Source organism: Bos taurus, chromosome 18, assembly GCF_002263795.3.
Source record: "Bos taurus isolate L1 Dominette 01449 registration number 42190680 breed Hereford chromosome 18, ARS-UCD2.0, whole genome shotgun sequence".
NCBI classification, from domain to species: domain Eukaryota; kingdom Metazoa; phylum Chordata; class Mammalia; order Artiodactyla; family Bovidae; genus Bos; species Bos taurus.
Genome location: NC_037345.1, coordinates 45,137,798 through 45,426,155, shown reverse-complemented (window position 1 = coordinate 45,426,155; position 288,358 = coordinate 45,137,798). Strand labels below are relative to the sequence as shown.

Genomic DNA, 288,358 nt, shown 5'->3' with positions numbered 1-288,358 from the left:
AAAATCCTTCAAGCTAGGCTCCAGCAGTACATGAACTGAGAACTTCCAGATGTATGAGCTGGGTTTAGAAGGGGCAGAGGAACCAGAGATCAAATTGGCAACATATGTTGGCTCATAGAAAAACCAAGGGAATTCCAGAAAAAAATCTGCTTCTTTGACTATGTAAAAAAAAAAAAAAAAAAAAAGCCTTTGACTGTGTAAATCACAACAAACTGTGGAAAATTCTTAAAGAGATTGGAATATCAGCCCACTTTATCAATCTCCTGAGAAACCTGTATGCAGGCCAAGAAGAAACAGAACCACACATGAAACAATGGACTGGGTCAGTAATGATAAAGGAGTTCATCAAGGCTATATAATGTCACCCTGCTTATTTAACTTTTATGCAGAGGAAATCATTCGAAATGTCCAGGTGGATGAATCACAAGCAGGAATTAAGATTGCCGGGAGAAGTATCAACAACCTCAGATATGCAGATGACATCACTCTAATGGCAGACAGTGAAGAGGAACTAAAGAACCTCTTGATGAAAGAGGAGAGTGAAAAAGCTGGCTTAAAACTCAACATTCAGAAAACTAAAATCATGGCATCCAACCCCATCACTTCATGGCAAATAGAAGGGGAAAAAATGGAAACAGTAGCTAATTTTATTTTCTTGGGCTTCACAATCACTGCAGATGGTGACATAGCCTTGAATTTAAAAGACGCCTACTCCTCAGGAATAAAAGCTCTGACAAACCTAGGCAAGATATTTAAAAGCAAAGACATCACTTTGCTGACAAAGGTTCATATAGTCAAAGCTATGGTTTTTCCAGTAGTCATGTACAGATGTGAGAGTTGGACCATAAGGAAGGCTGAGCTCTGAAGAACTGATGCTTTCGAAGTGTGGTGCAATGCAGGAGACCCCAATTCTATCTCTGGGTCGGGCACAGGGATAACTCTTCTGGAGAAGGGTTAGGCTACCCACTCCAGTATTCTTGGGCTTCCCTGGTGGCTCAGACAGTAAAGAATCTGCCTTTAGTGTGGGGTCCCAAGTTTGATCCCTGGGTTGGGAAGATTCCCTGGAAGAGGGCATGGCAACCTACTCCAGTATTCTTGCCTGAAGAATTCCCATGAACAGATGAGCCTGGTAGGCTATAGTCCATGGGGTCACAAAGAGCCAGACACCACTGAGTGACTAGGCACAGCACAGTGACTGAACAACAACAACAATGTTATACCTGAATTCTTACTGAATAAATTATTTTGAAGAGACTCAACAGTCCCATTGTTCTTAGTCACCCAGTGGTGTCCAACTCTTTGTGACCCCATGGACTGTAGCCCGCCGGGTTCCTCTGTCCATGGGGTTTCTCCAGGCAAGAATACTGGAGTTGGTTGCCACGCCTTCCTCCAGGGGCTCTTCCCATTACCAAAAACAAAAAAGAAAAATGAACAACAACAAAAAAAACTTACATAGGGAAGAGGAGCTAAGATGGCAGAGGAGTAGGACAGGGAGAACATTTTCTCCCCCACAAATTCATCAAAAGAACATTTAAACGCTGAGTAAATTCCACAAAACAACTTCTGAATGCCGGCAGAGGACATCAGGCACCCAGAAAAGCAACCCAAGTCTTTGAAAGGAGGTAGGAAAAAATATAAAAGACAAAAAAAGAGACAAAAGAGGGAGGGATGGAGTTCCGTCCTGGGAAGGGAGTCTTAAAAAGAAAGAAGTTTCCAAACACCAGGAAACCTTCTCACTGCCAAATCTGTGCCAAGCCTTGGAAGCACAGAGGGCAACATAACAGGGAGGAAAAATAAATAAACAATTAAACCCGCAGATTGCGAGCCCTACGGTAACTCCCCCAGTGGAGAAGCAGCGCAGATGCCTGCACATGGCACTAGCAAGTGGGGGCTGGGCAGGGAGGCACTGCGCGGGCTGCATCGCTTAGAGTAAGGATCTGACCTGAATACCCCGAGCGGTATCTGAGCAAAACAAGTTGGGCCAGCAAACCAAACTGTGAGATATCTACCACGCGAAAAGCCAGCCCTAACCTAAGACACAGCCAGGCCCGCGCATGGAATAAAGGACTGAACAGAGATAGCCGGCTGCAGACCATCCCCCTCCAGTGACAGGCAGCCAGAGCCAGAAGGTGGCAATCGCAGCCCCAGAGAGACATTATAAAACTGCAAGCAGGCTTCTTTGCTAACTAAAACTTCTTGGGGGTCTGGACGGTCAACATCCGCCTGAGAAGGTGCGCCAGTTGTACACCTAGATAACCGAGCGCCAGGGAGGCGATAAGTCACAGCAATCACGCTCGCCAAACACCTCATCACCTGAGCTGCTCAGACCTGGGAAGGGCACAAAACGCAGGCCCAACCAAGTCTGTGCCTCTGAGGACTACCCGAGTGCCTGAACCTGAGTGGCTTGGACCCAGGAGGTGCAAGAAGCCCAGGGCCGGCCACGGATGGTTCCCGGCAGAGCAACCTAGAGCCTGAGCAGTGTAGGCAGGGAGGCTAGACGCGCCGTGAGCGGGGGCAGACCCAGTGTGGCTGAGGCACTGCGAGCACACGCCAGTGTTATTTGTTTGCAGCATCCCTCCCTCCCCACAGCGCAACTGAACAAGTGAGCCTAAAAAAAAAAAAAAGTGTCCACCACCGTCCCGTTTGTGTCAGGGTGGAAACCAGACACTGAAGAGACCAGCAAACAGAAGAAGCTATAACAAAGGGAACCTCCTTGGAAGCTACAGGCAATAGATTAAAACCCTGTGGTTAGTACCGACTACATAGGAAGGGGCCTATAGATCTTGAGAAATATAAGTCGGACCAAGGAACTAGCCGAAAATGAACTGACCCCACAATACCCACAACAAAACCAGAAAAAGTCCTAGATATATTTTTACTATTTTTACGATCATTTTTTCTTTCTATTTTTTTTAATTAAAAAAAATTTTAAGTCCTCTATTATTCCTTTAATTTTCACTTTTATAACCTACTATTACTTTGCAAAAAAAAAAAAAGACCCTATTTTTTTAAAGCAAACTTCATATATATTTTTTTTATAATTTTTGTGACCTTGTTTTTTTTTTTTTTTTTCTTCTTTTCTTTAACATTGTATTTTTGGAATTCCAATCTCTAGATTTTTAATTTTAGCTTTTTGGTATTTGTTATCTATTTTGTACCTATATTTTTAAAAATAATTTTTGTGACTTTTTTTCCCCCTCTATCTTTCTTTCTATTCTTCTTTTATATAACATTGTATATCTGAAATTCCAAACTCTACTCTAGATTTTTAATTTATGCTTTTTAGTATTTGTTATCAATTTTGTACCTATATTTTCTTTATAATTTTTGCGACTTTGCTTTTTTTCCCCTCTCTTTCTTTTTCTTCTTCTTCTTTTTTTAACAGTGTAATTTTGAAATTCCAAACTCTACTCTAGATTTTTAACTTTTGCTTTTTGGTATTTGTTATCAATTTTGTACCTATATTGTCTTTATAATTTTTGCAACTTTGTTTTTGTTTGTTTTTTTCTATCTTTCTTTTCCTTCTTCTTTTCTTTAAAATTGTATTTTTGAAATTCCAAACTCTACTCTAGATTTTTAATTTTTGCTTTTATATATTTGTTACCAATTTTGTACCTTTAAGAACCCAATCTTCAGTACCCATTTTTCACTAGGGAACGAGATTACTGGCTTGACTGCTCTCTCTCCCTTTGGACTCTCCTTTTCTCCACTGGGTCGCCTGTGTCTCCTCCCTAACCCCTCTCTACTCTACCCAACTCTGTGAATTTCTGTGTGTTCCAGACGGTGGAGAACACTTAGGGAACTGATTACTGGCTGGATCTGTCTCCCTCCTTTTCATTCCCCTCTTTTATCCTCCTGGCCACCGCTGTCTCCTTCCTCCTTCTTCTCTTCTCTGTATAACTCAGTGAACATCTCTGAGCAGTCCAGTTGTGGAGTGCACATAAGGAAGTGATTACTGGCTAACCCACTCTCTCCTCTATTGATTCCACCTCATCTCATTCGGGTCACCTCTAACTCCCTCCTCCCTCTTCTCTTCTCCATGTAATGCTGTGAACCTCTCTGGGTGACCCTCATGGTGGAGAAACTTTTCATCTTTAACGTAGATGTTTTATCAATGGTGCTGTATAGAAGGAGAAGTTTTGAAACTACTGTAAAAATAAGACTGATAACTGGAAGCAGGAGGCTTAAGTCCAAACCCTGACTCCAGGGAACTCCTGACTCCAGGGATCATTAATTGACAGGAGCTCATCAAACGCCTCCATACCTACACTGAAACCAAGCACCACACAAGGTCCAACAAGTTCCAGGGCAAGATATACCAAGCAAATTCTCCAGCAACACAGGAACACAGCCCTGAGCTCCAATATACAGGCTGCCCAAAGTCACCCCCAAACCATAGACATCTCATAACTCATTACTGGACACTTCATTGCACTCCAGAGAGAAGATATCCAGCTCCACCCACGAGAACACCGACACAAGCTTCCCTAACCAAGAAACCTTGACAAGCCACCTGTACAAACCCACACACAGTGAGGAAATGCCACAATAAAGAGAACTCCACAAACTGCCAGTTACAGAGAAGACACCCCAAACTCAGCAATTTAAACAAGATGAAGAGACAGAGGAATACCCAGCAGATAAAGGAACAGGATAAATGCCCACCAAACCAAACAAAAGAGGAAGAGATAGGGAATCTACCTGATAAAGAATTCCGAATAATGATAGTGAAATTGATCCAAAATCTTGAAATCAAAATGGAATCACAGATAAATAGCCTGGAGACAAGGATTTAGAAGATGATAGAAAGGTTTAACAAGGACCCAGAAGACATAAAAAAGAGTCAGTATATAATGAATAATGCAATAAATGAAATAAAAAACACTCTGGAGGCAACAAATAGAATAACAGAGGCAGAAGATAGGATTAGTGAATTAGAAGATAGAATGGTAGAAATAAATGAATCAGAGAGGAAAAAAGAAAAACGAATTAAAAGAAATGACAATCTCAGAGACCTCCAGGACAATATTAAACGCTACAACATTCGAATCATAGGGGTCCCAGAAGAAGAAGACAAAAAGAAAGACCATGAGAAAATACTTGAGAAGATAATAGTTGAAAACTTCCCTAAAATGGGGAAGGAAATAATCACCCAAGTCCAAGAAACTCAGAGAGTCCCAAACAGGATAAACCCAAGGTGAAACACCCCAAGACACATATTAATCAAATTAACAAAGATCAAACACAAAGAACAAATATTAAAACCAGCAAGGGAAAACAACAAATAACACACAAGGGGATTCCCATAAGGATAACAGCTGATCTTTCAATAGAAACTCTCAAGCCAGGAGGGAATGGCAAGACATACTTAAAGTGATGAAAGAAAATAACCTACATCCCAGATTATTGTACCCAGCAAGGATCTCATTCAAATATGAAGGAAAAATCAAAAGCTTTCCAGACAAGCAAAAGCTGAGAGAATTCAGCACCACCAAACCAGCTCTCCAACAAATACTAAAGGATATTCTCTAGACAGGAAACACAAAAACGGTGTACAAATTTGAACCCAAAACAATAAAGTAAATGGCAACAGGAACATACTTATCAATAATTACCTTAAACATAAATGGGTTGAATGCCCCAACCAAAAGACAAAGACTGGCTGAATGAATACAAAAACAAGACCCCTACATATGTTGTCTACAAGAGACCCACCTCAAAACAGGGGACACATACAGACTGAAAGTGAAGGGCTGGGAAAAGATTTTCCATGCAAATAGGGACCAAAAGAAAGCAGGAGTAGCAATACTTATATCAGATAAAATAGACTTTAAAGCAAAGGCTGAAAAACAAAAAATAAAGCAAAGGCTGTGAAAAGAGACAAAGATGGTCACTACATATGATCAAAGGATCAATCCAAGAAGAAGATATAACAATTATAAATATATATGCACCCAACACGGGAGCACTGCAATATGTAAGACAAATGCTAACAAGTATGAAAGGAGAAATTAACAATAACACAATAATAGTGGGAGACTTTAATACCCCACTCACACCTATGGATAGACCAACTAAACAGAAAATTAACAAGGAAACACAAACTTTAAACGATACAATAGACCAGTTAGACCTAATTGATATCTGTAGGACATTTCATCCCCAAACAATGAATTTCATGTTTTTCTCAAGCGCACATGGAACCTTCTCCAGGATAGATCACATCTTGGGCCATAAATCTAGCCTTGGTAAATTTTAAAAAATTGAAATCTTTCCAAGCATCTTTTCTGACCACAATGCAGTAAGATTAGATCTCAATTACAGGAGAAAAACTATTAAAAATTCCAACATATGGAGGCTGAACAACACACTGCTGAATAACCAACAAATCACAGAAGAAATCAAAAAAGAAATCAAAATTTGCATAGAAACAAATGAAAATGAAAACACAACAACCCAAAACCTGTGGGACACTGTAAAAGCAGTCCTAAGGGGAAAGTTCATAGCAATACAGGCATACCTCAAGAAACAAGAAAAAAGTCAAATAAATAACCTAACTCTACACCTAAAGCAACTAGAAAAGGAAGAAATGAAGAACCCCAGGGTTAGTAGAAAGAAAGAAATCTTAAAAATTAGGGCAGAAATAAATGCAAAAGAAACAAAAGAGACCATAGCATAAATCAACAAAGCCAAAAGCTAGTTCTTTGAAAGGATACATAAAATTGACAAACCATTAGCCAGACTCATCAAGAAACAAAGGGAGAAAAATCAAATCAATAAAATTAGAAATGAAACTGGAGAGATCACAACAGACAACACAGAAATACAAAGGATCATAAGAGACTACCATCAACAATTATACGCCAATAAAATGGACAACTTGGAAGAAATGGACAAATTCTTAGAAAAGTACAACTTTCCAAAACTGAACCAGGAAGCAATAGAAAATCTTAACAGACCCATCACAAGCAAGGAAATTTAAACTGTAATAAAAAATCTTCCAGCAAACAAAAGCCCAGGTCCAGATGGCTTCACAGCTGAATTCTACCAAAAATTTAGAGAAGAGCTAACACCTATCCTACTCAAACCCTTCCAGAAAATTTCAGAGGAAGGTAAACTTCCAAACTCATTCTATGAGGCCACCACCGCCCTAATACCAAAACCTAACAAAGATCCCACAAAAAAAGAAAACCACAGGCCAATATCACTGATGAATATAGATGCAAAAATCCTTAACAAAATTCTAGCAATCAGAATCCAACAACACATTAAAAAGATCATACACCATGACCAAGTGGGCTTTATCCCAGGGATGCAAGGCAAAACACTCTCCGACATACATCACATACATCCTCTATGACCCACCTCCCAGAATATTGGAAATAAAAGCAAAAATAAACAAATGGGACCTAATTAAATTTAAAAGCTTCTGTACAACAAAGGAAACTATAAGCAAGGTGAAAAGACAGCCTTCAGAATGGGAGGAAATAATAGCAAATGAAGCAACTGAAAACAACTAATCTCAAAAATATACAAACAACTCCTACAGCTCAATTCCAGAAAAATAAATGACCCAATCAAAAAATGGGCCAAAGAACTAAACAGACATTTCTACAAAGAAGACATACAGATGGTGAACAAACACATGAAAAGATGCTCAATATCACTCATTATCAGAGGAATGCAAATCAAAACCACTATGAGGTACCATTTCACGCCAGTCAGAATGGCTGCGATCCAAAAGTCTACAAGCAATAAATGCTGGAGAGGGTGTGGAGAAAAGGGAACCCTCTCATACTGTTGGTGGGATGCAAACTAGTACAGCCACTATGGAGAACAGTGTGGAAATTCCTTAAAAAACTGGAAATAGAACTGCCTTATGATCCAGCATCCCACTGCAGGGCATACACACTGAGGAAACCAGAATTGAAAGAGACACGTGTACCCCAATGTTCATCGCAGCACTGTTTATAATAGCCAGGACATGGAAGCAACCTAGATGTCCATCAGCAGATGAATGGATAAGAAAGCCTTGGTACAATAACACAATGGAGTATTACTCAGCCATTCAAAAGAATACATTTCAATCAGTTCTAATGAGGTGGATGCAACTAGAACCTATTATACAGAGTGAAGTAAGCTAGAAAGAAAAACACCAATACAGTATACTAATGCATATATATAGAATTTAGAAAGATGGTAACAATAACCCTGTATAGGAGACAGCAAAAGAGACACTGATGTATGGAACAGTCTTTTGGACTCTGTGGGAGAGGGAGAGGGTGGGATGATTTGGGAGAATGGCATTGAAATACGTATAATATCATATATGAAACGAGTCGCCAGTCCAGGTTCGATGCACGATACTGGATGCTTGAGGCTGGTGCACTGAGATGACCCAGAGGGATGGTATGGGGAGGGAGGAGGCAGGAGAGTTCAAGATGGGGAACACATGTATACCTGTGGCGTATTCATTTCGATATTTGGCAAAACCAATACAATATTGTAAAGTTTAAAAATAAAATAAAATAAAATAAAAAACTAATATAACAGCACTCAGTCCCATCATTTCATGGCAAATAGATTGGGAAAAAGTAGAAGCAGTGACAGATTTCATATTCTTGGACTCCAAAATCACAGCAGACAGTGACAGCATTCTTTAAACTAAAAGATGTTTGCTCACTGGAAGGAAAGTGATAACAAAACTAGATACAATATGAAAAAGCAGAGATAACATTTTGCTAACAAAGTCTATATGGTTAAAGCTATGGTTTTGCCAGTAGTCATGTATGGATGTGAGAGCTGGATCATAAAGAAGGCTGAACATCGATCAATGGATTCTTTTGAATGGTGGTGCTAGAGAAGAGTCTTGAGAGTCCCTTGGACTGCAAGATCAAACTAGTCAATCCTAAAGGAAATCAAGTCTGAATATTCTTTGGAGGGACAACTGCTGAAGCTCCAAAACTTTGGCCACCTGATGCAAAGAGCCAACTCTTTGGAAAAGACCCTGATGCTGGGAAATATTGAGGGCAGGAGGAGAAGGGGGTGACAGAGGATGAGATGGTTAGATAGCATAAATGACTCAATGGATATGAATTTGAGCAAACTGTGGGATATAGTGGAAGACAGAAGAGCCAGGTGTGCTACAGTCCATGGTGTTACAAAGAGTGGACATGACTTAGTGATTGAACAGCAAATGACAAAATAATCCCACTACTGTGCATATACCCTGAGCAAACCACAATTGTAAAAGACACATGTACCCCAATGTCCATTGCGACACTATTTACAATATCCAGGACATAGAAGCAACCTAGATGTCCATCAACAGATGAATGCATAAAGAAGTGGTACATATATACAATGGAATATTACTCAGCCATTAAAAGAATGAATTTGAGTCAGTTGTAGTGACGTGGATGAACCTAGAACCTATTACACAGAGTGAAGTAAGCCAGAAACAGAAAAATAAATATTGTATATTAACTCAGAAATATGGAATATAAAAAAAAATGGTAGTAATGAACCTATTTGCAGAGAAGGATAGGAGACTCAAATGTAGAAAACAGACGTGTGGACACAGCAGGGGAAGGAGACCAAGGGATGAAATGAGAAAGTAGCACTGACATATATACACTACCTTGTGTAAAACAGATAGCTAGTGGGAAGTTGCTATATAACACAAGGAGCCCAGCCCGGCACTCTATGATGACCTAGCAGGACATGGGGGGATGGGAGGGAGGCTCAAGTGGGAAGGAATATATATATATATAATATTTATTATATTATATATATATTATGTATATATATTATATATAATTATATATATATATATAATTATGACTGATTTGTGTGGTTGTATGGCAGAAAGCAACATAACATTGTAAAGCAATTTTCCTCCAATTAAAAAATACATTAAAAAAAAAAACTTACACAAATATATATACACAATATACATATACACAATACATATATTATAATATGTAATATATTATATGTAAACATATAATATATATGTAAACATATAATATATGTAATATATAATATGTAAACACATGTAAATACATATATTTGTAAAAACATATGTAAATACATGTATATGTAAAAACATAATATGTAAACATATGTAATATATTATATGTAAACATATATGTAAACATATGTAATATGTAAACACATAATGTATATGTAAACATGTAATATATGTATGTTTACATATATTTACATAAATATAAACATACATATAATAAAAATATTATATGTATACATATAATATATGTAAACATATATGTAAACATATGTAATATGTAAACATATAATATATGTAAACATATGTAATATATTATATGTAAACATACAATATATGTTAACATATAATATATATGTAATATGTAAACACATGTGTAAACATATGTAAATACATATGTTTGTAAAAACATATGTAAATACATATATATGTAAAACATAATATGTAAACATATGTAAATACATATTATAATATGTAATATATTATATGTAAACATATAATATATGTAAACATATATATGTAATATGTAATATATATGTAATATGTAAACATATATAATATATGTAAACATATAATACACAATATATATATTATATATATTATGTATATATATATATATTATATATATATATATAATTATATATATATATATAATTATGACTGATTTGTGTGGTTGTATGGCAGAAAGCAACATAACATTGTAAAGCAATTTTCCTCCAATTAAAAAATACATTAAAAAAAAAAACTTACACAAAAAAGTAACTACAAACATTCAACAACGTAAAAGAGGCCAAATATGAATAAAAAGAATTGCTATTTTAACTGTTCTTAAAATACCTTATTTTTAAAAATTTTACTTAAAAATATATGACTATGTCAACACATCACTATATACTTTTCTAGTAATTGAAACTGTCCCAGGAAGGTGAGTGACCCTAAAGCTTACAGTTTTATGGTCAAAATGTATCTGGTTGGAGGCTAAAGGAAGAATGGGAAATATTTGGGACCAAAAAATGGAGTAAGATGAGAATCAACACAAAAGTTAAAAGAGATGTTTGAGAAGAAATGTGAAGTAAGTTGAGATTAGATGTCATGAAAGTATAGAGAAGTCATTCAACTCTATTGTCTGACTTTCCTTAACAATGCTCGCAGTTCAGTGAACATGTAGGACTTGTCATGAAATGAGGATGTTCCAAGCAATTGTTGTGAGAGTACAAGAAACAGGTACTTATGAACTTATGGCTTCTCAAAGGATACAGGCTGATTAGGGAGTGAATGATGTCAGCAAAGATAGGATCATGTGTAAACAGGAATCAGGAATGGGTTCCAGGAAGAGCTGACTTTCAGCTGGTTATTTCCAGTGTATTTGTTTTGGTTTGAAAAATGCTGAAATACTTGTACATGTTTGCATAATAATTGCTGCTGCAACATTCTAAGAGTCCCTCCACCACTGTTGTCTCAGGTATTGTAAGTTCCATGCCTCCTGTGCCTGTCAAACCAACTGCTGACTTCTCAACTAAATCTGTACCAAGTAGAACCCTGGGGTGCTTCCAGGACTCTGCAACAGATGACTGTAGTTTTATCACTCTTAATTCAACACACTCACTCCTGTAAAAAATATATGGTACAGGTCTAGTGATTAAGAGTCCACCTTCCAAAATAGGGGACTTGGGTTGGATCCCTGGTAGGGGAATTAAGATCCCACCTGCAATGCAGCAACTAAGCCTACACCCTGTAACTACTAAGCCCACAAAATATAAGGAAAGATCCTACATACTGCAACGAAGATCCTGCATGCTGAAACTAAGACCCCACACAGCCAATAAATAAATAAATTTATTGTAAAAAATGAAGATGCTATACATATATACAAAGTAATATTACTCAGCCATAAAAAGGACCAAATTATGTCATTTGCAGAGATGTGGATTGACCTAGAGTCTGCCATACAGATTTAAGTAAGGTAGAGAAAAACAAATATTGTAACACATGTATGTGGAATCTAGAAAAATGGTATAGATGATCATATTGCAAGCAGAAATAAAAAACAGACACAGAGAACAAATTTATGTATACCAAGGAGGGGGTGGGTTGAATCAGGAGATTTGAATTGACATACATTGATACCAGAGATCAAATTGCCAACATCCGCTGGATCATGGAAAAAGCAAGAGAGTTCGAGAAAAACATCTATTTCTGCTTTATTGACTATGCCAAAGCATTTGACTGTGTGGATCACAATAAACTGTGGAAAATTCTCAAAGAGATGGGAATACCAGACCACCTGATCTGCCTCTTGAGAAATTTGTATGCAGGTCGGGAAGCAACAGTTAGAACTGGACATGGAACAACAGACTGGTTCCAAATAGGAAAAGGAGTACGTCAAGGCTGTATATTGTCACCCTGTTTATTTAACTTCTATGCAGAGTACATCATGAGAAACGCTGGACTGGAAGAAACACAAGCTGGAATCAAGATTGCTGGGAGAAATATCAATAACCTCAGATATGCAGATGACACCACCCTTATGGCAGAAAGTGAAGAGGAACTCAAAAGCCTCTTGATGAAAGTGAAAGTGGACAGTGAAAAAGTTGGCTTAAAGCTCAACATTCAGAAAACGAAGATCATGGCATCCGGTCCCACCACTTCATGGGAAATAGATGGGGAAACAGTGGAAACAGTGTCAGACTTTATTTTGGGGGGCCCCAAAATCACTGCAGATGGTGATTGCAGCCATGAAATTAAAAGACACTTACTCCTTGGAAGGAAAGTTATGACCAACCTAGATAGCATATTCAAAAGCAGAGACATTACTTTGCCAACAAAGGTCCGTCTAGTCAAGGCTATGGTTTTTCCTGTGGTCATGTATGGATGTGAGAGTTGGACTGTGAAAAAGGCTGAGTGCTGAAGAATTGATGCTTTTGAACTGTGGTGTTGGAGAAGACTCTTGAGAGTCCCTTGGACTGCAAGGACATCCAACCAGTCCATTCTGAAGGAGATCAGCCCTGGGATTTCTTTGGAAGGACTGATGCTAAAGCTGAAACTCCAGTCCTTTGGCCACCTCATGCGAAGAGTTGACTCATTGCAAAAGACTCTGATGCTGGGAGGGATTTGGGGCAGGAGGAGTAGGGGATGACAGAGGATGAGATGGCTGGATGGCATCACTGACTCGATGGACGTGAGTCTCAGTGAACTCTGGGAGTTGGTGATGGACAGGGAGGCCTGGCGTGCTGCGATTCATGGGGTCGCAAAGAGCTGGATACGACTGAGCGACTGATCTGATCTGACATTGATACTATGTATAAAATACATAACTAATGAGAACCTACTCTATAGCACCTACTGTATACTGTATAGGAACTGTAAGAGTGTTCTGTGGTGACCTAAAAGGGAAGGAAATACAGACGGGGGGTGATGTGGTGGTGGAGGATATATTTAAATATACAGCTAATTCCCTCCTCTCTGGTGATGCCAGTGGTAAAGAATCTGCCCTCCAATGCAGGACCCTACTTACAGAGGGTCTTTTCAATGTATCCCGTATTACCTCTTACACACTTTCCCATATTTTATTACATTTTGGTCTCTCTGTTTTATTTGGGATACTTTTCTTTGAGTTAAATTACAATTTACTGATTTTCTCAGCAACTGTAATTAATCTGCTCTTGAATGTACTATTTGAATATTTTAGTCCAAGAAAATGCACTGTGAATGTATTAAATTCTCTCTAAATTAGAGATAGAGCTAGAGATATAAAAAGATTTGGATACATATCCTCAGACTGACAATCCTCCATGTCTCTCTCCTATAGTACAGTTTTAGATTTCCACCTTGCACCACATCCATTCCTCCTGCAGGCCTTCCCCTAATATTTTCTATAGTGCAGGTATGCTGGTGCTGAATGATTTCAAGCTTTTGCCTCTGTGAAAAAGTGTTTCTTTTTCCTTTATTTTTAAAAGATAGTTTCACCAGGTGGAGAATTAGAGCTTCACAATGTATCTTTTTTTTTTTTTTTTTTAACTTGACTAAATTGCATAGTTTCCTAAGAGAAGTGTCCTGTCATTCTTCTCTCTGTTCCAGAGGATAGAGACATTTTACCACTTATGCCACACTTCATATGGGCCATGCTGACTCTAGTCCGACAATACCCTAGACCCTAGGAAACAGGGATAAAACCTTGTCCTGTCCTTGTAATTTCACAAGTCTCCTAAGGTAATGCAACTATCCATTTCATGCTTTTAAAAGTAGGCTGGGGGATGCGGTTCCAAGATGGCAGAGGAATAGGACAGGGTGTCCAATTTCTCCCCCACAAATTCATCAAAAGGTCATTTGAATGATGAGAAACTTCCACAAAACAACTTCTGAATACTGGCAGAGGACACCAGGTACCCAGAAAGGCAGGCCATTGTCTTCAAAAGGAGGTAGGACAACATATAAAAGACAAAACGAGAGACAAAAGACTTAGGGATGGAGACCCATCCTGGGGAAGCACTAGTGAAGGAGAAGTTTCCAAACAGTAGGAAACCCTCTCACAGGCGGGTCTGTAAGGAATTTAGGAATCTCAGAGGGCATTATAACCGGCGGTGGGCGGGGGCGGGGAACAACCCACAGAATAGATGCCTAACTGCAACTGCCAATGGAGAAGCAGCCCAGATGCTCGCATCCACCACCAGTGAGTAGGGGCTGGACAGGGAGGCGTGGGCTGCACAATCGGTGCTTAGGGTAAGGACCAGACCTGAATGTCCTGAGGACAATCTGAGGGAGCTAACATGAGATAGCAACCCAAACTGTGGAATCACCAGAGAGACAGAAAAAAAGAGAACTTTCTCCTGAAAGGCTGTAACATGCAGCCTGGCCTGCTCACAGAACAAAGGATTGAGCAAATACCAAAGGAGAGCTAGCTGGCTGCATAGAGGCCCCTCTCCCCCGCCAAAGGCTGAGAGGCAGGCAAGGACAGCCAGAGCTGGAAGGCAAGGGGCTGCTCCAATCTCGGCCCCAGAGACTGGAATCCTCCACCCAACTGTGAGTAGGCTCCCAATTGCTAATCATGTCTTCCTGGGATCCTGGACGTTTGACATCTGTCAGGAGGGTTGCAGCCTGAGATCAGCTCCCCAGAAGAGACACATGGCACACCTGAGACAGTGCTCTCATGGTGCACCCAGGAAACCGAGTGGCTGGGACCAGGGAGATGATTAAGATGCTCAGCCTACCTGGGACAGTACACTTGCCAAACACCTGGTCTCCTGAGCTGCTCAGACCTGGGAAGGGCGCAAAACGCACGTCTAACTGAGTCTGTGCAGAGTACCTGAGAACCTGAGCGGCTTAGACCTGGGAAGTGCATGAAATGCAGGGCCCACTCTGGACAGTGCCCTAGCAGAACACCCTGGAGCCTGAGCAGTGCAGACCCAGGAAGCGTACACTGCCTTGAGCTGGGGCAAACCCAGTGTGGCTCATACACTGTGAGCACTGCCCACACATGGCCAGTGATATTTGTTTGCAGTGTTCCTCCCTCCCCAAAACACAACTGAAAAAGTGAGCCTAAATAAGTGATCACCTTCACCCCCTTGTGTCAGGGCAGAAATTAGACACTGAAGAGACTTGCAAACAGAGGAAGTCAAAATAAACATAGATTAGGGAACTGCTCTGGAAGTGACAGGTGCAACAGATTAAAAGCCTGTAGTTAACATTGACTAAGCATTGGAGGGGGCCTATAGACCTTGAGAACAATGACCTTGAGTACAAGCTGGAACAACGAACTATGTGAAACTGAACTGACCCCACACTACCTACAACAATTCCAGAGAAATCCCTATATATATTTTTACTATTATCATTTAAAAATTTTTTAAATTTAAGTTCTTTATTACTTGTTTAATTTTCATTTCTATAATCTACTATTACCTTGCAAAAGAAGACCCTATTTTTAAAGCAAATTTCATATATATATATTTTTTATAGTTTTTGTGATTTTGCTTTGTATTTTAATATTGCTTTTTTGACAGTCTAACCTGTACACTAGATTTTTAATCTTTGCTTTTTGGTATTTGTTATCAATTTTGTACCTTTAAGAATCTAATCTTCAGTATCCATTTTCACTTATGGGTATGATTCCTGACTTGATTGCTCTCTCCCCTTTTGACTTTCCCTTTTCTCCCCCAGGTCAATTTTATCTCCTCCCTCCCCTTTCTATTCTCTCACTTTTTAAAAAAAATACAAATTTATTTTAATTGGAGGCTAATTACTTTACAATATTGTATTGGTTTTGCCATACATTGACATGAATCTGCCATGGGTGTACATGTGTTCCCCATCCTGAACCCTCTTCCACGTCCCTCCCCATTCCATCCCTCTGGATCATTCTAGTGCACCAGCCCCGAGCAGCCTGTATCATGCATCAAACCTGGACTGGTGATTCGTTTCACTTATGATAATATACATGATTGAATGCTATTCTTCCAAGTCATCCCACCCTCACCCTCTCCCACAGTGTCCAAAAGACTATTCTATACATCTGTGTCTCTTTTGCTATCTCGCACACAGGGTTATCATTACCATCTTTCTAAATTCCATATATATGCATTAGTATAACCTAGATAGCATATTGAAAAGCAGAGACATTACTTTGCCAACAAAGGTTCATCTAGTCAAGGCTATGGTTTTTCCTGTGGTCATGTATGGATGTGAGAGTTGGACTGTGAATAAAGCTGAGCACTGAAGAATTGATGCTTTTGAACTGTGGTGTTGGAGAAGACTCTTGAGAGTCCCTTGGACTGCAAGGACATCCAACCAGTCCATTCTGAAGGAGATCAGCCCTGGGATTTCTTTGGAAGGAATGATGCTAAAGCTGAAACTCCAGTCCTTTGGCCACCTCATGCGAAGAGTTGACTCATTGCAAAAGACTCTGATGCTTGGAGGGATTTGGGGCAGGAGGAGAAGGGGATGACAGAGGATGAGATGGCTGGATGGCATCACCGACTCGATGGACGTGAGTTTGGGTAAACTTCGGGAGTTGGTGATGGACAGGGAGTCCTGGCATGCTGCGATTCATGGGGTCGCAAAGAGCCAGACACGACTGAGCGAATGAAATGAACTGAACTGATTCTGCATTGTTGTTTTCCTTTCTGGCTCACTTCATTCTGTATAATAGGCTCCAGTTGCATCCACCTCATTAGAACTGATTCAAATGTATTCTTTTTAGTGGCTGAGTAATATTCCATTATGTATATGTAACACAGCTTTCTTATCCATTCATCTGCTGATGGACATCTAGGTTGCTTCCATGTCCTGGCTATTATAAACAGTGCTGTGACGAACACTGGGGTACACATGTCTCTTTCAATTCTGCTTTCCTCGCTGTGTATGCTCAGCAGTGGGATTGCTGGGTTGTATGGCAGTTCTATTTCCAGTTTTTTTAAGGAATCTCCACACTGTTCTCCATAGTGGCTGTTCTAGTTTGCATTCCCACCAACACTGTAGGAGGGTTCCCTTTTCTCCACACCCTCTCCAGCATTTATTGCTTGTAGACTTTTGGATAGCAGCTATTCTGACTGGTGTGAAACGGAACCTCATTGTGGTTTTGATTTGCATTTCTTTGATAATGAGTGATGTTGAGCATCTTTTCATGTGTTTGTTAGCCATCTGTATGTCTTCTTTGGAGAAATGTCTGTTTAGTTCTTTGGCCCATTTTTTGATTGGGTCTTTTATTTTTCTGGAATTGAGCTGCAGGAGTTGCTTGTATATTTTTGAGATTCGTTCTTTGTCAGTTGCTTCATTTGCTATTATTTCCTCCCATTCTGAAGGCTGTCTTTTCACCTTCCTTAGTTTCCTTTGTTGTGCAGAGGCTTTTAATTTTAATTAGGTCCTATTTGTTTATTTTTACTTTTATTTCCGATATTCTGGGAGGTGGGTCATAGAGGATCCTGCTGTGATTTATGTCGGAGAGGGTTTTGCCAAGTTTTCCTCTAGGAGTTGCATAGTTTCTGGTCTTACATTTAGATCTTTAATCTATTTTGAGTTTATTTTTGTGTATGGTGTTAGGAAGTGTTCTAGTTTCATTCTTTTACAAGTGGTTGACCAGTTTTCCCAGCACCACTTGTTAAAGAGATTTTCTTTTCTCCACTGTATATTCTTGCCTCCTTTGTCAAAGATAAGGTGTCCATAGGTGCGTGGATTTATCTCTGGGCTTTCTATTTTGTTCCACTGATCTATATTTCTGTCTTTGTGCCAATACCATACTGTCTTGATGACTGTGGCTTTGTAGTAGAGCCTGAAGTCAGGCAGGTTGATTCCTCCAGTTCCATTCTTCTTTCTCAAGATTGTCTTGGATATTCGATTTTTTTTGTATTTGCATACAAATTGTGAAATTATTTATTCTAGTTCTCTGAAAAATACCAAGTTGGTAGCTTGCTAGGCATTGCATTAGGGATTGCATTGAATCTATAGATTGCTTTGGGTAGTATACTTATTTTCACTATATTGATTCTTCCGATCCATGAACCCGGTATATTTCTCCATCTATATGTGTCCTCTTTGATTTCTTTCACCAGTGTTTTATCAGATCAGACCAGTCGCTCAGTCATGTCCGACTCTTTGCGACCCCATGAATCGCAGCATGCCAGGCCTCCCTGTCCATCACCAATTCCCTGAGTTCACTGAGACTGATCGAGTCAGTGATGCCATCCAGCCATCTCATCCTCTGTCATCCCCTTCTCCTCCTGCCCCCAATCCTTCTCAGCATCAGAGTCTTTTGCAATGAGTCAACTCTTCGCATGAGGTGGCCAAAGTACTGGAGTTTCAGCTTTAGCATCATTCCTTCCAAAGAAATCCCAGGGCTGATCTCCTTCAGAATGGACTGGTTGGATGTCCTTGCAGTCCAAGGGACTCTCAAGAGTCTTCTCCAACACCACAGTTCAAAAGCATCAATTCTTCGGCGCTCAGCTTTCTTCACAGTCCAACTCTCACATCCATACATGACCACAGGAAAAACCATAGCCTTGACTAGATGAACCTTTGTTGGCAAAGTAATGTCTCTGCTTTTGAATATGCTATCTAGGTTGGTCATAACTTTCCTTCCAAGGAGTAAGTGTCTTTTAATTTCATGGCTGCAATCACCATCTGCAGTGATTTTGGAGCCCCCCCCAAAATAAAGTCTGACACTGTTTCCACTGTTTCCCCATTTATTTCCCATGAAGTGGTGGGACTGGATGCCATGATCTTCGTTTTCTGAATGTTGAGCTTTAAGCCAACTTTTTCACTGTCCACTTTCACTTTCATCAAGAGGCTTTTGAGTTCCTCTTCACTTTCTGCCATAAGGGTGGTGTCATCTGCATATCTGAAGTTATTGATATTTCTCCCGGCAATCTTGATTCCAGCTTGTGTTTCTTCCAGTCCAGCGTTTCTCATGATGTACTCTGCATAGAAGTTAAATAAACAGGGTGACAATATACAGCCTTGACGAACTCCTTTTCCTATTTGGAACCAGTCTGCTGTTCCATGTCCAGTTCTAACTGTTGCTTCCTGACCTGCATACAAATTTCTCAAGAGGCAGTTCAGGTGGTCTGGTATTCCCATCTCTTTGAGAATTTTCCACAGTTTATTGTGATCCACACAGTCAAATGCTTTGGCATAGTCAATAAAGCAGAAATAGATGTTTTTCTCGAACTCTCTTGCTTTTTCCATGATCCAGTGGATGTTGGCAATTTGATCTCTGGTTCCTCTGCCTTTTCTAAAACCAGTTTGAACATCTGGAAGTTCATGGTTCACATATTGCTGAAGCCTGGCTTGGAGAATTTTGAGCATTACTTTACTAGCGTGTGAGATGAGTGCAATTGTGCGGTAGTTTGAGCATTCTTTGGCATTGCCTTTCTTTTGGATTGGAATGCAAACTGACCTTTTCCAGTCCTGTGGCCACTGCTGAGTTTTCCAAATTTGCTGGCATATTGAGTGCAGCACTTTCACAGCATCATCTTTCAGGATTTGGAATAGCTCAAATGGAATTCCATCACCTCCACTAGCTTTGTTTGTAGTGATGCTTTCTAAGGCCCACTTGTCTTCACAAAACTGTACAAAAAGATCTTCAGAACCCAGATAATCACAATGGTGTGATCACTGACCTACAGCCAGACATCCTGGGATGTGAAGTCAGTGTTTTATGGTTTTCTATATATAAGTCTTTTGTTTCTTTAGGTAGATATATTCCTAAGTATTTTATTCTTTTCATTGCAATGGTGAATGGAATTGTTTCCTTAATTTCTCTTTCTGTTTTCTCATTGTTAGTGTATAAAAATGCAAGGGATTTCTGTGTGTTGATTTTATATCCTGTAACTTTACTATATTCATTGATTCCATTCAGTCCAGTTCAGTTTAGGCACTCAGTCGTGTCTGACTCCTTGCGACCCCTTGGATTGCAGCACGCCATGACTCCCTGTCCATCACCAACTCCCGGAATTCAATCAAACTCACGTCCATCGAGTCGGTGATGCCATCCAGCCATCTCATCCTCTGTCCTTTTCCTCCTGCCCACAATCCCTCACAGAATCAGAGTCTTAGCCCTAGTAATTTTCTGGTGGAGTCTTTAGGGTTTTCTATGTAGAGGATCACGTCATCTGCAAACAGTGAGTGTTTTACTTCGTCTTCTCCAGTTGGATTCCTTTTAATTCTTTTTCTGCTCTGATTGCTGTGGCTATAACTTCCAAAACTATGTTGAATAGTAGTGTTGAGCATGGGCACCCTTGTCTTTCCCCTGACTTCAGGGGAAATGCTTTCAATTTTTCACCATTGAGGATAATGTTTGCTGTGGGTTTGTCATATATAGCTTTTATTATGTTAAAGTATGTTCCTTCTATTCCTACTTTCTGGAGGGTTTTATCATAAATGGATGTTGAATTTTGTCAAAGGTTTTCTCTGTATCTATTGAGATAATTATATTTTTTTTATTTTTCAATTTGTTAATGTGGTGTATTACATTGATTGATTTGCAGATATTGAAGAATCCTCGCATCCCTTGGATAAAGCCCACTTGGTCATGATGTATGATTTTTTTAATATGTTGTTGGATTCTGTTTGCTAGAATTTTGTTAAGGATTTTTGCATCTATGTTCATCAGTGATATTGGCCTGTGGTTTTCTTTTTGGGGGGCATCTTTGTCAGGTTTTGGTATTAGGGTGATGGTGGCCTCATAGAATAAGTTTGGAAGTTTACCTTCATCTGAAGTTTTCTGGAAGAGTTTGAGTAGGATAGGTGTTAGCTCTTCTCTAAATTTTTGGTAGAATTCAGTTGTGAAGCCCTCTGGTCCTGGGCTTTTGTTTGCTGGAAGATTTCTGATTACAGTTTCAATTTCCATGCTTGTGATGGGTCTGTTAAGATTTTCCATTTCTTTCTGGTTCAGTTTTGGAAAGTTGTACTTTTTTAAGAATTTGTCCATTTCTTCCAAGTTGTCCATTTTATTGGCATATAATTATTGATGGTAGTTTCTTATGATCCTTTGTATTTCTGTGTTGTCTGTTGTGATCTCTCCATTTTCATTTCTAATTTTGTTGATTTGATTTTTATCCCTTTGTTTCTTGATGAGTCTGGCTAATGGTTGGTCAATTTTATCTTCTCAGAGAACCAACTTTTAGCTTTGTTGATTTTTGCTATGGTCTCTTTTGTTTCTTTGCATTTATTTCTGCCTTAATTTTTAAGATTTCTTTCCTTCTACTAACCCTGGGGTTCTTCATTTTTTCCTTTAGGTTTTGGGTTGTTGTGTTTTCATTTTCATTCGTTTCTATGCATATTTTCATTTCTTTTTTGATTTCTTCTGTGATTTGTTGGTTATTCAGCAGTGTGTTGTTCAGCCTCCATATGTTGGGATTTTAAATAGTTTTTTTTTTCCCCTGTAATTGACATCTAATCTCACTGCATTGTGGTCAGAAAAGATGCTTGGAAAGATTTCAATTTTTTTTAAATTTACCAAGGCTAGATTTATGGCCCAGGATGTGATCTATTCTGGAGAAGGTTCTGTGTGTGCTTGAGGAAAAGGTGAAATTCATTGTTTTGGGGTGAAATGTCCTATAGATATCAGTTAGGTCTAACTGGTCTATTGTATCATTTAAAGTTTGTGTTGCCTTGTTAATTTTCTGTTTAGTTGGTCTATCCATAGGTGTGAGTGGGGTATTAAAGTCTCCCACTATTATTGTTTATTGTTAACTTCCCCTTTCATACTTGTTAGCATTTGTCTTCCATACTGCGGTGCTCCTATGTTGGGTGCATATATATTTATAATTGTTACCTCTTCTTCTTGGATTGATGCTTTGATCATTATGTAGTGTGCTACTTTATCTCTTTTCACAGGCTTTGTTTTAAAGCCTATTTTATCTGATATGAGTATTGCTACTCCTGCTTTCTTTTGGTCTCTAATTGCGTGGAATATCTTTTTCCAGCCCTTCACTTTCAGTCTGTATGTGTCCCTTGTTTTGAGGTGGGTCTCTTGTAGACAACATATATAGGGTTCTTGTTTTGGTATCCATTCAGCCAGTCTTTGTCTTTTGGTTGGGGCATTCAACCTATTTACATTTAAGGTAATTATTGATAAGTATGATCCAACCAGTCCATTCTAAATGAGATCAGTCCTGGGTGTTCTTTGGAAGTTATGATGCTAAAGCTGAAACTCCAGTACTTTGGCCACCTCATGCAAAGAGTTGACTCATTGCAAAAGACTCTGATCCTGGGAGGGATTGGGGCAGGAGGAGAAGGGGATGACAGAGGATGAGATGGCTGGATGGCATCACTGACTCGATGGACATGAGTCTCAGTGAACTCCGGGAGTTGGTGATGGACAGGAAGGTCTGGTGTGCTGCAATTCATGGGGCCGCAAAGAGTCGGACACGACTGAGTGACTGAATTGAACTGAACTGAACTGATGATCCCGTTGCCATTTACTTTATTGTTTTGGGTTCGAGTTTATATACCTTTTCTGTGTTTCCTGTCTAGAGAAGATCCTTTAGTATTTGTTGGAAAGCTGGTTTGGTGGTGCTGAATTCTCTCAGCTTTTGCTTGTCTGTAAAGCTTTTGATTTCTCCTTCATGTTTGAATGAGATCCTTGCTGGGTGCAGTAATCTGGGCTGTAGGTTATTTTCTTTCATCACTTTAAGTATGTCCTGCCATTCCCTCCTGGACTGAAGAGTTTCTATTGAAAGATCAGCTGTTATCCTTATGGAAATCCCCTTGTGTGTTATTTGTTGTTTTCCCTTGCTGGTTTTAATATTTGTTCTTTGTGTTCGATCTTTGTTAATTTGATTATTATGTGTCTTGGGGTGTTTCACCTGGACTCTCTGGGTTTCTTGGACTTGGGTGATTTCCTTCCCCATTTTAGGGAAGTTTTCAACTATTATCTCCTCAAGTATTTTCTCATGGTCTTTCTTTTTATCTTCTTCTTCTAGGACTCCTATGATTTGAATATTGGTGCATTTAACATTGTTCCAGAGGTCTCTGATGTCCTCATTTCTTTTAATTCTTTTTTCTTCTCTATTTCATTTATTTCTACCATTCTACCTTCTACTTCATTTATCCTCTCTTCTGTCTCCGTTATTCTACTGTTGGTTCCCTCCAGAGTGTTTTTTATATCATTTATTGCATTATTCATTATTGAGTGACTCTTTTTTATTTCTTCTAGGTCCTTGTTAAACATTTCTTGCATCTTTTTGATCCTTGTCTCCAGGCGCTTTATCTGTAATTCCATTTTGTTTTCAAGATTTTGGATCATTTTCACTATCATTATTTGGAATTCTTTACCAGGTAGATTCCCTATCTCTTCCTCTTTTGTTTGGTTTGGTTGGCATTTATCCTGTTCCTTTACCTGCTGGGTATTTCTCTGCCTTTTCATTTTGTTTATATTGCTGTTTTTGAGGTGGCCTTTGCATATTCTGGCAGTTTGTGGTTCCTCTTTATTGTGGAGGTTCCTCATTGTGGATGGGGTTGTACGGGTGGCTTGTGAAGGTTTCCTGATTAGGGAATCTTGTCTAGGTGTTCTGGTGGGTGAAGCTGGATTTCTTCTCTCTGAAGTGCAATGAAGTGTCCAGTAATGAGTTTTGAGGTGTCAGTGGGTTTGGTGTGACTTTGGGCAGCCTGTATATTGGAGCTCAGGGCTATGTTCCTGTTTTGCTGGAGAATTTGCGTGATATGTCTTTCTCTGAAACTTGTTGGGCCTTGGGTGGTGCTTGGTTTCAGTGTAGGTATGGAGGCATTTGTTGAGCTCCTATAAATTAATGTTCCCTGGAGTCAGTTCTCTGATGTTCTCAGGATTTGGACTAAAGCTTCCTGCCTCTGGTTTTCAGTCTTATTCTTACAGTATCCTCAAGACCTCTCCATCTATACAGCACCGATGATAAAACCTCTAGGTTAAAGATGAAAAGTTTCTCCACAGTGAGGGACACCCAGAGAGGTACACAGAGTTACATGGAGAAGAGAAGGGGGAGGAGGGGAATAGAAGTGACCAGGCGGAGAAGAGGGGGAATCAAAAGGGGAGAGAGCAAGCTAGCCAGTAATCACTTCCATATGTGCTCTCCACAGTCTGGATCCCTCAGAGATGTTCACAGAGTTACACAGAGAAGAGAAGAGAAGAGGGAGGAAGAAGACAGAGGTGGCCAGAAGGAGAAAGCGGAGAATCAAAAGCAGAGAGATAGATCCAGCCAGTAATCAGTTCCCTAAGTGTTCTCCACAGTCCAGAACACACAAAGAGATTCACAGAGTTGGGTAGAGAAGAGAAGGGGGAGGGAGGAGATAGAGGTGACCTGGTGGAGTAAAAGGAGAGTCCAAGCAAGATAGAGCAATCCAGCCAGTAATCTCGCTCCAAGGTAAAAATGGATACTGAAGATTGGGTTCTTAAAGGTACAACGTTGATAACAAATACCAAAAAGCAAAGATTAAAAATCTAGAGTAGAGGTTAGATTCTCAAAAATACAATATCAAAGAAAAAAAACAAAGTCACAAAAATTATAATATATATATATATATGAAGTTTGCTTTAAAAATAGGGTTTTTTTTTTTTTTTTTGCAAAGTAGTAGGTTATACAAATGAAAATTAAAGGAGTAATAGAGGACTGAGAGAATTTAGAAAATGATAATAGCAAAAATATATCTAGGACTTTCCCTGGTGTTGTTGTGGACAGTGTGGGGTCAGTTCATGTTCAGAAATTTCCTTGATCTGGCTTACACTTCTTAAGATCTATAGGCCCCTTTCTATGTAGTTTGTGCTAACTGCAGGGTTTTAATCTATTGCACTTGTCACTTCCAAAGCGGTTCCCTCTGTTTATTTTAGCTTCTTCTGTTTGCTGGCCTCTTCAGTGTCTAATTTCTGCCCTGACACAAGAGGGTAGTGGTGGTCACTTTTTTAGGCTTACTTGTTCAGTTGTGCTGTGGGGAGGGAGGAACATTGAAAACAAATATCACTGGCGTGTGTGGAGAGTGCTCACAGTGTTTCGGCCACACTGGGTTTGTCCCCGCTCACGGCGTGTGTGCTTTCCCAGTCTACCCTGTTCAGGCTCTAGGTTGCTCTGCCAGAAACTGTCTGAGGTGCACCCTGGGTTGCATGCACTTCCCAGTTCTAAACCACTCAGGTTCAGGTTCTCGGATACTCCACAAAGGGCAGACTTGGTTGGGCCTGTGTTTTGTGCCCTTCCCAGGTCCGAGCAGGTCAGGTGACCAGGTGCTTGGCGAGCACGGTCACCCCCAGGTGAGGGCTGCAACTTATCGCCTCCCCCGTCCCTGCCACTCAGTTTTCTGGGTGTACAACTGGTGCGCCTTCTCAGGTGTGCCGTGTGTCTCTTCTGGGGAGCTGGTCTCTGGCTGCAACCCTCCCGACTGATGTCGACCGTCCAGAGTCCCAAGAAGTCTTGGTTAGCTACAAAGCCTGCTTGCAGTTTGGTAGATGATGCCTCTCTGGGGCTGTGATTGCCCCCTTGCAGCTCTGGCTGCCTTAGCCTGCCTGTCTCCGGTGGGGGATAGGCTGATCTGCAGCTGGCTAGCTTTGTTCATTTCTTTGTTCTGTGAGCAGGCCTGGTGGTGTCTTCTGTTAGGGCTTTTTGCGGGATAGCTATCCCACAATCTGGGTTGCTATCTCTAGTTAGTTCCCTCAGATTGCCCTCGGGGCATTCAGGCCCGTTCCTTACCCTAAGCAATGCAGCCAGCGCCTCCCTGTCCAGTCCCAGCCTGCTAGTGGTGGACGTGAGCGTCTGTGCTGCTTCTCAGCTGGGAGTTGCCTAGGCACGTAATCTGTGGGGTTTTATTATTTATTTGTTTTTCCTCCCGGTTATGTTGTCCTCTGAGGTTCCAAGGCTTGCCACAGACTCACTGGTGAGAGTGTTTTCTGGTGTTTGGAAACTTTTCACTTTTTTAAGACTCCCTTCCCAGGATGGATTTCTGTCCCTACCTCTTTTGTCTCTCTTTTTTATCTTTTATATTTTTTCCTACCTCCTTTCAAAGACAATGGGCTGCCTTTCTGGGTGCCTGATGTCCTCTGCCAGCATTCGGAAGTGTTTTGTGGAATTTGCTCAGCGTTCAAATGTTCTTTCAATGAATTTGTGGGGGACAAAGTGGTCTCCCCGTCCTATTCCTCTGCCATCTTAGGACCACCCTCCTCTTCTCTGCTTAACTCTATGGCTCTCTCTCGGTGTTCTGGGCTGTGGAGAACACTTAGGGAACTGATTACTGGCTATATTGCTCTCTCCCCCTCCTCTCCTCCTGGTCACCTCTATCTCCTACCTTCCTCTTCTCTTCTCCATGTAACTCTGTGAACCTATCTGGGTGTCCCTCGCTGTGGAGAATTGTTTCACCATTAACCTAGATGGTTATCATCTGTGCTGTGTGGATGGAGAAGTCTGGAGGCTACTATAAGAATAAGACACAAACCCAGAGGCAGGAGGCTTAACTTCAAAACTTGAGAACATCAGAGAACTACTGATTTCAGGGAACATAATTTCAGGGAGGCTTTTCACCCAAAAGACTCCATACCTACACTGAAACCAAGCTCCACCCAAGAGCCAACAAGTTCCAGAGCAAGACATACCATGATAATTCTCCAGCAAAGGAGGAACAAAGCCCTGAACATTAAAAGACAGGCTTCCCAAAGCCATGCCAAACCTATAGACACCCCAAAACTTACTACTGGACACGTCATTGCACTCCAGAGAGAAGAGATCCATTAACACCCATCAGAACACAGACGCAAGCTCCCCTAACCAGGAAGCCCTGACAAGCCACTAGTCCAACCCCACCCACAGGGAGCAGGCTCCACAATATAAAGAGGAACCACGAAATTCCAGCCTACAGAAAGGGCACCCCAAACACAGCAATCTAAACAAAATGAAAAGGCAGAGGAATGTTCAGCAGATAAAGGAACATGATAAATGCCCACCAAGCCAAACAAAAGAGGAGGAGATAGGGAGTCTACCTGAAAAATAATTCAGAATAATCATAGTACAGATGATCCAAAACCTTGAAAACAAAACGGAGTTATAGACTAGGGACAAGGATTGAGAAGATGCAAGAAATGTCTAACAAGGACCTAGAAAAAAATAAAGAAGGATCAATAAATAATGAATAATGTGATAAATGAGATCAAAAGCACTCTGGAGGGAACCAAAAGTAGAATAACTGAGGCAAAAGATAGGATAAGTGAGATGGAAGATAGAATAGTGGGAATAAATGAAGCAGAGAGGAGGAAAGAAAAAAGAATTAAAAGAAATGATGACAACCTCAGAGACCTCTGAGACAATGTTAAACGCCTGAACATGTGAATCATAGGAGTCCCAGAAGAAGAAGACAAAAAGAAAGGGCATGAGAAAATACTTGAGGAGATAATAGTTGCAAATTTGCCAAAAATGGGGAAGGAAATAGCCACCCAAGTCCAAGAAACCCAGAGTCCCAAACAGGATAAACCAAGGCAAAACATGCCAAGACATATATTAATCAAACTAACAAAGATCAAACACAAAGAACAAATATTAAAACCAGCAAGGGAAAAGCAGCAAAGAACAAAGGGATCCCCATAAGGACAACAGCTGATCTTTCAATAGAAACTCTTCAGGCCAGAAGGGAATGACAGGACATACTTAAAGTGATGAAAGAGAAAAACCTACAACCCAGATTACTGTACCCAGCAAGGATCTCATTCTAATATGAAAGAGAAACCAAAAGCTCTACAGACAAGCAAAAGCTGAGAGAATTCAGCATCACCAAACCAGCTCTTCAACAAATGCTAAAGGATCTTCTCTAGACAGGAAACACAGAAAGGGTGTATAAACTCGAACCAAACCAACAAAGTAAATGGCAATGGGATCATACTTATCACTAATTACCTTAAACTTAAATGGGCTGAATGCCCCAACCAAAAGGCAAAGGCTGGCTGAATGGATACAAAAACACGACCCGTATATATGTTGTCTACAAGAGACCCACCTCAAAACAAGGGACACATACAGACTGAAAGTTAAGGTGTGCAGAAAGATATTTCATGCAAATGGAGACCAAAAGAAAGCAGAAATAACAATACTCACATAAAATAGACTTTGAAATAAAGCCTGTGAAAAGAGACAAAGAAGGGCACTACATAATGATCAAAGGATCAATCCAAAAGGAAGATACAACAATTATAAATATATATGCACCCAGCATAGGAGCACCACAATATGTAAGACAAATGCTAACAAGTATGAAAGGGGAAATTAACAGCAACACAATAATAGTGGGAGATTTTAATACCCCACTCACACCTGTGGATAGATCAACTAAACAGAAAATTAACAAGCCAACACAAACTTTAAATGATACAATATACCAGTTAGACCTAATTGATATCTATAGGACGTTTCACCACAAAACAATGAATTTCACCTTTTTCTCAAGTGCACATGGAACCTTCTACAGGATAGATCACATCCTGGGTCATAAATCTAGCCTTGGTAAATTCAAAAAAATTGAATTAATTCCAAGCATCTTTTCTGATCACAATGCAGTAAGATTAGATGTCAATTACAGGAAACGAAAACTGTTAAAAATACAAACATATGGAGGCTGAACAACACACTTCTGAGTAACCAAAAAATCACAGAAGAAATAAAAAAAAGAAACCAAAATATACATAGAAACAAATGAAGATGAAAACACAGCAACCCCAAACCTTATGGGACTCAGTAAAAGCAGTGCTAAGGGGAAGGTTCATAGCAATATGAGCTTACCTCATGAAACAAGAGAAAAATCAAATAAATAACCTAACCTTACATGTGAAGCAACTAGACAAAGGAGACATGAAGAATTCTAAGATTAGTAGAAGGAAAGAAATAATAAAAATTAGAGCAGAAATAAGTGAAAAAGAAACAAAGGAGACTATAGAAAAAATCCATAAAAGCTAATTCTTTGAGAAGATAAATAAAATAAACAAACCATTAGCCAGACTCATCAAGAAACAAAGGTAGAAAAATCAAATCAACAAAATTAGAAATGGAAATAGAGAAATCACAACAGACAACACAGAAATACAAAGGATCATAAGAGACTACTATCAGCAACTATATGCCAATAAAATGGACAACTTTGAAGAAATGGACAGATTCTTAGAAAAGTATAACCTTCCAAAACTGAACCAGGAAGAGGTAGAAAATCTTAACAGTCCCATTACAAACACAGAAATAAAAACTGTAATCAGAAATCTTCCAACAAACAAAATCCCAGGACCAGATGGCTTCATGCCTGAATTCTACCAAAAATTTAGAGAAGAGCTAACACCTGTCCTACTCAAAGTCTTCCAGAAAATTTCAAAGGAAGGTAAATTGCCAAAATCATTCTATGAGGCCACCATCACCCTAATATCAAAACCAGACAAAGATGCCCCCCCCAAAAAGAAAACTACAGGCCAATATCACACAGATGCAAAAATCCTCAACAAAATTCTAGAAAACAGAATCCAACAGCGTATTAAAAAGATCATATATCGTGACCAAGTGGGTTTTATCCCAGGGATGCAAGGATTCTTCAATATTCACAAATCAATCAGTGTAATACACCACATTAAGAAATTGAAAGATAAAATCCATATGATTATCTCAATAGATGCAGAGAACGCCTTTGACAAAATTCAACACTCATTTATGATAAAAAAAAAAAAAAGCCCTCCAGAAGCAGGCATAGAAGGAACATACCTCAACACAATAAAAGCCATATATGATAAACCCACAGCAAACATTATCTTTTCAATGAAAAATTGAAAGCATTTCCCCTAAAGTCAGGAACAAGACAAGAGTGCCCACTCTCACCACTACTATTCAACATAGTTTTGGAAGTTTTACCCACAGCAATCAGAGAAGAAAAAGAAATAAAAGGAATCCAGATTGGAAAAGAAGGAGTGAAAGTCTCACTTTTTGCAGATGACATGATCCTCTACATAGAAAATCCTAAAGACACTATCAGAAAATTACTAGAGCTAATCAATGAATATAGTAAAGTTTCAGGTATAAAATTAATATACAGAAATCCCTTGCATTCCTATACACTAATAATGAGAAAATAGAGAAATTAAGGAAACAATCCTACTCTCCATTGTGACAAAAAGAATAAAATACTTAGGAATGAATCTACTTAGGAATGAAAATACTTAGGAATGAAGGAAACAAAAGACCTATATATAGAAAACTGTAAAACACTGGTGAAAGAAATCAAAGAGGACACAAATAGATGGAGAGATATACCATGTTCATGGATCAGAAGACTCAATATAGTGAATATGAATATGCTATCCAAAGCAATCTATGGATTCAATGCAATCTCTTTCAAGCTACCAATGGTATTTTTTCAGAGAACTAAAACAAATAATTTCACATGTTGTATGGAAAAAAATAAAAACTCGAATAGCCAAAGAAATCTTGAGAAATGGAACTGGAGGAGTCAACCTGCCTGATTTCAGACTGCACTACAAAGCGGCAGTCATCAAGACAGTATGGTACAGGCACAAAGACAGAAATAAAGATCAATGGAAAAAAATAGAAAGTCCAGAGATAAATCCATGCACCCATGGATACCTTTCTTTGACAAAGGAGACAAGAATATACAATGGAGAAAAGACAATCTCTTTAACAAGTGATGCTGGGAAAACTGGTCAACCACCATAAAATAATGACACTAGAACCTTTCTAACACCATACACAAAAATAAACTAAAAATGGATTAAATATCTAAGTGTAAGACCCCAAACTATAAAACTCCTAGAGGAAAACATAGGCAGAACACTCTCTGACATATATCACAGCAGGATCCTCTATGACCCACCTCCCAGAATATTGGAAATAAAAGCAAAAATAAACAAATTGGAACTAAATAAACTTAAAAGCTTTTGCACAATGAAGGAAACTATAAGCAAGGTGAAATGACAAGCTTTCAGAATGGGAGAAAATAATAGCAAATGAAGGAACTGACAAAGAATTAATCTCAAAAATATACAAGCAGCTCATGCAGCTCAATACCAGAAAAATAAGCAACTCAATCAAAAAATGGGCCAAAGAACTAAACAGATATTTCTCCAAAGAAGACATACAAATGGCTAACAAACATGAAAAGATGCTCAACATCACGCATTATTAAAGAAATGCAAATCAAAACCACCATGAGGTACTGTCTCATGCTGGTCAGAATGGATGCCATCAAAAAGTCTACAAACAATAAAAGCTGGAGAGGGTTTGGAGAAAAGGGAACTCTCTTACACTGTTGGTGGGAATACAAGCTAGTACAGACACTGTGGAGAACAGTGTGGAGATTCCTTTAAAAACTGGAAAAAGAACTGCCATACGACCCAGCAATCCCACTGCTGGGCATACATACTGAAGAAACCAGAATTGAAAGAGACACATGTACCCCAATGTTCATTGCAGCACTGCTTATAATAGCTAGGACATGGAAGCAACCTAGATGTCCATTGGCAGATGAATGAATAAGAAAGCTGTGGTACATATACACAATGGAATATTACTCAGCTATTAAAAAGAAGGTATTTGAATCAGTTCTAATGAGGTGGATGAAACTGGAGCCTATTATACAGAGTGAAATAAGCCAGAAAGAAAAATAACAAAACAGTATATTAACACATATATATGGAATTTAGAAAGATGGTAACAATGACCCTATATATGCAAGACAGCGAAAAAGACACAGATATAAAGAACAGCCTTTTGGACTCTGGGAGAAGGTGAGGGTGGGATGATTTGAGGGGATAGCTTTGAAACATGTATATTACCATATTGATTTGAGGGGATAGCTTTGAAACATGTATATTACCATATGTGAAATAGATTACCAGTTCAAATTTCATGCATGAAACAGGGCACTTAAAGCCAGTGCACTGGGACAAACCAGAAGGATAGGATGAGGAGGGAGATCGGAGAGGGGTTCTGGATGGGGGACACATGTACACCTGTGGCTGATTCATGTCAGTTCAGTTCAGTTCAGTTCAGTCGCTCAGTCGTGTCTGACTCTTTGTGACCCCATGAATTGCAGCACACCAGGCCTCCCTGTCCATCATCAACTCCCGGAGTTCACTCAAACTCACATCCATCAAGTAGATGATGCCATCCAGCCATCTCATCCTCTGTTGTCCCCTTGTCCTCCTGTCCCCAATCCCTCCCAGCATCAGAGTCTTTTCCAATGAGTCAACTCTTTTCATGAGGTGGCATTTCAGCTGGAGTTTCAGCTTTAGCATCATTCCTTCCAAGAAACACCCAGGACTGATCTGCTTTAGAATGGACTGGTTGGATCTCCTTGCAGTCCAAGGGACTCTCAAGAGTCTTCTCCAACACCACAGTTCAAAAGCATCAATTCTTCAGCACTCAACTTTCTACACGGTCCAACTCTCACATCCATACATGACTACTGGAAAAACCATAGCCTTGACTAGACGGACCTTTGTTGGCAAAGTAATGTCTCTTCTTTTGAATATGCTATCTAGGTTGGTCATAACTTTCCTTCCAAGGAGTAAGTGTCTTTTAATTTCATGGCTGAAATCACCATCTGCAGTGATTTTGGAGCCCCCCAAAATAAAGTCTGACGCTGTTTCCATTGTATGGCAAAAAGCACCACAATATTGTAAAGTAATTAGCCTCCAATTAAAATAGATAAATAAATTTTAAAAAAGCAGTAGGCTGGAGGGTTCAGGACATGTGCTTGTGTGGCACATTCTGCAATTCACACTTCAGAGCATGAGGTGTTTCCATGGAAACAACATCTCCAATGGGGTAACTTCTTCCATTCACTTCCTTCTTCCTGGTCAAGACTTAACTGGGGGTCCTGGTTCCCGTGGCAGAACCCAAGGACAGCAGTGGTACTAAGTGTCCCTGAGAAAAGGTCTGGCTCCTCAGAAGTCACTCTCCTAAGGGGCAGAAAATTTTGAATACCACTGGGATGATCAGGGGCCCTCTGACGAGCCTGTTCAGGTCACATCCTGAGTCACCTGTCAATAACTAGAAGGACATTTAAAGGACTGGAAGCTCTGCCACTGTGCTAAAGGCCAGAGTGAGATATGCTATCTGTGCCCACAAAAAACAGCCTCATCCAGGTAGGCTGGTAAAGTCCAGGGTTACTTATACATTATTGGCTCAGTCTTGACACACAATCCACACTCAGCAGATGACAATTCTTTGAGAAATCTACAAAAAACTTGTCCATGGTCCCACAGCTTTCCAGGGACAGGTTTACCTCATTCTGTCTCATCCTGGTCACCATGCTCACAATAACCACATAGGTCACTTATCATCATCACACACACACTTCTCACCATCACGCATAGACACTGGGCACACTGAACATGCTGCAGTTATTTTATTAGAGTCAGCCTGACAGAGACCACATCAGGTGGGAAAGGTGTCTGGATTCCAGTTTCAGTTGAGAATGAGAACAGGGAAGATTTGCACTCACCAGCAAAGACACTAAATATTTGATGCAATCCTTGCTGAAGTTGATGGAAGCCTGAAAGGAAGGATGCACAGGACCTGAGCCCACAGCTGGGCTATCCTGTCTCCCCAGGATCACCTCACACCTCACCCCCAGGAATTCAGCCCCATCCCCAGCAAGAACCTCTGCCCACAGACCCACCACTGGAGAAGGGGCTGCCAGCAGGCACCAGGGGTAAGATGGCTCTCTAACATCCCAGGCACAGGCATCAGGAGGGAAACAGAGACACTGGCCATGCCAGGGAGGGGATTAAAAGGGTCATCAGGACACAGCCAGGGCTGGTCCTGAGGGAGGAGCAAGGTTCTAGAGTCTGGGTTTGGGTCACACCTCCTGCACCCGAGCCTCTTCTGTTAGGTGTGTTGGGTGGACAGAATGTACATGCAGTAAATGTGCCTGTTGTAAATGACCCCATGTGTCCTGTGAGGTCCTATTAGTGCATGAAACTCTGTTCGTGGAAAACCTCTCATTTTGAAAAATCAACAACTTGAGGAAAATATGCTGAGACAGACTATTCACAATCTCCAATACTGTATGACAAGAACAAGAAAGAAAAGACAGGCCTTCGGGAGATACACTGTTAGCCTAGCTGAGCAGCCACAGGTACTAGAAGCCTCCTCAGGAGCTTCAGGCACCAAAACAACACAGTGGAAAATCAGGCTTGTAGATACAGAGACTATGTTGATGGAAATGGGGCTCTGAGCCAGTGCAATGGCCAATAGAGTGGGAACAAGAGGAGGTGACATTGACTATGGGCCAGAAACTTCACAAAGCCAAGGAGTCCCATGCTGGAAAGAGATTCAAAAGACAGGAGCACCTTTTAAATATTCTTAAAGTAGAGCTGACAGGACTCCTACAGGTGTCGGAGCTGAATGCTGTCTTTCCTGCCAACGATTAAAATTCTAGTCCTCCGATGCTATCATCTCTCACTTAGGGGGACAAAAACAAAACAAAACAAAACAAAAAACACATGCACACATGCATGAGTCGACACACTTGGCGTATTGCATTGATATCAGTCCCCTACTCTGTGTGAGTTAATTGGCATGATATGAAGAGGGTTGGTAACAGGACACGGGATATACAGGTGGATTGTGCTTGCATGTTATAGGTGATGCACGCTGGAACAAAGGTTTTATTATGCTTCTTTGTTCTTAGCTCTTCTCTGTCATATATCCCATGACTGCATGATATATTACCATGTATATATTGCACTGTGGGGCATGTGAATTCTCAGGGTGGGGGTCAAGGGAGAGTAAATTACTGTGAGTTTCAGATCTGACACTTAGGCATCAAATCCCACCTCATTGGAGCAATCTTGGATTTTTCTTAGAGCTGTTTTTTTCTGCAACAGTAGCATCAACCAAATCGAGTGTTGTGTTTAACAGTGTTTTGTTTCCAAGGCCCACTGTGCCAAACATTCCATAAAATATAGGGCAGGCTTCTGCTGAAGGCACAACAGAAAACACTTCATCAAAAGTATTCCCAGGTCATAAGAATCCTGTTTCCCACCACTTGATAGGAACTCACACATCCAAAGCTTCCAGATTCACCTCCCACAGAGACGTGCCCTCTCCCAGGACTTCTTACATCCCAGAGAGAAAACCTTATCTATGAGGCACTCACAGCAGAAGGGAACAGCAAGAGGGGCTAGGCCTGGAGACCCTGCTGCCCTTGACCACCACCCCCAGGCATACCATCCTGCTTCCTCCCTCCCAACGAGCACTACTACCCCCAACAAACTATTCCCCAGGATGTGCGCAGATAATGACCCTTCCAGCTCCACAGCACCCCCTCCATTCAAAGGCTGAAAGCCTCAGGGAGTTTGTGCAGGATTCCTGGGCACGGATCAGACAACTGCCCTCAGAATCTGCCCCCAGAAGCAGCTTGGACAGGACTGGGAAGGATGCAGTGAGACGGCACTGGGCAAGGATCATGAGGGCCATCTGGATCCTCTTTCCTACCCTCAAACATCTCAAAGGTCAACTCTCTGGTCACTAGCAAGGCCAGCAGAAGCAGTGCTCCCTTCATTGTGGTGGTAGCTGAAACGCTGTGCTCAGGGCAGGATTTTTGTTGCTATATAAACCACTAGCTCCCTAAGCCAGCCCACATCCCTCGCAGGAGAACCACAGGCCTGTGGCCAGGCGTGGCTCCCTCGGACCTCGGGGTGTTTATAGTGGAAGCCCATCGTACTCTGAGATCAGAGCTACTGGAGAACATGTAGGGGTACCTTTGCCAAAAACCAACTGGAGCTGACATTTCCAAATGCTCTTTTGTCTGGGTCCCAACCATCTCCTGTTTTCCTGATCATTCTTCCCCCAGCCTATCCAGGCTCTGAGGTCAGCACTCTCCCAAACTGAGAAGATGGAATCATGGGAGGATCAACAACAAGTCTACACCACTATCAGGTAGAAAAAAAGGTTATTGGGCATCCTTCCTTTTTCCCCAAGGTTAAGTCCTGGAGATAAGAATGTGGAGCTAGGTCTTACTGAAGCCCCCAAATATCTTAATGGTTAAAGTCTCTAGACTGGACCCTGAGGACTGGTGGACAGCAACCTTGGGCTCCAAATCATCCCAACCTGGAAACTTGAAGGACTTGAGGCCTCATGGGTTTTCTCAGGTGCTAGTAATTCTGTAATTTTGTATCATGCCACCAGCTTTTCTCAGGTACTTAAGGAAGCAAGTCCCTGGGCACTTTCTGGACCCCCAGTGACTCCAGCCTTACCCCTTCACACCCTCCTCCATCAGTAAACCTGGTCTCAAAAGTGTTTGGACTGCAGTCTATGCAGAAACACCAGAGAGAAGCTGCTGGGTTTGGGCGTGTCCTGTGTCAGATACTCTGAGGTCCACGGCCCTATAGGACACTGAGGACAGGAGTTCTAAGGCCCACTGGGTTGAGTTCACCAGAGTTGGCACTCCATGTGTGAAAACTCTCTGAAGAGAAAACTCAACCTTCCAGGATGGGAAAGCAGTTTGTTAGCACAACAAGATGAGATGGTCCTTGAAAACTCTAGAAGGAAGTGTTAGAAACTTCCCAAAGGTCAAACTGAAAATAGTTTGACAAACAAAATAAATAAGAGTATTAGATGATAACTCAAAGCATAAAGTAATACTTGTGAGTCCATATTGATATAAATAAATGATTAAATAAATGCAGACTTCCTTGGTTGTCCAGTGGTTAAGAACCCACCATTCACTGCAGTAGACACTGGTTCAAGCCCTGGTCAGGGAAGTAAGAATCCACATGCCCTGGGGCACTATAAAACCCTCACACACCAACTAGAGAGAACGTGCTCTGCAAACAGAGGGTCCTTGTGCTGAAACATAGAGCTGACACAGCAAGACAAAGACCCAGCACCCCTAAACTAACCTGAAGTAATGTGGGAGAGGAGACAACAATTCCTTATAGAAACATCCCAAATAACAGACAGAGATTATTCCCTCCAGGACAGGTAACTGACAGCTCTCCCCCTCTGGAATATCAGTAGACAGAGTAACTTATTTTCAAAGAGAAGAGGAGGGGAAGGGGAAAACAGTGCAGAAACCTGGCAAACACAACATAATCAACTAATCAAGGCTGAAATCCCCAGTGGTAAGACACACAGCTGTCAATGTGTACCCTGAGTGAGTGAAGCAACAGTTAGAACTGGACATGGAATTACAAACTGGTTCAAAATTTGGAAAGGAGTACATCAAGGGTATATATTGTCACCCTGCTTATTTAACTTATATGTAGAGTACATCATGCAATATGCTGGGCTGGATGAAGCACAAGCTGGAATCAAGATAGCCAGGAGAAAGGTCAATAACCTCAGTTATGCAGATGACACCAATCTTATGGCAGAAAATGAAGAGGAACTAAAGAGCCTCTGATGAAAGTGAAAGAAGAGAATGAAAAGCTTGGCTTAAAACTCAACATCCTGTCCCATGACTTCATGACAAATAAGTTCATTTCAGTTGCACAGTTCAGTTCAGTTCAGTTAAGTCAGTCAGTCGTTTCCGACTCTTTGCGACCCCATGAATCTCAGCACGCCAGGCCTCCCTGTCCATCACCAACTCCCAGAGTTCACCCAGACTCACATCCATCGAGTCGGTGATGCCATCCAGCCATCTCATCCTCTGTCATCCCCTTCTCCTCCTGCCCTCAATCCCTCCCAGCATCAGAGTCTTTGCCAATGAGTCAACTCTTCGCATGAGGTGGCCAAAGTACTAGAGTTTCAGCTTTAGCATCAGTCCTTCCAAAGAAATCCCAGGGCTGATCTCTTTCAGAATGGACCGGTTGGATCTCCTTGCAGTCCAAGGGACTCTCAAGAGTCTTCTCCAACACCACAGTTCAAAAGTATCAATTCTTTGGCGCTCAGCCTTCTTCACAGTCGAACTCTCACATCCATACATGACCGCATGAAAAACCATAGCCTTGACTAGACGAACCTTTGTTGGCAAAGTAATGTCTCTGCTTTTGAATATGCTATCTAGGTTGGTCATAACTTTCCTTCCAAGGAGTAAGCGTCTTTTAATTTCATGGCTGCAATCACCATCTGCAGTGATTTTGGAGCCCCCCCAAAATAAAGTCTGACACTGTTTCCACTGTTTCCCCATCTATTTCCCATGAAGTGATGGGACCGGATGCCATGATCTTCGTTTGCTGAATGTTGAGCTTTAAGCCAACTTTTTCACTCTCCACTTTCACTTTCATCAAGAGGCTTTTGAGTTCCTCTTCACTTTCTGCCATAAGGGTGGTGTCATCTGCATATCTGAGGTTATTGAGATTTCTCCCAGCAATCATGATTCCAGCTTGTGTTTCTTCCAGTCCAGCGTTTCTCATGATGTACTCTGCATAGAAGTTAAATAAACAGGGTGACAATATACAGCCTTGACGAACTCCTTTTCCTATTTGGAACCAGTCTGTTGTTCCATGTCCAGTTCTAACTGTTGCTTCCTGACCTGCATACAGATTTCTCAAGAGGCAGGTAAGGTGGTCTGGTATTCCCATCTCTTGAAGAATTTTCCACAGTTTATTGTGATCCACACAGTCAAAGGGTTTGGCATAATCAATAAAGCAGAAATAGATGTTTTTCTGGAACTCTCTTGCTTTTTCCATGATCCAGTGGATGTTGGCAATTTGATCTCTGGTTCCTTTGCCTTTTCTCAAACCAGCTTGAACATCTGGAAGATCATGGTTTACATATTGCTGAAGCCTGGCTTGAAGAATTTTGAGCATTATTTTACTAGCGTGTGAGATGAGAGCAATTGTGCGGTAGTTTGAGCATTCTTTGGCATTGCCTTTCTTCGGGATTGGAATGAAAACTGACCTTTTCCAGTCCTGTGGCCACTGCTGAGTTTTCCAAATTTGCTGGCATATTGAGTGCAGCACTTTCACAGCATCATCTTTCAGGATTTGAAATAGCTCCACTGGAATTCCATCACCTCCACTAGCTTTGTTCGTAGTGATGCTTTCTAAGGCCCACTTGACTTCACATTCCAGGATGTCTGGCTCTAGGTCAGTGATCACACCATCGTGATTATCTTGGTCGTGAAGATCTTTTTTTGTACCGGCCTTCTGTGTATTCTTGTCATCTCTTCTTAATATCTTCTGCTTCTGTTAGATCCATACCATTTCTGTCCTTTATTGAGCTCATCTTTGCATGAAATGTCCCCTTGGTATCTCTAATTTTCCTGAAGAGATCTCTAGTCTTTCCCATTCTGTTGTTTTCCTCTATGTCTTTGCATTGATTGCTGAAGAAGGCTTTCTTATCTCTTCTTGCTATTCTTTGGAACTCTGCATTCAAATGGGTATATCTTTCCTTTTTTCCTTTGCTTTTCGCTTCTCTTCTTTTCACAGCTATTTGTAAGGCCTCCCCAGACAGCCATTTTGATTTTTTGCATTTCTTTTCAATGGGGATGGTCTTGATCCCTGTCTCCTGTACAATGTCATGAACCTCATTCCATAGTTCATCAGGCACTCTATCTATCAGATCTAGTAGTGTCCAAAACTTTACAATCCCATAGATGGCAGCACTTCAGGTTTTCCTGTCCATCACAACTCCCAGAGCTTGCTCAAACTCAGGTCCATTGTGTCAGTAATGCCATCTAACCATCTAATCCTCTGTTGTCTCCTGCTCCTTCTGCCTTCCATCTTTCCCAGCATCAGGATCTTTTCTAATGAGTCAGGTTTTTGCGTCAGGTGACCAAAGTGTTGGAGCTTTAGCTTCAGCATTAGTTTCCAATGAATATGCAGGACTGATGATGAATCACAAGCAGGAATCAAGATTGCTGGGATAAATATCAATTGCCTCAGATATGAGGTAAATAGATGGCAAATAGATGAGGAAAAAATTGAAACAGTGACTGACTTTATTTTCTTGGGCCTCAAAATCACAGTGCATGGTGACTGCAGCCATGAAATCAAAAGATGCTTGCTCCATGGAAGAAAAGCCATGGCAAACATATACAGAGTATTAAAAAGCACAGACAACACTGCTGACAAAGGTCCATATATTCAAAGGTATGGTTTTTCCAGTAGTCACTTATGGATATGAGAGTTGGACCGGAAAGAAGGCTGAAAGCCAAAAAATTGATGCTTTCAAACTGTGGTGCTGGAGAAGACTCTTGAGAGTCCCTTGGATACAAGGAGATCAAACCAGTCGATCCTAAAGAAAATCAACCCTGGACATTGATTGGAAGGACTGATACTGAAACTGAAGATCTAATACTTTGGTGATCTGATGTGAAGAGATGACTATTGGAAAAGACTCTGAAGCTAGGAAAGACTGAGGGCAGAGGGAGAAGGGAGCAACAGAGGATGAGATGGTTGGATGGCATCATTGACTCCATGGACATGAGTTTGAGCAAACTCCAGGAGATAGTGAAAGACAGGGAAGCCTAGCAGGCTGTAGTCCATGGGGGTCACAAAGAGTAGGACATGGCTGAGTGACTGAACAACAACAATAACAACAAGATCAATTTTATAAGAGTACCACTTAAAAAAATTGTTTTGGACTGCTCTGATGGTCCCTTAGTTAAGATTCCATGCTTCCACTGCAGAAGGCTGGAGTTCGATCCCTGGTTTAGGGAACTAAGATTCTGCATGCTGCACAGTGGGACCAATAATGAATTAATAAATAAATGACATGCAAAGACAAACATAGACTCTTATGTGAAACCACTTCAAAAAAAAATCTTGCTTTTTTAAATTGGGATTACATTAAACTAACTGCTGTTTGTATGTTTCTGGCTAGGGACAATACAGGATACTAGTTCTCTACCAGGCATTGAATCTGTGTGCCCTGTAGTGGAAGCTCAGAGTCATAAACACTGAACCATGAGGGAAGTGCAAACTACCTGCTACTTGTAAGGGAAAACATTATTTGCTTGAAAGTTTCCTTTGAATAATCTATCCGTTTATATAAATTGTGTGTATATTTGGCCCTCATGAAAATTTTAGAAGTTTAAAAAGATCCAATAAGTAAATAAATATTAAGCAAAGATCAATTCTGTGCTTTTCAATGTTTTAGTTTGGGGACTGGAGATTTAAATTCAAATGTTACGACTAAGGTTAAAATGAGGCTGGATGATATCACTAACAAACTGAACACATACACAGAAGGAAAGACATGCAGAGACTGATCCCTAGTATAGGACTCAACCATACAGACCTGAGAAGGATCTTCCAGTAAAGCAGGAGGAAAACAAACTGTGATGTCATGAAAGTCAAAGTGAAAGAGTGGGGTGGGGGTGGAGGAGAAATGAGCTGTGAAAAATGAATAATTAATTACTGGGATGATGGCAATTAAATTATTACTCCACATAAATCCAGAGGAAAATGCTGGGGAGATCGATCTAGATTGTTTTAACTTTTGGTCATTTTTCTCAATGTCATTTTTAAAAAGGCCACTCCATGATTCAATAAACTTATTATTATATATTAAACTATCTTTGATTCTATCTATGTGTTTTGTCTTCTGTCACAATGACCAGATATCTGTTATTCCACTAAAATTAGATTATTTATGGAGACAAACTTTTATTGTAATACTTGGTGAAAACAATCCTCCTTACAGTTCCTATTTACCTCAATTTTCTTGGCTGACTTGAAGAATTTAGTTTTGGAGGTAAACTTTAAGTCAAATTTCATTAGAACAAAAATTTATTTATGGGGAGGTGAGTCAGAGGCTTCCTTGGTGGCTCAGATAGTAAAGAATCTGCCCAAAATGCAGGAGACCTGGAGTGATATGTGGGTTGGGAAGATCCCCTGAAGGACGGCACAGCAACCCACTTGAGTATTCTTGACTGGAGAATCCCATGACAGAGGTGCCTGGCAGGATACAGCCCATAAAGTCACAGAATCAGATACAACTGAAGCAACCGAGCTGCACAAACACATAATACTCAATCTAGCAGAGCATACAGAACTTGGTACATGTAAAATCAAGGTGTAGAAGAGTGATTCAGTATATTTAATACCTAATTTCACACAGCAGGTCAGAGAAGAGCTGAGACTCAAGGCCCTAGCCACTAGTCCCAAGTCCCAAGTTTAGTTCTCAGTGTGTAAACTTATGCCTGCCTGGTCAGAAGGTAGAGATATCTTACCAGTTATGCCACTCTTTATGTGGGTCATGCTGACTGTAGCCTGATGTTGTGCTAGACCCTAGAAAACAGGGCTAAAATCTAGTCCCTCCCTTGTAGCCTCATAAATCTCCTATAGTAATGCAACTACCCATTTCATGCTTTTAGAAGTGGGTGGAGGATTTGGGACAGGAGACCAAGTGGACATATCTGCATTTCACACTTCACAGCATGAGCTAGTTCCACGGAAACAAATTTCTCACTGGGGTAGCTTCTTCCAGCCACTCCCTTCCTCCTGGTTCAACACTTCTTAGGGTTCCTGGTCCCCAGTGCAGGACCAAGAACATCAGTGGCACTAAGTGTCCCTGAAGAAATGCTGGCTCCTCAGAAGACACCCACCTAAGAAGCATAAAATGGCGAATGCCATTGGGAGAAAAAGGGGACCAGTGATGACCCTCTTAGGTCATCTCTGAAGTCACCTGTCAACAACCAGAGGGACTGGAGACTTTGAAACTGTGCTGAAGGCCAGAGTGAGACATGTTATCTGTGCCCCAAAACAACAATTTTATCGACCCAGGCTGGTGATGTCATGGGTTACACATTTGTTATTTTGCTTAATCTTCACACAAAATCCCCGTGTAGCAGATGACAGAATGACTTGGAAAGTTACAACAACCTTGCTCATACTCCCACAGTTTGCCAGGGATGGGGTGTAGGTTCTGTCTGACCCTGGTCCCCAAGCTCTCAATGACCACATGTGTCACTTTTCACCATCACTGAAGACCTCCTGCCTCACATCCTCCCTGCACAGAACACAGACACTGGGCACAATGAACAATGCTGCAGTGATTTTATTTCAGCCCGAGAGAGGCCACACCAGGTGGGGAAGGTGTCTGGATTCCAGCTTTGGGAACAGAAGGAGAACTGGGCAGGAAGATCAAGTGCAGACCCGGCACAACTGGCAGAGCTTATCACACCAAAGATAGCAGATTGGAAGCCAATCCTCTAACACCATTCACCACCAAGGACAATTTATAGCCAATGCAATCATTACTGAAGATGATGGACAGCTGCAAGAGAAAAGGAGGCAGAGGGACACTTGAGGCCACAGTTGGGCTATCCTGTCTCCCCAGGATCAACTCACACCTCACTCTCAGGGATTCAGCCCCATCCCCAACAAGAACCTCTACCCACAGACCCACCACTGGAGAGGGGGTTGCCAGCAGGCACCAGGAGGAGGATGGCTCCCTATTAGCCCAGGCACAGGTGTCAGGAGGGAGACAGATCCACCAGTAACACCAGGGAGGGGAGGAGATGACAAGGGTCAGCAGGGAACAGCCGGGGCTGGTCCTGAAGGAGGAGTAAGGTGCTGGAGACTGGGCTTGGGTCACACCTCCTGCACCTGAGCCTATTCTTTCAGGTGTGCGGGTGCACGGAATGTGCGTGCAGGTGTCGTAAACAACTCCTTGTGCCCTGGAAGCTTCATTTAGTGCATGAAACTCTGGATTGTGGCAAACCTCTCTTTTTTGAATGATTAACAATTTGTGGAAAATATGCAGAGACTGTTCAAAATCTCAAATACTAAATCACAAGAAAAACAACCACAGCAAAAAGATGGTTCTTCAAGAGATACTGTTAGCCCAAGTGAGTGGCCGCACGTACCTAGAAGCTGCCCCAGGATATTAGGCACCAAAACCCCAGAGTGGAAATTCTGGCTCGTAGGCACTGAGAACACGTCAGTGGAAATGGGGCTCTGAGCCAGAGCAATGGCCATCAAAAAGGGATAAAGAGGAGGTGATGTGACCACAGGTCAGAAAGATCATAAGCCAGGGAGTCCCATGCTGGAAGAAGACCTAAAAGCTGGGGCTCCTTTTAAATATTCTTAAAGTAGAGATGACAGGACTGCTACACGTGTGTGAACTGAATGCTTCTTTTCCTGCAAAGATTAAAGTGCTACTCCTCCCATGCTACTTCCTCTCAGTGAGAAAAGAAAATTACAGAAGTCAACACACTTGTCCTAGTGCACTGACAGTAGTCCCCTATTCTGTGTGAGCTGATTGACATGATATGGACATATTTGGTAACAAGAGGCTGGGGGTGCAGGTGGACTGTGCTTGCATATTACAGGTGCTGCAGGTTGGGGCAAAAGTTTTATGTGCTTCTCTGTTTATAGCTCTATCACACATTCCATGATTGAATGATCTATTACCTTGTTGCATACTGAACTATGCTGCACGTGAGTTCTCAAGGTAACTGTGGGTAAAGGTAAGTTACCTTAAATTTCAGATCAATAAGCCTGTTCTCAGGTCCTGCTTCAACAAAGCACTGCCGGATTTTTTCAGCAGCTGCTTTTTCAGCTTCACTGATGCTAAATCAATCGAATCCAAGGTTTCGTTCAATGCTTTACTTGGGAGTCCAAGGATCACAGCACTAAGGACTTCATAAAACACAGGGCAGGCTTCCGCTACAGGCAGAGACAGAAAACATCTCATTGAAAGAATCACTAGGTCAGAGGTTCCTGGTTCCCACCACTTGGTAAGAACTCACACATCCAAAGCTTCCAGATTCACATTCCACAGAGACTCTGCCTCTCCCAGGACTGCTTACATAGGGAAGAAGGCCTTCCCTATGCGGCACTCCCAACGGAAGGGAGCAGCAAGAGGGGCTAGGCCTGGAGATCCCTCTGTCCTTGACCACTGCCCCCAGGCATACCAGCCTGCTAACGAGCACCACTACCCCCAAGAAACTATCCCCCAGGGTGTGTGCAGATAATGACCCTTCCAGCTCCATGCCATCCCCCTCCCCCATTCAAAGACTGAAAGCCCCAGGGAGTTTGTGCAGGACTCCTGACCACTGATCTGCCACCTGCCCTCGGAATCTGTCCCTAGAATCAGCTTGGACAGGACTGGGAAGAATACAGTGCGACAGCAACGGGCATGGATCAGGAGGGCTATCTGGACCCTCCTTCCTACCCTCACTTGTCTTGAAGGTCAGCTCTCTGGTCACCAGCAAGGCCAGTACAAGCAGTGCTCCCTTCATCATGGCGGCAGCTGGAGTGCTCTGCTCAGGGCAGGGTTTTGCCTGCTTTATACACCATTAGCTCCCCAAATCCAGCCCACTTCCCTCCCAGTTGAACCACAGGCCTGTGGCCAGGTTCCAGGCACATGTGACTCCCTTGGCCCTTGGGATGTTTACTGTGGGAGACCATCCTACTCTGAGAGCAGAACTCTTGGAGGACATGTGGGGGTATCTTTGCCAAAGAACAAGTGGAACTAAATGACTCCATTTGGAGCCAAATGCTCTGTTTTCTGGTCCGCAACCATCACCTGTTTTCCTGATCATCCTTCCCCCAACCTAACCTGGCTCTGAGGAAAGCACTGCCCAAACTGAGCAGATGGAATCACAAAAATGTCAAGGACATATCTACGCCACTGTAAGGTAGAAAAAAGGTCATCCAGAATTCTGGCTTTTCTCCCACACTTTAATTCCTGTAGATAAGAACATGGAGCTGGACCTTACTGAAGCCCCCAGATGTCTTAACATCTGCAGTCTCTAGACAGGGCCCTGACACCACTGGTCAGCAGCCTTGGGATCTGATTCATGCCCAACAAAGAACTCGCAGGATTTAAGGTCATGTGGCTTTTCTCAAGTGCTGATAATTCTGTACTTTTGGGTAATGCCACCAGCTTTCCTCAGACCCTTCAGCCTGCTGGTTCCTGAGCAGGCTCCAGCCTTGTGCCTTCTCCTGGCTTTCCTTCCTCCTCCACAGTGAGCCTGGTCTCAGGAGGTGCTTGCACTGCGCAGTCTATCCAGGAACATCAGGAAGAAGCTGTGGGTTTGAGGGTTTATCTCCTGGGGCAGAGACTCTGAGGTGCACAGCCCTACAGGCCACTGTGGACGGGAGTTCTAAGGCCCAGAGGGCTGGATTGACCAGAGTTGGCAGTCTGTATGTGAAAACTCTTTCAGAGTCAAACTCAACCTTCCATGTTAGGAAAGCAGTTTGTTGGGACTAACCATTTGAGACGGCCATTGAAAACACTAGAAGGAAGCCTGAGAATCTCCTAATGGCCAAACTGGAAAGGGTTTGACAGACAAAATAAGTAACAGAGTATTCGATGATAAACCAATGTAAAAAGTAATATGTGTGAATCCATACTGATATAAATTACTGTCTAAATAAATAAATGTGGGAGAGGAGACAACCATTCCTTACAGAAACATCCTAAATAATAGACATAGACTGTCCCTTTCAGGAGGAAGAACCTACTGCCCTGCCCTCCCTGAGTGTGGGCTAGACTTAGGAACTCATCTCCAAAGAAAAGAGGAGGAGGAGAAGAAAGCACTGCAAAAACCTGGCAAACTCAAATAATCAGCTATTCAAGGCTGATTAGGAGAAGGCAATGGCACCCCCCTCCAGTACTCTTGCCTGGAAAATCCCATGGATGGAGGAGCCTGGTGGGCTGCAGTCCATGGGGTCGCTAAGAGTCGGATATGACTGAGCGACTTCACTTTCACTTTTCACTTTCATCCATTGGAGAAGGAAATGGCGACCCACTCCAGTGTTCTTGCCTGGAGAATCCCAGGGACGGGGGAGCCTGGTGGGCTGCCTTCTATGGGATTGCACAGAATCGGACACGACTGAAGTGACTTAGCAAGGCTGATTATTCCCAGTGGTAAGGCACACTGCTGTCACATGTACCCTGATGTAAGGGGACTGGAAGGGAGCTTCACCTGTGTGGTGTCTTCCTCAAAGCCCAAAATCTGAACCCCACTCGACAGTATCAGAACAACAGCAGCTAAACTTAGCTTGGGGGCCTTCTACCGTCCCTGGTCCCTGATAGTTCTCCTCAAGACTGTTAAGGCCATGAAAGACCAGGAGAGAATGAGTAACTCCACAGAGCAGAGAACACTAGGGACACATGACAGTGAATGCAGTGAGTTTTGGGTCTGGATAGGATCCTGGAATCCAAGATTAATGGACAAGCGGCTGAAATTCAGATAAATTGTAACATTTATTTAGCAGTAAAGTTCCAATGTTGTCTCTCAGTTTTGACAAATATTTGCACTTTTTCTATAAAACTAAAATTATTCCAACTTAAAATTTTCCTAATAACAAGTTGAAACAGGAAGCTCAACTCTGTACTCTGTGACAACCTACGGGGGTGAGATGTGGTGGAGGATGGGGATTATCCAAGATAGAATGGATATATGTTTATTTATGGCTGAGTCCTGTTGTTGTATGGCAGAAAGCAATACACTATTGCAAAGTAATATCCTCCAATTTAAAATACATTAAAAACAACAACAACGACGATGACCTGCATTAGGACACGGCTACATCAGCAGCATTTCTACATTGACCCTAACCAGCTCTTCACTCTGATGTCACCAAATGTTCCCATGATTGGGGACGCCTCAGAGGACCCTGTGGCACCCTTGAAAGGGCACTGGGCTGGATCCATAGTAGCCACCTGTGTTACTCAGCACTCCAGGCCATGGTTCCTCTCCTCTAGAGCTGCAGAGGGCATTTGGGGGCAGTGTCTTCTCAAGGACAGGAGGCATGGGATCCATGGGCAGCTGTCTCACCACACAGAAGTCCTGCCACCACAGACAAAGAGCCAACATGTGCAGCCTGGGCCATGTGGTGTTCACCTTCCTGCCCAGGAAACCTTAACTCACACCTGCAGCCACTTGAGGCCCTCCTGGTGAGACCTTCGGAGGGGTGGACCCCAGGCAGCAGGAGCCATGGTGAGGAAGGTCTCCACGGAGGTCAGCTGACACTGCAGCTCAGTACTTGGTGCCTCTTTGCCAAGAGCAGTTACCGGATGTGAATCCTATTTGGCACAAGGTTCTGCTTATTATCACACCATGTGGCAGAACCTCTGTCACAGAACCTGTGTCAGATTAGCTCTTCAGCAAACATTAATCTGCCACAGGTGGCTCAGAGAAGGGACAGCCAGGTGCCTCCAGCAAAAAGTTACTTGATTCTGACTTATCAAACATTTTAAACATTTACCTTATTCAGCTCAGCTCAGTTCAGGTCAGTTCAGTCACTGAGTCATGTCAGACTCTTTGTGACCCCAATTACTGCAGTACGCCAGGCCTCCCTGACCATCACCAACTCCCAGAATTTACTCAACCTCATGTCCATTGAGTTGGTGATGCCATCCAACCACCTCATCCTTTGTTGTCCCCTTCTCCTCTCGCCTTCAATCTTTTCCAGCATCAGGGTCTTTTCAAATGAGTCAGCTCATTGCGTCACATGGCCAAAATATTGGAATTTCTGCTTCAACATCAGTCATTCCAATGAATATTCAGGACTGATTTCCTTTAGGATGGACTGGTTGGATCTCCTTGCAGTCCAAGGGACTCTCAAGAGTCTTCTCCAACACCACAGTTCAAAAGCATCAATTCTTTTGCATTCAGCTTTCTTTATAGTCCAACTCTTAAATCCATACATGATTACTGGACAATCTGTAGCCTTGACTAGATGGACGTTTGTTGGCAAAGTAATGTCTCTGCTTTTTAATATGTTGTCTAAGGTTGGTCATAAGTTTTCTTTCAAGAAGTAAGCATCTTTTTATTTTATGGCTGCAGTCACCATCTGAAGTGACTGTGGAGCCACAAAAGTAAACTCTGCCACTGTTTCCACTGTTTCTCCACCTGTTTGCCATGAAGTGATGGGACTGGATGCCATGATCTTTGTTTTCTGAATGTTGAGGTTAAAGCCAATTTTTTCACTCTCCTCTTTCACTTTCATCAAGAGGCTCTTTAGTTTTTCTTCACTTTCTTCCATAAGGGTGGTGTCATCTGCATATCTGAGGTTATTGATATTTCTCCCAGAAATCTTGATTCCAGCGTGTGCTCAATCCTGGCCAGCATTTCTCATTAATTCCAGGCAATATTCATAAACACATCAACAGTAAGTAGCATGAAAGGTATTCCTGCTTATCGACTCCAGAGAAAGGCAATATTTCTGCCATTATTCTAACAAACACTGTGCAACATCTACTGAATGCTGGACCCTCTCTTAGTCCTGGGATGCAGCAGCACACAGCACAGCTTTTGCTCTCCTGCTGCTCTTCATCACCTAAGAGGGAGTGAAAGACAGTGACCCCACAAGTAGAAGTGGTCTGGGCGAAGATGAAGCAGGGGGACAAGACAGATGGCTGTGGGGGGAGAAGACGGGCAGAATGCTTTGATATTAGAGCTCAGTAGTTTGGGAAATCTGTGCTTTGTGATACCTGAAGACACCTGAGGATGAGGGAGCAAATCATGGAGCCACTGGAGGAAGAGCCTTCCAGGCCAGGAGGGCTCTACATGCAGAGGCCCTACTGCAGGAACACACTTGGTCAGGATAGATAAGTCTTATGGACTCTGTGGGAGAGGGAGAGGGTGGGGAGATTTGGGAGAATGAAATTGAAACATGTATAATATCATGTATGAAACGAGTTGCCAGTCCAGGTTTGATGCATGATACTGGATGCTTGGGGCTGGTGCACTGGGACAACCCAGAGGGAGGGTATGGGGAGGGAGGAGGGAGGAGGGTTCAGGATGGGGAACACAAGTATACCTGTGACGGATTCATTTCAATATTTGGCAAACCTAATACAATATTGTAAAGTTTAAAAAAAAAAAAAAAAGAAGCAGACAGGAGACACTGAGGGAGAGAGAAAGGCAAGGATAACTTCATAGAGGCAGCAACAGTGCAGGGCTGGTTGTGCAACTGGCCCAGAGATTGTGGCCCAGAAAGGGCTTGGCTTTACGTCAAGAGGAGAGGTCTGGTGGGAACAGTACAGAGACACTCAAGAGGTGAAAGAGTTTGCAAAAACTGAGGGACTTAAAGACTGTCATGCTGACTGAAATGTCAGACAGAGAAGCAGAAATGTCCTAGGACACCTCTTATATGCAGAACCTAAAAAGACAAGATACAGAGGAATTTATTTACAAGCCAGAAAGTGATGACAGACTTAGAGAACAAACTTATGATGGCTAGAGGGAACAATAAATGCTGGAGAGGGTGTGAAGAAAAGGGAAGCCTCTTAGTGTTGGTGGGAATGCAAACTAGTACAGCTACTATGAAGAACAGTGTGGAGTTTCCTTAAAAAACTGGAAATAGAACTGCCATATGACCCATCAATCCCACTGCTAGGCATACACACCGAGGAAACCAGAATTGAAAGGGACACATGTACCCCAATGTTCATTGCAGTACTGTTTATAATAGCCAGGACATGGAAGCAACCTAGATGTCCATTGGCAGACGAATGGATAAGAAAGCCATGGTACATGTACACAATGGAATATTACTCAGCCGTTCAAAAGAATAGATTGGAATCAGTTCTAATGAGGTGGATGAAACTGGAGCCTATTATACAGAGTGAAGTAAGCCAGAAAGAAAAACACCAATACAGCATACTAACTGGAAGAAGCACAAGCTGGAATCAAGATTGCCAGGAGAAATATCAATAACCTCAGATATGCAGACGACACCACCATTATGGCAGAAAGTGAAGAGGAACTCAAAAGCCTCTTGATGAAAGTAAAGAGGAGAGTGCAAAAGTTGGCTTAAAGCTCAACATTCAGAAAACAAAGATCATGGCATCTGGTCCCAATACTTCATGGGAAATAGATGGAGAAACAGTGGAAACAGTGTCAGACTTTATTTTGGGGGGCTCCAAAATCACTGCAGATGGTGATTGCAGCCATGAAATTAAAAGACGCTTACTCCTTGGAAGGAAAGTTATGACCAACCTAGATACCATATTCAAAAGCAGAGACATTACTTTGCCAACAAAGGCCCGTCTAGTCAAGGCTATGGTTTTTCCAGTAGTCATGTATGGATGTGAGAGTTGGACCGTGTAGAAAGTTGAGTGCTGAAGAATTGATGCTTTTGAACTGTGGTGTTGGAGAAGACTCTTGAGAGTCCCTTGGACTGCAAGGAGATCCAACCAGTCCATTCTGAAGGAGATCAGTCCTGAGTGTTCTTTGGAAGGAATGATGCTAAAGCTGAAACTCCAGTACTTTGGCCACCTCATGCGAAGAGTTGACTGATTAGAAAAGACTCTGATGCTGGGAGGGATTGGGGGCAGGAGGAGAAGGGGACGACAGAGGATGAGATGGCTGAATGGCATCACCGACTCGACAGACGTGGGTTTGGCTGAACTCCGGGAGTTGGTAATGGACAGGGGAGCCTGGAGTGCTCTGATTCATGGGGTCACAAAGAGTCGGACACGACTGAGCGACTGAACTGAACTGAACTGAACGCATATCTATGGAATTTAGAAAGATGTTAATGATAATCCTATATGAAAGACAGCAAAAGAGACACAGATGTATAGAACAGTCTTTTGGACTCTGTGGGAGAAGGCGAGGGTGGGATGATTTGAGAGAATAGCATTGAAACATGTATATTATCGTATGTGAAACATATCGCCAGTCCAGGTTCAGTGCATGAGACAGGGTGCTCGGGGCTGGTGCATGGGATGATCCAGACGGATGGGATGGGGAGGGAGGTGGGAGGGGATTCTGGATGGGGAACACATGTACACCCATGGCTGATTCATGTCGGTGTATAGCAAACCCACTACAATTTTGTAAAGTGATTAACTTCCAATTCAAGTAAATAAATTTTAAAAAAAGAAAGGGAAGGATGAGGGTAGGAACAGTTATGGAGTTTGGGATGCTCATGTACACACCGTGATATTGAAAATAGATAAGGACCATATGCCATGATCAAGTCAGGTAATTTTAAGCGATGCAAAGATTCTTGAATATATGCAAATCAATCAATGTGATGCATCATATTAACAAATTAAAACATAAAAATTAATGATAATTTCCATAAAGGCAATAAAACTTCCAACAAAGTTCAGCACGCTTTTATGATAGAAATTCTCAAGAAAATTGGCATAGAAGGAATCTACCTGAACCTAATAAAACTCATGTACCATAATCCCACAGGAAACATTGTTCTCAACGGTGAAAAGCAGAAAGCATTTCCTTCAAGATCAGGAACAAGACAAGGGTGCCCACTCTGACCACTACTATTCAGCATAGTTTTAGAAGTCCTAGCCATGGCAATCAGAGAAGAAAGAGAAGTACAGGAATACACACTGGAAAGGAAGAAGTAAAACTCACTGTTTGCAGATGACATGATATTATACATAGCAAACATTAAAGATACTATCAAAAAATTACTACACCTAAACAGTGAATTTATTTTTATAATCATAGGAAGGAATTATTTGTATTTTATAGTCATATAAAGGAATTACTTGAAAAAATTACTCACTGTTTTCAGCTGACATGATATTATACATAGAAAATATTAAAGATAGTATCAAAAAATTACTAGACCTAAACAGTAAATTTATTTTTATACTCATATAAAGGAATTCTATACACTAACAATGAATATTCAGAAAGATAAATTAAGGAATCAATTCCATTCACCATTGACATAAAAAGAATCAAGTACCTAGCAATAAACCTACCTAAGGAGACAAAAGAGCTGTATACAGAAATCTACAAGACACTGATGAAAGAAATTAAAGATGACATAAACAGATGGAAAGATATACCGTGTTCTTGGAAGGGAAGAATCATTAATGTGAAAATGACTATACTACTCAATGCAATCTATACCAAATTACCAATGGGATTTTTCACACAATTAGAACAAAAAAATTCACAATTCATACGGAAACACAAAGACCCCTTATAGGTAAAGTGATCTTGCAAAAGAAGAATGGAGCTGGAGGAATCAATCTTCTTGATTTCAGAGTATACTACAAAGCCACACTCATCAAGACAGTATGGAACAGGCAGAAAAACAGAAACATAGACTAACGGAACAAGATAGAAAACCAGAAAAAACACACACACACACCTATGGGCATTTTATCTTTAACAAGGGAGGCAAGACTATGTGAACGTGAACATTGCTCAGTCATGTGCAAGTCTTTGCACTATACACCCCATGCACTATACAGTACGTGGAATTCTCCAGGCCAGAATACTGGAGTGGGTAGCCTGTCCCTTCTCCACGGGATCTTCCCAACCCAGGGGTTGAACCCAGGTCTCCCACAATGCAGCAGGTTCTTTACTAGCTGAGCCACAAGGAAAGCCCAAGAATACTGGACTGGGTAGCCTATCCATTCTTCAGCAGATCTTCCCAACCCAGGTATCAAACTGGGGTCTTGTGCATTGCAGGTGGATTCTTTACCAACTGACCTATGAGGGAAGCTACAATGGAGAAAAGACAGTCTTTTTAAGACTGATGTTAGCGGAACTGGACAGCTACATGTATTACAGAAAATGAAATTAGAACACTGCCTAGCACCACACACAAAGATAAACTCAAAATGGATTGAAAACTTAAATGTAAGATCAGAAATTACAAAAGTCTTCAAGGAAAACACAGGCAGAACACTTTTTAAAATAAATCACAAAAAGATCCTCTATGACCCACGTCCTAGAGTAACAGAAATAAAAACAAAAATAAGTGAATGAGAATGAATCAAACTTAAGAGCTCTTGCACAGCAAAAGAAACCACAAACAAGATGAAAGGACAGCACTCAGAATGGGACAAAATAAGTGCAAATGAAGCAAATGACAAAGTATTAATCTCCAAAATATACAAGCAACTCATGCAGCTCAACATCAGGAGAAAAAAAATTTTTAATGGGCAGAAGACCTAAACAGATATTTCTCCAAAGAAGGCATCCTAATGGCTAATCAACACATGAAAGCATGCTCAACATTGCTTATTATTAGAGAAATGCAAATCAAAACTACAATGAGGTATCACCTCACATCGATCAGAATGGACATCATCAATAAATCTACAAAAAATAAGTGCTGGAGAGGATGTGGAGAAAAGGGAACCCTCTAGCACTGTTGGTGGGAATGTAAATTGGCATAGCCACTGTGGACATTCCTTAAAAAACTAGAAATAAAACTATCCTATGACCCAACAATCCCACTACTGGACATATACACTAAGGAAATTATAGTTGAACAAGACACATGTACCCCAGTGTTCATTGCAGCACTATTCACAATAGCTAGGACATAGAAGCAACTTAGATGTCCATCGACAAATCAATGGATAAACAAATGGTAGTACCCATATACAATGGAATACAAGGAACCCATATTAAGGAACGCATTAGAGTTAGTTTTAATTAGGCGGGTGTAACTAGAGCCTATTATACAGAGTGAAATAAGTCAGAAAGTCAAAACCAAATGTTGTGTATTAATGCATATATATGAAATCTAGAAAAATGGTACTGACGAACCTATATGCTGGGCAGGAACAGAGATGTGGACATACACAACAGGCTTATAGACACAGTGGGGGAAGGAGAGGGCAGGATGAATTGAGAGAGCAGCATGGAAGTACATACTTTATCATGTGAAAAGAAATAGCTAATGGGAAGTTGTTGCATAGAGCAGGTAGTTCAGCCTGGTGCTCGTGAAACCTACAGGGATGGGATGGGTTGGGAAGTAGGACAGAGGTACAAGAGGGAGGGGACATGTGTATACCTCTGACTGATTCATTTAGATGTACAGTAGAAACTGACACAACAGTGGAAAGCATTTACTCTTCAATTTAAAATAAATAAATTGTAAATAAATAGATAACCAACAAGGATAACTGTAGAGCCCAGGGAACTCTACTAATTGTTTTGTGGCAGACTAGATGAGAGGGGACTAGAGGAAAGAATGGATGATGTGTACACATATGGAAGAGTCCCTTCATTGTCTACCTGGAAATATCATAACATTCTTAACTGGCTATATTCCAATACAAAAAAAGGTTTAATTGAAGAAGAGGCTGCAGAAAATATTCCTGTGTAGAACAAGGTACTATCAAAGTCACCAGTTTGCAGGTCTAGGTGAAAAGAAAACTAGAAACCTCTGAGGCAGAGCATACAAGAGATTTCAGGGCTCTATAACTGATTTGAGAAAGTGGTCCAACAGAGGCCACTGACGAGATCAAGGACAGTGATACCAGCAGAGTGGGAGCCACCAGAGAGCCTGGCAAGGGACTCAGGGCTCATGCTCTGGCCTGCCTGGCACTTACTCCCTGTGAGACCATTCCTAAGCATGAGCTTCCCAAAAACCCATGAGTCCACATCAAACTTTCTTCAAGGTCACATGTTCTAACAGGCTCCCACTGGCTATCATTCAGGAGGCATGATAGGGAGCATTTTTGTCCTTTTTGGTCAACCTGGGGATTTTCAGTTGTTAAGCTTCCTGAGTCAGCTGCCCCTCCCACAGAGTCCTGCAGGGGGCAGGAAGCTGAGCCAGTGCCCTCTGTGGACTCAAGGACTAGCATCTTGCCAACACACACAGCTCCTCCTGTGCAGCCCCTGGCACCTTCACACTGTGGCCTGGCAGAATCTCCTGATAAAAGAAAGCATGCAACACAGTCCCCTGGGGTGAGGACAAGCACAGGCATAAAAGGGCTCCAGGTGAGTAGGGAGCGCCTGCCACCGACACCATGACGCGGGCTGGAGCTCTCCTGCTGCTCTGCGCTGCCTTGCTCTTCATCGTGGGCGGAAGTGAGTGGCTGCGACCTGGGCTCCCCAAGGGTTCTGACACCTCCCCAAGGCAGGACTGAGCCTCTCAGGAGCGGGAAGGGAATAGGGTGTTCTGATGAGTGCCTTACAGGGAATGTCCCCTTATCTTTCTGTTTCAGAGTGTGATGACATCTGCCCAGCCTTGAGGGACACTGTTGACCTGTTCATATCAGGAAGCCATGAGGCCTATATTGAACAAGTTGAAAAGTATAACCAAAACTCTGAGGTACTGGAAACTGCCGATACCCTGAAGAGCTGTGTTGATGAGAAGTTGACAGCGGAGGATAAGCAGGATGCTCTGAGCACTCTGGTGGGTCAGACTGTGTGTGAATGTGCCTGTGGGGCCTGTGTAGGGAGGTCAGGGGCCTATTTAGGGCACTGGGAGGTGGGGGGATCATATCCTCTCCACTCTGGCTCTTCCCCAGGAACCTATGTGCAAAAAGATCCTTATGAATGAGCAGGTAGAGAGGATGTGGCCAACACCCACAGGGTGGGGAAGGATCATGGAGGGAGATTCAGTCCAGCCCTGGAGCTCTTGAGCTGGCCCTGACTGCTCAGCTCTGCCTGGTCAGAGGCCTGGAACCCTCCAGGCCCTCCTGACTCTGTGGTGCCACCTGCCTTTGGAGTCAGGGTCTCAGCTCTGGCCTCCCTGACTCCGGCCTCTCCAGCACAGGAACCTGACTCTGCTGCAATCCAATCCTATTGAGACCTTCTCTTGTCCAAACATCAGTTTTTTCCCTAATGCCTCAAGGACCTACTCCATTCCACCAAACACCCACATATGTCCTTGGTCCCTGGATGCCAAAGGGCCATTAAGCCATACATGCCCTAAGAGGAGGCTGTTCCAAAAGCTGCTCTCCTGCCCTCCCCAGGCCTGGGATGCCCAGAGTCGAGGGTCAGGGTGTATCTTTTCTCTGCTTCCATAGAAGTGGTGGGACAAGCAGCTATTTCACCTCTAAGTGTCCAAGGGCCAGAAGGAGGAAGCAGAGAGGGATCAATTCACCTATGATAACTTCCAGAAGTCACTCCTGAGCCCTGCCAGGTGGTCTTCAGCAGTGTCCCCCATTCTATCCCAGGAGATTGCCCTCAGCCCTCCAGGGAGACCACACAGTCTCTGTCCCATTGGAGGAAGACTCTTTGGGATGTATCCACGTTTACCCACTCACATTCAGAGGCCTCTCTCCGCAGACCCTTCCCTTGTGTTCAGTGCAGCTTCATGTCTCTCAGAACCCTGAAGCCTCACCAGGTTTATGCGTCTTCTCTTACAGAATAAAATATACTCAAGTTCTCTCTGCTGATGGAACTGTCCCTGCCAGGCACCCAAGGAAGCCACTTGCCTGATCCCTAAGTCATGTTAGCAACCTGCCACATCCAGGTGTCTGATTATAGAGGATTCCAGCAATAAAAAGCCTTGCAATTCACAGGAGAGTGCTTACTCATTGACTTCAGAGAGGGGCGGGGAGGGAACGCAGCCACAGTGGAGCCCATTAGTGTGCCTTCCCACTGCAGCTGCATTGTGCAGCTCCCACTGGAGCTGTCAGATGCTCTTCCACACATTCAACAGGTGGAGCCTGGGTAATGATCATTACATCAGCTAGAGGGTTTGATCACTTCTGTTACATCTGCTAGAGTGTGTATTCACTTCTGTCACCAAGACCCACAGGTCATGAGCATATTCCATCAAATTTCAGACTTGCAGCAACCTTGAGGCATAGGAGTAATCATCCTCATCTTACAAGGGAGAATCTGAGGCTCAGAGAGGGTAAAGCTCCTGCTGAAGAGACACAGCCTTCCCCACCCATCCATGCTCAGGAGATGAGCTCAACTAAATCACCCCATGACTATGCACATATTACAGTCCTTCTTTGGGCCCCTGATTTGCATTTAAAAAATCGAACTCCCTCCAGTCTCCAAGTCTGGGGTAAGGCCAAACTAAAATAATGACTGACAAATGGCCCTTGTCCTAAGTGCCTGACAGGAGAGGAAGAACAAAGGATCAAGGTCCACGTGCTGAACTCCATCACTCCTTGGGCCTCAGTTTACCCTAATGCCAACCCCCAGTTGTGAACTCAGCTCCTTCTACCTAAACACACTGTGAGTTGAGTCTCACATTCTGAGTGGACATCCAGCGACCTGGGGTTTCTTGCTCCTCCTGTGTCTCTGCTGCCTGCCCAGTAACAGGGCCCCATGCTCCCACTGACTCATTCATCTTTGCCTGATCCCATCCAATCTGTAAGAGCTTCTTCCCACCCAACAGCTCCCCTCTAGAAATAAATCTGCAGGGCTTACCCCATAGGTCTGGGTTTAGGACAGGGAATCTCTAAGGTCCTCATGCTGAGGAGGCTCGGACAGGTCCCCAAGGTGATCCAGAGCTGCTGCTTCCCTGTGGAGGGAGCCTGCAGGACACAGGGGAGGTATCCCTGCTGATAGTGACACGTGTCCCTTGTCTCTGCCCACCACTCCATCCCCACTAGGGTCTCGCTGGGGGCTCTTCTAAGATGGAGACCTGCCTCTGTGGGAGCTAACGTGTGTTGAGCTGGTGCGAACAGGTCCTGGAGCAGGGACCCTTCTCCTCATCTAACCCAGGATGTGTATTCCATCCCACCCCCACCCAACTGATGTGAAAGCTCCAGGCCTTCAGAAAGGACAGAGGCCAACCTGATAAGTTAGGTGCCTCTTACAATGTCTTGGATATAAACTCACCCTGCTCTTCAGTGAGTGTGCAGGTGTGACGGGCCCTGTCCAGAGATTTGGTGGAGATGAGTGAGGGGAAGTTGGTCCTCCTGGGACACACACAATCCATCTCCTGGCTCTTGCTCAACTGCACAGAACTCCTGGGGCTGCTGGAGAGGCATCTGCATATTGCCCACTGCCCCCTCCCCTCTCCCTGCCTTCCTATAATCTATAGCACCCTCATCTAATCTGGGATTAGTAGAAAAGGCAGCATCTGATTTCTCCCAAATCCTTTTCTGTCTGACATCCAAACCTCAGAATCTGCCAAGGTAACTGTCAAAAACCTGTGGCTTTTGATCTTTGATTCTCCCATGAGCCTCCTTCTGAGATCCTAGGAGCCCCGCTTCATTTCTCCCTAGGCCAACCTGAGTTCACTTGCAGCTGTGGGATAATCCCCCACTGCAGACACTCCCCTCCTCAAACTCCTGCATCTCCCCTACCTGCTTGGTGGATTTCTCCAGCAACTAGGAGCTCTCTGAACTACTGGTGCTTGTGTGCTCAGTTGCTTCAGCTGTGTCTGATTCTTTGCATCCCTATGGACTGGAGCCCACTAGGTTCTGCTGTCCATGGGACCCTTCTGGCAAGAATACTAGAGTGTGTTTCCCTGCCCTCCCTCAAACCACTGGGAGGCCCACTGGGAGGTTCCTCAAAGGCACCTGACATCACCTTCCTCATTACCTCCCTGCTCCCAAGTCCCTGTGTCTGGGTCACCTTTGTTGGGAACACAAAGTCTCATGGTGTCCTCTGTCCATCTTCATGCTCAGGAAAGCCAGGAATTCAAGTGAAAGATACCCAGTGCAAGAGAAGGAGGAAGGAAGAGGGATACCATAGTTGAAGCTTCAGAGGCATCAGAGAGAACAGGAACATCCCTGCACAGAGAAGAGAAACCTTGTTGGGGGAGGGGGATGCTCTCAGGCCATGTATTTCTCTGTGGTCCTTGCAATGAGATATTCTGAGTCAGCTGGGACAAGGTGTTTTGAGGGTGCACCCCAACCCTAGACCATAGGAATCGAGGGCGGAATTCAGGCTGAAGCACACACTGCTCCACGGATCAAGACCTGGGAACCAGAAAGTCATAGAGAGATAAGAGCAAGATCTGGGTGGCAGGATAGAGGCTACAAAACTGAGACAAGCCTCCAACAAGGAAAAGGCCAGAAGCAGGCCATAGTTGAGGACAGGGCTTGCCTTCATGGTTGCAATATGAAGACCTGAAGAGATACATCCACTGCTTCAGTGTTACCATCATACCTTGAAGTTTCCTTAGAAATACTTTTAAAATATATTCTACTATATTGAATATAGGTCCAACGGTATAACATATTTACACTCAACTTTATGCTGGCATGCTCATGGATTCAGAACACAGGATACCCAGCCGGGGCTTCAAACCCAGGCTTCTGAAGGGGTTCACATGGAAGGGTCAGATGTTCTTTCATGTGCCCCAAGCAGGTACACTAGGAAGCCACAGAGCTCAGCAGATCCTAAGCAGACAGACAAGATAGATGACAGAAACACATCTTCTACTCAGAAGGACACCATAGAAAACACACATGGATTCATCTTGTCTGTTTCCAGATTACTGAGGTAACAGCAAACTCACTGCTTAATAGACAAATAGGCCCCACTAAAGCCTGCGGAGCTGCACAGAGGCCTGTATATCTGGGCATTCGGGGCACAGAAACTAGCATGGTCAACACAACACAGCCAGGTGAAGAGGCCCTGGAGATGAGAGCAGGACAAGCCCAGCTTCACATCATCACCAGTTCTACCACAGAGGCAGCTCTGAGCAAACACACAGGGCTGGCCCAGTCTCAGCAGCATCCTCCATGCTCAATCTGCAAAGGGTTAGCCCATTCTACAGTCCTTCAGGACAGGCATGGAAGGAATAATAATAAGTCACAGAAATACATAAATGATTTTGGTCTAGAGTCTGAGAGAAAAAATTAGAGCCAAGTCCAAGATAACTTAAGGAGGCCCAAACCAAAGCAGACCCTGATGTGACTTTCCTGGCGATCCAGTGGTTAAGAATCTGTCTTCCAATGCTGAGGATGCTGGTGTGACCCCTGATCAAGGAACTTAGATACCACTTGCCATGGGACATCAGAGACTTTTGTGCCACAGCTATAGCAAAGCCTGCAGACTGCAAGGAAAGATCCTCCATCTGCCACAAGAAGACCCCACATCCTCTCCATTGGAAGGCAGACTGTTAAACACTGCATCAACAACATTGTAGAGCAATTATCCTCCAATTAAAAATTAAGTTTAATTTTTAAGTAATTTTTAAAATTTCAAAGAGAAGGAGAGAGAGAAAGACCCTGAGAAGAGACCAGAAAGAATAAGTCAAGGCAGGGTTCAGGTTGATAATCCAAGTTCTGGGAGACTTCACACAATAGGGCTATATGGTTCACAGCTATGTGATTGCAATACAGGCTTACAAAATATCCTACTCCTGAGTGCTCTGATTACTTTGGAGTGGAAAATAAAAAGTGAAAAATAAATGACTCATTCTCCTCTCCTCAATATGCCATGAAAAAAATAGTAATGAAATTTAAACTATGACCCCATAAGGACAAAAAGGACAACATGAGATTATCAGCTAATGATGAAATAGAACAGATATTCAGAAAATAGAAAGCACAGGAAGATGGGTGACTATGGGCAGAGAAAGCCATATGTAACAAATAAGACAGAGCCAGTTTTTCTTACTTAATTCCAAGGAGCTCTGGGCTACAGAGACATGAGTACTGCAGTGGGTAAGTTTAAATACACCCACAAAACTGAAAAGAGGTAACTGATAAAAAGAGGTAAATGATATCTACATGGAATCACTGAAATCCCTAACCTTACTACCCACCTCTTTCATGCACAGAACACATGTATTCAGGTAAACATCCTCCAAGAAGGAAGCTGGAGAGCCAGCATGGTGTAATGGTTAAGGTCAGGGACTCTGGTGTTGCACTTCATGGATCCAAATTGCTTGCATTCAAAATGTGCACTTTCAATAGCACCACTGTAAGCTAGAACAAAACAGAGGAGTATCTTCAAATTTCTAAAGCAAATTTAGAATTCCATCCTGAGGAAGGTAGCAATCCAAATAGGTAACAATCAAATAATTTTCCTTCCTTGCGTCTTCTCTCAGGAATGTACAAGAGGATGTACTTCACTAACACAAGAGAAAAGACTGAGAAAGAGGAAGACGTCTGAATCCCCAAGATGAACTGAGGGAAATTCGGGACAACCACTGCATTGGGTTTGGAAAGTCATCATTCCAGACTGGAGTCTAGGAGGAGGGCTGGCTCTAGGTGATATCACTCTAGAGAGGGGAAAGGCACATCAATACATTGTTTTATGTGTCCAATCCTGGGAACAAGAGCTTTCATTTTTTTCTTAATGATTTGGAACAATTTAGGTACATGCAGATAATAACAAAGTATGAACAAGGCTAATATATTACCAACAAACAACAAAAAATATATATTTTGTTTTTAAAAGTTTATTTTACTCTAAGAATGCAAACATAGCTATAATAAACTGCATAAATACAACTGAGCAGGACCCTAAGAGGTCTCCCCACAACAGACCACTTCCCAACCATGTCCTTCACATGCCTTTTTTGTATAGAAACACTTTTGTCTTCTAGGCCTTTCCCAAGTTCCAAACAGTACAATGGATCAGACACCTGAGAAAATGCAGAATGAAAACCAGTCACGCAAGAAAATATAATAATGGTTGAGCCATTAAAGAATGCCATGGAACTTCAGATACTCCTCAAGGGCCATACATAGTATTCTGAAGCATATCCTTGCAGGTTTTTTGGAAGACACTGAAACCCCCATGAAGTGGAAGAAGTTAACTGTATGTTTCCCACAAGAATGTAGACTCCAGTCCTTTTGGAATCTGAAGGTTGATGATGTTGACTCCCGATTCCCTGATCACCAGCCAATCACAAGAAACTCCACCAGCTGATCACATATCCCACAACCCCCCGCTCCCTCAGCCTGCCTTTAAAAGCCTTTCCCTGAAAGCCTTTGGGGAGTTCAGACCTCTGAAGTACTAGCTGCCTGGGCTCCTTGCTTGGCAATGAACACCACATTTTCCTTCACCACAACCTGATGTCAATAGATCGGCTTTACTATGCATGGGCAAACTGACACAGGCCAAGATCAGTAACATACAGAGACTGAAGTGAAAAACTGGGTGATTGTCTTAACTGACGAAGAAAAAAAGAGTTTATGATACTAAGCAGTTATTTTGATTTAGAAAAAAACAAAATGGGAAAAAAGTTCTTCATAATCATGATAAAGTGCGTTTATGAAAAAACCTCAACAAACATCATATTTGTGGTCAAATGTTATGAGCAGTCCATTTATACTAAACACTGGCTATATTTATTAACCAATGTGGTACAAAAAGAAAGTTTGATGATATCAAAGTAGACAATAGATACACTAGAATATCAGACTTCCCTGTTGGTCCTGTCAGTTGGGAATCCACCTGCCAATGAAGAGGACATGAGTTTGATCCTTGGTTTGGGAATATCCCACATGCTGCAGGACAAATAAGCATATAAGCCACCACTACTGAGCCTGTGCTCTAGAGCACGAGAGCTGCTAATACTGAGACCCGCATACCCTTGAGCCCATGTGCTGCATCTACTGAAGCCTGCAGATCCCAGGGTCCATCCTGTACAAGTAGACAGCTCCCACAAGCCCAGCCAAGAAAAAAGGAATATCAATAACCATCCAAACCATGATCTTTGAAAAAGCAAAAAAATTGATAAATCTCTATTACTTATTTGAAAAGCAGTGAGATATAATTTATCATAATAAATAAAAGAAAGGATGACTTTATAGATCTACATACATAAAAATAAGAAGACACGAAGAATTATGCCAATTAGTTGGATAGCTTAGATGAAGCATACACCTTTCTTGAAGACAAAAGTGAATCAATACAAAAGAGAATACCTGAATAGCTCTATATCTGTTAGGAAAGATATACTTTAATTAAACCATCACTTGTAGAAAATTCCAGGCCCATAGATATAGAGGTGAATTTTATAAATTTATGCAAAGAAGAAATAATATAAATCCTATATAAATGCTTAAAGAAAACAGAGGACAAATGAACCTTCCCAACTCATCTCTTGAGGCCAGGAGTTTCTTTTATATTTTTAGGAAAAAGTATTACCAGAAAACAATGAACTGATGGGGAAACAGTGGAAACAGTGTCAGACTTTATTTTTGGAGATTCCAAAATCACTGTAGGTGGTGACTTCAGCCATGAAATTAAAAGACGCTTACTTCTTGGAAGGAAAGTTATGACCAACCTAGATAGCATATTCAAAAGCAGAGACATTACTTTGCCAACAAAGGTCCGTCTAGTCAAGGCTATGGTTTTTCCTGTGGCCATGTATGGATGAGAGTTGGACTGTGAAGAAGGCTGAGCGCCGAAGAATTGATGCTTTTGAACTGTGGTGTTGGAGAAGACTCTTGAGAGTCCCTTGGACTGTAAGGAGATCCAACCAGTCCATTCTGAAGGAGATCAGCCCTGGGATTCCTTTGGAAGGAATGATGCTAAAGCTGAAACTCCAGTACTTTGGCCACCTCATGAGAAGAGTTGACTCATTGGAAACGACTCTGATGCTGGGAGGGACTGGAGGCGAGAGGAGAAGGGGATGACAGAGGATGAGATGGCTGGATGGCATCACTGGCTCGATGGATGTGAGTCTGAGTGAACTCTGGGAGTTGGTGATGGACAGGGAGGCCTGGCGTGCTGCGATTCATGGGGTGGCAAAGAGTCGGACACGACTGAGTGACTGAACTGAACTGAACTGATACCATTCGTAAACATACACCCACAAAAAATTAACATAACTTTAGCAAATAAAATCTGGACAGACAGAAAAGAATTGGCACATAAACACAAGTGACATTTCTCCTGGGACTGCAAATTTGGTTTAACATTCAAAGTCAATCAATGTAATTCACCATATTAACAGAAAAATGGGGAAAAGTCATATGATCCTCATAATAGATGCAGAAAATGTATTTCAAAAATCAAAACATTCACCTGGGGTGGGGGGATGGGGTGGGAGGTGGGAAGGAGGTTCAAGAGGGAGGGACATGTGTATACCTATGGATGATTCATGCTGATGTATGGCAGAAACCAACAAATATTGTAAAGCAATTATTCTCCAATTAAAATAAATTTTGAAATAAAAACATTCATAATAAAACACATCAATTAACTAAGAGAAAAGTATACTTCATAACATTATGAGTTACACCTACATAACCACCTACAACTGACAATACCTAATGAGGAAAGATTGAATGCTTTCCTCCTGAAATCGAGCAGAAGACAAATATGCCAATTTACATGATTTCTTGGAAACATTTTACTGGCACTTATGACCAGTAAAACAAAAAAATAGAAAAGAAATACAGACTGGAAAGGAAGAGGTGAAACTTTATATCAAAACATGCAGGAAAAGAATTTAAAAATTAAACATCCATTATATTTTTGAGTTCAATAGTAATAGAAGAACACGAATTCAATCTAATAATGGGCATCAAAAATAGCAAAAAAGACTTCAGCTGACACTGCATTTAATGAAAAAAGGCTGAATTGTTTCTCCTAAGATCAAGGATAAGGGAAAGGTGCCTACTCTTTCCATTTTTCTTCAACATTGTACTGGAAGCTCTCACAAATGCAATAAGGCAAGAAATAATTAAAACAAACTACAGTTGGAAGGGAAAAACTCAGAGTAAATTATAATATACAGAGAAAAACCTAAGGAATCTACAAAAACACCAATAGTACATATAAGTGTGTGTATTAATCACTTAGTCGTGTTCAACGCTTTTTGACCTCATGGACTAAAGCCTGCCTGGCTCCTCTGTTTTTGGAATTCTTCAGGCAAGAATACTGGAGTGGGTTGCCATTTCCTTCTCTAGGGGACATATAAGTGAGGTTAGCATATTTGTAAAATACAAGTCAATATATAAAATCTCAAGTGTATTTTACATAGTGACAACAAACAATCCGATATTGAAGGAAAATGTCATTCATAATAGTGAAAGGTTGTTGCTGAACCACGAAAAGATGCTGGGATTCTTGGCCTCCGGAGGAGAAGAATTCAATCTGGGGCCAGAGATGAGGCTTGATTGCTCAGAGCTTTTGTGTAGTAAAGTTTTATTAACGTATAAAGGAGATAGAGAAAGCTTCTGACATAGGCATCTGAAGGGGGCAGAAAAAGTACCCCTTTGCTAGTGTTAGCAGTGGAGTTACATACTCTCCAATGAATCAAAAGAATGTCTGGAGGCTGTAAAGACCTCACCAGACCTACTCCCATAATTTACATTTTAAGATAACAGGATTAGCCAGAAGGTTTCATACGGAGACTGTCCTCAGGCAGGATACATGATTGTTATATAATCCTAAGGAATGTAGAGGGAAAAAAGTTTGTCCTTTCTTCCTCCTTAAGAATTCCAGACATCTCTTTCCTTGGGGACCCTTAGACTTCTTATAAACCTGCCTAGGAAATGTCTGTCTCAATAACACCAAACCAAAATATTTTGACAGGGAATTAATAAAATATGTGTAAGATCTGTAAAATGGAAAACTTGCAAAACATTAATTTCTGAGAAAATTAAGTCATAATTAAATGGAGACCTGTACTAGGCTTACATATTTAGAGAATCAATAATGATAAGATTTCAATTCTATTGGTCTTTAGGTTCAAGGCTATCCTGATTCACTTGCCAGTAGGAGGTATGTAGAAAGTGAGAAACTGATTCAAAAACATATACAGAGTAATGTCGGGAGGATGGTTTAGGAGGAGATTCCAGTCTCTAAGCCACAAATGAGAAAAACAACATAGCTCTGACACAGCTCAGGAGTCCTTCTTAAAAGCTGAAGCAACACAGTAGTGTTGCAGAAAGGGGACTCCTTCCAGGGTTCAAAAGGGGGTTCTTGTCTAACACTCAGAAATGAATTGTCCAAGGAGACACACATACTGACAAGCAAGAGACTTTATTGGAAAGGGGTGACAGGGTAGAAAGCAGTAGGGAAAGGGAACCCAGGAGAACTGCTCTGCCATGTGGCTTGCAGTCTTGGATTTTATATTGACTGGATTAGTTTCCAGGTTGTCTTTGGCCAATCATGCTGTCAGTGTGTTTTCAGTAACAGTACCACAAATTTAAGTGAGCGAAAGCTGTGGAGGAAACCAACAGCCAGCACAACCACTGCATGAGCCCGGCGCTCTCAGCACAGAAGGTCCCACAGGATTTTACATCTCAGGCTCTCAGATGAGTTCCTCCACCCTCCCTAACAGGACCCATGACAGCTAGTGCCTCCCTGGAATTTGGCACAGCCATCACGGGTGCAGCAAAACTAGTCCTGGTCCTGAAGCCATGCAAGTACATGCCCCCAGCTCTGATTTCAGCAACTGAACTTGTGCCTGCAATCCACCCCATATCCTATCACAGGCCCTGTCCTTGCCACTGTGTATATATCACTGTTCTGTGCATTTAAACTACAGACTCACAGTTGAGCATGTGCACACTTTTGGCACTAGCAATCACCACTACCTGCCTTAGTCCCTCACTGTGTACCCAGAGTCAATGCTGAGGACCACAATAGTTGTGTTTCTGTACACTAAAAATGAAAGCTCCAAAAAGGAAATTAAGAAAAGATAAAAAACATAGGAATAGAATGAATCACAGAGGGGAAATGTTTCTACCCTGAAAACGAAAAAATATTGACGAAAAACATTAAAGAAGACACAAAGAAGTAGAACAACATCCCATATTCACGAATTGGAAGATTAATGTTTTAAAAATAACCATACCAACCAAAATGATATAAACATTCAATGAAGTCCCTAATGCAAATCCCAAGGCATTTTTTACAGAACTAGAAAAATTGTCATAAAAATCATATGCAACCACAAAGGATTCTGAATAGCTAAAACAACCTTGAGAAAGAAAAACAAACCTGGAGACACTACTCCTTCTCACTTCAAAACATATTTTAAAGTTGAAGTCATTAAAATAGTATGATGCCCACATGTGGACTCATAGATCAATGGAACATAATAGAGAGCCCAGAACACACACACACATACATACATGCAGTCAATTGACCTTTGACATGGTTTGTAGGAATACAAAACGGAGAAAGATGGTCTCTTCCATAAATGGTGTGGGAACCACCAGGTATAGAGAAGGAAAAGAATGAAATTTGATTCTTATCTTACACCACACACACAAAACGTTTCAAAATAGGTTAAACCCTGAAACATAATGCTTAAAAATTTAAATTTACTAGAAGGAAATATAGGGGGAAAACAGAATGTCATGAGTTTTGGTAATAATTTCTTGGATATTAAATCCAAAGCACAGCAACAAAAAAGAAGACAAATGGGACAATGTAAACTAAAAGGCTTCCAAATAGCAAAGGAAATCATCAACAGAGTAAAAGGCCATCTATATAATGGGAGCATATTTTCAAACCACGTATCTGATAAAGAGTTAATATTCAAAACAAACAAAGATTCCTACACAAGGCTTCTCAGGGGATGCTAGTGGTAAAGAACCTGCCTGCCAATGCAGGAAAGGTAATGAGACGTGGGTTCAATAGCTGGGTCAGGAAGATCCTCTGGAAGGGAGGGAATGGCAACCGACTCCACTATTCTTCTCTGGAGAATCCCATGGATAGGAGAGCCAGGCGTGTTGCACTCCATAGAGTCTCAAAGAGTCCAACATGACTGAAGCAACTTAGCTTGCAAGCACGTGTACCAATATCTCCATTTAAAAACACAAATATCTAAATTGAAAATAAGCATTGGACCTGAACTGACAATTCTCCCAAGATAAAAAAAAAGCAGTCAACAGGCATATAAAAGGTGCTCAATATCAATAATTATCAGGGAAATACAAAGCAAAACCACACTGAGATATCACTATCACTTTATGCTTATTATAAAGGCCATTTAAAACAAAATTATTCTCCCAAGATAAAAAAAGCAGCCAACAGGCATATAAAAGGTGCTCAATATCAATAATTATCAGGGAAATACAAAGCAAAACCACACTGAGATATCACTATCACTTTATGCTTATTATAAAGGCCATTTAAAACAAAATTCTCAGGGACTGGCATGGATGTTGAGAAATTGAAAATGGAACCTGGTATTGGCATTAGAGATAACACCACGGGGTGTCCTCAAAAGCTGAAAAGTACAATTGCCATATGATCCACCAAACTCACTTCTGAGTACTCATCTTAAGAATTAAAATCAAGATCTCAAACAGATATTGCAATCCCAGGTTGACTGTAATATTATTCACAAGGGCCAAGACAAGGAGATAAGCCAAATATCCAACAACAGATATATACTTTTTAAAAATGTGATATATACACAAATATACATAGTGGAATGTTGTTCAGTCTTTAAAAAAAAATCTTACTATATACAACAAAATGGATAAACATTAAACATTATTGCATGTAAAATAAGCCAGTCACAGAAAGATAATTTCTGCACTATCTGACTCATATGAAGAAATATCTAACCTAAGTAGTTAAACTCAGGAATTCCCTGGTAGTACAGTGGTTAGAACTCTATTCCTCATTGCTGAGGGCCCAGATTCAATCTGTGGGCAGGGAACTAATAACTCACAGGCTACATGGCTCGATCAGAATATTTTTAAAATCTTTGAAGTATTTTTTATTTTAAAAATTATTTAAATCCATAGAAACAAAAAGAGGAATGGTGGTTACCAGGGGCAGACAGTACTTGTTTTTGTTGTTGTTCCATCTCTCAGTCATGTCCTACTCTTTGTGACCCCATGGACTGCAGAATGCCAGGCTTCCTTGTTCTTCACTACCTCCTGCAGTTTGCTCAAACTCATATCCATTAAGTCGGTGATGTCATCCAACCATTTCATCCTCCATCGTTCCCTCTTCCTCCTGCACTCAAATTGTTCCAGCAATAGGATCTTTTCCAGTTAGTCAGCTCTTCACATCAGAGCCCAAGTATTTAAATTTCAGCTTTAGCATCATTCCTTTCAAGGATTATTCAGGTTGATTTCCTTTAGTCTTGACCGATTTGACCTCCTTGCTGTTGAAGGGACTCCCAGGAGTCTTAAGCACCACAGTTTGAAAGCATAAATTCTTTATTTCATGGCCCAACTCTCACATCTGTACATGACTACTAGAAAAACCATATCTTTGACTACATGGACCTTTGTTAGCAAAGTGATGTCTCTGCTTTTTAATATGCTATCTAGATTTGTCATAGCTTTCTTTCCAAGGAGCAAGTGTCTTTGAATTTCATGGCTGCAGTCACTGTCAGCAGTGATTTTGAAGCCCAAGAAAATAAAGTCTGTCACTGCTTCCCCTCTTTCCCCTTCTATTTGCCATGAAGTGATGGATCCGGATGCTATGATTTTAGTTTTTTAATGTTGAGCTTCAAGCCAGCTTTTACACTCTTATCTTTCACCTTCATCAAGAGTTTCTTTAGTTCCTCTTCTCTTTCTGCCATTAGAGTGGCAACATCTACTTGTCTGAGATTGTTGATATTTCCCACGGCAATCATGATTTATGCCTGTGATTTATCCAGTTGGCATTTCCCATGATGTACTTGGCATATAAGTTAAAGAAGCAGGCGTGGTTCATTCTCCTTTCCTAATTTTGAACCACTCTGTTGTTCCATGACCAGTTGTAACTGTTGCTTCTTGACTTGCATACAGGTTTCTCAGAAGGCAGGTAAGATGATCTGATATTCTTGTCTCTATAAGAATTTTCCACAGTTTGTTGTGATCCACACAATCGAAGGCTTTAGTGTAGTCAATGAAGCAGAAGTAGATGTTTTTTCTGGAATTCTCTTGCTTTTTCTATGATCCAACGGATGTTGGCAATTTGATCTCTGGTACCTCTGCCTTTTAAAAACGCAGCTTGTACATCTGGAAGTTCTCAGTTCACATACTGTTGAAGCCTACATTGAAGCATTTTTAGCATAACCTTACCAGCATGGCAAATGAGCACAACTGTACGGTAGCATGAACATTCTTTGGCTTTGCACTTTCTTGGGATTGGAATGAAGACTGACTTTTTCCAGTCCTGTGGCCACTACTGAGTTTTTAAAATATTGAGTGCAATACTTTAACACAATCTTTAGAATTTTAAATAGTTCAGCTGGAACAAAGCTAGCTAATTCCACCTAGCTTTGTTTAGAGTAATGCTTCCTAAGGCCCATCTGACTTCACACTCCAGGATGTCTGGCTTTAGGTAAGTGACCACACCTGTTGGGAGCCGCGTTAGGCATTACTGACAAAATAGAGGCATGGGCCCAACCCCCTCTCCTCATCCCACAGTCACGGCCCCAGGATGAAGGAGTTAGATTTTGTGATTCTAACTTGCTCTTTCCTTTCTTCTGTTGAGTTGACTGGAAAGAATGTTAAGATGCTTATTGTTCTTGAGAGAAGCATGAGAAAGCACAAAGCCTTCTACAGTTGTGCACAGACAATAATCTATAAAGTAACCATTGACAATTGTTCAAGGATTTTTATAAAGAATGTGCCAGGATGAGCACGTAGGCCACAGCTTGAGGCCATGGGAAGGATTGTTATCTGAGACCTGTCTGTGAGGGAAATGTTTATGGCAAAGGAAGTTTGCTGAGTTTAGGGTTTAGGAATAATTAAGAATAGTTAGAAGCCTTTTTAGGAGAAAGGAGAAAAGGAAAGATATAAGCATCTGAATGCAGAGTTCCAAAGAATAGCAAGGAGATAAGAAAGCCTTCCTCAGTGATCAATGCAAAGAAATAGAGGAAAACAACAGAATGGGAAAGACTAGAGATCTCTTCAAGAAAATTAGAAATACCAAGGGAACATTTCATGCAAAGATGGGCTCGATAAAGGACAGAAATGGTATGGACATAACAGAAGAAGAAGATATTAAGAAGAGATGGCAAGAATACACAGAAGAACTGTACGAAAAAGATCTTCACGATGGTGTGATCACTGACCCAAAGCCAGACATCCTGGAATGTGAAGTCAAGTGGGCCTTGGAAAGCATCACTATGAACAAAGCTAGTGGAGGTGATGGAATTCCAGTGGAGCTATTTCAAATCCTGAAAGATGATGCTGTGAAAGTGATGCACTCAATATGCCAGCAAATTTGGAAAACTCAACAGTGGCTACAGGACTGGAAAAGGTCAGTTTTCATTCTAATCCCAAAGAAAGGCAATGCCAAAGAACGTTCAAACTACCACACAATTGCACTCATCTCACACGCTAGTAAAGTAATGCTCAAAATTCTCCAAGCCAAGCTTCAGCAGTACGTGAACCGTGAACTTCCAGATGTTCAAGCTGGTTTTAGAAAAGGCAGAGGAACCAGAGATCAAATTGCCAACATCCGTTGGATCATCAAAAAAGCAAGAGAGTTCCAGAAAAACATCTATTTCTGCTTTATTGACTATGCCAAAGCCTTTGACTTGGTGGATCACAATAAACTGTGGAAAATTCTGAAAGAAATGGGAATACCAGACCACCTGACCTGCCTCTTGAGAAACCTATATGCAGGTCAGGAAGCAACAGTTAGAACTGGACATGGGAGGAGGAGCCAAGATGGTGGAGGAGTAGGACGGGGAGAACACTTTCTCCTCCACAAATTCATCAAAAGAACATTTAAACGCCGAGTAAATTCCACAAAACAACTTCTGCATACCGGCAGAGGACATCAGGCACCCAGAAAAGCAATCCAAGTCTTCGAGAGGAGGTAGGAAAAAATATAAAAGACAAAAAAAGAGACAGAAGAGGGAGGGATGGAGTTCCGTCCTGGGAAGGGAGTCTTAAAAAGAGAGAAGTTTCCAAACACCAGGAAACCTTCTCACTGCTGAATCTGTGCCAAGCCTTGGAAGCACAGAGGGCAACATAACAGGGAGGGAAAATAAATAAACAATTAAGACCCGCAGATTGCGAGCCCTAGGGTAACTCCCCCAGTGGAGAAGCAGAGCAGATGCCAGCACATGCCACTAGCAAGCGGAGTTTGGGCAGGGAGGCTCGGCACGGGCTGCATCGCTTATAGTAAAGATCTAGCCTGAATACCCTGAGCGCTATCTGAGCGAAATAATTTGGGCTAGCAAACCAGACTGTGGGATATCTAACACGCTAAAAGCCAGCCCTAACCTAAGACACCACCAGGCCAGCGCACAGAACAAACGACTGAACAAAGGTAGCCAGCTGCAGACCATCCCCCTCCGGTGACAGGCAGCCAGAGCCGGAAGGGGGCAATCGCAGCCCCAGAGAGACATTATCTATAAAACTGTAACCAGGCTTCTTTGCTAACTAAAGCTTCCTGGGGGTCTGGATGGTCAACATCTGCCTGAGAAGGTGCACCGGTTGTACACCTAGGTAACTGAGCGGCAGGGAAGCGATAAGTTGCAGCAATCGCGCTCCCCAAACACCTCATAACCTGAGCTGCTTGGACCTGGGAAGGGCACAAAATGCAGGCCCAACGGAGTCTGTGCCTCTGAGGACTACCCCAGTGCCTGAACCTGAGCTGCTTGGACCTGGGAGGTGCAGGCAGCCCAGGGCCGGCCACTGATGGTTCCCGGTGGAGCAACCTAGAGCTTGAGCAATGTGGGCAGGGAGGCTACACGTGCCGTGGGCGGGGGCAGACCCAGTGTGGCTGAGGCACTTCAAGCACACGCCAATGTTACTTGTTTGCAGCATCCCTCCCTCCCTCCCCGCAGTGCGACTGAACAAGTGAGCCTAAAAATAAAATAAATAAAAGTGTCCTCCACTGTTCCCTTTGTGTCAGGGCGGAAAACAGACACTGAAGAGACCAGCAAACAGAAGAAGCTATAACAGAGGGAACCGCCTTGGAAGCTACAGACAATAGATTAAAACCCTATGTTTAGTACCAACTACATAGGAAGCGGGCTATAGATCTTGAGAAATATAAGTCGGACTAAGGAACTAGCTGAAAATGAACTGAACCCACAATATTCACAACAAAACCAGAGAAAGTCCTAGATATATTTTTACTATTTTTACGATCATTCATTCTTTCTTTTTTTTTAATTAAAAAAAATTTAAGTCCTGTATTATTGCTTTAATTTTCACTTTTATAACCTATTACTTTGCAAAAAAAAAGACCCCTTTTTTTAAAGCAAACTTCATATATATATATATTTATAATTTTTTACCTTGTTTTTTTGTTTGTTTGAATTTGCTTTTGTTTTTGTTTTTCTTCTTTTCTTTAACATTGTATTTTTGAAATTCCAAACTCTACTCTAGATTTTTATTTTTAGCTTTTTGGTATTTGTTATCAATTTTGTACCTATAGTTTTTTTTTTTTATAATTTCTGTGACTCTTTTTTTCTCTCTGTTTCTTTCTCTTCTTCTTTTATATAACATTGTATATCTGAAATTCCAAACTCTACTCTAGATTTTTAACTTTTGCTTTTTGGTATTTGTTATCAATTTTGTACCTATATTTTCTTTATAATTTTCGCAACCTTGTTTGTTTTTGTTTGTTCGTTTTTTCTCTTTCTTTCCCTTCTTCTTTTCTTTAACATCATATTTTTGAAATTCCAAACTCTACTCTAGATTTTTAATTTTTGCTTTTATGTATTTGTTACCAATTTTGTACCTTTAAGAACCCAATCTTCAGTACCCATTTTTCTCTAGGGAGCGAGACTACTGGCTTGACTGCTCTCTCACCCTTTGAACTCTTCTTTTTCTCCACCAGGTCGCCTGCGTCTCCTCCCTAACCCCTCTCTACTCTACCCAACTCTGTGAATTTCTGTGTGTTCCAGACGGTGAAGAACACTTAGGGAACTGATTGCTGGCTGGATCTGTCTCCCTCCTTTTCATTCCCCCCTTTTATCCTTCTGGCCACCTCTGTCTCCTTCCTCCTTCTTCTCTTCTCTGTATAACTCTGTGAACATCTCTGAGCAGTCCAGTTGTGGAGTGCACATAAGGAAGTGATTACTGGCTAGCCCACTCTCTCCTCTATTGATTCCACCTCATCTCATCTGGGTCACGTCTAACTCCCTCCTCCCTCTTCTCTTCTCCATGTAATGCTGGGAACCTCTCTGGGTGACCCTCACGGTAGAGAAACTTTTCATCTTTAATGTAGATGTTTTATCAATGGTGCTGCATAGAAGGGGAAGTTTTGAAACTACTGTAAAAATAAGACCGATAACTGGAAGCAGGAGGCTCAAGTCCAAACCCTGACTCCAGGGAACTCCTGACTCCAAGGAACATTAATTGACAGGAGCTCCTCAAACACCTCCATACCTACACTGAAACCAAGCACCACACAAGGGCCAAGAAGTTCCAGGACAAGACATACCAAGCAAATTCTCCAGCAACAAAGGAACACAGCCCTGAGCTCCAAGATACAGGCTACCCAAAGTCACCCCAAAACCATAGACATCTCATAACTCATTACTGGACACTTCACTGCACTCCAGAGAAAAGAAATACAGCTCCACCCACCAGAACATGGTCACAAGCTTCCCTAACCAAGAAACCTTGACAAGCCACCTGTACAAACCCACACACAGCAAGGAAACGCCACAATAAAGAGAACTCCACAAACTGCCAGAATACAGAGAAGACACCCCAAACTCAGCAATTTAAACAAGATGAAGAGATAGAGGAATACCCAGCAGATAAAGGAACAGGATAAATGCCCACCAAACCAAACAAAAGAGGAAGAGATAGGGAATCTATCTGGTAAAGAATTCTGAATAATGATAGTGAAATTGATCCAAAATCTTGAAATCAAAATGGAATCACAGGGGAGGAGCCAAGATGGTGGAGGAGTAGGATGGGGAGAACACTTTCTCCTCCACAAATTCATCAAAAGAGCATTTAAACGTCGAGTAAATTCCACAAAACAACTTCTGAATCCCGGCAGAGGACATCAGGCACCCAGAAAAGCAACCCAACTCTTCGAAAGGAGGTAGGAAAAAATATTAAAGACAAAAAAAAAGAAACAAAAGAGGGAGGGACGGAGTTCCGTCCCGGGAAGGGAATCTTAAAAAGAGAGAAGTTTCCAAACACCAGGAAACCTTCTCACTGCTGAATCTGTGCCGAGCTTTGGAAGCACAGAGGGCAACATAACAGGGAGAAAAAATAAATAAACATTAAAACTTGCAGATTGCGAGCCCTACGGTAACTCCCCCAGTGGAGAAGCAGCGCAGACACCTGCATCCGCCATTAGCAAGAGGGGGCTGGGCAGGGAGGCGCGGCGTGGGCTGCATCGCTGAGAGTAAGAATCTGGCCTGAATACCCTGAGCGCTATCTGAGCGAAATAATTTGGGCTAGCAAACCAGACTGTGGGATATCTAACACGCTAAAAGCCAGCCCTAACCTAAGACCGGCAGGCCCGCGCACGGAACAAAGGACTGAACAGAGATAGCTGGCTGCAGACCTTCCCCCTCCAGTGACAGGCAGCCAGAGCCAGAAGGGGGCAATCGCAGCCCCAGAGAGACATTATCTATAAAACTGTAAGCAGGCTTCTTTGCTAACTAAAACTTCTTGGGGGTCTGGATGGTCAACATCTGCCTGAGAAGGTGCGCCAGTTGTACACCGAGATAACCGAGTGGCAGGGAGGCGATAAGTCGCAGCATTGGCGCTCGCCAAACACCTCATCACCTGAGCTGCTCGGACCTGGGAAGAGCACAAAACGCAGGCCCAACTGAGTCTGCGCCTCTGAGGACTACCCGAGTGCCTGAACCTGAGCGGCTTGGACCTGGGAGGTACATGCAGCCCAGGGCCGGCCTCGGATTGTTCCCGGCAGAACAACCTAGAGTCCGAGCAGTGTGGACAGGGAGGCTACACGCACCGTGAGCGGGGGCAGACCCAGGGTGGCTGAGGCACTGCGAGTCCACGCCAGTGTTATTTGTTTGCAGCATCCCTCCCTCCCTCCCCACAGCGCGACTGAACAAGTAAGCCTAAAAAAAAAAAAAAAAAAATGTGTCCTCCACCGTGCCCTTTGTGTCAGGGCGGAAACCAGATACTGAAGAGACTAGCAAACAGAAGAAGATATAACAGAGGGAAACGCCTTGGAAGCTACAGGCAATAAATCAAAACCCTGTGGTTACTACGGACTACATAGGAAGGGGCCTATAGATCTTGAGAAATATAAGTCTGACCAAGGAACTAGCCAAAAATGAACTGAACCCACAACACCCACAAAAAAACCAAGAACGTCCTAGATATATTTTTATTATTTTTACGATCATTCTTTCGTTTTTTTTTAATTAAAAAAAATTTTTAAGTCCTCTATTGTTCCTTTAATTTTCACTTTTATAACCTATTACTTTGCAAAAAAAGAAAAAAAACCCTATTTTTTTCTTCTTCAGCAAACTTCATATATATATATTTTATAATTTTTTCACCTTGTTTTTTTGTTTGTTTTTTTGTTTTTGTTTTTTTTTCTTCTTTTCTTTAACATTGTATTTTTGAAATTCCAAACTCTACTCTAGATTTTTAATTTTCGCTTTCTGGTATTAGTTATCAATTTTGTACCTGTACTTTCTTTACAATTTTCGCGACCTTGTTTGTTTTTGTTTGTTCACTTTTTCTCTCTTTCTTTTTCTTCTTCTTTTCTTTAACATCATATTTTTGAAATTCCAAACTCTACTCTAGATTTTTAATTTTTGCTTTTATGTATTTGTTACCAATTTTGTACCTTTAAGGACCCAATCTTCAGGACCCATTTTTCACTAGGGAGCGAGATTACTGGCTTGACTGCTCTCTCTCCCTTTGGACTCTCCTTTTTCTCCACCAGGTCGCCTGTGTCTCCTCCCTAACCCCTCTCTACTCTACCCAACTCTGTGAATTTCTGTGTGTTCCAGACGGTAGAGAACACTTAGGGAACTGATTACTGGCTGGATCTGTCTCCCTCCTTTTCATTCCCCCCTTTTATCCTTCTGGCCACCTCTGTTACCTTCCTCCTTCTTCTCTTCTCTGTATAACCCCGTGAACATCTCTGAGTGGTCCAGTTGTGGAGTGCACATAAGGAAGTGACTACTGGCTAGCCCACTCTCTCCACTATTGATTCACCTCATCTCATTTGGGTCACCTCTAACTCCCTCCTCCCTCTTCTCTTCTCCATGTAACCCTGTGAACCATTCTGAGTGACCCTCACTGTAGAGAAACTTTTCATCTTTAATGTAGATGTTTTATCAATGGTGCTGTATAGAAGGAGAAGTTTTGAAACTACTGTAAAAATAAGACCGATAACCGGAAGCAGGAGACTTAAGTCCAAACCCTGACTCCAGGGAACTCCTGACTCCAAGGAACATTAATTGACAGGAGCTCATCAAATGCCTCCATACCGACACTGAAACCAAGCACCACACAAGGGCCAATAAGTTCCAGGACAAGACATACCAAGCAAATTCTCCAGCAACAAAGGAACACAGTCCTGAGCTTCAAGATACAGGCTGCCCAAAGTCACCCCAAAACTATAGACATCTCATAACTCATTACTGGACATTTCATTGCACTCCAGAGAGAAGAAATACAGCTCCACCCACCAGAACACCGGCAGAAGCTTCCCTAACCAGGAAACCTTGACAAGCCACCTGTACAAACCCACACACAGTGAGAAAACGCCACAATAAAGAGAACTCCACAAACTGCCAGAATACAGAAAGGGCACCCCAAACTCAGCAATTTAAACAAGATGAAGAGACAGAGGAATACTCAGCAGATAAAGGAACAGGATAAATGCCCACCAAACCAAACAAAAGAGGAAGAGATAGGGAATCTACCTGATAATGAATTCCGAATAATGATAGTGAAATTGAACCAAAATCTTGAAACTAAAATGGAATCACAGATAAATAGCCTGGAGACAAGGATTGAGAAGATGCAAGAAAGGTTTAACAAGGACCTAGAAGAAATAAAAGAGAGTCAATATATAATGAATAATGCAATAAATGAAATTAAAAACACTCTGGAGGCAACAAATAGTAGATTAACAGAGGCAGAAGATAGGATTAGTGAATTAGAAGATAGAATGGTAGAAATAAATGAATCAGAGAGGATAAAAGAAAAACGAATTAAAAGAAATGAGGACAATCTCAGAGACCTCCAGGACAATATTAAACGCTACAATATTCGAATCATAGGGGTTCCAGAAGAAGAAGACAGAAAGACCATGAGAAAATACTTGAGGAGATAATAGTGGAAAACTTCCCTAAAATGGGGAAGAAATAATTACCCAAGTCCAAGAAACCCAGAGAGTCCCAAACAGGATAGACCCAAGGAGAAACACCCCAAGACACATATTAATCAAATTAACAAAGATCAAACACAAAGAACAAATATTAAAAGCAGCAAGGGAAAAACAACAAATAACACACAAGGGAATTCCCATTAGGATAACAGCTGACCTTTCAATAGAAACTCTTCAAGCCAGGAGGGAATGGCAAGACATACTTAAAATAATGAAAGAAAATAACCTACAGCCCAGATTATTGTACCCAGCAAGGATCTCATTCAAGTATGAAGGAGAAATCAAAAGCTTTTCAGACAAGCAAAAGCTGAGAGAATTCTGCACCACCAAACCAGCTCTCCAACAAATACTAAAGGATATTCTCTAGACAGGAAACACAAAAACGGTGTATAAACTCGAACCCAAAGCAATAAAGTAAATGGCAATGGGATCATACTTATCAGTAATTACCTTAAACGTAAATGGGTTGAATGCCCCAACCAAAAGACAAAGACTGGCTGAATGGATACAAAAACAAGACCCCTACATATGTTGTCTACAAGAGACCCACCTCAAAACAGGGGACACATACAGACTGAAAGTGAAGGGCTGGAAAAAGATTTTCCATGCAAATAGGGACCAAAAGAAAGCAGGAGTAGCAATACTCATATCAGATAAAATAGACTTTAAAGCAAAGGTTGTGAAAAGAGACAAAGATGGTCACTACATAATGATCAAAGGATCAATCCAAGAAGAAGATATAACAATTATAAATATATATGCACCCAACAGGGGAGCACCACAGTATGTAAGACAAATGCTAACAAGTATGAAAGGAGAAATTAACAATAACACAATAATAGTGGGAGACTTTAATACCCCACTCACACCTATGGATAGATCAACTAAACAGAAAATTAACAAGGAAACGCAAACTTTAGATGATACAATAGACCAGTTAGACCTAATTGATATATAAGGACATTTCATCCCCAAACAATGAATTTCACCTTTTTCTCAAGCGCACATGGAACCTTCTCCAGGATAGATCACATCCTGGGCCATAAATCTAGCCTTGGTAAATTCAAAAAAATAGAAATCATTCCAAGCATTTTTTCTGACCACAATGCAGTAAGATTAGATCTCAATTACAGGAGAAAAACTATTAAAAATTCCAACATATGGAGGCTGAACAACACGCTGCTGAATAACCAACAAATCACAGAAGAAATCAAAAAAGAAATCAAAATTTGCATAGAAACGAATGAAAATGAAAACACAACAACCCAAAACCTGTGGGACACTGTAAAAGCAGTCCTAAGGGGAAAGTTCATAGCAATACAGGCACACCTCAAGAAACAAGAAATAAGTAAAATAAATAACCTAACTCTACACCTAAAGCAACTAGAAAAGGAAGAAATGAAGAACCCCAGGCTTAGTAGAAGGAAAGAATTCTTTAAAATTAGAGCAGAAATAAATGCAAAAGAAACAAAAGAGACCATAGCAAAAATCAACAAAGCCAAAAGCTGGTTCTTTGAAAGGATACATAAAATTGACAAACCATTAGCCAGACTCATCAAGAAACAAAGGGAGAAAAATCAAATCAACAAAATTAGAAACGAAAATGGAGAGATCACAACAGACAACACAGAAATACAAAGGATCATAAGAGACTACTATCAACAATTATATGCCAATAAAATGGACAACGTGGAAGAAATGGACAAATTCTTAGAAAAGTACAACTTTCCAAAACTGGACCAGGAAGAAATAGAAAATCTTAACAGACCCATCACAAGCACGGAAATTGAAACTGTAATCAAAAATCTTCCAGCAAACAAAAGCCCAGGCCCAGACGGCTTCACAGCTGAATTCTACCAAAAATTTAGAGAAGAGCTAACACCTATCCTGCTCAAACTCTTCCAGAAACTTGCAGAGGAAGGTAAACTTCCAAACTCATTCTATGAGGCCACCATCACCCTAATACCAAAACCTGACAAAGATCCCACACAAAAAGAAAACTACAGGCCAATATCACTGATGAACATAGATGCAAAAATCCTTAACAAAATTCTAGCAATCAGAATCCAACAAAACATTAAAAAGATCATACACCATGACCAAGTGGGCTTTATCCCAGGGATGCAAGGATTCTTCAATATCCGCAAATCAATCAATGTAATACACCACATTAATCAATTGAAAAATAAAAACCATATGATTATCTCAATAGATGCAGAGAAAGCCTTTGACAAAATTCAACATCCATTTATGATAAGAACTCTCCAGAAAGCAGGAATAGAAGGAACATACCTCAACATAATAAAAGCTATATATGACAAACCCACAGCAAACATTATCCTCAATGGGGAACAATTGAAAGCATTTCCTCTAATGTCAGGAACAAGACAAGGGTGCCCACTTTCACCATTACTATTCAACATAGTTTTGGAAGTTCTGGCCACAGCAATCAGAGCAGAAAAAGAAATAAAAGAAATCCAAATAGGAAAAGAAGAAGTAAAACTCTCACTATTTGCAGATGACATGATCCTCTACATAGAAAACCCTAAAGATTCCACCAGAAAATTACTAGAAATAATCAATGACTATAGTAAAGTTGCAGGATATAAAATCAACACACAGAAATCCCTTGCATTCCTATACACTAATAATGAGAAAACAGAAAGAGAAATTAAGGAAACAATTCCATTCACCATTGCAACGGAAAGAATAAAATACTTAGGAATATATCTACCTAAAGAAACTAAAGACCTATATATAGAAAACTATAAAACACTGGTGAAAGAAATCAAAGAGGACACTAATAGATGGAGAAATATACCATGTTCATGGATTGGAAGAATCAATATAGTGAAAATGAGTATACTACCCAAAGCAATTATAGATTCAACGCAATCCCTATCAAGCTACCAACAGTATTCTTCACAGAGCTAGAACAAATAATTTCACAATTCATATGGAAATACAAAAAACCTCGAATAGCCAAAGCGATCTTGAGAAAGAAGAATGGAACTGGAGGAATCAACCTACCTGACTTCAGGCTGTACTACAAAGCCACAGTTATCAAGACAGTATGGTACTGGCACAAAGACAGAAATATTGATCAATGGAATAAAATAGAAAGCCCAGAGATAAATCCACGCACATATGGACACCTTATCTTTGACAAAGGAGGCAAGAATATACAATGGATTAAAGACAATCTCTTTAACAAGTGGTGCTGGGAAATCTGGTCAACCACTTGTAAAAGAATGAAACTAGACCACTTTCTAACAACATACACAAAAATAAACTCAAAATGGATTAAAGTACTAAATGTAAGACCAGAAACTATAAAACTCCTAGAGGAGAACATAGGCAAAACACTCTCTGACATACATCACAGCAGGATCCTCTATGACCCATCTCCCAGAATATTGGAAATAAAAGCAAAAATAAACAAATGGGACCTAATTAACCTTAAAAGCTTCTGCACATCAAAGGAAACTATTAGCAAGGTGAAAAGATAGCCTTCAGAATGGGAGAAAATAATAGCAGATGAAACAACCGACAAACAACTAATCTCAAAAATATACAAGCAACTCCTACAGCTCAACTTCAGAAAAATAAACGACCCAATCAAAAAATGGGCCAAAGAACTAAATAGACATTTCTCCAAAGAAGACATACAGATGGCTAACAAACACATGAAAAGATGCTCAACATCACTCATTATCAGAGAAATGCAAATCAAAACCACTATGAGATACCATTTCACACCAGTCAGAATGGCTGCGATCCAAAAGTCTACAAATAATAAATGCTGGAGAGGGTGTGGAGAAAAGGGAACCCTCTTACACTGTTGGTGGGAATGCAAACTAGTACAGCCACTATGGAGAACAGTGTGGAGATTCCTTAAAAAACTGGAAATAGAACTGCCTTATGATCCAGCAATCCCACTGCTGGGCATACACACTGAGGAAACCAGAAGGGAAAGAGAAACGTGTACCCCAATGTTCATCGCAGCACTGTTTATAATAGCCAGGACATGGAAGCAACCTAGATGTCCATCAGCAGATGACTGGATAAGAAAGCTGTGGTACATATACACAATGAAGTATTACTCAGCCATTAAAAAGAATACATTTGAATCAGTTCTAATGAAGTGGATGAAACTGGAGCCTATTATACAGAGTGAAGTAAGCCAGAAGGAAAAACATAAATACAGTATACTAATGCATATATACGGAATTTAGAAAGATGGTAACAATAAGCCGGTGTACGAGACAGCAAAAGAGACACTGATGTATAGAACAGTCTTTTGGACTCTGTGGGAGAGGGAGAGGGTGTGAAGATTTGGGAGAATGGCATTGAAACATGTAAAATATCATGTAAGAAACGAGTTGCCAGTCCAGGTTCGATGCACGATACTGGATGCTTGGGGCTAGTGCACTGGGACGACCCAGAGGGATGGTATGGGGAGGGAGGAGGGAGGAGGGTTCAGGATGGGGAACACATGTATACCTGTGGCGGATTCATTTTGATATTTGGCAAAACTAATACAATTATGTTAAGTTTAAAAATAAATAAAATTAGAAAAAAAAAAAAAACAAAATGGAATCACAGATAAATAGCCTGGATACAAGGATTGAGAAAATGCAAGAAAGGTTTAACAAGGACCTAGAAGAAATAAAAGAGAGTCAATATATAATGAATAATGCAATAAATGAGATCAAAAACACTCTGGAGGCAACAAATAGTAGAATAACAGAGGCAGAAGATAGGATTAGTGAATTAGAAGATAGAATGGTAGAAATAAGTGAATCAGAGAGGATAAAAGAAAAACGAATTAAAAGAAATGAGGACAATCTCAGAGGCCTCCAGGACAATATTAAACACTACAACATTCGATTTATAGGGGTCCCAGAAGAAGAAAACAGAAAGACCATGAGAAAATACTTGAGGGGATAATAGTTGAAAACTTCCCTAAAATGGGGAAGGAAATAATCACCCAAGTCCAAGAAACCCTAAGAGTTCCAAACAAGATAAACCCAAGGCAAAACACCCCAAGAGACATATTAATCAAATTAACAAAGATCAAACACAAAGAACAAGTATTAAAAGCAGCAAGGGAAAAACAACAAATAACACACAAGGGAATTCCCATAAGGATAACAGCTGATCTTTCAATAGAAACTCTCCAAGCCAGGAGGGAATGGCAAGACATACTTAAAATGATGAAAGAAAATAACCTACAGCCCAGATTATTGTACCCAGCAAGGATCTCATTCAAATATGAAGGAGAAATCAAAAGCTTTCCAGACAAGCAAAAGCTGAGGGAATTCAACACCACCAAACCATCTCTCCAACAAATACTAAAGGATATTCTCTAGACAGGAAACACAAAAACGGTGTACAAATTCGAACCGAAAACAATAAAGTAAATGGCAACGGGATCATACTTATCAGTAATTACCTTAAACGTAAATGGGTTGAATGCCCCAACCAAAAGACAAAGACTGGCTGAATGGATACAAAAACAAGACCCCTACATATGTTGTCTACAAGAGACCCACCTCAAAACAGGGGACACATACAGACTGAAAGTGAAGGGCTGGAAAAAGATTTTCCATGCAAATAGGGACCAAAAGAAAGCAGGAGTAGCAATACTCATATCAGATAAAATAGACTTTAAAGCAAAGGTTGTGAAAAGAGACAAAGATGGTCACTACATAATGATCAAAGGATCAATCCAAGAAGAAGATATAACAATTATAAATATATATGCACCCAACATGGGAGCACCGCAATATGTAACACAAATGCTAACAAGTATGAAAGGAGAAATTAACAATAACACAATAATAGTGGGAGACTTTAATACCCCACTCACACCTATGGATAGATCAACTAAACAGAAAATTAACAAGGAAACACAAACTTTAGATGATACAATAGACCAGTTAGACCTAATTGATATCTATAGGACATTTCATCCCCAAACAATGAATTTCACCTTTTTCTCAAGCGCACATGGAACCTTCTCCAGGATAGATCACATCCTGGGCCATAAATCTAGCCTTGGTAAATTCAAAAAAATAAAAATTATTCCAGCATCTTTTCTGACCACAATGCAGTAAGATTAGATCTCAATTACAGGAGAAAAACTATTAAAAATTCCAACATATGGAGGCTGAACAACACGCTGCTGAATAACCAACAAATCACAGAAGAAATCAAAAAAGAAATCAAAATTTGCATAGAAATGAATGAAAATGAAAACACAACAACCCAAAACCTGTGGGACACTGTAAAAGCAGTCCTAAGGGGAAAGTTCATAGCAATACAGGCATACCTCAAGAAACAAGAAAAAAGTCAAATAAATAATCTAACCCTACATCTAAAGCAACTAGAAAAGGAAGAAATGAAGAACCCCAGGCTTAGTAGAAGGAAAGAATTCTTTAAAATTAGAGCAGAAATAAATGCAAAAGAAACAAAAGAGACCATAGCAAAAATCAACAAAGCCAAAAGCTGGTTCTTTGAAAGGATACATAAAATTGACAAACCATTAGCCAGACTCATCAAGAAACAAAGGGAGAAAAATCAAATCAATAAAATTAGAAATGAAACTGGAGAGATCACAACAGACAACACAGAAATACAAAGGATCATAAGAGACTACCATCAACAATTATATGCCAATAAAATGGACAACGTGGAAGAAATGGACAAATTCTTAGAAAAGTACAACTTTCCAAAACTGGACCAGGAAGAAATAGAAAATCTTAACAGACCCATCACAAGCACGGAAATTGAATCTGTAATCAAAAATCTTCCAGCAAACAAAAGCCCAGGCCCAGACGGCTTCACAGCTGAATTCTACCAAAAATTTAAAGAGCTAACACCTATCCTGCTCAAACTCTTCCAGAAAATTGCAGAGGAAGGTAAACTTCCAAACTCATTCTATGAGGCCACCATCACCCTAATACCAAAACCTGACAAAGATCCCACACAAAAAGAAAACTACAGGCCAATATCACTGATGAACATAGATGCAAAAATCCTTAACAAAATTCTAGCAATCAGAATCCAACAACACATTAAAAAGATAATACACCATGCCCAAGTGGGCTTTATCCCAGGGATGCAAGGATTCTTCAATATCCGCAAATCAATGTAATACACCACATTAATCAATTGAAAAATAAAAACCATATGATTATCTCAATAGATGCAGAGAGAGCCTTTGACAAAATTCAACATCCATTTATGATAAGAAGTCTCCAGAAAGCAGGAATAGAAGGAACATACCTCAATGTAATATAAGCTATATATGAAAAACCCACAGCAAACATTATCCTCAATGGGGAACAATTGAAAGCATTTCCTCTAATGTCAGGAACAAGACAAGGGTGCCTGCCCACTTTCACCATTACTATTCAACATAGTTTTGGAAGTTCTGGCCACAGCAATCAGAGCAGAAAAAGAAATAAAAGGAATCCAAATTGGAAAAGAAGAAGTAAAACTCTATTTGCAGATGACATGATCCTCTACATAGAAAACACTAAAGACTCCACCAGAAAATTACTAGAACTAATCAACGATTATAGTAAAGTTGCAGGATATAAAATCAACACACAGAAATCCCTTGTATTCCTATACACTAATAATGAGAAAACAGAAAGAGAAATTAAGGAAACAATTCCATTCACCATTGCAACGGAAAGAATAAAATACTTAGGAATATATCTACCTAAAGAAACTAAAGACCTATATATAGAAAACTATAAAACACTGGTGAAAGAAATCAAAGAGGACACCAATAGATGGAGAAATATACCATGCTCATGGATTGAAAGAATCAATATAGTGAAAATGAGTATACTACCCAAAGCAATTTATAGATTCAATGCAATCCCTATCAAGCTACCAACGGTATTCTTCACAGACCTAGAACAAATAATTTCACAATTTGTATGGAAATACAAAAAACCTCGAATAGCCAAAGCTATCTTGAGAAAAAAGAATGGAACTGGAGGAATCAACCTGCCTGACTTCAGGCTCTATTACAAAGCCACAGTTATCAAGACAGTATGGTACTGGCACAAAGACAGAAATATAGATCAATGGAACAAAATAGAAAGCCAAGAGATAAATCCAGGCACATATGGACACCTTATCTTTGACAAAGGAGGCAAAAATATACAATGGATTAAAGACAATCTCTTTAACAAGTGGTGCTGGGAAAACTGGTCAACCACTTGTAAAAGAATGAAACCAGAACACTTTCTAACACCATACACAAAAATAAACTCAAAATGGATTAAAGATTTCAATGTAAGATCAGAAACTATAAAACTCCTAGAGGAGAACATAGGCAAAACACTCTCCGACATACATCACAGCAGGATCCTCTAGGACCCACCTCCCAGAATATTGGAAATAAAAGCAAAAATAAACAAATGGGACCTAATTAAACTTAAAACCTTCTGTACAACAAAGGAAACTATAATCAAGGTGAAAAGACAGCCTTCAGAATGGGAGAAAATAATAGCAAATGAAGCAACTGAAAACAACTAATCTCAAAAATATACAAACAACTCCTACAGCTCAATTCCAGAAAAATTAATGACCCAATCAAAAAATGGGCCAAAGAACTAAATAGACATTTCTCCAAAGAAGACATACAGATGGCTAACAAACACATGAAAAGATGCTCAACATCACTCATTATCAGAGGAATGCAAATCAAAACCACTATGAGGTACCATTTCACACCAGTCAGAATGGCTGTGATCCAAAAGTCTACAAGCTATAAATGCTGGAGAGGGTGTGGAGAAAAGGACCCTCTTACACAGTTGGTGGGAATGCAAACTAGTACAGCCACTATGGAGAACAGTGTGGAGATTCCTTAAAAAACTGGAAATAGAACTGCCTTATGATCCAGCAATCCCACTGCTGGGCATACACACTGAGGAAACCAGAAGGGAAAGAGACACGTGTACCCCAGTGTTCATCGCAGCACTGTTTATAATAGCCAGGACATGGAAGCAACCTAGATGCCCATCAGCAGATGACTGGATAAGAAAGCTGTGGTACATATACACAATGGAGTATTACTCAGCCATTAAAAAGAATACATTTGAATCAGTTCTAATGAGGTGGATGAAACTGGAGCCTATTATACAGAGTGAAGTAAGCCAGAAAGAAAAACACCAATACAGTATACTAACGCATATATATGGAATTTAGAAAGATGGTAACAATAACTCTGTGTACGAGGCAGCAAAAGAGACACTGATGTATAGAACAGTCTTATGGACTCTGTAGGAGAGGGAGAGGGTGTGAAGATTTGGGAGAATGGCATTGAAACATGTATAATATAATGTATGAAACGAGTTGCCAGTCCATGTTCAATGCATGATACTGGATGCTAGGGGCTGGTGCACTGGGACGACCCAGAGGGATGGTATGGGGAGGGAGGAGGGAGGAGGGTTCAGGATGGGGAACACATGTATACCTGTGGCGGATTCATTTTGATATTTGACAAAACTAATACAATATTGTAAAGTTTAAAAATAAAATAAAATTTAAAACAAAAAGAACATTAAAAAAAAAAAAAAAAAAGGACTGGACATGGAACAACAGACTGGTTCCAAATAGGAAAAGGAGTACGTCAAGGCTGCATATTGTCACCCTGCTTATTTAACTTACTTACAGAGTACATCATGAGAAACGCTTGGCTGGAAGAAGCACAAGCTGGAATCAAGATTGCTGGGAGACATATCAATAACCTCAGATATGCAGATGACACCACCCTTATGGCAGAAAGTGAAGAGGAACTCAAAAGCCTCTTGTCGAAAGTGAAAGAGGAGAGTGAAAATGTTGGCTTAAAGCTCAACATTCAGAAAACGAAGATCATGGCACCTGGTCCCATCACTTCATGGGAAACAGATGGGGAAACAGTGGAAACAGTGTCAGACTTTATTTTGGGGGGCTCCAAAATCACTGCAGATGGTGACTGCAGCCATGAAATTAAAAGACGCTTACTCCTTGGAAGGAAACTTATGACCAACCTAGATAGCATATTCAAAAACAGAGACATTACTTTGCCAACAAAGGTCTGTTTAGTCAAGGCTATTGTTTTTCCAGTGGTCATGTATGGATGTGAGAGTTGGACTGTGAAGAAAGTTGAGTGCTGAAGAATTGATGCTTTTGAACTGTGGTGTTGGAGAAGACTCTTGAGAGTCCCTTGGACTGCAAGGAGATCCAACCAGTCCATTCTGAAGGAGATCAGCCCTGGGATTTCTTTGGAAGGAATGATGTTGAAGCTGAAACTCCAGTACTTTGGCCGCCTCATGCGAAGTTGACTCATTGGAAAAGACTCTGATGCTGGGAGGGATTTGGGGCAGGAGGAGAAGGGGATGACAGAGGATGAGATGGCTGGATGGCATCACCGACTCAATGGACGTGGGTTTGGGTGAGCTCCGTGAGTTGGTGATGGATAGGGAGGCCTGGTGTGCTGCAATTCAAGGGGCCACAAAAAGTCTGACACGACTGAGCGACGAACTGAACTGAAATGAACTGAGCTTAGGATACTAGGGGAAAGCAGTATTTAGAAAGATAAGAAATAAACTGAAGAATGTGGTATGCAGCCCAGACATAAGCATGAGTTACAATGTAATCACAAGTAAACATGATTCTGAGAGAATCGCTGAAGCAGGAACTTGGTTTGAAGGGAAACAATGAGACAATAAATCTGGGTGAGGGGAAACTGAAAATGTCAAACCTCTGATCTAATGTTTTTTGTCAAAGTATAAAAGAAGACCCGATGCTTGAAATAAACATGTAGTGCCGTACCTCGAGTCAGAGGCTACATCATTCTTCGCTGACACCGCTCATCCCTTTGTGCTGATTCCCTGGCTGCTGGAGCTGGACTCAAGCAAGTGGCACCCAACGTGGGGCATCTGAAAGGTAAGTAACTTCGTGACTGCAATGTGGAGCAGTTAGGATTGTACCTGTGGGTGGCTAGCACCCCTCTGCAGTTTAGGCATGGCGAGGAGGGTACAGAAGGAATAAAAATATTCTCTAGGAAAATGGGTCTCTCTGCATCCAAGAATAGACAAATGTTTATTGAAATATTACTTCACATGTTAACCCATAAAGGCATTAAGGTAAGCAAAGGAAGACTGTCTAAATTTCTAATTTTTGTCCAAGAGCAATGTCCATGGTTTCCTAAGGAGGGCACCATAAATCTAGAAACTTGGACTAAGGTTGGGGATCAGTTACATTTGTTTTATACTTTGCATGGGCCAGAAATGTTCCTGTAGATGCTTTTGCTCTGTGGAATATGACTAGGGACGTCTGGACTCTTGGCATGAGGCTGTTAGACAGCCTATGGGAGAGGCTACAGTGGTGAATGGTGGGTCTCTGCCTTCTGCGCAGATCATGTTTTCTGCCATTGACGAAGAAAAGGAGGGAGACTGTGCTCTACCTCCGGAGGAGGGGGAGGACTTGCAGGACGCTGCGGCCGGGTGCCCTACGCAAACCTTTAAAAATTTATCCATCAGTTTCTGATTTAAGGTGATCACCGCCACCTCCGTTTGCACCTCCCAGGGCCCAGGAGTTTCCCACATTGCCCCAAAGCCTCCCAGAGCATTGCCTGAGGATGAGGAAGATAAAGAGTTTTCTGAAACAAAGGAGCTTTTGAAGCAGATGCATGCACAATATACAGAGCGTGTTGGAGAAAACCCCCTCAGGGGGGCCTCACCCAGGCTAGAAGAGAAGCGGAACAACAGGGGGACTTGGAATTCTCTATGGCCTTTCCAGTAGTCTTTACCAAAACAGAAGGGGGAAGTGAGGAAGAGGGAAAATGGGAACCAGTCCCATATAAGCTACTGAAAGAGCTTAAACAAACTTGTCATGATTATGGGTCTACCTCCCCCTATACACTCACCCTACTAGATGCCTTGGCTGGAAGATGGATGACACCATATGATTGGAGAATGGTTGCAAAGGCTTGCCTTCCTGGAGGAGAGTTCCTCCTGTGGTTGGCAGAATATGATAAGTTGGCTAGACTACAGTCAGGGGAAAACAAAACCTCTAATGATCACAGCTCAGGACAGTGGGGTCTGCAGCATTAAAAGGAGAGGGAGAATACAAATCTAACGTAGCCCAAGCAAGGTTGTCTAAAGAAGTAATCAGATTATGGCCATAGGTATCTTGTCATGGAAATCTTTGCCCCCTTCAGATGGAAAGTTATCCACTTTGAGTAATAACAAACAGGGACCTGATGAGAGATATGAAGACTTTGTGGCCAGATTGAAAACTGCTGTAGAAAGAACAATTAAGAGTACTGAGCCAGCAGAGATAGTTCTTAAACAATTGGCTTATGAGAATGCCAATTCTACCTATCAGGCATTGCTTAGACCTGTTAGAAGTAAAGGAAATCTTTGGACTTACATACAGACCTGCCAAGAAGTAGTGTTAGGTAGGTAGAATAGGGAAAAGGAGTCCAAAATGGCGGTGGCTAAAAGACAAGGAAGGTCTGAGGACCAGAATGAAGACTTCAGACAGGACAAACAGAACAAACAGCACTCCTGGCTAAGCCCAATTTGCCTAGGGCAGGCCCAGGTGGAGGAAAAAACATATAAAAGGAGGAGCCAAAGCGCTTTCTCTCAGACTCTCCCACGTGCATGCGTTCTGTCTTTCTCTCTCTTTCTCTCTCTCACTCTCTCTCTCTCCCTCCCCACACACTCCTCCACTCTTTGCTCTTCAAGTCTTGGATTCTCCTGCTATCTTCTAAATAAAATAGAGCTGTAACACTGATTTGCCTAAGAGCTGTAACACGGTTTGTCCAAGACCCGAGAGCTGTGATGCGCCGAGGGCTTTAATGTCCGTCGCTTCAAATCTTTGTTGTGACGAGACAAAGAACCAAGGAACATACACTTGCGTGACATCTATGGTCCTGTAACTCGGGTTTAACCTGGCTGAAACAACCTCTACGTGGAAGAGGCCAAGCACAACAGGAGCCCAACTCAGCGAAGCTCCTGCGCTAGAAGTGGAAGGCAAAGAAACCCAGCACAGGGGAAGGCCCATCGTGCTGGAAACCGGGACAGCGAAAAATGAACTCAGCAGAAAGCTCATGCGGCCCAGTCTCAGATTCCAGAAGACCTCCGTTTAAGGTAAGAGGTCCTCGCTCCTATGGCTGGAGGGACCTTTACAATCTCTCGTTTCTTGTTTCCTCAAACCTCCCGCAAACAGGCGGGCGGAAGGGGCACAACTGAGGGACTCTGGAGAGGCTACTCCTCAGCATGTCCCAAAGGCGCTATCTGCTGAGCCCCAGTAGCTGTTACACAAGCCTGTGGGGGTTCTTCTGTCCTTTCTCTTCTCTGTGCCAAAGATCAGACCAATGAAACTGTGAGCACTGGTCAGATATTTAGCAAATTTTCCAGCCGGCTATGAAGGGGATTCCTTGGCATGTTTTCCCCACTGCTTTTTCCTCCTGTCCTTCAGCTCTCTCCCAGGACTCAAGCCCGGCCAAAACTAGTGAAACTCAGGCTCTGATGTCTCATTGCAAAAATTCATTGAGAGACAAAGCGATAAGAGATAGATTTGTTAGGATCCAGAGAGAAGCCACCCTTCAGGGTGTGAACCATTGCTGAGGGCAAGGGCTGCGGCCATGGTATTAGGCCTGGCTAGGTTTTGTGAGGGGATGGAATTCATATGCTAATGAGTGAGAGGAACATCCCAACCATTGGGGAACCACCCACTTCTCCCTCTTCTGACCTTGTGCCTTGGAGCTGTCTTGCCACCTCTGGGTGTGTCTGTTGGCTTTTAGACTGGGGGTTAAGGTTTACTTGAATTTGACTTGTCATCTTGGACTCAATTGATTTTAATTGGTTTACATTATACCCTTGTGCTATGTCATTCTTTCAAAGGTTGTGCTCTTCCCCCTTCCCTCCTGTTTCATGCTCTTTTCCTGAGCCCCATCCAGACCCACAAGGTTGCCTCTACAATCTTCTGGAGAGACAACCAGAAAATAGCTGGCCTTGGGAGGGAAATACTCTATAATATCCAACCCCTAATCCTACCCAATACTGGTCACACTGGAGATCTTGGGGACGCCCAAACTCCAGTCCGGGGGTCCCAGGAGGTCATCACGCCTTGACCTGCCTAGGGATCGGTCTTCGAAAGGTTGTCACGCCTCAACCTGTTCGGGGATCCTTTAGTCCCAGGGGTCCCAGGAGGTCGTCACACCTCGACCTGCCCAGGGACCCAATCCTCGGGAGGCCGTCACACCCCGACCTGCCCCGGGATTTGATCTCTAGGAGGCTGTCACGCCTCAGTCTGCCTGGGGATCTGCACCCTGACCCGGGGACACCTGGCTCTCAGGTTGCAACAGTTCTGGGTAGGATGAACTTACATAATATCTATTCCCGTCCACGGTGGGAAACCTCTTAATTCTCTTAATTCTACCCTCTTAAACCTCTTAATTCTACCCAGCATTGGTAACACTGGAGATCTTGGGGACGCCCAAACTCCAGTCCGGGGGGTCCCAGGAGGTCATCACGCCTTGACCTGCCTAGGGATCGGTCTTCGAAAGGTTGTCACGCCTCAACCTGTTCGGGGATCCTTTAGTCCCAGGGGTCCCAAGAGGTCGTCACGCCTCGACCTGCCCCGGGGATTTGATCTCTAGGAGGCTTTCACGCCTCAGTCTGCCTGGGGGTCTGCACCCTGACCCGGGGATGCCTGGCTCTCAGGTTGCAACAGTTCTGGGTAGGATAAGCTTAAATAGAAAGAGGTCTTTTTACTTTCTCCCTGTCATGACTGTCTTTCAGATGGGAAATAACAAATCCACTTTCTGGCAGATGCCCTTGAAATGTATCCTTGATAACTGGAAGCTGTTCGATCCTCTAGCTCTAAGGAGAAGTCGTTTGAAATTCTTTTGTGCCACTGCGTGGCCACAGTATCCACTGGGGGACGAGGAACACTGGCCTGAGGATGGAACTTTAAATTACAATACCATCCTGCAATTAGAATTATTCTGCAAAAGACAAGGGAAATGGACAGAGATCCCCTATGTCCAAATTTTCTTCTGACTAAGAGATATGAAAGAACTCTGTCTTAAGTATGGGATTGTAGTACACCCTAAAAGTGAGCCCACTAGGCAAATGGTGCTACGCACAGGCAACCAAGAAAAGGAACCCCCTCATGAAGGCTCATCTCCCACAGCTCCCGAGTTGCCTGATGCTCCTTCCTCGTACCCAAACGTGCCCCCATATCCGGGAGCACGTCCTCCACAAAAGCCAGCTCGAGTATGTCCCTTAGTTGAAACTGGAGGAGAATTTGGACCAACCCGGGTCCATAAGCCCTTCTCCCTCTTAGAACTAAGGCAGATCAAATAAGACCTGGGAAGTTATACAGATGACCCAGGCAAATATATAGATACATTCCAACATATTACCTTGGCTTTTGACTTGACGTGGAAAGACATCATGGTCATATTTAGTCAAAGTTTATCTGATCCTGAACATACCAGGGTCTTAAAGGAAGCCCAGAAGTATGCAACAGGGCTCCACATGTCCAGTGATAGATACCCAGTAGGGGAAACTGCAGTCCCCTCCTCCGATCCTAATTGGAATTATAATGACCCTGAGCACATCTGGGAAAGAGATCATTTTCTAATCTGTGTGAAGGCAGGACTGAAAGCAGCCCAACAAAAAGTAATTAGCTATGCCCGGGTCTCAGCAATAACTCAGGAGCCCAATGAGAACCCCATTGCCTTTCTGGAGAGGCTAAAAGAGGCACTCCAAAAGTTTACCAACCTGGACTTAGACTCTTACAAGGGACGGGTGGTTTTAAAGGACAAATTCCTGTCCCAATGTGCATCAGATATCAGAATTAAGTTACAGCAACTATAACAGCAGGACCCTGCTGCCTCTTTAGATGAGATGGTCCAGACAGCCACTAATACCTTTTATAACAGAGAACAGGAGAAGGAGGCCAAGGCCCAGGAGAAGGAGAGAAAGAAAGAGACAAGGTATGCCCAGATGCTGGCCGCCCTCCAGAGAAGCCCTATGGCAAACCCCAAGTCCTTGGGGACAAGGCACTAGACAGATGCCTGATCTGTAGACAGGCGGGGTATTGGGCCAAAGAGTGTCCAAACCGTGACAAGTCTCCTAGGACGGCTTGCCACAAATGCCATCAACTGGGACATTGGGCGGCACTCTGCCCTCGGGACCCAAGAGCCTCAAGGTCAAGCACCAAGCCTACCCTCATGATGGTTCAAGAGGACTGAAGTGGCCCGCTCCAGCCAGCCCACCTGTCACAGATAACCATCACAGGGCTGGAGCCGAGGGTGCAACTGGATGAGGCAGGTAGGTCCAAAAATTTCTTGGTTGACACAGGGGCTACCTACTCTGTCTTGATCTCTTACTCCAGAGCCTTCTCCTCCCAAACCTGTACCATTTTGGGTGCTACAGGAAAAGCAACTACTAAAAGATTCACCCGAGCACTTCTTTGTTGCTGGGATGGACAAATATTTTCCCACCAGTTTCTGGTGGTCCCTGAGTGTCCTACCCCCTTATTGGGAAGAGATATACTCACTAAACTGGGGACCACCCTTGTGATGGGAAGTTTTTCAGCCCCTAGAGCTCTACAGCTCCTGGTTACTACTGAAGAACCCATTACACCTTCAATAGAGAGGGACCAAAAACTATGGAAAGACAAAATTAACCCCCAGGTGTGGGATCAGGGGATTCCTGGATGAGCCCACCAAGCTGAACCGGTCATCATTGTCCTCCGAGATCCTACTCGGTTTCCTAACTGGAAACAATATCCTCTCAAAAGAGAGGCTCGGGAGGGACTACAGCCTTTAATAAATAAATTCCTTGCTTGTGGGCTACTGGTCCCTACCAGTTCGCCATGTAACACCCCAATCCTTTCAGTAAAGAAAAAAGACAGAACCGGGCAAATGGTTCAAGATCTCTGGATCATAAATGAAGCTGTAGTCCCCCTCCATCCCACAGTACCCAATCCCTATGTAGTCTTGGGAGAAATCCCACCCAGTGCCAAGTGGTTTACAGTCTTGGATCTCAAAAATGCATTTTTTTTTGCATACCACTGGCTAAAGAATCCCAATACCTTTTTGCCTTTGAGTGGGAGGCCCAGGAGAAAAACACCAACAGATGACTTGGACAGTATTACCTCAGGGGTTCAGAGATAGCCCCCACCTGTTTGGACAGGCCCTTAGCCGGGATCTCTTAGATCTGGACCTGGGACCTAATGGGAAAATATTACAATACGTAGATGACCTACTAATCTGCTCTCCAGATGAGAAAAGTGCCCAACAACATGCAATTCAGGTTCTAAACTTCTTGGCAGAAAGGGGATATAAAGTCTCCCGTGCTAAGGCACAGATGGTCGAGACAAAGGTCGACCTGGGAGTTCAGATTACATGGGTCCAGGAGGCTGTCCTCTGATTGGGTACAAGGAATTCTCCAGTTGCCCTCCCTCACGACTAGAAAACAATTGCGAGCTTTCCTGGGGCTAACTGGTTATTGTAGAATCTGGATACCCAATTATGGTCTAATTGCCCAGCCCTTATATGAAAGCTTAAAGGGACGAGATGATTCAATCCCACTGATGTGGGGAACTCCTCAAAAGGAGGCATAGGCTACACTAAAACAGGCCTTAACTCAGGCACCTTCCTTGAGGTTGCCAGACCCAGAAAAAGCATCCCAACTTTATGTCCATGAAAGAGAGGGAATAGCCTTGGGAGTGTTAACTCAAAGGTTGGGATCTGAGCCCCAGCCTGTAGCTTACTTATCCAAGAGGCTTGATTCAACTTCCCAAGGTTGGGCCCCCTGCCTTCGAAATCTTGCAGCTATTGCAATCATGACAGAAGATGCTTTAAAACTCTCCTTTTGGGGAAAACTAATATTTTTACCAGCCACCAAGTAAAACAACTCCTAAATGGGAGAGGCCACTTATGGATGTCTGATCAAAGAATCCTCAGATATCAAGTAATGCTGATGGAAAATCCAGGCTTCACTATATCCCCTTGTGAGGTTCTTAACCCAGCCACCCTCCTACCTACCCCCGAGGGCTGTCTCCCGTTTCACTCTTGTCTAGAAACCTTGGACCACTGGACAAAACCCCGAGAGGGATTGTCAGAAGATCCTCTGACCAATCCTGAGGAAATCTGGTGCACTGATGGAAGCAGCTTTGTCTTAAATGGAAAAAGAAGAGCCAGGTATGCAGTAATCTCCAAATTTTGAGACCATAGAAGCTAAGCCTCTGCCACCAGGTACTTCAGCCCAATTAGCTGAGCTCATAGCCCTGACTCGAGCTTTAGAGCTGGGAAAAGGAAAAAGAATAGCCATTTACACTGACTCCAAGTATGCCTTTCTGGTGCTACATGCACATGCAGCTGTTTGGAAAGAAAGGGGCCACTTGACCACCCGAGGGTCCCCAATCAAATATGGTGATCTGATTCTTCGACTCTTGGAGGCAGTCCATCTGCCCACTGAGGTTTCAGTCTCCCACTGTAAAGGACACCAAAAAGGGAACACAGAAGTGGCACGAGGGAACCAAGCAGCTGATCAGGCAGCTAGGAGAGCAGCATTACAGAACCATGACCTAATAGGGATTGCCACCTTAGTTCCACAGACTAATTTGCCAGAAACTCCTTCATATACTGAAGGTGAGACTCTTAAAGCTAAGAGCGAGGGCTTTCAAAGATCATATGGGGTGGTTCCAAAAGGAGGGACTCCTTTTTCTTCCTGGAAACCTCCAATGGAAGTTGGTTAACTCCTTACATGCCACTACTCATTTAGGAGAAAAGGCCCTCCAAATATTACTAGAAAGGTCCTTCAGAGGAACAGGCCTCCAAACAACTATAAGACAAGTGGTCTCCTCTTGTCCCATTTGCCAAACAAACAACCCCCAAGGAGCTCGAAGACCCCAGCTGGCCCAGCCCATCCAACGACGTGGGGCCTACCCAGGAGAGGACTGGCAGATGGACTTCACCCAGATGCCAGTTTCTCAAGGATATAAATACCTATTAGTCATGATAGATACATTGACAGGATGGATTGAAGGCTTTCCCACTCGGACTGAGAAGGCTAAGGAAGTGGTAAAAAAACCTGCTCCATGAAATAATTCCAAGATTTGGTCTGCCCAGGTCATTACAAAGTGACAATGGGACATCATTTACTTCTAAGGTCACCCAAGGAGTCTCGAAAGCATTGGGCATTACTTATTATCTCCATTGTGCCTGGAGGCCTCAATCTTCAGGAAATGTAGAAAGCCAATCAATTCTTAAAATCAGTGATAAAAAAGATAACCCAGGAGACCTCCCTGGGATGGAAGGAGGCTTTACCAATAGCTGTCCTCCACACCCGCATTGCCCCTAAGGAACAGGTTGGTCTTAGTCCTTATGAGATGCTATATGGGAGACCTTTTGTTTATGTCAATGACCTCTTCCTAGATCCAGAGGTTCAGACCCTCCAATCTTATACCATGGCCATTGGGCAATTCCAACAGGATATACGCTTGTAGGGTATGAACCAGGACCCAAAAGATCCTAAAGAGTCACCACTATATGCTCCAGGAACTCAAGTCCTAATATACAGTCTGGAAAGATGGGTCCCCAAAGGCTCAACTCCAGCCCACATGGAAGGGCCCCTACCCTGTAATACTTTCTACCCCCACAGCAGTCAAGGTACCAGGACATGACTCCTGGATTCACTACTCACGAGTCAAGCCATGGAAGAAAACAGAAGAGGACATTCAATACACCTGTGAGCCCCTGGGAGATCTCAGATACCTATTCAGAACTACCAATGAGTGTCATTCTAATGAACACCCCCAAAATCTGGTTTCTGGGGATAAGATTTCTCAGGATAACTCTAAGGAGCCAACACAGCTTGACAGAGACTGTACTCCAAAACAGACAGGAGATAGATCTTCTGATCCCTGAACAAGGAGGGAGTTAAACCATCCTGGCCATGTGAATTTAAAATTGACCAATGTCCCTACTAGTCTTTGTTATGCTATATTGATGATGCTTATGATTATTCTATGTACTGTCAATTGTCTAACCTGTTTTGTCTCTGCCCAGGTCAACCAGCTACAACATGCAGTGCCAGTTCAACAAAGATATAAAACTACAGCTGACCACGGAAAATATCACACACCCTTGGACACCGCTATAAGGACTCTGAAGATTGAGACTAGCAAGAGGGGGAGGCCCAATACCCCTCGCCGCCCCAGTTCAGCAGGAAGTAGCCAGAAAGACCTCAACGCCCCTCTTCCCAAAGAATTGAGCCTCCCATCTCTTGAGGGGGGAATGTTAGGTAGGTAGAATAGGGAAAAGGAGTCCAAAATGGCAGTGGCTAAAGACAAGGAAGGTCTGAGGACCAGAGTGAAGACTTCAGGCAGGACAAACAGAACAAACAGCACTCCTGGCTAAGCCCAATTTGCATAGGGCAGGCCCAGGTGGAGGAAAAAACATATAAAAGGAGGAGCCAAAGCACTTTCTCTCGGACTCTCTCTCCCATGTGCATGCACGCGCGCTCTCCCTCTCTCTTTCTCTCTCTCTCTTTCTCCCTCCCCACGCACTCCTCCACTCCCTTCTCTTGGAGTCTTGGATTCTCCTGCTGTCTTCTAAATAAAATGGAGCTGTAACACTGATTTGCCTAAGAGCTGTAACACGGTTTGTCCAAGACCCGAGAGCTGTGATGCGCCAAGGGCTTTAATGTCCGTCGCTCCAAATCTTTGTTGTGACGAGACAAAGAACCGAGGAACATACACTCGCGTGACAGTAGGAACCTCCTTTATGCAGGGGGTTGCCTTAGCCGCAGCTTTGAGGAGAGAAACTGCTACCCAAGTTATTCAGGGAATGAGAAAAAAGATTAATTCTAATGGAAATGATTCTACAAATAAATAGTGTTTCTCTTGTGGCCAAAAGGAGGATTTTTTGCCAGCAATGTCCTGCCAAGCAGGGACAACAAGCCATGCCAATACAGACTAAAACCAACCCTCCAAAGACACCTTGCCCCCGATGCCAGAAGGGGTATCATTGGGCAAAAGACTGTAGATCTAAATTCCATAGGGATGGGACTACACTCACCCCCCAAGTACAAGGAAGTAAATTTTCCCAGTTTCAGGGAAACAGGCAGCAGGGGCATCCCCAGCCCCAGACAACAATAGGGGCAGTCGCATTGAATCCCTTTATTCCCTTTGTTCCGTCTCAGGACTCCTCAGAGCAACCCCAGGTAGTGCAGGACTCAAACTCAGTTCCACCACCGCAACAACCCCTGACATACCAGTTACTCCGATTCCAATGGGAGTGGCTGGCCCCCTACTTGAGGGCATTGTAGGACTTGTTCTGAGACATAGGTCGCTTTCCCTTCGAGGAATTTTGATGGTGCCTGGTGTAGTAGATTCTGATTATACTGGAATAAAATTAAAGTTTTGATCTCGCCACCTGCCAAAACTGTGCAAATTAATAAAGGTCAAGGAATAGCACAGCTTATGGTTTTACCTTATTATCAGACAGGAAGAACCTTGACTTCTCAAGCTAGGGGCCCGAGAGGATTTGGATCTAGTGATCTAGCCTTTTGGGTACAGGAAATTACAGCTTCAAGGCTTTTGAAAGATCTTTTAATTCAAGGAAATAAAATGTCAGGGCTGTTGGATACTGGAGAAGATGTCTCTTGCATTGCTGGAAAAGATTGGCCTTCGTCCTGGCCAACACGTTTGACCAATGCTGGCTTGGTGGGAATAGGATCAGTGCCCTCGGTTGCTAAAAGCTCACAAATTTTGACATGGTCAGATGAGAAGGGGGCATAAGGCACCTTTTCTCCATATGTGATTCCTTCACTACCTTTTTCTTTATGGGGGAGAGATATATTATCTCAGATGGGAATGCTTTTATACAGCCCAGATGAAAAGGTTACTAACCAAATGCTGCAAATGAGGTATAATCCTGACAAGGGGCTTGGTAAAGATCAGCAGGAAATTGTTTCTCCATTAGAAACTGTTCCTAACAAGAATAGAGAAGGTTTAGGATATTCAAATTTATCCTAAAGGCTGTTGTTCTTGCTGCCGACACTTTTACCTGGAAATCTGATGATCTGGTATAGGTGGAGCAATGGCCCTTAACAGCTGAAAACCTGCAGGCAGCTGAGGATTTATTTATGGAACAACTGGCAGCCGGCCATATAGAGCCTTCTAATAGTCCCTGGAATACTCCTATTTTTGTCATTAAGAAGAAATCAGGAAAATGGAGATTGTTACAAGATTTTAGAGCTATAAACGCAACTATGGAAGACATAGGGACCCTTCAGCTGGGTCTCCCTTCCCCAGTACCTGTGCCCTTTCAATACAATGTGATAGTTATAGATCTACAGGATTGTTTCTTTACCATCCCCCTGGCTATTCAGGATTGTAAAAGGTTTGCTTTCAGTCTCCCTTCAGCTAATTTTAAACAGCCCTATAGAAGGTTTCAATGGAAGGTTTTGCCTCAGGGAGTGAAAAATAGCCCCACCTTGTGTCAGAAATTTGTGGATCAAGCTGTGCAAAATGTTAGAGGAAAGTATAAAGATCTATATTTGATACATTAAAGTGAAAGTGGAGAGTGGAAAAGTTGGCTTAAAGCTCAACATTCAGAAAACGAAGATCATGGCATCTGGTCCCATCACTTCATGGGAAATAGATGGGGAAACAGTGGAAACAGTGTCAGACTTTATTTTGGGGGGCTCCAAAATCACTGCAGATGGTGACTGCAGCCATGAAATTAAAAGACACTTACTCCTTGGAAGGAAAGTTATGACCAACCTAGATAGCATATTGAAAAGCAGAGACATTACTTTGCCAACAAAGGTCTGTCTAGTCAAGGCTATGGTTTTTCCAGTGGTCATGTATGGATGTGAGAGTTGGACTGTGAAGAAAGTTGAGTGCTGAAGAATTGATGCTTTTGAACTGTGGTGTTGGAGAAGACTCTTGAGAGTCCCTTGGACTGCAAGGAGATCCAACCAGTCCATTCTGAAGGAGATCAGCCCTGGGATTTCTTTGGAAGGAATGATGCTAAAGCTGAAACTCCAGTACTTTGGCCACCTCATGAGAAGAGTTGACTCATTGGAAAAGACTCTGATGCTGGGAGGGATTTGGGGCAGGAGGAGAAGGGGACGACAGAGGATGAGGTGGCTGGATGGCATCACGGACTCGATGGACGTGAGTCTGAGTGAACTCTGGGAGTTGGTGATGGACAGGGAGGCCTGGCATGCTGTGATTCATGGGATCGCAAAGAGTCGGACATGACTGAGCGACTGAACTGAACTGAACTGATGGATGATATTTTGGCTGCTCATAAGGATAGAGCCTTGTTGCAACAAATCTTATCTGAATTGATGGAGGCCCTGGAAAACGGCTTGGAAGATAGCTCCAGATAAGATACAAGTAAATCCTCCTTTTTCTTATTTAGGGAGGGTGTTAAATACCCATACTGTGAGTCATGCCCCTTTGCAGAGATGGTTTACTAACTTTAAATGATTTCCAGAAATCATTAGGGGATATTAATTGAATACGCCCACATTTAAGACTGACTACTGCAGATTTAAAGCCTCTGTTTGATTGCTTAAAGGGCGATCCTGATCCCAGTTCTAAGAGAAAATTGACTAGTGAGGTGGAGTCGGCTATTGTTAAAGTTGATGAGGCTATGAGTGATCAGTTAATTAGGATTAATATTACCAGAGGATGGGATTTAATTATTCTCACCATGGAACATACACCTACAGGATGCTTGTGGCAAAAAGGCCCATTGGAATGGCTCCATCTACCAGTGACCCCAAGAAAAATAGTTCTGTCTTATCCCAGCTTGGTGGCACAATTAATTATAAAAGGTAGAAAAAGAAGTGTGGAACTTTTGGGAAAGGAAGTAGCAAATATAGTGATTCCATTTAATAATGATCAACTGCAATTTCTTTTACAAAATAGTGATGATTGGCAAGTTTCCCTGATAGATTTCAGGGGTCAAATTTTGTTTCATTTGCCCTAAAGCCCCCTTTTGCATTTTTGGAAAACACATTCTGATTTTTCTGAGGAAATTTTCTATTCAACCTTTGGAAGGGGCAATTTTAGTTTTCACAGATGGTTCCTCTAATGGTAAAGCAGTCACAATTATTAATGGAAAATCCCATGTTCAGGTAACTGAAGAGACATCTGCCCAGAGAGCTAAGTTAAGAGCAGTTATTTGGGCTTTTCAACATTTGAGAGACCGTACCTTCAATCTTTTGACTGACTCCTGATATTGTAGGGTTGTTTCCTCATATTGAGACTGCTAATATTCCGGAAAATAAGACTACCATCTTCTCCTTGTTATTTGATTTACAGAGGAGATTAAGCATAGAGATAAGAAATATTTTGTGGGACATATTAGAGCCCATTCTGGCTTCCCCGGCCCTTTACATGAAGGAAATGCTTTGGCAGATGCATTAACTAAAGTAATTGCTTTAAACTTACATGAAAAGATTGACAAAGCCAACAATTCTCACAAAATTCACCATCAAAATGCAGCTGGTTTAAGGTATGAGTTTCATATCCCTAGGGAGGCAGCTAGACAAATAGTTAAGTTATGTCCAAATTGCCCAACATCTAATCCATCTCTACCATTAGGAGAAAATCCCCGAAGCCTTAGGCCTAATGCTATCTGGCAAGTGGACGTAACTCATACCCTGGCCTTTGGAAAAATGTCCTTTGTGCATGTTATCGTGGATACCTTTTTTCATGTTATTACAGCCCCTGCTAGATCAGGTTTCAGTGCTTTTCCCAAATAGGACTCCCTGAACAGATAAAAACAGATAATGCCCCAGCTTATACCCTCTGCTGCTTTTAAGAGATTTTGTCAACAATTTTCTATAGTGCATTCAACAGGATACCTTATAATCCCCAAGGCCAAGCCATAGTAGAAAGAGCACACCAGACTTTAAAAAATCAGATGGCTAAATTAAGGCAGGGAGAATTTAAGTATTCCTCTCCACATCATGTTCTACACCATGCTTTGTTATTAATCACTTAAATGTGGACACACAGGGGCAGACTGCAATGATGAGACACTGGATTCCTGAAGGGGCTATGACTTGGCCCCTGGTCAAGTGGAAGGACCTCCTTACCAGAGAGTGGAAAGGGCCAGATGTACTGTTAACTTGCGGGAGAGGGTATGTTTGTGTGTTTCCATAGGATTCCACTTCTCCTGTTTGGATTCCTGACAGACTGATTCGACATGTCCAGTCCCATGAGATCTCCAAGATCACAAAGACCCCTGAGGTCACTGAGATCCCTGGAGTCCTGGAGTCCAGGACCAAGGAAAGATGGGGAGATCAGAAGCTTGTTGAGTCTGGACCTGAGGAAGCCAAGGAGAAGCCGAAGGGTGAGTGACCCTTCACCTGAGGCTTCACCGCTAGTACATCGCTTCAGGCACCTGGCGCTTCAGGAGAGACATGCTGATCGAGTCCAGCCATATTCTGCTCCACCTTGTCGCCATCATCGTATTCAAGCAACTACCTCAAGCACAGTGCCAACATGGGGCCAGCTGAAGCACCTCACTCAGCAGGCTGAAGAATTAATAGAAAGGGGGAGACATGAGGCCACTCCTATGGTAATGTTTGTGGCTATGTTTGCTGTGTTGGCTTGTCAGCCGAGGCCCTCCAGTGCAGAAAAAGTTCATTGGGCCTATTTGCCTAATCCACCTTCTTTTCAGCCTGTTGATTGGATGAATGAGCCCATTCGTGTTTTTGTTAGTGATACTCATCTTTTGGGTGGGGCTTCCATCTATCCTAATAATGCTAAAACAGTGGTCAGCACTCCCTTCAATTTTTCAGGCTTGTCCGTTTATTGACCTATTTGCTTTGCCATACCTTCCTCCTTACAAGGATCAGCTCCAGTTTTGAATGGACGTGTTAGCACTTCCTTGAAAGGCATGCTTACTGATTCTCCGAGAAGCGATGGCATGAGAGACTTTTGGTCCTTACAGCTGCTGATGCTGGGGGCACAAGAAAAACAATATGATGCCATAAAACAGGCAGGCCCTCATTTAAAGGACTTTCTGAGCTGTATATTCCCCCCTCCAGATTCTGATGAACAAGGACTACAGGCCTGGGAAAGCATAAGCAAAATTTTTAGCTTTCCTTGTTGGAAAGAATGCATGTATACCCTAAAGTTATCTATTCCCATTGTTGCCACCAGACATTCTCTGATCAAATGGGGTGACCCCCCTATCTTTAGGATCAACAATTGAACTTGATTTTTGAAGAATCTTATAGATCCATATGGAATGATTCATTTATTCCTTTAGTTCAGTTCAGTCGCTCAGTTGTGTCCGACTCTATGACCCCATGAATCACAGCACGCCAGGCCTCCCTGTCCATCACCAACTCCCAGAGTTCACTCAGACTCACGTCCATCGAGTCAGGGATGCCATCCAGCCATTTCATCCTCTGTCGTCCCCTTCTCCTCCTGCCCCAAATCCCTCCCAGCATCAGAGTCTTTTCCAATGAGTCAACTCTTCTCATGAGGTGGCCAAAGTACTGGAGTTTCAGCTTTAGCATCATTCCTTCCAAAGAAATCCCAGGGCTGATCTCCTTCAGAATGGACTGGTTGGATCTCCTTGCAGTCCAAGGGACTCTCAAGAGTCTTCTCCAACACCACAGTTCAAAAGCATCAGTTCTTCAGCGCTCAGCCTTCTTCACAGTACAACTCTCACATCCATACATGACCGCATGAAAAAACATAGCCTTGACTAGATGAACCTTTGTTAGCAAAGTAATGTCTCTGCTTTTGAATATGATATCTAGGTTGGTCATAACTTTTCTTCCAAGGAGTAAGCATCTTTTAATTTCATGGCTGCAGTCACTATCTGCAGTGATTTTGGACCCCCCAAAAATAAAGTCTGACACCATTTCCACTGTTTTCCCATCTATTTCCCATGAAGTGATGGGACCGGATGCCATGATCTTTGTTTTCTGAATGTTGAGCTTTAAGCCAACATTTTCACTCTCCTCTTTCACTTTCATCAAGAGGCTTTTGAGTTCCTCTTCACTTTCTGCCATAAGGGTGGTGTCATCTGCATATCTGAGGTTATTGATATTTCTCCCAGCAATCTCGATTCCAGCTTGTGCTTCTTCCAGCCCAGCATTTCTCATGATGTACTCTGTAAGTAAGTTAAATAAGCAGGGTGACAATATACAGCCTTGATGTACTCCTTTTCCTATTTGGAACCAGTCCATTGTTCCATGTCCAGTTCTAACTGTTGCTTATCCTTTAGCAATTACTAGGTGGCATGTTAATGGATGGGTTCCTCCTTTAGTGAGTTTCGATGGAACAGGTCCCATACAACCTGAATTATGGACAGCATTGGCTGGTATGGCACCTGTGATTTTACATAGACCTTTAAATGAACAAAGATATATTGTATGGGCCTGCACACATTCTCCCTATGCCTTTTTGCTGGCCAAAAATCGGAATAAGTTGGGAGTTTTTGAAGGAGAAACTGTTTATAATGTTGAATGTGTGAATTGTTTTATATCAAATTGTGTTGATGGGAATGATTATAGTAATTATAAGGCTGTGATGATTGTAAAGCAACCACCATATTTGATGGTTCCTGTAATATTAGAGGGACAATGGTTTGATGATTATGCATTGAAAGTTTTGTATGAACTTAATGGCTTAATTTCTTGCCTAAGAGATTCATTGCAGCTCTGATTGTGGGAATAACTGCCTTGATTGCCATAATTGCTTCAGTTATGGTTTCTGATGTTGCCTGTCAAAAGAAATGCATACTGCCTTGTTTGTTGATCAGCTGTCCAAAAATGTCTCTGTAGATCTTACTACACAGAAAATTATGGATAGGAAAATAGAAAATAAGGTCAATGTTTTAGAAGAAGCAGTCCTGCTTATAGGGCAAGAAATTACAAATTTAAAAATTAAGTTGTCTTTAAAGTGCCATGCTGAATTTAAATGGATGTGCATTACTCTTCTACAAGTGAATGATTCTGTACATTCTTGGGAACGCATTAGGAATCATATTTTAGGCATTTGGAATCATTCAGATTTTAGTATTGATATTTCTAAGTTGTATCAGGATATTCAGAATTTGAAGCAGGTGGAGTCTGACTTTTCCTCTCAATGGCTTTCTAATTCCCTTTTTGAAAATCTGGAGTGATATCTTTCCCATGGCTGCTTTTTTACAATAATGATTAACGCGGCCATATGCTTATGCCTGTTGGTTATGATTTGTGTAATAGCCCCGTGCCTTTTCAGAATACTCAACCGACGTGTTTCTGCTTTATCTACTGAGTTTCATACTTATGCTCTAAAAAATAAGAAAGGGGGAGATGTCAGGAGCCGCGTTAGGCATTACTGACAAAATGGAGGCACGGCCCCAACAGCTTCTCCTCATCCCGCAGGCATGGTCCTGGGATGAAGGAGTTAGGTTTTATGATTCTGACTTGCTCTTTCCTTTCTTCGGTTGAGTTGGCTGGGAAGAATGTTAAGTTGCTTGTTGTTCTTGAGAGAAGCATGAGAAAGCACAAAGCCTTCTGCAGTTGTGCCCAGAAAATAATCTATAAAGGAACCATTGACATTTGTTCAAGGATTTTTACAATGAATGTCCCAGGATGAGCATGTAGGCTTCAGCTTGAGGACATGGGAAGGATTGTTATCTGAGACCTGTTTGTGAGGGAAATGTTTATGGCAAAGAAAGTTTGCTGAGTTTCAGTTCAGTTCAGTCACTCAGTCATGTCTGACTCTTTGCGACCCCATGAATAGCAGCACGCCAGGCCTCCCTGTCCATCACCAACTCTCGGAGTTCACTCAAACTCATGTCCATCAAGTTGCTGATGCCATCCAGCCATCTCATCCTCTGTTGTCCCCTTTTCCTCCTGCCCCCAATCAGTCCCAGCATCAGAGTCCTTTCCAATGAGTCAACTCTTCACATGAGGTGGCGTTTCAGCTGGAGTTTCAGCTTTAGCATCATTCCTTCCAAAGAACACCCAGGACTGATTTCCTTTAGAATGGACTGATTGGATCTCCTTGCAGTCCAAGGGACTCTCAAGAGTCTTCCCCAACACCACAGTTCAAAAGCATCAATTCTTCGGCACTCAGCTTTCTTCACAATCCAACTCTCACATCCATACATGACTACTGGAAAAACCATAGCCTTGACTAGACAGACCTTTGTTGGCAAAGTAATGTCTCTGCTTTTGAATATGCTACCTAGGTTGGTCATAACTTTCCTTAATAATTAAGAATAGTTAGAAGCCTTTTTAGGAGATAGTGAGCTTAGGATACTAGGGGAAAGCAGGATTTAGAAAGATAAGAAATAAACTGAGGAATGTGGTATGCAGCCCAGACATAAGCATGAGTTACAATGTAATCACAAGTAAACATGATTCTGAGAGAATCGCTGAAGCAGGAACTCTGTTTGAAGGGCAAAAATGAGACAATAAATCTGGGTGAGGGGGAACTGAAAATGTCAAATCTCTGACCTAATGCTTTTGTCAAAGTATAAAAGAAGACCTGATGCTTGAAATAAACATGTAGTCCCGTACCTCAAGTCAGAGGCTACATCATTCTTCGCCGACACCGCTCATCCCTTCAGGCTGATTTCCTGGCTGCTGGAGCTGGACTCCAGCACACACCATCATGACCATTTGGGTTATTAAGATTTTTTTATAGTTCTGGGTATTCTTGCCACTTTTCAATCTCTTCTGCTCTTGGTATGCCTTACTGTTTCTGTTATTTATCATGTTCATTCATGCATGAAATATTCCCTTGATCTCTCCAATTTTGAAGAGATTTCTATTATTTTCCCATCTATTGTTTTCCTTTATTTCTTTACATTGTTCTTGAAGAAGGCCTTCTTTTCTCTCCTTGCTATTCTCAGAAACTCTGCATTCAGTTGGCTAAATTATTCCCTTTCCCCTTGCCTTTCTCTTATCTTCTTTCCTCAGCTATTTGTAAAGTCTCCTTTTCCTTGTTGCATTTATTTTCTTGGGGATGGTTATGGTAACCGGCTCCTGTACTATGTTATGAACACCTGTCCATAGTTCTTCAGGCACTCAGTCTATCAGATCTAATACCTTGAAACTTTTGTCACCCCCACTAAATAGTCATAACGGATTTCTTTAGGTCATACCCCAGTGGCCTAATGGTTTTCCCTACTTTCTTCAATTTATGTCTACATTTCCCAATAAAGTGTTATGATCTGAGCCACAGTCAGCTCCAAGTCTTGTTTTTGCTAACTGTATAGTGGTTCTCCATCTTTGGCTACAAAACAATATAATCAATCTGATTTTGGTATTGACCATCTGGTGATATCCATGTGTAGACTTGTCCCTTGTGTTATTGGAAGAGAGTGGTAGCTATGACCAGTTCATTCTCTTGGCAAAACTCTGTTAGCCTTTGGCCTGCTTCATTTTGTACTCCAAGGCCAAATTTGCCTGTTACTCCAGGTTATCTCTTGACTTCCTACTTTTATTAATTTTTTATTTTAAATTTATTTATTTTAATTGGAGGCTAATTACTTTACAATATTGTTTGGTTTTGTCAAACATCAACATGAATCTGCCACAGGTGTACACGTGTTCCCAATCCTGAATCCCCCCTCCCACCTCCCTCCCCATACCATTCCTCTGGGTCATCCCAGTGCACCAGCCCCAAGCATCCTGTATCATGCATCGAACCTGGACTGGTGATTCATTTCATATATGATATTATATATGTTTCAATGCCATGCTCCCAAATCATCCCACCCTCTCCCTCTCCCACAGAGTCCAAAAGACTGTTCTATACATCTGTGTCTCTTTTGCTGTCTTGCATACAGGGTTATTGTTACCATCTTTCTAAATTCCATATATATCCGTTAGTATACTGTATTGGTGCTTTCCTTTCTGGCTTACTTCACTCTGTATAATAGTCTCCAGTTTCATCCACCTCATTAGAACTGATTCAAATGAAATCTTTTTAATGGCTTAGTAATATTCCATTGTGTATATGTACCACAGCTTTCTTATCCATTCATCTGCTGATGGACATCTAGGTTGCTTCCATATCCTGGCTATTATAAACAGTGATGCGATGAACATTGGGGTACATGTGTCTCTTTCCCTTCTGGTTTCCTCTGTGTGTATGCCCAGAAGTGAGATTGCTGGGTCGTATGGTAGTTCTATTTCCAGCTTTTTAAGGAATCTCCACACTGTTCTCCATAGTGGCTGTACTAGTTTGCATTCCCACCAACAGTGTAAGAGGGTCCCTTTTCTCCACCCCATCTCCAGCATTTATTGCTTATAGACTTTTGGATGGCAGCCATTCTGACTGGTGTGAAATGGTACCTCATTATGGTTTTGATTTGCATTTCTCTGATAATGAGTGATGTTGAAATTCCAGTCCCCTATGATGAAAAGAATATCTGTTTTTGTGATGTTAGTTCTAGAAGGTCTTGCAGGTCTTCATAAGACCATTCATCTTCATCTTCTCCTGAATTATGGTTGGGTCATAGACTTGGATTAGTGTGATGTTGAATGATTTGCCTTGGAAACGAACTGAGATCATTCCATCATGTTTGAGATTGCAGCCATGTACTTCATTTTGGACTTTTTTGTTGACTCTAAGTGTTACTCCATTTATTCTAAAGGCTTCTTGCCCACAGTAACAGATACAATGGCTATCTGAATTAAATTTGCCCATTCCCATCCATTAAAAATTTTTTTAAGTAATTTTATTTCTTTTTAATATAAATTTATTTATTTTAATTGGAGGCTAATGTACAATATTTTGTTGGTTTTGCAATACATCAACATGAATCTGCCACAGGTGTACACATGTTCCCCATCCTGAACCCCCATCCCACCTTCCTCCCCGTACCATCCCTCTGGATCATCCCAGTGCGCCAGCCCCAAGCATCCTGTATCATGCATCAAACCTGGACTGGCGATTCGTTTCACATATGATATTATACATGTTTCAATGCCATTCTCCCAAATCATCCCACCCTCTCTCCCACAGAGTCCAAAAGACTGTTCTATACATCTGTGTCTCTTTTGCTGTCTCGCATATAGGATCATCATTACCATCTTTCTAAATTCCATATATATGTGTTAGTCTACTGTATTGGTGTTTTTCTTTCTGGCTTATTTCACTATGTATAATAGGTTCCAGTTTCACCCATCTCGTTAGAACTGATCCAAATATATTCTTTTTAATGGCTGAGAGTCAAGGCTATGGTTTTTCCAGTGGTCATGTGCCGAGGTCCAGCCCCGGCTGATCCAGGGTATTCGAAGGAGAGACGGCCTAGGTGACTATTCAAATGTTAATTAGAGATATAAAGAGTAATAGAATGAGGATAGCTCAGTAGGAAAATTCAGTGGAGAAAAGAGGCTGAGTAGCTTGGTTTACGCAGAAAATCAATATAACCCGTGACACCAGGTTAGCTCTGACCACGGGGGCCGCAGGCGCCCTCTCGAATAGTGGAAGGTGCCCCACCTTAGACACCTTCTCGAGTGGGTCTTAGAAGCCCATGCAAATAAATGGTCGCAGAGGATATCCGCACTCCAGATGGAGACTTCAGCCAGAATGTGAAAAGAATGACATGGGAAGACCAAGCTCTGGTGAGCAAGGCCCGTAGCTTTATTTTCAACAGGGGCTTATATACCCTAAGTTACACGTAGAGGATAATAGGGGATGCAAAGTCAGCAGTTTTTGATCCTTATCAAAAACCAGGGTTTCTTTCCTGCAAATTTATCGTATACAAATGGTTTAGGTGATTTACATTATCTTCTGGCCAGAAGGCCTATTAACATTTTATGACTCTTGACAAGGACTTATCAACAAAGACTTATTTTCTCTAAGAGTAATTATTTTAAGGTTTGGCGCCATCTTCGGAAGATAAAATTGCATTCCTATAGGGCGGATGTGTAATGGGTTTACAACAAAGGAAAGAATTTATTACCTTAAGGGTCTAAAGTTACTAATACCAAGGCCACTACTTATTTTTTCTACATACCAACTATTAATTAATACACATTCAAGGATACAATACAGGGGATGTGAAAACTTGGCAACAAGCATTGGCTCATCAATGAAATCTTTTACTAGTTTATTCTGACAGTTTCTAACTCTCTGAGAGGTTCTAAGCTATTTGAATATCTTAAGCTTCCCGTGCCTCTCGAGGCTGGAAGACTGTAAACAATCGTATGCATAGCTATAGGAGTCCGGGTAAATTTGTCAGGTGAGTTAGAGAGCCATCTAAGGGGTTTGGATTTAAACACTCCTAATTGCCCAGGAACTTTATTAATTGGAGCTTTAAGTTAACTCTTTGACAGAGAGAGTGAGATGGTGGTGGGGGACAGCACCCAGTAAAGTCAGAGGTGAGAGCACAAAGCAATAAAGTAGGCAGACTGGTTTTTTGGGGGTAGATGCTCGAGAATATCCGGGGGGACTCCTGAGGCTCGATCCCGCCTTTGCGTATGCCGAGCCTCCTTCCTCATGACCTTTGTCACGAGTGGAATGTCTCTCGCCGGGCTCCCGGCAGTCATGTATGGATGTGAGAGTTGGACCGTGAAGAAAGCTGAGCAAAGAATTGATGCTTTTGAACTGTGGTGTTGGAGAAGACTCTTGAGAGTCCCTTGGACTGCAAGGAGATCAGCCCTGGGATTTCTTTGGAAGGAATGATGCTGAAGCTGAAACTCCAGTACTTTGGCCACCTCATGAGAAGAGTTGACTCATTGGAAAAGACTCTGATGCTAGGAGGGATTGGGGGCAGGAGGAAAAGGGGACGACAGAGGATGAGATGGCTGGATGGCATCACCGTCTCGATGGGCGTGTGTTTGGGTGAACTCTGGGATTGGGATGGGGTTGCAAAGAGTCAGACACGAATGAGCGATTGAACTGAACTGAACTGAATACTCTACTGTGTATATGTACCACAGCTTTCTTATCCGTTTGTCTGCTGATGGACATCTAGGTTGCTTCCATGTCCTGGTCATTATAAACAGTGCTGTGATGAACATTGGGGTACACATGTCTCTTTCAATTCTGGTTTCCTCGGTGTGTATGCCCAGCAGTGGGATTGCTGAATCACAAGGCAGTTCTATTTGTAAGGCCTCCCCAGACAGCCATTTTGTTTTTTTGCATTTCTTTTCTATGGGAATGGTCTTGATCCCTGTCTCCTGTACAATGCCATGAACCTCATTCCATAGTTCATCAGGCACTCTATCTATCAGATCTAGGCCCTTAAATCTATTTCTCACTTCCACTGTATAATCATAAGGGATTTGATTTAGTCATACATGAATGGCCTAGTGGTTTTCCCTACTTTCTTCAATTTAAGTCTGAATTTGGCAATAAGGAGTTCATGGTCTGAGCCACACTCAGCTCTTGTTCTTGTTTCTGCTGACTGTATAGAGCTTCTCCATCTTTGGCTGCAAAGAATATAATCAATCTGAGTTCGGTGTTGACTATCTGGTGATGTCCATGTATAGAGTCTTCTCTTGTGTTGTTGGAAGAGGGTGTTTGTTATGACCAGTGCATTTTCTTGGCAAAACTCTATTAGTCTTTGCCCTGCTTCATTCCGTATTCCAAAGCCAAATTTGCCTGTTACTCCAGGTGTTTCTTGACTTCCTACTTTTGCATTCCAGTCCCCTATAATGAAAAGAACATCTTTTTTGGGTGTTAGTTCTAAAAGGTCTTGTAGGTCTTCATAGAACCGTTCAACTTCAGCTTCTTCAGCGTTACTGGTTGGGGCATAGACTTGGATTACTGTGCTATTGAATGGTTTGCCTTGGAAACGAACAGAGATCATTCTGTCATTTTTGAGATTGCATCCAAGTACTGCATTTAGGACTCTTTTGTTGACCATGATGGCCACTCCATTTCTTCTGAGGGATTCCTGCCCACAGTAGTAGATATAATGGTCATCTGAGTTAAATTCACCCATTCCAGTCCATTTCAGTTCGCTGATTCCTAGAATGTCGACGTTCACTCTTGCCATCTCTTGTTTGAGCACTTCCAATTTGCCTTGATTCATGGACCTGACATTCCAGGTTCCTATGCAATATTGCTCTTTACAGCATCGGACCTTGCTTCTATCACCAGTCACATCCACAACTGGGTATGCTTTTTGCTTTGGCTCCATCCCTTCATTCTTTCTGGAGTTATTTCTCCACTGATCTCCAGTAGCATATTGGGCACCTACTGACCTGAGGAGTTTCTCTTTCAGTATCCTATCATTTTGCCTTTTCATACTGTTCATGGGGTTCTCAAGGCAAGAATACTGAAGTGGTTTGCCATTCCCTTCTCCAGTGGACCACATTTTGTCAAATCTCTTCACCATGACCCGCCCGTCTAGGGTTGCCCCTTGGGCATGGCTTAGTTTCATTGAGTTAGAAAAGGCTGTGGTCCTAGTGTGATTATAAACAGCTGTCAAAAGAAGAGAAGCGAAAAGCAAAGGAGAAAAGAAAGATATAAACATCTGAATGCAGAGTTCCAAAGAATAGCAAGAAGAGATGAGAATGCCTTCTTCAGTGATCAATGCAAAGAAATAGAGGAAAACAACAGAGTGGGAAAGACTAGGGATCTCTTCAAGAAAATCAGAGATACCAAAGGAACATTTCATGCAAAGATGAGCTCGATAAAGGACGGAAATGGTATGGACCTAACAGAAGCAGAAGACATTAAGAAGAGATGGCAAGAATACACAGAAGAACTGTACAAAAAAGAGCTTCACGACCCAGACAATCACGATGGTGTTATAACTGACCTAGAGCCAGACATCCTGGAATGTGAAGTCAAGTGGGCCTTAGAAAGCATCACTACGAACAAAGCTAGTGGAGGTGATGGAATTCCAGTGGAGCTATTTCAAATCCTGAAAGATGATGCTGTGAAAGTGATGCACTCAATATGCCAGCAAATTTGGAAAACTCAGACGTGGCCACAGGACTGGAAAAGGTCAGTTTTCATTCCAATCCCAGAGAAAGGCAATGCCAAAGAATGCTCAAACTACAACACAATTGCACTCATCTCACACACTAGTAAAGTAATGCTCAAAATTCTCCAAGCCAGGCTTCAGCAGTACGTGAACCGTGAACTTCCAGATGTTCAAGCTGGTTTTAGAAAAGGCAGAGGAACCAGAGATCAAATTGCCAACATCCGCTGGATCATGGAAAAAGCAAGAGAGTTCCAGAAAAACATCTATTTCTGCTTTATTGACTATGCCAAAGCCTTTGACTTGGTGGATCACAATAAACTGTGGAAAATTCTTCAAGAGATGGGAATACCAGACCACCTGATCTGCCTCTTGAGAAATTTGTATGCAGGTCAGGAAGCAACAGTTACAACTGGACATGGAACCACAGACTGGTTCCAAATAGGAAAAGGAGTATGTCAAGGCTGTATATTGTCACCCTGTTTGTTTACCTTATATGCAGAGTACATCATGAGAAACGCTGGACTGGAAGAAACACAAGCTGGAATCAAGATTGCCAGGAGAAATATCAATAACCTCAGATATGCAGATGATACCACCCTTATGGCAGAAAGTGAAGAGGAACTCAAAAGCCTCTTGATGAAAGTGAAAGAGGAGAGGGAAAAAGTTGGCTTAAAACTCAACATTCAGAAAACGAAGATCATGGCATCCGGTCCCATCACTTCATGGGAAATAGATGGGGAAACAGTGGAAACAATGTAAGACTTTAGTTTTCTGGACTCCAAAATCACTACAGATGGTGACTGCAGCCATGAAATTAAAAAACGCTTACTCCTTGGAAAGAAAGTTATGACCAACCTAGATACCATATTCAAAAACAGAGACATTACTTTGCCAACAAAGGTTCGTCTAGTCAAGGCTGTATTTTTCCCTGTGGTCATGTATGGATGTGAGAGTTGTACTGTGAAGCAGGCTGAGCGCCAAAGAATTGATGCTTTTGAACTGTGGTGTTGGAGAAGACTCTTGAGAGTCCCTTGGACTGCAAGGAGATCCAACCAGTCCATTCTGAAGGAGATCAGCCCTGGGATTTCTTTGGAAGGAATGATGTTGAAGCTGAAACTCCAGTACTTTGGCCACTTCATGCAAAGTGTTGACTCATTGGAAAAGACTCTGATGCTGGGAGGGATTTGGGGCAGGAGGAGAAGGGGACGACAGAGGATGAGATGGCTGGATGGCATCACTGACTCGATGGACGTGAGTCTCAGTGAACTCCAGGAGTTGGTGATGGACAGGGAGGCCTGGCGTGCTTCGATTCATGGGGTCGCAAAGAGTCGGACACAACTGAACATTGATCTGATCTGAAGGCAGTTCTATTCCCAGTTTTTAAAGGAATCTCCACACTGTTCTCCATAGTGGCTGTACTAGTTTGCATTCCCACCAACAGTGTAAGAGGATTCCCTTTTCTCCACACCCTCTCCAGCATGTATTGCTTGTAGACTTTTGGATAGCAGTCATTCTGACTGGCATGAAATGGTACCTCATTGTGCTTTTGATTTGCATTTCTCTGATAATGAGTGATGTTGAACATCTTTTCATGTGTTTGTTAGTCATCTGTATGTCTTCTTTGGAGAAATGTCTTTTTAGTTCTTTGGCACATTTTTTGATTGGGTTCTTTATTTTTCTGGAATTGAGCTGCAGGAGTTGCTTGTATATTTTTGAGATTAGTTGTTTTCAGTTGCTTCATTTGCTATTATTTCCTCCCATTCTGAAGGCTGTCTTTTCACCTCGCTTATAGTTTCCTTTGTGGAGCAGAAGCTTTTAAGTTTAATTAGGTCCCATATGTTTATTTTTGCTTTTATTTCCAATATTCTGGGAGGTGGGTCCTAGAGGATCCTGCTGTGATGTATGTCGGAGAGTGTTTTGCCTATGTTCTCCTCTAAGAGTTTTATAGTTTCTGGTCTTACGTTTAGATCTTTAATCCATTTTGAGTTTTTGTTTGTTTGTTTGTTTATGGTGTTAGAAAGTGTTCTAGTTTCATTCTTTTACAAGTGGTTGACCAGTTTTCCCAACACCACTTGTTAAAGAGATTGTCTTTTCTCCATTGCATATTCTTGCCTCCTTTGTCAAATATAAGGTGTCCATCAGTGTGTGGATTTAGCTCTGGGCTTTCTATTTTGTTCCATTGATCTATATTTCTGTCTGTGCCAGTACCATACTGTCTTGATGACTGTGGCTTTTTAGTAGAGCCTGAAGTCAGGCTGGTTGATTCCTCCGGTTCCATTCTTCTTTCTCAAGACTGCTTGGCTATTCCAGGTTTTTTGTAGTTCCATACAAATTGTGAAATTATTTGTTCTAGCTCTGTGAAAAATACCATTGATAGTTTGATAGGGATTGCATTGATCTATAGATTGCTTTGGGTAGTATACTCATTTTCACTATATTGAGTCACTATATTGATATACCACTATATCATGGTATATTGATAAATATACCATGAACACGGTATATTTCTCCATCTATTAGTGTTCTCTTTGATTTCTTTCACCAGTGTTTTATAGTTTTCTATATATAGGTCTTTTGTTTCTTTAGGTAGATATATTCCTAAGTATTTTATTATTTTCATTGCAATGGTGAATGGAATTGTTTTCTTAATTTCTCTTTCTATTTTGTCATTATTAGTGTATAGGAATGCAAGGGATTTCTGTGTGTTGATTTTATATCCTGCAACTTTACTATATTCATTGATTAGGTCTAGTAATTTTCTGGTGGAGTCTTTAAGGTTTTCTATGTAGAGGATGATGTCATCTGCAAACAGTGTGAGTTTTACATCTTCTTTCCAATGTGGATTCCTTTTATTTCTTTTTCTGCTCTGATTGCTATGGCCAAAACTTCCAAAACTATGTTGAATAGTAATGGTGAAAGTGGGCACCCTTGTCTTGTTCCTGACTTTAGGGGAAATGCTTTCAATTTTTCACCATTGAGGATAATGTTTGCTGTGGGTTTATCATATATAGCTTTTATTATGTTGAGGTATGTTCATTCTAGTCCTGCTTTCTGGAGACTTTTTATCATAAATGGATGTTGAATTTTGTCAAAGGCTTTCTCTGCATCTATAGAGATAGTCAAATGGCTCTTATTTTTCAAGTTGTTAATGTGTTGTATTACATTGATTGATTTGCGGATATTGAGGAATCCTTGCATCCCTGGGATAAAGCCCACTTGGGCATGGTGTATGATCTTTTTAATGTGTTGTTGGATTCTGATTGCTAGAATTTTGTTAAGGATTTTGCATCTATGTTCATCAGTGATATTGGCCTGTAGTTTTCTTTTTTTGTAGAATCTTTGTCAGGTTTTGGTATTAGGGTGATGGTGGCCTCATAGAATGAGTTTGGAAGTTTACCTTCCTCTGCAATTTTCTGGGAGAGTTTGAGTAGGATAGGTGTTAGCTCTTCTCTAAATTTTTGGTAGAATTCAGCTGTGAAGCCATCTGGACCTGGGATTTTGTTTGCTGGAAGATTTCTGACTATAGTTTCAATTTCCGTTCTTGTGATGGGTCTATTAAGATTTTTCATTTCTTCCTGGTTCAGTTTTGGAAAGTTGTACTTTTCTAAGAATTTGTCAATTTCATCCAGTTGTCCATTTTATTGGCATATAATTGCTGATAGTAGTCTCTTATGGTCCTTTGTATTTCTGTGTTGTCTGTTGTGATCTCTCCTTTTTAATTTTATTGATTTGATTTTTCTCCCTTTGTTTCTTGATGAGTCTGGCTAATGGTTTGTCAATTTTATGTATCCTTTCAAAGAACCAGCTTTTGGCTTTGTTGATTTTTGCTATGGTCTCCTTTGTTTCTTTTGCATTTATTTCTGTCCCAATTTTTAAGATTTCTTTCCCTTCTACTAACCCTAGGGTTCTTCATTTCTTCCTTTTCTAGTTGCTTTTGGTGTAGAGTTAGGTTATTTATTTGAGTTTTTTCTTGTTTCTTGAGGTACGCCTGTATTGCTATGAACTTTCCCCTTAGCACTGCTTTTACAGTGTCCCACAGGTTTTGGGTTGTTGTGTTTTCATTTTCATTCGTTTCTATGCATATTTTGATTTATTTTTTGATTTGTTGGTAATTCAGCAGTGTGTTGTTCAGCCTTCATAGGTTGGAATTTTTAATAGTTTTTCTCCTGTAATTGAGATCTAATCTTACTTCATTGTGGTCAGAAAAGATGCCTGGAATGATTTCAATTTTTTTTTTTTTCATTTACCAAGGCTAGATTTATGGCCTAGGATGTGATCTGTCCTGGAGAAGGTTCCATGTGCACTTAAGAAAAAGGTGAAATTCATTGTTTTGGAGTGAAATGTCCTATAGATATCAATTAGGTCTGACTGGTCTATTGTATGTTTTAAAGTTTGTGTTTCTTTGTTAATTTTCTGTTTAGTTGATCTATCCATAGGTGTGAGTGGGTATTAAAGTCTCCCACTATTATTGTGTTATTTTTAATTTCCTACTTGTTAATTTTTTCCTATTGTTAATTTCATACTTGTTAGCATTTGTATTACATATTGTGGTGTTCCTATGTTGGGTGCATATATATTTATAATTGTTATATCTTCTTCTTGGATTGATCCTTTGATCATTATGTAGTGTCCTTCTTTGTTTCTTTTCACAGCCTTTGTTTTAAAGTCTATTTTATTTGGTATGAGTATTGCTACTCCTGCTTTCTCTGGTCTCTATTTGCGTGGACTATATTTTTCCAGCCCTTCACTTTCAGTTTGTATATGTCCCTTGTTTTGAGGTGGCTGTCTTGTAGACAACATATATAGGGGTCTTGTTTTTGTATCCATTCAGCTAGTCTTTGTCTTTTGGTTGGGGCATTCAACCCATTTACATTTAAGGTAATTATTGATAAGTAAGATCCCGTTGCCATTTACTTTATTGTTTTTGGTTCGAGTTTATACACCCTTTTTGTGTTTCCTGTCTAGAGAAGATCCTTTAGCATTTGTTGGAGAGCTGGTTTGTTGGTGCTGAATTCTCTCAGCTTTTGCTTGTCTGTAAAGCTTTTGATTTCTCCTTCATATTTGAATGAGATCCTTTCTGGGTATGGTAATCTAGGCTGTAGGTTATTTTCTTTCATCACTTTAAGTTTGTCCTGCCATTCCTTCCTGGTCTGAAGAGGTTCTATTGAAAGATCGGCTGTTATCCTTATCGGAATCCCCTTGTGTGTTTGTTGTTTTTCCCTTGCTGCTTTTAATATTTGTTCTTTGTGTTTGATCTTTGTTAATTTGATTAATATGTGTCTTGGGGTGTTTCGCCTTGGGTTTATCCTGTTTGGGACTCTCTGCATTTCTTGGACTTGAGTGATTATTTCCTTCCCCATTTTAGGGAAGTTTTCAACTATTATCTCCTCAAGTATTTTCTCATGGCCTTTCTTTTTGTCTTCTTCTTTTGGGACCCCTATGATTCGAATGTTGGGGTGTTTAACATTGTCCCAGAGGTCTCTGAGATTGTCCTCATTTCTTTTAATTTCGTTTTTCTTTTTCCCTCTCTGTTTCATTTATTTCTACCATTCTATCTTCTACTTCACTAATCCTATCTTCTGCCTCTGTTATTCTACTATTTGTTGCCTCCAGAGTGTTTTTGATCTCATTTATTGCATTATTCATTATACATTGACTCTTTTTTATTTCTTCTAGGTCCTTGTTAAACCTTTCTTGCATTTTCTCAATCTTTGTCTCCAGACTATTTATCTGTGATTCCATTTTGATTTCAAGATTTTGGATCATTTTCACTATCATGATTCGGAATTCTTTATCAGGTAGATTCCCTATTTTTTCCTCTTTTGTTTGGTTTGGTGGGCGTTTATCCTGTTCCTTTACCTGCTGGGTATTCCTCTGTCTCGTCATCTTGTTTATATTGCTGTGTTTGGGGTGGCCTTTCTGTATCCTGGCAGTTTGTGGAATTCTCTTTATTGTGGAGTTTCCTCACTGTGGGTGGGGATGTACGTACCTTGTCAAGGTTTCCTGGTTAGGGAAGCTTGTGTTGGTGTTCTGGTGGGTGGAGCTGGATATCTTCTCTCTGTAGTGCAATGAAATATCCAGTAATGAGTTATGAGATGTCAATGGGTTTGGAGTGACTTTGGGCAGCCTGTATATTGAAGCTCAGGGCTGTGTTCCTGTGTTGCTGGAGAATTTGCATGGTATGTCTTGCTTTGGAACTTGTTGGCCCTTGGGTGGTGCTTGGTTTCAGTGAATGTGTGGAGGTGTTTGATGAGCTCCTGTTGATTAATGTTCCCTGGAGTCAGGAGTTCTCTGATGTTCTCAGGATTTGGACTTAATTCTCCTGCTCATGGTTTCAGAGTTATTTTTACAGTAGCCTCAAGACTTCTCTATCTATACAACACCATTGATAAAACATATAGGTTAAAGATGAAAAGTTTCTCCACAGTGAAGGACACCCAGAGAGGTTCACAGAGTTACATGGAGAAGAGAAGAGAAGAGGGAGGAGAGAGTTAGAAGTGACCTGAATGAGATGAGGTGGAATCAAAAGAGGAGAGAGCAAGCTAGCCAGTAATCCCTTCCTTATGTGTGCTCCACAGTCTGGACTGCTCAGAGATGTTCATGGAGTTATATTGAGAAGAGAAGAGGGAGGAAGGAGACAGCAGTGGCCAGGAGGATAAAGGGGGGAATCTAAAGGAGAGAGACAGATCCAGCCAGTAATCAGTTCCTTAAGTGTTCTCCACCATCTGGAACACACAAAGAGATTCACAGAGTTCGGTAGAGAGAAGGGGGAGGGAGGAGATAGAGGCGACCTGCTGGAGAAAAAGGAGAGTCCAAAGGGGGAGAGAACAGTCAAGCCAGTAATGTCTCTCCCAAGTAAAAATGGGGACTGAAGATTGGGTTCTTAAAGGTACAAAATTGATAACAAGTACCAGAAAGCAAAGATTAAAAATCTAGAGTATATTTTTAAGATTAGTTGTTTGTCAGTTGCTTCATTTGCTATTATTTTCTCCCATTCTGAAGGCTGTCTTTTCACCTTGCTAATCAGTTCTAATGAGGTGGATGAAACTGGAGCCCATTATACAGAGTGAAGTAAGCCAGAAAGAAAAACACCAATACAGTATACTAACGCATATATATGGAATTTAGAAAGATGGCAATAATAAGCCTGTGTACGAGACAGCAAAAGAGACACTGATGTATAGAACAGTCTTATGGACTATGTGGGAGAGGGATAGGGTGGGAAGATTTGGGAGAATGGCATTGAAACATGTAAAATATCATGTATGAAACGAGTTGCCAGTCCAGGTTCAATGCATGATACTGGATGCTTGGGGCTAGTGCACTGGGACGACCCAGAGGGATGGCATGGGGAGGGAGGAGGGAGGAGGGTTCAGGATGGGGAACACATGTATACCTGTGGCGGATTCATTTTGATATTTGACAAAACTAATACAATTATGTTAAGTTTACAAATAAAATAAAATTTTAAAAAATCTAGAGTAGAGGCTGGATTTTCAAAAATATAGTATTAAAAAAGTCACAAAAATTATAATATATATATGATATTTGCTTTAAAATAGGATCTGAACAGTATGCTGACTACAAAAATAAAATAAAATATCACTGCAAAAAAATAAATAGGGTCTCTTTTTTTTTGCAAAGTAATAGGTTATAAAAATGAAAATTAAAGGAGTAATAGAGGACTTAAAATTTAAAAAAAAAGAATGATAGTAAAAATATATCTAGGAGTTTCTCTGGTTTTGTTGTGGGCAGTGTGGGGTCAGTTCATTTTCAGATAGTTACTTGGTCTGGCTTATATTTCTCAAGATCTATAGGCCCCTTCCTATGTAGCTGGTACTAATGACAGGGTTTTAATCTATTGCACCTGTCACTTCCAAGGAGGTTCCCTCTGTTTTAGCTTCTTCTGATTGTTGATCTCTTCAGTGTCTAATTTCCGCCCTGACACAAGGGGGGCAGTGGTGGACAATTTTAGGCTCAGTTGTTCAGTCGTGCTGTGGGGAAGGAGGGACGCTGCAAACAAATAACACTGGCGTGTGCTCGCAGTGTCTCAGCCACACTGGGCCTGCCCCTGCTCATGGCATGTGTGGCCTCCCTGCTCACACTGCTCAGGCTCTAGCTTGCTCCACCAGGAACTGTCCGAGGCTGGCTCTGGGCTGCATGCACCTCCCAGGTCTAAGCCGCTCAGTTTCAGGCACTTGGGTAGTCCTCAGAGGCGCAGACTTGGTTGGGCCTGCATATTGTGCCATTCCCAGGTCCGAGCAGCTCAGGTGATGAGGTGTTTGGCGAGCGCGATTGCTGCGACTTATTGCCTCCCTGCCACTCGGTTATCTAGGTGTACCAACTGGCGCACCTTCTCAGGGGGATGTTGACCATCCAGACCCCCAAGAAGTTTTAGTTAGCAAAAAAGCCTGCTTACAGTTTTATAGATAATGTCTTTCTGGGGCTGGGATTGCCCCCTTCCAGCTCTGGCTGCCTGTCACCAGAGGGAGATGGTCTGCAGCCGGCTAGCTCTGTTCAGTCCTTTGTTCTGTGAGTGGGCCTGATGGTGTCTTAGGTTAGGGCTTTTTACGTAGTTCTCGTCAATCTTTTGTTCTGTGAGTGGGCGTGGTGGTGTCTTAGGTTAGGGCTTTTTTCGTGCTAGCTATCCCACAGTCTGGTTTGCTAGCGCAAGTTAGCTCCCTCAGATTGCCCTCGGGGCATTCATGCCCAGTCCTTACTCTAAGCAATGCAGCCCGCGCCTCCCTGTCCAGCCCCTGCTTGTTAGTGTCGAGTGCAAGCGTCTGCGCTGCTTCTCTGCTGAGGGAGTTACTGTTGGGCACATAATCTGTGGGTTTTAATTATTTATTTATTTTTCCTCCCAGTTATATTGCCCTCTGTGGTTCCAAGGCTCACCACAGACTCGGCAGTGCGAATGTTTCCTGGTGTTTGGAAACCTCTCTTTTTAAGACTCCCTTCTCAGGATGGAGCTCCATCCCTACCTCTTTTGTATCTCTTTTTATCTTTTATATTTTTTCCTACCCCCTTTTGAAGACAATGGGCTACTTTTTCTGGGTGCCTGATGTCCTCTGCCGGCATTCAGAAGTTGTTTTGTGGAATTTACTCAGTGTTTAAATGTTCTTTTGATGAATTTGTGGGGGAGAAAGTGGTCTCCCAGTCATATTCCTCCACCATCTTAGGACCACCTCCCCATTCCCATCCATTTTACTTCATTGATTCCTCAAATATCAATGTTCACTATTCCTTCTCCTGGTTGATTACTTCTAATTCACTTGAATTCATGGACTGAACATTAATGTTCCTAAGCAGAGAAGGCAATGGCACCCCATTCCAGTACTCTTGCCTGGAAAATCCCATGGATGGAGGAGCCTGGTGGGCTGCAGTCCATGGGGTTGCAAAGAGTCGGACACAACTGAGTGACTTCACTGTCACTTTTCACTTTCATGCATTGGAGAAGGAAATGGCAACCCACTCCAGTGTTCTTGTCTGGAGAATCCCAGGGATGGGGCAGCCTGGTGGGCTGCCATGTATGGGGTCACACAGAGTCGGACACGACTGAAGTGACTTAGCAGCAAGCAGTATTATGCTTCACAGTATCAGACACTACTTTTGCCACCAGACACATCCACAACTGAGTGTCATTTCTGCTTTGGTTCAGTCTCTTCATTCTTTCTGGAGGAATTACTAATTGTCCTCCAAGCTTTCCAGTGGCACATTGAATGCCTTCTGACCTGGAAGGCTCCACATCTGGTGTCATATCTTTTTCTCTTTTCATATTGTTTATGGGATTCTTGTGTTAAGAACTGAAGTGATTTGCCATTTCCTCCTCCAGTGGACCACGTTTTGTTGGAAGTCTTCACTATGACCCGTCCATCTTGGGTGGCCGTGCATCACATAGCTCATTGCTACATTGAGTTATACAAGCCTGTTCACCACGACAGGGCTGTGATCCTTGAAGGCAGTCATGTACAATACATGTACTTAATTTTAGTATACATTTTGATGCATTTTGAGAAATTTTGATACTGATAAATACATATGATCAGGATATTCAATATTTCCATAATTTTACCCATGTAAATGGAATCATGAAGATACCATCTTTTATATCTAATCCTGTTGTCGAATTATGTTGTTGTGTGCAGCAATAGGTTAGGTTTTACCAAGTAGTGGTTCTTCATATTGGTATGCCAAAGTTTCTTAATCCAACTACTTGTTGGTAGACATTTCTATTCTTTTTTCAGAATTATATATTTATTTTCATTTTAATGGAAAATCATATGAAATATACATTCTTTTTTTTTTTTTTACTTTTGACTCCATTTAAATTTCTAGAAACTATTTATTTATTTATATGAATCATACACTCACAGCAATGGAAGCCCCTCCAAGATCTCCACTGTTAGAAGGACAGAAACAGTTTCTCAGGTGAGGTGAGGAAGTTGGTGGCTTTCAATAACACCTCCAAAAATGGCCCTGTTATTGAATTATATATTGACCAGATAGCATGTGCTTTGTCTTCTGTCCCCTGGATTGCTCAGCTCTGTTCTTATAACTAAACGACCAAAAGAGCCTAGTCCATCAGACAGAGTTCAATTACTTTCAATATCAGTCTTCTGTTCTGGGCTCATGTATTCTCTTTAGCTAAGTGAACTCAAATATAGGAAACGACACCTTAAGAAACCTCAGTCACAGTAGTATGCCTGGTAGAAAATGACAGACACCCCCCCAAATGAACATAAAAAATGAAGCTTCTTTATATTCCCATAAATGGGACAATCCCAGTTTAGACATGTTGTGTCCATGTCCCAACAGCCCAATGCCTCCCTCAAAAAATCTACAGTTTTAATGACTTTGTATGTCTTGATAACTGTAAGCACAATATTGTACATCAGTTCTCTAGAAGTCTTGGAATTTACACATTGCATAAGTGTCAACAGAAATTCCTATTTCAGTTTCAAGGTGGCAGAGTAGAAGATCACGTGCTCATTGTCTCCTTTTCCAACAGGTGGGCAATCCACAAACTGAAGAACAATTATACCAAAGAAGTTCTCACACTGTTGTGAAGGTTCTAGACTTCCCAACCTGTGGATCTGGCAAATGGTCTGGGAATGCCCATTAAATCTGACATTGACGGTCAGCAGGATTTGATAACAGAATTTCCAAAGGACTGAGGAAACAGAAACTCTTGGAGGGCACAAACACAACTTTGTGCACAGCAGGACCCAGGAGTAAGGTGCAGTGACTCCACAAGAGACTGAGCCACGCTTGCTTGTGAGTGTTTGGGAGTCTCTGATGAAGGCGTGGCTTGACAGTGGTGTGCCACAGAGTCACAGAGTTGGGGCATTGGTAGCACCATTCCTAGGAGGTGTGGCTTGTTGGAATAAGTCTTCTTGGAGGAGGTTGCCTTTAGGCCTAACAGAGCCCTTCCATAGAGGTTTCAGGACCCCAGGACTGGGCTGCCTCAGGCCAAACTACAGGGAGGGAGCACAGCCACACCCATCAGCAGATAATTGGATTTCAGATTTACTGAGCATGGGCCTGCCCACCAGAGTAAGACCTAGTTTTATCCACAGCCAATCCTCCCATAAGGAAACTTCACAAGCCTCTTCTCCACATCCATCAGAGGGCAAACAGAATGTAAACCACTATCACAAAAAACTAACCAAAACGTTTACGTGGACCACAGCCTGTCTAACTCAATGAAACTATGAGCCATGCCATGTAGGGACACCCAAGATGGACAGGTCATGGTTGAGAGCTCTGACAAAACACGGTCCACTGGAGAAGAGAATGGCAAACCACTTAAACATTCTTTCCTTGAGAACCCCATGAACCATATGAAAAGGCAAAAAGATATGACACTGAGAGATGAACCCCACCCCACCCCCAAATAGTGGGGGAATATCTGTAAATATACAGCTAATTCCCTCCTCTCTGGTGGCTCTAGTGGTAAAGAATCTGCCTGCCAATGCAAGAGACACAAGAAATGTGAATTCAACCCTTGACTCAAGAAGATTCCCTGGAAAAGGAATGGCAACTCACTGCAGTATTCTTGCCTGGAAAATCCCATGGACACAGGAGCCTGGCAGGCTACAGTCCATGCGATCACAAAGGGTTGGACACGACTTTGCACATATGCCAGAGTTGATTCACTTTGCTATAAGGCAGAAACTAACACAACAGTGTAACACAACTATACTCCAATAAAGAAAACAAGGACCCCCTCTCCTGCACTGCTAAGGAGTTCTCTTGATGCCCAGGAGCCGGGCTAATATCTCACCCAGGCAACCCCATGTGACTTTGCTGGTACAGCCCAATCTAGAAATTGCCAGAGGATCACCCTTTACTTTCCAAGGAGCTCTGAGGGATATTTGCTTTGGCACGTGTCCCTTAGGTCCCTTCAGCCACAGCCATCCTTGAGACAAGTAGGGCAGAAAGCAACACAAGCAGCAGCGCTGGCCACCCAGTGTATTGAGGCCAGCATCCCCACTGACCTACTCCACGGCCACAGCTGTGGGCTCACACACTGCAGCTTCTGCTCCCTGGGAGTCCTCCTGCCAGTCAACTCTAGGCAGGAGATAGGACTCCTACCAGTAATTTCAGTATCTATTTACAGAGGGTCTTTTCACTGTGTCCCATATTACCTCTTAAGCACTTTTCCTTATTTTATTACATTTTTGGTCTCTCTGTTTTATTCTGGATATTTTTGGAGCTAAATTACAATTTACTACTTTTCTCAACAGCTGTACCTAATCTACCCTTAAATGCATTACTGGAAAACTTCAGTCCAAGAAAATCCACTATGAAAGTTTAATATTCTCTCTATATTAGGGGTAGAGACACAGATATAGAGAGATATAGGTTTATATCCTCACATTGACAAGTTTCTGTACTCTCCCTTTCTTAGTAAAATTTTAGATTTCCATGTTGTATCATGTCTGTCCCTCCTGTAGGCCTTCCTGTAATATTTCCTACAGGTCAGGTATGCTGGGGATGAATCCTTTAAGCCTAAACAAAAAGAAAAAGGGTATTTTCCCCCTTTATTTTGAAAGGCAGTTTCACCAGGTGGAGAATTAGAGATTTACAGTATTATTTCTTCTAATACTTTCAATACTTAAGAAAATTGCATTGTTTCCAAAGAGAAGTATAATATTAAGGGATTTGATTTAGGTCATACCTGAATTGCCTAGTGGTTTCCCCTGTTTTCTTCCATTTAACTCTAAAGTTTCCAATAAGGAGCTCATGATCAGAGCCATGGTCAGATCCAGGTCTTATTTTTACTCACTGTATAGAGATTCTCCCTCTTCAGATGAAGAGAATATAATCAATCTGATTTCAGTACTGACCATCTGGTGATGTCCATGTATAGAATCATCACTTGTGTTGTTGGAAAATGGTGTTTGCTATGACAAGTGTGTTCTCTTGGCAAAAGTCTGTTGGTCTTTGATCTGCTTAATTTTGGATTCCAAGGCCCTACTTGCCTGCTACTCCAGGTATATCTTGACTTCTTACTTTGTATTCCAGTCCTCTGTGATGAAAAGGACTTATTCTTTAGTGTTAGTCCTAGGAGGTCTTTTAGTCCTTCAAAGAACAGTTCAGTTTCTTTGGTAGCAGTGCTTGGAGCATAGACTTGGTTTACTGTGATGTACAATGGTTTGCATTTAAAATGAACTGAGATAATTTTGTTGTTTTTGAGATTGCACCCAAGTACTGCATTTTGGATTCTTTTGTTGATGATTAGGGCTATTAAATTTCTTCTAAGGGATTCTTACCCACAGTAGTAGATATAATGGTCATCTAAATTAAATTCACCCATTCCTGTCCATTTAGTTTACTGATTCTTCAAATGTCACTGTTCACTCTTATCATCTGTTTGATCACACTCAGTTTGCCTTGACTCATGAATGTAACATTCGAGGTTCCTATGCAATATTGTTCTTTATAGTGTCAGACTTTATTTTCACCACCAGACACATCCATTACTGTGTGCCATTTCCACAATGGTTCAGCCTTTTCACTCTTTCTAGATCTATTAGTAATTGCATCCACTGTTCTCCAGTAGCATATTGGACACCAACTTTTGCAATCCCATGGACTGCAAAGCCTGCCAGGCTCCTCTGTCCATGGAGATTCTCCAGGCAAGAATAGTGGTATGGGTAGCTGTTCCCATCTCCAGGGGATCTTCCCAACCCAGATATCAAACCCCAGTGTCCCTGATAATATAGTGTAAATGACATAGATTCAAGGGATTAGATCTGATAGACAGAGTGCCTGAAGAATGATGGACAGAGCTATGTAACATTATATAGGAGAGAGTGACCAAAACCATCCTTAAGAAAAAGAAATGTAACAGGGCAAAGTGGTTGTCTGAGGAGGCCTTATAAATAGGTTAGAAAAGAAAAGAACTGAAAGGTAAAAGGAGAAAGGGAAAGATATACCCATCTGAATGCAAAATTCCAAAGAATAGCAAGGAGAGATAAGAAATTCTTTTAAGTCAACAATGCAAAGAAATGGAGGAAAACAATAGAATGAGAAAGACCAGAGATCACTTCAAGAAAATTAGAGCCATCAAGGGAAGATTTCATGCAAAGATGGGCACAAAAAAAAGACAGAAAGAGTAAGGACCTAACAGAAGGAGAAGAGATTAAGAAGAGGTAGTAATGATACACAGAGAAAACTGTACAAAAAAAAGGTCTTATGAACCCATATAACCATGATGGTGTTATCACTCACCAGAAGCAGATATTATATAGTGTGATGTCAAGTGGGCCTTAGGATCAGTTCAGGTCAGTCGCTCAGTAGTGTCCGACTCTTTGAGACCCCATGAATCGCTAACCCTGTCCGTCACCAACTCCCGGAGTTCACTCAGACTCACGTCCATCGAGTCAGTGATGCCATCCAGCCATCTCATCCTCTGTCGTCCCCTTCTCCTCTTGCCCCCAATCCCTCCCAGTATCAGAGTCTTTGCCAATGAGTCAACTCTTCGCATGAGGTGGCCAAAGTACTGGAGTTTCAGCTTCAGCATCATTCCTTCCAAAGAAATCCCAGGGCTGATCTCCTTCAGAATGGACTGGTTGAATCTCCTTGCAGTCCAAGGGACTCTCAAGAGTCTTCTCCAACACCACAGTTCAAAAGCATCAATTCTTCGGCGCTCAGCCTTCTTCACAGTTCAAATCTCACATCCATACATGACCGCACGAAAAACCATAGCCTTGACTAGATGGACCTTTGTTGGCAAAGTAATGTCTCTGCTTTTGAATATGCTGTCTAGGTTGGTCATAACTTTCTTTCCAAGGAGTAAGCATCTTTTAATTTCATGGCTGCAGTCATCATCTGTAGTGATTTTGGAGCCCAGAAAAATAAAGTCTGACAGACACTGTTTCCACTGTTTCCCCATCTATTTCCCATGAAGTGGTGGGACCGGATGCCATGATCTTCGTTTTCTGAATGTTGAGCTTTAAGCCAACTTTTTCACTCTCCACTTTCACTTTCATCAAGAGGCTTTTGAGTTCCTCTTTACTTTCTGCCATAAGGGTGGTGTCATCTGCATATCTGAGGTTATTGATATTTCTCCCGGCAATCTTGATTCCAGCTTGTGTTTCTTCCAGTCCAGCGTTTCTCATGATGTACTCTGCATATAAATTAAATAAACAGGATGAAAATACACAGCCTTGATGAACTCCTTTTCCTATTTGGAACCAATCTGTGGTTCCATGTCCAGTTCTAACTGTTGCTTCCTGACCTGCATACAAATTTCTCAAGAGGCAGATCAGGTGGTCTGGTATTCCCATCTCTTGAAGAATTTTCCACAGTTTATTGTGATCCACCAAGTCAAAGGCTTTGGCATAGTCAATAAAGCAGAAATAGATGTTTTTCTGGAACTCTCTTGCTTTTTCCATGATCCAGCGGATGTTGGCAATTTGATCTCTGGTTCCTCTGCCTTTTCTAAAACCAGCTTGAACATCAGGACGTTCACGGTTCACATATTGCTGAAGCCTGGCTTGGAGAATTTTGAGCATTACTTTACTAGCGTGTGAGATGAGAGCAATTGTGCGGTAGTTTGAGCATTCTTTGGCATTGCCTTTCTCTGGGATTGGAATGAAAACTGACCTTTTCCAGTCCTGTGGCCACGTCTGAGTTTTCCAAATTTGCTGGCATATTGAGTGCAGCACTTTCCTAGCATCATCTTTCAGGATTTGAAATAGCTCCACTGGAATTCCATCACCTCCACTAGCTTTGTTTGTAGTGATGCTTTCCAAGGCCCACTTGACTTCACATTCCAGGATATCTGGCTCTAGGTCAGTGATCACACCATCGTGATTATCTGGGTCAGGGAAGCTCTTTTTTGTACAGTTCTTCTGTGTATTCTTGCCATCTCTCTTAATATCTTCTGCTTCTGTTAGGTCCATACCATTTCTGTCCTTTATTGAGCCCATCTTTGCATGAAATGTTCCTTTGGTATCTCTGATTTTCTTGAAGAGATCCCTAGTCTTTCCCATTCGATTGTTTTCCTCTATTTCTTTGCATTGATCACTGAAGAAGGCTTTCTTATTTCTTCTTGCTATTCTTTGGAACTCTGCATTCAGATGTTTATATCTTTCCTTTTCTCCTTTGCTTTTCACTTCTCTTCTTTTCACAGCTATTTGTAAGGCCTCCCCAGACAGCCAATTTGCTTTTTTGCATTTCTTTTCCATGGGGATGGTCTTGATCCCTGTCTCCTGTACAATGTCACGAACCTCAGTCCATAGTTCATCAGGCACTCTATCTATCAGATCTAGGCCCTTAAATCTATTTCTCACTTCCACTGTATAATCATAAGGGATTTGATTTAGGTCATACCTGAATGGTCTAGTGGTTTTCCCTACTTTCTTCAATTTCAGTCTGAGTTCATGGTCTGAGCCACATTCAGCTCCTGGTATTGTTTTTGCTGACTGTATAGAGCTTCTCCATCTTTGGCTGCAAATAATATAATCAATCTGATTTCGGTGTTGACCATCTGGTGATGTCCATGTATAGAGTCTTCTCTTGTGTTGTTGGAAGAGCGTGCTTGTTATGACCCGTGCATTTTCTTGGCAAAACTCTATTAGTCTTTGCCCTGCTTCATTCCGTATTCCAAAGCCAAATTTGCCTGTTACTCCAGGTGTTTCTTGACTTCCTACTTTTGCATTCCAGTCCCCTATAATGAAAAGAACATCTTTTTTGGGTGTTAGTTCTAAAAGGTCTTGTAGGTCTTCATAGAACCGTTCAACTTCAGCTTCTTCAGCGTTACTGGTTGGGGCATAGACTTGGATTACTGTGCTATTGAATGGTTTGCCTTGGAAACGAACAGAGATCATTCTGTCATTTTTGAGATTGCATCCAAGTACTGCATTTTGGATTCTTTTGTTGACCATGATGGCCACTCCATTTCTTCTGAGGGATTCCTGCCCACAGTAGTAGATATAATGGTCATCTGAGTTAAATTCACCCATTCCAGTCCATTTCAGTTCGCTGATTCCTAGAATGTTGACGTTCACTCTTGCCATCTCTTGTTTGACCACTTCCAATTTGCCTTGATTCATGGACCTGACATTCCAGGTTCCTATGCAATATTGCTCTTTACAGCATCGGACCTTGCTTCTATCACCAGTCACATCCACAACTGGGTATGCTTTTTGCTTTGGCTCCATCCCTTCATTCTTTCTGGAGTTATTTCTCCACTGATCTCCAGTAGCATATTGGGCACCTACTGACCTGAGGAGTTTCTCTTTCAGTATCCTATCATTTTGCCTTTTCATACTGTTCATGGGGTTCTCAAGGCAAGAATACTGAAGTGGTTTGCCATTCCCTTCTCCAGTGGACCACATTCTGTCAGATCTCTCCACCATGACCTGCCCTTCTTGGGTTGCCCCATTGGCGTGGCTTACTTTCATTGAGTTAGACAAGGCTGTGATCCTAGTGTGATTAGATTGACTAGTTTTCTGTGAGTATGGTTTCAGTGTGTTTTTCCTCTGATGCCCTCTTGTAACACCTACCGTCTTACTTGAGTTTCTCTTACCTTGGGCATGGGGTATCTCTTCTCGGCTGCTCCAGCAAAGCGCAGCCATTGCTCCTTACCTTGGACGAGGGGTATCTCCTCACTGCTGACCTTCCTGACCTTCAACGTGGGATAGCTCCTCTTATTACTGGACACTTTATTGCACTCCAGGGGCCTTAGGAAGCATTACTAAAACAAAGCTAGTGGAGGTGATGGATAAAAAATGATTCTATTAAAATGCTGTACTCAACAAGCCAGAAAATTTAGAAATCTCAGCAGTGGCCTCAGCACTGGAAAAGCTCAGTTTTCATTCCGATCCCAAAGAAGGGTAATGCCAAAGAATAATCAAACTACTGTACAATTGCACTCATTTCACATGCTAGCAAGGCAATGCTCAAAATTCTTCAAGCTAGGCTTCAACAGTATGTGAACTGAAAACTTCCAGATGAGCTGGGTTCAGAAAGAGTGCATCCAGAGTTCAAATTGCTAACATCCATTGGATCATAGAAAAAGCAAGGGGATTCCAAAAAAAATCTACTTCCTTATTGACTCCATTAAAGATTTCACTGTGTGTATCACAACAAACTATGGAAAATGCTTCAAAAGATGGAAATATCAGACCAGCTTACTTGGCTCCTGAGAAACTTGCAGGTCAAGAAGCAACAGTTAGAACTGGACATTGAACAACGGACAGGAATAAAATTGGGAAAGGGGTACATCAAGGCTGTATATTGTCAGCAGGCTTGTTTCACTCATATGCAGAGTCTGGTCAGGTTAGTTCAGTCACTCAGTCGTGTCCGACTCTTTGCGGCCCCCATGGACTGGAGCACACCAGGCCTCCCTGTCCATCACCAACTTCCGGTGTTTACACAGACTCGTGTCCATTGAGTTGGTGATGCCATCCAACCATCTCATCCTCTGTCATCCCTTTTCCTTCCCACCTTCAAATCTTTCACAGCATCAGGGTCTTTTCCAATGAGTCAGCTCTTCACATCAGGTGGCCAAAGTATTGGAGTTTCAGTTTCAACATCAGTCCCTCCAATGTATATTCAGGACTGATTTCCTTTAGGATGGACTGGTTGGATCTCCTTGCAGTCCAAGAGACTCTCAAGAGTCTTCTCCAACACCATAGTTCAAAAGCATCAATTCTTCAGTGCTCAGCTTTTTATAGTCCAACTCTCACATCCATACATGACTACTGGAAAACATAATCTTAACTAGATGGACCTTTGTTGGCAAAGGAATATCTCTGCTTTTTACTATGCTGTCTAGGTTGGTCATAACTTTTCTTCCAAGTAGTAAGCATCTTTTAATTTCATGGCTGCAGTCACCATCTGCAGTGATTCTGGAGACCAAGAAAATAAAGGCTGCCATTGTTTCCACTGTTTCTCCATCTATTTGCCATGAAGTGATGGAACCGGATGCCATGGTCTTTGTTTTCTGAATGTTTGGTTTTAGGCCTACTTTTTCACTCTCCTCTTTCACTTTCATCAGGAGGCTCTTTGTTTCTTCTTCACTTTCTTTCATAAGGGTGGTGTCATCTGCATATCTGAGGTTATTGATATTTCTCCCGGAAATCTTGATTCCAGCTTGTCCTTCATCCAGCCCAGCATTTCTCATGATGTACTCTGCAATTAAGTTAAAAAGCAGGGTAACAATATATAGCCTTGATGTACCACTTTTCCTATTTGTAGCTGGGGTGTCGTTCCATGTTCAGTCCTAACTGTTGCTTCCTGACCTGCATACAGATTTCTCAAGAGGCAGGTCAGGTGGTCTGGTATTCCCATCTCTTTCAGAATTTTCCACAGTTTATTGTGATCCACACAGTCAGGATTTGGCATAGTCAATAAAGCAGAAAGAGATGTTTTTCTTGAATGCTTTTGCTTTTTTGATGATCCAGTGGATGTTGCCAATTTGATTTCTGGGTCCTCACATGTAGAGTATGTCATGTGAAATGCCAGGTTAGATGAATCAAAAGGAAGAATCAAGATTGCTGGGAGAAGTTCAATTACCTCAGGTAATTGACATTTATGATATGAGGTAAATAGATGACAAATCATGGCAAATAGATGAGGGAAAAAATGGAAGGAGTGACAGACTTTACTTTCTAGGGCCTCTAAATCATGATGGGTGGTGACTCCAGCCATGAAATCAAATGAGGCCAGCTCCATGGAAGGAAAGCCATGACAAACCTAGACAGTGTATTTTTTTTTTTTTATTCTTCCAATTTTATTTTATTTTTAAACTTTACATAATTGTATTAGTTTTGCCAAATATCAAAATGAATCCGCCACAGGTATACATGTGTTCCCCATCCCGAACCCTCCTCCCTCCTCTCTCCCCATACCATCCCTCTGGGCCGTCCCAGTGCACCAGCCCCAAGCATCCAGCATCATGCATCGAACCTGGACTGGCAACTCGTTTCCTACATGATATTTTACATGTTTCATTGCCATTCTCCCAAATCTTCCCACCCTCTCCCTCTCCCACAGAGTCCATAAGACTGTTCTATACATCAGTGTCTCTTTTGCTGTCTCGTACACCGGGTTATTGTTACCATCTTTCTAAATTCCATATATATGCGTTAGTATACTGTATTTATGTTTTTCCTTCTGGCTTACTTCACTCTGTATAATAGGCTCCAGTTTCATCCACCTCATTAGAACTGATTCAAATGTATTCTTTTTAATGGCTGAGTAATACTCCATTGTGTATATGTACCACAGCTTTCTTATCCAGTCATCTGCTGATGGACATCTAGGTTGCTTCCATGTCTTGGCTATTATAAACAGTGCTGCGATGAACATTGGGGTACACGTGTCTCTTTCCCTTCTGGTTTCCTCAGTGTGTATGCCCAGCAGTGGGGTTGCTGGATCATAAGGCAGTTCTATTTCCAGTTTTTTAAGGAATCTCCACACTGTTCTCCATAGTGGCTGTACTAGTTTGCATTCCCACCAACAGTGTAAGAGGGTTCCCTTTTCTCCACACCCTCTACAGCATTTATTGTTTGTAGACTTTTGGATCGCAGCCATTCTGACTGGTGTGAAATGGTACCTCATAGTGGTTTTGATTTGCATTTCTCTGATAATGAGTGATGTTGAGCATCTTTTCATGTGTTTGTTAGTCTTTTGTTATGTCTTTTTTGGAGAAATGTCTATTTAGTTCTTTGGCCCATTTTTTGATTGGGTCGTTTATTTTTCTGGAGTTGAGCTGTAGGAGTTGCTTGTATATTTTTGAGATTAGTTGTTTGTCAGTTGCTTCATTTGCTATTATTTTCTCCCATTCTGAAGGCTATCTTTTCACCTTGCTAATAGTTTCCTTTGATGTGCAGAAGCTTTTAAGGTTAATTAGGTCCCATTTGTTTATTTTTGCTTTTATTTCCAATATTCTGGGAGGTGGGTCATAGAGGATCCTGCTGTGATGTATGTCGGAGAGTGTTTTGCCTATGTTCTCCTCTAGGAGTTTTATAGTTTCTGGTCTTACGTTTAGATCTTTAATCCATTTTGAGTTTATTTTTGTGTATGGTGTTAGAAAGTGGTCCAGTTTCATTCTTTTACAAGTGGTTGACCAGATTTCCCAGCACCACTTGATAAAGAGATTGTCTTTAATCCATTGTATATTCTTGCCTCCTTTGTCAAAGATAAGGTGTCCATATGTGCGTGGATTTATCTCTGGGCTTTCGATTTTATTCCATTGATCAATATTTCTAGACAGTGTATTATAAAGTAGAGACATCACTGGTGACAAAGGTCCATATAGTCAAAGCTATGGTTTTTCCAGTACTCACTTATGGATGTGTGAGTTGGACCATAAAGAAGGCTGAAATCCAAAGAACTGAAGCTTTCAAACTGTGGTGCTGGAGAAGACTCTTGAGAGTCCCTTGGATGCACGGAAATCAAACCAGTCAATCCTAAAGGAAATCAACCCTGAATATTCATTTGAAGGACTGATGCTGAAACTGAAGCTCTGATACTTAGGTTATCTGATGTGAAGAGCCAATTATTGGAAAAGATCCTGATGGTGGGAAAAACTGAGGACAGGAGGAGAAAGGAGCAACAGTGGATGAGATGGTTGGATGGCAACATTGGCTCAATGGACATGAGTTTTGAGCAATGTCTGGGAGATAGTGAAGGAAAGAGAAGCCTGGCATGCTGCAGTCCATGAGGTTGCAAAGAGTCAGACATGACTGAGCTAATGAATGACAATAATAATAACAAGCTAAATTTTATAAGAACAAAAGACTGCTTTCAAAAATTTTGGGGACTGCTCTGGTGGTCCTGTAGTTAAGATTCCATTCTCCTACTGCCGAGGGCTAGGGTTCGATCCCTGGTTAGGGAACTAAGATGCTGCCCAGTGGTACCGATTATAAATTAATAAATAAATGACATGCAAAGACAAACATAGACTCTCAAATGAAACCACTCAAAAAAGAAAATCTTGTCGTTATTTTATTGGGATTACATTCAACTACCAGCTTTTTGTATGTTTCTGGCTAGGGACAATGCAGGATACTAGTTCTCTACCATGCATTGAATCTGTGCGCCCTATAGTGGAAGCTCGGAGTTATAAAATGGAACCATCAAGGAAGTCACAAACTAGCTGCTATTTCTAAGGGGAAATACTATTTTGCTGAAAATTTCCTTTGAATAATCTATTCATTATATAAATGTGTGTATATTTGTCCCTCACGAAAATTTTAGTGCTTATAAAAAACAGATCCATTAACTAAATAAATATTAAGTGAGGATCAATTCTGTGCTTTTCAATGTTTTAGTTTTGGACTTGAGATTTAAATTCAAATGTTATGAATAAAGTTAAAATGAAGCTGGATGATATCACTAACAAACTGAAGATATATACGGAAGGAAAGGCATGCAGAGGCTGATCCTTGTTATAGAACTCAATCATAAAGACATGAGAAGGATCGTCAAGTAAAGCAGGAGGGGAAAAAAAAAAAACTGTGATGTCACGAAAGTCAAACTGAAAGAGTGGGGGTGGGGAGGGGGTAAAAGAAATATGAGCTGAGACAAATGAATAATTAACTATTGGAATGATGGCAGTTAAATAATTACTCCACATAAATCCAAAGGAAAAGACTTGGGAGATCCATCTAGACTGTTTTAATGTTTGTTCAGTTTTCTCAATGTCATTTTTTTAAAGGCCGTTCCTTCATGATTCAATAAACTGTTATTGTTATATATCAATAACCTCAGATATGTAGATGACACCACCCTTATGGCAGAAAGTAAAGAGGAACTAAAAAGCCTCCTGATGAAAGTGAAAGAGGAGAGTGAAAAAGTTGGCTTAAAACTCAATATTCAGGAAACTAAGATCATGGCATCTAGTCCCATCACTTCATGGGAAATAGATGGGGAAACAGTGGAAACAGTGTCTGACTTTATTTTGGGGGGGCTCAAAATCATTGCAGATGGTGACTGCAGCCATGAAATTAAAAGACACTTACTCCTTGGAAGGAAAGTTATGACCAACCTAGAAAGCATATTAAAAAGCAGAGATACTACTTTGCCAGCAAAGGTCCATCTAGTCAGTTCAGTACAGTTCAGTCGCTCAGTCATGTCCAACTCTTTATGACCCCACGAATCGCAGCACACCAGGCCTCCCTGTCCATCACCAACTCCCAGAGTTCACTCAGACTCACGTCCATCGAGTCAGTGATGCCATCCAGCCATCTCATCCTCTGTAATCCCCTTCTCCTCCTGCCCCCAATCCCTCCCAGCATCAGAGTCTTTTCCAATGAGTCAACTTTGTGCATGAGGTGGCCAAAGTATTGGAGTTTCAGCTTTAGCATCATTCCTTCCAAAGAAATCCCAGAGGTAATCTTCATAATGGACTGGTTGGATCTCCTTGGAGTCCAAGGGACTCTCAAGAGTCTTCTCCAACGCCACAGTTCAAAAGCATCGATTCTTCAGCACTCAGCCTTCTTCACAGTACAACTCTCACATCCATACATGACCGCTGGGAAAACCATAGCCTTGACTAGACGGACCTTTGTTGGCAAAGTAATGTCTCTGCTTTTGAATATGCTATCTAGGTTGGTCATAACTTTCCTTCCAAGGAGTAAGAGTCTTTTAATTTCATGGCTGCAGTCACCATCTGCAGTGATTTTGGAGCCCCCAAAAATAAAGTCTGACACTGTTTCCACTGCTTCCCCATCTATTTCCCATGAAGTAATGGGACCAGGTGCCATGATCTTCGTTTTCTGAATGTTGAGCTTTAAGCCAACTTTTTCCCTCTCCTCATTCACTTTCATCAAGATGCTTTTGAGTTCCTCTTCATTTTCTGCCATAAGGGTAGTGTCATCTGCATATCTGAGGTTATTGAGATTTCTCCCGGCAATCTTGATTCCAGCTTGTGCTTCTTCCAGTCCAGCGTTTCTCATGATGTACTCTGCATAGAAGTTAAATAAGCAGGGTGACAATATACAGCCTTGACGTACTCCTTTTCCTATTTGGAACCAGTCTGTTGTTCCATGTCCAGTTCTAATGTTGCTTCCTGACCTGCACACAGATTTTCATCTAGTCAAGGCTATGGTTTTCCCAGTGGTCATGTATGGATGTGAGAGTTGGACTGTGAAGAAAGCTGAGTGCTGAAGAATTGATGCTTTTGAACTGTGGTGTTAGAGAAGACTCTTTTGAGTCCCTTGGACTGCAAGGAGATCCAACCAGTCCATCCTAAAGTAAATCAGTCCTGAATATTCATTGGAAGGACTGATGATGAAGCTGAAACTCCAATACTTTGGCTACCTCATGCACAAAGTTGACTCATTGGAAAAGACCCTGATGCTGGGAGGGATTGGGGGCAGAAGGAGAAGGGGGCGACAGGAGATGAGATGGCTGGATGGCATCACCGACTTAATGCACATGAGTTTGGGTGAACTCCGGGAGTTAGTGACGGACAAGGAGGCCTGGAGTGCTGCGATTCATGGGGTCGCAAAGAGTCGGACATGACTGAGCGACTGAACTGAACTGCACTGAAACTATCTTTGATTCTATCTGTGGGTTTTGTCTTCTGTCACAATGACCAGATATTTATCTATTCCTCCACTAAAACTAGATTATTTATGAAGACAAACTTCTATTGTAATACTTGGTGAAAACAACCCTCCTTGTATTTCCTATTTATCTGAATTTTCTTGGTTGACTTGAAGAATTTAGTTTTGGAGGTAAACCTTAAGTCAACCTCATTAGAACAAAAATTTATTTATCGGGACATGAGTCAGAGGCTTCCTTGGTGGCTCAGACAGTTAAGATTCTGCCCAAAAGGCAACAGACCCAGATCAATCCACTGGTTGGGAAGATCCCCTGAAGGAGGACATGGCAACCCATTCTCCAGTATTCCAACTGGAGAATCCCACAGACAGAGGAGCCTGGTGGGGATACAGCCCATAAATATGCTGAGTCAAACAAAACTGAGGCAACTGAGCTGCACAAACACGGAATACTAAATCTGGCAGAGCACACAGAACTTGGTACACATAAAATCAAGGTGTAGAAGAGTGATTCAGTGTATTTAATACCTAATTTCACACAGCAGGTCAGAGAAGAGCTGAGACTCAAGGCCCTAGCCACTAGCTCCAAGTCCCAATTTCAGTTCCCAGTATGTAAACTTATGCCTGTCTGGTCAGAAGGTAGAGATATCTTACCAGTTATGCCACTCTTTATGTGGGTCATGCTGACTGTAGCCTGACATTGTGCTAGACCCTAGGAAATGGCTAAATTCTAGCCTCTCCCTAGTAGCCTCATAAACCTCCTATGGTAATGGAACTGCCCATTTAATGCTTTCAGAAGTAGGGAGAGGATTTGGGACATGAGACCATGTGACACATCCTGCAATTCACACTTCACAGCATGAGCTATTTCCATGTAAACAACGTTCTCACAGGGGTAGCTACTTAGAGCCACTCCCTTCCTCTTGGTTCAACACATCATGAAGTTCCTGGTCCCCAGTGCAGGACAAAGAACAGCAGTGGCACTAAGTGTCCCTGAAGAAATGCTGGCTCCTCAGAAGACACCCACCTAAGAAGCAGAAAATGGCAAATGCCACTGGGAGAAAGAGGGGACCAGTGATGACCCTCTTAGGCCATCTCTGATGTCACCTGTCAATAACCAGAGGGACTGTAGATTCTGCCACTGTGCTGAAGGCCAGAGTGAGACATATATTATCTATGCCCCAAAACAACAATTTTATCCAGCCAGGCTGGTGATGTCACAGGTTACACATTTGTTATTTTGCTTAGTCTTCACTCAACATCCCCATGTAGCAGATGACAGAATGACTTGGAAAGTTACAACAAACTTGCCCATACTCCCACAGCTTGCCAGGGACAGGGTGTAGGTTCTGTCTAACCCTGGTCCCAAGCTCTCAGTGACCACATGTGTCACTTCTCACCATCACTGAAAACCTCCTGCCTCACATCCTCCCTGCACAGAACACAGACACTGGCCACAATGGGCAATGTTGCAGTGATTTTATTAGATTCAGCCTGATAGAGGCCACATCAGGTGGGGAAGGTGTCTGGATTCCAGCTTCAGGAACAGAAGGAGAACAGGGCAGGAAGATCAAGTGCAGACCCAGCACAACTGGCAAAGCTTATCACACCAAAGAGAGCAGACTGGAAGCCAATCCTCTAACAGCATTCACCACCGAGGACAATTTATAGCCGGTGCAATCATTACTGAAGATGATAGACACATGGAAGGGAGAAGGAGGTGGAGGGACTGGACCTGAGCCCACAGCCAGGCTATCCTGCCTCCCCAGGAAAACCTCACTCCTCACCTTCAGGGATTCAGCCCCATCCCTATCAAGAACCTCTGCCCACAGTCCCACCACTGGAAAGGGGGCTGCAAGCAGGCACCAGGGGGAGGATGGCTCTCTAGTAGACCAGGCACAGGTGTCAGGAGGGAGACAGATCCACCAGTCACACCAGGGAGGGGAGGAGATGACAAGGGTCAGCAGTGAACAGCCAGGGCTGATCCAGAAGGAGGAATATGGTGCTGAGGACTGGGTTTGGGTCACACCTGAGCCTCCTCGGTCAGGTGTCCTGGGTGGATGGAAGGTGCATGCAAGTGTCATAAACAGCCCCATGTGCCATGGGGGCTTCTATTAGTGCATGATATTCTGGATCATGGTAAACCACTTGTTTTGAACAGTTAACAATTTGAGGAAGATATACAAAGACAGGTTATTCAAATCTCAAATACTATATCAGAAGAAAAACAATCACAGCAAAAAGATGGTTCTTCGAGAGATACACTATTTGCCCAAGTGAGTGGTTGCATGTACCTAGAAACTGCCACAGGAGCATTAGGCACCAAAACCCCAGAGTGGAATTTCTGGCTTGTAGGCACTGAGACCATGTCGGTGGAAATGGGGCTCTGAGCCAGAGCAATGGCCATCAAAAAGGGATAAAGAGGAGGTGATGTGACCACAGGTCAGAAAGCTTATAAGCCAGGGAGTCCCATGCTGGAAGAAAACCTAAAACCTGGGGTTCTTTTTAAATATTCCTAAAGTAGAGGTGACAGACTGCTACATGTATGAGAGCTGAATGCTTCATTTCCTGCAAAAATTAAAATGTTACTTCTCCAATGCTACTTCGTCTCAGTGAGAAAAAAAATTACAGGACTCAATACACTTCTGCTAGTGCATTGACACTAGTCCCCTATTATGTGTGAGCTGATTGACATGATATGGACATATTAGGTAACAAGAGGCTGGATGTGCAGGTGGACTGTGCTTGCATATTACAGGTGCTGCAGGTTGAAGCAAATGTTTATGTGCTTCTCTCTTTATAGCTCTATCACACATTCCATGACTGAATGATCTATTACCATGTGGCATACTGAACTATGTGCATGTGAGTTCTCAAGGTCAGTGTGGGTAAAGGTAAGTTACCTTATATTTCAGATGATTAAACCTGTCCTCAGGTTCTGCTTCAATGAAGCAATCCCAGAGTTTTCCAAAGGCTGCTTTTTCAGCTTCATTAGCATCGATCGAATCCAAGGTTTCATTCAATGCTTTACGTGGGAGTCCAAGGCTCACAGCAAAAACGGTTTCATAAAACACAGGGCAGGCTTCCACTGAAGGCAGAGACAGAAAACACCTTGTCAAAAGAATCACCAGGTTAGAAGGTTCTGTTTCCCAACACTTGATAGGAACTCATACATCCAAAGCTTCAGACTCACCTCCCACAGAGACCCGCCCTCTCCCAGGACTGCTTACATCCCAGGCAAAATCTTCCCTATGAGGAACTGCCAGCAGAGGGAGCAGAAAGAGGGGCTAGGCCTGGAGACCCCTCTTCCCTTCACCGCTGCCCCCAGGCATACCAGCCTGCTTCCTCCATCTCACTAAGCACCACTACCCCCAACAAACTATCCCCCAGGGTTTGCACAGATAATGACCCTTCCAGCTCCACACCACCAGCCCCATTCAAACACTGAAAGCCTCAGGAAATTTGTGCAGGACTCCTGGGCACTGATCTGACACCTGCCCTCAGAATCTGCCCCAGAAGTGGCTTGGACAGGACTGGGAAGGATGCAGTGAATGGCAATGAGCAAGGATCAGCGGGGCCATCCAGACTCTCCTTCCTACCCTCATGTGTCTTGAAGGTCAGCTCTCTGGTCACCATCAAGGCCAGCACAAGCAGTGCTCCCTTCATCATGGTGGCAGCTGGAGTGCTCTGCTCAGGGCAGGGTTTTGCCTGCTTTATAAACCACTAGCTCCCCAAGTCCAGCCCACTTCCCTCCCAGTTGAACGACAGGCCTGTGGCCAGGCTCCTGGCACAGGTGGCTCCCTTGGCCCTTGGGATATTTGCTGTGGAAAATCATCCTATTCTGAGAGCAGAGCTCTTAGAGGACATGTTGGGGTATCTTTGCCAAAGGACAAATGGAACTAAGTGACTCCATTTGGAGCCAAATGCTCTATTTTCTGGTCCATAACCATCATCTGTTTTCCTGATCATCCTTCCCCCAACCTAACCTGGCTCTGAGGGAAGCATTGCCCCAAACTAAGCAGATGGAATCACAAAAATGTCAAGGACATATCTATGCCACTGTAAGGTAGAAAAAAGGTCATCCAGAATTCTGGCTTTTCCCCCACACATTAATTTCTATAGATAAGAACGTAGAGCTGGACCTTACTGAAGCCCCCAGATGTCTTAACATCTGCAGTCTCTAGACAGGGCCTGGACACTGCTGGTCAGCAGCTTTGGGCTCTGATTCATGCCCAACAAGGAACTTGCAGGACTTAAGGCCAAGTGGCTTTTCTCAGGTGCTGGTAATTCTGTACTTTTGGGTCATGCCACCAGCTTTCCTCAGACCCTTTAGCCCACTGGTTCCTGAGCAGGCTGCAGCCTTGTGCCTTCTCCTGGCTTTCCTTCTCCTCCACAGTGAGCCTGGTCTCAGGAGGTGCTTGCACTGTGCAGTCTATCCAGGAACATCAGGAAGAAGCTGTGGGTTTGAGGGTTTATCTCCTGGGGCAGAGACTCTGAGGTGCACAGCCCTACAGGCCACTGTGGACGGGAGTTCTAAGGCCCAGAGGGCTGGGTTGATCAGAGTTGGCAGTCTGTATGTGAAAACTCTTTCAGAGTCAAATTCAACCTTCCACATTAGGAAAGCAGTTTGTTGGGACAAACCATTTGAGATGTGCCGGGAGCCAGAACGGGAGATCCCACCCATGACAAGGTCATGTGGGAGAGACCTGACGGGCAAGGCGAATCAGGACTTGAGGGACCCCCTGGACCTGCTTGAGCATCTACCCCAAAATCAGAATCTGTCTGTTTTACTATTTTACGACTTTCACCAACTCCTCTGACATTAACGAGGGGCTATCCCCGACCACCTTTCTCTGAAGGAAATCAACTTAGAGCTCTAGTTAATAAGCCTCCTGGGCACAATAGGAGTGTTTCCATCCAAACCCCTCAGATGGCTTTCTAACTTGCCTGAATGGTTTATCTGGACTCTTACAGCTACGCATGTGATTGTTTACAGCCTCCCAACCATGAGAGGCACAGAAAGCTTAAAACATTCTAACAATATAGAGCCTTTTGAGGAGTTAGTAGTTATTAGAATAGAACTGGTGAAGGATTTCATTGTTGAGTCAATGTTTGCTGCCAAGTTTCCATATCCCTTACCCACTGTGTCCCTGGGAGTATATTAATTAATATAGTTGGTATATAGAAAAATAAGTAGTGGCCTTGGTGTTAACAACTTTAGACCTTGAGGTAATAAATTCTTTCCTTGCTACAGCCCACTGCACCTTTGCCCTATGGGAATGCAACTTTAGTGCTTTCGGAGAGTGGCACCAAACTTTAGAAAAATTACTTTTAGAGAAAATAAGTTTTCTGGTTAACTAACCTTTATCAGAACAAAGAGTCATAAAATGCTAATAGGCCTCCTGGCCAGAAGATGATGTAAATCACCTAAAGCCTTTGTATATGATAGGTTTGCAGAAAGAAAGCCTGGTCTCAACAAGGGTCAGGGCTGCTGACCCTGCATGACTCTGCACCGTGCATTCTCATGTATGTACAACTGAGGGTATAAAAGCTCATTTTAAAAATAAAGTTATGGGCCTTGCTCACCAAAGCTCAGTCTCCCCGTGTCATTCTTTTTTTCCCTTTTCTCTCTTTTTCTCTCTCTGTTCTTCTTTCAGGATGACTACTTGGAACACAGGGGCTCTCTGAGTTCACCTTTTTGCCTGGGCTTCTAAGACCCAATTGGGAAGGTGCCCTGCATCTTCACTGGGGAGAGGGCGTCCTGCGTCCTCACCCCACCGAGAGGGTGCCTGTGGCCTCCGTGAACAGAGCAAGTTCCGTGTCAGGAGCTTTATTGGCTTTCTGTGTAAACCAAGGAAGATCAAGCCTCTTTCTCGCCCCTTTTACTTTCCCTATTCACCGACGCCATCCTCCTGAGGGAATCCATGGATCCTGCCAGGGCTGGACCCCGGTAGAGATGGCCCTTGAAAACACTAGAAGGAAGCCTGAGAATCTCCTAATGGCCAAACTGGAAAGGGTTTGACAGACAATATAAGTAACAGAGTATTTGATGATAAACCAATGTATAAAGTAATATGTGTGAATCCATACTGCATAAATTGCTGTCTAAATAAATCAATGTGGGAGAGGAGGCAACCATTCCTTACAGAAACATCCTGAATAACAGCCATAGACTATCCCCTCCAGGAGGATGAACATACTGCCCTACCCTCCCTGAGTGTGAGCTAGACTTAAGAACTCATCTCCAAAGAAAAGAGGAGGAGGAGAGGAAAGCACTGCAGAAACCTGACAAACTCAAATAATCAGCTAATCAAGGCTGATTATTCCCAGTGGTAAGGCACACTGCTGTCACATGTATCCTGATGTAAGGGGACTGGAAGGGAGCTTCACCTGTGTGGTGTCTTCCTCGAAACCCAAAGTCTGAACCCCACTCGACAGTATCAGAACAACAGCAGCTAAACTTAGCTTGGGGGCCTTCTACCGTCCCTGGTCCCTGATAGTTCTCCTCAAGACTCTTAAGGCCATGACAGACCAGGAGAGAATGAGTAACTTGACAGAGCAGAGAACACCAGGGACACATGACAGTGAATGCAGTGAGTTTCAGGTCTGGATAGGATCCTGGAATCCAAGATTAATGGACAAGCTGCTGAAATTCAGATAAACTTAACACCTCATTAGTCATAAGGTTCCAATGTTGTCTCTCAGTTTTGACAAATATTTGCACTTTTTCCATAAAACTAAAATTATTCCAACTTAAAATTTTACTAATAACAGCTTGAAACAGGAAGCTCAACTCTGTCCTCTGTGACAACCTAGAGGGGTGAGATGTGTTGGAGGATGGGGATTATTCAAGACAGAACTGATTTATCTATGGCTGAGTCATGTTGTTGTATGGCAGAAAGCAATACACTATTGCAAAGTAATAGCCTCCAATTTAAAATACATTAAAAACAACAACAACGACGATGACCTGCATTAGGACACGGCTACATCAGCAGCATTTCTACATTGACCCTAACCAGTTCTTCACTCTGATGTCACCAAATGTCCCCATAGTTAGGGACGTCTCAGAGGACCCTGTGGCATCCTTGAAAGGGCACTGGGCTGGATCCATAGTAGCCACCGGCATTACTCAGCACTCCAGGCCCTGGTTCCTCTCCTCATAGAGCTGCGGAGGCCATTTGGGGGCAGTGTCTTCTCAAGGAGAGGAGGCATGGGATCCATGGGCAGCTGTCTCACCATACAGAAGTCCTGTGGCCACAGACAAAGAGCCAACGTGTGCAGCCTGGGCCATGTGGTGTTCACCTTCCTGCCCAGGAAACGTTAACTCATACCTACAGTTACCTGAGGCCCTCTTGAGGTGACCTTCACAGGGGTGGACCCCAGGCAGCAGGAACCATGGCAAGGAGTCTCTGCACAGAGGTCAACTGACATTGCAGCTCAGTACTTGGTTCCTCTTTGCCAGGACCAGTTACCGGATGTGAATCCTATTTGGCACAAGGTTCTGCCTATTGTCACACCATGTGTCCGAACCTCAGATTAGCTTTTCAGCAAACATTAATCTGCCACAGGTGCCTCAGAGAAGGGACAGCCAGATGCCTCCAGAGAAAGGTTACTTGATGTGACTTCAAACATTTTAATCCTTTACCTTATTAATTCAAGGCAATGTTCATAAACATATTTACAGTAAGTAGTATGAAAGATATTCCTGCTTATCAACTCCAGAGAAATGGAATATTTCTGCCATTATTCTAACAAACAGTGTGCAACATCTAATGAATGCTGGGCCCTCTCCTAGTCCTGGGATGCAACAGCACACAGCACAGTTATCGCTCTCCTGCAGCTCTTCATCACCTAAGAGGGAGTGAAAGACAGTGACCCCATGGGAAGAAGTGCTCTGGGCAAATTTAAGCCGGGGGAGAAGACAGACGGCCATTGGGGTAGGAGAGGGGCAGACTGCTTTGATATTTGAGCTCAATAGTTGGGGAAGTCTGTGCTGTGTGTTACCTGAAGACACCTGAGGATGAGGGAATGAATCATGCAGCCACTGGAGGAAGAGCCTTCCAGGTTGGGAGGGCTCCATGTGCAGAGTCCCTGCTGCAGGAGCACACTTGGTCAGGTCAAGGAGCAGACAGGAGGCACTGAGGGAGGGGAGAAAGGCATGGATAAGGTCATACAGGCAGCAGCAGTGTGGGGCTGGTTGTGCAACTGGCCCAGAGGTTGTGATCTAGAAGGGGCTTGGCTTTTTCTCAAGTGAAGAGGTGATCATGGGAACAGTACAGAGACACTCAAGAGGTGAAAGAGGTTGCAAAAAGTGATGGACCTAAGCACTGTCTTGCTGACTGAAATAAGTCAGAGAAGCAGAAACGTTTTATGACATACCTTATATGCAGACTCTAAAAAGACAAGATACAAAGGAATTTATTTACAACCCAGAAAGATGACAGACTTAGAGAATGAACTCATGATTGCTAGAGGGAAGGATGAGGTTAAGGGACAGTTATGGAGTTTGGGATGCTTGTGTACAAACCACGATATTGAAAATAGATAAGGATCATATGCCATGATCCAGTCAGGTATATTCAAGGGATGCAAAGATTCTTCAACATATTCCAATCAATCAATGTGATGCACCATATTAACAAATTAAAACATAAAATTCACATGATAATTTCCATAACTGCAATAAAACTTTCAACAAAATTCAGCACCCATTTATGATAGAAATTCTCAGGAAAATTGGCATAGAAGGAATCTATCTGAACATAATAAAACTCATGTACCATAATCCCACAGGAAATATTGTTCTCATTGGTGAAAAACAGAAAGCATTTCCTCCAAGATCAGGAGCAAGACAAGGGTACCCACTCTGACCACTATTATTCAGTATAGTTTTGGAAGTCCAGCCATGGCAAACAGAGAAGAAAAAGAAATGGTGAAATACAGACAGGAAAGGAAGAAGTAAAACTCTCACTATTTGCAGATGACATGATATTATATGTAGAAAAAAGTAAAGATGCTAAAGATACTAGAGATAACAGTAAAGATAACAAGCTAATCAGTGAATTTATTTGTATAGTCATAGGATACAAAATCACTATACATCAATTCCTTGCAATTCTGTACACTAACAAAGAATACTCAGAAAGAGAAATTAAGGAATCAATTCCATTCACCACTGACATAAAAAGAATAAAATACCTAGCAATAAACCTACCTAAGGAAACAAAAGGTATGTATACAGAAATCTATAAGACACTGATGAAAGAAATTAAAGATGACATAAACAGATGGAAAGATATACCATGTTCTTGGAAGGGAAGAATCAATATTGTGAAAATGACTATACTACTCAAAGCAATCTACAGATTCAATGCAATCTATATAAATTTACCAATGGTATTTTTCACAGTACTAGAACAAAAAATTTCACAATTCATACGGAAACACCAAAGACCCCTTATAGGCAAAGATCTTGCAAAAGAAGAATGGAGCTGGAGGAATCAATCTTCCTGATTTCAGACTATACTACAAAGCTACACTCATCAAGACAGTATGCAACTGGCAGAAAAACAGAAATATAGACTAATGAACACGATAGAAAGCCAGAAAAAAGCCCACACACCTATGGGCATCTTATCTTTGACAAGGTAGGAAAGACTATGTGAAAGTGAAAGTGAAAGTGAAAGTTGCTCAGTTGTGTCCAACTCTTTGCAACCCCATGCACTATACAGTACATGGAATTCTCCAGGCCAGAATACTGGAATGGGTAGCCTTTCCCTTTTCCAGGGGATCTTCCCAACCCAGGGACCAAACACAGGTCTCCTGCAATGCAGGTAGAATCTTTACCAGCTGAGCCACAAGGAAAGCCCAAGGATACTAGACTGGGTAGCCTATCCCTTGTCCAGCAGATCTTCCCAACCCAGAAATCGAACTGGGGTGTCCCACATATCAGGTAGATTGTTTACCAACTGAACTACGAGGGAAGCTACAATGGAGAAAAGACAGTCTCTTTAATAAGTGATGTTAGGGAAATTGGTCAGCTACATGTGTCATATAAGAATGAAATTAGAACACTGCCTAGCACCATACACAAAGATAAAATGGATTAAAAACCTAAATGTAAGATCAGAAACCACAAAACTCTTAAAGGAAAACACAGGCAGAACACTTTTTAAAATAAATCACAAAAAGATCCTCTATGACCCACGTCCTGGAGTAATGGAAATATACACAAAAATAAACAAATGGGAACCAATCAAACTTAAGAGCTTTTGCACAGCAAAAGAAACCTAAACAAGATGAAAGGACAACCCTCAGAATGGGACAAAATAATTGCAAATGAAGCAAATGACAAAGGATTAATCTCCAAAATATACAAGCAACTCATGCAGCTCAACATCAGAGGAAAATAAATTAAAAATGGGTAAAAGATCTAAACAGCATTTTTCCAGAGAAGGCATCCTAATGGCTAATCAACTCATGAAAGAATGGTCAACATTGCTTATTATTAGAGAAATGAAAATCAACACTACACTGAGGTATCACCTCACATCAGTCAGAATGGATATCATCAATAAATCTACAAACAATAAATGCTGGAGAAGATGTGGAGAAAAGGGAACCCTCTAGCACTGTTGGTGGGAATGTAAATTGACATAGCCACTATGGACATTCCTTAAAAAGCTAGAAATGAAACTATCATATGACCAAACAACCCCACTACTGGGCATATACACTAAGGAAATTATAATTGAAAAAGACACATGTACTCCAATGTTCATTGCAGCACTATTCACAATAACTAGGACATAGAAGCAACTTAGATGTCCATCAGCAGATCAATGGATAAAGAAATCGTGGCACCCATATACAATGGAATACTACGAACCCATAGAAAGGAATGTATTTGAGTTCGTTTTAATGAGGTGGGTGAAACTAGAGCCTATTATACAGAGTGAAATAAGTCAGAAAGTCAAAAACAAATGTTGTGTATTAATGCATATATGTGAAATCTAGAAAAATGGTACTGATGAACCTATATGCTGGGCAAGAATAGAGATGTGGACATACAGAACAGACTTATGGACACAGTGGGGGAAGGAGAGGGTGGGATGAATTGAGAAAGCAGCATGGAAATGCATACATTATCATGTGTAAAAGAAATAGCTAATGGGAAGTTGTTGCATAGAGCAAGTAACTCAGCCTGGTGCTCGTGAAACCTACAGGATGGGATGGGTTGGGAGGTAGGACAGAGGTAGAAGAGGGAGGGGACATGTGTATACCTCTGACTGATTCATGTTGATGTACGGTAGAAACTGACATAACACTGGAAAGAATTTATTCTTCAATTAAAAATAAATTTTAAATAAATAGATAACCAACAAGGATAACTGTAGAGCCCAGGGAACTCTGCTCATTGTTTAGTGTTAGCCTAGATGAGAGACAACTATGGGAAAGAATGGATAATGTGCACACATATAGAAGAGTCCATTCATTGTCTACCTGGGACTATCATAACATTCTTAACTGGCTATAATCCAATCCAAAAAAAAAAAAAGTTTAATTAAAAAGAAGAAGGAGAGGCTGCAGAAAATATTCCTGTGTAGAACAAGGTACTATCAAAGCCAGTTGTCAAGTCTAGATCAAGAGAAAACTAGAAACCTGGGGCAGAGCATACAAGAGATTTCAGGGCTCTATAAATGATTTGGGAAATTGGCCCAACAGAGGCCACTGACAAGATCAAGGCACAGTGATAACAGCAGGGCAGGAGCCACCAGAGAGCCTGACAAGGGGCTCAGGGCTCATGCTCTGGCCTGCCTGGCACTTACTCCCTGTGAGACCATTCCTAAGCATGACCTTCCCAAAACCCACAAGTCCACACTAGTCTTTCTTCAAGGTCACATGTTCTGACATGCTCCCACCAGCCATCATTCAGGAGGCATTATAGGGAACATTTTTATCCTTTTTGGTCAACCTGGGGATTTTCAGTTGTTAATATTCCTGAGTCAGCTGCCCTTTCCACAGAGCCCTCCAGTGGGGAGGAGGCTGAGCCAGTGCCCTCTGTGGACTCAAGGACTAGCATCTGGTCAACACACACAGCTCCTCCTGTGCAGCCCCTGGCACCTTCACACTGTGGCCTGGCAGAATCTCCTGATAAAAGGAAGCATGCAACACAGTCCCCTGGGGTGAGGACAAGCACAGGCATAAAAGGGCTCCAGGTGAGCAGGGAGCACCTGCCACCGGCACCATGACGCGGGCTGGAGCTCTCCTGCTGCTCTGCACTGCCTTGCTCTTCATCATGGGCGGGAGTGAGTGGCTGCGACCTGGGCTCCCCAGGGGTTCTGACACCTCCCCAGGGCAGCACTGAGCATGTCGGGAGCAGGAAGGGAATAGGGTGTTCTTATGAGTGCCTTACAGGGAGTGTCCCCTTATCTTTCTGTTTCAGAGTGTGATGACATCTGCCCAGCCTCGAGGGACACTGTTGACCTGTTCATATCGGGAAGCCATGAGGCTTATATTGAACAAGTTGAAAAGTATAACCAAAACTCTGATGTACTGGAAACAGCCGATACCCTGAAGAGCTGTGTTGATGAGAAGTTGACAGCGGAGGATAAGCAGGATGCTCTCAGTGCTCTGGTGGGTCAGGCTGGATGTGAATGTGCCTGTGGGGCATGTGTGGGTGGTGGGCGGGGATGTCAGGGCCCTATTCAGGGCACTTGGAGGTGGTGAGATCATATCCTCCCACCCTGGCCCTTCCCTGGAAACCTGGGAGGATAAAGATCCTCATGAATTAGGAGGTAGAGAGAATGTGGCCAACACCCACAGGGTGGGGAAGGGTCATGGAGGGAGACTCAGTCCAGCACTGGAGCTCCTGAGCTGGCCCTGGCTGCTCAGCTCTGCCTGGTCACAGGCCTGGGACCCTCCAGGCCCTGCTGATTCTGTGGTGCCACCTGCCTTTGGAGTTAGGCCCTCAGTGCTGGCCTCCCTGACTCCAGCCTCTCCAGCACAGGAACCTGACTCTGCAGCAATTCATTCCTACTGAGACCTTCTCTTCTACAAACATCCGTTTCTACTCCAGTGCCTCAAGGACCTACTTCGTTTCTCCAAACACCCACATATGTCCTTGGTCCCTGGATGCCAAAGGGCCATTAAGCCACACATACCCTAAGAGGAGGCTGTTCCAAAAGCTTCCCTCCTGCCCTCCCCAGGCCTGGGATGCTCAGAGTCGAGGGTCAGGGTGAATCTTTTCTCTGCTGCCATAGAGGTGGTGGGACAAGCAGCTGTTTCACCTCTAAGTGTCCAAGGGCCAGAGGGAGGAAGCAGACAGGGATCAACTCACCCCTGACAACTTCCAGGAGTCACTCCTGAGCCCTGCCAGGTGGTCTTCAGCAGTGTCCCCCATTCTATCCTGGGAGACTGCCCTCAGCCCTCCAGGGAGACCACACAGTCTCTGTCCCATTGGAGGAAGACTCTTTGGGATGTATCCACGTTTACCCACTCACATTCAGAGGCCTCTCTCCACAGACCCTTCCTTTGTGTTCAGTGCAGCTTCATGTCTCTTGGAACCCTGAAGCCTCACCAGGTTTATGCATCTTCTCTTACAGAATAAAATATACTCAAGTTCTCTCTGCTGATGGAGCCATCCCTGCCAGGAACCCAAGGAAGCCACTTGCCTGATCCCTAAGTCATGTCAGCAACCTGCCACATCCAGGTGTCTGATTATAGAGGATGCCAGCAATAAAAAGCCTTGCAATTCACAGGAGAGTGCTTATTCTTTGACTTCAGAGGGGGGTGGGGAGGAAACACAACCACAGTGGAGACCATCAGTGTGCCTTCCCACTGCAGCTGGATTTCAGTGCTGTCAGATGCTCCTCCAAACATTCAACAGGTGGAGCCTGGGTAATGATCATTGCATCAGCTAGAGGATCTGATCACTTCTGTCACATCTGCTAGAGTGTGTTTTCAATTCTGTCACCAAGCCCCACAGATCATGAGCATATTCCACCAAATTTCAGCCTTGCAGCAACCTGAAGCATAGGAGTAATAATCCTCATCTTACAATGGAGAATCTGAGGCTCAGAGAGGGTAAAGCTCCTGCTGAAGAGACACAGCCTTCCCCACCCATCCATGCTCGGGAGATGAGCTCAGCTAAATCACCCCATGACTGTTCACATATTATAGTCTTTCTTTGGGCCTCTGATTTCCATTTAAAAAATGGAACTCCCTCCAGTCTCCAAGTGTGGTGTAAGACCAAACTAAAATAATGACTGACAAATGGCCCTTGTCCTAAGTGCCTGACAGGAGAGGAAGAACAGGAGAGGAAGGTCAAGGTCCATGTGCTGAACTCTGTCACTCTTTGGACCTCAGTTTATCCTAATGCCAACCCCCCAGTTGTGGACTCAGCTGCTTCCACATAAACACACTGTGAGTTGAGTCTCACGTTCAGAGTGGATATCCAGGGGTTTCTTGCTCCTCCTGTGCCTCTGCTGCCTGCCCATGCACAGGGCCCCGTGCTCATGCTGTCTCATTCTTTTTTCCTGACGCCACCCCATCTCTAAGAGCTTCTTCCCACCCAACAGCGCCTCTAAAGGTCAGAGTCTGCTGGGCTTACGCCACAGGGCTGGGTTTAGGACGGGGAATCTCTAAGGTCCTCATGATGAGAAGGCTTAGGACAGGTCCCCAAGGTGATCCAGAGCTGCTGCTTCTCCCTGTGGAGGGAGCCTGGGGGACATGGGGGAGGTCTCCTTACCCAGAGTAATACTGGGCTCTTGTTTCTGCCCACCACTACATCCCCACCAGGGTCTGTCTGGGGGCACTTCTAAGATGGAGACCTGCCTCTGTGGGAGTTAAGGTGTGTTGAGCCTGTATGAAGAGGTCCTGGCACAGAGACCCTTCTCCTCATCTGACCCAGGATGTGTATTCCATCCCACCCCTACCCAACTGATGTGAAAGCTCCAAGCCTTCAGGAAGGAGGAATGCCACCCTGAGAAGTAAAGTGCCTCTTACAATGCCTTGGATAGAAACTCACCCTGCTCTCCAGTGAGTGTACAAATGTGATGGGACCTGTCCAAAGATTCAGTGGAGATGAGTGCGGGACAGTTGGTCCTCCTGGGATAGACACAATCTGTATCCTGGCTCTTGCTCAGCTGCACAGAACTCCTGGATCTGCTGGGAAGACACTTCTATATTGCCCACTGCCCCCTCCCCTCTCCCTTCCTTCCTCTAATCTCCGGCACCCTTATCTAACCTGGGGTTAGTAGAAAAGGCAGCATCTGATTTCTCCCAAATACTTTTCTGTCTGACATCCAAACCTCAGATAGCTGTGAATGTAACTAAAAAACCTGTGGCTTTGGATCTCTGATTCTCACATGACTTCCCTTTGAGATCATAGGACCCCTGTTTCATTTTCACCTAGGCCAACCTGAGTTTACCTGTAGCTGTGGGATAATCCCCCACTGTAGACACTCCCCTCCTCAAACTCCTGCATCTCCCCTACCTGCTTGGTGGATTTCTCCAGCAACTGGGAGCTTGCTGAACTATTGGTGCTTGTGTGCTCAGTTGCTTCAGTTGTGTCTGATTCTTTGCAACCCTGTGGACTGGAGCCCAGTAGGTACTGCTGTCCATGGGACCCTTCTGGAAAGAATACTAGAGTGGGTTTCCCTTCCCTCCTTCAAACCACTGGGAAGTTCACTAGGAGGTTCCTCACTTGGGCAACTGACATCACCTTCCTAATTACCTCCCTGCTCCCAAGTCCCTGTGTCTGGGTCACCTTTGTTGGGAACACAAATCTCATGGTGTCCTATTTCCATCTCCCTAATCAGGAAAGCCAGGAATTCAAGTGAAAGATACCCAGTAAAGACAGAAGGTAGAAGGGAGAGGGATACCATAGTTGAAGCTTTAGAGGCATTACAGAGTACAGGAGCATCCCTACACAGAGAAGAGAAACCTGTTTGGCAGAGGGAGATGCTCTCTGACCATGTATTTCTCTGTGGACCTTGCAATGAGATATTCTCAGTCAGCTGGGACAAGGTGTTTTGAGGGTGTACCCCAACCCTAGACCATAGGAATCGATGGGGGAATTCAGGCTGAAGCACACACTGCTCTATGGATCAAGACCTGGGAACCAGAAAGTCATAGAGAGATAAGAGCAAGATCTGGGTGGCAGGATAGAGGCTACAAAACTGAGACAAGCCTCCAACAAGGAAAAGGCCAGAAGCAGGCCATAGTTGAGGACAGGGCTTGCCTTCATGGTTGCAATATGAAGACCTGAAGAGATACATCCACTGCTTCAGTGTTACCATCATACCTTGAAGTTTCCTTAGAAATACTTTTAAAATATATTCTACTATATTGAATATAGGTCCAATGGTATAACATATTTACACTCAACTTTATGCTGGCATGCTCATGGATTCAGAACACAGGATACCCAGCTGGGGCTTCAAACCCAGGCTTCTGAAGGGGTTCACATGGAAGGGTCAGATGTTCTTTCATGTGCCCCAAGCAGGTACCTGAGGAAGCCACAGAGCTCAGTCTATCCTAAGGAGATAGATAAGATAGATGACAGAATCACATCTTCCACTCGGAAGGACATCATAGAAAACACACACATGTATTCATCATGTCCGTTTCCAGATTACTCAGGTAACAGCAAACTCACTACTTAATAGACAAATAGGCCCCCCTTGTAAAGCCTGCAGAGCTGCACAGAGGCCTGTGTATCTGGGCATTCGGGGCACAGAAACTAGCATGGTCAACACAACACAGCCAGGTAAAGAGGCCCTGAAGATGAGAGCAGGACAAGCCCAGCTTCACATCATCACCGGTTCTACCACAGAGGCAGCTCTGAGCAAACACACAGGGCTGGCCCAGTCTTAGGAGCATCTTCCATGCTCAATTCATGAGGGTTTAGCCCATTCTAGATTCCTTCAGCACAGGCGTGGAAGGAATAATAATAAGTCACAGAAATATCTAAACGATTTTCATTAGTTGTCTGAGAGAAAAAATTAGAGCAAAGTCCAAGATAACTAATAAAGCTCCAAATGAAAAGAGACCCTGATGAGACTTTCCTGGTGGTCTAGTGGTTAAGAATCTGCCTTCCAATGCAGAGGATGCTGATGTGACCCCTGATAAAGGAACTTAGATGCCACTTTCCATGGGATGACAGAGACCTTTGTGCCACAGCTATAGAAAACCCTGCAGGCTACAAGGATCTTTCCTACATCTGCCACAAGAAGACCCCACATCCACTGCATTGGAAGACAGCCTCTTAACCACTGGATCAACATTGTAAAGCAATTATCCTCCAATTAAAAAATTAAGTTTAATTTTAAAATATTTTTTAAAACTTCAAAAAGAAGTAGAGAGAAAGACCCTGAGAAGAGGCCAGGAAGAATAAGTCAACACAGGATTCAGGTTGATGATCCAAGTTCAGGGGGACTTCGCACAGTGGGGTGATATGGTATACTGCTATGTGGTTGCAATACAGGCTTACAAAACATTCTACTCCTGAACCATCTGATTGCTTTGGAGTGGAAATTAAAAAGTGAAAAATAAATGACTCATTCTCCTCTCCTCAATATGCTATGAAAAAGATAGTAATGGAATTTTAAACTATGACCCCATAAGGACAAAAAGAACAATATGGGATTATCAGCTAATGATGAAATAGAACAGATATTCAGAAAAGAGAAAACACAGAAATATGGGGTGACTGTGGGCAGAGAAAGTCATATCTAACAAATAAGCAGAGCCTGTTTTTCCTACTTAATTCCAAGGAGCTCTGGGCTACAGAGACATGAGCACTGCAGTGGGTAAGTGTAAATATGGCTGCAGAACTGAAAAGAGGTAACCGATAAAAAGAGGTAAGTGATATCTACGTGGAATCACTGAAACCTCTAACCCTACTCCCCACCTCTTTCATGCACAGAATACATGCATTCAGGTAAACATCCTCCAAGTAGAAAGCTGGAGAGCCAGCTTGATATAATGGTTAAGATCAGGGACTCTGAAGTTGCACTTCATGGTTCCAAATTGTTTGCATTCAAAACGTGCACTTTCAAAGGCACCACTGCAAGCTAGAACATAACAGAGGAGTGTCTTCAAATTTCTAAAGCAAATTTAGATTTCCATCCTGAAGAAGGTATCAATCCAAATACATAACAATCAAATAATTCTCCTTCCTTGCATCTTCTCTCAGGAATGTACAAGAGGATGTACTTCACTAACACAAGAGAACAGACTGAGAAGGGGGAAGATGTCTGAATCCCCAAGATGAACTGAGGGAAATTCGGGACAACCTCTGCACTGGGCTTGGAAAGTCATCATTCCAGACTGGAGTCTAGAGGGAGGGGCGGCTCTAGGTAATATCGCTCTAGACAGGGCAAAGGCAGATCAATACATTGTTTTATGTGTCCAGTCATGGGAAGAAGAGCTTTCATTTTTTCTTAAATGAGATTTTTCGTAAAAAGAGCTTTTCATTTTCTCTTGGAATAATTTGGATACATGCAAATAAAAACAAAGTATGAGCAAGGCTAATATATTACCAACAAAGTACAAAAATATATATTTTATTTTTAAAGTTTATTTTATTCTAAGAATGCAAACATAGCTTAGCATTACAAATATATATAAAAAACTGCATAAATACAACTGAGCAGGACCCTAAGAGGTCTCCTCACAACAGATCAACCCCCAACCATGTCCTTCACATGCCTTTTGTCTGTAGAAACACTTTTGTCTTCTAGGCCTTTCCCAAGTTCCAAAGAGTACATTGGATCAGATACCTGAGAAAATGCAGAAAGAAAAATAGTCAATCAAAAAATATAATAATATTTGAGTCATTAAATAATGCCAAGGGCCTTCAGTTACTCTTCAAGTGCCATACATAATATTCTGAACCATATCCTTGGAGGTTTTTGAAGATACTGAAACCCCCATTAGGTGGAAAAAGTTATATTGAAGCTCAGGGCTATGTTCCTTTGTTGCTGGAGAATTTGTGTGGTATGTCTTGCTCTGGAACTTGTTGGCTCTTGGGTGGTGCTCAGTTTTGGTGTAGGTATGGAGCCTTGTGATGAGCTCTTATCAATTAATGTTGCCTGGAGTCAGGAGTTCTCTGATGTTCTCAGGTTTTGGACTTAAGCCTCCTACCTCTGGTTTTCAGTCTTATACTTATAGTAGCCTCAAGACTTCTCCATCTATACAGCACCGATGATAAAACATCTAGGTTAATGATGAAAAGTTTATCCACAGTGAGGGACACCCAGAGAGGCTAACAGAGTTACATGGAGAAGAGAAGAGGGAGGAGGGAGATAGGGTGACCAGGTGGAGAAGAGGGGGAATCAAAAGGGGAGGGAGCAAGCTAGCCAGTAATCACTTTCTTATGTGCTCTCCACAGTCTGGACCCCTCAGAGATGTTCACTGAGTTACACAGAGAAGAGAAGAAGGAGGAAGGAGACAGAAGTGGTCAGGAGGAGAAAAGGGGGAATCAAAAGGAGAGAGATAAATCCAGGCAGTAATCAGTTCCTTAAGTGTTCTCCACAGCCCAGAACACACAAAGAGATTCACAGAGTTGGGTAGAGAAGAGAAGGGGGAGGGAGGAGATAGAGGCAATTAGGTGGAGAAAAAGGAGAGTCAAAAGGGGTATAGAGCAATCAAGCCAGTAATCTCACTCCTAAGTGAAAATGGGTACTGAAGATTGGGTTCTTAAAGGTACAAAATTGATAACAAATATCAAAAAGCAAAGATTAAAAATCTAGACTAGAGGTTAGATTCTCAAAAATACAATATTTAAAAAACCAAAACAAAGTAACAAAAATTATTATATATATATATATATATATATATATATATGTATATATAAAGTTTGCTTTAAAAATAGGGTCTTTTTTTGCAGGGTAATAGGTTATAAAAACAAAAATTTAAGGAGTAATAGAGGTCTTAAATTTTTTTAAAAAAATTTAAAAAATGATAATAGTAAAAATATATCTAGGAATTTCTCTTGAGCTTTTGTAGACAGTGTGTGGTCAGTTCATTTTCAGATAGTTCCTTGATCCGGCTTATACTTCTTCTCAAGATCTATAGGCCCCTTCCAATGTAGTCAGTGCTAACTACAGGGTTTTAATCTGTTGCACCTGTCACTTCCAAAGCGGTTCCCTCTGTTTATTTTAGCTTCTTCTGTTTACTGGTCTCTTCAGTGTCTAATTTCTGCCCTGACACAAGAGGGTGATGGGGGTCACTTTTTTAGGCTCACTTGTTCAGTCGTGCTGTGGGGAGGGAGGAACACTGCAAACAAATCACTGGCGTGTGTGGGGAGTGCTCTCAGTGTTTCAGCCGCACTGGGTTTATCCCTGCTCACAGCGTGTGTGCTTTCCTGGTCTACACTTCTCAGGCTCTAGGTTGCTCTGCCGGCAACTGTCTGAGGTGGGCCCTGGGTTGCATGCACTTCCCATGTCTAAGTTGCTCAGGTTCAGGTTCTCAGGTACTCCACAAAGGCACAGACTCGGTTGGGCCTGCGTTTTGTGCCCTGCCCAGGTCCGAGCAGGTGACCAGGTACTTGGTGAGCACAGTCACCCCCAGGTGGCGGGTGCATCTTATCGCCTCCCTCATCCCAGCGGCTTGCTTTTCTGGGTGTGCAATGGGCACACCTTCTCGGGTGTGCCATGTGTCTCTTCTGGGGGGCTGATCTCTGGCTGCAACCCTCCTGGCGGATGTCAACCATTCAGAATCCCAAGAAGTCTTGGTTAGCAATGAAGCCTGTTTGCAGTTTGGTAGAGGATGCCTCTCTGGGGCCGTGATTGCCCCTTTCCGGCTCTGGCTGCCCCGACCTGCCTGTCTCCAGTGGGGGATATGCCAATATGTAGCTGGCTAGCTCTGCTCAATCCTATGTCTGTGAGCGGGCCTGGCAGTGTCTTAGGTTAGGGCTTTTCACCAGATAGTAGTTCTCTCTCTCTCTCTCTCTCTCTCTCTCTCTCTCTGGCTATCCCACAGTCTGGATTATATCTCTCGTTAGTTCCCTCATATTGCCCTCAGGGCATTCAGGCTCGGTCCTTACCCTAAGCAATGCAGCCCGCGCCTTCCTGTCCAGCCCTTGCTTGCTAGTGGCAGATGCGAACATCTGGGCTGCTTCTCCACTGGGAGTTGCCGTTAGGAATGTAATCTGTGGGTTTTAATTTTTTTTTTTTTTTTCCTCCTGATTATGTTGCCTTCTGAGATTCCAAGACTTGCCACAGACCCGCTGGTGAGAGCGTTTCCTGGTGTTCGGAAACGTCTCTCTTTTTTAAGACTCCCTTCCTGGGACAGATCTCTGTCCCTACCTCTTTTGTCTGTCTTTTTATATTTTGTCCTACCTCCATTTGAAGACAATGGGCTGCCTTTCGGGGTGCCTGATGTCCTCTGCCAGCATTCAGTCATTGTTTTCTGGAATTTTCTCAGCATTCAAATGTTCTTTTGATGAATTTGTTGGGTAGAAGTGATCTCCCCGTCCTATTCCTCTGCCATCTTAGGACCGACCCCACCCCCCTGCCAGCAGTCCATTTAAAATGAGAAACAAGGTAATGATGTTTTAATGACTGTTTGTACTAAACATTTGCTATATTTATTAACCAATGCAGTACAAAAATAAAGTTTGATGATATCAAAGTAGACAACAGATAAACAGGAATATCAGACTTCCCTGGTGGTCCTGTCGGTTGGGAATCCACTTGCCAATGCAGAGAACCTGGGTTTGACCCTGTATGGAGAAGATCCCACATGCTGCAGGACAACTAAGCATGTGCATCACAACTACTGAGCCTGCCCTCTAGAGCACAGGAGCTGCAAATACTGAAGCCCGCACACCCTAGAGCCCACATGCTGCAACTACTGAAGCCCGCAGATCCTAGGGCCCATCTTGTTCAAGTAGACAGCTCCCACTTGCTGAAACTAGAGAAAGCCCACATGCAGTGAAAAAACACAGCCCAGCAAAAAAAAAAAAAAAAAAGAGGAAAATCAATGACCATCCAAACCATGATCTTTGAAAAAGCAAAAAAAAAAAAAAAAAAGATAAATCGCTATTACTTATTTGAAAAGCAGTAAGACACAAATTATCACAATAAATAAAAGAAAGGATGACTTTATAGATTTATGTAAAAAATATAAGGAAGCATGAAGAACTAATTATGCCAATTAGCTGGATAGCTTAGATGAAGCATACACCTTTCTTGAAGACAAAAATTACACAAAGTGAATCAATACAAAAGAGAATACCTGAATAGCTCTATATATGTTAAGAAAGATAAACTTTAATTAAACCATAATTCATAGAAAATTTCAGGCCCATAGATATAAAGTTGAATTTTATCAAATATGTAAAGAAGAAATAATATCAATCCTATATAAATGCTTTAAGAAAACAGGACAAATGAATCTTCCCAACTCATCTCTTGAGGCCAGGAGTTTCTCATATATTTTCAGGAAAAAGTATTACCAGAAAACCATGGACTGATACCATTCATAAACATATACCCACAAAAACTAACATAACATTAGCAAATAAAATCTGGACACACACAAAAGAAGTGGCACGTAAACACAAGTGATGTTTATCCTGGGACTGCAGGTTTGGTTTAACATTCAAAGTCAATCAATGTAATTCATCACGTTAACAGAATAATGGGGAAAACTCATATGATCCTCATAACAGATGCAGAAAATACGTTTTAAAAATCAAAACATTCACTTGGGGAGGGGGAATGGGGTGGGAGTCGGGAAGGAGGTTCAAGAGGGAGGGGACATGTGTACATCTATAGATGATTCATATTGGTATGGCAGAAACCAACAAATATTGTAAAGCAATTATCCTCTAATTAAAATTAAATTTTTAAAAATAAAAACATTCATAATAAAACACATCAATAAACTAAGAGAAAAGTATACTTCATAACGTTATGAGTTACACCTACATAGCCACCTACAACTGACTATACCTAATGGGGAAAGATTGTATGCTTTCCTTCTAAAATGGAGCAGAAGGCAAAGATGCCCATTTACATGATGAAAACATCATGGAAACATTTTTCTGGTAGTTCTGACCAGTAAAGCAAAAGAATAGAAAAGAAATACAGACTGGAAAGGAAGAGGTAAAACTATATATCAAAACATGCAGGGGAAAAAAATGAAAAAGTTAAACATCCATTACATTTTTCAGTACAATAGTAATAGAAGAACAGGGATACAATCTAATAATTGGCATCAAAAATAACAAAGAAGACTTCAGCTACACTACATTTAATGAACAAAAGCTGAATTGTTTCTCCTAAGATCAAGGATAAGGGAAAGGTGCCTACTCTTTCCATTTCTCTTCAACATTGGACTGGAAGCTCTCACAAGTGAAATAAGGCAAGAAATGATGTAAAAAAAAAAAAAAAAAAAAAAACTACAGTTGGAAGGGAAAAACTCAAACTCTCTTCAGAGTAAATTATAATATACAGAGAAAAACCTAAGGAATCTATAAAAACACCACTAGTGCATATAAGTCTGTGTGTTAGTCACTTAGTCATGTCCAACTTTTTGTGACCTCATGGACTAAAGCCTGCGTGGCTCCTCTGTTCTTGGAATTCTCCCGGCAAGAATATTGGAGTGGGTTGCCATTTCCTTCTCTCAGGGACATATAAGTGAGGTTAGCATATTTGTAAAATACAAGTCAATATATAAAACGTCAAGTGTATTCTACATAGAGACAACAAACAATCCAAAATTGAAGTAAAATGTCATTCATAATAGCACCAGAAACAAAATACTTTGACAGGGAATTAATAAAATATGTGTAAGACCTGTAAAATGGAAACTTTGCAATTTAATTTCTGATAAAAGTAAAAGTCATAATTAAATGGAGACATGTACTAGGCTTACATATTTAAATACTCAATAATGATAAGATCAATTCTATCGATCTTTAGATTCAAGGCAATCCTTGTTCACATCCCAGCAGGAGGTATGTAGAAAGTGAGAAACTGATTCAAAAACGTATACAGAGTAGTGTCAGGAGGATAGTTTAGTAGGATATCCCAGTCTCTAAGCCACCAACGAGAAAAACAACATAGTTCTGACACAGTTCAGGAGTCCACTTAAGAAGCTGAAGCAACACAGTAGTGTTGCAGGAAGGGGACCCCTTCCAGGGTTCAAAAGGGGGTTCTTGTCTAACACTCAGAAATGAATTGTCTGAGGAGACACACATGCCAATAAAGCAAGAGACTTTATTGATAAGGGGTGGCAGGGTAGAAAGCAGTAGGTAAAGGGACCCAAGAGAACTGCTCTGCCACCTGGCTCACAGTCTTCGATTTTATGGTGATTGCATTAGTTTCCATTCCAGTCCATCTTAGTTCGCTGATTGCTAGAATGTCGATGTTCACTCTTGTCATTTCCTGTTTGCCCACTTCCAATTTGCCTTGATTCATGGACCTAACATTCCAGGTTCCTATGCAATATTGCTATTTACAGCATCGAACCTTGCTTCTATTACCAGTCCCATCCACAACTGGGTGTTGTTTTTGCTTTGGCTCCATCTCTTCATTCTTTCTGGAGTTATTTCTCCACTGCTCTCCAGTAGCATATTGGGCACCTACCGACCTGGGGAGTTCATCTTTCAGTGTCCTATCTTTTTGCCTGTTCATACTGTTCATGGGGTTCTCAAGACAAGAATACTGAAGTGGTTTGCCATTCCCTTCTCCAGTGGACCACATTCTGTCAGACCTCTCCACCATGACCTGTCCATCTTGGGTGGCCCCACACAGCATGGCTTAGTTTCACTGAGTTAGACATGGCTGTGGTCCATGTGATCAGATTGGCTAGTTGTCTGTGTGTGTGGTTTCAGTTTGTCTGCCCTCTGATGCCCTCTCTCAGTGCCTACCATCTTACTTGGGTTTCTCTTACCTTGGACGTGGGGTATCTCTTCACAGCTGCTCAAGCAAAGCACAGCCACTGCTCCTTACCTTGGAAGTGGGATAACTCCTCTCAGCTGCTGCCCCTGACTTTGGACATGAGGTAGCTCCTCTTGGCCACTCTTCTTTACCACCGTCGCAGCCACTATGGTTTTTCCAGTGGTCATGTATGGATGTGAGAGTTGGACGGCTGAGCACCGAAGGATTGATGCTTTTGAATTGTGGTGTTGGAGAAGACTCTTGAGAGTTCCTTGAACTGCAAGGAGATCCAACCAGTCCATCCTAAAGGAAATCAGTCCTGAATGTTCATTGAAAGAACGGATGTTGAAGCTGAAAGTCCAATACTTTGGCCACCTGATGTGAAGAGCAGACTCATTTGAAAAGACCCTAATGCTGGGAAAGATTGAGGGAAGGAGGAGAAAGGGACGACAGAGGATGAGATGGTTGGATGGTATCACCGATTCAATGGATATGGGTTTGGGTGAACTCCAGGAGTTGGTGATGGACAGGAAGGCTTAGTGTGCTGCGGTTCATGAGGTGGCAAAGAGTCGGACATGACTGAGCAACCGAACTAGAACTGAAACTGGATTAGTTTCCAGGTTGTCTTTGGCCAATCATTCTGTCCGTGTGTTTCCTGTAACAGTACCACAAATTAAAATGACCTAAAGCTGTGGATGAAACTAACAGCCAGCACAACCACTGCATGAGCCCAGCGCTTTCAGCACAAAAGGTCTCACAGGATTTTATGTCTCAGACTCCTGGTGCTGAGTCCCTCCATCCTCCCTAACAGGACCCATCACAACTAGTGCCTCCCTGGAACTTGGTACATCCATAGTACATGCAGCAAAGCTAGTCCTGGTCCTGAAGTCACGCATATACATGTCCCCAGCTCTGATTTCAGCAACTGAACTTGTGCCTGCAATCCACCCCAGATCCTATCACAGGCCCTGTCCTTGCCACTGTGCATATACCGCTGTCCTGTGCATTCACCTACAGACCCACAGCTGAGCATGTGCACATTTCTGGCACTAGCAATCCCCACTACCTGCCCTAGTCCCTCACTGCTGTACCCAGAGTCAATACTGAAGAACCACAACAGTTGTGTTTCTGTACACTAAAAATGAAAGCTCGAAAAAGAAATTAAGAAAAGATAAAAAACATAGGAATAGAATGAATCACGGAGGGGAAAGCCTTCTACCCTGAAAACTACAAAATACTGACGAAAAACATTAAAGAAGACACAAAGAAGTAGAACAACATCCCGTATTCATCAACTGAAAGACTAATATTTTAAAGATATCCATACCATCCAAAATGATATAAACAGTCAATGAAGTCCCTGTGTAAATCCCAAGGAATTCTTTACAGAACTAGAAAAAATGGTCATAAAAATCATATGCAACTACTAAGGACTCTGAATAGCTAAAACAACCTTGAGAAAGAAAAACAAACCTGGAGACACCACTCTTCCTCATTTCAAAACATATTACAAAGTTGCAAGGGAGTTGGGAGGCGGGGGTTCAGGACGGGGAACACGTGTACACCCATGGCAGATTCTTGTTGATGTATGGCAAAACCAATACAATATTGTAAAGTAATTAGCCTCCAATTAAAATAAATAAATTTAAATTAAAAAATAAAATAAATCTAAGGAACCACACCAAAAAAAAAAAAAAAACATATTACAAAGTTGCAGTCATTAAAATAGTATGATACCAACATGTGGACTCATAGATCAGAGGAACGTAATAGAGAGCCCAGAAAACACACACACCCACATGCACACAGTCAATTGATCTTTGACAAGGTTTGCAAGAATACAAAATGGAGAAAGATGGTCTCTTCCATAAATGGTGTGGGAACCACCAGATATAGAGAGGGAAAAGAATGAAATTTGATACTTATCTTACACCACACACACAAAACATTTCAAAATAGGTTAAACCCTGAAACATAATGCCTAAAAATATAAAATTACTTGAAGGAAATATAGGGGGAAAACAGTATGACATGGGTTTTGGTAATGTCACGCGAGTGTATGTTACTTAGTTCTTTGTCTCGTCACAACAAAGATTTGGAGCGACGGACATTAAAGCCCTTGGCGCGTCACAGCTCTTGGGTCTTGGACAAACCGTGCTACAGCTCTTAGGCAAATCAGTGTTACAGCTCTATTTTATTTAGAAGATAGCAGGAGAATCCAAGACTTGAAGAGCAAAGAGTGGAGGAGTGCGTGGGGAGGGAGAGAGAGAGAGTGAGAGAGAGAAAGAGAGAGAAAGACAGAACGCATGCACGTGGGAGAGTCCGAGAGAAAGCGCTTTGGCTCCTCCTTTTATATGTTTTTTCCTCCACCTGGGCCTGCCCTATGCAAATTGGGCTTAGCCAGGAGTGCTGTTTGTTCTGCCTGAAGTCTTCACTCTGGTCCTCGGACCTTCCTTGTCTTTTAGCCACCGCCATTTTGGACTCCTTTTCCCTATTCTACCTACCTAACAGTAATAATTTCTTGGATATTAAATCCAAAGCACAGCAACAAAAAAGAAGACAAGTGGGACAACATAAAATAAAAGGCTTCCAAATAGCAAAGGAAATCATCAACAGAGTAAACGGCCATCTATATAATGGGAGAATATTTTCAAACCACATATCTGATAAAGAGTTAATATCTAAAACAAACAAGGATTCCTACACAAGGCTTCTCAGGGGATGCTAGTGGTAAAGAACCCACCTGCCAATGCAGGAAAGATAATGAGATGTGGGTTCGATAGCTGAGTCAGGAATATCCTCTGGAGGGGAGGGCATGGCAACCCACCCCACTATTCTTCTCTGGGGAGTCCCATGAACAGGAGAGCCAGGCACACTGTAGTCTATAGGGTGTCAAAGATTCTGGCACGACTGAAGCAACTTAGCTTGCAAGCACATGTACCAACATCTCCATCAGATCAGATCAGATCAGTCACTCAGTTGTGTCTGACTCTTTGTGACCCCATGAATCGCAGCACACCAGGCCTCCCTGTCCATCACCAACTCCCGGAGTTCACTCAGACTCACGTCCATCGAGTCAGTGATGCCATCCAGCCATCTCATCCTCTGTTGTCCCCTTCTCCTCTTGCCCCCAATCCCTCCCAGCATCAGAGTCTTTTCCAATGAGTCAACTCTTCGCATGAGGTGGCCAAAGTACTGGAGTTTCAGCTTTAGCATCATTCCTTCCAAAGAAATCCCAGGGCTGATCTCCATATATAAACACAAATATCTTATTCAAAAATAAGATATTATTTTTATTTAAATTGGACCTAAACTGACAATGTCCAAAGATAAACATACAGCCCACAGGTATATACAAGGTGCTCAATATCAATAATTATCAGGGAAATACAAAGCAAAACCACACTGAGATATCACTATGACTTTATACCTATTATAAAGGCCATTTAAAACAAAATACTCAAGTACTGGCATGGATGTTGAGAAATTCGGAACTGAAGCTGGTACTGCCATTATAGATAACAGCATGGGGTGTTCTCAAAAGCCAAAAAATGCAATTGCCATATGATCCACCAAACCTAATTCTGGGTCTTTATCTTAAAGAATTAAAATCAAGATTTCAAATAGATATTTTAATCCCAGGGTCACTGTAGCATTATTCACAAGGGCAAAGACAACAGGATAAGCCAAATATCCAACAACAGATATATACCTAAAGAAAATGTGATATATACACAAATATACATAGTGGAATGTTGTTCAGTCTTTCAAAAGAAAAAAAAATCTTACTATATACAATAAAATGGATAAAGCTTAAGGACATTATTACATGTAAACTAAGCCAGTTACAGAAAGACAATTTCTGCACGATTCCACTCATATGAGGAAATATCTAAGTTAGGTAGTTAAACCCAGGTGGTACAGTGGTTAGGACTCTATTTCTCATTGCTGAGGGCCCGGATTTAATCCATGGTCAGGGAACTAAGAACTCAGAGGCTACATGGGTTGACCAAAATATTTTTAAAAATCTTTGAAGTATTTTTTAAGAACTATTTGAATCCATAGAAACAGAAAGAAGAATGGTGATTACCAGGGGCAGATAGTCCTTGTTTTTGTTGTTCAGTCACTCAGTCATGTCCAGCTCTTTGCAACCCCATGGACTGCAGAATGCCAGGCTTTCCTATTCTTCACTACCTCCTGCAGTTTGCTCAAACTCATATCCATTGAGTCGGTGATGCCATCCAACCATTTCACCCTCCATCACTCCCTCTTCCAGCTAAGAGTCAGTTTCTAGACAGGTTGATAAGAAGTCCGGGTGTCCTCAAGGAGAGAGGAGTCTGGGGTTCTCAAGGAGGAGGAAAGGACAAACGTTTTTTTCCCTCTACATTCCTTAGTCTTAGTCACATAAAAGGTTTTTATCTTTAAGCCTCAAACTGATGATTACACAAAAAACAACTCAGTTTAAACTCTGTACTAAGGATTATATAACAACAATGTATCCTACTTGAGGACAGTTTCTCCTTCCTGAAAACCTTCTGGCTAATCCTGTTATTTTAAAATGTAAATTATGGGAATGGGTCTGGTAAGATCTTCACAACCTCCAGACATTCTTCCAATTCATTGTAATAACTAATTAAAAAGTATCTAACTCCCTTGCTAACACTAGCAAAGGGGCCACTTTTTCTGCCCCCTTCTGATGTCTATTTCAGAAGCTTTCTATATCTCTTTTATACTTTAATAAACAGCCCTGGGATTTCTTTGGAAGCATCATTTCTGATGCTAAAGCTGAAACCCCAGTACTTTGGCCACCCCATGCGAAGTGTTGACTCATTGGAAAAGACTCTGATGCTGGGAGGGATTGAGGGCAGGAGGAGAAGGGGATGACAAAGGATGAGATGGCTGGATGGCATCACTGACTTGATGGACATGAGTCTGAGTGAACTCCGGGAGTTGGTGATGGACAGGAAGGCCTGGTGTGCTGTGATTCATGGGGTCGCAAAGAGTTGGACATGACTGAGTGACTGAACTGAACTGAACTGAAAACTTTATTACACAAAAGCTCTGAGTGATCAAGCCTCATCTCTGGCCCCAGATTGAATTCTTCTCCTCCAGAGGCCAAGAATCCCAGCGTCTTTTGTGTCAGCAGCAACCTTTTGTCTTGGGGGCTCATCCAGGATTCTTCAGGACAAGGTAAGGATGCTTGGATACTAGTTCTTTGTTCTCCTAGTGAACACGTTTTCTGCTGTACTCTACTAACTCTACAGTGTGCTTGTGTGAATGAATGACACACCCTGCATGAAGCAAATGAGGAGCCCTGCTCTGCAGTTCCACAGTGACCTTATATGGCTTATGGCAGAAACCTGTCAGGGGTTTATACTGACCTGCCAATGCCAAGAGGCACCCAATGTCTCCCTCAAGGAACGGACCAGAAATTGGCAAAGCATGTGGACCGAACTCTCCTTTCTCAGTCAAACCTTCCAGTCTCTTTGACCATTTCATAACTTCTTGGGAACTAGAACTACTAACCTATCTGTTGGATCAAAGACTTTCTAGGGACTTGTGGTCTATGCTGTTACTGTGTATTGTTATTTAGATCCCAAACTTGGATTGGTAGTCAGGAAGTGCCTAGCCTTGCTAGGAGTCAAAAGTTCAGAAGCTAGATGGAGCTCTAGCTCCAAGAGCATCTCTGAGGTTAATGAGTACAATGAGTTTCTTTCTTTGGTAATGCTAGCTCTTAGTGGACCAGAGGAAGCTTTCCAGTGGCTTTTGTCCCAACTCCTTAGATATTCTTTCTGTGGAATCTGTGGGAATGAAACGGAAGGACTGGCCCATATTAGGACAAAAATCACTTTTTCCTCACTGGCCAGCCCTTCACCATCTCTTTTGCTATCGCTTATACTGGTGTGGCGACACTTGGAAGGAACATCTCAGTTTTATGTTCGTACCAGTCTTATTGTGGTCAGGAATATACTCAGCATCATGCACAGGCACTCAGGTGACAAATGTTGCCCCCGACGGTCTTAGCTTGGGAGGCATTCCGGAAGGTTACTCTGATTGCACCCTGGGTGGCATCAGAGGCAAGCAAGGTTTTAATGGTGAGGACATCAGTCTGGGGTGCCATCAGGTCTACCCCTGGTGCATCTCCACCCTGCCTCAGTGGTAGAACTGGGAGGGACATGTATGGCACCTGCATTGGTAAGAAGCAGACTAAGTCTGACAAGGGAAGAAAAGGTTTGATGGAAAGTCTGTCTACACCCCGTCTAAAGCAGGAAGGGACGCTTCCAGTAGAAAGATGGCACTGGTTGCTTTTTTTCTCTCTTACAGGTGGAAGCTAACAATTCCAGCCTCCCTCCTTTGAACTGTATCCGAAAAACTGGGATAGATTTGATCCCCAGTGCTTAAAGAAGACACATCTGATCTTCCTATGTGATACTGCATGGCTACGTTATCCACTGGAGGATGGTGAATGGTGGCCAGTTGGAGGATCTCATAATTATAATACCGTTTTACAATTAGACTGTTTCTGTAGAAATCAAGGGAAATGGGTAGAAATAGCATATTTGTTACCCTTTTTCTCTCTGTGAGATATGCCAGACTTATGTCCTAAGGGTATAGATTTGGGTGTGAAACCTTCAGCTCCCTCCTGTCCTCCTACTTTGCCCCTGGACCTGGGGCTCCAAACTGAGCATATTGAAAGTCTGGGAAGCACTCCCCGCCAGGAAGTGTTGCCTTGGTCTCAGTAAAAACCCAAACTGAGATTCAGACAGCCCAAGTAGAGGTCCAAACAACCCCTGTCTCAGTACAACCTCATACTACTCTGGTTTCAATAGAAACTCAGACAATCAAAGTAAGAGAAGCTCAGGCAGCAAAAACTAAGGGTGAAATACAGGATGAGATGGAGAATAGGAAATAGAGAGATAAGGAAAAGCAGGTTTCTCCAATCTATCCCTGGGATCATATGTGCAGAGCAGCCAGAGAGGCTGAGGAAGAGCCATACAAGCTGTTGCCTCTTAATGAAGCACCCACCGGGAGAAATTAATCAGTCTATGAGAGTTAATAAGCCCTTTTCTTATCAAGAAATACAAAGTGTCGAGGAGGAATTGGGAGACTATTTAGAGGATCCAAAAAGTACATTGAAGCCTTTACGGTACCAACTGCCTTATGATCTTACGTGGAAGGATGTGATGTATATCTTGGGACAAACGCTGAATTCTGACTCAAAAACTCGAGTTTGGGGGGAAGCTGTTGCTTATGGAGATGAATGGCTTGGTAATGAAACAGTAGGGAAGAGGGAGGACAAGACAGCCACCTTCCCCACTAGGAATCAGGCAGTCCCAACTATAGAACCAGACTGGGATTATAACATGCCTAAAGAAAGATAGGATCAGAGTCATTTTGCCAGATGTATTCTTGAAGGACTCAGGCAAGTGCATGCTAAGACTTTAAACTGTGCCAAATTGGCAAACATAGAACAGGAGGAGAAGGAAGCTCCTGGTAAATTCCTAGATAGACTGAGAGTGAAGGAGGAAACAGACAGAACAGGCTCCATCTTGAAAGCAGGATTCCATCTTGGGTCGGACTATGGACTTTGAGCTATATGCCCAGTATCTATGGAAACAACATACCAACTAGAAAACCAGACCCCTGGATGGAAGGGACCAAGGGCTCATACCTAGACTCTCCATTGCCTAAAAGAATACCTTAATTATCTGCGTAACCAAATAGAATCATAAATTCTATTATGCTTATTGGGGTATGACCACAGGCCTATTGATAATTGTCCACTGTTAACTACTTAGGCTTAAGGCATATGAATCACACGTTAACTTTGACTGCATTTTTCTTTTCCTTTGTTCAGACTAATTTCAGGGAATTTGGGGAGGTGGGTTTGGACACCTACACATAGGGTATATAAGGTTTTCACAAAAAGTTGTCAGGGTCCTTAGCTAAGAGGAGACTCTGCCTTGGGCCCACCAGGGTAATAAACTGCACTCCACTATCTGCATTGTCCTTCTGAGTGAGTTTGTTTCCCAGAACGGATGGCTACAAAATTTGGTGCATTGGCCGGGAAACTCTGACAAGTCCCATTTGGGACTACTCCGAGGCCTTGCTGCTTGAATCTTCTAAGGGGGGGAAGATGCCTTGCCCTTCTGGAAGGATTCTGCTTCTCAACGCCTGGACCTATCACTTTAGCAGGTAGTGGATGGCAGCAGGGGAACTGAGCACTCAGGTGAGGAGGAACCCACCTGGCAGGGTGGAAGAGGCGGCCTGATCACCCCCCAGGTGGGACTAGAAGGACCAACATGAGCCTGGAATAGGCAGGTGGTGGTGATTGCTTGGTACACAGGTAGACAAGCATGTTAGGGCTTTGGAAGGAAATTTGTGAAGATCACTTAGGAGGTGGTGTCCACACTGCCTTGTGGAAAATTATTACCAAGTAATCATCAGGGGATTGTTAGGAGAAGAAACTTGGTCTTTGTGTGTTCGTATTCTGCCCTCCACAAGGAGGTGTCCCATCTACTGTGAAATTCTTTACCCCCTTGGAATTTTCAGGATAGAAGGAGGGGGATACATAAGTGAGTACGAATTGGCTTTTCCTGAGATGGCCTGAGATGTGGGATATTTAACCCATCTGTGTTTTCATTCTCACCCAATCAAGCCCACCAAGCCAGAATGGACTTTTAAAGTTAAAGGAGAAACACTCTTGGACCATGTGGTGTTCTGGTTCAGTTGTGCCAACTGGCAGGTGAAGACATGCAGATCCTCCTTCTCCCTCTGGGATCTGGCAGGTAAGGCTCTTCTCACCCCAATTAGGAAGGAGGTGGAATGGCAATATAAGTGTTTCATTGAGTGGAAATATCAGAAGTACATAGGGTACTGAGAACTTTGTAGACAGAATGAAAAGGAAAAGTAGAAGAAGATCCTAGAAGGTAAGCAAGATGGGAGGAAATTAATTTAAGGCAACTGTATTGGAGTGTGTGATTAAAATTTTAAAGAAGGGATTTGGAGAAGACTATGAGTTCAAAATGATGCCTAACTGCCTCCACATACTCTGTGAGGTCGAATGGCCCCCTAGGGGAGTAAGAAGGCCACCAGAGGACACCATGAACTTAAAAATAGTGGAAGCAGTCTATACAGTAGTCACAGGAGAGCTGGGACATCCAGGTCAATATCCATAGATTGACTCATGGCTAGGGTTAGCTCAAGACTCTCCTCCTTAGACAAGGTTCTGTATCCAGAAGGGAAAGGGGAAAATATTAATGGCACGAAAGTTGACTGATGATAAAAAATAAATTCTACAGGATTTAGACGGGGATGACCTGTACAAAAAAGATCTTCATGACCCAGATAATCACGATGGTGTGATCACTGACCTAGAGCCAGACATCCTGGAATGTGAAGTCAAGTGGGCCTTAGAAAGCATCACTATGAACAAACCTAGTGGACGTGATGGAATTCCAGTTGAACTATTCCAAATCCTGAAAGATGATGCTGTGAAAGTGCTGCACTCAATATGCCAGCAAATTTGGAAAGCTCAGCAGTGGCCACAAGACTGGAAAAGGTCAGTTTTCATTCCAATCCCGAAGAAAGGCAATGCCAAAGAATGCTCAAACTACCGCACAATTGCACTCATCTCACACGCTAGTAAAGTAATGCTCAAAATTCTCCAAGCCAGGCTTCAGCAATATGCGAACCGTGAACGTCCTGATGTTCAAGCTGGTTTTAGAAAAGGCAGAGGAACCAGAGATCAAATTGCCAACATCCGCTGGATCATGGAAAAAGCAAGAGAGTTCCAGAAAAACATCTATTTCTGCTTTATTGACTATGCCAAAGTCTTTGACTGTGTGGATCACAATAAACTGTGGAAAATTCTTCAAGAGATGGGAATACCAGACCACCTGAACTGCCTCTTGAGAAATTTGTATGCAGGTCAGGAAGCAACAGTTAGAACTGGACATGGAACAGCAGACTGGTTCCAAATAGGAAAAGGAGTATGTCAAGGCTGTATATTGTCACCCTGCTTATTTAACTTCTATGCAGAATACATCATGAGAAACGCTGGACTGGAAGAAGCACAAGCTGGAATCAAGATTGCCGGGAGAAATCTCAATAACCTCAGATATGCAGATGACACCACCCTTATGGCAGAAAGTGAAGAGGAACTCAAAAGCCTCTTGATGAAAGTGAAAGTGGAGAGTGAAAAAGTTGGCTTAAAGCTCAACATTCAGAAAATGAAGGTCATGGAATCCGGTCCCACCACTTCATGGGGAATAGATGGGGAAACAGTGGAAACAGTGTCAGACTTTATTTTTCTGGGCTCAAAAATCACTACAGATAGTGACTGCAGCCATGAAATTAAAAGAAGCTTACTCCTTGGAAGGAAGGTTATGACCAACCTAGATAGCATATTCAAAAGCAGAGACATTACTTTGCCAACAAAGGTTCGTCTAGTCAAGGCTATGGTTTTTCCTGAGGTCATGTATGGATGTGAGAGTTGGACTGTGGAGAAGGCTGAGTGCCGAAGAATTGACGCTTTTGAATTGTGGTGTTGGAGAAGACTCTTGAGAGTCCCTTGGACTGCAAGGAGATCCAACCAGTCCATTCTGAAGGAGATCAGCCCTGGGATTTCTTTGGAAGGAATGATGCTGAAGCTGAAACTCCAGTACTTTGGCCACCTCATGCAAAGAGTTGACTCATTGGAAAAGACTCTGATGCTGGGAGGGATTGGGTGCAGGAGGAGAAGGGGACGACAGAGGATGAAATGGCTGGATGGCATCACTGACTCGATGGACGTGAGTCTGAGTGAACTCTGGGAGTTGGTGATGGACAGGGAGGCCTGGCGTGCTGTGATTCATGGGGTTGCAAAGAGTCGGACACGACCGAGTGACTGATCTGATCTGTGGCTCATACAAGGTAAAGAATCTCCCTGCAATGCGGGAGACCTGGGTTCGATCCCTGGGTTGGGAAGATCCCCCAGAGAAGGGAACAGCTACCCATTCCTGTATTCTTGTCTAGAGAATTCCATGGACAGAGAAGCCTGGCAGGCTACATGGGGTCAGAAAGAGTCAGACACAACTGCTCGATTTTCACTTTCACTTTCACAGTATGACCTTAACACTTAATACTAACTACAGCAGAGTGTCCAGCACTTGGTAGATTAAATCAAGGTATAGGAAGAACAAACAGTGAATTTAAATACCTATTTAGGAAGTAGGTCAAAGAAGATCCAGGACTCAAGGCCCTGGCTACTTAGCATCAAGTCCCAAGTTCAGCTCCTGGTATGTGACCTTAGTACATCTGCCTGGCCAGAAGGTATAGAGATTTTTGTCAGTTATGCCACTCTTTCTGTGGGTCATACTGGGAGTAGCCTGACAATGACCTAGACCCTAAGAAACTGGAATAAAACCTACTCCCATTCTGGTAGCTTCACAAATCTCCTATTGTAATGCAATACATTACAATTGTATTGCATCTATCTATTTCATGCCTTTACAAGTAGGTTGGAGGGTTCAGGACACGTGCCCCATATGGCACATCCTTCAATTCACACTTCATAGCATGAGCTGCTTCCACAGAAACAACATTCTCACTGGGGTAGTTTCTTCTATACACTTCTTTCTTCCTGGTCCAACACTTCATAGAGGTCCTGGTCCCCATGGCAGGACCAAGAACAGCAGTGGCACTTAGTGTCCCTGAAGAAATGTCAGGCCAGAAGTAGAAGATGGCAAATACCACTAGGAGGAAGAGGGTACCTGTGATGACCCTCTCGGGTCATCTCAGGAGTCACCATTCAATAACCAGAGGGATATTTAAAGGACTGGAAGTTCTGCCTCTGTGCTGAAGGCCAGAGTAGGAGATATTCCATCTGTGTCCACAAACAATTTTATCCTTAAAAGCTATTGGCTATAATCTTGTTATAAACTATGTTACTGGCTTAATCTTGGCACACAATCCCCATTTAGCAGATAACAAAATGACTTGAAAAAGTTAAACAAACTTGCCCAAGTTTCCACAGCTTGCCAGGGACAGGGCTTAGGTTTACCATCATTCTGTCTGACTCTGGTTCCCATGCTCTCAATGATCACATGTGTCACTTCTCACCATCTCCCAAGACCTCCTGCCTCACATCCTCCCCAGAGCACACACACACACGTGGCACACAGAGCAATATTGCAGTCATTTTATTAGAGTCAGCCTCATAGAGATCACATCAGGTGGGACAGGTATCTGGATTCCAGCTTCAGTTGAGGAGAACAGGGCAGGAAGCTTGAGTGCACCCTGGCATCCCTGGGAAAGATCATCTCACCAAAGACGTTACACTGAGAAGTAATCCTGAAACAGCATTCACCACTGTGGACACTCTATAGCCAGAGCAATCCTTATTGATAATGATGGAACTCTTGGAGGGAATAGGAGGAGAAAAGACAGGACCTGAGCCCACAGCCAGGCTATCCTGTCTCCCCAGGATCACCTCACCCTCAGGGATTCAGCCCCATTCCCAGCAAGAACCTCTGCCCACAGACCCACCACTGGACAGGGGGCTGCCAGCAGGCACCAGGGGAAGGATGGCTCCCTAACAGCCCAAGCACAGGTGTCAGGAGGAAGACAGAGTCACCAAACATGCCAGGGAAGGGAGGAGATGACAGAGTCAGCAGGGCACAGCCAAGACTAGTCCTGAGGGAGGAGCAAGGTGCTGGAGCCTGGGTTTGGGTCACACTTCTTGCACCTTAGCCTCTTCTGTCAGGTGTGCTTGGTGGACTAATGTGCATGCAGGAGTCGTAAACAAACCCATGTGCTCTGTGTGCTCCTATTAGTGCATGAAACTCTCTCTGCAGAACCTCTCATTTTGAACAATCAACAATTTGAGGAAAATATGTTGAGAAAGACTATTCACAATCTCCAGTATTACTTAACAATAACAAAAAAGGAAAGATGGTTCTTTGGGAGATACACTGCTTGCTCAGATGAGCAGTCACAGATACCTAGAATCCTCCTCAGGAGCCTCAGGCACCTAAACACCACAGTGAAAATTCTGGCTTGTAGACACGGAGACCATGTGGATAGAAATGGGGCTCTAAGCCAGAGCAATGGCCATCAGAATGGGAACAAGAGGTGACGAGATCACAGGCCAGAAACTTCACAAAGCCAGGGAGTCTCATGCTGGAAAGAGACTCTAAAGCCAGGGGCTCCTTTTCAATATTCCTAAAATAGAGCTGACAAGACTCTTACATATGTGTGAGCTGAATGCTTCCTTTCCTGCCAAACATTAAAATTCTACTCCTCCAATACTAGCTCCTCTCACTGAGGCAAAAAAATAATGACTCAAGACACTTGGCCTACTGCATTGATATTACAGCCCTATTCTGTGTGTGAGTTGACTGGCATGATACAGGCATATTCAGTAATAAGAGGCTGGATGTGCAGATGGACTGTACTTGCATATTACATGTGTTGCAGGGTGAATCAAAGGGTTTATGTGCTTCTTTGTTTATAGCTCTTATCTGTCACATATCCCATGACTGCATGATCTATTCCCATGTGGCATACTGCACTATGCATGTGAGTGGGCAGGGCAGGGTAGGGTAGGGGATGAAGAGAGCAAATTACCACAAGTTCTATAATGAAAAGCTTGGCAGGAAGTCCATTCTCATTGAAGCAATCCTGGAGTTTTCCAATAGCTTCCTTTTCCTCATCAGTAGCATCAACCAAATCGAACGTTGAGTTCAACAATGTTTTGCTTCCAATAAAAATTGTACCAAGGGCTCCATAAAACACAGGGCAGGCTTCCACTGAAAACACAGACAGAAAGCACCTTTTCAAGAGGATTATCAGAGTAGGAGGTTCCTGTTTCTCACCACTTGATAGAACTCACATCCAAAACTTCAGACTCACTCCCACAGAGACCTGCCCTCTCCCAGGACTGCTTACATTCCAGACAGAAAACCACCCAGCAGAAGGGAGCAGTAAGATGGGGTAGGCCTGGAGACCCCCTCTGCCCTTGACCACTGCCCCAGGCATACCAGCCTGCTTCCTCCCTTCCAATGAGCACCACTACCCCCAAACTAACTATCCCCCAGTGTGTGCATAGCTAATGACCCTTCCAACTCCATACCACTCCTTCCATTCAAAGGCTGAAAGCCTCAAGGAGTTTGTGCAGGGTTCCTGGGCACTGATCAGACAGCTGCCCTCAGAATCTGCCCCAGAAGTGGTGTGGACAGGACTAGGAAGAATTCAGTGAGACGGCATTGGGCAAGGATCAGATGGGCCATCTGGACCCTCCTTCCTACCCTCATGTGTCTCAAAGTTCAGCTCTCTGGTCACCAACAAGGCCACCAAAAGCAGTGCTCCCTTCATTGTGGTGGCAGCTGGAGTGCTCTGCTCAGGGCAGGGTTTTGTCACTTTAAAAACCCCTAGCTCCCTGAGCTCAGCCCAAACCCCTCCCAGGAGGAACACAGTCCTGTGGTCAGGCTCCTGGAACATGTGGTTCCCTTGTCCTTGGGGTGTTTACTGTGGGAAGCCCTTTCCTCTCTGAGAGCAGAGCTTCTGGAGAACATGTTGGGGTGTCTTTGCCAAAGACCAAGTGGAGCTGATGAAACCATGTACAAGCCCCTGTGACCTTGTCTTTTGAAGTAAAATGCTGACTCAAGAGTTAATGACTGGGAAATGTGAAGATGTAGAAACAAAGAATAGCTGTTGGGCTGGGGAACTGGTAACAATTTAGACTATAATTCTGCAACATAACAGAATAGCCAAACTCCAAGTTTCCTAAAACATACAAAGGCCTGACACACATTCCTAAGTTGTTTTTACAGAAAGTAGACCCTCCTCCAGATGAAATCTGCTGACCACAAGAACATAGACCATAAACTGGCTGAAACCAAAAGGTTGATGATGCTTAAAAATTCACCTTGATGCCAACCTATCCAAGAACTGTTCACCAGCTGATCACGCCCTGCCCCTGAAATACCCTAAAACTCCTCACTTACCTGCCCCAAGGTGGTTCACATGGTCTTCAGGACATTAGCCCACTGTGTTCACCTTTGCCTGGCAAAGCAATAAAAGCTACTCTTTTCTACTTCACCCAAAACACTGTTTCTGTGTTTCTATTCGGTACCAGAGAACAGGCTGTGATTATGGCAACACTGACATTTCTAAGTGATTCCATTTGCAGCCAAGTGCTCTGTTGTCCCAGCCCCAATGATCACCTGTTTTCCTGATCAACCTTCCCCCAACCTATCCTGTTTCCAAGGGCAGCATTCTCCCAAACTGAGCAGACAGAATCACAAAAGAGCCAAGGACAGGTCTACACCACTGTCAGGTAGAAAAAAGGTCACAGAATCCTTTCTTTTTCCCCAAGGTTAAGCCCTGGAAATAAGAATGCATAAAACTGTGCATTTGGGGCCTTGCTGAAGGGGCCTTACTGAAGCCCTCGAATCTCTTAACATCTTCAGTCTCTAGACTGGGCCCCAAGCAATGGTGGACAACCAACCTTGGGCTCCAAAGTATTCCCAACAAGGAACTCATAGGACTTACAGCCATGTAGGTTTTCACTGGGCTTATAATTCTGTTAATTTCACATCATGCTACCAGTCTTTCTCAAACCCTTAAGAGAACAAGTTCCTGGGCACATTCTTCACCCCTAGCAGTCTAGCTTTGCCCTTTTTGGCTGTCTCATTCTCTTCCATCAGTGAACTTGATCTCAAGAGGTACCTAAACTGCACAGTTTATCCAGAAACATCAGCAAGCAGCTGTGGAGTTGTAAGGTTTGTCTCCTGCATCAGAGACTCTGAGGTCCACAGTCCTACAGGCCACTGGGGATGGGAGTTCTAAGGCCAAGAGTGCTGGGTTCACCAGAGGCAGCACTCCATGTGTGAAAACTCTGTCAAGAGTCAAACTCAAACTTTCTCATTAGGAGAGCAGTTTGTTTGCACTGCTGCTGCTAAGTCACTTCAGTCGTGTCCGACTCTGTGACCCCATAGATGGCGGCCCACCAGGCTCTGCTGTCCCTGGGATTCTCCAGGCAAGAACACCGGAGTGGGCTGCCACCTCCTTCTCCAGTGCAATAAAGTGAAAAGTGAAAGTGAAGTCACTCAGTCGTGTCCGACTCTTAGCGACCCCATGAACTGCAGCCCACTAGTCTCCTCTGTCCATGGGATTTTCCAGGCACAAATACAATAAAATGCACCTTGAAACTCTAAAAGGAAGTCTGAGAAGCTCCTACTGACAAATTGGAAAAGGTTTGATGGACAATATAAATAACAGAGTATTGGATGATAACCCAAAGTATACAGTAATATGTGTGAGTCCACACTAATATGCATGAGTCCACACTAATAAAATAAATGATTATGTAAATAAATAGGAACTTCCCTGGTGTCCAGTAAATGATTACGTAAATAAATAGGAACTTCCTTGGTGTCCTGTGGATAAGAATCTGCCCTCTGATGTAGTAATTGGTTCAATCCCTGGTCAGGGGCCTAAGCTCCCACATGCCCTGGGGCAACTAAAACCCTCCTGCTGCAACTAGAGAAACTGTGCTCTGCAAAGAGAAGTCCCACACACCACAGTAAGACCTAGCACACCTTGTCTCCACACCCTCTCCAGAATTTACTGTTTGTAGACTTTTTGACAATAGCCATTCTAACTGGTGTGAGGTGGTATCTCATTGCAGTTTTGATTTGCATTTCTCTAATATTGAGCAATGTTGAGCATCTTTTCATGTGTTTGTTAGCCATCTATATGTCTTCTTTGGAGAAATGTCTTTTTAGGTCTTTTTCACACTTTTTGATTGGGTTGTTTGTTTTTCTGGTATTGAATTGCATGAGCTGCTTGTATATTTTGGAAATTAATCCCATGCTGTTGTTTCATTGCTATTATTTTCTCCCATTCTGAGGGTTGTCTTTTCACCTTGCTTGTAGTTTCCTTTGCTGTACAAAAGCTTTTAAGTTTAGGTCCCACTTGTTTATTTTTGTTTTTATTTCCATTACTTTCAGATCAGATCAGATCAGTTGCTCAGTCGTGTCCAACTCTTTGCGACCCCATGAATGGCAGCACGCCAGGCCTCCCTGTCCATCACCAACTCCCAGAGTTCACTGAGACTCATGTCCATTGAGTCAGCGATGCCATCCAGCCATCTCATCCTCTGTCGCCCCCTTCTCTTCCTGCCCCCAAATTACTTTAGGAGGTGGGTAATAGAGGATCTTGCTTTGATTTATGTGTGCTGCCTGTTTTCCTCTAAGATTTTTAAAGTTTCTGGTCTTACACTTAGGTCTTTAATCCATTTTGAATTTATCTCTGTGTATGGCATTAGGAAGTGTTCTAATTTCATTCTCTTGCATGCAGCTGTCGAGTTTTCCCAGCACCATTTATTGCAGAGGCTATCTTATCCCCATTGTATATTCTTGCCTCCTTTGTAAAAAATAAGGTACCAATGTGTGTTGGGTTTATCTCTGTGCTCTCTATCTTGTTCCATTGGTCTATATTTCTGTTTTTGTGCCAGTGCCATACTGTCTTGATGACTGTAGCTTTGTAGCATAGGAGAAAAGGGAACTCTCCTGCATTGCTAGTGGGAATGTAAATTGATACAGCCACTATGAAAGATGGTATGAAGATTCCTTTAAAAAGCTAGGAATAAAATCACCATATGACCTAGCAATCCCACTACTAGGCATATCCTGAGAAAACCAAAAATGAAAAAGACACATGTACCCCATAGTTCACTGCAGCATTATTTACAATAGCTAGAACATGGAAGCAGCCTAGATGCCCATCAACAGATGAATGGATAAAGAAGCTGTGGTACATATGTACAATCGAATACTACTCAGCCATAAAAAGGAACTGCATTTCGGACTCATTTGTTGACTATGATGGCTACTCCATTTATTCTAAGGGATTCTTGCCCACAGTAGTAGATATAATGGTCATCTGAGTTAAATTTACCCATTCCAGTCCATTTTAGTTCACTGATTCCTAAAATATCAGCGTTCACTCTTGCCATCTCCTGTTTGATCACTTCCAATTTACCTTGATTCACAGACCTAACATTTCAGGTTCCTATGCAATATTGTTCTTTACAGCATTGGACTTTACTTCCATCACCAGTCACATCAACAACTGGGCATTGTTTTTGCTTTGGCTCTGTCTCTTCATTCTTTCTGGTGTTATTTCTCCACTCTTCTCCGGTAGCATATTGGGCACCTATCGATCTGGGGAGTTTATCTTTCAGTGTTACATCTTTTCACCTTGTCATACTGTCCATGGGGTTCTTTTTTTTTTTTTTAAACTTTACAATATTGTACTAGTTTTGCCAAATATCGAAATGAATCCACCACAGGTATACCTGCATTCCCCATCCTGAACCCTCCTCCCTCCCCTACCCTCCCTCTGGGTCATCCCAGTGCACCAGCCCCAAGCATCCAGTACTATGCATCGAACCTGGACTGGCGACTCATTTCATACATGATATTATACATGTTTCAATGCTATTCTCCCAAATCTCCCCACTAATGCAAGAATACTGAAGTGCTTTGCCATTGCCTTCTCCAGTGGACCACATTTTATCAGAACTCTCCATCATGACCCATCCATCTTGGGTGGTCCTACACGGCGTGGCTCATAGTTTCATTGAGTTAGACAAGGCTGTGGTCCATGTGATCAGTTTGATTACAGTTTTCTGTGATTGTGGTTTTCATTCTGTCTGCCCTCTGAGGGACAAGGATAAGAGGCTTATGGAAGCTTCCAGATGGGAGAGACTGACTGTGGGGGAAACTAGGTCTTGTTCTGATAGGAAGGGCCATGCTCAGTAAATCTTTAATCCAATTTTCTGTGATGGGAGGGGCTGTGTTCCCTCCCTGTTGTTTGACCTGAGACCAAAACATGGTGGTGGTAATGAAGATAATGGTAACTTCCTTCAAAAGGTCCTGTGCATGCACTGCCTCATTCATTGCCCCTGACCCTGCAGCAGGGCACTGCCGACCCATGCCTCTGCCAGAGACTCCTGGATGCTCACAGGCAAGTCTGGGTCAGTCTCTTGTGGGGTCACTGTTCCTTTCTCCTGGATCCTGGTGCACACAAAGTTTTGCTTGTGCCCTCCAAGAGGGTCATTGGAAAAGACCCTGATGCTGGGAAAGATTGAAGGCAAGAGGAGAAGGGGACGACAGAGGATGAGATGGTTGGATGGCATCACCAACTCGATGGACATGAGTTTGAGCAAAACTTGGGAGTTGGTGATGGACAGGAAAGCCTGGCATGCTGCAGTCCATGGGGTAGCAAAGAGTCAGACATGACTGAGCAACTGAACTGAACTGATAAAAAGGAACACATTTGAGTCAGTTCTAATAAGGTAGACGAACTTAGAGTCTATTATACAGAGTGAAGTAGGCCAGAAAGAGAAATATAAATATCATATACTGACACATATATACGGAATCTAGAGAGATTGTACTGATGAATTCATTTTCAGGGCAGCAATGGAGAAACCGATATAGAAAACAGACTTGTGGACGCAGGGGGAGGAGAGGAGGGAGAAGGTGAATGTACGGAGAAAGTAATGGAAACTTACATTACCATATGTAAAGTAGATAGCCAATGGGAATCTGCTGTATGACCCAGGGAACTCAAACAGGGGATCTGTGACAATCTAGAAGGGTGGAGTGGTGAGGGAGATAGGAGGGAGGTTTGGGAGGGAGGTGACATGGGTTAACCTATGGCTGATTCTTGTTGATGTTATGACAGAAAACTACAAAATCCTGTAAAGCAATTATCCTTCAATTAAAAAAAATTAAAAGACAAACAAACAAAAAGCCCTAGTGCACCTAAACAAAACTAAAATAATGTGGGAGAAGAGACAATCATTCCTTACTGAAATATCTCTAGTTACACAGATAGATTATCCCCTTCAGGAGGGAAAACTTACTGCTCTGCACTCCCTGAGCATGGGCTAGACTCAGTAACTCATTTCCAAAGAAAAGAGGAGGAGAGGAGGAGGGGAAAACAGTGCAGATCTGACAAACATAACATTAATCAACAATCAAATATGACATATCCAGTGGTAAGACACACAGCTGTCACATGTACACAGATTAAGAAGACAAGCAGGGGGCTTCAGCTCTGTGTTGTCTTTTGCAAAACCCAAAGTCTGAACCCTCCTCTGTGCTGTGCTCAGTGTTATAAGTTATGTTTGACTCTTTGCGACCCCAAGGACTATAATCTGAGAGGCTCTTCTGTCTGTGGAATTCACCATACTGGAGTGGGCTGCCATTTCCTCCACTCTGCATTATAAGAACAATAGCAGACAGACTCAGCTTGGAGGGCCTTCGACCATCCCTGACCAGTCCTTCTCAGACCTCCCAAGGTCATGACAGACCAGGAGAGAATGACAAATTCCACAGAGCAGAGGACACTGGGGACACATGACAATGAATGCAGTGTGTGTAGATCATGTATTGCATCCTGGAATCCAAAGACACATTAATGGACAAGCTGGTGAAATCCAAATCCTCATATATTGTGAGGTTGAGTTATTAGTAATGCTCCAAAGTTGTGTGTCAGTTTTGACAAATATTTTCAACTATTTTATAAATCCAAAATTGTTCCAAATAAAATTTTATTGAAAAACAACTTGATACAGAGAGCTCAACATGGTACTCTGTGACAAACTAGAAAGGTGGGATTGGGTGGAAGGTTGGGGGAGGTTCAAGAGGCAGGAAACATGTATACTTATGGCTGAGTCATGTTGTATGGCAGAAGTCAACACAAATTCAAAATACATTTAAAAAAACAACCTGCATTGGGAAAGGGTTACATCAGGTGAATCCTCCATTGACCCTACCCAGCTTCTCACTCTGATGTCACTAAATGTCCCCACCATCCAGGGATGTGTCAGAGGACTCTATGGCACCCTTGAAAGGGCACTGGGCTGGATATATAGCAGCCACCTGTGTTACTCAGCACTCCAGGCCCTGGCTCCTCTCCTCACAGTGCTGCAGAGGGCATTAGGGGCAGTGTCTTCTGAAGGACAGGAGGCATGGGATCCATGGGCAGGGGTCTCACCACACGGAAGTCCTGCCGCCATAGACAAAGAGCCAGCATGTGCAGCCTGGGCCTTGTGGTGTTCACCTTCCTGCCCAGGAACCTCTGAGACACATCTGCAGTCACCTGAGCCGCTCGTGGGGTGACCTTCAGAGAGATGGCCCCCAGGCAATAGGAGTCATGGTGAGCAGGGGCTGCACGGTAGTCAGCTGACACTGCAGCTTAGTACTTGGTGCCTCTTTGCCAACAGCAGTTACCGGATGTGAATCCTGTATGGCATTAGGGTTCTGACTGGTCACACTTTGGGTCCCAACTCAGCTCTGGCCTTCAGCAAACTTTAATCTGCTACAGATGACTCAGACAAAGGCCAGTCAGGTGCCTCTAGCAAAAAGCTACTTGATTTTGACTTATCAAACATTTTAAATCTTTACCTTATTTATTTTCTCTCAGGCAATATTTAGAAGCATATCTATAGTAAATAGAACTAAAAATATTCTTGTTTATCAACTCCAGAGAAACGGAATATTCCTGCCATTATTCTAACAAACATTGTGCAACATCTGCCAAATGCTGGGCCCTCTCCTAGTCCTGGGGATGCAGCAGCACACAGCACAGCTCTCGCTCTCCTGCAGCTCTTCATCATCTAAGAGGGAGTGAAAGACAATGACTCCAAAGGAAGAAGCGCTCTGGGCGAAGATGAAGCAGGGGGAGAAGACAGAGGGATGTGAGGGGAGGAGAGGGCAGATTGCTTTGATAATAGGGCTCAATAGTTGGGGGAAATCTGTGCCCTGTGATACCTGAGGATGAGGCAAGGCATCACATCACCACAGAAGCAAGAGCCTTCCAGGCCAGGAAGGCTTCATGTGCAAAGGCCCTGCTGCAGGAGCACGCTTGGTCAGGTCAAGAAGCAGAAAGGAGGCACTCAGGGAGGAGAGAAAGGTTAACAGAGGCAGCAGCAGCACAGGGCTGGTTGTGCAACTGGCCCAAAGATTGTGGCCTAGAAGGGGCTTGGCTTTTCCTCAACTGGGAGGTCTGGAGAGGAGATGGTGGAAACAGTACAGAGACACCCAAGGGTCAAAAGAGGTTGCAGAAAACAGATGGACCTAAAAACTGTCATACTGAGTGAAGTAAGTTAGACAAAGAAGCAGAAATAACTTATGACATCTCTTGTATGTGGAATTTAAAAAGACATGATGCAAACGAACTTATTTGCAAAACAGAAAGAGACTGATGGACTTAGAGAATGAACTTACAATTGCCAGCAGGAATGATGAGGGTAAGGCATAGTTAGGGAGTTTGGGTTGGACAAGTATACACTACTATATTTAAAATGGATAAGCATGGCATACCATGATCAAGTTGGGCTTATCTAACAGATACAAGGATAATTCAATGTACGTAAATCAGTCAATGTGATACATCATATTAACAAATTTTAAAATTTTATTTATTTTTTAATTGAAGGATAATTGCTTTACAGAATTTCGTTGTTTTCTGTCAAATCAACATGAATCAGCCATGATAAACTCCACAGATGCAGAAAAAGCTTTTGACAGAATTCATCACCCATTTATGATAAGAACTCTCCAGAAAATCAGCATAGAAGGAACTTAACTGAACGTAACAAAGGCCATGTATGATAAACCCACAGGAGACATTATCAATGGTGAAAAACTGAAAGCATTCATTCTAAGATCAGGAACAAGACAAGGGTGCCCACACTGACCACTATTACCCAACAGTTTTGGAAGTCCTAGCAATGGCATTCAGAGGTGAAACCAAAATAAAAGTAATCCAGATTGGAAAAGAAAAATAAAACTCCCACTGTTTGCAGATGATATGGTACCATACACAGAAAACCCTAAAAATACTATCAAAAAATTAACAGAGCTAATCAGTAATTTAGTAATGTCACAGGATACAAAATCAATACACAGGAATCTTCTGTATTCCTGTACACTAACAATGGCAACCCCCTCCAGTACTCTTGCCTGGAAAATCCCATGGACAGAGGAGCCTGGTGGGCTGCAGTCCATGGGGTCACTGGGAGTCAGGCACAACTGAGCGACTTCACTTTCACTTTTCTCTTTCATGTATTGGAGAAGGAAATGGCAACCCACTCCAGTATTCTTGCCTGGAGAATCCCAGGGACAGAGGAGCCTGGTGGGCTGCCATCTAAGGGGTCGCACAGAGTCGGACACGACTGAAGCGACTTAGCAGTAGCAGCAGCAACAATGAATACTCAAAAAGAGAAATTAAGGAATCAATCCCATTCACCACTGACATAAAAAGAATAAAATACCTAGCAATAAACCTACCTAAGGAGACAAGAGAATTGTATAGAGAAAACTATAAGACACTGATGAAAGAAATCAAGGATGACATAAACAGATGGAGAGATATACCATGTTCTTGGAAGGGAAGAATCAAAATTGTGGAAATGACTATACTACTGAAAGCAATCTACAGATTTAATGCAATTCTTATCATAGTACCAATTGCTTTTTTCACAGAACTAGAACGAAAAATTTTAAAATTCATATGGAAACACCAAAGACCTCTTATAGTCAAAGCAATCTTGAGAAAGGAGAATAAAGCTGGAAGAATCAATCTTCCTGATTTCAGACTATACTACAAAGCTACACTCATCAAGACAATATGGTACAGGCAGAAATAGAAAAATATAAAACAATGGAACAAGATAAAAGCCCAGAAATAAACCCACACACCTATGGGCAGCTTATCTCTGACAAGGGAGGCAAGACTATACAATGAAGAAATAGCCTCTTCAATAAGTGATGTTAGGGAAATTGGACAGCAATGTGTATTATAGAAGAATGAAATTAGAACACTGCCTAGCATCATACACAAAGATAAACTCAAAATGGATTAAAAACTTAAATGGAAGACCAGAAACTATAAAACTCTTAGAGGAAAACACAGCCAGAAAACTCTTTGACATAAACCACAGTGTGATCCTCTATGACTCACCTCCTAGGTAACATAAATAAAAACAAAAATTGACAAATGGGAACCACTTTAGTGGTCAAAAGCTTTTTCACAGCAAAGGAAACCATAAACAAGATGAAAAGCAAATCCTCAGAATGTGATAGAATAATTGTAAATGAAGCAACTGACAAAGGATTAATCTCCAAAATATACAAGCAGCTCATTTAGCTCAACATCAGAAAAACAAACAACATAATAAAAAAATGGGCAGAAGATCTAAATAGACATTTCTCAAAAAAAGACATACTATAAATTAATCAATACATGAAAAAATGCTCAACATTACTCAGTATTAGATAAATGCAAAACTACAATGAGATATCACTTCACACCAGTCAGAATGGTCATCATCAAAAAATCTACAAAAAATCTGGAAAGCATGTGGAGAAAAGGGAAACCTCTTGTGCTGTTTGTGGCAATGTAAATTGATACAGTCACTATGGAGAACACTATAGAGAATCCTTAAAAAATTAGAAATGAAACTATCACATGACCCAACAATCCCACTACTAAGCACATACACTGACAAAATCATAATTGAAAAAGTCACATATACTCCAATGTTCACTGCAGCACTATTTACAATACTTAGCACATGGAAGCCACCTAGATGTCCATTGGCAGATACAAGGATAAAGAAGTTGTGGTATATATATATATGCAATGGAATACTACTCAGCCATAGAAAGGAACACATCTGAGTCAGTTATACTGAGGTGGATGAAACTAGAGCCCATTGTACAGAGTGAAGCAAGTCAGAAAGAGAAAAACAAATATTACGTACAAATGCACACATATAAAATCTAGAAAATGGTACTGATGAACCTATTTGCTGGGCAGGAATAGAGACTGAGACATAGAGAACAGACTTGTGGACACAAGGAGGTAGAGAGTGTGATGAACTGTAAGAGTAGCATTGAAATACATACATTACCATGTGTGAATAGATAGCTAATGGGAAGTTGTTGCATAGAGCAGGGAGTGCATCCTGGTGCTCTGGGAAAACTTAGGGGAGTAGAATGGGGTGGTCAGGTGGGAGAAAGATTCAAGAGGGAGGGGACAAGTGTTTACCTATGACTGATTCATGTTGATGTATGGTAAAAACCAACGCACACTGTAAAGCATTTATCTGTCAATAAAAAATAAATAAATTTTAAAGAAATAAAATAGATAACCAATGAGGATCAACTCTAAAGCAAAGGGAACACTGCCCAATCCTGGGTAGGAGAGGAGTTTGGGGAAAAAATGGATAGTTGTGCGTATATATATGGCTCAGTCCCTTTGGACTCCACCTGAAATGATCATAACACTGTAAATTGGTTATCAGATCAGATCAGTCGCTCAGTCGTGTCCGACTCTTTGCAACCCCATGAATCGCAGCACGCCAGGCCTCCCTGTCCATCATCAACTCCCGGAGTTCACTCAGACTCACATCCATCGAGTCAGTGATGCCATCCAGCCATCTCATCCTCTGTCGTCCCCTTCTCCTCCTGCCCCCAATCCCTCCCAGCATCAGAGTCTTTTCCAATGAGTCAACTCTTCGCATGAGGAGGCCAAAGTACTGGAGTTTCAGCTTTAGCATCATTCCTTCCAAAGAAATCCCAGGGCTGATCTCCTTCAGAATGGACTGGTTGGATCTCCTTGCAGTCCAAGGGACTCTCAAGAGTCTTCTCCAACACCACAGTTCAAAAGCATCAATTCTTCAGTGCTCAGCCTTCTTCACAGTCCAACTCTCACATCCATACATGGTTATACTCCAATATAAAAATAAAGTTTAATTTAAAAGAAAAAAGAAGTTGCAAACAATATTGCAGTGTAGAATGGGGTGCTATTAAAGTTGCCAGGTAGTAGGACCTGGCCAAGAGAAAAATAGAAATTTCTGGGCCAGCACATAGAAGAAGTTTCCAGGCTCCAGATACTGATTCAGGGAAGTGGCCCAACAAAGGCCACTGAAAAGATGAAGGACACAGTGACAACAGCAGGACAGGAGCCACCAGAGTCTGACCAGGGGCTCAGGGCTTGTGCTCGGGCCTGCCTGGCACTAACGCCTGTGAGACAATTCACTAATCACTGATCTAACTGTAAACTGCTAAAGTCCACACGATCCTGTCTTCAAGGTCACATATTGTACTAACAGGCTACCACTGGCCGTCATTCAGGAGGCATGATTTGGGAGCACTTTTGTCCTTTTTGGTCAACCTGGGTATTTTCACTTGTTAAGCTTCCTGAGTCAGCTGCTCCCCGCCCCCACTCCAGAAGGGCCCTCCAGAAGGGAGGAGACTGAGCCAGTGCCCTCTGTGGACTCAAGGACTAGCATCTTGCCAACACATACAGCTCCTCCTGTGCAGGCCTGGGCACCTTCACACTGTGGCCTGGCATATCTCCTGAAAAAACGAAGCATGCGACACAGTCCCCTGGGGTGAGGACAAGCACAGGCATAAAAGGGCTCCAGGTGAGCAGGGAGCACCTGCCACCGGCACCATGACGCGGGCTGGAGCTCTCCTGCTGCTCTGCACTGCCTTGCTCTTCATCGGGGGTGGAAGTGAGTGGTTGTGACCTGGGCTCCCCAAGCGTTCTGACACCTTCCCAGGGCAGGACTGAGCCTCTTGGGAGCAGGAAGGGAATAGGGTGTTCTTATGAATGCCTTACAGGGAGTGTCCCCTTATCTTTCTGTTTCAGAGTGTGATGACATCTGCCCAGCCTTGAGGGACACTGTTGACCTGTTCATATCAGGAAGTCATGAGGCCTATATTGAACAAGTTGAAAAGTATAACCAAAACTCTGATGTACTGGAAACAGCTGATACCCTGAAGAGCTGTGTTGATGAGAAGTTGACACCACAGGATAAGCAGGATGCTCTCAGTGCTCTGGTGGGTCAGGCTGTGTGTGAATGTGCCTGTGTGGGGTGGGGTTATCAGGGGTCTGCTCAGGCCACTAGGAAGTGGAGGGCATCATTTTCTCTACACCCTGGCTCTTCCCCGGGAACCTGGGAGCAAAAAGAACCTCATGAATGAGGAGGTAGAGAGGAAGGGGCCAACACCCACAGTGTGGGAAAGGATCCTGCAGGAAAACTCAGTTCAGCCCTGGAGCTCTTGAGCTGGCCCTGACTGGGCTCTGCCTGGTCACAGGCCTGGGACCCTCCAGGTCCTCCTGACTCTGTGACATCACCTGCCTTTGGAGGTAGGCCCTCAGCACTGGCCTCCCTGACTTCACCCTCTCCAGCACAGGAATCTGACTCTTCTGTAATTCATTCATACTGAGTCCTTCCATTCTCCAAACATCAGTTCTTTCCCTAGTGCTTCAAGTCCCTACTCTACCCCATCTAACACCCACATTTGTCCTTATTCCCTGGACCCAACAGGTCTCACATGCCTAAAAGAGGTAGCTGCTTCCAAAAGCTGCCCTTCTGCCCTCCCCAGGCCTGGGATGCCCAGAGTCGAGGATCAGTCGATGCCTAAGGTCAATCCTGTCTCTGCTGCCGTAGAGGTGGTGGGAACAAGCAGCTGCTTCAGCTCTAAGTGTCCAAGGACCAGAGGGAGGAAGCAGACAGGGATCAGCTCATCCCTAGAGGCTCCCAGGTATCACTCCAGAGCCCTGCCAGGTGGTCCTCAGCAGTCCCCCACTGTATCCCAGAAGACTGCCCACAGCCTTCCAGGGAAACCCCACAATCTCTGTTCCATCGGAGAAAGCCTCATTGGGAAGTATCCACCTTTACCTGCTCACATCCAGAGGAACTCCCTCCAAACAACCTGCAGGCCCCTCTCCTTGTTCAGTGCAGCTAATTGTCACTTCCACCCCTAAGGCCTCACCAGGTTTCTGTACCTTCTCTTACAGAATAAAATATACTCAAGTTCTCTCTGTTGATGGAGCCATCCCTGCCAGGAACCCAAGGAAGCCACTTGCCTGATCCCTAAGTAATGTTAGCAACCTGCCATGTCTAGGTGTCTGATTATAGAGGATTCCAGCAATAAAAAGCCCTGCAATTGACAGAAGAGTGCTTATTCACTGGAAATGGGGCTTTGTGGGCGTGGGAGAGGACATGGCCATAGTGGAGACCACCAGTGTGCCTACTGAAGCTGGATTTCAGTGCTGTCAGATGCTCCTCCACAAATTCAACAAGTGGGGACATGGATAATGATCATTACATCAGCCAGAGTGTCGATCATTTCTGTCATCAAGATTCACAGGTCACATGCATCATTCTCCAAATTTTATTCCTCCCAGCAACCTTGAGGGGTAGGAGTAATCATCCTCACCTGACAGGGGAGAATCTGAGGCTCAGAGTGGGTAAAGCATCTGCTGAAGAGACAGAACTTTCCCCACCCATCCATGCTGGGGAGACGAGCTTGGCTACCTCCCCCTGTGACTGTGCACGTATTACAGTCCTTCTTTGGGCTATTGCCATTTATAAAATCGAACCACCTCCAATCTTCAAGGTTGGGGAGAGGACAAAATAAAATAACAGGTGAGAAGGGCCCCTGTCCTAAGTGCCTGAAGGAGAGGAAGAACAAAGGGTCAAGTTTCACGTGCTAAACTCTGTCACCCCTTGGGCCTCAGTTGATCCTAATGCCAGCCCCCATTGTGGACTTAGCTGCCTCCACATACAAGGTGAATTGGGTCTCATTCTCAGAGTGAACATCTAGGGGCCTGGAGATTCTTGCTCCTCCTGTGTCTCTGCTGCCTGTCCACGAACCAGGCCCCATGCTCACGCTATCTGATTCTTCTTCACCTGACCCCCACTCCCTCTCTAAGAGCTTCTTCCCACCCAACAGCTCCCCTCCAGAAAAGAGTCTGCTGGGCTTACCCCACAGGGCTGGGTCTAGGACAGGGAATCTCTAAGGTCCTCATGGTGAGGAGGCTTAGGACAGGTCCCCTAGGTGATTCAGAGCTGCTGCTTCTCCCCGTGGAGGGGACCTTGGGGGATGTGGGGAGGTCCCCTTGCCCTGGATGACCCTGGGCCCTTGTCTCTGCCCACCACTCCACCCCCACCAGGCTCTGGCTGAGGGTGCTTCTAAGATGGAGACCTGTCTCTGTGGGAGCTGAGTTGAGCACGTGTAAGCAGGTCCTGGAGCAGGGCCCCTTCTCCTCATCTGACCCAGGATGTGTATTCTACCTCCGCCTCCCACCTAACAGATATAAAAGCTCCAGGCCTTCTGAAAGGACAGTTGCCACCCCTATGAGTTAGGTGCTTCTTACAATGTCTTGAATATAGACTCATCCTGCTCTGCAGTGAGTGTAGAGTTGTTATGGGGATCCATCCAAGGACGTGGCAAAGATGAGTGAGGGGTAGTCCGTCCTCCTGGGACAGAAAGAGTCTGTCTCTAGGCTCTTGCTCAGCTTCACAGAACTCCTGGGTCTGCTTGGGAGACACCTCCATATTGCCCACTTCCCCCTCCCCTCACCCTGCCTTCCTCCAAACTATAGCACCCTTATCTAATCTGGGTTAGCAGAAAAGGCAGCATTTGATTTTTCCCAAATCCTTTTCTGACATCCAAAACCTCAGATGGGTGGAAAGGTAACTATCAAAAATTTGTGGCATTTGATCTCTGATTCTCACATGAATGTCCCTCTGAGATCATAGAAGCCCACCTCACCTCCACCTAGGCCAACCTGAGTTCACCTGCAGCTGTGGGATAATCCCCCACTGCCGACACTCCCCTCCTCAAACACCAGCATCTGCCCTTGCAGCTTGGTGGATTTCTCCAGCACTTGGGAGCTTGCTGAACAGAGCTCATGCCCACAGGGCAACCCTCAGACACTACAGACCCCAGACTCCTTGATTGCTGGTGTGTCTCCTCAGAGGTGAGCTCCACACTCTCTCTTAAAGGCCTCCAGGGGCCTTGAGCTCCATCTGCTCACCTCCGTGGCCTTTCTCACTTGGGTGTTCACTGTCCTTAGTTCCCCACTTCAGCACCTGACATCACCTCTCTAATTACCTACGTACCCCCAAGTCCCTGTCTGGGTCTCCTTTGTTGAGAACACAAAGTCTCATGGTGTCCTACGTCCATCTGCCTGTTTATGAAGGAGAAGAATTCAAGTGGAAGATGCTCAGTGAAGGCAGCAGGAGGAAGGGAGAGGGATACCATAGTTGAAGCTTCAGAGGCATCATCACCCTACACAGGGAACAGGAACCCCAATGCAGGAGGGAGATGCTCTCTAGCCATGTATTTATCTAAGGACCTTGCACTGAGACATTCTCAAACTGCCCTGAAACAGTGTTTTGGGGGTGAATCTCCTACCCAGCCCATAGGAATCTATTGGGGATTCCAGGCAGAAGGACATATTGCCCCATCTATCAAGACCTGGTAGTCAGAAAGTCAGACAGAGAGATGGGTGCAAGCTCTGAGTGCCAAGACAGAGGCAACAGGACTGAGACAAGCCCCCCAAAAGGAAAAGTCCAGAATCAGCCAATAGTTGAGGACAGGGCTTGCCTTCATGTTTCCAATGAAGACTGGCATAGATACACCCACTGCTTTTGTGTTGCCATCATACCTGGAAGTTTCCTTCTGATTTCCTTTTGAAAAATATTCTACTACATTGACTACAGTTCCAGTGCTATAATGTATCTCCCCTCATCCTTAGACTGGCAATACTCATGGACTCAGAACATAGGATGCCCATTCAGGGCATCAAACCCAGTCATCTGAAGCCGTGCACATGGAAGGGCAGATGCTCTCTTATGTGCCCCAAGAGGGACTCCTCAGGAAGGCACAGAGCTCAGCAGATCCTGAGGGGTGCTCAGCACAGGAAAGAGTTGACAGAAGCACATCTTCCATTCAGAGGACACTGTAGAAAATATATGGATGGATTCATCTTGTCCATTCCTAGATTACTGAGGTAACTGCTAACTGACTACTTTGCTAGATAAATAGATCCCACTTGTAAAGTTTGCAGGGCTGCACACAGCTTCATGCATGTGGACACCAAGGACACAGAAATTGGCATGAGCAACACTGCAGAGTCAGGTGGCCAGGCCCTACTGATGATAGCAGGGCCAGCCCAGATTCAAATCATCACTGCTTCTACGACAAAGGCAGCTCTGAGCAGACACATAGGGCTGGCCCAGACTCTGGAACATCTTCCACACTCAACCCATGAAGGGTAAGCTTATTCTACACTCTTTCAGAAGAAGCATGGAAGGAATATACTAAATCAGAGAGATATCTAAACCATTTGGACTAATGATCCATGAGAAAAAATAAAGAGCAAGGGATAAGATTACTGAGGAAGCCCCTACGTAAGAGAGACCTTGGTGGGACTTCCTTGGTTTTCCAGTGGTTAAGAATCCACTTCCAATGCAGGGGACGCTGGTTTGATCCCTGGTTGTAGAATGCCACATGCTGTGGGGAACCTAAAACCTGTGTGCCACAACTAGAGTGAAGCCTATGAACTGCAACAAAAGTTCCCATAAACTGCCATAAAAATATCCCTTTTGCCACAACTAAGACCAAACAGAGCTGAAAATAAATAACTAAATAGATATTTTAAAAAGAGAGAGAGAGAGAGAGAGTGCTTGCTTTTGCCACACATATACTAAAACTGCAACAATACAGAGGAGCTTAGATGGCCCTTGAACAAGGATGACAAATAAATCTGTGAAGCATTCCATATTTTTTATGTGTAAAATAGACATCTAGCAGGAAGCTACTATATAGCACAGGGAGCCCAGTCTGGCACTCTCTGATGACCTAGAGGGTCATTAGAGACCTAGAGGGGTGGAACTGGTGATGGTGGGGGAAGGTTCAAGAGGTAGGAGGTATATATATGTGTTTAGGCAAGAATACTGGAGTGGATTGCCATGCCTTTCTCCAGGTGCATGTGTATATGTATATACATATATATACACACATACACACACACATATATATAACTAATTAAGTGTAAAACTATATATATTTTAAAGTTTATTTTATTCTAATGCAAACATAGCCTAGTATTACAAATATATATAATAAACTGCATAAATACAACCAAGCAGAACACTTAGAGGTCTTCCCAGAACAGACCACTCCCTACCATGTCCTCCACATGCCTCTTGTATGTAGAAAAACCTGTCTCCTAGGCTTTTCCTTCAACATGAATCTGCCACGGGTGTATACATGTTCCCCATCCTGAACCCCCCTCCCACCTACCTCCCCATACCATCCCTCTGGGTCATCCCAGGGCACCAGCCCCGAGCATCCTGTACCATGCATCGAACCTCCCCATCAGGTGGAAGAAATTAACTTTATGTTTCCCACAATAATGTAGACTCCAGTCCTTCTGGAACCAGACAGTTGATGTTGACTCTAGATTACCTCAGCACCAACCAATCACAAGAATGTCCACCAGCTGATCACATATCCTATAAACCCTCCTCCCTCAACCTGTCTTTAAAAACCTTTCCCAGAAACCCTTTAGGGAGTTCGGGCCTCTGAGGTACTAGCTACCTCGACTCCTTTATTGTGTTGCATTGCATTAGTCACTCAGTCATGTCCAACTCATTGCGATCCCATGGACTGTAGCCTGCCAGGCTTCTCTGTCCATGGGATTCTCCAGGAAAGAACACTGGAGTGGGTTGCCATTCCCTTCTCCAGGACTCCTTTATTGGTGCCCTAAAATAAACACTGCACTTTCCTTCACCACAACCTGGTGTCAATAGATTGGCTTTACTGTGATTGGGGAAACAGACTCATACCTAGTTCAGAAACATACACAGACTGAAGTAGAAAAATTGACTGATCTCTTAACTGATAAAGGAAATAAACAGTATTATAATACTAAGCAGTTATTGTGATTTATAAAAAAAACTTTAAAAATAAGAATAAAGAGTTCTTCATAATCATGATAAAAGGCGTTTATAAAAAAAACTCAGCAAACGCCATATTTGATGGTAAAATGATATAAGCAATCCATTTAAAATGAGAAACAGGGTAATGATGTTTGAATTGCTTTTTGTACTAAATACTGTACTATATTTACTAACAAATTCAGTACGAAAAGAAAGTTTGATGATCTCAAAGTAGAAAACAAATAAATAATCAAGAATACCAGACTTTCCTGGTGGTTCTGTCGGTTTGGAATTGGCCTACCAATGCAGGGGACATGAGTTTGATCTCTGGTCTGGGAAGACCCACATGATGCAGGACAACTAAGCATGTGCACCAGAACTACTAAACTCCCACTCTTAGAGCTTGGGAGCTGCAACTACTGAATCCTCCGTGCCCTAAGTCCCACGTACTGCAACTACTGAAGACTGCACATCCTAGAGTTCACCCTCTGCAAGTAGATAGTCTCTACTTGCTACAGTGATGAAGACCCAGTACAGCCAAAAAAAGAGAGAGAAAAGAATATCAATGACCTTTAAAACAAGGATCTTTGAAAATTCAAAAAATTTGATAAATGTGTATCACTTATTTAAAAAGCAATGACAAAAATTACCATAATAAATAAAAGAAGGGATGTCTTTATAGATCCACATACATAAAAATAAGAAAGCACTAGAAACAAATTGTGCCAATTAATTGAATGGCTTAATGAATTGGCCACTTTTCTTGAAGACAAAAATTACATAAAGTGACTCAATGCAAAAGAGAGTATCTGAATAGCCATATATCTGTTAAGAAAGATAAACTTTAATAAAACCATCACACATAGAAAGTTCAGGCCCACAAAATTAAAGAGGGGAATTTTATTATATATTTAAAGAAGAAATAATAACAATCCTATATAAATACTTTAAGAAAATGGAGAACAAAGGAATCTTCCCAACTCATCACTTGAGGCAAGTATTTCCTCATATATTTTTAGGAAAAAACATTACCAGAAAACTATGGACTGATACCATTCATAAACATTTACTCACAAAAATCAACACATTAGCAAATAAAACCCAGCAACACATAAAAGAAATGGCACATAAAGACAAAGTGATCTGTATCCCGGACCTGCATGTTTTGTTCAACATTCAAAGTCAATCAAGGTAATCCATCACATTAACAGAATAATGGAGAAAAGTCATATGATCACCTCAACAGATGCAGAAAAATATGTTTTAAAATCAAAACATTCATCTAGAGGGGTGGGATGGGGTGGGAGGTGGGAGGGATGTTACAAAAGGAGGGGACATATTTATACCTATGGCTGATTTACATTGATTAATGGCAGAAACCAACAAATATTGTAAAGCAATTATCCTCCAATTAAAAATAAATAAAAAATTTTTTAAATTGAACTATTCATAATACACATCCATAAACTAAGAGAAAAGTATTCTTCAACATTATGAGCTATACTTACAAAACTACCTACTAACTGAATACTTAATGGGAATACTAACTAACTGAATACTTAATGGGAAAAGATTGAATGCTTTCCTCCTAAAATCGAGAAGAAGGCAAAGACATCCACTTTTATAATTTTTTTGGAACATTTTACTGACAGTTCTGACCAGTAAAACAAAAGAATAAAAAAGAAATACAGACTGGAAAGGAAGAGGTAAAACTATGTATCAAATCATGCAGAAAAGAAATAGAAAAAACTAAACATCCATTAAATTTGTCAGTACAATAGTAATAGAAGAACATAATCTCCATCTAAGAAATGGCATCAAAAATAACAAAGAAGACTTCAGCTGACACTGCATTTAATGAACAAAGGCTGAATTGTTCCCCCTAATAAGATCAAGGATAAGGGAAAGTCACCTATTCCCCATTTCTGTTCAACATTGGACTGGAAGCTCTCACAAGTGCAATAAGGCAAGAAATAATCCAGACAAGCTACAGTTGGAAGGGAAAAAAAATCAAACTCTCTTCCTCACAGAAAAAAATTATGATATACAGAGAAAAACCTAAAGAATCCACAAAAACACCACTAGTGCATGTAAGTGAGTTTAGCACATTCGTAAACTACAAGTCAATATATAAAAAATTATGTGTATTTTACATACTGGAAACAATTCAAAAATCAAAGTAAAATATCATTCACAATAGCACCAGAAACATAAAATATTTTGGGAGGGAATTAATAAAATATGTGTAAAACCTGTAAAATGGAAAGTACAAAACATTAATTTCTAAATACAGTAAAAGTCACAAAGAAATGGAGACATATACTATGCTTACATATTTAAAGACTCAATAAGATTTCAATTCTATTGATCTTTAGAGTCAATGCAATCTTGATTTATATGCCAAGTAGGGGGCTTCCCAGGTGGTGCTAGTGGTAAAGAACCTGCCTGCCAATTCAGGAGACTTAGGAGATGTGGGTTCACTCCCTGGGTCGAGAAGACCCCCTAGAGGAGGGCATGGCAATTCACTCCAGTATTCTTGCCTGGAGAATCCCATAGACAAAGAAGCCTGGCAAGCTACAGTCCATAGAGTCAGATAGAGTTGGACATGACTGAAGTGAATGATTACACATGTACATACCAAGCAGGAAGTATGTAGACAGTGAGAAACTGATTCTAAAACTTATATACAGAGTAATGTTAGCAGGATGGTTTAGTAAGAGATCCCAGTCTCTATCTCCCCAATGGAGGAAAAAAAAAAAAAAAAAACAATTGGACAGGCAGATGTTAATGAAAATAGCTCTGACAGAGCTCAGGAGTCCAGTTTAAAAACTGAAGCAACACGGTAGTACTGCAGGAAGGGGCACCCCTTCCAGGGCCAAAAGGGGGCTGCAGTCAAACACTTGAAATGAAATATCCAAGGAGACACACATGCTGACGAGGTAAGAGACTTAATTGGAAAGGAGTGGCAGGACAGAAAGCAGGAGGGTAAGAGAACGCAGGAGAACTGCTCTGCCACATGACTCACTGTCTCAGGTTTTATGGTGATAAGGTTAGTTTCTGGGTTGTCTCTGGCCAGTCATTCTGACTCAGGGTCCTTCCTAGTAGTACATGCCCTGCTCAACCAAGATGAATGCCACTGACGATTCTGGGAGGTGGTAGGACATGAAGCATCTCCTTTTGATCTTTCCCAAATTCTTCTGGTTGATGGTGTCTTACTAGTACCATGTTTCATGCAGGACTTCCTGTTGTAAAATAACTCACACAAATGATTACTATGGTGCCTGGCCAAGGTGGGCAATTTCAGTCAGTGTGTATCCCCTAACAGTAGCATGAATTAAAATGAGGGGAAGTTATGGAGGAAACCAACAGCCAGCACAACTACTGCATATGCCCACAGCTCTCACCACAGAAGGTCTCACAGGTTTCAAGGTCTCAGACTCCTGGTGCTAAGTCCCTCCACCCTCCCTAATAGGACCCATGACAGCTAGTGCCTCCTTGGAACTCAGCACAGCCATCATGCATACAGCTAAGCTAGCCCTGGTCCTGAAGCCAGGTGCAGACCTGCTACCAGCTCTGACCTCAGCAACTGAACTTGTGCCTGCGATCAGACCCAGATTTTAACACAAGCCCTATCCTTGCCACGATGCATACTCCACTGCCCCTGTGCATTTACCTACAGCCTCACAGCTGAGTCTGTGCACACTCCTGGAATTTACCTTCAGCCTCACAGCTGAGTCTGTGCACACTCCTGGCACTACCAACCACCACTACCTGCCCTAGTTTCCTACTATTGAACCCAGAGACACTGCTGAGCACTATTACAGTTATGTTTCCATACAGTAACAGTGAAAACTTCAAAAGGAAATTAAGAAAAGATAAAATACTTAGAATGAATCACAGAGGGGGGAAAACTTCTACATTGAAAACAACAAAATACTGATGAAAAACATTATAGAAAACACAAAGTAGAACAACATGCCATATTCATGGATTGGAAGGCTAATGTTGTTACAATATCCATACCACCAAAAATGATATAAACAGTCAATGAATTCCCAGGTTCCAAGACATATTTTTAAAGAACTAGAAAAATGGTCATAAAAATCATATGCAACCACAAAGGACTCTGAATAGCTAAAACAATCTTGAGAAAGAAAAACAAAGCTGGAGGTACCACACCTCTTTGTTTCAAAACATATTACAAAGCTGCAGTCATTAAAACAGTATGATACTGACATGCAGACATATAGACCAGTGGAACAGAAGAGAGAGCCCAGAAAACACACACTCATACACGTACACTCAACTGATCTTTGACAAGGTTGCCAGGAATACAAAATGGGAAAAGATGGTCTCTTCCATAAATAGTGTTGGAACTACTGGATATGGTAAAAAAAAAGAATGAAATTTTATTTTTATCTTACACCACACACACAAAACAATTCAAAATAGGTTAAACACAATGCCTAAAACTGTAAAATTACTAGAAGGAAACATAGGGGGGAAACTGTATGACATGGGTTTGGGAATGATTTCTTGGATATTAAAACCAAAGCGCAAGAAACAAAAACAAAAGAAGACAAGTGGAACAAAATAAAATAAAAAGTTTCTACAGAGCAAAGGAAATCATCAACAAAGTGAAAATGCCACCTATATAATGGGAAAATATTCTCAAACCACATATCTGATAAGAAGTTAATATCCAAAATAAACAAGGATTCCAACACTAGGCTTCCCTGGGGGCGCTGGTAGTAAAGAACCTGCCTGCCAATGCAGGAAATATAATGAGACATGGATTTGATCCCTAGCTGGGGAAGATCCCCTGGAGGAGGACATGGCAATCCACTCCAGTATTCTTGCCTGGAGAATCCCATGGATAGAAACTGGCATGCTGAAGTCCATGGGGTCACCGAGTTGGGACACAACTGAAGTAACTTAGCATGCACACAAAAGTACCTGCTGTTGCTACTGCTGCTGCTGCTAAGTCGCTTCAGTCGTGTCTGACTCTGTGCGAGCCCAGAGACGGCAGCCCACCAGGCTTCCCCATCCCTGGGATTCTCCAAGCAAGAACACTGGAGTGGGTTGCCATTTCCTTCTCCAATGCATGAAAGTGAAAAGTGAAAGTGAAGTCGCTCAGTCATGTCTGACTCTCAGCGAACTCATGGACTGCAGCCCACCAGGCTCCTCCATCCATGGGATTTTCCAGGCAAGAGTAGTGGAGTGGGTTGCCATTGGCTTCTCCTCAAAAGTACCTACACCTCCATAAAAAACAAAAAACATTCCAACTGAAAATTAGGCATTGGACCTAAATAGGCAATTCTCTGAAGAAGACAAAAGAAGGGCCAGCAGGTATATAAAAGGTGCTCAATATCAACAATTATCAGGGAAATATAAAGCAAAACCACACTGAGATATCACTTTATACTTATTATAAAGGCTATTTAAAAAAAAAAATAAATAAATAAAAATAAAAATAAAAATACATGCAAGTACTGGCATGAATGCGGAGAAACTGAGACCATAAGCTGGCACAGCCATTATAGATAAGAGCATGGAGGGCCTCCAAAAACTGAAAAATACAATGTCATCTGATCCAGCAACCACACTTTAGGGTATTTATCTAAAAGAATTAAAATCAAGATCTCAAAGAGATATTGCAATCCCGCGTTCATTGTACCATTATTCGTGGTACATGCGGGTAACCCAAATATCCATCTGTATTTTATATAGATAAAGAAAATGTGATATATACAGAGTGGAATATTGTTCAGCCTTTAAAAAGAAAAAATTTTACTATATGCAACAAAATGGATGAGCCTTAAGGACATTATTGCAAGTGAAATAAGCCAGTCACAGAAAGGCAAATTCTGCTTGATTCCACTCATATGAGAAAGTATATAAAGTGGTTAGTTAAACTCAAGAACTCCCTGGTGATTCAGTGGTTAGGACTCCATCTCTCATTGCTGAGGGCCCAGATTCAATCCCTAGTCAAGGAACTAAGATCTCACAAGTTACATGATGCGACGAAAATATAAAATTATTTCAAAAGTATTTTTTATTAAAAAAGAAAGTATTTAGAGCCATAGTAACAGATAGTAGACCAGTGGGCTACCAGGGGCTGATGGTAGTTGTCAAATGGGAATATCCGTTGACAGGTTATACAGTGTGCAAAATGCAACATTTCTGGAGAACTAACATACAATATTGTGCTTACAGTGAACAAGATGTACAAAGTCATTAAAAATGTAGATTTCCTGAAGGCAGTGTTAGGGCTGCTGGGACACTGACACAATAGGTATAAACTGGGATTGTCCCACTTATAGGAGATAAAGAAGCTTCAATTTTGGCTCCTTTGGGGATGGTGTTATTTTTCTACCAGGTATACTACTATGACTGAGTTTTCTAAACATGTCATTTCCTAGGTTTGAGTTCACTTAGCTAATGAGAATACATGAGCTCAGCACACAAGCCTGATATCTATGGCTATGTGTCCATTGGTTGATCTCTTTTTCCACTGAAAGTAATTTAACTCTGCCTGATGGACTAGGCTGTCTTGGTTCTTTAGTTATAAGGATAGAGCTCAACAAGCCAGGGGACAAAAGACCTAGCACATGCTGCCTGGTCAATAAATATTTCAACAAAGGAGCCATTGTTGGAGGTGTTATTGAAAGCCACCAACTTCCTCACCTCACCTGAGAAACTGTTTCTGTCCTTGTAACAGTAGTGATCTCAGAGGAGATTCTATGGCTGGGAATGTATGATTCATATAAACAAATAAATATTTAATAGAAATTTAAATGAAGAATCAAAAAGTAAAAAAAAAAAAAGGAGTGTAGATTTCATATGGTCTTCCATGACAATAAAAATATAATTTGGAAAATAGAACAGAAATGTCTGCCATCAAGTAGTAGATTAACAAATTTTGGTATACCAACATGAAGAAATACTACTTGGTAAAACCTAACCTAACCTATTGCTGCACACAACAACATAATTCAACAATAAGACTAGATATATTTAGTCCCAGACCAGATAGATGGTATATTTCATGATTCCATTTACATGGGTAAAATTATGGAAATGTTTAAAATATTGATTATACTTATCAGTGTAAAAAAATTTCAAAACAGCAAAATGTATACCAAAATTGAGTGTATTCATTGTACCTGGACCCCTTCATGGATCACAGTCCTGGCATAACTCAATGAAGCAATGAGCCATGCTATGCACAGCCACCCAAGATGGACAAGTCATAGTGTTCTGACAAAACGTGGGCTATTGGAGGAGGAAATGGCAAACCACTCCAGTTCTTGCCAGGAGAACCTCATGGTACCTAAAGGTAAAAAGATATGACACTGTTTGCAACTGGAAAGTATCCAATATAATACTGGAAAAGAGTAGAAGGCAATTACTAATAGCTCCAGAAAGAATGAAGAGGCTGAACCAAAGCAGAAATGACACTCAAATGTGGATGTGTCTGGTGGTGAAAGTAAAGATCAATCCTCTAAGGAACAGTATTGCATAGGAACCTGGAATGTTAGGTCCGTGAATCAAGGTGAATTGGATGTGGTGAAGCAGGAGATGGCCATAGTGAACATCAACATCTTAGGAATCAGTGAACTAAAATGGACGGGAATGGAGAATTTGATTCCAGATGACCAGTATATCTACTACTGTGGGCAAGAATTCCTTAGAAAAAATGGAGTAGCCCTTAGAGTCAACAAAAAAAAATTCCAAAATGCAGTACTTGGGTATAATCTCAAAAATGACAGAATGATCTCTATTCATTTCCATGGCAAAGCATTCAACACCATGGTGGCTCATATCATGAGCTCCTTACTGCAAAATTCAGGCTTAAATTGAAGAAAGTAGGGGAAACCACTACACTATTCAGATACAACCTAAATCAAATTCCTTATGAATATACAGTGGGCAGTAACAAATAGATTCAAGGGGTTAAGTCTGGTAAACACAGTGCCTGAAGAACTATGGAGGAAGGTTTGTAATATTGTACAGGAGTCAGTGACCAAAACCATCCAAAGAAAAATAAATGAAACAAGGCAAAGTTGTTGTCTGAGGAGGCTTTACAAATATCTAAGGAAAGAAGACAAGAGAAAAGTAAGGCAAAAAGGGAAAAATATACCCAACTGAATGCAAAGTTGCAGAGAATAGCAAGGAAAGATAAGAAAGCCTTTTTTAAATGAACAATGAAAGAAATAAAGGAAAACAATAGAATGGGAAACACTAGAAATCACTTTTTAAAAAACTGAAGATATCCAAGAACATTTCATTCAAGGATGAGCACAAAATAGAACAGAAACAGTAAGGACCTAACAGAAACAGAAGAGATTAAGAGGTGGCAAGAATACACAGAACTATTAAAAAAAAAATCTTAATAACCTGGGTACCCATGATGGTGTGGTCACTCACCTACAGTCAGACATCCTGGAGTGTGAAGTCAAATGGACCTTAGGAAGCATTACTCTGAACAAAGATAGTGCACACGATTTTAAACAGTTCAGCTGCTCTTAAAGTGCTACACTCAATATGACTGCAAATTTGGAAAACTCAGCAGTGGCCACAGGACTGGAAAAAGTCAGTTTTCACTCCAATCCAAAGAAAGTGAAAGTGAAGTCTCTCAACCATGTCCGACTCTTCGCGACCCCATGAACTGTAGGCTACCAGGCTCCTCTGTCCATGGTATTTTCCAGGCAAGAGTACTGGAGTGGGTTGCCATTGCCTTCTCCGAATCCAAAGAAGGGCAATGCCAAAGAATGTTCAAAAACCGCACAACTGCATTCATTTCACATGCTAGCAAGGTAACGCTCAAAATCCTTCAAGTTAGGCTTCAGCAGTACGTGAATCAAGAACTTCCAGATGTAGAAGGCGGATTTAGAAAAGGCAGCAGAACCAGAGATCAATTGCTTACATTTGTTAGATCATAGAAAAAGCAAGAGAATTCCAGAAAAACATATATTTTGCTTCATTGACTACACTAAAGACTTGACTGTGTGGGTCACAACAAACTAAGGAAAATTCTTAGAGAGATGGGAATACCAGACCACTCTACCTGCCTTCTGAGAAATCTGTATGCAGGTCAAGAAGCAACAGCTAGAACAGGACATGGAACAACAGACTGGTTCCAGATTGGGAAAGGAGTACATCAAGGCTGTGTATTGTCACCCTGTTTATTTAACTTATATGCAGAGTACATCACGGAAGTGCTGGGTTGGATGAATCATAAGCTGGAATCAAGAATGCAGGGAGAAATATCAATAACCTCAAATATGCAGGTGACACCACCCGTATGGCAGAAAGTGAAGAGGAACTAAAGAGTCTCTTGATGAAAGTGAAAGAGGAGAGTGAAAAAGCTGGCTTAAATCTCAACATTCAAAAAATGAAGATCATGGCATCTGGTCCTATCACTTCATGGCAAATAGATAGGAAAAAAGGAAACAGTTGCAGATTCTATTTTCCTGGGCTCTGAAATCACTCTGATGGTGACAGCAACCATGAAATTAAAAGACACTTGCCTCTTGAAAGAAAAGCTATGACAAACATAGACAGCATATTAAAAAGCACAGACATCACTGTGCCAACAAAGGTATGTATAGTCAGAGCTATGGTTTTTCTAGTAGTTATGTACAGATGTGAGAGTTGGACCAAAAAGAAAGCTCAGTGCCAAAGAATTGATGCTTTCAAACTGTGGTGCTGGAGAAAACTCTTGAGAGTCCCTTGGACAGCAAGGAGATCCAACCAGTAAATCCTAAAGGAAATCAACTCTGACTATTCACTGGAAGGACTGAAGCTGAAGCTCCAATTCTTTGGCCACGTGATGCGAACACCCGACTCACTGGAAGAGATCTTGATGCTGGGATAGATGCAGGGCAAGAGGATAAGGGGGTAACAGAGGAGGAGATGGTTGGATGGCATCATCGACTCAATGGGCATGAGTTTGAGAAAACTCCAGGAGATAGTGAAGGACAGGGAAGCCTGGTGTGCTGCAGTCCGACGGGTTGCAATCAGCTTGACATGACTGGGCCACTTAACAACAACCATGAGAAGTGTGCTGTGGTTCTTCTCTTTGTTCCTCTGTTTCTCTGGGTGCTTTGAAAGTTTCCTTTTCATCACATTTACGAAACCTGACTGTAATGTGCTAAGTACAATTTTCTTTGTGTTTCTTGTGTTTAAAGTAAACTATTATTGATATATAGGTTAAGAGTTTTATTCAATTATGGAAAGATGTTGGCCATTTTTTCCTAAGAGATTCCAATTAACCATGTATTCCCCCTCCCCAGGTTGTCTCACAGCTCGCTTATCTAATTTTTATCATGTTTCAATTATCTCTGCTTTTCACCTGAATAGTCTCTATCATTGTCCATTTAATACTCACTAATATTTTCTTCTACAGTGCCTAGTTCCATTGTTAATTCCATCTAGTAGAATATATTTTTTATCTGTTCAAGCTTAATTTGGGTGCTTTAAAAATGTATCTATGCTTCTAGTGTACATGTCCAAGTGGTCCTCCCTTCTTAAACATTTGGAATATAATTTTAATAACTGTTAATATTTGTTTACCAACTGTACCATGCTTGTATTTTGGGGTTTGTTTGTATTGATTTTTTTCAATTATTTATATTTTTTCTTTATATTGATTATTTCTGGTAACAATTTATAACTGTTTATATTTTTCTGCTGTTTTGCATGTCTATTAGTTAGTTTTTGGATGCCAGATATTCCAAATTTAAATTTTTAGATATTAGCTACCCTCTGTAGTTCTACAGATATTCTTGATCCTTGTTTCTTTTATTTTGAAATAATTGGATTTATCTGAAGCTTCTCTTAAGTGTTTTTAAGATGGCACAAAAAATCAGTATGAAAAGGAAAATTTTATATGACTGCTAAGATATCTTCCTGAATAAACTACTTGACTCCCCATGAATAACCATGGTATTCTTCTAAGGCTGTTAGAAATACAACTATTTTTCAGACATGTTTAATTTCCTGGGATGGTTTCCTCCATTCAGGTTGTTATTCCCTCACTTTGGGCAGTTTTTTCATATGCATACTGAGTAGTATTCAGTGAAGTCTTGATGGGGACGTTTTTGCAGAAACCTGGAGTCCTATTTCTCTGTAATGTAAAGAAATAGGATTCTCTCTGGTTTTCTGCCTTGCTAATGTAACCACATTGGCCACCTGGGACTCCCAACTCTTTCTCCTGAATTCAGAGGGACTGCTCATTCCCCTCCTTGAACTCCTACTTCCTGCAGGGCCATCTGGATACTCTGTCTAAGCAGTAAAGTGGGGCAATCATAGAGCGCACCTTCATTTCCCCTTTCCCAGAAACCACTCTCCTATGCTACCCAAAGTTCAACTTCTGAATATCATTCTTTCCTATATTTTGTCCAGTTTTAGTTGCTGTAGGTGGAATGGTAAATCCATGTGCTGCCAAGAGTCACTAATGTTTTGCTTTGTCTTAATGTGTTAGGATGTCCCAGGTTGCACTAGTGGGTGAAAAAAAAAAAATATATATATATATATATATATATATATTTATATCTGCCAATGCAGGAGACCTAAAAGATAAGAGTTCGATCCCTGGGTTGGAAAGATTCCCTGGAGGAGGAAATGGCAATCCACTCCAGTATTCTTGCCTGGAAAATCCCATGGACAGAGAATCCTGGAAGATCCCATGGGGTTGAAAAGACAACTGAACCAACTTAGCACATTCCATTGACTACAATTTGGAAAAGGCATTGCTTTTATTATAAATGCTAGAATAAGCAAATAACACTATGGAATATGGATTAAAGACTATCCATGGTAAGCTTCCCTGGTGGTCAAGTAGATAAGAATCTGCTGGTAATGGAGGGGACAGGTGATCAACCCCTGGTCACAGAAGATTCCACATGTCACAGAGCAACTAAGCTGCTATGCCACAACTACTAAGCCCATGAGAGCTGCATGCCCAGAGCCCATGAGCTGCAACTACTGAGCCACATGCTGAAACTACTGAAACCCGCACACCTAGAGCTTGTGCTCTGCAACAAAAGAAGCCACCAAAATAAGAAGCCCATGGCACAGGAACAAAGAATAGTCTCCACTCACCACAATTAGAGAAAGCCCATGCACAGCAACGATGACACAGCAGAGTCAAAAATAAATAAACAAAGGAGAAAAGAAACAAAGTATCTGTGGGAGTGGAGGAAAGGGGATAATAGATAATTTCCAAATAGAGAATATGTCTTTAATGACTAAAATTTCTTCTCCTATCTAGCTTACATCTGATAGTGGTAGAAAAAGAGTAAACAATAAATCTTGGTAAATATATATAGCACAATAGAAGAGAAATCATGGAAAGGAGTCAGGCAATGCAGAGGAAGGGAGGAGGCGTAGATGTGTTATAATTTAATAAACAAAGACATCAATGAAACATTTGAGTGATGTCCTGAAAAATGTGTATGTAGTGCATTTTTCCATGAAGTAATGTTTTATTTTTATGCAGTCAAAATTTATCACTTGGGCCTTCTTTCATCTTTAGAAAGGTCTTCTTTACTCTGAAGTTAAAAATATTCTTTCATAAGATTTTCTAAGAATCTTATGACATTTTCTATTGCAGTCTTTGTGTAAATCAATAACTTACCTGAAATTAACTTTGGAGAAGGCTGTGAGACAGATGCAACACACATTTCCACAAATGTCCAATTAGTTTATCTAGTATCATTTCATCTATGAAGTAACTCAAACTCCTCACTGATAGGTAAATTACTTTTATCATAAAATCCAAGATAATTTAGATCTATTTATGCCTTCCTTTTGCCAGCAAATTTGGAAAACTCAGCAGTGGCCACAGGACTGGAAAAGGTCAGTTTTCACTCCAATCCCAAGGAAAGGCAATGCCAAAGAATGCTCAAACTAGCACACAATTGTACTCATCTCACACGCTAGTAAAGTAATGCTCAAATTCTCCAAGCCAGGCTTCAGCAATACGTGAATCATGAACGTCCAGATGTTCAAGCTGGTTTTAGAAAAGGCAGAGGAACCAGATATCAAATTTCCAACATCTGCTGGATCATCAAAAAAGCAAGAGAGTTCCAGAAAAACATCTATTTCTGCTTTATTGACTATGCCAAAGCCTTTGATTGTGTGGATCACAATAACCTGCTTATTTAACTTATATGCAGAGTACGTCATGAGAAACGCTGGGCTGGAAGAAGCACAAGCTGGAATCAAGATTGCCTGGAGAAATCTCAATAACCTCAGATATGCAGATGGCACCACCCTGATGGCAGAAATTGAAGAGGAACTAAAGAGCTTCTTGATGAAAGTGAAAGTGGAGAGTGAAGAAGTTGACTTAAAGCTCAACATTCAGAAAACTAAGATCCTGGCATCTGGTCCCATCACTTCATGGGAAATAGATGGGGAAACAGTGGAAACGGTGTCAGACTTAATTTTTGGGGGCTCCAAAATCACTGCAGATGGTGACTGCAGCCATGAAATTAAAAGACGCTTACTCCTTGGAAGGAAAGTTATGACCAAACTAGACAGCATATTCAAAAGCAGAGACATTACTTTGCCAAAAAAAGTCTGTCTAGTCAAGGCTATGGTTTTTCCAGTAGTCATGTATGGATGTGAGAGTTGGACTGTGAAGAAAGCTGAGCGCCGAAGAATTGATGCTTTTGAGTTGTGGTGTTGGAGAAGACTCTTGAGAGTCCCTTGGACTGCAAGGAGATCCAACCAATCCATTCTAAAGGAGATCGGCCCTGAGTGTTCTTTGGAAGGAATGATGCTAAAGCTGGAAACTGCAGTACTCTGGCCACCTCATGCGAAGAGTTGACTCACTAGAAAAGACTCTGATGCTGGGAGGGATTTGGGGCAGGAGGAGAAGTGGATGACAGAGGATAAGATGACTGGATGGCATCACCTACTCGATGGACGTGAGTTTGAGTGAACTCTGAGAGTTGGTGATGGACAGGGGAGCCTGGCATGCTGCAATTCATGGGGTCGCAAAGAGTCGGACACAACTGAGCGACTTAACTGAACTGATGCCTTCCTTTAATAGCCCATTTATCTGTCTGTGATATCAGAGTGCATGTTTCAGCATCTCCTGGATTTTATTGTTTTTCAGTCACTAAGTTGTGTCTGACTCTTTAAGACTCCATGGACTATAGCATGCCAGGCTTCCCTATTCTTCACAATCTCCCGGAGTTTCCTCAAATTCATGTTCAATGAGTTTGTGACACCATCCAACCATCTCATCCTCTGTTGCCTCATTCTCCTCCTGCCCTCAATCTTTCCCAGCATCAGGGTCTTTTCCAGTGACTCAGCTCTTCACATCAGATGTCCAAAGTATTGGGGTTTCAACTTCAGCATAATCTTTCCAAGGAATATTCAGGGTTGATTTCCATTAGGATTGGCTGGTTTGATCTCCTTTCTGTCCAAGGGATTCTCAAGAGTCTTCTCCAGCACAAAAATTTGAAAGCATCAATACTTAGGTGCTCAGCCTTCTTTATGATCCATTTTTCACATCAGTACAAGACTACTGGAGAAACCATGGCTTTGACTATATGGACCCTTATCAGCAAAGTGATGCCTCTCCTTTTTTTAGATTTATTTATTTTAATTGGAGGCTAATTACTTTACAATATTGTATTGGTTTTGCCATACATTGACATGAATCTGCTCTTTAACACCCTAAGTTTGTCATAGCTTTTCTTCCAAAGAGCAAGCATCTTTTAATTTCATGGCTGCAGTCACCGTCAGCAGTGATTTTGGAGCCCAAGAAAATAAAATCTGCCACTGATTCCATTTTTTCCCATCTATTTGCCATGAAGTGATGGGACTAGATGACATAATCTTAGTTTATGAATGTTGAGTTTTAAGCCAGCTTTTTCACTCTCCTCTTTTACTTTATCAAGAGGCTCTTAAGTTTCTCTTCACTTTCTGCCTTTACAGTGGTATCATCTGCGTATCTGAAGTTGCTGATATTTCTCCCAGCAATCTTAATTCCAGCTTGTGATTCATCCAGCCCAGTATTTCACATGATGTACTCTACATATAAGCAGGCTGCCAATATACAGACTTGACGTACTCCTTCCCAACTTGAAACCAGTCTGTTGTTCCCTGTCCAATTCTAACTGTTGCTTCTTGACCTGAATACAGATTTCTCAAGAAGTGGGTAAGATGGTTGGTATTTCCATCTCTTTAAGAATTTTCCACACTTTGTTTTGATCCACATAGTCAAGGCATTTAGCATAGTCAATGCAGTAGAAGTTGTTGTTTTTCTGGAATTCTCTTGCTTTTTCTATGATCCGCAGATGTTGGCAATTTGATCGCTGGGTCTTCTCCTGGACTTTACTACCCCTAATTATGTACCATTTTCCTCACAGATATTCTTGCTTATTTTTCCAAATATAGTGCAATAAATGGCATACAAATAAACCATATGATTGTAGTCTTTAAGTTCTAATTCTTTTACTCATCATAATATATTTGAGAATCATCCATGTTGCTGCATGTGCAATGGTTCCTTCATTTTCATTGCTGAGTAGAATTCAATTGTTGGTGTGTCACATACTTTCACATTCACTACTTAAAGAACACTTAGGTAGATTTCAGCTTTGATAAACTTATCTGAATAAAGCTGCTAGCAACATCAATGGACAGGTTTTATGTGAACATAAATTTTCATTTCTTTTGAGTGTAAACCTAGAAAAGGGATTTCTAGAGCATGTGACAACTGTAAGATCAATTTTCTAAGAATAAAATACCTTTCAGAAAAACTTGGGGTCTGCCTTGGTGGTCCTGTAGTTAGGACTCCATGTTTCCACTGCAGCAGGTTAGGATTTGAACCCATGCCAGGCAAGAGGAATAATAATAAATAAATGACAGTGAAGAAAGAGAGTGAAAAAGCTGGCTTAAAACTCAACATTCAAAAAACTAAGATCATGGCATATGGTCCCATCACTCCATGGAAGATAGATGGAGAAACAATGCAAACAGTGACAGACTTTATTTTCTTGGGCTCCAAAATCACTATAGATGGTGACTGCAGCTGTGAAATTAAAAGACACTTGCTCCTTGGAAGAAAAGCTAAGACCAGCCCAGAAAGCATATTAAAAAGCAGAGATATTACATCGCCAACAAAGGTCCATCTAGTCAAAGCTATGGTTTTTCCAGTAGTCATGTATGGATGTGAGAGCTGGACTATAAAGAAAGCTGAGTGCTGAAGAATTGATGCTTTTAAACTGTGGTGTTGGAGAAGACTCTTGAGAGTCCTTTGGACTGCAAGGAGATCCAAAGCAGTCAATCCCAAAGGAAATCCGTCCTGAATATTCATTGGAAGGACTGTTGCTGAAGCTGATCCTCCAATACTTTGGTCATCTGATGTGAAGGAACTGACTCACTGGAAAAGATCCTGATGCTGGGAAAGATCGAAGGCAGGAGAAAGGGACGACAGGATGAGATGGTTGGATGGCATCACTGACTTGATGGACATGAGTTTGAGCAATCTCTAGGAGTTGGTGATAGACAGGGAAGCCTGGTGTGCTGTGGTCCATGAGGTCACAAAGAGTTGGACATGACTGAGGGACTGAACTGAACTGACTGAAAGACAAAACCTAGAGAGTGTGTTTGAAAGCAGAGACATTACTCTGCTGACAAAGGTCCACATAGTCAAGGTACACGGACTACCCAGTGGTCACATACCGTTGTGAGAGCTAGACTGTAAAGAAGGCAGAAGGCAGAAGGATTGATACCTTCAAACTGTGGTGCTGGAGAAGACTCCTGAAAGTCCCTTGGACTTCATTGGACTGCATATTCACTGGAAGGACTGATGCTGAAGCTGAAGCTCCAGTATTTTGGCCATCGGATGCAAACAGACAACTCACTGGAAAAGTCCCTGATGCTGAGAAAGATTGAGGGCAGAAGGAGAAGAGGGCATCAGAGGATGAGATAGCTGGATGGCATCACCAATGCAATGAACATGAACTTGGGCAAACTCCAGGAGATGGTGAGGGACAGGGAGGCCTGGCGTGTTACAGTCCATGGGGTTGCGAAGAGTTGGACTCAATAGGGCAACTGAACAACAACAAAGACACACAGACTCTCGTGTGAAACACTCAAAAATTCCTGCTGTTAGTTTACTAGGATTCTATTAAACTAACTGCTGTTTGTGGTTTTGGCCACTTAGCATGCAGGATATTAGTTCCCCACCAGGTATTGAATCTGTCCACCCTGTAGAGGAAGTTCAGCATTAAACACTAAACCACCAGGGAAGTTGCAAACTAACTGCTGTTTGTAAGGAAAAACAATATTATTTGGTTGACAACTTCCTTGAATAGTCTATTCATTTATATAAGCTGTGTGTGTATTTTTCCTTCACAAAAAATTTTGGGCTTTTTATAAAACAACTTAATATTTTAAAAACTTAATATTTAAATAATTCATTAATTAAATATTAAGTGAGGATCAATTCTGTGTTTTAGTATTGGGGTTGTAGATTTTAAATTCAAACGTTATGAATAAAGTTAAAATGAAGCTGGATGATACCACTAACAAACTGAACACATACAAGAAAGGAAAGACATGAGGAATGATCCCTAGTACAGGACTCAGATCATGCAGAGGGATTTTCCAGTAAAACAGGAGAAAAACAAGAAACTGTGATGCCATGAAAGTCAAACTGAAAGAGACTGATGGGAAAAGGAGAAATGAGCTGTGATGAATAATTAATTACTGGAGTGATGGCAATTAAATCATTAATCCACATAAATACACAGGAAAAGGTTTAGCAGATCCATCTAGACTGTTTTAATGTTTGGTCATTTTTCTCACTGCCATTTTTATTTATTTATTTTTATACATATGAATTTTATTTATTTTATTTTTTACCTCAGTTTTATTTATTTATTTACTTACTTTACAATATTTATTGGTTTTGTCATACATTGACATGAATCTACCATGGGTGTACATGTGTTCCTCATCCTGAACCCCCCTCCCACCTCCCTTCCGTTCCTATCCCTCTGGGTCATTCCAGCACGCCAGCCCGGAGCATTCTGTATCATGTATAGAAACCTGGACTGGCGATTCGTTTCACATGTGATAATTCACGTGTTTCAATGCCATTCTCCCATACCATCCCACCCTCGCCCTCTCCCACAGGGTCCAAAAGACTGTTCTAAACATCTGTGTCTCTTTTGCCATCTTGCATACAGGGTTATCATTACCATCTTTATAAATTCCATATATATGCATTAGTATACTGTATTGGTGTTTTTCTTTCTGGCTTACTTCACTCTGTATAATAGGCTCCAGGTTCATCCACCTCATTAGAACTGATTCAAATGTATTCTTTTTAATGGATGAGTAATATTCCATTGTGTTTATGTACTACAGCTTTCTTATCCATTCATCTGCTGATGGACATCTAGGTTGCTTCCATATCCTGGCTATTATAAACAGTGCTGCAATGAACATTGGGGTATACGTGTCTCTTTCAATTCTGGTTTCCTTGGTGGGTATGCCCAGCAGGGGGATTGCTGGGTCATATGGCAGTTCTATTTCCAGTTTTTTAAGGAATCTCCACACTGTTCTCCATAGTGGCTGTACTAGTTTGCATTCCCACAACAGTGTAAGAGGGTTCCCTTTTCTCCACACCCTCTCCAGCGTTTATTGCTTGTAGATCACTTTCTAACATCATACACAAAAATAAACTCAAAATGGATTAAAGATCTAAACATAAGACCAGAAACTTTAAAACTCCTAGAGGAAAACATAGGCAAAACACTCTCCGACATAAACCACAGCAGGATCCTCTATGGCCCATCTCCTAGAATATTGGAAATAAAAGCAAAAATAAACAAATGGGACCTAATTAAAATTAAAAGCTTCTGCACAACAAAGGAAACTATGACCAAGGTGAAATGACAGCTTTCAGAATGGGAGAAAATAATAGCAAACGAAGCAACTGACAAACTAATCTCAAAATATACAAGCAACTCCTGCAGCTCAATTCCAGAAAAATAAACGACCCAATCAAAAAGTGGGCCAAAGAACTAAACAGACATTTCTCCAAAGAAGACATACAGATGGCTAATAAACATATGAAAAGATGCTCAACATCACTCATTATCAGAGAAATGCAAATCAAAACCACAATAAGGTACCATTTCATGCCAGTCAGAATGACTGCTATCCAAAAGTCTCACTGCCATTTTTAAAAGGGCCATTCCTTCTTCATGATTCAATAAACTGTTACGACCATATCTTAAACTGTCTTTGATTCTATCTATGGGTTTTCTCTTTTGTCACACAATGACCAGTTATCTATTCCTCCACTGAAATTAGACTATTTATGGAAACTTACACTTCTGTTATAATACTTGGTGAAAACTGTCCTTATAGTTCCTATTTGTCTCAATTTTCTTGGTTGACTTTGAGAATTTAGTTTGGGAGGTAAATTTAAGTCAACCTTCATCAGAACAAAGATTTATTTATGGGGATGAGGGTGGGTCAGGGGTGACACACTGGTGGCTCAGCAGTAAAGGATCCACCCGAAATGCAAGAGACGTGGGTTCTATCCCTCGGTCGAGAAGATCCCCTGGTGGAGGAAACAGCAATGCACTCCAGTACTTTTCCCAGGAAAATCCCACAGACAGAGGGAACTGGCGGGATACAATTGTTAATATCGCAGAGAGTTGGCCATGAATGAAGCGACTGAGCATGCATTGCATGCACAAACAGATAATACTAAATATAGCAGAGTATACAGAACTTGGTACATATAAAATAAAGGTGTAGAAAGAGCAAATCAGTGAATTTAACTAATTTCAGCCAGCAGGTCAAAGAAAAGCCAGGACTTAAGGCCCTAGCCACTTGGCTCCAAGTCCCAAGTTCAGTTTACAATATATGAACTTGTGTCTGCCTAGTCAGAAGGTAGAGATTTTACCAGTTATGCCACTCTTTATGTGGGTCATGCTGACTGTACCCTGGCATTGCGCTAGACCCTAGGAAACAGGGCTAAAATCTAGTCCCTCCCTTGTAGCGTCACAAGTCTCCTATGGTAATGCAGCAATGCATTTCTTGCCTTTAGAAGTAGGCTGGAGGGATGAGGAAATGTGTCCACGTGTCACATCCTGCAAGTCACACTTCACAGTATGAGCTGTTTCCATGGAAACAACATTCCCACTGGGGTAGCTTCTTCCAGCCACTCCCATCCCCTTAGTTCAACACTTCATGGAGGTCCTGATCCTCAAGGCAGGCCCAAGAACAGCAGTGGCACTAAGTGTCCCTGTACCAATGCTGGCTCCTCAGAAGACACCCACCTAAGAAGTAGAAAATGGCTAATGCCATTGAGAGAAAGAGGGGACCTGTGATGATACTCTTAGGTCATCTCTGAAGTCAACCTTCAACAACCAGAGGGACATTTAAAGGACTGGAAGCTCTGCCACTGGGCTAAAGGCCAGAGTTGGAGATACAATTTCTGTGGCCAGAGACAACACTTATTTCTTTTCAGGCTTTTGAAGCTGGGGTTACGTATTTATTTTTATGCTTAATCTTCATACACAATCCCTGTATACCAGATTGAGAATGACTTGAGAAAGTTACAACAAACTTGCCCATGGTCACACAGCTTGCCAGATACAGGGCCTAGGTTTATCTTCATTCTGTCTTCTCCTGTCCCCATGCTGTCGATGACCACATGTGTCACTTCTCCTCACCATCACTCAAGACCTCCTGCCTCACATCCTGCCCACATAGAACACAGACACTGGGTACACTGAGCAATGCTGCAGTTATTTTTATTAGAGTCAGCCTGATAGAGACCACATCAGGTGGGACACATGTCTGGATTTCAGCTTCAGATGACAAGAACAGGGCAGGAAGCTCGAGTACAGGCCTGGCATCACTGGTAAAGATTATGTCACCATAGACAGCAGACTAGAATTGAATCCAATAAAGGCTTTCACCACTGAGGACACTTTATAGCCAGAGCAAATGTCACTAAAAGTGACAGAAGCCTGGGAGGAAGTAGGAGAAGGAGGGACAGGAACTGAGCCCACAGCTTGGCTATCCTGTCTCCCCAGGATCACCTCACACCTCACCCTCAGGGATTCAGCCCCATCCCCAGAAAGAACCTCTGCCCACAAATTCACCACTGGAGAAGGGGCTGCCATCAGGCACCAGGGGGAGGATGGTTCCATAATAGCCCAGGCACAGGCATCAGGAGGGAGAAAGAGCCACCAGCCACATCAGGGAGGGGAGGAGATGACAAGGGTCAGCAGGGCACAGTCGGGGCTGGTCCTGAGGAAGGAACAAGATGCTGAAGTCTGGGTTTGGGTCACATATTTTGCACCTGAGCCTCTTCTGTCAGGTGTGCTGGGTGCACAGAATGTGCATGCAGGTGTTGTAAACAACCCCTTGTGCCCTGTGAACTTCTATGAGTCCATGCAACTCTGATTCCTGGAAAACCTCTCATTTTGAATAATCAACAATTTAAGAAAAATGTGCTGAGACAGACTTTTTTAAATTAATTAATTTATTTTAATTGGAGGCTAATTACTTTACAATATTGTAGTGGTTTTTGCCATATGTTGACATGAATCAGCCATGGGTGTACATGTGTTCCCCATCCTGACCTCCCCCTCCCACCTCCCATCCCATCCCATCCCTCAGGGTCATCCCAGTGCACCAGCCCTGAGCACCCTGTCTCATGCATCGAACCTGGACTGGCGATCTATTTCACATATGGTAATATATACGTTTCAATGCTATTCTCTCAAATCATCCCACCTTCGCCTTCTCCCACAGAGTCCAAAGTCTGTTCTTTACACCTGTGTGAGACAGACTATTTAAAATCTCCAATACTATATGACAAGAAAAACAGCAAAAACAAAAAAGATGGTTCTCTAGGAGATACACTGTTAGTCCAACTGAATAACAGCAGGTACCTAGAAGCTTCCACAGGAGCCTCAGCCACCAAAACACCACAGTGGAAATTCTGGCTTGTAGGCACTGAGACCATGCTGGTGGAAATGGGGCTCTGAGTCAGAGCAGTATCCATCTAAAAGGGATAAAGAGAAGGTGATGTGACCAAGGGACGGAAACCTTATAAAGCCAGGGAGTCTCATGCTGGAAGGAGATTTTAAAAGCAGGGGCTCCTTTTCAATATTTCTAAAATAGAGGTAACAAGAGCCCTACACATTTTTGAGCTGAATACTTCATTTCCTCAAAGATTAAAATTCTACTCCTCGAATGCTTGTTCCTCTCAGTGAGAAAGAGAATCACATGAGTCAACACACTTGTCCTAGTGCACTGACAGTAGTCCCCTATTCTGTGTAAGCTGATTGACATGATATGGACATATTTGGTAACAAGAGGCTGGGTGTGCAGGTGGACTGTGCTTGCATATTACAGGTGCTGCAGGTTGGAGCAAAGGTTTATGTGCTTCTTTGTTTATAGCTCTATCACATATCTCATGACTGCATGCTCTATTATCATGTGACATACTGCATTAGGCTGCATGTTAGTTCTCTCCAAAAGTGTGGGTAAAGAGTTGCTGCTGCTAAGTTGCTTCAGTCGTGTCAGACTCTGTGCAACCCCACAGATGGCAGCCCACCAGGCTCCGCCGTCCCTGGGATTCTCCAGGCAAGAACACTGGAGTGGGTTGCCATTTCTTTCTCCAATGCATGAAAGTGAAAAGTGGAAAGTGAAGTCGCTCAGTCGTGTCCGACTCTTAGCGACCCCATGGACTGCAGCCTACCAGGCTCCTCCGTCCATAGGATTTTCCAGGCAAGAGTACTGGAGTGGGGTGCCATTGCCTTCTCCGGGGTAAAGAGTAAATTACCTTATATTTCAGATAATTAAACCTGTTTTCAGGTCCTCTTTGAAGCAATCCTGGATTTTTCCAATGGCTGCTTTTTCTGTTTCATTAGCATCAATCTATCGACTAAGCACAGCACAGCATCAATCTAATCGAAGTTGTCATTCAATGCTCTACTTGGGAGTCCAAGGCTCACAATACCAAGGGCTTTATAAAAAATAGGGCAGACTTCCAATGAAGGCAGAGACAGAAAACACCTTGTCAAAAGAAGCTCCGAGTCAGTAGTTTCCTGTTTTACCTCAGCTTGACAGAACTCACATATCCAAAGATTCCAGACTCACCTGCCACAAAGACCCACCCTGTCCAGGACTGCTTACTAAAAACTTCTCTATGACGCATGGCAGAGGAAGTGGCAAGAGGGGTGAGGCCTGGAGACCCCTCTGCCCTTGACCACCACCTCCAGGCATACCAGCCTGCTTCCTCCCTTCCAACGAGTACCACTACCCTCAAGGAATTATCGGCCCACAGTGTGCACAACTAATGAACCTTCCAGCTCCACACCACCTCCTCCATTCAAAGACTGAGAGCCTCAGGAGTTTGTGCAGGACTCCTTGGCACTGATCTGCCAGCTTCCCTCTGAATCTGCCCATAGAAGCGGCTTGGACAGGACTTGGAAGGATGCAGTGAGACAGCAATAGGCAAGGATCAGGAGAGTCATCTGGACCCTCCTTCCCACCCTCACACATCTTGAAGGTAAGCTCTCAGGTCACCAGAAAGGCCAGAACAAGCAATGCTCCCTTCATCATGGTGGCAATTGGAGTGCTCTCCTCAGGACAGAGTTTCTGCTGCTTAATAAACCACTACTCCCTGAGCCCAGCCCACATCACTCCCAGCATAACCACAGGCCTGTGGCAAGGCACTGGCACAGGCGGCCCTCTTGGACCTTGGGATGTTTACTCTGGGAAGCCTTTTCCTACTCTGAGAGCAGAGCTACTGAAGAACATGTGGTAGTATCTTTGCCAAAAATGAAGTGGAGCTGACATTTCTAAGTGATTCCATTTGGAGCCAAGTGCTCTACTGTCCCAGCCCCAACCATCACCTGTTTTCCTGATCATCCTTCCCCCAACCTATCCTGGCTCCAAGAGCAGCACTCTACCAAAGTGACGAGATGAAATCACAAGAGGACAAAGGACAGGTTTATACCACTGTCAGGTAGAAAAAAGATCATTGAGAATCCTTCCTTTTCCCCCTAAGTTTAAGTCCTGGAGATAAGAATGGGGACCTAGGTTTTACTGAAGACCCCCAAAATCTTAACATCTACAGTCTCTAGACTGGGCCCTGAGGACTGATGGACAGTATCCCTGGGCTCCAAATCATGCTCAACAAGGAATTTGCAGGACTTGAGACCACATGAGTTTTCTCAAGCACTGGTAATTCTATAATTTCAAATCACACCACTAGCTTTCCTCAGGCCCTTAAGGAAACAAGCTTCTGAGCAGGTTCCATTCTTTCTTCTTCTCCTAAATGTCCTTCCTTCTCCATCAGTGAACCAGGTCTTGAGATGTGCTTGAACTGCACAATCTATCCAGAATCTATGTGCTATCAGTGAGCAGCGGTGGGGTTTGTCTCACCAAAAAAAAAAGTCCTGCCCCCAAAAATAGAGTCAGCATGTGCATCCTGGGCCATGTGGTGTTCACCTTCCTGCCCAGGGACATCTGAGACAAACCTGCAGCCAACTGAGCCCCTTGTGGGGTGATCTTCAGAGTGGTGGCCCCCAGGAAGCAGGAGCCATGGTGAGGAGGGGCTCCACGAGGTCAGCTGACACTGAAGCTCAGTACTCGGTGCCTCTTTGCCAAGAGCAGTTACCAGATATGAATCCTATTTGGCATAGGGTTCTGACTGTGGTCACACCTTGTGTCCCAGCTTCAGATCAGTTCTTCAGTAAACCTGAAGTTCACTTAGAGAAAGAACAGCCAGGTGCCTCCACCCAAAAGCTACATGATTCTGGCTTATCAAATATTTTAAATCTTTTATCTTATTTATTTAATGCCATGTAATATTCACAAGCATATCTACAGCAAATAGAACTAAAAATACTCTCATTCATCAACTCCAGAGAAATGGAATCCTCCTGCCATTATTCTAACAAACACTGTGCAACATCTACCAAATGCTGGGCCCTCTCCTAGTCCTGGGATGCAGCAGCACACAGCATAGCTCTCGCTCTCCTTCAGCTCTTCATCTCCTAAGACAGAGTGAAAGACAGTGACCCCAAAGGAAGAAGTGCTCTGGGAAAATATGAAGAAGGGGGAGAAGACAGAGGGCCATGGGGGGAGGATGGAGGCAGTGACCTTTGATATGAGGCCTCAAGATATGAGGAAATCTCTGCGCTGCAATACTTGAAGACATCTGATGATGAGGGAACAAATCATGCAACTACTGAAGGAAGAGACTTCCAGTTAAGGAGGGCACCACACAGAGAGGCCCTGCTGCATAAGAACACTTGCTATGGTCAAGAAGCAGACAGGAGGTATTGAGGGAGGAGAGAAAGACTGAGATAAGTTCACAGAGGCAGCAGCAGTGCAGAGCTGGTTGTGCAATTGGCCCAGAGATAATGGCCTAGAAGAGGCTTGGCTTTTCATCAAGTGGGAGCACTGTAGAGGAGATGGGGGAACAGTACAGAGACACTCAAGGGTAGAAAGGCTGTAGAGAATGGATGGACCTACAGGCAGCTGAGAGGAGCAACCCTACGTCCAAGGAGTGGTGGCTGCACAGGTGCAGGAGGGCCGAGAGCTACTCCACATTCAAGGTCAGGAGGGGTGGCTGTGAGGAGATACCTCTTGTCCAAGGTAAGGAGCAGCGACTGCACTTTGCTGGAGCAGCCATGAAGAGATACCCCACGTCCAAGGTAAGAGAAACCCAAGTAAGACGGTAGGTGTTGTGAAAGTCATCAGAGGGCAGACACACAAACCATAATCACAGAAAACTAGTCAATCTGATCACACGGACCACAGCTTTGTCTAACTCAATGAAACTAAGCCATGCCGTGTGGGGCCACCCAAGATGGGCAGGTCATGGTGGAGAGGTCTGACAGAATGTGGTCCACTGGAGAAGGGAATGGCAAACCACTTCAGTATTCTTGCCTTGAGAACCCCATGAGCAGTATGAAAAGGCAAAATGATAGGATACTGAAAGAGGAACTCCCCAGGTCGGTAGGCACCCAATATGCTACTGGAGATCAGTGGAGAAATAACTCCAGAAAGAATGAAGGGATGGAGCCAAAGCAAATGCAATACCCAGTTGTGGATGGGACTGGTGATAGAAGCAAGGTCCAATGCTGTAAAGAGCAATATTGCATAGGAACCTGGAATGTCAGGTCCATGAATCAAGGCAAATTGGAAGTGGTCAAGCAGGAGATGGCAAGAGTGAACGTCGACATTCTAGGAATCAGCGAACTAAAATGAACTGGAATGGGTGAATTTAACTCAGATGACCGTTATATCTACTACTGTGGGCAGGAATGCCTTAGAAGAAGTGGAGTAGCCATCATGGTCAACAAGAGTCCGAAATGCAGTACTTGGATGCAATCTCAAAAACGACAGAATGATCTCTGTTCGTTTCCAAGGCAAACCATTCAATATCACAGTAATCCAAGTCTATGTCCCAACTAGTAACACTGAAGAAGCTGAGGTTGAACGGTTCTATGAAGACCTACAAGACCTTCTAGAACTAACACCAAAAAAGATGTCTTTTTCATTATAGGGGACTAGAATGCAAAAGTAGGAAATCAAGAAACACCTGGAGTAACAGGAAAATTTGGCCTTGGAATACGGAATGAAGCAGGGCAAGGCTAATAGAGTTTTGCCAAGAGAACGCACTGGTCAGAGCAAACACCCTCTTTCAATGACACAAGAGAAAACTCTACACATGAACATCACCAGATGGTCAACACCGAAATCAGATTGATTATATTCTTTGCAGCCAAAGATGGAGAAGCTCTATACAGTCAGCAAAAACAAGACCAGAAGCTGACTGTGGCTCAGATCATGAACTCCTTATTGCCAAATTCAGACTGAAATTGAAGAAAGTAGGGAAAACCAGTAGACCATTCAGGTATGACCTAAATCAAATCCCTTATGATTATACAATGTAAGTGATGAATAGATTCAAGGGATTAGATCTGATAGAGTGCCTGAAGAACTATGGATAGAGGTTCATGACATTGTACAGGAGGCAGTGGTCAAGACCATCCCCAAGGAAAAGAAATGCAAAAAAGCAAAATGGTTGTCTAGGGAGGCCTTAAAAGTAGCTGTGAAAAGAAGAGAAGTGAAAAGCAAAAGAGAAAAGGAAAAGAGATAAGAAAGCCTTCCTCAGCGATCAATGCAAGAAATAGAGGAAGGCTTTCTTATCTCTTCTTGCTATTCTTTGGAACTCTGCATTCAGATGCTTGTATCTTTCCTTTTCTCCTTTGGTTTTTGCTTCTATTCTTTTCACAGCTATTTGTAAAGCCTCCTCAACAAAAGAGACACAGATAGAACAGTCTTTTGGACTCTGTGGGAGAGGAAGGAGGGGGACGATTTGGGAGAATGGCACTGAAACATGTATAATATCATATAAGAAACAAATTGCCAGTCCAGGTTTGATTCAGGATACAGGAAGCTTGGGACTGGTGCACTGGGATGACCCAGAGGGATGGTATGGGGAGGGAGGTGGGAGGGGAGTTCAGGATGGGGAACACGTGTACACCTGTGGCAGATTCATGTTGATGTATGGCAAAACCAATACAATATTGTAAAGTAATTAGCCTATAATTAAAATAAATAAATTTAAATTTAAAAACAAACAAACAAAAAGAATCCACCCACAAAAAAAAAAAGAAAGAAAGAAAGAAAGAAAAAAAGAAATAGAGGGAAAAAAAAACAAATGGGAAAGACTAGAGATCTCTTCAAGAAAATTAGAGATACCAAGGGAACATTTCATGCAAAGATGGGCTCGATAAAGGACAGAAATGGTATGGACCTAACAGAAGCAGAAGATATTAAGAAGAGGTGGCAAGAATACACAGAAAAGCTGTACAAAAAAGAGCTTCACAACCAAGATAATCACGATGGTGTGATCACTGACCTAGAGCCAGACATCCTGGAATGTGAAGTCAAGTGGGTCTTAGAAAGCATCACTACGAACAAACCTAGAGGATGTGATGGAATTGCATTTGAGCTATTTCAAATCCTGAAAGATGATGCTGTGAAAGTGCTGCACTCAATATGCCAGCAAATTTGGAAAACTCAGCAGTGGCCACGGGACTGGAAAAGGTCAGTTTTCATTCCAATCCCAAAGAAAGGCAATGCCAAAGAATGCTCAGACTACTGCACAATTGCACTCATCTTACATGCTAGTAAAGTAATGCTCAAAATTCTCCAAGCCAGGCTTCAGCAATACGTGAACTGTGAACGTCCAGATGTTCAAACTGATTTTAGAAAAGGCAGAGGAACCAGAGATCAAACTGCCAACATCCACTGGATCATCAAAAAAGCAAGAGAGTTCCAGAAAAAAACATCTATTTCTGTTTTTTTGACTAGGCCAAAGCTTTTGACTGTGTGGATCACAATAAACTGTGGAAAATTCTGAAAGAGATGGAAATACAAGACCACCTGACCTGCCTTTGAGACATCTGTATGCAGGTCAGGAAGCAACAGTTAGAAATGGACATGGAACAACAGACTGGTTCTAAATAGGAAAAGGAGTTTGTCAAGGCTGTATATTGTCACCCTGCTCATTTACCTTATATGCAGAGTACATCATGAGAAAGACTGGGCTGGAAGAAGCACAAGCTGGAATCAAGATTGCTGGGAGAAATATCAATAACGTCAGATATGCAGATGACACTACCCTTATGGCAGAAAGTAAAGAGGAACTAAAAAGCCTCTTGATAAAAGTGAAAGAGGAGAGTGAAAAAGTTGGCTTAAAGCTCAACATTCAGAAAACTAAGATCATGGCATCTGGTCCCATCACTTCATGGGAAATAGATGGGGAAACAGTGGAAACAGTGTCAGACTTAATTTTTTGGGGCTCCAAAATCACTGCAGATGGTGACTGCAGCCATGAAATTAAAAGACGCTTACTCTTTGGAAGGAAAGTTATGACCAACCTAGATAGCATGTTAAAAAGCAGAGACATTACTTTGCCAAAAAAGTCCATCTAGTCAAGGCTATAGTTTTTCCAGTGGTCATGTATGGATGTGAGAGTTGGACTGTGAAGAAAGCTGAGCACCAAAGAATTGATGCTTTTGAACTGTGGTGTTGGAGAAGACTCTTGAGAGTCCCTTGGACTGCAAGGAGATCCAACCAGTCCATTCTAAGGGAGATCAGTCCTGGGTGTTCATTGGAAGGATTGATGCTAAAGCTGAAACTCCAATACTTTGGCCACCTCATGTGAAGAGTTGACTCATTGGAAAAGACTCTGATGCTGGGAGGGATTGGGGGCAGGAGGAGAAGGGGACAACAGAGGATGAGATGGCTGGATGGCATCACCGACTCGATGGACATGAGTTTGAGTGAACTCCAGGAGTTGGTGATGGACAAGGAGGCCTGGAGTGCTGCAATTCATGGAGTCGCAAAGAGTCGGACACGACTGAGCGACTGAACTGAACTGAACAGACTGTCATAGTGAGTGAAGTAAATCAGACAGAGAAACAGAAACATCTTATGACATAATATGCAGAATTGGAAATAATGATACAAATGAATATATTTCCAAAACAGAAATACTCTGATGGACTTAGAGAATGAACATGTTATTGCCAGTGGGGAGGATGAGGATGAGGGACAGTCAGAGAGTTTGGGATGTCCATGTATATCCTGCTATATTTAAAATGGATAAGGATCACACATGATGATTAAGACAGGTACATACAAGGGAGGCAAGGATTCTTCAATACATGCAAATCAATCAGTGTGATACATCACATTAACAAAATCACTCCAAAATCACTGCAATGGTGACTGCAGCCATGAAATTAAAAGACACTTGCTCCTTGGAAGAAAAGCTATGACCAACCTAGACAGCATATTAAAAAGCAGAGACATTACTGTGCTAACAAAGATCCATCTAGTCAAAAGACTAACTTTTCCATAGTCATGTATGGATGTGAGAGTTGGACTATAAAGAAAGCTGAGCGCCAAAGAATTGATGCCTTAGAACTGTGGTGTTGGAGAAGACTCTTGAGAGTCCCTAGGACTGCAAGGAGATCAAACCAGTTAATCCTAAAGTAAATCAGTCCTGAATATTCATTGGAAGGACTGATGCTGAAGTTGAAGCTCCAATACTTTAGTCACCTAATGAGAACTGACTCATTGGAAAAGACCCTGATGCTGGGAAAGATTGAAGCCAGGAGGAGAAGGGGACAATAGAGGGTGAGATGGTTGCATGACACCACTGACTCAATGGATATGAGTTTGGGCAAGCTCTGGGAGTTTGTGATGGACAGGGAAACCGGGTGTGCTGCAGTCCATGGGGTCACAAAGAGTCAGGACATGACTGAGCAACTGAACGGACTGACTGATAGATGTAGTAAAAGCGTTCAACAAAATTCTGCACCCTTTTATGATAGAAACTCTCCAGAAAACCAGCATAGAAGGAACCTACCTGAATATAATAAAGATCATGTACAATAAACACACAGGATACATTGTTCTCAATGGTGACAACTTGACAACATTTCTTCTAAGATCAGAAATAAGACAAAAGTGCCCACTTTGACTGTTATTATTCAACATAGTTTTGGACATTCTAGACACAGCAATCCTAGAGGAAGCAAAAATAAAGGAATCCAAACTGGAAAACAAGAAAGAAAATTCTCAGTGTTTTGCAGATGGCATGATACCATACACAGAATATTCTGAAGATACTATCAAAATTTACTAGAGGTAATCAGTGAATTTAGTAAAAATCACACAACACAGAATCAATACACAGGAATCCCTTGACTTCCTATACACTAACAATCAATACTCAGAAAGAGAAAGTTAAGGAATCAATTCCATTCACCATTGACATAAAAAGAATAAAAATACCCAGCAATAAACCTACCTGAGGAGACAAACAAGCTAAATAGAGAAAACTATAAGAAACTGATGAAAGAATCAAAGATGACATAAACAGATAAAGAGATATATTCTTGGAAAGGAAGAATCAGTATTGTGAAAACGGTATACTACTTAAAGCAATCTACAAGTTCAGTGCAATCCCTATCCATTTACCAGTGGCATTTTTCACAGAACTAGATCAAAATGACCTCACAATTCATTCATATGGAAACACAAAAGAACCATTATAGGCAAAGCAATCTTGAGAAAGAAGAATGGAGCTGGAGGAATCAACCATCCCCATTTCAGACTATAGTACAAAGCTACAGTCATCAAAACAGTATGGTACTAGCAGAAAACAGAAGTATAGACCAATGAAACAAGATAGAAAGCTGACACATAAACCCACACACCTATGGGCAGCTTATTTTTGACAAAGGAGGCAAGACGGTACAATGGAAAAAAGTCTCTTCAATAAGTGATGTTAGGGAAACTGGACAACTACATGTACTATAGAAGCATGAAATTAGAACACTTCTTAACACCATACACAAAGATAAAGTCAAAATGGATTAAAGACCTAAATGTAAGGCCAGAAATTATAAAACTCTTAGAGGAAAACACAGGCAGAAAGCTCTTTGACATAAATCATGGAAAGATCCTCAAAGACTCACCCTTGTGAGTAATGGAAATAAAAATAAAAATAAACAAATGGGACCTAATTAAACTTAAAAGCTTTTGCACAACAAAGGAAACCATAAGCAAGATGAAAAGACAACCCTCGGAATGGGAAAAAACTAATTGCAAATGAAGCAACTGACAAAGGGTTAATCTCCAAAATATATAAGCAGCTCATGTACTCAACATCAGAAAAGCAAACAATGTAATAAAAAATGGGCAGAAGATCTAAAGAGACATTTCTTTAAAGAAGACATTGCAATGGATAATCAACACATGAAAAAAAAATGCTCGTTGCTTATTATTAGAGAATTGGAAAACAAAACTACAGTGATGTATCACCTCAAACTAATCAAAATGACCATCACAAATTCTGAAAACAATAAATGCTGGATAGCAAGTGGAGAAAGGGGAACCCTCTTGCACTGTTGGTGGTAACGTAAACTGATACAGCCACTATGGAAGATGGTGTGGAGATTCCCTTAAAAGTTAGGAATAAAACCACCATATGACCCAGCATATACACCTATATACCTAGGCTTATACACCGAGGAAACCAAAACTGGAAAAGACACATGTATCCCATTGTTCATTGCAGCACTATTTACAATAGCTAGAACGTAGAAGCAACCTAGATGTCCATTGACAGATGCATGGATAAAGAAGTTGTGGTACATATACACAAGGGAATATTACTCAACCATAAAAATGAAGGCATTTGAGTCAGTTCTAATGAGGTGGCTGAACCTAGAACCTATTACACAGAGTGAAGTAATTCAGCAAGAGAAAGATAAATATTGTATTCTAATGCATATATACAGATCAGATCAGTCGCTTAGTCATGTCCGACTCTTTGCAACCCCATGAATTGCAGCACGCCAGGCCTCCCTCCCTGTCCATCACCAACTCCCGGAGTTCACTGAGACTCATGTCCATCGAGTCAGTGATGCCATCCAGACATCTCATCCTCTGTTGTCCCCTTCTCCTCCTGCCCCCAATCCCTCCCAGCATCAGAGTCTTTTCCAATGCATATATACAGAATCTAGAAAAATGGTACTGAAGAATTTATTTACAGGGCAGCAGTGGAGAAACAGACATAGAGAATAGACTTATGGACATGGGAGAGGGAGCAGAGGGTGAGATGTATGGAAAGAATAACATGGAAACTTACATTACCATATGTAAAATAGATATCCAACAGGAATTTGCTGTATGGTTTAGGAAACTCAAACAGGAGCTCTGTATCAACCTAGGGGGTGAGATGGGGAAGGAGATGGGAGGGAGGTTCAAAAGGGAGGGGAAATATGTATACCTGTGGCTGATTCATGTTGAGGTTTCATAGAAAACATCAAAATTCTGTAAAGTAATTATCCTTCAATAAAAAATAAATTAATTGAAAAGAAACAGATGGGCTTCACACCACTGAAACTGAAAGTCACCCCATCGTGTCCCACTCTGCAACACTAGATGGCCATAATTTTATTTTTTTTAAAAAGGAAAACAACAAATATTGGCAAGGGTGTGGTGACACTGAAACCCTTGTACATGGCTGGTGAAAGTGTATTAGTCACTTAGTCAGGTCCGATTCTTTGTGACCCCATGGATTGTGCCCACCAGGCTCCTCTGTCCATGGGATTCTCCAGGCAAGAATATTGGAGTGGGTTGCCATGCCCTTCTCCACAGGTACAAATAAAATGGTCTAGCTACTGTGGAAAGCAGTTTTTCAGCTACCCAACAAGTTAAACATAGAATTGTCTTAAGACTGGCAATTCCACTCTTGGTATGTACTCAAAAGAACTGAAGACATATGTTTAAAAAAAAAATCCATAAATGAAAGTTCACAGTAGCACTATTCATAGTAGCCAAAAGATGGAAAAATCTTAAATGTTCATCAAATGATGAACATGTAAATAAGATGCAGCATATCCATACAACGGAATATCATTCAACCATAAGAAGGAAGGAAGCACTGACATGTGCTACAACAGAATGACCCTTGAGAACATGATGCTGAGTCAGACACAAAAGGCCACATATTATTCCACTTATGTGAGATATCCAGAGTAGGCAAATACATAAAGACAGAAAGCAGACTAGTGGTGGCCAGGGGCTGGGGAGAGGGGAAGAGTGGGTACTAGGTTTGCATTTGGGTTGATGAAAAGTTTGGGAATTAGATAGTGGTGATGGTGGCACAACATTGTGAACATATTTAATGCCACTGAATTGTACACTTTAAAATGGTTAAAATAATGATACAAATGGACTTGTCGGCAACACAGAAGTGGACTCACAGTTTTGGAGAACAAACTTGTGGTTGCCAGAGGTTGTCAGAGTAGAGGAAGGAGGGAAGTTTGGGGGTTTGGGACTGACAGGTGTGCACTGCTACGTTTAGAGTTGATAACCAAAAGGGAACCTGCTGTCTGTATAACACAGGCAACTTTGCCCGATTCTCTGTTGTAACCTAAATGGGAAAAAACACTTGAAAAAGAAAAAAAAAAGGACAGGAGGTCTAAGGTCTAAACAGACATTTCCTCAAAGAAGACATCATAATGAATAACCAACACATGAAAAAATGCTCATTGCTTATTATTAAATTGCAAAACAAAATTACAATGAAGTATCACCTCACACCAGTCAAAATGGCCATCATCACAAATTCTACAAACAATAAATGCTTGAGCAAGGGGAGAAAGGGGAAACTTCTTGCATTGTTGGTGGGAAAGTAAATTGATACAGCCAATATGGAGAACAGAATGGAGATTCCATAAAAAAAAAAAAAAAAAAAAACTAGAAATAAAACTATCATATGACCCAACAATCCCATTACTAGGCATACACACTGAGGAAGTCATAACTGAAAATGACACATGTACACCAATGTTCATTGCACATGCCTCTTATCTGTAGAAAAACTTTCCTCTCCTAAGCCTTCCCTGAATTCCAAATAGTACATTTAATCAGAGACATGAGAAAAGGCAGAGAGAAAGTAAAACAGTCAAGCAAGACAAAATAATAATATGCTAGCCATTAAACAAAGTCAAGGATCTTTACTTACTCCTCAATGGCTATACATAATATTCTGAACCATGTCCTTGGAGATGTTTTGCAGATACTGAAACCTCCATCAGGTGGAAGAAGTTAATTGTATGCTTCCCACGAACACATTGACTCTAGACTTGGGAACCAGAGGTTGATGATGTTGACTCCCAATTACCTCAGCACCAAATAATCACAAAAATGTCCATTGCTGATCACATATCCCACAAAGTTTCTTCCCTCACCTTGTCTTTAAAAACCTTTCCCTGCAACTCTTTGGAGAGTTCAGGCCTCTGAAATACTAGCTACCTGGACTCCTTGCTTGGCGCCCTACAATATACACTGCACTTTCCTTTACCACAACCCCATGTCAATAGATCAGCTTTACTAGGCATGGGTAATCAGAAGCAAGCCAAGTTCAGTTACACTTAGAGACGAAACAGAAAAATTGAGTGATCATCTTAACTGATGAAGAAATAAAAAGTTTTATAATACTAAGCAGTTATTTGTGATTTTTTAAAAAACTTAAAATGGGGATAAAAATAAGTCATCTTTATCAGCATGATAAACTGCACTTATTAAAAAAACACCATATTGATGATAAAATTATGAGCCAGCCATTTAAAATAAGAAGCAAGGTAACAATGCAGGAATCACTGCTTCTACTAAACATTACACTGTATTTACTAATTCAGTAAGAAAAGAAAGTCTCATATCAATGAAGTAGAAAGCAGATAAAGAAGTAAGAGTATCACACTTCCCTGGTATTCCAGGGATTGACAGTCAGCCTGCTAATGTAGGGGATAAGGGTGGGATTCCTAGTCCAGGAAGATTCCACATGGCACAGACAATTAAGCTCCTGTGCTATAACTACTGATCCTTGCTGGGGGCCAGAGTGAGGTACTCCGCCCATGGCAAAGGTCATGAGGAAGGAGGCTCGACATACGCAAAGGCGGGATCAAGCCTCAGGAGTCCCCCTGGAAATCCTCGAGCGTCTACCCCCATAACCAGAGCCTGCCTACTTTACTACTTTGTGCTCTCACCTACACCTCTGACTTTACAGGGGGCTGTCCCCCACCACCTCTTTCGGAGAAGGAGTTAACCTAGAGCTCCAGTCAATAAAAACTCTTGGGCGTGACAAGAGTGTTTTAACCTACAAACTCCTCTGAAGGTTCTCTAGCCTGCCTGACAGGCTCGTCCGGCCACATGTGATTGCTCACAGCCTCCCAACCGTGAGAGGCACGAGATGCTTTAAACCCTCTAAAAACAGGTTCTTTAGAGAAGTTAGAAAACTATTAGTATAAGTATAATGGGCTGATTAGAAATTGTATTGGTGAAGGGTTTTTCATTTGTTGAGCCAATGTTTGTTGCTAAGTCTCCACATCCCCTGCCCTTACACACGTTAATGAGTATATAGAAGAAATAAGTATTAACCTTTGATATTAATCACGTTAGACCTTAGGCTAAGTAAATTCTTTCCTTAACTAAAACCCACTACACCCTCACCCTATAGGAATGTAACTTTATTTGGGTGGCGTCTGTTTTAAGAATAATCACCCCTGGAGAAATAAGTGTCCTGGTTGACTGACCGTCGTCACAAGGAGAGGGTCGTAAATTGTCAGCAGGCCCCCCCCTGGCCAGAAGATGATATAACACCCCTAAGACCTCTGTATACATTTGTATGAAGCACCTGACTTTGATAAAAGTCAGGACTGCTGACCCCGCATGACTTTTGCATAACATCTCAGTGTATAAAAGTAGACCATGGAAAATAAAGAATGGGGATCAGTTTCTCGAAATACTGGTCTCCCCATGTCGCTCTCCCTCTCACTCTGGTTCAGTCTCCATCTGGAGCGCGGAACCCGCCATGCTTACTAATTATGCCTGGGCTTCTAAGATCCGACTGGGGAGGCCTCAGTGTCTCCTCTCCTTCGGGAGAATGGAAGGACGCCTGCGGCCTACGTAAGTGGTGCAAACTTCTTGTCTTGAAGTTTTATTGGTCTCCCGCATAAACCAAGCTACTCAGCCTCTTTTCTCCACTGAATTTTCCTACTGAGCTATCCTTATTCTATTACTCTTTATATCTTTAATTAATATCTAATTGAAGCTATTGTATACTGACCCTCGCTGACACTGTCCCTGCTTCGAATACCCTGGATCAGCCCGGGCTGGACCCCGGCAGATCCTGAATTCCAGACCTCACAAGCCACAACTACCGAGACTACTGGTGACAACTATGGAAGTCCACACACCCAAGAGCATGTGCTCTGCAACAAATGAAGTCACAGCAATGAGAAGTCCATGTAACAGAAACACACAGTTGCTCTGCTCACCAGAGAGAAAGCATGCGCTCACTGATGAAGACCCACTGCAGTTCAAAAAAAAAAAAAAATATGAGAATGTCAACAACCATCAAAACCAGGATCTTTAAGAAAAAAAAAAAATTGCTGGAGGCAGTCCTAAGATGGTGGAGGAATAGAACAGGGAGGCCACTTTCTCCCCCACAAATTCATCAAAAGAACATTTAAACGCTGAGTAAATTCCACAAAACAACTTCTGAATGCTGGCAGAGGACATCAGGCACCCAGAAAAGGAGCCCATTGTCTTCAAAAGGAGGTAGGAAAAAATATAAAAGACAAAAAAGAGACAAAAGAGGTAGGGAAGGAGCTCCATCCTGGTAAGGGAGTCTTAAAAAGAGAGAAGTTTCCAAACACCAGGAAACACTCTCACTGCCAAGTCTGTGGCGAGCTTTGGAACCACAGAGGGCAACAAAACTGGGGGGGGGGGGGGGAATAAACAAATAATTAAAACCCACAGATTACATGTCCAATGGTAAGTCCTCTAGCAGAGAAGCAGTGCAGATGCCTGTACCCGCCACTAGCAAGTGGGGGCTGGGCAGGGAGGCGTGGGCTGCATTGCTTAGAGTAAGGACCGGGTTTGAACGCCCCAAGGGCAATCTGAAGGAACTAACTTGGGCTAGCAAACCAGACTCTGGGATAGCTACCACGTGAAAAGCCCTAACCTAAGACACCGTCAGGCCTGCTCACAGAACAAAGGACTGAACAGAGCTAGCCAGCTGCAGACCATCCCCCTCCGGTGACAGACAGCCAAAGCCGGAAGGGGGCTTTATCTACCAAACTGCAAGCAGGCTTCTTTGCTAACAAAGACTTCTTGGGATTCTTGATGGTCAACATCTGCCTGAGAAGGTGCGCCAGTTGTACACCCAGAAAACTGAGTGGCAGGGACGGGGGAGGCGAGAAGTCACAGCAACCGCGCTTGCCAAACACCTGATCACCTAAGCTGCTCGGACCTGGGAAGGACACAAAATGCAGCCCCAACAGAGTCTGCACCTCTGAGGACTACCCGAGTGCCTGAACCTGAGTGGCTTAGACCTGGGAGGTGCATGCAGCCCATGCCCGGCCTCGGATGGTTCCCAGCGGAGCAAACTAGAGCCTGAGCAGTGTGGGCAGGGAGGGTACACATGCCGTGAATGGGGGCAGGCCCAATGTGGCTGAGACACTGCAAGCCCATGCCAGTGTTGTTTGCAGCGTCCCTTCCTCCCCACATTGCGACTGAACAATTGAGCCTAAAAAAGTGTCCACTACCACCCCCTTGTGTCAGGGCAGAAATCAGACACTGAAGAGACCAGCAAACAGAAGAAGCTAAAACAGAGAGAACCGCCTAGGAAGTGACAGGTGCAATAGATTAAAACCCTGTAGTTAGTACCGACTACATAGGAAGGGGCCTATAGATCTTGAGAAATATAAGCCAGACCAAGCAACTATCCAAAAATGAACTGACCCCACACTGCCCACAACAACACCAGAGAAAGTCCTAGATATATTTTTACTATTTTTACTATCATTCTTTTTTTCTTAATTTTTAAAAATTTTAAGTCCTCTATTACTCCTTTAATTTTCATTTTTATAACGTACTATTACTTTGCAAAAAAAAAGACCCTATTTTTTAAAGAAAACTTTATACATGCATATATATATATATATATATATATATATATATAATTCTGTGTTGGAGCAGCCGTGAAGAGATACCCAACGTCCAAGGTAAGAGAAACTCAAGTAAGACAGTAGGTGTTGCAAGAGGGCATCAGAGGGCAAACACACTGAAACCATACTAACAGAAAACTAGTCAATCTAATCATACTCGGATCACAGCCTTGTCTAACTCAATGAAACTAAGCCATGCCCGTGGGGCCACCCAAGATGGGCGGGTCATGGTGGAGAAGTCTGACAGAATGTGGTCCACTGGAGAAGGGAATGGCAAACCACTTCAGTATTCTTGCCTTGAGAACCCCATGAGCAGTATGAAAAGGCAAAATGATAGGATACTGAAAGAGGAACTCCCCAGGTTGGTAGGTGCCCAATATGCTACTGGAGATCAGTGGAGAAATAACTCCAGAAAGAATGAAGGGATGGAGCTAAAACAAAAACAATACCCAGTTGAGGATGTGACTGGTGATAGAAGCAAGATCCGATGCTGTAAAGAGCAATATTTCATAGGAACCTGGAATGTCAGGTCCATGAATCAAGGCAAATTGGAAGTGGTCAAACAAGAGATGGCAAGAGTGAACATTGACATTCTAGGAATCAGCAAACTAAAATGGACTGGAATGGGTGAATTTAACTCAGATGACCATTATATCTACTACTGCAGGCAGGAATCCCTCAGAAGAAATGGAGTAGCCATCATGGTCAACAAAAGAGTTAGAAATGCAGTACTTGGATGCAAACTCAGAAACGACAGAATGATCTCTGTTCGTTTCCAAGACAAACCATTCAATATCACAGTAATCCAAGTCTATGCCCCAACCAGTAACGCTGAAGAAGCTGAAGTTGAACGGTTCTATGAAGACCTACAAGACCTTCTAAAACTAACACACACAAAAAGATGTCCTTTTCATTATAGGGGACTGGAATGCAAAAGCAGGAAGCCAAGAAACACCTGGAGTAACAGGCAAATTTGGCCTTGGAATACGGAATGAAGCAGGGCAAAGACTAATAGAGTTTTGCCAAGAAAATGCACTGGTCATAGCAATCACCATCTTCCAACAACACAAGAGAAGACTCTACACATGGACATCACCAGATGATCAACACCGAAATCAGATTGATTGTATTCTTTGCAGCCAAAGATGGAGAAGCTCTATACAGTCAGCAGAAACAAGACCAGGAGCTGAATGTGGCTCAGACCATGAACTCCTTATTGCCAAATTCAGACTTGAAGAAAGTAGGGAAAACCACTAGACCATTCAGGTATGACCTAAATCAAATCCCTTATGATTATACAGTGGAAGTGAGAAATAGATTTACGGGACTAGATCTCTTAGACAGAGTGCCTGATGAACTATAGACTGAGGTTCGTGACATTGTACAGGAGACAGGGATCAAGACGATCCCCATGGAAAAGAAATGCAAAAAAGCAAAATGGCTGTCTTGGGAGGCCTTACAAATAGCTGTGAAAAGAAGTGAAAACCAAAGGAGAAAAGGAAAGATATAAGCATCTGAATGCAGAGTTCCAAAGAATAGCAAGATGAGATAAGAATGCCTTCTTCAGCGATCAATGCAAAGAAATAGAGGAAAACAACAGAATGGGAAAGACTAGAGATCTCTTCAAGAAAATTAGAGATACCAAGGGAACATTTCATGTGAAGATAGACTCAATAAAGGACAGAAATGGTATGGACCTAACCGAAGCAGAAGACATTAAGAAGAGGTGGCAAGAATACACAGAAGAACTGTACAAAAAAGATCTTCATGACCCAGATAATCACGATGGTGTGATCACTCACCTAGAGCCAGATATCCTGGAATGTGAAGTTAAGTGGGCCTTACAAAACATCACTACTAACAAAGCTAGTGGAGGTGATGGAATTCCAGTGGAGCTATTTCAAATCCTGAAAGATGATGCTGTGAAAGTGCTGCACTCAATATGCCAGCAAATTTGGAAAACTCAGCAGTGGCCACAGGACTGGAAAAGGTCAGTTTTCATTCCAATCCCGAAGAAAGGCAATGCCAAAATTGCACTCATCTCACACGCTAGTAAAATAATGCTCAAAATTCTCCAAGCCAGGCTTCAGCAATATGTGAACCGTGAACTTCCAGATGTTCAAGCTGGTTTTAGAAAAAGCAGAGGAACCAGAAACCAAATTGCCAACATCCACTGACCATCGAAAAAGCAGGAGAGCTCCAGAAAAACATCTATTTCTGCTTTATTGACTATGCCAAAGCCTTTGACTGTGTGGATCACAATAAACTGGAAAATTCTGAAAGATGGGAATACTAGACCACTTGACCTACCTGTTGAGAAATTTGTATGCAGGTCAGGAAGCAACAGTTAGAATTGAACATGGAACAACAGACTGTTTCCAAGTAGGATAAGGAGTATGTCAAGGCTGTATATTGTCACCCTGCTTATTTAACTTATATGCAGAGTACATCATGAGAAACACTGGACTGGGAGAAACACAAGCTGGAATCAAGATTGCTGGGAGAAATATCAATAATGTCAGATATGCAGATGACACCACCTTTAGGGCAGAAAGTGAAGAGGAACTAAAAAGCCTCTTGATAAAAGTGAAAGAGGAGAGTGAAAAAGTTGGCTTAAATCTCAACATTCAGAAAACGAAGATCATGGCTTCTGGTCCCGTCACTTCATGGGAAATAGATGGGGAAGCAGTGGAAACAGTGTCAGACTTTATTTTGGGGGGCTCCAAAATCACTGCAGATGGTGACTGCCACCATGAAATTAAAAGACACTTACTCCTTGGAAGAAAAGTTATGACCAACCTAGATAGCAATTCAAAAGCGACATTAATTTGCCAACAAAGGTCCATCTAGTCAAGGCTATGGTTTTTCTTTTTTTCTTTTTTGATGTTCAAGATGGTTTTGTTTTTTTTTTTTTAATTTTTAAAAGAAAATCCATCCTGAACCCTCCTCCCTCCTCCCTCCCCATACCATCCCTCTGGGTCGTCCCAGTGCACCAGTCCCAAGCATCCAGCATCGTGCATTGAACCTGGACTGGCATCTCGTTTCATACATGACATTTCACATGTTTCAATGCCATTCTCCCAAATCTTACCACCCTCTCCCTCTCCCACAGAGTCCATAAGCCTGTTCTATACATCAGTGTCTCTTTTGCTGTCTCGTATACAGGGTTATCGTTACCATCTTTCTAAATTCCATATATATGCGTTAGTATACTGTATTGGTGTTTGTCCTTCTGGCTTACTTCACTCTGTATAATAGGCTCCAGTTTCATCCACTTCATTAGAACTGATTCAAATGTATTCTTTTTAATGGCTGAGTAATACTCCATTGTGTATAGGTACCACAGCTTTCTTATCCAGTCATCTGCTGATGGACATCTAGGTTGCTTCCATGTCCTGGCTATTATAAACAGTGCTGCAATGAACATTGGGGTACACGTGTCTCTTTCCCTTCTGGTTTCCTCAGTGTGTATGCCCAGCAGTGGGATTGCTGGATCATAAGGCAGTTCTATTTCCAGTTTTTTAAGGAATCTCCACACTGTTCTCCATAGTGGCTGTATTAGTTTGCATTCCCACCAACAGTGTAAGAGGGTTCCCTTTTCTCCACACCCTCTCCAGCATTTATTATTTGTAGACTTTTGGATCGCAGCCATTCTGACTGGTGTGAAATGGTATCTCATAGTGGTTTTGATTTGCATTTCTCTGATAATGAGTGATGTTGAGCATCTTTTCATGTGTTTGTTAGCCATCTGTATGTCTTCTTTGGAGAAATGTCTATTTAGATCTTTGGCCCATTTTTTGATTGGGTCATTTATTTTTCTGGAGTTGAGCTGGAGGAGTTGCTTGTATATTTTTGAGATTAGTTGTTTGTCGGTTGCTTCATTTGCTATTATTTTCTCCCATTCTGAAGGCTGTCTTTTCACCTTGCTAATAGTTTCCTTTGATGTGCAGAAGCTTTTAAGTTTAATTAGGTCCCATTCGTTTATTTTTGCTTTTATTTCCAATATTCTGGGAGGTGGGTCATAGAGGATCCTGCTGTGATGTATGTCGGAGAGTGTTTTGCCTATGTTCTCCTCTAGGAGTTTTATAGTTTCTGGTCTTACATTGAGATCTTTAATCCATTTTGAGTTTACTTTTGTATATGGTGTTAGAAAGTGTTCTAGTTTCATTCTTTTACAAGTGGATGACCAGATTTCCCAGCACCACTTGTTAAAGAGATTGTCTTTAATCCATTGTATATTCTTGCCTCCTTTGTCAAAGATAAGGTGTCCATATGTGCGTGGATTTATCTCTGGGCTTTCTATTTTGTTCCATTGATCTATATTTCTGTCTTTGTGCCAGTACCATACTGTCTTGATAACTGTGGCTTTGTAGTAGAGCCTGAAGTCAGGTAGGTTGATTCCTCCAGTTCCATTTTTCTTTCTCAAGATCGCTTTGGCTATTCGAGGTTTTTTGTATTTCCATACAAATTGTGAAATTATTTGTTCTAGCTCTGTGAAGAATACTGTTGGTAACTTGATAGGGATTGCATTGAATCTATAAATTGCTTTGGGTAGTATACTCATTTTCACTATATTGATTCTTCCAATCCATGAACATGGTATATTTCTCCATCTATTAGTGGCCTCTTTGATTTCTTTCACCAGAGTTTTATAGTTTTCTATATATAGGTCTTTAGTTTCTTTAGGTAGATATATTCCTAAGTATTTTACTCTTTTCGTTGCAATGGTGAATGGAATTGTTTCCTTAATTTCTCTTTCAGTTTTCTCATTATTAGTGTATAGGAATGCAAGGGATTTCTGTGTGTTGATTTTATATCCTGCAACTTTACTATAATCATTGATTAATTCTAATAATTTTCTGGTGGAGTCGTTAGGGTTTTCTATGTAGAGGATCATGTCATCTGCAAACAGTGAGAGTTTTACTTCTTCTTTTCCAATTTGGATTCCTTTTATTTCTTTTTCTGCTCTGATTGCTGTGGCCAAAACTTCCAAAACTATGTTGAGTAGTAATGGTGAAAGTGGGCACCCTTGTCTTGTTCCTGACTTTAGAGGAAATGCTTTCAATTTTTCACCATTGAGGACAATGTTTGCTGTGGGTTTGTCATATATAGCTTTTATTATGTTGAGGTATGTTCCTTCTAGTCCTGCTTTCTGGAGAGTTTTTTTCATAAATGGGTGTTGAATTTTGTCAAAGGCTTTCTCTGCATCTATTGAGATAATCATATGGTTTTTGTTTTTCAATTTGTTAATGTGGTGTATTACATTGATTGATTTGCGGATATTGAAGAATCCTTGCATCCCTGGGATAAAGCCCACTTGGTCATGGTGTATGATCTTTTTAATATGTTGTTGGATTCTGATTGCTAGAATTTTGTTAAGGATTTTTGCATCTATGTTCATCAGTGATATTGGCCTGTAGTTTTCTTTTTTTGTGGGATCTTTGTCAGGTTTTGGTATTAGGGTGATGGTGGCCTCATAGACTGAGTTTGGAGGTTTACCTTCCTCTGCAATTTTCTGGAAGTGTTTGAGCAGGATAGGTGTTAGCTCTTCTCTAAATTTTTGGTAGAATTCAGCTGTGAAGCCATCTGGACCTGGGCTTTTGTTTGCTGGAAGATTTTTGATTACAGTTTCAATTTCCGTGCTTGTGATGGGTCTGTTAAGGTTTTCTATTTCTTCCTGGTCGAGTTTTGGAAAGTTGTACTTTTCTAAGAATTTGTCCATTTCTTCCTCATTGTCCATTTTATTGGCATATAATTGTTGATAATAGTCTCTTATGATCCTTTGTATTTCTGTGTTGTCTGTTGTGATCTCTCCATTTTCGTTTCTAATTTTGTTGATTTGATTTTTCTCCCTTTGTTTCTTGATGAGTCTGGCTAATGGTTTATCAATTTTATTTATCCTTTCAAAGAACCAGCTTTTGGCTTTGTTGATTTTTGCTATGGTCTCTTTTGTTTCTTTTGCATTTATTTCTGCTCTAATTTTTAAGATTTCTTTCCTTCTACTAACCCTGGGGTTCTTCATTTCTTCCTTTTCTAGTTGCTTTAGGTGTAGAGTTAGGTTATTTATTTGACTTTTTTCTTGTTTCTTGAGGTATGCCTGTATTGCTATGAACTTTCCCCTTAGGACTGCTTTTACTGTGTCCCACAGATTTTGGGTTGTTGTGTTTTCATTTTCATTCGTTTCTATGCAAATTTTGATTTCTTTTTTGATTTCTTCTGTGATTTGTTGGTTATTCAGCAGGGTGTTGTTCAGCCTCCATATGTTGGAATTTTTAATAGTTTTTCTCCTGTAATTGAGATCTAATCTTACTGCGTTGTGGTCAGAAAAGATGCTTGGAATGATTTCTATTTTTTTGAATTTACCAAGGCTAGCTTTATGGCCCAGGATGTGATCTATCCTGGAGAAGGTTCCATGTGCGCTTGAGAAAAAGGTGAAATTCATTGTTTTGGGATGAAATGTCCTATAGATATCAATTAGGTCTAACTGGTCTATTGTATCGTTTAAAGTTTGTGTTTCCTTGTTAATTTTCTGTTTAGTTGATCTATCCATAGGTGTGAGTGGGGTATTAAAGTCTCCCACTATTATTGTGTTATTGTTAATTTCTCCTTTCATATTTGTTAGCATTTGTCTTACATACTGCGGTGCTCCCGTGTTGGGTGCATATATATTTATAATTGTTATATCTTCTTCTTGGATTGATCCTTTGATCATTATGTAGTGACCTTCTTTGTCTCTTTTCACAGCCTTTGTTTTAAAGTCTATTTTATCTGATATGAGTATTGCTACTCCTGCTTTCTTTTGGTCCCTATTTGCATGGAAAATCTTTTTCCAGCCCTTCACTTTCAGTCTGTATGTGTCCCCTGTTTTGAGGTGGGTCTCCTGTAGACAACATATGTAGGGGTCTTGTTTTTGTATCCATTCAGCCAGTCTTTGTCTTTTGGTTGGGGCATTCAACCCATTTACGTTTAAGGTAATTACTGATAAGTATGATCCCGTTGCCATTTACTTTATTGTTTTCAGTTTGAATTTATACACCGTTTTTGTGTTTCCTGTCTAGAGAATATCCTTTAGTATTTGTTGGAGAGCTGGTTTGGTGGTGCAGAATTCTCTCAGCTTTTGCTTGTCTGAGAAGCTTTTGATTTCTCCTTCATATTTGAGTGAAATCCTTGCTTGGTACAATAATCTGGGCTGTAGGTTATTTTCTTTCATCATTTTAAGTATGTCTTGCCATTCCCTCCTGGCTTGAAGAGTTTCTATTGAAAGATCAGCTGTTATCCTTATGGGAATTCCCTTGTGTGTTATTTGTTGTTTTTCCCTTGCTGCTTTTAATATTTGTTCTTTGTGTTTGATCTTTGTTAATTTGATTAATATGTGTCTTGGGGTGTTTCTCCTTGGGTTTATCCTGTTTGGGATTCTCTGGGTTTCTTGGACTTGGGTGATTATTTCCTTCCCCAGTTTGGGGAAGTTTTCCACTATTATCTCCTCAAGTATTTTCTCATGGTCTTTCTTTTTGTCTTCTTCTTCTGGAACCCCTATGATTCGAATGTTGTAGCGTTTAATATTGTCCTGGAGGTCTCTGAGATTGTCCTCATTTCTTTTAATTTGTTTTACTTTTATTCTCTCTGATTCATTTATTTCTACCATTCTATCTTCTAATTCACTAATCCTATCTTCTGCCTCTGTTATTCTACTATTTGTTGCCTCCAGAGTGTTTTTAATTTCATTTTTTGCATTATTCATTATATATTGACTCTTTTTTATTTCTTCTAGGTCCTTGTTAAACCTTTCTTGCATCTTCTCAATCCTTGTCTCCAAGCTATTTATCTGTGATTCCATTTTAATTTCAAGCTTTTGGATCAATTTCACTATCATTATTCGGAATTCTTTATCAGGTAGATTCCCTATCTCTTCCTCTTTTGTTTGGTTTGGTGGGCATTTATCCTGTTCCTTTATCTGCTGGGTATTCCTCTGTCTCTTCATCTTATTTAAATTGCTGAGTTTGGGGTGTCCTTTCTGTATTCTGGCAGTTTGTGGAGTTCTCTTTATTGTGGCGTTTCCTTGCTCTGTGTGGGTTTGTACAGGTGGCTTGTCAAGGTTTCCTGGTTAGGGAAGCTTGTGTCGGTGTTCTGATGGGTGGAGCTGTATTTCTTCTCTTTGTTCAGTCACGCTGTGGGGAGGGAGGGAGGGATGCTGCAAACAAATAACACTGGCGTGCGCTCGCAGTGCCTCAGCCACACTGGGTCTGCCCCCGCTCACGGCGCGTGTAGCCTCCCTGCCCACACTGCTCAGGCTCTAGGTTGTTCCGCCGGGTACAATCCGAGGCTGGCCCTGGGTTGCATGTACCTCCCAGGTCCAAGCCGCTCAGGTTCAGGCACTCGGGTAGTCCTCAGAGGCGCAGACTCAGTTGGGCCTGAGTTTTGTGCTCTTCGCAGGTCCGAGCAGCTCAAGTGATGAGGTGTTTGGCGAGTGCCAATGCTGCGACTTATCGCCTCCCCACCACTCGGTTATCTGGGTGTAAAACCGGCGCACCTCTCAGGCAGATGTTAACCATCCAGACCCCCAAAAAGTTTTAGTTAGCAAAGAAGCCTGCTTACAGTTTTATAGATAATGTCTCTCTGGGGCTGCGATTGCCCCCCTTCCAGCTCTGGCTGCCTGTCACCGGAGGGGGAAGGTCTGCAGCCGGCTATCTCTGATCAATTCTTTGTTCCGTACACGGGCCTGGCGGTGTCCTAGGTTGGGGCTGGCTTTTCGCGTGGTAGATATCCCACAGTCTGGTTTGCTAGCCCAAATTACTTCGCTCAGATAGTGCTCAGGGTATTCAGGCCAGATTCTTACTCTAAGCGATGCAGCCCATGCTGCGCCTCCCTGCCCAGCCCCCTCTTGCTAATGGCGCGTGCAGGCGTCTGCGCTGCTTCTCCGCTGGGGGAGTTACCGTAGGACTCGCAATCTTCGAGTTTTAATTGTTTATTTATTTTTTCTTCCTGTTATGTTGCCCTCTGTGCTTCCAAAGCTCGGTACAGATTCGGCAGTGAGAAGGTTTCCTGGTGTTTGGAAACTTCTCTCTTTTTAAGACTCCCTTCCCGGGACGGAACTCCGTCCCTCCCTCTTTTGTCTCTTTTTTTGTCTTTTATATTTTTTCCTACCTCCTTTCGAAGAATTGGATTGCTTTTCTGGGTGCCTGATGTCCTCTGCTGGCATTCAGAAGTTGTTTTGTGGAATTTACTCGACGTTTAAATGCTCTTTTAATGAATTTGTGGGGGAGAAAGTGTTCTCCCCGTCCTACTCCTCCGCCATCTTGGCTCCTCCTCCGACAATAGTATTTTTAAACCTCAGATTTAGCAATGGATTCTTAGCTACAACACCAAAATCACCATGTAGGCCGCAGGTGTCCTTCTGTTCTCCCGAAGGAGAGGAGACACTGAGGCCTCCCCGGTCGGATCTTAGAAGCCCAGGCATAATTAGTGAGCATGGTGGGTTCCGCGCTCCAGATGGAGACTCAGCCAGAATTTGGGAGAGAGAGCGACATGGGGAGACCAAGTTTTGGTGAACAAGGCCAAGGCTATGGTTTTTCCATTGGTCATGTATGGATGTGAGAGTTGGACTGTGAAGAAAGCTGAGCACCAACGAATTGATGCTTTTGAACCGTGGTGTTGGAGACGACTCTTGAGAGTCCCTTGGACTACAAGGAGATCCAACCAGTCCATTCTAAAGCAGATCAGCCCTGGGATTTCTTTGGAAGGAATGATGCTGAAGCTGAAACTCCAGTACTTTGGCCACCTCATGCAAATAATTGACTCATTGGAAAAGACTCTGATGCTGGGAGGGATAGGGGGCAGGAGGAGAAGGGGACGACAGAGGACGAGATGGCTGGATGGCATCACTGACTCGACGGACGGGAGTCTGAGTGAACTCCGGGAGTTGGTGATGGACAGGGAGGCCTGGCGTGCTGCGATTCATGGGGTCGCAAAGAGTCGGACATGACTGAGTGACTGAAGTGAACTGAACTGAACTGAACTGTGATTGTTTTTGTTTTTGTTTTCCTTTTCTTTAATATTGTTTTTTTGAAAATCCAACCTCTACTCTAGATTTTTAATTTTTGCTTTTTGGTGTTTGTTATCAACTTTGTACCTTTAAGAATACAATCTTCAGTACCCATTTTTACTTGTGAGTGAGATTACTGGCTTGACTGCTCTCTCCGTCTTTGGACTCTCTTTTTTCTCCACCAGGTCGCCTCTATCTCCTCCCTCCCCCTTCTCTTCTCTACCCAACTCTGTGAATCTCTTTGTGTGTTCCAGATGGTGGAGAACACTTAGGGAACTGATTACTGGCTGGATCTGTCTCTCTCCTTTTGATTCACCCCCTTTATCTTCCTGGCCACCTGTCTCCTTTCTCTCTCTTCTCTTCTCAGTGTAACTCCATGAACATCTCTGAGTGGTCCAGACTGTGAAGTGCAAATAAGGAAGGGATTACTGGCTAGCTTGCTCTCTCCTCTTTTGATTCCACCTCATCTCATTCGGGTCACCTCTAAATCCCTCCTCCCTCTTCTCTTCTCCATGTAACTCTGTGAACCTCTCTGGGTGTCCCTCACTGTGGAGAAACTTTTCATCTTTAACCTAGATGTTTTATCAACAGTGCTGTATAGATGGAGAAGTCTTGAGATTACTGTAAAAATAAGACTGAAAACCAGAAGCAGGAGGCTTAAGTCCAAATCCTGAGACACCAGAGAACTCCTGACTCCAGGGAACAATAATCGATAGAAGCTCATCAAACACCTTCATACCTACACTGAAACCAAGCACCACCCAAGGGCCAACAAGTTCCAGGGCAAGACATACCACTCAAATTCTCCAGCAACCCAGGAACACAGCCCTGAGCTTCAATATACAGGCTGCCCAAAGTTACTCCAAACCCATTGACACCTCATAACTCATTATTGGACACTTCATTGCACTCCAGAGAGAAGAAATCCAGCTCCACCCTCCAGAACACCGACACAAGCTTCCCTAACCAGGAAACCTTGACAAGCCACCCATACGACCCAACCCACAGTGCGGAAACTCCACAATAAAGAGAACTCCACAAACTTCCAGAATACACACAGCAATATAAACAAGATGAAGAGACAGAGGAATACCCAGCAGATAAAGGAACAGGATAAATGCCCACCAAACCAAACAAAAGAGGAAGAGATAGGGAATCTACTTGATAAAGAATTCTGAATCATGATAGTGAAAATGATCCAAAATCTTGAAATCAAAATGGATTCACAGATAAATAGCCTGGATACAAGGATTGAGAAGATGCAAGAAAGGTTTAACAAGGACCTAGAAGAAATAAAAAAAAAAAGAGTCAATATATAATGAATAATGCAATAAATGAGATCAAAAACACTCTGAAGGCAATAAATAGTAGAATAATGGAGGCAGAAGATAGGATTAGTGAAGTAGAAGATAGAATGTTAGAAATAAGTGAATCAGAGAGGAAAAAGAAAAACGAATTAAAAGAAATGAGGACAATCTCAGAGACCTCTGGGACAATGTGAAACACCCCAACATTCGAATCATAGGAGTCCCAGAAGAAGAAAACAAAAAGAAAGACCATGAGAAAATACTTGAGGAGATAATAGTTGAAAACTTCCCTAAAATGGGGAAGGAAATAATCACCCAAGTCCAAGAAACCCAGAGAGTCCCAAACAGGATAAACCCAAGGCGAAACACCCCAAGATACATATTAATCAAATTAAAAAAGATCAAACACAAAGAACAAATATTAAAAGCAGCAAGGGAAAAACAACAAATAACACACAAGGGGATTCCCATAAGGATAACAGCTGATCTTTCAATAGAAACTCTTTAGGCCAGGATGGAATGGCAGGACATACTTAAAGTGATGAAAGAAAATAACCTATGGCCCAGATTACCATACCCAGAAAGGATCTCATTCAAATATGAAGGAGAAATCAAAAGCTTTACAGACAAGCAAAAGCTGAGAGAATTCTGCACCACCAAACCAGCTCTCCAACAAATGCTAAAGGATTTTCTCTAGATAGGAAACACAAAAAGGGTGTATAAACTCAAACTGAAAACAATAAAGTAAATGGCAACGGGATCATACTTATCAATAATTACCTTAAACGTAAATGGGTTGAATGCCCCAACCAAAAGACAAAGACGGGCTGAATGGATACAAAAACAAGACCACTACATGTGTTGTCTACAAGAGACCCACCTCAAAACAGGGGACACATACAGAAAGAAAGTGAAGTGGTCGAAAAAGATTTTCCATGCAAATAAGACCAAAAGAAAGAAGGAGTAGCAATGCTCCTATCAGATAAAATAGACTTTAAAGCAAAGGCTGTGAAAACAGACAAAGAAGGACAGTACACGATGATTAAAGGATCAATCCAAGAAAAAGATATAATAATTACAAATATATATGCACCCAACATAGGATCACAGCAATATGTAAGACAAATGCTAACAAGTATGAAAGGGGAATAGCACAATAATAGTGGGAAACTTTAATACCCCACTCACACCTATGGATAGATCAACTAAACAGAAAATTAACAAAGAAACACAAACTTTAAATGATACAATAGACCAGTTAGACCTAATTGATATCTATAGGACATTTCACTCCCAAACAATGAATTTCACCTTTTTCACAAGTGCACACGGAACCTTCTCCAAGATAGTTCACATCCTGGGCCATAAATGTAGCCTTGGTAAATTTTAAAAAATTGAAATCATTCCAGGCATCTTTTCTGACCACAATGCAGTAAGATTAGATGTCAATTACAGGAAAAAAAAAAAACTAATAAAAATTCCAACATATGGAGGCTGAACAACACCCTGCTGAATAACCAACAAATCACAGAAGAAATCAAAAAAGAAATCAAAATTTGCATAGAAACGAATGAAAATGAAAACACAATAACCCAAAACCTGTGGGACACTGTAAAAGCAGTGCTAAGGGGGAAGTTCATAGCAATACAGGCATACCTCAAGAAACAAGTCAAATAAATAACCTAACTCTACACCTAAAGCAACTAGAAAATGAAGAGATGAAGAACCCCAGGGTTAGTAGAAGGAAAGAAATCTTAAAAATTAGAGCAGAAATACATGCAAAAGAAACAAAAGAGACCATAGCAAAAATCAACAAAGCCAAAAGCTGGTTCTTTGAGAGGATAAATAAAATTGACATACCATTAGCCAGACTCATCAAGAAATAAAGGGAGAAAAATCAAATCAATAAAATTAGAATTGAAAATGGAGAGATACAACAGACAACACAGAAAATACAAAGGATCATAAGAGACTACTATCAGCAACTATATGCCAATAAAATGGACAACTTGGAAGAAATGGACAAATTCTTAGAAAAGTAAAACTTTCCAAAACTCAACCAGGAAGCAATAAAAAATCTTAACAGACCCATCACAAGCACGGAAATTGAAACTGTAATCAGAAATCTTCCAGCAAACAAAAGCCCAGGTCCAGAAGGCTTCACAACTGAATTCTACCAAAAACTTAGAGAAGAGCTAACACCTATCCTACTCAAACTCTTCCAGAAAATTGCAGAGGAAGGGCAAACTTCCAAACTCATTCTATGAGGCCACCATCACCCTAATACCAAAACGTGACAAAGATGCCACAAAAAAAGAAAAACTACAGGCCAATATCACTGATGAACATGGATGCAAAAATCCATGGCCATTAACTAAATGGCTTAGATGAAAAGAACAACTTAAAGGAAGACAAAATTACACAGTGGCTCAATGCAAAGAAAATATAACATTTAATTAAGCTGTCTCACATAGAAGTTCCAGGCTGATAGAGTTATACTGGTGAATATTAGAAATATTTAAAGAAGATATAAATAATGATCTTTATATAAATGGCTTAAGAAAATGAAAGACAAACAAACTTTCCAGCTCATCTCTTGAGGTCAGTAAAATCTCATCATATTTTCAAGAAAAAATATTACAAGAAAATTATAGAGCCATAGCTGTCATAAGCATATACCCCCCACAATTAACACTTTGGCGAAGCAAATCCAGCAACACATAAATAAGTGACACATAATCACAAATGGCGCTTTATCCCAGGAATGTATGGTTGCTTTAACATTCAAAGTCAATCAAGGTGCAGGATACAGGATGCTTGGGGCTGGTGCACTGGGATGACCCAGAGGGATGGTATGAGGAGGGACGTGGGAGGGGGGGTTCAGGATTGGGAACACGTGTACACCCGTGGTGGATTCATGTTGATGTATGGCAAAACCAATACAATATTGTAAAGTAATTAGCTTATAATTAAAATAAATAAATTTAAATTAAAAAAATATATATATAAGTAAATCAAGAAAATCTACCATATTAACAGAATAATGGAGTAGAGTCATATGATCATCCCAACTGAAGTGAAAATATATTTTAAAAATCAAACATTCATAATAAGTCACATTGATAAATTAAGATGAAAAGGAAACTTATTCAACATTATGAGTTCCATCCAATAAAACCACCTACAACTGGCATAAAAATAAATGGTGAAAGAGTAAGAGCTTTCCTCCTAAAATGGAAAGGAAGGCAAAGATGCCAACTTCAAAAAATTTTTGGAACATTTTATTGGCAGTTCTGAGTAGCGAAGCAAAAAATTTTTTAAAATATATATATACAGACTGTAAAGGAAGAGGTAAAACTGTATATAAAACATCAAAACATGTGGAAAAGAAATGGAAAAAATCAACATCCATTAAGCCTTTTAGTATAATAGTAATAGAAGAAAACTTCCTCAATTTAATAAAGTGCATCAAAAATAAACAAGACTTCATCTAACATCACATTTAATGAAGGACAAAGAAAAAAGTCTATTTTTTCCTTATTTCTAGTCAACACTGGACTGAGAGCTCTCACAACTGCAATAAGGCAAGAAAAGGTGTAAACAAGTACCACTTGGAGGGGAAGAAATCAAACTCTTCTTCATTCACAGAAAACACTAAATACACAGACTAAACTATAATATACAGAGAACATTCTAAAGAATCCTATAAAAACATCATTTTGCATAAAAGTGAGTTGAACATATTTGCAAATTACAACTCAATAATAAAATCAAGGATTTGACAATACAGGCAAAATACAACCAGAAAATGGAAGCAAAATATCATCTGGTAAGTACCACCACTAAAACGGTAAGATATAATGTGGTACTGGACATTATCAATAACCATATACATGTGGAGATCGATGTAGACTGGAAACTACAAAACATTAATTTCTGAGGGAATCAAAGGTCAATAAGAAATGGAGACAACTATACCATGCTTCTATATTGAAGGACTCGATATTGGTAAGGTTTCAATTATATGATCTTTAGTTTTCCAAAGCAATCCTGATTCATATGCCCAGCAGGAAAGTTTGTAGAAATTGACAAACTGATTCTAAAATGTATATAGAGGAGTAATGTCAGCAAGATGGTTTAGTAGGAGATCCCACTCTCTGTTCCCACAATTGAAAAACAATTGGACAGACAGATGTGGGTGAAACAGCTCTGACAGAGTCCACTTAAGAAGTTGCAGCAACACAGCAGTGCTGCAAGTACTGCAAGTAAAGATGAGGCAAAGCTTGCAGGAAAACCAACAGCCAGCATAACCACTGCATGTGCCCACAGCTCCCCCAACAGAAGGTCCCCACAGGTTTTAAGGTCTCAGATTCCTGGTGCTGAGTCCCTCTACCCCTCCCTAACAGGAACCATGAGAAACTACTGCCTCCCTGGAACTCAGCACAGCCATCATTGGATGCAAGCAAAGCCAGTCCTGGTCCTGAAGCCAGGCCATGTACCTGCCACCAGCTCTGACACAGCAACTGAACTTGTGTGCTGTGATCAGTCCAAGATCCTAAGACAGGCCCTGCTCTTGCCACGATGCATACACCACTGCCTTGTGCATTTACTCAGTCCCACAGTTGAGCCTGTGCACATCGTGGCACTAGCAATCACCACTACCTGCCATGTTTTCCTATTGCTGAACCCAGAGACACTGATGACAACCATTACAGCTGTTGCTAAGTCGCTTCAGTCAGGTCTGATTCTGTGTGACCCATAGACGGCAGACCACCAGGCCCCCGTCCCTGGGATTCTCAAGGCAAGAACACTGGAGTGGGTTGCCTTTCCTTCCAATGTATGAGAGTGAAAATGAAAGTGAAGTCGCTCAGTCGTGTCCGCCTCCTAGCGACCCCATGACCGTAGCCCACCAGGCTCCTCCATCCATGGGTTTCCAGGCAGAGTACTGGAGTGTGGTGCCATTGCCTTCTCCATTGCAGCTGTACTTCCACACTAACAATGAAAACTCCATAAGGAATTAACAAAAGATAAAATGCTTAGAATACAATGAATTACACAGGTTAAAGACTACTACACTGAAAACTAGAAAACACTGATAAAAAAAAACATTAAAGAAGACACAAATAAGAAGACCAATACCCCGCATTCATGAACTGGAAGCCTAATTGTGATGATAGTCATACAATCCCAAATGAAGTCCCTAATCTAAATCACAAGTCATTTTTTACAGAACTAGAAAAATGATCCTTAAGAAAATAATATTGCAACCAACAAGGATTCTGAATATCCAAAACAATCTGGAGAGAAGAAGACAACAAGCTAGAGGCACTATATCTCTTCATTTCAAAACTATTACAAAGCTGCAGTAACTGAAACAGTATGATACTCATGAAGCATAAGTCCACTGGAACAGATTAGAGAGCCCAGAAAATGCCACACACACATACAGTCAAGTGACCTGGGACAAGGGTGCCAGGAATACACAGGGGAAAGACAGTTTCTTCCCATAAATGGTGTGGGAACCACTGGATAGATAGATGAAAAATAATGAAACTGTGACTTTCTATACAAACGCAAACCACCACTCAAAGCAGATTAAAGATGAAACATAACACCTAAAATTAAAATTACTAGAAGGAAACTAGGGGGAAAACATTATGACATGGGTTTTGGCAATGATTTCTTGGATATTCCCCCAAAGAACAGGCAACAAAAGCAAAAGTAAAAAAAAAAAAAGCAAAAGTAGACAAGTGGGATTTTATAAATTAAAAGGCTTTGCCAGGAAATCATCAACAGAGTAAAGGCCACTACAGAATGGAAAAATAGTTTTACCACCACCTATCGATCAGAAGTTAACATGTAGAATATGCAAGTAATTCCTACACTCGCATGCTTAAAACAAGGAAATATCTCAATTTAAAAATAAGCTAAGGACCTAAAGAGACAATTCTCCAAAGAAGATATAAAAATAAGCCAACAGGGATATAAAGGTGCTTTAATATCAATAACTGAATGGAAATACAAAGGAAACCACAGTCAGATATCACCTCAGACTGTTATGAAAATCGATTTTTGAAAAAAAGACTAGTACTGGCATGTGTATTGAGAAATAGAGAACGTATGCTGGTGACAGCATTATGGATAACAGTATGAAGAGTCCTCAAAAATTGAAAAATGCAATGGCCATATGATCTAGCAGCCGACTTTTGGGTAATCTACCTAGAAGAATGAATCAGCTTCATTGTAACATTAGTCACAGGAGCAAAGACATGGGGGCAAGCTAAAGATCCAGCAACAGATAAATGGATAAAGAAATTGTGATACTCTCACAACACACACACAACACATATGTATACACACAGAGACACAGGCTTCCCTGGGAGTTCAGTCAGTAAGAATCTGCCTGATTGCAGAGAGACCTGGATCAATCCCTGGGTAAGGAGGAGTCCTGGAGAAGGGAATGGCAAACCCACTCCAGTATTCTTGCCTGGGGAAGCACATGGAGAGATGAGCCTGGTGGGCTATAGTCCATAGCACTCCAGAGAGAAGAAATCCAGCTCCACCCTCCCGAACACCACAAGCTTCCCTAACCAGGAAACCTTGACAAAGCACCCATAACACCCAACCCACCGTGTGGAAACTCCACAATAAAGAGAACTCCACAAACTGCCAGAATACACACAGCAATATAAACAATATGAAGGGACAGAGGAATACCCAGCAGATAAAGGAACAGGATAAATGCACCAACCAAACAAAAGAGGAAGAGATAGGAATATACTTGTAAAAATTCTGAATCATGATAGTGAAAATGATCCAAAATCTTGAAATCAAAAGTGATTCACAGATAAATTGCCTGGATACAAGGATGAGAAGATGCAAGAAAGGTTTAACAAGGACCTAGAAGAAATAAAAAAAAAAAGAGTCAATATATAATGAATAATGCAATAAATGAGATCAAAACACTCTGAAGGCAATAAATAGTAGAATAATGGAGGCAGAAGATAGGATTAGTGAAGTAGAAGATAGAATGGTAGAAATAAGTGAATCAGAGAGAAAAAGAAAAACGAATTAAAAGAAAAGAGGACAATCTCAGAGACCTCTGGACAATGTGAAACACCCAACATTCGAATCATAGGAGTCCAGAAGAAGAAAACAAAAAGAAAGACCATGAGAAAATACTTGAGGAGATAATAGTTAAAACTTCCTAAAATGGGGAAGGAAATAATCACCCAAGTCCAGAAACCCAGAAGTCCCAACAGAGGAAACCCAAGGCAAAACACCCCAAGACACATATTAATCAAATTAAAAAAGATCAGACACAAGAACAAATATTAAAAGCAGCAAGGGAAAAACAAAAATAACACACAAGGGGATTCCCATAAGGATACAGCTGATCTTTCAATAGAAACTCTTTAGGCCAGGAGGAATGGCAGGACATACTTAAAGTGATGAAAGAAAATAAACTATGGCCCAGATTACCTACCAGAAAGGATCTCATCAAATATGAAGGAGAAATCAAAAGCTTTACAGACAAGCAAAAGCTGAGAGAATTCTGCACCACCAAACCAGCTCTCCAAACAATGCTAAAGATTTTCTCTAGACAGGAAACACAAAAAAGGGTGTATAAACTCAAACAGAAAACAATAAAGTAAATGGCAACGGGATCATACTTATCAATAATTACCTTAAACGTAAATGGGTTGAATGCCCCAACCAAAAGACAAAGAGGGCTGAATGGATACAAAAACAAGACCCCTATATGTTGTCTACAAGAGACCCACCTCAAAACAGGGACACATACAGAAAGAAAGTGAATGGTCGAAAAGATTTTCCATGCAATAAGACCAAAAGAAGAAGGATAGCAATGCTCCTATCAGATAAAATAGACTTTAAAGCAAAGGCTGTGAAAACAGACAAAGAAGGACAGTACATGATGATTAAAGGATCAATCAAAAAAATATAACAATTACAAATATATATGCACCCAACATAGGACACAGCAATATGTAAGACAAATGCTAACAAGTATGAAAGGGGATAACACAATAATAGTGGGAGACTTTAATACCCCACTCACACCTATGGATAGACCAACTAAACAGAAAATAACAAAGAAACCAAAACTTTAAATGATACAATAGACCAGTTAGACCATATTGATATCTATAGGACATTTCACTCCCCAAACAATGAATTTCACCTTTTTCACAAGTGCACACGGAACCTTCTCCAGGATAGTTCACATCCTGGGCCATAAATGTAGCCTTGGTAAATTTTAAAAATTGAAATCATTCCAGGCATCTTTTTGACCACAATGCAGTAAGATTAGATCTCAATTACAGGGGAAAAAAAAAACTAATAAAAATTCCAAATATGGAGGCTGAACAACACGCTGCTGAATAACCAACAAATCACAGAAGAAATCAAAAAAGAAATCAAAAATTGCATAGAAACGAATGAAAATGAAAACACACACCAAAACTATGGGGTTCAGTAAAGCAGTGCTAAGGGAAAGTTCATAGCAATACAGGCATACTCAAGAAACAAGTCAAATAAATAACCTAACTCTACACCTAAAGCAACTAGAAAAGGAAAGATGAAGAACCCAGGTTAGTAGAAGGAAAGAAATCTTTAAAATTAGGGCAGAAATACATGCAAAAGAAACAAAAGAGACCATAGCAAAATCAACAAAGCCAAAAGCTGGTTCTTAGAGATGAAATAAAATGACATACCATTAGCCAGACTCATCAAGAAATAAAGGAGAAAAATCAAATCAATAAAATTAGATTGAAAATGGAGAGATCACAACAGACAACACAGAAATACAAAGGATCATAAGAGACTACTATCAGCAACTATATGCCATAAATGGACAACTTGGAAGAAATGGACAAATTCTTAGAAAAGTAAAACTTTCAAACTGAACCAGGAAGCAATAGAAAATCTTAACAGACCCATCACAAGCATGGAAATTGAAACTGTAATCAGAAATCGTCCAGCAAACAAAAGCCCAGGTCCAGAAGGCTTCACACTGAATTCTACCAAAAACTTAAAGAAGCTAACACCTATCCTACTCAAACTCTTCCAGAAAATTTGCAGAGGAAGCAAACTTCCAAACTCATTCTATGAGGCCACCATCACCCTAAAATCAAAACGTGACAAAGATGCACAAAAAAAGAAACTACAGGCCAATATCACTGATGAACATGATGCAAAAATCCATGGGCCATTAACTAATGGCTTAGATGAAAAGAACAACTTAAAGGAAGACAAAATACACAGTGGCTCAATGCAAAAGAAAATATAACTTTAATTAAACTGTCTCAAAGAAGTTCCAGGCTGATAGAGTTATACTGGTGAATATTAGAAAATATTTAAAGAAGATATAAATAATGATCTATATTAATGCTTAAGAAAATGAAAGACAAACAAACTTTCCAGCTCATCTCTTGAGGTCAGTAAAATCTCATCATATTTTCAAGAAAAAATTTACAAAAATTATAGAGCCATAGCTGTCATAAGCATACCCCCACAATTAACACTTTGGTGAAGCAAATCCAGCAACACATAAATAAGGGACACATAATCACAAATGGCGCTTTATCCCAGGAATGTATGATTGCTTTAACATTCAAAGTCAATCAAGGTGCAGGATACAGGATGCTTGGGCTGGTGCACTGGGATGACCCAGAGGGATGGGATGAGGAGGAGGTGGAGTGGGGTCAGGATTGGGAACACGTGTACACCCATGTGGATTCATTGATGTATGGCAAAACCAATACAATATTGTAAAGTAATTTAGCTTATAATTAAAATAAATAAATTTAAATTAAAAAATATATATATAAGTCAATCAAGGAATCTACCATATTAACAGAATAATGGAGTAGAGTCATATGATCATCCAACTGAATGAAAATATATTTTAAAAATCAAACATCATAAAGTCACATTAATAAATTAAGATGAAAAAAACTTCTTCAACATTATGAGTTTCATCCAATAAAACACCTACAACTGCATAAAAATAAATGGTGAAAGACTGAGAGCTTTCCTCCTAAATGGAAAGGAAGGCAAAGATGCCAACTTCAAAAATTTTGGAACATTTTATTGGCAGTTCTGAGTTATGAAGCAAAAAAATTTAAATATATATATATATTACAGACTGTAAAGGAAGAGGTAAAACTGTATATAAAACATCAAAACATGTGGAAAAGAAATGGAAAAAACAACATCCATTAAGCCTTTAGTATAATAGTAATAGAAGAAAACTTCCTCAATTTAATAAAGTCCATCAAAAATAAACAAGACTCATCTAACATCACATTTAATGAAGGACAAAGAAAAAGTCTATTTTTTTCTATTTCTAGTCAACACTGGACTGAGAGCTCTCACAACTGCAATAAGCAAGAAAAGTGTAAACAAATACACTTGGAGGGAAGAAATCAAACTCTTCTCATTCACAGAAAACACTAAATACACAGACTAAACTATAATATACAGAGAACATTCTAAAGAATCTACAAAACATCATTTCACATAAGTGGTTGAACATATTTGCAAATTACAACTCATATATAAAAATCAAGTGTATTTGACATAAGGCAAATACAACCAGAAAATGCAGCAAAATATCATCTGTAAGACACCAAAAAAATAATAATGTGGTATGGAATCAAAAAATACATGTAAGATCTGTAGAATGGAAACTACAAACATTAATTTCTGAGGAAATAAAAGTCATAAGAAATGGAGACATATACCATGCTTCTATATGAAGGACTCGATATTGGTAAGATTTCAATTATATTGATCTTTAGTTCACCTAACCGAAGCAGAAGACATTAAGAAGAGGTGGCAAGAATACACAGAAGAACTGTACAAAAAAGATCTTCATGACCCAGATAATCACGATGGTGTGATCACTCACCTAGAGCCAGATATCCTGGAATGTGAAGTCAAGTGGGCCTTACAAAACATCACTACTAACAAAGCTAGTGGAGGTGATGGAATTCCAGTGGAGCTATTTCAAATCCTGAAAGATGATGCTGTGAAAGTGCTGCACTCAATATGCCAGCAAATTTGGAAAACTCAGCAGTGGCCACAGGACTGGAAAAGGTCAGTTTTCATTCCAATCCCAAAGAAAGGCAATGCCAAAATTGCACTCATCTCACACGCTAGTAAAATAATGCTCAAAATTCTCTAAGCCAGGCTTCAGCAATACGTGAACTGTTAACTTCCAGATGTTCAAGCTGGTTTTAGAAAAGGCAGAGGAACCAGAAACCAAATTGCCAACATCCACTGATCATCGAAAAAGCAAGAGAGCTCCAGAAAAACATCTATTTCTGCTTTATTGACTATGCCAAAGCCTTTGACTGTGTGGATCACAATAAACTGGAAAATTCTGAAAGATGGGAATACTAGACCACTTGACCTACCTGTTGAGAAATTTGTATGCAGGTCAGGAAGCAACAGTTAGAACTGAACATGGAACAACAGACTGTTTCCAAGTAGGATAAGGAGTACGTCAAGGCTGTATATTGTCACCCTGCTTATTTAACTTATATGCAGAGTACATCATGAGAAACTCTGGGCTGGAAGAAGCACAAGCTGGAATCAAGATTGCTGGGAAAAATATCAATAACGTCAGATATGCAGATGACACCACCTTTAGGGCAGAAAGTGAAGAGGAACTAAAAAGCCTCTTGGTGAAGGTGAAAGTGGAGAGTGAAAAAGTTGGCTTAAAGCTCAACATTCAGAAAACGAAGATCATGGCTTCTGGTCCCGTCACTTCATGGGAAATAGATGGGGAAGCAGTGGAAACAGTGTCAGACTTTATTTTGGGGGGCTCCAAAATCACTGCAGATGGTGACTGCCGCCATGAAATTAAAAAACGCTTACTCCTTGGAAGAAAAGTTATGACCAACCTAGATAGCAATTCAAAAGCAGAGACATTATTTTGCCAACAAAGGTCCATCTAGTCAAGGCTATGGTTTTTCCAGTGGTCATGTATGGATGTGAGAGTTGGACTGTGAAGAAAGCTGAGCACCAACGAATTGATGCTTTTGAATTGTGGTGTTGGAGACGACTCTTGAGAGTCCCTTGGACTGCAAGGAGATCCAACCAGTCCATTCTAAAGGAGATCAGCCCTGGGATTTCTTTGGAAGGAAGGATGCTGAAGCTGAAACTCCAGTACTTTGGCCACCTCATGTGAAGAATTGACTCATTGGAAAAGACTCTGATGCTGGGAGGGATTGGGGGCAGGAGGAGAAGGGGACGACAGAGGATGAGATGGCTGGATGGCATCACTGACTCGACGGAAGGGAGTTTGAGTGAACTCCGCGAGTTGGTGATGGACAGGGAGGCCTGGAGTGCTGCGATTCATGGGGTCGCAAAGAGTCAGACACGACTGAGCAACTGAACTGAACTGTGATTGTTTTTGTTTTTGTTTTTGTTTTCCTTTTCTTTAATATTGTTTTGTTGAAAATCCAACCTCTACTCTAGATTTTTAATTTTTGCTTTTTGGTGTTTGTTATCAACTTTGTACCTTTAAGAATCCAATCTTCAGTACCCATTTTTACTTGCGAGTGAGATTACTGGCTTGACTGCTCTCTCCGTCTTTGGACTCTCTTTTTTCTCTACCAGGTCGCCTCTATCTCCTCCCTCCCCCTTCTCTTCTCTACCCAACTCTGTGAATCTCTTTGTGTGTTCCGGATGGTGGAGAACACTTAGGGAACTGATTACTGGCTGGATCTGTGTCTCTCCTTTTGATTCACCCCCTTTATCTTCCTGGCCACCTGTCTCCTTTCTCCCTCTTCTCTTCTCAGTGTAACTCCATGAACATCTCTGAGTGGTCCAGACTGTGAAGCGCAAATAAGGAAGGGATTACTGGCTAGCTTGCTCTCTCCTCTTTTGATTCCACCTCATCTCATTTGGGTCACCTCTAAATCCCTCCTCCCTCTTCTCTTCTCCATGTAACTCTGTGAACCTCTCTGGGTGTCCCTCACTGTGGAGAAACTTTTCAGAAGTCTTGAGATTACTGTAAAAATAAGACTGAAAACCAGAAGCAAGAGGCTTAAGTCCAAATCCCAAGTCAGAGAACTCTTGACTCCAGGGAACAATAATCGATAGAAGCTCATCAAACACCTTCATACCTACACTGAAACCAAGCACCACCCAAGGGCCAACAAGTTCCAGGGCAAGACATACCACTCAAATTCTCCAGCAACCCAGGAACACAGCCCTGAGCTTCAATATACAGGCTGCCCAAAGTTACTCCAAACCCATTGACACCTCATAACTCATTATTGGACACTTCATTGCACTCCAGAGAGAAGAAATCCAGCTCCACCCTCCAGAACACCGACACAAGCTTCCCTAACCAGGAAACCTTGACAAGCCACCCATACAACCCAACCCACCGTGTGGAAACTCCACAATAAAGAGAACTCCACAAACTGCCAGAATACACACAGCAATATAAACAATATGAAGGGACAGAGGAATACCCAGCAGATAAAGGAACAGGATAAATGCCCACCAAACCAAACAAAAGAGGAAGAGATAGGGAATATACTTGATAAAGAATTCTGAATCATGATAGTGAAAATGATCCAAAATCTTGAAATCAAAATGGATTCACAGATAAATAGCCTGGATACAAGGATTGAGAAGATGCAAGAAAGGTTTAACAAGGACCTAGAAGAAATAAAAAAAAAAGAGTCAATATATAATGAATAATGCAATAAATGAGATCAAAAACACTCTGAAGGCAATAAATAGTAGAATAATGGAGGCAGAAGATAGGATTAGTGAAGTAGAAGATAGAATGGTAGAAATAAGTGAATCAGAGAGGAAAAAGAAAAACGAATTAAAAGAAAAGAGGACAATCTCAGAGACCTCTGGGACAATGTGAAACACCCCAACATTCGAATCATAGGAGTCCCAGAAGAAGAAAACAAAAAGAAAGACCATGAGAAAATACTTGAGGAGATAATAGTTGAAAACTTCCCTAAAATGGGGAAGGAAATAATCACCCAAGTCCAAGAAACCCAGAAAGTCCCAAACAGGATAAACCCAAGGCAAAACACCCCAAGACACATATTAATCAAATTAAAAAAGATCAGACACAAAGAACAAATATTAAAAGCAGCAAGGGAAAAACAACAAATAACACACAAGGGGATTCCCATAAGGATAACAGCTGATCTTTCAATAGAAACTCTTTAGGCCAGGAGGGAATGGCAGGACATACTTAAAGTGATGAAAGAAAATAACCTATGGCCCAGATTACCATACCCAGAAAGGATCTCATTCAAATATGAAGGAGAAATCAAAAGCTTTACAGACAAGCAAAAGCTGAGAGAATTCTGCACCACCAAACCAGCTCTCCAACAAATGCTAAAGGATTTTCTCTAGACAGGAAACACAAAAAGGGTGTATAAACTCAAACAGAAAACAATAAAGTAAATGGCAACGGGATCATACTTATCAATAATTACCTTAAACGTAAATGGGTTGAATGCCCCAACCAAAAGACAAAGACGGGCTGAATGGATACAAAAACAAGACCCCTATATATGTTGTCTACAAGAGACCCACCTCAAAACAGGGGACACATACAGAAAGAAAGTGAAGTGGTCGAAAAAGATTTTCCATGCAAATAAGACCAAAAGAAAGAAGGAGTAGCAATGCTCCTATCAGATAAAATAGACTTTAAAGCAAAGGCTGTGAAAACAGACAAAGAAGGACAGTACATGATGATTAAAGGATCAATTCAAGAAAAAGATATAACAATTACAAATATATATGCACCCAACATAGGACCACAGCAATATGTAAGACAAATGCTAACAAGTATGAAAGGGGAATAACACAATAATAGTGGGAGACTTTAATACCCCACTCACACCTATGGATAGACCAACTAAACAGAAAATTAACAAAGAAACACAAACTTTAAATGATACAATAGACCAGTTAGACCTAATTGATATCTATAGGACATTTCACTCCCAAACAATGAATTTCACCTTTTTCACAAGTGCACACGGAACCTTCTCCAGGATAGTTCACATCCTGGGCCATAAATGTAGCCTTGGTAAATTTTAAAAAATTGAAATCATTCCAGGCATCTTTTTTGACCACAATGCAGTAAGATTAGATCTCAATTACAGGGGGGAAAAAAAAAAACTAATAAAAATTCCAACATATGGAGGCTGAACAACACGCTGCTGAATAACCAACAAATCACAGAAGAAATCAAAAAAGAAATCAAAATTTGCATAGAAACGAATGAAAATGAAAACACAACAACCCAAAACCTATGGGGTTCAGTAAAAGCAGTGCTAAGGGGAAAGTTCATAGCAATACAGGCATACCTCAAGAAACAAGTCAAATAAATAACCTAACTCTACACCTAAAGCAACTAGAAAAGGAAGAGATGAAGAACCCCAGGGTTAGTAGAAGGAAAGAAATCTTAAAAATTAGGGCAGAAATACATGCAAAAGAAACAAAAGAGACCATAGCAAAAATCAACAAAGCCAAAAGCTGGTTCTTTGAGAGGATAAATAAAATTGACATACCATTAGCCAGACTCATCAAGAAATAAAGGGAGAAAAATCAAATCAATAAAATTAGAATTGAAAATGGAGAGATCACAACAGACAACACAGAAATACAAAGGATCATAAGAGACTACTATCAGCAACTATATGCCAATAAAATGGACAACTTGGAAGAAATGGACAAATTCTTAGAAAAGTAAAACTTTCCAAAACTGAACCAGGAAGCAATAGAAAATCTTAACAGACCCATCACAAGCATGGAAATTGAAACTGTAATCAGAAATCGTCCAGCAAACAAAAGCCCAGGTCCAGAAGGCTTCACAACTGAATTCTACCAAAAACTTAAAGAAGAGCTAACACCTATCCTACTCAAACTCTTCCAGAAAATTGCAGAGGAAGGCAAACTTCCAAACTCATTCTATGAGGCCACCATCACCCTAATACCAAAACGTGACAAAGATGCCACAAAAAAAGAAAACTACAGGCCAATATCACTGATGAACATGGATGCAAAAATCCATGGCCATTAACTAAATGGCTTAGATGAAAAGAACAACTTAAAGGAAGACAAAAATTACACAGTGGCTCAATGCAAAAGAAAAATATAACCTTTAATTAAGCTGTCTCACATAGAAGTTCCAGGCTGATAGAGTTATACTGGTGAATATTAGAAAATATTTAAAGAAGATATAAATAATGATCTTATATAAATGGCTTAAGAAAATGAAAGACAAACAAACTTTCCAGCTCATCTCTTGAGGTCAGTAAAATCTCATCATATTTTCAAGAAAAAATATTACAAGAAAATTATAGAGCCATAGCTGTCATAAGCATATACCCCCCACAATTAACACTTTGGTGAAGCAAATCCAGCAACACATAAATAAGTGACACATAATCACAAATGGCGCTTTATCCCAGGAATGTATGATTGCTTTAACATTCAAAGTCAATCAAGGTGCAGGATACAGGATGCTTGGGGCTGGTGCACTGGGATGACCCAGAGGGATGGTATGAGGAGGGAGGTGGGAGTGGGGTTCAGGATTGGGAACACGTGTACACCCATGGTGGATTCATGTTGATGTATGGCAAAACCAATACAATATTGTAAAGTAATTAGCTTATAATTAAAATAAATAAATTTAAATTAAAAAATATATATATAAGTCAATCAAGGAAATCTACCATATTAACAGAATAATGGAGTAGAGTCATATGATCATCCCAACTGAAGTGAAAATATATTTTAAAAATCAAACATTCATAATAAGTCACATTAATAAATTAAGATGAAAAGGAAACTTCTTCAACATTATGAGTTTCATCCAATAAAACCACCTACAACTGGCATAAAAATAAATGGTGAAAGACTGAGAGCTTTCCTCCTAAAATGGAAAGGAAGGCAAAGATGCCAACTTCAAAAAATTTTTGGAACATTTTATTGGCAGTTCTGAGTAGTGAAGCAAAAAAAATTTAAATATATATATATATATACAGACTGTAAAGGAAGAGGTAAAACTGTATATAAAACATCAAAACATGTGGAAAAGAAATGGAAAAAATCAACATCCATTAAGCCTTTTAGTATAATAGTAATAGAAGAAAACTTCCTCAATTTAATAAAGTCCATCAAAAATAAACAAGACTTCATCTAACATCACATTTAATGAAGGACAAAGAAAAAAGTCTATTTTTTCCTATTTCTAGTCAACACTGGACTGAGAGCTCTCACAACTGCAATAAGGCAAGAAAAGGTGTAAACAAAGTACACTTGGAGGGGAAGAAATCAAACTCTTCTCATTCACAGAAAACACTAAATACACAGACTAAACTATAATATACAGAGAACATTCTAAAGAATCTACAAAAACATCATTTTGCATAAAAGTGAGTTGAACATATTTGCAAATTACAACTCAATATATAAAAATCAAGTGTATTTGACATACAGGCAAAATACAACCAGAAAATGAAGCAAAATATCATCTGTAAGACCACCAAAAACGTAAGAATAATGTGGTATGGAATCAATAAAATACATGTAAGATCTGTAGACTGGAAACTACAAAACATTAATTTCTGAGGGAAATAAAAGGTCATAAAGAAATGGAGACATATACCATGCTTCTATATTGAAGGACTCGATATTGGTAAGGTTTCAATTATATTGATCTTTAGTTTCAAAGCAATCCTGATTCATATGCCAGCAGGAAGTTTGTAGAAATTGACAAACTAATTCTAAAATGTATATAGAGTAATGTCTCTCTATATAAATGCAAGATGGTTTAGTAGGAGATCCCATTCTCTATCCCCACAATGAAAACAACGATTGGACAGACAGATGTGAGTGAAACAGCTCTGACAGAGCTCAGGAGTCCACTTAAGAAGTTGCAGCAACACAGCAGTGCTGCAAGTACTGCAAGTAAGATGAGGCAAAGCTGTGCAGGAAACCAACAGCCAGCATAACCACCGCATGTGCCCACAGCTCCCCCAACAGAAGGTCCCACAGGTTTTTAGGTCTCAGATTCCTGGTGCTGAGTCCCTCTACCCTCCCTAACAGGAACCATGAGAACTAGTGCCTCCCTGGAACTCAGCACAGCCATCATGGATGCAGCAAAGCCAGTCCTGGTCCTGAAGCCAGGCATGTACCTGCCACCAGCTCTGACTCAGCAACTGAACTTGTGTGCTGTGATCAGTCCAAGATCCTAACACAGGCCCTGCTCTTGCCACGATGCATACACCACTGCCTTGTGCATTTACCTCAGTTCCACAGTTGAGCCTGTGCACATTCGTGGCACTAGCAATCACCACTACCTGCCATGTTTTCCTATTGCTGAACCTAGAGACACTGATGACAACCATTACAGCTGTTGCTAAGTCGCTTCAGTCAGGTCTGATTCTGTGTGACCCCATAGACGGCAGACCACCAGGCTCCCCCGTCCCTGGGATTCTCAAGGCAAGAACACTGGAGTGGGTTGCCATTTCCTTCTCCAATGCATGAGAGTGAAAAATGAAAGTGAAGTCGCTCAGTCGTGTCCGCCTCCTAGCGACCCCATGGACCGTAGCCCACCAGGCTCCTCCATCCGTGGGGTTTTCCAGGCAAGAGTACTGGAGTGTGGTGCCATTGCCTTCTCCATTACAGCTGTACTTCCACACTAACAATGAAAACTCCATAAGGAAATTAACAAAAGATAAAATGCTTAGAATACAATGAATTACACAGGTTAAAGACTACTACATTGAAAACTAGAAAACACTGATAAAAAAAAACATTAAAGAAGACACAAATAAGAAGACCAATACCCCGCATTCATGAACTGGAAGCCTAATTGTGATGATAGTCATACAATCCCAAATGAAGTCCCTAATCTAAATCACAAGTCATTTTTTACAGAACTAGAAAAATGATCCTAAAAATCATATGCAACCACAAGGATTCTGAATATCCAAAACAATCTGGAGAAAGAGAAACAAAGCTAGAGGCACTATATCTCTTCATTTCAAAACATATTACAAAGCTGCAGTAACTGAAACAGTATGATACTTACATGAAGACATATAGTCCACTGGAACAGATTAGAGAGCCCAGAAAATGCACACACACATACAGTCAAGTGACCTGGGACAAGGGTGCCAGGAATACACAGTGGGGAAAGACAGTTTCTTCCATAAATGGTGTTGGGAACCACTGGATAGATAGATGAAAAATAATGAAATGTGACTTTCTTATACCACAAACGCAAAACCACTCAAAGCAGATTAAAGACTGAAACATAACACCTAAAATTAAAATTACTAGAAGGAAACATAGGGGGAAAACATTATGACATGGGTTTTGGCAATGATTTCTTGGATATTCCACCCAAAGAACAGGCAACAAAAGCAAAAGTTAAAAAAAAAAAAAAAGCAAAAGTAGACAAGTGGGATTTTATAAAATTAAAAGGCTTTGCACAGGAAATCATCAACAGAGTAAAAGGCCACATACAGAATGGAAAAATAGTTTTACACCACCTATCTGATCAGAAGTTAACATGTAGAATATGCAAGTAATTCCTACACTCGCATGTAAAACAAGGAAATATCTCAATTAAAAATAAGCTAAGGACCTAAAGAGACAATTCTCCAAAGAAGATATAAAAATAAGCCAACAGGGATATAAAAGGTGCTTAATATCAATAACTGTAATGGAAATACAAAGGAAAACCACAGTCAGATATCACCTCAGACTTGTTATGAAAATCATTTTTGAAAAAAAGACTAGTACTGGCATGTGTATTGAGAAATAGAGAACGTATGCTGGTGCAGCCATTATGGATAACAGTATGAAGAGTCCTCAAAAATTGAAAAATGCAATGGCCATATGATCTAGCAGCCGACTTTTGGGTATCTACCTAGAAGAATGAAAATCAGGATCTCATTGTAACATTAGTCACAGGAGCAAAGACATGGGGGCAAGCTAAAGATCCAGCAACAGATAAATGGATAAAGAAATTGTGATACTCTCACACACACACACACACACATATGTATACACACAGAGACACAGGCTTCCCTGGGAGTTCAGTCAGTAAAGAATCTGCCTGCAATGCAGGAGACCTGGATTCAATCCCTGGGTAAGGAGGAGTCCCTGGAGAAGGGAATGGCAACCCACTCCAGTATTCTTGCCTGGGGAAGCACATGGAGAGATGAGCCTGGTGGGCTATAGTCCATAGGGTCACAAAGAGTCAAACACGACTAAACGACTAACACACACACCTGCATGCACACACATACATACATATAGACATATATACACAGGGGAATATTATTCAGTCTTTAAAAAGAAGGAAATCTTACTATATGCAACAACATAGATGAATCTTTCAGGACATTATTCCAAGTAAAATTAGCCAGTCACAGAAAGACAAATTCTGCATGATCACACTTATATGAGGTAGTATGTAAAGCAGGTAGATCCAGAGATTCACTGGCAGTCCAGTGGTTAGGACTCTGTGCTCTCATTGCTGAGGGCCTGGGTTCAATCCCTGTGGAGAACTAAGATCCCACAAGCTGCATGGCATGCTAAAAATTTTCTTTAAAATTTAAAGCATTTTCATTTAAAAAGGAAAAAAGTATTTAAACCCATAGAAATAGAAAATAGAATGTTATTTTCTAATACCATTCTAAAAGAACAAGCTAGTCAGAAAGTGGGAATATCTGTTGACAGGTTTATTCAATGTGCAAAATGAAAAATTCTAGAGAACTAATGTACAATTTTGTGCTGACAGCTAACAATACTCAAACAGTCATTAGGAATATAGATTTCCAGAGAGAAATGTTAGGGCAGTTGGGGACTCTGGCACAACAGGTATCAACTGGGATTGTCCCACTTACAAGAAAATAAAGAAGTTCCTTTTTCCTTGCCCGTCTATGGATGGTATTTGTAATTCTTCTACCTGGTATACTAATGTGTCTGAGTTTTCTAAAGGTGTGGGCTCCTAGGTTTGAGTTCACTAAGTTAATGACAGTACATGAACCAAGTATGCCAACTTGGTATCTGTAGCTTTGTGACCATCTGTTTATTTCATTTGTCATTGAACATAATTTAAAATCTCCCTGATTGACTAGACTGTCCCAGTCATTTAGATATAAGGACAGCTGAGCAAGCCAAAGCATGAAAGACCTAGTGCATGCTATGTGGTCAAGAACTAGTTCAATAAAGGAGTCATTGTTGGAGATGCTGTTGAAAGCCACCAACTTCCTCAGGTCTGATTTTCTTGTAACAACACTGACCTTAGAGGAGATTCTGTGGCTGTGTATTTATGACAGCCACAGAATAGATTTCTAAAGAAAGAATCAGAAAGTAAAAAATAGAGATTTCATGTGGCTGTCCATTAAAATAATAAGAAGAGGGTGACAGAGGATGAGAAGGTTGGATAGTATCACTGATTCACTGGTCATGAAATTGGGCAAACTCCGGGAGATGGTGAGGGATAGAGATTCCTGACATGCTCCAGACCATAGTCAGACACGGCTTGGCAACTGAACAACAACAAAAATAAAAATGAAAAAACAGAAATCACTGCCAGCATGTAAATGGATTAATAAATTTTGGCATATCCATATGATAAAATATTACTTGGCAATAAACTACTACATACAACAAGGTATTTCAATAAAAGGAATAGATAGAAAAGATTATACTTTACATAATATCCTTTATATGGATAAAATAATAGACTTGCTTAATGCCTAAAAATGAGTGCATTTATTATACATGAAATCTTTACGAATAAATTGTTTGGAAAAGACTCTATAGTCCCATTACCAAAAACAAGAATAAAAACAACCAAAACCCACAAAACAAAAAAAAGTAACTGCAAACATTCAAAAATGTAAAGGAAAGCAGATCAGAATAAAAAGAAGAGCTATGTGAATGGTACTTAAAATACCTTACTTCTCAAATTTTATTTTAAAATATTATGTAATCATGTTAACACACTACCATGTCCGTCTTTAATAACTCAAAGTGTGCCAGTAGGGGGAGAGGCTGTAAAGCTTCTACTTCTGTGGTCAAAATGCATCTGTTTGGAGGCTAAAGGTTCAGTTCACTTCAGTCACTCAGTCATGTCTGACTCTTTGTGACCCCATGAATCACAGCACACCAGGCCTCCCTGTCCATCACCAACTCCCGGAGTTCACTCGAACTCACATCCATTGAATTGGTGATACCATCCAGCCATCTCATCCTCTGTCGTCCCCTTCTCCTCCTGCCCCCAATCCTTCCCAGCATCAGGGTCTTTTCCAATGAGTCATTTCTTTGCATGAGGTGGCCAAAGTACTGCAGTTTCAGCTTTAGCATCATTCCTTCCAAAGAAATCCCAGGGCTATTGGACTCTGTGGGAGAGGGAGAGGGTGGGAAGATTTGGGAGAATGGCATTGAAACATGTAAAATATCATGTAAGAAACGAGTTGCCAGTCCAGGTTCGATGCACGATACTGGATGCTTGGGGCTAGTGCACTGGGACGACCCAGAGGGATGGTATGGGGAGGGAGGAGGGAGGAGGGTTCAGGATGGGGAACACATGTATACCTGCGGCGGATTCATTTTGATATTTGGCAAAACTAATACAATTATGTAAAGTTTAAAAATAAAATAAAATTAGGAAAAAAAAAAAAAGAAATCCCAGGGCTGATCTTTAGAATGGACTGGTTGGATCTCCTTGTAGTCCAAGGGACTCTCAAGAGTCTTCTCCAACACCACAGTTCAAAAGCATCAATTCGTTGGTGCTCAACTTTCTTCACAGTCCAACTCTCACATCCATACATGACCACTGGAAAAACCATAGCCTTGACTAGATGGACCTTTGTTGGCAAAGTAATGTCTCTGCTTTTGAATTGCTATCTAGGTTGGTCATAACTTTTCTTCCAAGGAGTAAGCGTCTTTTAATTTCATGGCTGCAATCACCATCTGCAGTGATATTGGAGCCCCCAAAAATAAAGTCTGACACTGTTTCCCCATCTATTTCCCATGAAGTGCCGGGACCAGAAGCCATGATCTTCGTTTTCTGAATGTTGAGCTTTAAGCCAACTTTTTCACTCTCCTCATTCACTTTCATCAAGAGGCTTTTTAGTTCCTCTTCACTTTCTGCCATAAGGGTGGTGTCATCTGCATATCTGACATTACTGATATTTCTCCCAGCAATCTTTATTCCAGCTTGTGCTTCTTCCAGCCCAGCGTTTCTCATGATGTACTCTGCATATAAAGTAAATGAGCAGGGTGACAATATACAGCCTTGACATACTCCTTTTCCTATTTGGAACCAGTCTGTTGTTCCATGTCCAGTTCTAACTGTTGCTTCCTGACCTGCATACAAATTTCTCAAGAGGCAGGTCAGGTGGTCTGGTATTCCCATCTCTTGAAGAATTTTCCACAGTTTATTGTGATCCACACAGTCAAAGGCTTTGACATAGTCAATAAAGCAGAAATAGATGTTTTTCTGGAGCTCTCTTGCTTTTTCCATGATCCAGCAGATGTTGGCAATTTGATCTCTGGTTCCTCTGCCTTTTCTAAAACCAGCTTGAACATCTGGAAGTTCATGGTTCACGTATTGCTGAAGCCTGGCTTGGAGAATTTTGAGCATTACACTACTAGCGTGTGAGATGAGTGCAATTGTGCAGTAGTTTGAGCATTCTTTGGCATTGCCTTTCTTTGGGATTGGAATGAAAATTGACCTTTTCCAGTCCTGTGGCCACTGCTGAGTTTTCCAAATTTGCTGGCATATTGAGTAGAATGGGAAATATTTTGGATCAAAAAATGGAGTAAGATGAGAATATAAAAGTTAAAAGAGATGGTTGAAGAGAAATGTGAGGTAAACTGAGATTAGGTGTCTAAACATTTTCACTTTCCCTAACAATGCTCCCAGCCCAACTAAAACAGTGGGACTTGTCATGAAATGAGGATGTTTTTAGCAAGTGTTGTAAGTGTATAAGGAACTCATGAGCATATATCTTCCAAGAGGATACAGGCTGGTTAGGGAGGTGGAATGATGTCAGCAAAGATAGGATCATGTGTAAACAGTATGGGTTCCAGGGAGAGCTGACATTCACCTGACTCCTTCCAGTGGTTTTTTTCTGGTGTGCCAAATGGTGAATCTTGTACATTTTCCCCTAATTATTGCTGTTTCCAGGCATTCCAAGAGTCTCTCCACCACTGTGGTCTCAGATATACTACTTCCATGCCTTCTGTGCCTGCCAAACCAATTGTTGATTCTTCAACTTTATATATATATATATTTTATTTATTTATTTATTTTTGGCTGTGCTAGGTCTTAATTGCTGCATGGGCTTTTCTCTAGTTACTGTGAGTGGCAGGCTTCTCATTGCAATAGCTTTTCTTCTTCAGAGCATGGGCTCTAGGGTATGTGGGCTTAGCACTTGGGCTCCCAAGCTCTAGAGCACAGGCTCAATAGCTGTGGCCTGCGGGCTTAGTTGCTCTGCAGCATATGAGATCTTGCTGGAGCAGGGATCCAACCTGCTCTTCTGCATTGACAAGCAGATTATTTACCACTGAGCCACCAGGGAACCCCTCAACTAAACTTTTAACAAGTGGAACATTGAAATCTTTCAAGGACTCTGCAATAGGTTTACATGTAGTTTTAATTTATCACTACTTGATCTGGTAAGACCCTCAAGACTGCCTCTCCTATAAAGAAGATATGGACATTCCTGGTGGTCCAGTGAGTGGTTAAGAATCTGCCATTCATAATAATGAGAAAATAGCAAGAGAAATTAAGGAAACAATTCCATTCACCATTGCAACAAAAAGAATAAAATACTTAGGAACATATCTACGTAAAGAAACTAAAGACCTATATATAGAAAACTATAAAACACTGGTGAAAGAAATCAAAGATGACACTAATGATGGAGAAATACACCATGTTCATGGATTGGAAGAATCAATATAGTGAAAATGAGTGTACTACCCAAAGCAATCTATAGATTCAATGCAATCCCTATCAAGCTACCAGTGGTATTTTTCACAGAGCTAGAACAAATAATTTCACAATTTGAATGGAAATACAAAAAACCAGGAATAGCCAAAGCAATCTTGAGAAAGAAGAATGGAACTGGAGGAATCAACCTGCCTGACTTCAGGCTCTACTACAAAGCCACAGTTATCAAGACAGTATTACTGGTACTGGCACAAAGACAGAAATATAGATCAATGGAACAAAATAGAAAGCCCAGAGATAAATCCACGCACATATGGACACCTTATCTTTGATAAAGGAGGCAAGAATATACAATGGATTAAAGACAATCTCTTTAACAAGTGGTGCTGGGAAATCTGGTCAACCACTTGTAAAAGAATGAAACTAGAACACTTTCTAACACCATACACAAAAATAAACTCAAAATGGATTAAAGATCTCAACATAAGACCAGAAACTATAAAACTCCTAGAGGAGAACATAGGCAAAACACTCTCCGACATACATCACAGCAGGATCCTCTATGACCCACCTCCCAGAATATTGGAAATAAAAGCAAAAATAAACAAATGGGACCTAATTAAACTTAAAAGCTTCTGCACAACAAAGGAAACTATAAGCAAGGTGAAAAGGCAGCCTTCAGAATGGGAGAAAATAATAGCAAATGAAGCAACTGACAACTAATCTCAAAAATATACAAGCAACTCCTACAGCTCAACTCCAGAAAAATAAATGACCCAATCAAAAAATGGGCCAAAGAACTAAACAGACATTTCTCCAAAGAAGACATACAGATGGCTAACAAACACATGAAAAGATGCTCAACATCACTCATTATCAGAGAAATGCAAATCAAAACCACTATCAGGTACCATTTCACACCAGTCAGAATGGCTGCAATCCAAAAGTCTACAAGCAATAAATGCTGGAGAGGGTGTGGAGAAAAGGGAACCCTCTTACACTGTTGGTGGGAATGCAAACTAGTACAGCCACTATGGAGAACAGTGTGGAGATTCCTTAAAAAACTGGAAATAGAACTGCCTTATGATCCAGCAATCCCACTGCTGGGCATACACTCCGAGGAAACCAGAATTGAAAGAGACACGTGTACCCCAATGTTCATTGCAGCACTGTTTATAATAGCCAGGACATGGAAGCAACCCAGATGTCCATCAGCAGATGAATGGATAAGAAAGCTGTGGTACATATACACAAAGGAGTTTACTCAGCCATTAAAATGAATTCACTTGAATCAATTCTAATGAGGTGGATGAATCTGGAGCCTATTATACAGAGTGAAGTCAGCCAGAAAGAAAAACACCAATATAGTATACTAATGCATATATACAAAATTTAGAAAGATGGTAATGATAACCCTGTATGCGAGACAGCAAAAGAGACACAGATGTATAGAACAGGCTTTTGGACTCTGTGGGAGAGGGAGATGGTGGGATGATTTGGGAGAATTGCATTGAAACATGTATAATATCATATATGAAACAAATCGCCAGTCCAGGTTTGATGCATGATACTGGATGCTTGGGGCTGGTGCACTGGGATGACCCAGAGAGATCGTATGGGGAGGGTGGAGGGAGGGGGGTTCAGGATGGGAAACACATGTATACCTGTGACGGATTCATGTTGATGTATGGAAAAACCAATACAATATTGTAAAGTTAAAAAATAAAATAAAACAAAATGTAAGAAGAAGAAAAAAAAAGAATCTGCCATTCAATGCAGTGAAAGTCGCTCAGTCATGTCTGACTCTTTGCAACCCCATCAACTATACTCCATGGAATTCTCCAGGCCAGGACACTGGAGTGGGTAGCTTTTCCCTTCTCTAGGGGATCTTCCCAACCCAGGGATTGAACCCAGGTTTTCCCTGTAGCTCAGATGGTAAAGAATCTGCCTGCAATGTAGGAGCCCTGAGTTTGATATCTGGGTCAAGATGATCCTCTGGAGAAGGGCCTTGCAATCCACTCCAGTATTCTTGCCTGGAGAATCCCATGAACAGAGGAGCCTGGTGGGCTACAGTTCGTGGGGTTGCAAAGAGTTGGACACAAATGAGTGACAAACACTTCTACACTGCCCAATACAGGGCACTAGGTTTTGATCCCTGATGTGGGAACTAAGATCCCACCTGCCACGGAGCAACTAAGCCAATATGGCACAATGAAGAGCCTTCATGCCACGGGAAAGATTTTGCATGCCCCAGCAAAAATCCTGCATGCTGCAACTAAGAACCGGCACAGCCAAATGAATAAATATTTCTTTCAAAACAAGAAAGATATGCTACATATACACTGAAACATAAAAGGAAAGATATATCCATATGAACACAGAGTTCCACAGAACAGCAAGGAGAGATAAGAAAGGCTTCCTAAGTGAACAAGGCAAAGAGACAGAGGAAAGCAATTGAATGGGAAGACTAGAGATCTCTTCAAGAAAGTTAGAGATACTGAGGGAATATTTCCTGCAAACATGGGTACAGTAAAAGACAGAAATGGTATAGACCAAATAGAAGCAGAAGATATTAAGAAGAGGTGGCAAGAATACACAAAATAGCTATGCAAAAAAAGATCTTAATGATCCAGATAACCATGATGGTATGATCACTCACCTAGAGCCAGACATTCTGGAGTGTGATGTCGAGTGGGCCTTAGGAAGCATCACTACAAACAAAGCTAGTGGAGGTGATGGAATTCCAGCTAAGCAATTTAAAAATCCTAAAACATGATGCTGTTAAAGTGCTGCATTCCATATGCCAGCAAATTTAGAAAACAGCAGTGGACACAGGACTGTGAAAGGTCAATTTTCATTCTAGTACCAAAGAAGGGTAATGTCAAAGAATTGCAAACTACCACACAACTGCATTCATTTCATATGGTAGCAAGGTCATACTCAAAATCCTCCAAGCTAGGCTTCAATAATATGTGAACCAAAAACTTCCACACGCACAAGATGGATTTAGAAAAGGCAGAGGACCCAGAGATGAAACTGCCAACATCCAGTGGATCACAGAAAAAGGAAGAGAATTCCAGAAAAACATCCATACATGACTATTATCATAAGAAGGAACTAAACTGTGCCATTGGAAGAGACATGCATGGACCTAGAGACTGTCATACAGAGTGAAGTAAGGCAGAAAGAGAAAGACAAATATCATATATTAATGCATATATATGGAATCAAGAAAGATGGCACCGAAGAACCTGTCTTCAGGGAAGCAATGGAGAGGGAGACATAGGGAACAGTCTTGCAGACACAGTTGGGGAAGGAGAGGGTGGGATGAATTGAGAGTCTAGCACTAAATCATATACATCATCATATGTAAAATTAGACAGCCCGTGGAAATTTGCTATACAATACAGGGAGCTCATATCTTGTGCTGTGTGACAACGTACAAGAGTGGGACGGGGTGGGAGGTGGGAGGTGGTAGGGAGGATCAAGGGGAACGGGACATATGTATACCTATGGCTGATTCATGTTGCTATATTGCAGAAACTAATACACTATTGTTAAGCAATTATCCTCCAAATAAAAATAAAGTTTTTAAAAAGGCAGAAAAACAATTACCATATAATAACATATATATGTGGAAACTAGAAAAATAGTATAGATGAACTTATTTGCAAACCAAAATAGAGACAAAGACATCGAGAACACATATGGACACCAATGGGAGAAGGGCGACTGGGATCAATTGGGAGACTTGGATTGACATATATACACTATTGACAGTATGTATAAAATAGATAACTAATGAGAACCTACTGTATAGAACAAGGAACTCTATTCAGTGCTCTATGGTGACCTAAATGGGAAGGAAATCCAAGAAAGAAGGGTATATATAAAGGATACCTGATTCACTTTGCTGTACAGCAGAAACTAACACAACATTGTAAAGCAACTATACCTCAATAAAGAGGTGGGGGGAGCACAATACCCTCTCCTGGCACTGCTAAGGAGTTCTCTTGGTGCCCAGGAGGCTGTCTAATATCTCATCCAGGGAACTCTACTTGGCTTCAGTGATACACCCAATCTAGGAATTGCCAGAGGATCACTCTTTTACCTTCCATGGAGCTCGCTGAGTGTCCTTTGCTTTGTTTGACCCAAGTCTCTTACGTCCCTCCAGCCAGAGCCATCCTTGAGACAAGTAGGGCAGAAAGCAACACAAGCAGCAGCGCTGGCTGCCCAGTGTACTGAGGCCAGCATCCCCGCTGACCTACTCCACGCCCACAGCTGGGGGCTCACACACTGCAGCTTCTGCTCCCTGGGAGTCCTCCTGCCAGTCAGCTCTTGGCAGGAGATAGGACTCCTGCCAGTCATTTCAGTATCTACTTCAGTTCAGTTCAGTTCAGTTCAGTCTCTCAGTCGTGTCTGACTCTTTATGACCAGTCTTTTCACTGTGTCCCATGGTATCTTTTATACACTTCCATATTTTATTATATTCTTTGTTTTATTCTGGATATTGTTCTTTGAGCTAAATTACAATTTACTGATTTTCTCAACAGCTGTAACTTCTGCTTTTGAATATATTATTTGAATATTTTAGTCCAAGAAAATCCACTGTGAATGTATAAAAAATTTCTATATTAGGGATAAACATGGCGATATAGATAGCTCTCATAGTAACAGTTTTCCCTGCTCTCTGTTCCCCCAGTATAGTTTTAGATTTCTATGCTGTACCACGTCTGTCCTTCCTGCAGCCCATCCTCTGTTACTTCCCATAGTGCATGTATAATGATGATGAATACTTAAAGCTTTTGCATACGTGAAAAAAATGTTTATTTTTCCTTTATTATTTTTTTCATTTCTTTTTTTAAATTTTATTTTATTTTTAAATTTTAAAATATTGTATTAGTTTTGCCAAATATCGAAATGAATCCGCCACAGGTATACCTGTGTTCCCCATCCTGAACCCTCCTCCCTCATCCCTCCCCATAACCTCCCTCTGGGTCGTCCCAGTGCACCAGCCCCAAGCATCCAGTATCGTGCATCGAACTTGGACTGGCAACTCGTTTCATACATGATATTATACATGTTTCAATGCCATTCTCCCAAATCTCCCCACCCTCTCCCTCTCCAACAGAGTCCATAAGACTGATCTATACATCAGTGTCTCTTTTGCTGTCTCGTACACAGGGTTATTGTTACCATCTTTCTAAATTCCATATATATGCGTTAGTATACTGTATTGGTGTTTTTCTTTCTGGCTTACTTCACTCTGTATAATAGGTTCCAGTTTCATCCATCTCATTAGAACTGATTCAAATGTATTCTTTTTAATGGCTGAGTAATACTCCATTGTGTATATGTACCACAGCTTTCTTATCCATTCATCTGCTGATGGGCATCTAGGTTGCTTCCATGTCCTGGCTATTATAAACAGTGCTGCGATGAACACTGGGGTACACGTGTCTCTTTCCCTTCTGGTTTCCTCAGTGTGTATGCCCAGCAGTGGGATTGCTGGATCATAAGGCAGTTCTATTTCCAGTTTTTTAAGGAATCTCCACACTGTTCTCCATAGTGGCTGTACTAGTTTGCATTCCCACCAACAGTGTAAGAGAGTTCCCTTTTCTCCACACCCTCTCCAGCATTTACTGCTTGTAGACTTATGGATCGCAGCCATTCTGGCTGGTGTGAAATGGTACCTGATAGTGGTTTTGATTTGCATTTCTCTGATAATGAGTGATGTTGAGCATCTTTTCATGTGTTTGTTAGCCATCTGTATGTCTTCTTTGGAGAAATGTCTGTTTAGTTCTTTGGCCCATTTTTTGATTGGGTCGTTTATTTTTCTGGAATTGAGCTGTAGGAGTTGCTTGTATATTTTTGAGATTAGTTCTTTGTCAGTTGCTTCATTTGCTATTATTTTCTCCCATTCTGAAGGCTGCCTTTTCACCTTGCTAATAGTTTCCTTTGTTGTGCAGAAGCTTTTAAGTTTAATTAGGTCCCATTTGTTTATTTTTGCTTTTATTTCCAATATTCTGGGAGGTGGGTCATAGAGGATCCTGCTGTGATGCATGTCAGAGAGTGTTTTCCCCATGTTCTCCTCTAGGAGTTTTATAGTTTCTGGTCTTACGTTGAGACCTTTAATCCATTTTGAGTTTATTTTTGTGTATGGTGTTAGAAAGTGTTCTAGTTTCATTCTTTTACAAGTGGTTGACCAGATTTCCCAGCACCACTTGTTAAAGAGATTGTCTTTAATCCATTGTATATTCTTGCCTCCTTTGTCAAAGATAAGGTGTCCATATGTGCGTGGATTTATCTCTGGGCTTTCTATTTTATTCCATTGATCAATATTTCTCTTTGTGCCAGTACCATACTGTCTTGATAACTGTGGCTTTGTAATAGAGCCTGAAGTCAGGTAGGTTGATTCCTACAGTTCCATTCTTCTTTCTCAAGATAGCTTTGGCTATTCGAGGTTTTTTGTATTTCCATACAAATTGTGAAATTATTTGTTCTAGCTCTGTGAAGAATACCGTTGGTAGCTTGATAGGGATTGCATTGAATCTATAGATTGCTTTGGGTAGTATACTCATTTTCACTATATTGATTCTTCCAATCCATGAACATGGTATATTTCTCCATCTATTAGTGTCCTCTTTGATTTCTTTCACCAGTGTTTTATAGTTTTCTATATATAGGTCTTTAGTTTCTTTAGGTAGATATGTTCCTAAGTATTTTATTCTTTCCGTTGCAATGGTGAATGGAATTGTTTCCTTAATTTCTCTTTCAGTTTTCTCATTATTAGTGTATAGGAATGCAAGGGATTTCTGTGTGTTGATTTTATATCCTGCAACTTTACTATAATCATTGATTAGTTCTAGTAATTTTCTGGTGGAGTCTTTAGGGTTTTCTATGTAGAGGATCATGTCATCTGCAAATAGTGAGAGTTTTACTTCTTCTTTTCCTATTTGGATTCCTTTTATTTCTTTTTCTGCTCTGATTGCTGTGGCCAAAACTTCCAAAACTATGTTGAATAGTAATGGTGAAAGTGGGCACCCTTGTCTCGTTCCTGACTTTAGAGGAAATGCTTTCAATTTTTCACCATTGAGGACAATGTTTGCTGTGGGTTTGTCATATATAGCTTTTATTATGTTGAGGTATGTTCCTTCTAGTCCTGCTTTCTGGAGAGTTCTTATCATAAATGGATGTTGAATTTTGTCAAAGGCTTTCTCTGCATCTATTGAGATAATCATATGGTTTTTATTTTACAATTTGTTAATGTGGTGTATAACATTGATTGATTTGCGGATATTGAAGAATCCTTGCTTCCCTGGGATAAAGCCCACTTGGTCATGGTGTATGATCTTTTTAATGTGTTGTTGGATTCTGATTGCTAGAATTTTGTTAAGGATTTTTGCATCTATGTTCATCAGTGATATTGGCCTGTAGTTTTCTTTTTTTTTTTTGTGGGATCTTTGTCAGGTTTTGGTATTAGGGTGATGGTGGCCTCATAGAATGAGTTTGGAAGTTTACGTTCCTCTGCAATTTTCTGGAAGAGTTTGAGCAGGATAGGTGTTGGCTCTTTACATTTTTGGTAGAATTCAGCTGTGAAGCCGTCTGGGCCTGGGCTTTTGTTTGCTGGAAGATTTTTGATTACCATTTCAATTTCTGTGCTTGTGATGGGTCTGTTAAGATTTTCTATTTCTTTCTGGTCGAGTTTTGGAAAGTTGTACTTTTCTAAGAATTTGTCCATTTCTTCCATGTTGTCCATTTTATTGGCATATAATTGTTGATAGTAGTCTCTTATGATGCTTTGTATTTCTGTGTTGTCTGTTGTGATCTCTACATTTTCGTTTCTAATTTTATTGATTTGATTTTTCTCCCTTTGTTTCTTGATGAGTCTGGCTAATGGTATGTCAATTTTATGTATCCTTTCAAAGAACCAGCTTTTGGCTTTGTTGATTTTTGCTATGGTCTCTTTTGTTTCTTTTGCATTTATTTCTGCCCTAATTTTTAAGATTTCTTTCCTTCTACTAACCCTGGGGTTCTTCATTTCTTCCTTTTCTAGTTGCTTTAGGTGTAGGGTTAGGTTATTTATTTGACTTTTTTCTTGTTTCTTGAGGTATGCCTGTATTGCTTTGAACTTACCCCTTAGGACTGCTTTTAAAGTGTCCCACAGGTTTTGAGTTGTTGTGCTTTCATTTTCATTCGTTTCTATGCAAATTTTGATTTCTTTTTTGATTTCTTCTGTGATTTGTTGGTTATTCAGCAGGGTGTTGTTCAGCCTCCATATGTTGGAATTTTTAATAGTTTTTCTCCTGTAATTGAGATCTAATCTTACTGCGTTGTGGTCAGAAAAGATGCTTGGAATGATTTCTATTTTTTTGAATTTACCAAGGCTAGATTTATGGCCCAGGATGTGATCTATCCTGGAGAAGGTTCCATGTGCGCTTGAGAAAAAGGTGTAATTCATTGTTTTGGGATGAAATGTCCTATAGATACCAATTAGGTCCAACTGGTCTATTGTATCATTTAACGTTTGTGTTTCCTTGTTAATTTTCTGTTTAGTTGATCTATCCATAGGTGTGAGTGGGGTATTAAAGTCTCCCACTATTATTGTGTTATTGTTAATTTCTCCTTTCATACTTGTTAGCATTTGTCTTACATATTGCGGTGCTCCCGTGCTGGGTGCATATATATTTATAACTGTAGTATCTTCTTCTTGGATTGATCCTTTGATCGTTAGGTAGTGACCATCTTTGTCTCTTTTCACAGCCTTTGTTTTAAAGTCTATTTTATCTGATATAAGTATTGCTACTCCTGCTTTCTTTTGGTCCCTATTTGCATGGAAAATCTTTTTCCAGCCCTTCACTTTCAGTCTGTATGTGTCCCCTGTTTTGAGGTGGGTCTCTTGTAGACAACATATGTAGGGGTCTTGTTTTTGTATCCATTCAGCCAGTCTTTGTCTTTTGGTTGGGGCATTCAACCCATTTACGTTTAAGGTAATTACTGATCCCGTTGCCATTTACTTTATTGTTTTGGGTTCGAGTTTATACACTGTTTTTGTGTTTCCTGTCTAGAGAATATCCTTTAGTATTTGTTGGAGAGCTGGTTTGGTGGTGCTGAATTCTCTCAGCTTTTGCTTGTCTGAGAAGCTTTTGATTTCTCCTTCATATTTGAATGAGATCCTTGCTGGGTACAATAATCTGGGCTGTAGGTTATTTTCTTTCATCACTTTAAGTATGTCTTGCCATTCCCTCCTGGCTTGAAGAGTTTCTATTGAAAGATCAGCTGTTATCCTTATGGGAATTCCCTTGCATGTTATTTGTTGTTTTTCCCTTGTGGCTTTTAATATTTGTTCTTTGTGTTTGATCTTTGTTAATTTGATTAATATGTTTCTTGGGGTGTTTTGCCTTGGGTTTATCCTGTTTGGGACTCTCTGGGTTTCTTGGACTTGGGTGATCATTTCCTTCCCCATTTTAGGGAAATTTTCAACTATTATCTCCTCAAGTATTTTCTCATGGTCTTTCTTTTTGTCTTCTTCTTCTGGGACCCCTATGATTCGAATGTTGTAGCGTTTAATATTGTCCTGGAGGTCTCTGAGATTGTCCTCATTTCTTTTAATTCATTTTTCTTTTATCCTCTCTGATTCATTTATTTCTACCATTCTATCTTCTAATTCACTAATCCTATCTTCTGCCTCTGTTATTCTACTATTTGTTGCCTCCAGAGTGTTTTTAATTTCATTTATTGCATTATTCATTATATATTGACTCTCTTTTATTTCTTCTAGGTCCTTGTTAAACCTTTCTTGCATCTTCTCAATCTTAGTCTCCAAGCTATTTATCTGTGATTCCATTTTGATTTCAAGATTTTGGATCAATTTCACTATCATTATTTGGAATTCTTTATCAGGTAGATTCCCTATCTCTTCCTCTTTTGTTTGGTTTGGTGGGCATTTATCCTGTTCCTTTATCTGCTGGGTATTCCTCTGTCTCTTCATCTTGTTTAAATTGCTGAGTTTGGGGTGTCCTTTCTGTATTCTGGCAGTTTGTGGAGTTCTCTTTATTGTGGCGTTTCCTTGCTCTGTGTGGGTTTGTACAGGTGGCTTGTCAAGGTTTCCTGGTTAGGGAAGCTTGTGTCGGTGTTCTGGTGGGTGGAGCTGTACTTCTTCTCTCTGGAGTGCAATGAAATGTCTAGTAATGAGTTATGGGATGTCTATGGTTTTGGGGTGACTTTGGGCTGCCTGTATCTTGGAGCTCAGGGCTGTGTTCCTTGCTGCTGGAGAATTTGCTTGGTATGTCTTGCCCTGAAACTTGTTTCACCCAGAGAGGTTTACAGCATTATATGGAGAAGAGAAGAGTGAGGAGGGAGTTAGAGGTGACCCGAATCAGGTGAGGTGGAATCAATAGAGGAGAGAGTGGGCTATTTAGTAATCTCTTCCTTATGTGCACTCCACAACTGGACCGCTCAGAGTTGTTCACAGGGTTATAGAGAGAAGAGAAGAAGGAGGAAGGTGGCAGAGGTGGCCAGGAGGATAAATGGGGGGAATGAAAAGGAGGGAGACAGATCCAGCCAGTAATCAGTTCCCTAAGTGTTCTCCACTGTCTGGAACACACAGAAATTCACAGAGTTGGGTAGAGTAGAGAGGGGTTAGGGAGGAGACACAGGCGACCTGGTGGAGAAAAAGGAGAGTCCAAAGGGAGAGAGAGCAGTTAAGCCAGTAATCTCGCTCCCTAGTGAAAAATGGGTACTGAAGATTGGGTTCTTAAAGGTACAAAATTGGTAACAAATACATAAAAGCAAAAATTAAAAATCTAGAGTAGAGTTTGGAATTTCAAAAATACGATGTTAAAGAAAAGAAGAAGGAAAAGAAAGAGAGAAAAAACAAACAAACAAAAACAAACAAGGTTGCGAAAATTATAAAGAAAATATAGGTACAAAATTGTTAACTAATACCAAAAAGCAAAAGTTAAAAATCTAGAGTAAAGTTTGGAATTTCAAAAATACAATGTTAAAAAAAGAAGAAGAAAAAGAAAGAGAGAGAAAAAACAAACAAACAAGAACAAACAAAGTCGCATAAATTATTAAAAAAATACAGGTACAAAATTGATAACAAATACCAAAAAGCATAAATTAAAAATCTAGAGTAGAGTTTGGAATTTCAGATATACAATGTTATTTAAAAGAAGAAGAGAAAGAAACAGAGAAAAAGAAAAAGAAAAAAGAAAAAAGGGTCACAGAAATTATAAAAAAAAACCAAAAAACTATAGGTACAAAATTGATAACAAATACCAAAAAGCTAAAATTAAAAATCTAGAGTAGACTTTGGAATTTCAAAAATACAATGTTAAAGAAAAGAAGGAAAAAAAAAGGTAAAAAAAACTATATAAAAAAATATATATATATGAAGTTTGCTTTTAAAAAAAAGGGTCTTTTTTTTTTTTTTGCAAAGTAATCAGTTATAAAAGTGGAAATTAAAGGAATAATAGAGGACTTAAAATTTTTTTAATTAAAAAAATAATTTAAAAAAAAAGAAAGAAAGAATGATCATACAAATAGTAAAAATATATCTAGGACTTTCTCCAGTTTTGTTTTGAGTATTGTGGGTTCAGTTCATTTTTGGCTAGTTCCTTGGTCCGACTTATATTTCTCAAGATCTATAGGCCCCTTCCTATGTAGTTGGTAGTAACCACAGGGTTTTAATCTATTGCCTGTAGCTTCCAAGACGGTTCCCTCTGTTATAGCTTCTTCTGTTTGCTGGTCTCTTCAGTGTCTGGTTTCCGCCCTGACACAAAGGGCACGGTGGAGGACGCTTTTATTTATTTTATTTTTAGGCTCACTTGTTCAGTCGCGCTGGGGGGAGGGAGGGAGGGATGCTGCAAACAAATAACACTGGCGTGTGCTCTCAGTGCCTCAGCCACACTGGGTCTGCCCCCTGTTCACGGCGCGTGTAGTCGTTTTGCCCACACTGCTCAGGCTCTAGGTTGCTCCGCCGGGAACCATCCGCAGCGGCCCTGGGCTGCCTGTACTTCCCAGGTCCAAGCCGCTCAGGTTCAGGCACTCGGGTAGTCCTCAGAGGCGCACACTCTCGGTTGGGCCTGCGTTTTGTGCCCTTCCCAGATCCGAGCAGCTCAGGTGATGAGGTGTTTTGCGCACGCGATTGCTGCGACTTATCGCCTCCCCGCCGCTCAGTTTTCTAGGTGTGCACTGGCACACCTTCTCAGGCAGATGTTGACCGTCCAAACCCCCAAGAAGTTTTAGTTAGCAAAGAAGCCTGCTTACAGTTTTATAGATAATGTCTCTCTGGGGCTGCGATTGCCCCCTTCCGGCTCTGGCTGCCTGTCACCGGAGGGGGAAGGTCTGCAGCCGGCTATCTCTGTTCAGTCCTTTGTTCCGTGCGCGGGCCTGCCGGTCTTAGGTTAGGGCTGGCTTTTCGCGTGGTAGATATCCCACAGTCTGGTTTGCTAGCCCAAATTATTTCGCTCAGATAGTGCTCGGGGTATTCAGGCCAGATTCTTGCGATGCAGCCTGCGCCGCGCTCCCCTGCCCAGCCCCCGCTTGCTAATGGCAGATGCAGGCGTCTGCACTGCTTCTCCGCTGGGGGAGTTACCGTAGGGCTCGCAATGTGCGGGTTTTAATTGTTTATTTATTTTTCCTCCCTGTTATGTTGCCCTCTGTGCTTCCAAGGCTTGGCACAGATTCGGCAGTGAGAAGGTTTCCTGGTTTGGAAACTTCTCTCTTTTTAAGACTCCCTTCCCGGGACGGAACTCCGTCACTCCCTCTTTTGTCCCTTTTTTTGTCTTTTATATTTTTTCCTACCTCCTTTTGAAGACTTGGGTTGCTTTTCTGGGTGCCTGATGTCCTCTGCCGGCATTCAGAAGTTGTTTTGTGGAATTTACTCGGCGTTTAAATGTTCTTTTGATGAATTTGTCGGGGAGAAAGTGTTCTCCCCATCCTACTCCTCCGCCATCTTAGCTCCTCCTCCTATTTTTCCTTTATTTTTAAAAACTAGTTTCACCAGGCCGATAATTAGAGATTCTCAATATTTTTCTTTTAGTATTTTCAATACTTCACTAAATCACATTGTTTCCTAAGAGAAGTGTGCTGTCCTCTTATCTTTGCCTGTTTCTCTGGCTGCTTTCCAGATTTCTATTTTATCACTACATTCAAGAAATCTGATTAAAGTGTGCTAAGTGCAGTTTTATTCCTTTTTCTTATGCTTAAAATTAACCAAGAGTTGTATATCTATAGGTTTATACTTTTCATCAAACATAGGCAGACTTTGACCATTACTCCCTAAGATATTTGAATGAATCATGTATTTCCCCTCCCCCAGGTTTGTCTTACAGTTCATTGATCTGCTTTTTATCATTTTTCAACCATTTCTGTTTTTAACTGGATAGTTTCTGCCATTGTCTATTTCAAAGTCATTAATATTTTCTTCTTTTACAATTACTAATCCATTGTTAATTCCATTCAGTGAAATATACTTCTTATCTATTCAAGTTTACTTTGAGTTTTTACAAAATATATCTTTGCTTCTAGCTTACATGTCCATACTCTCCCTTCTTAAACATTTGGAATACAATTTTTAATAACCTTTAATATTTTATCTAATATTCTGGGTTTGTTTACATTGATTTCTTCTTCAATGGTTTATACTGATGCTATTCTTCAGTTGGTTATATTAATGACTTCTTTATACTGATTCATTTATATTGATTACTTCTGTAAAAGTTCATATTTTTCTGCTGTTTTACATGCCTGCTACTAACTTTTTGGATTTCAAATATTCTAAAATTTAAACTTTTATTTGCTAGATACCTTTATAATTCTATAGATATTTTTAGCCATGTTTCTTTTATTTTGAAATATCTAGATCCATTTGCAGCTTCTTTTAAGTACTGTTGTTGCTGTTTTCAGTCACGCAGTCATGCCTGACTCTTGTGACTCCATAAACTGTAGCCGGCCAGGCTCCTCTGTCCATGGGATTTCCAAGGCAAAAATACTGAAGTCGTTGTTATTTCCCTCTCCAGGGTATCTTCCTAACCTGGGATCGAACCCATGTCTCCTGCATTAGCAGGTGGGTTCTTTCCCGCTGAGACACAAGGGAAGGCATTTAAGCATTGTTAAGATGACACAAAAGCATCCATATGTAAGGTAAACTTTATGCCACTGCCGAGATACCTTCCTGAATAAACGACTTGACATCCATGAATAACCATAGTACTCCTACAAAAAGGCTGTTAGAAATACAAATTATTTTCAGATTTGTATAAATTCTTGGTATTATTTCTTCTGCTCGTTTCAGGTTGTTATTTCCTCATTTTGGGCAGTTTTCTCACATGCACACATTGGGGAGTATTCAGTGAGTAGGATGGAGACTTGTTGTAGAACCCAGGAGTCCTATTTCTGTGCAACTCTCTCTTCTTCAGTATTCTCTCCTGAAAATGTCACCACACTGACCATCTTGGACTCCCAACTCATTCTCATGAACTCAGAGAGATTGCTCTTTTCCCTCCTTGAATTCCTGCCGCCTGCAGGGCAATCTGGGTACTCTGTACAGGCAGTAAAGGTGGGCAATCATAGAGTGCAACTTTTTCCACCCCTCTCAGTGACCACTCTCCTGTGCTACCTGAAGTTCAATTTACGGACATCATTCTTCCCTATATTTTCGCCAGGTTTAGTTGTTTCAGGTGGAAGCGTAAATCCACTTCCTGCTGAGTCAGTAATACACACACACATATATATATATGTATGTATATATTTGGTCTTACTGTCTTAGGATATTCCATTGACTATCAGCATGGGAAAGGCATTGTTTTAATTAGATATTTCACACTGGAGTAAGCAAAGAACATTCTGGAATTTGGCTTAGAAAAGAAGGGATAATACATACATAGAAGACAGATGACAGATAATTTCCAAATGGAGAATATTTCTTTAATGACTAAAACTTCTTTACGTATGCAGCTTATGCCTGATGCTTGTTGAAAAATAACAAACAAGAAAGCCTGGTGTCTTGCTGATCTGTACCTCACTGTGCACACTGTTCGTTGAACCCAGGGTAGGCAAGGCATCAGAGGGGAAGCTGGAAGAAAACATGAAGAGCTGTATGATCTGCAGACACGTTTATTCTCTCTGGGCTGGCAATGGCAGCGGTAGCAGCGGCAGACATGCTGTGTTCTCTCCTCTCGTGAACCCCGTGGACACAGCCATAATGCAACTTCACCACCACCTAACGTAGCCACCAAGTGGGCATAACACAACACAACCTCCAGAGCTTTATCAGGTGAAGTTTATATATGCTTACAGAACAAAAGTAGCCCTGGCCAACTGAGTACCTCATGATGTACATGCATAGTAGTATAAGCAATATTAGCTGTTTCATAATCATTCTTTATAAAACGTGGGGCAAGAGCAAGAGGGTGTGGGGCAAGAGAGCCTGACCATGCTGTCTTGGCTAATTTTCTCTTTCCCTACACCTGGTAAATACATAGCACATTAGACAAGAAATCAGGGAAAGAAGAC

General features: G+C 41.7%; 1 non-coding gene across 1 annotated transcript; it reads left to right on the top strand.

Annotated features, from left to right (window-relative positions):
- The first annotated feature begins 196,592 nt into the window (after nucleotides 1–196,592).
- Nucleotides 196,593–196,696, top strand: LOC112442472 (U6 spliceosomal RNA). The gene has a single exon (XR_003030563.1). It is a non-coding gene; the product is annotated as a U6 spliceosomal RNA (small nuclear RNA).
- Nucleotides 196,697–288,358: the final 91,662 nt, after the last annotated feature.